The 288358-nt window shown below is 39.4% G+C and overlaps 1 protein-coding gene, 2 long non-coding RNA genes and 1 other non-coding gene across 4 annotated transcripts; 2 read left to right on the plus strand and 2 right to left on the minus strand.

The window, feature by feature from the left end:
* Positions 1-14177: 14177 nt before the first annotated feature.
* On the minus strand, positions 14178-140585 carry raly (RALY heterogeneous nuclear ribonucleoprotein). Its single transcript, XM_026167344.2, has 8 exons — positions 140355-140585; positions 60562-60890; positions 55448-55517; positions 54299-54346; positions 42884-43047; positions 37545-37664; positions 34728-34903; positions 14178-14438 (listed from the first exon to the last, which is right to left on the minus strand). Exons 2-8 carry the CDS (start codon positions 60815-60817, stop codon positions 14310-14312), a joined length of 963 nt encoding a protein of 320 aa, XP_026023129.1. The 5' UTR covers positions 60818-60890; positions 140355-140585; the 3' UTR covers positions 14178-14309.
* Positions 140586-160646: 20061 nt separating this feature from the next.
* On the plus strand, positions 160647-162773 carry LOC145428785 (uncharacterized). Its single transcript, XR_013909108.1, has 3 exons — positions 160647-161030; positions 161187-161332; positions 161618-162773. It is a non-coding gene; the product is annotated as an uncharacterized LOC145428785 (long non-coding RNA).
* A 34713-nt stretch (positions 162774-197486) lies between these two features.
* LOC145428996 (U6 spliceosomal RNA) lies at positions 197487-197588 on the plus strand. The gene has a single exon (XR_013909364.1). It is a non-coding gene; the product is annotated as a U6 spliceosomal RNA (small nuclear RNA).
* Positions 197589-261993: 64405 nt separating this feature from the next.
* On the minus strand, positions 261994-264323 carry LOC145428875 (uncharacterized). The gene is made up of 5 exons (XR_013909206.1): positions 264186-264323; positions 263702-263737; positions 263191-263343; positions 262736-262826; positions 261994-262134 (listed from the first exon to the last, which is right to left on the minus strand). It is a non-coding gene; the product is annotated as an uncharacterized LOC145428875 (long non-coding RNA).
* Between the last annotated feature and the right edge of the window lie 24035 nt (positions 264324-288358).

Raw genomic sequence — 288358 nt, forward strand, 5'->3', positions numbered from 1 at the left:
AAAATGGCGTGTGAAAACCGAAAGGCGGAAATCTGGGGTGTGTCCTGCTAATGCACAAACACCAACACAGCTGCACACACAAACACAGTGGAGGAATGGAAGGATGCAACAGTTTGATGAACAGTAGTTTGATCAAAATGAACATGATCAATCTACAGAGGGCAGAATTTGAAGAGAATCAAAGTGAAAACTGATGCACCAAGCTACTGCACCAACTCACAATGATCAGTAGTTTGTATGATCCAGGCTTTCCTGACAACATCAGCGCTAAATGAGACAACAAATGGTGTTCTGGGGGAATCTCCTCCCAGATCTGGGCACCGAGTTCCTGCACAATCTGAGTTGCATCAGATGAATCAAAACATAATTTCCCAGATGTTTTTTTTTTGGTCAGTGTCATCAATTACTTCAGACTCCAGGAAATGCCTCATACTCTCACCACATGAGGCTCTGTGTAGCTGACGACAAGCAGGACCCCATGACCCGCTGCACCAGTGTAGGGTCTGACAAAAACCTTGAGATGTTTGATGTAATTTGGCACTATATAGTAAATAAAGCTGAGCTTAATTCAATTGACAGTGGGTCAAAGGATTTAGCACTGACACCTAATGGCAGTCAGGTTGCGATTGCTGAGTCTGTTGAAGTCTTGGTGTCCATCCACCAATATGCCTCATTCTCCGTGGCTTCTCCAGACCCTTTCACATCTGTGACATGTGCTTAGAGTGAACCTACACTATATCTGTGAAAAGCACAAGGTGCCAGTGGTGGACTTGGTATACTATAGCAAATTTTAATCACACTCAAAAAAATGAAATTGGGTGGTTGATACACGCATAAGATCCAAACTTGTAATTTGAACTAAATAATTCCATGTGGCTGGATCCAGGCAACTAACCGCTCTTACTAGATTGTATGATGTCATCTCAACAAGAACAAATTAAGTTGCTGAATTTCATGCAGATGCTACATGATTTAATTACGTTCACCATAGAAACATGGAATTATTTAGTTCAAATTACAAGTTTGGATCTTATGCATGTAACAACCACCCAATTTCATTTTGGGGGTCGACTCACGAAATTCACAAGATCACATTAGATGTCAAACCACAGGAAAATCAGTAGGGTTACAAGAGGAAGACAACCACACCACGTGTATGCTGTTACTATTTCTTATGGTTTAACTTGTCAAGAACAACAACATAAAGCATCATCAAAGCATAGCTTTCCTACTTTTGTTAAGTCTGTATTGACAGATTAATGCCATGGTGGCCTCAGAGCAAGAAGATCGTGGGTTCAAATCCACAATGTGGCGAAGTTTGCAGTGGGTTCTCTCTGCGTACTCTAGTTTCCTCCACAGTTAAAAGTCATGCAGTTGTAAGAGTAACTGGTTATTCTAAATTGCCCAAAGGTGTTAAAGTGCAAATGATTGTTTGTCTCTGTATGATTGACTGGCGACCTGTCCAGGATGTACCCTGTCCCTCTTGCCCTATCACTTCCGCAGCCCAGATAAGGCTAAGAAGATGGGTGGATTGGAAGTTGCTGTAAATCCATTGATTTTTTTTTTTGGTTGAACATTACTTAATATGAATACAACATGTACTACAGATATAAGTTACATTTTATTCATTCAACAAGATTATCATTGGTGTAACAAACAAATATTTTACTAGTTCATGTAACAAGACTGATTTTTGATGTGCCAAAGCGTTTAAACAATATAAGATGGATTTAAATAAATTTAATTAGACTAACGTGGTGCAAACATGTTGATTGAACAAAAGTCAAATTAATTGAATGTTAATGTTAATATTATGTTAAACCTACACACATATATCGTGTTGACACAACACAATCAAGATGGATTAATATAACATGATTTGTTTAGATGGAATATAAGTGGCAAGATAAAATTACGTTCATCCAATGAATTATTTTTTTGAGTGCAGGCTCCAGGATGAGCACAGGGCCCACTAGAGCAGCGGTGCCGGGCGGCGAGAGTTGAGGCTCAGGTGTGAAATGTATGGTTTTCAGGGTTTTTATCGGTTTTCGGCGTTATTTTGTCATCGTTTTTATCGTTAACTCGGTTTTCCTGGGTCTTTTCACGTGTGTTATGAATAAATCTTCTTTTTTTCGGTACTGGTAGTTTTATTTTGTTGTATTTATCCGCGACACCTTAAAGGCCGTATATTGTCGCGCATAAACCGGTCCGTGGCGCAAAAAAGGTTGGGGACCGCTGCACTAGAGGACTTTTGGCCCTAAGACCATCCTCATGAAGTCTGTTTTTGATGTTTGGTCAGAGATACTCAAACCAGTGGCGCGGCTGCCCCTCTGTTGGTCTTCCTTGGTCTCTTGTGGGTGGCTGTAGCTCAGGTGGCAGAGCAGGTCAGCCACTAATCAGAAGGTCGGTGGTTCGATCCCAGGCTGCATCCTGGCTGCATGCTAAATATCCTTGGGCAAGATACTAACCCCGTGTTTGCCTACTGGTGGTGGTCAGAGGGCCCGGTGGCGCCTGTGTCCGGCAGCCTCTCCTCTGTCAGCGCGCCCCAGGGCAGCTGTGGCTACAATGTAGCTTGCTATCGCCAGTGTGTGTGTGAATGGGTGAATGACTGAATGTAGTGTAAAGCGCTTTGGGGTCCTATGGACTAGAAAAGCGCTATACAAATGCAGGCCATTTTACCATTTGTCTTCTGGGGGCCTCTGGATGTCTGGAGTTTTGATCTCCTCCATACCTGCTTCATGCCCTGGAGGACGGGGCTGTGGCCCCCCCACACCCTCTAGCAGATTATTACATGAAGGAACCTTTTAAAAAAAACAAAAAAAACAAGCGCGTCCATGCTCACAGGTGTACACACGGGTGATCACACCCACAAACTACACCCTTTTTGGCTCCTACCTCAAAGCACACTGTGTTCTGTTGATCTTATGTGCTGCACAATAATGTTTAACATTTAGTATTTACTGTCATATTCCATATATTATTGTGATGTTGTTTATTCTATTACTCTTGTTCTCTTCTGCTTGTTTTCTTTTTTCTTTCTCAGCAGGTGATCCAGGTGATTGATATATGCATTTTTTTTCCTTTTTTTCTTCTTTCTTTTCTTTTTCTGCTCATTCTGTTGGTTTTTGTCTTTTGCCCTTCTCCCCCGTCCCTCTTCTCAGCTGTTTCTCTTTCCCTCTTTCTTTCTCCCCTTCTTTCCCCCAGTCAAGTCTGTCCCATGTTCAGTAAGTGAAAATAAAATAAACAATAAAAGGTGAATCAAATGGACCATTATGGCAAGGCTGGGATGGTCAATTTGGTAAAGTAAATCCATTGGGCATCTTTCTTTGCCTTTAGACAACAATTCTGATGGCAAAAGAGCCAAACGGGACAGGCAAAAAAAAAAAAAAAAAAAGAGATACTCAAACCAGCCCTTTAAGTATACAGGACCTTTTTTACAGAGTATATTTAAAACATAACTGAGCAATTAAAACATGATTACAGCAACAGGAGGAACAACCTTCTTTCATACTGTTGACTGCCCCGATTTAATGGTAAATGGTCTACATTTTAACATTTTAACCATGGTGGTTCTGCAAAAGGATTTCCAATGTGTTTTTTATTTGCATTTTCTCTCTCTCTCTCTCCCCCCCCCCCACCCTCTCTCTCACACACACACATACGCACACACACACACACACACACACACACACACACACACACACACACACACACACACACACACACACACACACACACACACAAAATACCAGCGGAACCAGAGCATAAAATTAAAATCATGAAGATTACGTGATTGCCAATTTGAAAGATAATGTCAAAAGGGAAGACAATAACAGATGTACTACTTTCTTAAACTAGCATATTGATGATGGACTGGAAATAAACTAGCTCTCAAATACTTTGTGGGCTTTTGTCAGGATTTAGGTGTAATGTCAGGTAGTCAATTTTGAACAATTTGCCAAGTTAGAAATGCATTAAAGGTCAGACATAACAACCAGTATGTTGGTCTAGAGCTCTTGTCAGAGCCTTGAATATATGACTGTACTAACAATAAATCAACATGAAAACCGATCCAAAAACGACTGCTTTCTTTTTCCTTGCGCAGTCAAACCAAAACATCCTGTTAAAATCCTGCAGCACTGCCTATTCACCCTGATGCTAACCTTTTGTGATTGTGTACATTGAAAACATGGGCCCTGATTATCACCAAGCTGAAAACATAATTTGACAATGCAACTAAATACAAATACAATTTGCCAGATTCAGCAAAGCATGGAGATCAAATTATTCCCACTGGGCTTTAATTAGAAAATGTGTAAAAATTCAGAATCTAATACACGAGGAGCTTACAGAGAAAACTCTTTCCAGATCAACCATCACGTGTCAGGTCGTCACAGATATATCCCTCCTGATCGGCTGCACAAAGTTGTTTCTGGTCCATGAAACGCAACCTGAACTACAACACAGCTTGCAATAGTCAGGCCATGACTGTGACATCTTTGTCATAGTTTAGATTATCTGACGAGTGGTGTCATTGGAGATGGAATGAGTCACACTCTTGCTGTGAGAAGCAGCAGGTGCAAAGAGTTAAGCAGATGAACAAGCAACAGATGTTCTCAAGTTTAAAAAATATTACTGTGGGTCGAAACAAATATTAGAAATGACAATACAAGTTTAACAATAATAAGTATGATAGGGTACAGCCAATTTTCCAAGGAAAACACACACACACACACCTCAGAGCAAGAAGGTCCTGGGTTTGAATCCAGTTTGTGAGTTTAAATTGTCTGAAAGATATCATTGGTAGAAAAATGCTGATTATATTGATTGTCTCTCTGTTTCCTTGTTATAGACTAGCAGGTTGTTCAGGATGTACCCTACTGCTCACCATATGACAACTGCGATAGACTCCAACCCCTGGATCAGACCCAGAAGACTGCATTCTGCAGATACATTTTGAGACAGCTGTCATAAATTTCTGAAACTGTCATTATCCCAGGGTATCTTTGGTTTCAAGATCATTACAAAGCCAAACTCTTTCACAGTACAATAAGAGAACCGCCAGTTTGCAGGCACAACCAATATAATTTATTTGCACTGGTCACAAGGTGTTTCGTATGGGAAACTGCAAACTACGAACTATATAAATAGTATCAGGTCCAACATTGTACATTCATGAATGAACAATAAGTTGTATAACTGGATAGTATTTCAAAAAGGAGAGATCCTCAGAAGAAACCGAACATGATTTATTGATGTGCAGAATTCAGTTTAGGGTATTTAGCGTTTAGACTCTGATGGCCCATCAAAGCAGAACGGAATCCCAGTGGTCATAAGGATTAGGGCAGGACCCCCCTGGAGTCTAGATGCTAGTGGTGGAGGTGAAGATGGAAGCTTGAATGGAGCCTGAATGACGAGCGAGAGGCTGTGGTGGGGAGGATGTGAGTCTCACAAAGGTGAGGGAGAATTACAGAAGAATTAAAGTATGTGGTGTGACGGCTGATTGGCCTGAAGAAGGCCAGCATTGACGTGACAATCAGCTTGACAGCGTGGGAAAGTGGAAGTGATGTAAAGCTTAGATTAGCCACAAATACTTGGGAAGCAGAGATGTTTCGATACAGATCTTCCTTACTGAACTTATGCATGAATTCCTTTATGGTAATAATAAGTAAGGGCAGCAACATTTAACCATCGTGTAGAATTTTTGCTTGAAAGTTGAAAACATTTTTTTTACTGCTGTAAATGTTGGGGCATGGGATACATTTTCATACCCATGACTCCAGAGTAGACAGTCGACTCCTTGCACAAACCTGAGAATAGAGTCAGTTATCAGCCATTGTTTTGTGTTTTTTCAGGACTTCTACCTTGCACTTCAGCTTCCTTTGGTTTGTTTTTATTTTTCAGTATCAAGTAGCAGTTTATATGTACTCTCCATGACACAAGAAATACAAAATTCTTTGGAATTTTTTCTCTCTCAAGGGATCTATCTCTGGTCTGCTACTGTGTAACAAAAGTTGGTGCTTTTGCTGTGGTGGAGGAAGTGTCACTCTGATATAGATACGCAAAATATTACATCGTTGAATGTTTTTGTTTAATGAGTAAGCTGGCAGCCAGAGCGACAAGGGATAACAGAGACTAGGCTTAAGCCGTTAATCCCCAGGGCTTTGTTGTTAAGTAATGAGATCAAGTTATGAAATTAACATTTTTCAGTTTCAGGTAAAGACAGCATGCAGATTAAAGTGAAACTCTCTAAGTGGGTCAAAAGGCCAAAACACCTAGAAAATCAGACATGGTGAGGGTTGTGACTTCAAAGCCTGCCTCCAATTTGAACTGTTTTCCAAAAGCCAATTAAAACCTTCACTCACTATACTCTAACAAGTACAGTATGTCAAATTGTTAAAATGGCGTCATTAAAACCTGAATTATTTAAGTGCTGCACAGTCTCAAAAACTGCCAGCAAATCATTTATTTTAAAAGCATGAGAAGGTAATTTAGAAACATAGAAAGGTTTCACACGTGCAAAGGTTGTACATGACTTACAATCTCACCTTGGGGGAAACACAGACAGCCACAGACAAACCACACACACACACACACACACACACACACACACACACACACACACACACACACATATATATATATATATATATATATATATATATATATATATATATATATATATATATATATATGTAGACAACACTAGAGGCCAACTCCAAGCCCATAGCACAAGTCACCATCAAGTGCGGGATCTACCAAGGAGATGCTCTGTCCCCACTGCTGTTCTGCATAGGCCTGAACCCCCTCAGTGAGATCATTAACAAGACTGGCTACGGATACAGACTACGGAACGGAGCAGTTGTCAGCCACCTCCTGTACATGGATGACATCAAGCTGTATGCCAAGAGTGAACTGATCCACACTACCAGGCTATACAGCAATGACATTGGAATGTCGTTCGGGCTGGAGAAGTGTAGTCGGATGGTAACAAAGAGAGGGAAGGTAGTCAGAATTGAGGGGATTGAACTACCAGAAGGCAACATTGCAGACATAGAGGACAGTTACAAGTACCTGGGGATCCCGCAGGCGAATGGGAACCATGAAGAGGCCGCTAGAAAAGCTGCAACCACCAAGTACCTGCAGAGGGTCAGGCAAGTCCTGCGGAGTCAGCTGAATGGTAAGAACAAGATCCGGGCCATCAACACGTACGCCCTGCCCGTGATCAGGTACCCTGCTGGGGTAATAGGCTGGCCAAAGGAGGAGATAGAAGCCACTGACATAAAGACAAGAAAGCTCCTTACTATGCATGGAGGGTTTCACCCCAAGTCCAGCACCCTGAGGCTGTATGCTAAGCGGAAGGAAGGGGGCCGGGGACTGGTGAGTGTCAGCACCACAGTCCAGGATGAGACAACGAACATCCAAGAATACATTGTGAAGATGGCCCCAACTGACCGAGTGCTCAGTGAATGACTTAGGCAGCAGAAACCCAAGAAAGAGGAGGGAGACGAGGAACCATCATGGAAGGACAGGCCCCTGCACAGTATGTACCACCAGCAGATAGAGGAGGTGGCTGATATCCAGAAATCCTACCAGTGGCTGGACAAAGCTGGACTGAAAGACAGCACAGAGGCACTAATCGTGGCAGCACAAGAACAAGCTCTGAGCACAAGATCCATAGAGGCTGGGGTCTATCACACCAGGCAAGACCCCAGGTGCAGGCTGTGTAAAGATGCCCCAGAGACAATCCAGCACATAACAGCAGGGTGCAAGATGCTAGCAGGCAAGGCATACATGGAACGCCATAACCAAGTGGCCGGCATAGTGTACAGGAACATCTGTGCCGAGTATAACCTGGAAGTCCCGAGGTCAAAATGGGAGATGCCCCCAAGGGTGGTGGAGAATGACCGAGCTAAGATCCTGTGGGACTTCCAGATACAGACGGACAAAATGGTGGTGGCTAACCAACCGGACATAGTGGTGGTAGACAAACAGAAGAAGACGGCCGTAGTGATCGATGTAGCGGTTCCGAATGACAGCAATATCAGGAAGAAGGAACACGAGAAGCTGGAGAAATACCAAGGGCTCAGAGAAGAGCTCGAGAGGATGTGGAGGGTGAAGGTAACGGTGGTCCCCGTGGTAATCGGAGCACTAGGTGCGGTGACTCCCAAGCTAGGCGAGTGGCTCCAGCAGATCCCGGGAACAACATCGGAGATCTCTGTCCAGAAGAGTGCAGTCCTGGGAACAGCTAAGATACTGCGCAGGACCCTCAAGCTCCCAGGCCTCTGGTAGAGGACCCGAGCTTGAAGGATAAACCGCCCACAGGGGCGTGCTGGGTGTTTTTATATATATATATATATATATATTAGGGGTGCAACGATACTCATATCGATATTGATCCGTTCGATACAGTGCTTTCGGTTCAGTACGCATATGTATCGAACAATACAAAATTTTTAATTTATTTTATCAACTTTTCTTCTGACGATGCTGTCTGTGTTGAGCGCTCAGTGGATCTGCGTTCGCCTACTCCGCCTAGGCTGCACTGTCGAGCGCAGATCCACTGAGCGCAGCGCAAGCTAGCAAGACAGAAGCTAAGCTCTCCTTGTAACATGGCAAATTGAACCTCCCCCACCCTCATTCAGATCCGGCCTTTGGAACTATTTTGGTCTTCATGTGAAGTATGACCCTGAAGGTAAGTGCGTCATGGACTAAAGTAAAACAGTATGTCGGATGTGCCACGCAATGCAAAATTACATTGGTGGGAACTACTGTGTTAGCGCAGTTTGCTCGTAAACGTGTTGACGCTGTCCACCCCCACGCACGGGCGATCCGCGGTAGCTCGTTAACGGAGATTTGCCGTGTTGTGGCGTTAACGTCATTTCAGATTAACGCTGACAGCACTAGTGGGAACACAATGAATATGACTTCAGATTTACTCCGACAGCATCCTAGTGCAAAGACAAGTGGAAGCAGACAAAAACAACAAGCACGCATGCTACAAACTTTACCTGAGTCATTTAGACAGCCGTTAGCACATGATTCTCCTTATGGGGACCTGATATGTTTAATATGCTGCTGAGAATATAGCCCAGAAGAAGCGGATAGTATAGCTTTTATTTTGGAAAGAGCCATTTCTCTGTAATAAACTCTCTTTTCCAAAGATGAGTGATTTCTCGATCAGACAGATTTATTTTTTTATTACTTTGTTGTTTCAGCAACATTAAATTTAAAAACTGTACTTTTGAGTTAAAATATATATTTATAATTTTAATAAATGACAAATTAAAAAAGCATGAACATTTTTTTGTATCGAAAAAATATCGAACCGTGACACCAAAGTATCAAGCCGAACCGAACTGTGAATTTTGTGTATCGTTGCACCCCTAATATATATATGTATATATGTGTACACACACACACACACACACACACATATATATATATATATATATATATATATACACATATATAACCCTACTGCATTGATTGTGGCTTTGGAAATCAATAATTCCATCAAGAAGCAATCTATTACTGTAACTTTTTGAGTGCCCATTCATGCTTTTAAAATTAATGAATTATTTGCTTTAGCTTTATTCTCGCCTAAAAAGCAGTGTGGGCCCACTGGCTAACATTTTCCCAACAAAAATCTGTTTCAGATGTGAACAATGAGTATTTGTTTTTAATAACTTTGATGGATAAGTACGGTGTGAAATATTATGTTTAAGGGAGTCTGGTCAAATAGAATTTTGATTGGTATACATTCAGTTTATAACACAGCACATTTTCCTTTATGATTAATTATTTGAATTATATATATACAGAAGAGGATTAGGACCATGGGAAAAAAGTGGGGACATCTTTTTTTCAGAATTGTGAGATTAAACTCTGAATTATTTATTTAATTGTTTTTTTTTTTCAAATGTACAATCGACATTTTCTCTAAATGCATCACATGCATGCAATGATTTCCGAAATTGGTTGTCAAGTTATGTGAAGAACAGATGCAAAGTGTGAGAGAGAATGGAGAGAATAGCACTGAGGAAAAAAAGCACTGCTTAAGCAATGTTAAGAATGTTAACTTCAGTTTATAAGACTCTGATCCCAAAAGTCCTCAGACAACAATCACAAGTTCCAACCCTTTTATTTACATGTGTTGTAAAGGCCTCCAGCACCCTCAGTGCTGACGGAGTATTCAGTATCATACACAAGTCATTAAAAATAACAGTAAAGCCAACATCAGCATGTAAAAAGCAGACTGGGATGGACTTGACTTTAGGGGCAGGTAGGGGTGGGGAAAATGGGGGAGAAGAGAAGAGAGCCTGAAACAAGAGCCATATACAATTTAAAACACTTTCAATTCATATTCAGTTTTCATTCTAGGATGAGAAGTAAAGACAGAGATCATTGTATAGTCAAACATAGCTCAATTTTACATGACGTGATGGGTAAAAATCTGCAGTAAGGCCTGATTATTCAAGGGTGTTTAATAACCATAAAAACCTTACACAACCTTACACCTTAACAATCAATACGGATCAAACATTAACTGGCTTCCTAATTTACACAATGAAGGGGATATAAATAATATTGTTACTTAAAATAAATACTGTCTCTTCATACATGACATTTAAAGAACATGGTGGTGATTCAGAATGGAAAAAGAAAAAAAAATAGTAGAATGTCCAACAAGAAAAGAGGGGAAAGGTAACAAATTAAATTAAAAGTAACAGATAAATATTTACAATAGATTTGGAAATCTGAAAGTAAGTAATAAAAAAGAATTGAACAGAAGATAAAAAAGATTAAAAAAGCCATCATAAAGGTTCAGAAAGTGAAAGTACAGTGATGAGGCAGTACAGTCATTCAGAGACAAATTTACACCACCAATAAAGAGTGAAAAAAAAAATCAATATTCCACCTTTTTATGACCTCTTTCCTTATTTTTCCCTTTACTATAGACACAGACAAAACATCCCAAATACTTTAAACTTTCAAGATTTCTTTGCTACCAGGCAACAGTAATACACTTCCACAATGGAGCTTCTCAAAGCAAAAATGACCAAGTTCTTGAACAGTTACAGCAATGCATGACTGCGTCCCCACATCATTTTAGTTAGGGTTATTCCTGAAACTGGTCCAAAATGAATGACTTACCATAAACACACAAAAAAACAGGTTTTTCAGTAATTGTGTAAATGAATGTTGCTTCTTTTAAACAAAACACAGAGCAGCAAAAATATTCTCAGTGCACTCAAATACATGTTATAAAAACAATGAATCCTTTAATAAAACTATGTAATCAAACTTTTTTTTTCTTGTTTCTGGGTAATAAATGATGTTTTTCCTGACTGTTTCCCGTTGGTAGAGACAATGTGCACTGTACTTTCCAATCTTGGCATTTTTCACCAAAAATCATTTTATGTAATTACTATTTTATGACCAATTAATTACTAGTTAATAGACAGGATCAAAAACAATCTTATAGTGTATATAGTATAATAGACAATAACGTTTAAGATTATATCAACTGTTGTCTGAGACCAGTTTATTGCTGCAGTGTCCGGTTGTTAAGGACTCATTCTGGGCCTCCAACCTCTTGGTTTAAATGACGTCACCATCCAACTTCTACAGTGGGATTATTACTTTATTTGTTGTATAAATTCACTCAGTATTAATAACAAATTTATATCAACTGAGCAATGTGATTAAAATAGTTGTTTTATTCCATAAATGTCAAGTTTTAATATTGTACACTATGTCATTACTCAGTATGAATAAATATGTATTCACTTTAAATAGAAGGGTTTATGGTGGCCTAATGCATAAGAGAGGAATGTACATGTTGTCAGTTTTCTAATGATTTTTTCTGACATTCCATTTATTCAATTAGATTTTTATGACCATTAACCTGGGAATACGCTAGATGAAGCTCTGTTTCATTACAGCTTTAAGACAACATCCCAGGACCCACCACAGCGCATTTCAGAAGCATCCAAGAAGCTGGCGAGGAGGGCATAACGTCAGACACAGGGATGGCATAGAAAATCTGGTCAGTTTTAAAAATATAAAAGACCACCTTGTGACTAAACTGTCGACTTCAAAAGGCATCCGGTGTTACTTAAAGCCTTCGTTGCCCAGCTTCAGACTACATCAGTAGCCTTTTAGAAGCAAAGTGTACTCTGCATGTATTTTTGTTTAATTGACTGGATTCTCCATGCTGTTTCTGTGCCCAGCCTCCTGGCCTCCTTATCAGCTTTGTGCAGCTTGATGTGGCCTCTGTAAAAACTAAAGCCGGCACAATTTTAAGTGATGTAGAGCTGCAAGTCTGTTCTGGGATGCTTTGGGATTCACTGGTGTATGTCTTGTGGAATTGCAAGCAATGTCTTGGATGGTTTAATCAACACAGGTGGCTGCATAGGAGCTGGAATGTGACACAGATAAGTCCAGTGTATTTCAGGGGTTTGTCTTTCTGTAAGCATACTTCCCATAATCCTCTGAGCAAATTTCTTTGTAAAATCATACATGTTGATTAAAACCAATTTGTTTCAAAGACTTTTATATTAGTTGGAGGCTAAAAACCTGAAGTTTGAAAGGGTTTTTCCTAATAGCTAGTATTTTCAGGGCATCAGCCTCAGTTTGTAATGGGACATTGAATTCATTATTTATTTTTTTATTCATTTTAAAATAGAAGCTGAATTTGAAGTGTTAGTCTTTGCTGTAATACTTCCATTTACAGTAAAAATTATAATCTACTGAAAAATGATTGACTGTAGATGTTTTCCAATTTTTCATGTTCCCCTGAGCTACTGTTTACTGATTAAAAGACTCTGGCTTGTGTTATTTTAAATAAGTCACTGTAATTGTATCAATGATGCTACTTAATGATGTCATATTTGTGTAAAATGTGCCAAAAATTGCCAAATAATGATTTCACATGGACAGATATTCACTCCCACTTTAAGTTCTTTTGCATCCCCACTCTGTCACATTACTCTGTTGTACATTACACAGTACTTATCGTACTTATCTTATTATTATGAAACCAAACAAAACCGGGACTGAAAGAATGAAAGTATGCATTTTGATAGTATAATTATTTTTTTAATTACATTAAAAATTAGACTTGAAGTAATCCAGTGAGTTGTCTCCACATCCTTTGGGACACAGCAAAAACGTAGAGCTGACTTCAATTTCATCAACAGGTAAAGAAACAGGATGTGAACCGACATTCTTGTTGGTGTCTTGTTGCGATAAATAAAATGTGGCTATTACAGTCTTTCAATCATGGAGGCATGTATGTATGCATGTTCACACATGTGTGAGCATGAATCGCCAAGCATATATACGCCCTTCAGCACTCCATCCATCAGAAACTGTCAAGTAAAATGTTGCTGCTTTGTGTACTTGTCTGGTTAATTTTACATGTTGGTTTATTTGTGTAGAGCCTATACTACCAAGCGACAGTGAATACATGCACATGTGAAATATTTGCTCATCAGCATCTTTTTATGTTGTTTTTTAGTTCATTGCATGATGTTCGGCATTTACCATCCTATTTCCCTTGTAATTTTAGCCCGGCCTGGCAGAACACTGTCACTTGATATTTGGGATTTTATGAGGCTGTAATTGTAACAGAACGATTAGAAAAGTCCTGGTGTGCATGCTTAGATTTGCAAAATGTGACAGATAATCTACGCGTGCTGGGATTTGATTACAAATGTCATTACAAACATACACAGATTGAATACATGACTGATGTAGACATGAACAAATCTCAGTACATATTTGAAGATTATTTTTACATGTTTACAAATCTGATTACTCGCACACTGATTGAGGTATGCAACTCTCTGCTCAACTCTTGCAAATAATTCTGCAACAATAATAGCCCCCGGGATTTTTTTTACCTTGATATTAAAGAATCTATACTAAAAATAACAATCTCTATATGTTGTCCATTCAGTCATATTTTATGGCCTATAAAGCAGCAGACGGTCTGACAAGCTCCAGCTTTCCCAAAGAGAGCTCTTCTGTGAGTGAATGAACCTGTCAGTTTAAGATGTGTTTTGACAACAGCCTGCTGTCTTTACTATCCCCCTGTTGCTCTGACACAGTGAATCTGGCTCCATCACTAAGTTTTTTTGGGGTTTTTTTTGTCTTCTTTATATCAATGTGTGTGTTTGTGTGCTAGTGTGTGTAATTCATTTTATGCACTCAGGCAGTAACCTGCTGTTTTATTATCTTCCTGTGGCTTGGACAAAGTGTCAAGTATATCTCTTTGCTGTGTTTTTACAGTTTTGTCTGTGTTAGTGAGTGAGCTTGTGAGTCTCATGATCCCTGCTGTTTGATGGTCTTCCTTTTCTGTTCTCTAGTTCTGTCTGTCCAGAGCGCTTTTCTCTCTCTCCCTCTGTCTCTCCTTCCACAGTTCCTAATACCTAAGACAAAGAGGGAAGAATAGTTCACAAAAGTGGTACAAAACAAGCATCGCAAACATCATTATCTCAGAAAAAGTGCATGCAAATTCATCAAAACATTCAGAAACTAAGCAGGGAGTAATGCTATTGCCCCTTGGGGATAAATAAAGTATTTCTGATTCTGATTTATAGTCAGTGGATGTTGCATTAATGTATAGTCCAGTATAAGCTTGGTTGACGAAAGTAAAAAATAATGCATCTTCATAATTACTGCTATTAGTAATTTCCACTGAAAAGATGTCCCAAATTATAGAAACAAAATCATATCAGTGTCACAAATAAAACTAATTAATAACCAAACTCTGTCACAACAATGACTGTGTTGTGTTGTGTTGAGTCTGGGAAACTTAGAAACAGAGCTGAAATAGTATCAAAAATTCAGGGAATCCATGTCAGAAGTATAATTTTCCCGTGGACATGATTGATGGTGGAAAGATCAGGTGTGTAAATCAGACTTGCTGGATATAAAATATTTTAATCTATTTGTGACAGGCTTACTAGCTTTCAGTTATTTATTCTCCTCTATTTACAAAGGAGAAATAGTAGTTAATATGGTGTTATTCTAAATATAGGACAAAGACAAATTACAATACCACATACTAACGACAGTGCCACAGAACACTATAACATGGCTTAAGTCTTATAGGGGACAAATTTGATGATGATTATTATTACTGATTATTTTTATATTATCTTGAACATATCTCCTGTTCTGGTCAATATCTAAAGGTTTGCTTCTAAAACAGTGATACCTAAAAAAATATATAAATAAATAGTAAAATAGTTGTCTGTCATGCTGAAATTTCAGTTGTGTTTTGTTTTTTTCATTACACAGTTGCTTATTTTCATGCTGATGCGTACATTGGAGCCCATATGTGAACAGCATGATGGACACGATGCATAAAATATGACGTGAAGTGAAGTGCTACATCTGCGCAGGGTGCGAGGTACCCTGTGTGTACAAAGGCTTTGATGTGGGAGTGTGGAGAAATTGAAGAAGCTGAACAATGTAAGGCTAATGCAGAAAAGTACTGAAGGTCATCAGCGCTGCTTACATGCACATAAAACTATTAGTGATTTGTGAACTGCTGTCTTGTCTGCTGATAACAAGGCAGTTGTCTTTCTTGTGTGGTGCACAAGGAAGTGTAACCTTTTGCTAGTGACAATGTACATTAATCAGCACGACTGCAGTGAAATTGCTGTTGTTAAATAAGACACTAAAACACTGATACGATATGAAAGTACAACATTTAAAACTATTAAAGGAGAGAATGAGAAGAAAAGGTTAAAAAAAACATAAAAGAATGTAAAAAAAATGTAATGTGAATGCCTCAATATACTAACTAAACATCTGCATCATAAGTTGTTTGCATTTTGGAAAAGAAAATGCTGATTTGACTAAAGGTAAAATAATCCATCTGTCTTTTAATGTTTTTTTTCCCCAAAGTTAGCAAATCTATGATGGACTGCTCTGTCATGTGAACTTTAATTGTCAAATAAATTAATAAACAAAACAAAAAATGTTGTAACATAACGAAATCAATGGTGTTCCGTTTAATATTATAAAATAAAAAATATTATAACTCCTCCCTGATTATATAGAACAATGCTGAACATAGAATAATTTCACTTCATGGCACGCGTGCCTAGAGTTAACTGATGGCGCAACCATAGCGTGACTGGCCATCGGGCATTTGCTCGGTGGGCCGATGATTTTTTTTTTTTTTTGTAACAATATAAACAATGAAAGGTGGTGGATTGGCCAGATGCTGGCCATGTGTAAAAATAACTCAGTTGTTTGATGGTGGCTATGGCGGAGCTTCCACAGGTTCAGTAAAATTAACAAGTGGTGGAGGCCAGCAGGTGGATGAGGGAGAGGGGAGGCAGGAGGAGGAGAGACCCAAGGCAGCCGCTGGTCCGAGTGTCAGGTGAACTGAACTTCAGGTAAGAAGTTATGACCTGCAATCTATCTGGGTCAGATATAAACCAAGTTTAGTTTATTTTCGTTGTGCTGCCTTTTTACAGTCAGTTACAATAACTCATACTGCGTACTAGCTAGCATGACAGAGTTTCTATACAGCTGGGTGGGTGCTATGATGTTACTGATAGTGAACTTTATTTTATTCATAAGGTTAGTTAGTGGAGTTGCCAACCGTCCCGTAAAAAGACGGAATCGTCCCGCATTCAGAGAAATTATTGCGCGTTTCGTGTTGAACTGAGAAGGGACGCAGTTTGTCTAGGATAGAAAAAGACACAAAGGTGGATCTATTGTGTCGTTACGCAGCACAGCTGCCTCTTCTTCTCTCATTATCTCCCTCTCCTGTTGCTACTTTGATCATGAAACTGATCAATGATCAGCTGATCGGCTTTTCTGTCTTGTTTGTTTATCGCCCACTTTGCGCCAGAAAGAGGAAACCGCTGGTTGTCGCGCTAAACAGCAGCACATTTAAGCTTGATGAGCTGTTGCTAGAATGTATTTAATATTAATTTCTAGTATCAGCTGATGTTTGCTGGAGCCACAGCTGTAAAAGCTGCTGGTCATGATGTCGGTTTGTATATCTGGTGAGAGGGAAACATGAAGATGAAACCAGGAGATGTCCTTACTGAATCATCAGAGCTGAACAAGTGATGGAGAAACAGGTTTACCTTTTTAGGTGACATGAGTGAGTTGAAGGGAAGTTATGAACTGTTTCTGAGAGACAAATAACACCAGGATCCTTTTCTAAGTACCTGACAGCTGGTAACTGTGCAGGGGCGGGTGTAGCAAAGTGTTGCCAGGGGGGCCAGGTGGGGCATTAACAAGGAAAGGGGGGCACAAAGAAATATTTTCTTATTTTCATTTAAAATGTCGGGCTGTTATTAAATAATTATCTGAATCTTACAACCAAAGTTTTTATCTGACATAAAATGTATAGAAATTATACATATACCAACAAGACTGTACATCACTGTCACAACAGCGTTTGTTTTCATTCAAAGGCTTAATGGCTTTAATACCTGGTGGGCCGATCTCTAGTCAAAATGCCTGTTTTTTTTTTTGTCCCAGTCCAGCCCTGGGCACGACACGCAGTGAATTAATCTGAGAAGGTGCATCAAAAAACAAATGGCCGCGCCAGCGGTGCACATCGCAAATCAGCTCGCATAGACACATTAGTTGTGCCGCTTCTTAATGACGGTATCTTAGCTAATAACCCCAACTACCAGATTCAACTTGTAATTGGCTAAAAATAACTTAGTCTACTGGTAAGAGGGATGTTGTTAGCTTTCCACACTCCGACACTTCAAAAGCTTCAGGAGCTGTTCGCTCAGCACAGCATCAGCACGCGGAAATACACGGATACATCCGTAGACTCGAGACACAATGCATTTTTGGGACATTCAGGTGTATGGACCAATGTTTTATTTTCTGAACAAACCAGAAATCTTTAATGAGCAGCTAGATTTGTCTCGCATTAACTGGCTGAGTTAATGCTAGTTAATACAACATCGAAGCAGCTGAAATCCACAGCTGTGCGTGTTCATGGAGCTTGCATTTTCACCTGCTGGACATCACTACCTGACAAGTTTAACTGTCTTCAGAACATTGCAGAGGCCTTATTGACAGTATTTGGCTCTACATGTCTGTGTGAGCAGATTTTCTCTCACATGAGTGTCCTCAGGTAGCCGTCTGAATGCTGGACACTCTGAGACCTGTGTCTCTGAGTGGGAGACCAGAGATCACATAACATGTGTGTTAATGTGTATTAACAGACATGCCATATTGGCTTAGTTTATTTTTCTTATCATTGTTGTGAGGAGACCCCAAATAGCATTTGTATTTTCTGTTGTACAGTTCATTTGCTGTTATGGAGTTCTTGTTATGGATAAAAAGTGTCTTTTTTTGTTTCAAAATAGCTGATAACTATTCACTGATAGCTGCCAACATCTGCGAACAAATATAATTCTATAAAGTGGTTCTATATATTGTGTAACTGTTCATATAGAGCGTTATTAAATTTATTGCTAATGCAATCATATGGCACACTGACTTCTGAGGAAATTTTAAATGGCACTCGCCATCAGAAAGGTTGCCTATCCCTGGTGTAGACAGTCAGATTTGCTCAAGTAAGATTCTGTAAGCTCTCTTTTTACTGAGATCTGTAGAACTAATCAAGTATAAGCTGAAAGAGACAGTTAAAAATATATACATATGTGCTCATGTTTCATATATTATGCAAAGGCATGTATCAGGATTTATTTAGTAGTGTCTCCAAACAATTTCAGGGAATTCAAATCAAATCAAATCCATCCATCCATCCATCCATCCATCCATCTTCATCCGCTTTGTCCGGGGCCGGGTCGCGGGGGCAGCAGCCTAAGCAAAGAGGCCCAGACCTCCCTCTCCCCAGCCACCTCCTCCAGCTTATCCGGGGGAATACCAAGGCGTTCCCAGGCCAGCCGAGAGATATAATCTCTCCAGCGTGTCCTGGGTCTGTCCCGGGGCCTCCTCCCGGTGGGACATGCCTGGAACACCTCACCCAGGAGGCGCCCAGGGGGCATCCTTGTCAGATGCCCGAACCACCTCAGCTGGCTCCTTTCGATGTGGAGCAGCAGCTGCTCTACTCTGAGCCCCTCCCGGATGGCCGAACTTCTCACCCTATCTCTAAGGGAGAGGCCAGCCACCCTTCGGAGGAAGCTCATTTCTGCCGCTTGTATCCGCGATCTCGTTCTTTCGGTCACTACCCACAGCTCGTGGCCATAGGTGAGGGTAGGGACGTAGATCGACCGGTAAATTGAGAGCTTCGCTTTTACACTCAGCTCCCTCTTCACCACGACGGACCGGTGCAGCGTCCGCATTACTGCAGCTGCAGCCCCAATCCGTCTGTCGATCTCCGGCTCCCTTCTCCCATCACGAACAAGACCCCGAGATACTTGAACTCCTCCACTTGGGGCAGGAACTCATCCCCAACCCGGAGTGGGCACTCCACCCTTTTCCGGCTGAGAACCATGGCCTCAGATTTGGAGGTGCTGATGCTCATTCCCGCTGCTTCACACTCGGCTGCGAACCGTTCCAGTGCGAGCTGGAGGCCCTCACCCGATGAAGCCAACAGAACCACATCATCTGCAAAAATCAGAGATGAGATTCTGAGGCCACCAAAGCGAAAGCCCTCCGCCACTTGGCTGCGCCTAGAAATCCTGTCCATAAAAATTATGAACAGAACCGGAGACAAAGGGCAGCCCTGGCGGAGCCCATCACCCACCAGGAACGAGTCCGACTTATTGCCGGCAATGCGAACCAAGCTCTTGCAACGGTTGTATAGGGATCGAATGGCCCGTAGCAATGGGCCAGACACCCCATATTCCCGCAACACCTCCCACAGGACACCCCGAGGGACACGGTCGAATGCCTTCTCCAAGTCCACAAAACACATGTAGACTGGTTGGGCAAACTCCCATGCACCCTCAAGTATCCTGGAGAGGATAAAGAGCTGGTCCAGTGTTCCGCGACCAGGACGAAAACCGCATTGTTCCTCCTGTATCCGAGGTTCGACTAACGGACGAACTCTCCTTTCCAGCACCCTGGCATAGACTTTCCCAGGGAGGCTGAGGAGTGTGATCCCCCTGTAGTTGGAACACACCCTCCGGTCCCCTTTCTTAAAGATGGGGACCACCACCCCGGTCTGCCAGTCCACAGGTACTGCCCCTGATCTCCACGCAACATTGCAGAGGCGTGTCAACCAGGACAGCCCTACAACGTCCAGAGCCTTCAGGAACTCGGGGCGGACCTCATCAACACAAACTCATCAAATCAAATCACTTTTATTGTCACATCACATGTGCAGGTACATTGGTACAGTACATGTGAGTGAAATTCTTGTGTGCGAGCTTCACAAGCAACAGAGTTGTGCAAAATACAATAATGTAAACAAGCAAAATACAAGAATGGCTACATCTGAAACTAATAAATATATGTACAATATATAATAGTATATGCATTTCTGGATGTGTATACTAAATATTTTTCTACGTGTGTGTGTGTGTGTGTGTGTACACATATTTTACAAATTAAATAGAGTAAACAATAAATAAAAATATAAAATATACAGAGTTGAGACATGTGCAAAACAGTGGCATTACTGTACAGTATGGAGTGCATAATGTTAAAGTTCCAGTAGTGAAGCTGAGGTGTCTATGACGTGTTCAGCAGTCTGATGGCCTGGTGGAAGAAGCTGTCTCTCAGTCTGCTGGTACGGGACCGGATGCTGCAGAACCTCCTTCCTGATGGAAGTAGTCTGAACAGTTTATGGCTGGGGTGACTGGAGTCCTTGATGATCCTCCCCGCTTTCCTCAGGCACCGCTTCCTGTAGATGTCTTGGAGGGAGGGAAGCTCACCTCCAATTATCCATTCAGAGCACCGCACTACTTGCTGGAGAGCTTTGCAGTTGTAGGCGGTGCTGTTGCCATACCAGGTGGTGATGCATCCAGTGAGGATGCTCTCTTTTTAAAGATTTTTGTAAATATAATGAAACCATTATATTTATATTTGATAGAAGGTCCTGAGGATGCGAGGGCTCATGCCGAATCTTTTCAGTCTCCTGAGAAAGAAGAGGCGCTGCTGCGCCTTCTTCACTGTTTTGTTTGTGTGTACTGACCACGTAAGATCCTCAGCCAGATGTACACCAAGGAACCGGAAGCTGCTCACTCTCTCCACAGCAGCGCCGTTGATGGTGATGGGGGTGTGTACTTCTCTGCACCTCCGGAAGTCCACTATCAACTCCTTTGTCTTTGCGACGTTGAGGGTGAGATGGTTGTCTTGACACCAGTGGGTCAGGGCGCTGACCTCCTGCCTGTAAGCCGTCTCATCACCATTGGTGATAAGACCCACCACTGTAGTGTCGTCCGCAAACTTCACAATGATGTTGGAGTTGTTAGTGGCTGTGCAGTCGTAGGTGTAGAGTGAGTACAGGAGAGGGCTCAGTACACACCCCTGTGGAGCACCAGTGTTCAGTGTGATGGGGGATGAGGTGATGCTGCCCAGTCTGACCACTTGGCGTCTGTCAGACAGGAAGCTAAGGATCCAGCTGCAGAGGGAGCTGCTCAGTCCTAGATCCTGCAGTTTCCTGTCCAGCTTCGAGGGAACGATGGTATTGAATGCTGAGCTGTAATCTACAAACAGCATTCTCACATAGGTGTCTCTCTTCTCCAGGTGTGACAGGGCAGTATGTAGTGTCAGGGCTATGGCATCATCAGTGGACCTGTTGTGGCGGTATGCGAACTGTAGAGGGTCCAGTGAGTCGGGTAGTGCAGAGCAGATGAAGTCCCTGACCAGCTTCTCGAAGCATTTGCTTACGATGGGGGTCAGGGCTACAGGTCGCCAGTCGTTCAATGAGGAGATGGTGGAGGATTTGGGTACAGGGACGATGGTGGCCATTTTGAAGCAGGCTGGGACTACAGACAGAGAGAGGGAAAGGTTGAAGATGTGCGTGAACACTCCAGCCAGCTGAGCCGCGCATGACTTGAGGACGCGGCTGGGAATCTCGTCCGGACCAGTAGCTTTGTGTGCGTTCACCTTCCTGAAGCACTTCCGCACATCCTCCTCAGACACAGTGTGCGCACTGACGTCATCCACGGTGCGCACACTGTCCGGTCTCATGGTGTTCGCTGTGTCGAATCTAGCGTAGAATACGTTTAGATCCTCACACAGAGAGGCCGTGGTCTGCGGTGTGCTGGTTTTCCCTCTAAAGTCTGTGATCGTGTTTAGTCCCTGCCACATACTCCGAGGGTTGTCAAACTGTTGCTCCACCCTGTCCCTGTACTCACGTTTGGCTGCTTTGATCGTCTTCTGGAGTTGGTAATGTGCGTGTTTGTAGTCCGATGTGTTCGCGGAGGCAAAGGCGGTGCTCCGTGCCGCGCGAACATCTCCGTTGATCCAGGGTTTTTGATTTGGGAAGGATTTAACTGTTCTGGATGGGACGACATCTTCCACGCATTTCCTGATAAATCCGCAGACTGAGTCTGTGTACTCATCAATGTCCCTAGCAGCCACGTGAAACATTTCCCAGTCCGCGTGATCAAAACAGTCCCGCAGCGCAGACTCCGATTGGTCTGTCCAACAGTGCACCGCCCTCCGGGTTGGAGCTTCCTGTTTCAGCTTCTGCCCTGTAGGCGGGCAGGAGCAGGATGGAGCGGTGATCTGATTGGCCGAATGGGGCGCGGGGGAGGGCTTTGCATGCTGTGTCAACACTCGGATCCAGATGTAAGAATTTCTAAGATGACAAAAACGCTACTCTCGCAGGAATACAAGTATGAGGATCACTACACGGTGTAAACACTGTTCTCATATTTATTATGTTGAATATTGTTATAAGGTGGAGTGGTGGTTAGCCCTCCTGCCCCACAGCAAAAAGATCCTGGGTTCAATCTGGCTGCAGCCTTTCTGTGTGGATTTTGAATGTTCTTGCTGTGTCTGCATGGGTTCACTCTGTGTACTGCAGCTTCCCACAGCCCAAAAACATGCATAGTGTTAGGTCAGTTGGAGAGTCCAAATTGCCCGTAGATGTGAATGTGTACAGTGAATCCCTCTCGATGTGTTACCCCTGTGACAGATTGGTGACCTGTCCATGGTTGTACCCGTTTGGCTGTTGAGATAGGTAACCCTTAATTGGGTAAGTGTAAGAAAATGCCTGGAATAATGTTATACAGATATACTGTACACTGTGTTCTCACCAAAGCAGTACTCATGTAGAGGAACATGTCTGTATACTGGCTCCAAAACCACACATGAATCTAAATATACAGTTACAGCTGGTCATATATGTTATGATGTGGTAGATAATGTGCAGGTAAATCAAAAGAAAGACAGAAAAATAAATAGCATAGAGTGCCACACTGTTTCCCTCATATACAACAATATACAGTAATGTCTGTGTAACTACACATAGTCAGTGCAGGCTGCAGAAATTGGGGATTAAACCATGTAACATTATAAGGACCTGGGCTTATTCAAATCCACAGCTTTAAATTTATGTTGTTAACCATGGATGTTTTCAGTCACTCGTATATTTACGAAGGCACGCAAGAGACTGTGCTGTGTGTATGAGTGTGTGTGTACATTTGAACAGTGCTATGTGTTATTTTCATAACTTCTTGCCCTAAGCCTGCACAAATTGCAAATTCCCTCCGCTCTTATGAGAAAACAGTTTCACATTGTTCAGATTTTCCATCTTTTTAATATTATTTCTGACTCCTTTTATATACTTTGACCACTGTCACATTTAAGATGCTTTTAAAATGCCATCGGCCCTTTAACTTAATATCAGCTGAATAAACTCATTTGTTTCAGAAGACTTACTTGTAAAACTCCACTAAAGAAGTTAATTCAGCAGAAAACAAGTCATAAATAAAGTTTTGGTGTGGGATGTTAAAATACCCGGATTGGTACTACAAGACTGCGATGGATTAAAGTAAGAAAATGGCCTACCGTAGATCATTCATTTACTGGACTGGACTGGCGAGTTCAAAAGCAACACTTGTTGAGGTGGGTGAGTTTACTCAGCGGAGCTCCCAGTGAATCTGATCAAACTATTTCTGAATCAAAAGCCTAGTTCTCAGTGACATTTATGGAATTTTACATGACTAGTGCAAAGCTTTTGTTTGGTAATTTCTAGTAAGTTCATCTGGTTGAACTAGATGAAGTCCAGACTGACTATGACTTGCCTCTTCAAAGCATTTCAGACATTTTGCCTCCGAGTCTTAAAACACTCAATCTTTAGAACTGAAAATCTGGTAGTGACTGGAATTGTTTGTTCCAAACATGATTAGCTACCCCCAGGTTATTTCAAAGTTGTTTGATAAATGGGAACTGAATGTGTCTGCCATGTTTTGCACGAATCCTCATTGTACACAATTGAGAATCACAATAATGCAACACAAATCTACAAAAATACTGAACTTTAAATTTTTTTCTTTAAACAAATCTTTGTGGCTTAGCAATTTGTTTATCCAATAGAATAGAATAGAATAGAATGCCTTTATTGTCACTATACAGTTGTACAATGAGATACAGAGCATCTCCTACTCAGTGTAAACATGCTGGGGGGGAGGGGGGGGTACAGTTCTGCAGCGCTATGTACATATGGACAGTATTAACATAGGGAAAAACATATATATATATAAAATGTACAATATACAAGCCGCAAGTAATATGTAATAAATAGTGTTATTTATATACAGTTGAGTTATTGCACATGGAATTGGTATAAATAGTGTTATGTATATACAGTTCAGTTGTTGCACATAGAATTGGTATTGCACAGTGATGGTCCATAGAGGAAGTGGGAAGTGGGGGGCTGTGTTATCTGTGCATGTGTGAGTTCAGGGTGGTTATCGCTTTGGGGGAAGAAACTGTTTTTGAGTCTGTGGGTTTTTGTGTTGATGCACCTGTAGCGCTTCCCTGAGGGAAGCAGGCTGAACATGTTGAAGCCAGGGTGGGAGCTGTCCTTGATAATGTTTGCTGCTCTGGTGAGGCAGCGGGAGGAATAGATGTCCATCAGGGAGGGGAGAGGGCAGCCGATGATCTTCTGTGCTGTCTTGACCACACTCTGAAGCCTCACTCTATCCGCCTTGGTGCAGCTGCCGTACCATACCGTGATGCAGTAGGTTAGCAGGCTCTCAATGGAGGAGCGGTAGAAGGTCAGCAGCAGGTTGGAGTTCAGCTTGTACTTCCTGAGGACTCTCAGGAAGTGCAGCCGCTGTTGGGCCTTCTTGATGACCGCTGAGATGTTGTCTGTCCAGGAGATGTCAGCAGAGATGAGGACACCAAGGAACCGGAAAGTGTGGACCCTCTCCACACACTCCCCGTTGATGTAGAGGGGGGCCAAGTCGGTGCTGTGTCTCCTGAAGTCAACAATGAGCTCTTTAGTTTTCTTAGTGTTCAGTGCCAGGTTGTTTTCTGAACACCATGCTGCCAGCTTCAGGACTTCCTCTCTGTACTCTGCCTCGTCTCCCTTCGAGATGAGTCCGACTACCGTGGTGTCATCAGCAAACTTGATGACGAGAGTGTTGTTGTGGGTCGAACTGCAGTCGTGGGTGTAGAGAGAATACAAGAGGGGGCTCAGCACACAGCCCTGTGGGGAGCCGATGCTCAGTGCTCAATAATAAACTAAACTCTTACGTTGTCATGGTCCTGAGTCTGCCGACTCTGTGTTTTGTGTTTCTTTATGCTTTTGTTTATTCTGAGTATGTATTCTGTTATGATTTGCCATTTGTTAGGTTTCTGTTTTGTGCCTGCCCTGGTCCCTGTGTTCTGTCTGTCTATGCTGTCACACTGTCTGTGAGTGTGTTCAAATTATGTTTCCCCTGTCCCGTCAGCTCTGATTTCTCCCAGGTGTGTTGCCCTCCTGTCTCTCATCCCCTGATTACTGCTGTGTGTATTTAAGCCCTGTGTGTTCTCCTGCCTGTTGCTTGTTCGTCTGTGTTCCACGGTGTCCTGTTCCTTGTGTGCGGCGCTCTGCCTCTCACCCCGTTTAGTATCAGCTCAGGTTTGTTATTTAGTTTTCCCAGTTTAGGTTTCTTTAGTTATTTGTCATCCCTCATTTGCCTGTTTTGCCACTACGCCACTTTGTAAATAAACATCACTAGCATTATCATCTACTGCCTGCATTTTGGGTCCTTTCTCCCTCCAACACCACACGGCTCGCCTCGGCAGCCGTGACAGTACGAACCGGCCACAATGGACCCAGCAGCATTCAACCTGCCCGAGGAGCTCCGGGAGGATATTATTTACTCGGTGGATAAATTAATTAACATATGGCTGGAGCACGAGGTGAGAGGGTTTCGCCAAGCCATAGCTAATCGGCTACAGTGCTTGGTTTATGGTCTCCCCTGGTTACTCAGCTCACTCCACCCACTCGCAGAGAATTTCATCCTGAACGAGCTTCGTCTTCAACCCCCGGCTGCTACCATCCACCCTGAAACTCATGCTTCACTGCCCGGCCCAACGGAGGATGTTCTGCCTGGCCCGTCAACCCAGCCTTCAAGAGGGAAATGGCGCTCACGCCGTCGACGCTCCTCACCAGTCGGACCTAGGGATTTGAGAGCGGCCGGCTGTGATGAGTGGACAGGACAATATTATTGGTCTGAACTGTGGGACTGTATGGGGATCACTACACAGTGTAAACACTGTTCTCATATTTATTATGTTGAATATTGTTATAAGGTGGAGTGGTGGTTAGCCCTCCTGCCCCACAGCAAAAAGATCCTGGGTTCAATCTGGCTGCAGCCTTTCTGTGTGGATTTTGAATGTTCTTGCTGTGTCTGCATGGGTTCGCTCTGTGTACTGCAGCTTCCCACAGCCCAAAAACATGCATAGTGTTAGGTCAGTTGGAGAGTCCAAATTGCCCGTAGATGTGAATGTGTACAGTGAATGCCTCTCGATGTGTTACCCCTGTGACAGATTGGTGACCTGTCCATGGTTGTACCAGTTTGGCTGTTGAGATAGGCAGTGTTGGGAAGGTTACTTTTAAAATGTATTCCATTACAGAATACAGAATACATGCCCCAAAATGTATTCTGTAACCTATTCCGTTACGTTACTCAATGACAGTAACGTATTCTGAATACTTTGGATTACTTAATATATTGTGGCGAGTTCAGACAAGGAGGAGACGGAGGTATCGTTTGGTCTTGCTTCCCGTGAGCTAGCCAGGGAGCACAGCCGTTTATTACATTTGCAGAAGAACACACTGCCACTAGCTAACTGCTCAGCGCGGCAACCACAACACACATAGGGCGCCCTCTGACCCCGGAAGGACACACCGTCGCAGCGAGAGGGCGTCACCCGTCACCATGGCAACATACACAAAACATAACTGTACAAGCAGAACCCCGAACAGCCCTGACCCGCTACAATATTATCATGCTTTTTACAACAACGTGAATGTACTATTGCTGTGTGATTTATTACTATTACTGAAGGTCCGCGACTCCGAACTGTAGTAAAGGGACCTCTGACTAATGCTGGGCTCACACTGTGCGATTTTTGGCCCATTTTGAGCCGATTTTTGAGTCGTGCGATCGTTTTGGCGATCGGCCCGATTTTGGCCTTCATCGTGCGTCGTGCATCGTGTAGTATACGTGGGGTAACGAGAAGCGATTGACACCTCACGACCAGCTCCCGATCATCAATCGCTTGGTCGTGAGGGTGTCACCGCAGTTTGCCACACTGCGCACGCGCAAACACAAATGTCAGCGAAAAAGATGGCGTAGCACGGCAGTGCAGCGTGTGATCTGGACACAAGCGATGGAGGCACAACCTGTAGAACCATCCGAGCCCTTTCAATGTGGCCTCACAAAATTATCACGACCACAACAACCGTGAAAATAGTTGGATCGACACTGCTGCTCAATCACAGAGCTCTGCCTGACCAATGTTTTTCATTAGCAATTTAGCAAAGTTGATGGTGGTGGTGTGTCTGTGTGAGTGAAAGACGGAGAGGGAGAGCGAGCGACAGAATTTCTGTTATAACCTTCATTTTTATGGACGCACAGTGTGAGCACTCAGGTCGCATCAGAGCATCGGGCCGTATAGTGCGAGACCCTGCATCGTGACCTATGAACTTCTAACCCCTGCGAGTTTGAGCAGGAGCTGAATCGCGCGACTGAAAAAATCGCACAGTGTAAGCCCAGCATAATACGGCTGGTAGCCGAAAAATAGCTCTACTTTGTTGTGTGGGTCAACTTTTCTTGCGACAGACAGAGAGAGGCGTTGAAAGGCTGCTCCAACGGAACTTGTTGTTTTCGGAGGAAAACACGAACACAGTGTACAGTCGAGTCTTAATAGCTTACTTACAACTGGGCTCGTCAGGCACTCTTCTTGGCTGCAGTGGTTATTATTATATTTACATGCTTCCAGCTCCCGTTTTTGTTCGATGACTGCTCGTACCTTTCCACTCCCCTTTTTCTCCCTCCTAGCGCTCACAGACACATAACGTGTATGGCAGTCCATTCTCCCAGCAGCACGGACTACACTGAACATGATGCTACATTCTTTAGAGCTATGCTTGTAGCATTCTGCCTGTTAGCTTAGCACAACAACAACAACAACGAAAAGGCGCTCTCTCACCCAGGAAACACACAGTCGCAGAGAGAGAGAGCGTCGCCCTGTAACCATGGCAACCGTAACGCTGCCGCCTGGAACAAAAGAACTTAGCTGTCAAACAAAACCCAAACAGTCCTGACCCGCGACAAAATGAAACAGGAAAGTACCGCAGTGTAATCCATTTATTTCAACAAAGTAACTGTATTCTGAATACCACCTTTTTAAACGGTAACTGTAACGGAATACAGTTACTCATATTTTGTATTCTAAATACGTAACGGCGGTACATGTATTCCGTTACTCCCCAACACTGGAGATAGGTAACCCTTAATTGGGTAAGTGTAAGAAAATGCCTGGAATAATGTTATACAGATATACTGTACACTGTGTTCTCACCAAAGCAGTACTCATGTAGAGGAACATGTCTGTATACTGGCTCCAAAACCACACATGAATCTAAATATACAGTTACAGCTGGTCATATATGTTATGATGTGGTAGATAATGTGCAGGTAAATCAAAAGAAAGACAGAAAAATAAATAGCATAGAGTGCCACACTGTTTCCCTCATATACAACAATATACAGTAATGTCTGTGTAACTACACATAGTCAGTGCAGGCTGCAGAAATTGGGGATTAAACCATGTAACATTATAAGGACCTGGGCTTATTCAAATCCACAGCTTTAAATTTATGTTGTTAACCATGGATGTTTTCAGTGTGTATGAGTGTGTGTGTACATTTGAACAGTGCTATGTGTTATTTTCATAACTTCTTGCCCTAAGCCTGCACAAATTGCAAATTCCCTCCGCTCTTATGAGAAAACAGTTTCACATTGTTCAGATTTTCCATCTTTTTAATATTATTTCTGACTCCTTTTATATACTTTGACCACTGTCACATTTAAGGTGCTTTTAAAATGCCATCGGCCCTTTAACTTAATATCATCATTCATTTACTGGACTGGACTGGACTGGCGAGTTCAAAAGCAACACTTGTTGAGGTGGGTGAGTTTACTCAGCGGAGCTCCCAGTGAATCTGATCAAACTATTTCTGAATCAAAAGCCTAGTTCTCAGTGACATTTATGGAATTTTACATGACTAGTGCAAAGCTTTTGTTTGGTAATTTCTAGTAAGTTCATCTGGTTGAACTAGATGAAGTCCAGACTGACTATGACTTGCCTCTTCAAAGCATTTCAGACATTTTGCCTCCGAGTCTTAAAACACTCAATCTTTAGAACTGAAAATCTGGTAGTGACTGGAATTGTTTGTTCCAAACATGATTCGCTACCCCCAGGTTATTTCAAAGTTGTTTGATAAATGGGAACTGAATGTGTCTGCCATGTTTTGCACGAATCCTCATTGTACATAATTGAGAATCACAATAATGCAACACAAATCTACAAAAATACTGAACTTTAAATTTTTTTCTTTAAACAAATCTTTGTGGCTTAGCAATTTGCTCATCCAATAATGAACTAAACTCTTAAGTATGACTTTGCTGGTACATTTTTATCGTTTTTTTTTTTTTTTTTTTACTGAATGGAACACAAACGTAATACATTAAAGAAAGAACAGAATATCAACCAAGAGTCAAAACACACACAATACTGATTACATGTGTTCAAGTTTTTGTTATTATGGAAAATTTTAGGACAAAATAAGGAACTGAAAACGTGAATATAATTAGCATTTCACATGATAGATTTTTCTTATTCTTTATTACAAATTGTGTCATCTGTAGCTAAATTATGTTTGGGAAATTACTAGCATTTAAGCTCCACAGCTTAAAAGGCATTACATTTTGGAATAAGTATAGTATATCAGATACATTTTGGTCCATTTGTCACATACTGATGCATAATAGGGATCCCACTGAATTACTTAACGAGTATGTTGCGGGTATAACATTTTTCAGCATATCTCACAGAGTGCAGCAGAAACCCCTCTACATCCTAAATCAACACAGTGAGACCTTGGACACATTTCTTCCACTCACGATGCCACTGTTCTAGCACTTTTAAAGTTAAAAAAAAAAACAATGTAGGAGAAGTCTGTTGCATGTGAAAAACGTTTGCCTTCTGACACAGTAAAAGTTCAGAAAGGGTATATTTTAACTCAAAGAATGACCTTTTCCTAAGCCTTTCTCAGTTTTTGTACCTTAACATAACTACAAGAGTAGACTACGAAAAGTAAAATCAAAACAAAACTAGATAATTAAAAACAAAGTTTTAGACACAAGGATGCCTTCTGGGTTTGGATTTTATACCACAAACTCCACTGAGTTCCTCGTTTGGACATTTGTTCATTTTTATACTACTTCTTTTGACAAGATTTTACTGTGCATAATGAGAAATTACACTAACGTGTCCTTAACAAGCAGCATAAGCGATGTGTATGGGCTGAGAGAGTATTGGATTGCAGCTTGCTCTGTCAGCTGCCTGTTACATACAGTGGCTTGCAAAAGTATTTGGCCCCCTTTAACTTTTACACATTTTGTCACATTACAGCCACAAACATGAATCAATTTTATTGGAATTCCACGTGAAAGACCAACACAAAGTGGTGTACACGTGAGAAGTGGAACGTAAATCATACATGATTCCAAACATTTTTTACAAATAAATACCGTATTTTCACGACCATAAGACGCACTGTACTAAAAGGTGCAGTCTCAGTTATGTGTGCCATTACTGTATTTAACACACACATAAGGCGCACTGGATTATAGGGCGCATACAAGTACCGTATGCGTATTTAAAAATAAAGCGGGAGCAAACCTGAGTTCGGTACCTTACTCACATTTTTATTAACAGTAATCGTCATCATCAACAACACACAAGCATACAAGTGTGCGTATTTAAAAATAAAGCAGGAGCAAAACGAAGTTTGGTACTCACATTTTTATCATCAAACCCATGGAAGTCCTCATCCTCTGTGTCTGAATTGAACAGCTGCGCTAAATCTCCATCAAACATGCCAGGTTCACTTTCTTCACTGTCAGAGTCACTTTCCGTGCCGTGCAGCTCCTCGGAAATGATGCCGGCTTTTGCGAAAGCTCGAACAACAGTGCCAGCAGACATGTTAGCCCAAGCATCTACAATCCATTGGCAAATTGTGGCGTAACTCGCCCGGTGCTGCCTTCCACTCTTGGTGAAACTGTGGTCCCCATCGGTCATCCATCGCTCCCAGGCCGCTCGCAGCCTTACTTTGAACGGGCGGTTCACACCGATGTCCAGCGGTTGGAGTTCCTTTGTCAGGCCTCCCGGAATGACAGCAAGCTCACAGTTCATTTGTTTCACTAGTTTTTTCACATCGGCTGTGAGATGGGCACGCATAGAGTCACAGATTAAGAGCGATGGTGATGCGTGGAAAAAAAACCACCTGGTCTCCTTACATACACCTCCCTCAGCCACTCTTTCATCATTTCCTCATCCATCCAGCCCTTTTCATTTGCCTTAATGATGATTCCTGCTGGAAACTTCTCTTTAGGCAAAGTCTGTCGCTTAAAAATCACCATAGGCGGCAGTTTCTGTCCATTAGCATGGCAGCCAAACACAACAGTGAAAGAAGATTTTTCGTGCCCCGTTGTGCGTATCGCTACCGTGCTGGTCCCCTTCTTCTCCACAGTGTGACTCACCGGGATGTCAAAAGTGAGCGGGACCTTGTCCATGTTAGTGATGTGGCTGGGCTGGATGTGTTTGTCGCCGATGTGTTTGCTGCAGTAGGAGCGGAAGATGGCCAGCTTTTCCTTATAATCCGCTGGAAGTTGCTGCGCTACCGTAGTCCTGGTCCAGATGGAAAAATGGCACCGTTTCATAAAAAGTGAAAGTGAAACTGCTTTTAGCCGAATGGTGACCGTCGAAACGCTTCTCCCGCTCGTTCTTTGCTCGATGATCCACCGCTCGAGTCTTTCCTCCAACTCGGGCCACCTCGCCTTATGTCCGCGGAAACTCAGCTGCGTTTTCTTGACCTGCCGGAGCTTGTTTTCTAGCTTCCTCCATTTGCGAACCATCGATTCGTTAATCTTAAATTCTCTCGCCGCTGCTTGATTTCCATGTTCCTCCGCGTAGCTGATGGCCTTCAGTTTAAACTGTGCTTCGTAAGCGTGTCTCTTTGCCATTTTCAGGGTTGCGCCCACACTTCACCCTTTAGCGTTCTCATGGTGTTCTCTACTACGTCCTCCTTACAACACACAGGGCGCACTGCGCTATAGGGCGCGCCGTACTTTTTGAAGAAAATCTAAGACTTTTAAGTGCGCCTTATGGTCGTGAAAATACGGTAACTGCAAAGTGGGGTGTGCGTAATTATTCAGCCCCCTTTGATCTGAGTGCAGTCAGTTGCCTATAGGCATTCCCTGATGAGTGCTAATGACTAAATAGAGTGCACCTGTGTGTAATCTAATGTCAGTACAAATACAGCAGCTCTGTGACGGCCTCAGAGGTTGTCTAAGAGAATATTGGGAGCAACAACACCATGAAGTCCCAGACAGGTCAGGGATAAAGATATTGAGAAATTTAAAGCAGGCTTAGGCTACAAAAAGATTTCCCAAGCCTTGAACATCCCACGGAGCACTGTTCAAGCAATCATCCAGAAATGGAAGGAGTATGGCACAACTGTAAACCTACCAAGACAAGGCCGTCCACCTAAACTCACAGGCCAAACAAGGAGAGTGCTGATCAGAAATGCAGCCAAGAGGCCCATGGTGACTGTGGACGAGCTGCAGAGATCTACAGCTCAGGTGGGGGAATCTGACCATAGGACAACTATTAGTCGTGCACTGCACAAAGTTGGCCTTTATGGAAGAGTGGCAAGAAGAAAGCCATTGTTAACAGAAAACCATAAGAAGTTTGCAGTTTGCCACAAGCCATGTGGGGGACACAGCAAACATGTGGAAGAAGGTGCTCTGGTCAGATGAGACCAGAGCACATAGGAGTTGAGACCAAAATGCAAAACGCTATGTGTGGTGGAAAACTAACACTGCACATCACTCTGAACACACCATCCCCACTGTCAAATATGGTGGTGGCAGCATCATGCTCTGGGGGTGCTTCTCTTCAGCAGGGACAGGGAAGCTGGTCAGAGTTGATGGGAAGATGGAAGGAGCCAAATACAGGGCAGTCTTGGAAGAAAACCTCTTGGAGTCTACAAAAGACTTGAGACTGGGGTGGAGGTTCACCTTCCAGCAGGACAACGACCCTAAACATAAAGCCAGGGCAACAATGGAATGGTTTAAAACAAAACATATCCATGTGTTAGAATGGCCCAGTCAAAGTCCAATCGAGAATCTGTAGCAAGATCTGAAAACTGCTGTTCACAAGCGCTGTCCATCTAATCTGACTGAGCTGGAGCTGTTTTGCAAAGAAGAATGGGCAAGGATTTCAGTCTCTAGATGCGCAAAGCTGGTAGAGACAGACCCTAAAAGACTGGCAGCTGTAATTGCAGCAAAAGGTGGTTCTACAAAGTATTGAATAATTACGCACACCCCACTTTGCAGTTATTTATTTGTAAAAAATGTTTGGAATCATGTATGATTTTCGTTCCACTTCTCACGTGTACACCACTTTGTGTTGGTCTTTCACGTGGAATTCCAATAAAATTGATTCATGTTTGTGGCTGTAATGTGACAAAATGTGTAAAAGTTCAAGGGGGCCGAATACTTTTGCAAGCCACTGTATGCCTGACTATGAGATAATAAGACAGAAGGAAAGGGTCAGTGCTTCCTTTTCTCCTTGAACAACTCCTATGAATCCAAACCACCCATGACTCTCTCTCTCTATATATATATATATACATATATATAGTGGGATGGACTGTAATTTTGTTCTATTTATTATTTTTTTGTCATTCAGTTTAAATGTGTTTAAAATCCTGCAGTTCCAACAGAAGCTCTAAATGTATGTAGTATCAGTGTAAAATAATAAGATGCATGTAATGCAGGGAAAATGATAGAAGATACTCTGATGATTGCAGTTCTGTCTGTAATATTGGAGGATATTTACCTATATATAAGGCATCTTGTAATGACTGTTATTATAAACTGATACTGTTTAAATATAACTGAATTATGTTGATGAAAATGAACTAATTAGGGCTCAAATGGTTGAATCCTGCACTAAAATCATCTTTGTGTGAATAAGAAGTCACACTACTGTTTGTCACATTAACTCACCATATGGTTGTGGGTGTCATCCTGTGTGTGCTCTCCCTCCTCCTCTTCTTCATCTTCCTCCTCCTCTTCAGCTTCGCTGTTCTGTCTCTGCTCATCCTCATCTTCAAGCTCTGAACTTGATTCCTCCCCTCCCTGCCATGCCTCCTCACTCTTGCACTCCTCTGTATTGATCAAATCTGCATGAACGCGAACACACACAAGAAACCCAAACGTGAGATGGACATGTCGCAACTGCGAAAACTGTAGATCAGATTTTACAAATGCTGATGATCCATGTCTTTGAGGAAAGAAAACACGGCCGTCCTCACGGGGTAATCTGATTTGAAAATAGGCCTCATGGGATAATAAAGAAAGAATGGAAATTCAATCCAGAATGAAGGAGTAATTTTTGTTTGCTTTGCTTTTTTGCAGGATAACAGTTCAATGGTCTTAGTCAGGCAAGTGCTATTGTTACTACCCCTCTTGCAGTAAATCAAATCAAGAGACATCTTCATGTAAGTACAGAAAGTGAGTAAGCATCAGTAATCTTGTTAAAAGAAATGGATTATGGTTCCAGCCATCCTTAGCAACTTTCCTCTTGTGCATAGGCCGAATCTATGGAAAAGAGCAAAAGCAGGCTTCAGAATTGTTTGGCAAAGTTTCAAAGGTGGGCTGCCATTCAGAAATCTGGAATCAGGCAACACAGACACTAACATTTTTGTGTTTCTAAAGCTGCATCCCAGACTCCTCGTACGGATACAAGTCAACTGTTTCTGATTTCTTCTCATCTTGGACTTGCTTGCTTGTGCCGTTGCATTTCTTACGTTTTTATTATTATTATTATTATTTTTTTTTTTTATAGTCAGTATTGTAATCACATTTTGGTACAGTTTTTACTGCAGTGATTAGTCCTTTTGACCAATTCGGTCCTTTTAACGATTCTTTGTTCATGTTTTTTTCTCTCTAAATTTTTCCAATATAAAGGCCGATGGTTATTTTATCAACACTTACCATTACTTTGTTTAGTTGAGCGGTGAAGTAGAAAATCGTTTATAAGGCTTTGATTTATACTGTATGCATGGCCTAGTGAGGTTATTTGAAAATAACACATGATGTTGATTCAAAGCATTCAACTTGTGTTTGTTGGCTATCCACTGAAATTCTCAATATGAAGTCCAAGGAGAGGTTGATGCCAGGGAAGGAGCCAATTCTTAGGCTGAAAACACAAAATGGACTATCAGGAAGATAGCAAAAAACTTTACATTTGGCCAGATTAACAATGTGATACATTTTAAAGGAGAAATAATTCACTGGCCAGCTCAGTGAGACCAGAAAGCCTGAAAGACCACAGAAGACAACTGAAGTGGATGATCAAAGAATTTCCTTTCCCTTTCCTCTTTCCTCGGTTAAGAAAAAACCTTCACAACACCTAGTCAAGTCAAAAACAGTCTTGAGGGTGAAGGCATTGTTGTCTCCAATGAGAATTCAGCTTTAAATACAGAGGGTTTACAACAAGCTGCAAACTGCTGGTTATGCAGAAGAAAAAGCCTTCACACCCCAGAGACAAAACCAAACAAAAAAAACATGTTTGGACAGATGAAACCAAGAATCATGGGAAGAAAAAAGTATGGAGAAGGGAAAAAAACATCTCATGATCATAAGCATGGAGGATACAGTTTTCTGGAAGTGAATCACTAGATTTTATGATTGGAGTAACAGGATGAATTCTGAAGTGTACAAGGCTATACGCTCAACTCAAATCCAGCCAAACGCTGGAAAACTGAAATGGACAGCACTTCACAATACAAACGAAAAATGACCAAACGCAGAAAAACGAGAAGGTGGAAAGAGGTGAGTGAGGAAAACAAACACAAACAAACTGGGGCCATGCGTTGTGTGGAGCTCCCTGTAATCTAGGCCTATTTAAGCTTAACTAAGCGAGGGTTAGTTAGAGGGATCCAGTCCTAACCATAAGCTTTATGCAAAAGAGGAACGATTCAAATGCTGTGATTACTCTGGAAGTAGAAAAAGTCCCATTACATCTGACTTCCACCATTGCTCCCTTTACAAACTGTGGCTGCCAGGAAAATATTTTTATTTGTTTTACTAATTCTGATTCCTGAAGAGGACAGACTCCAAGGTTGGTTGGAAACACCAAAAAGCAAACAAACAAACAAACTGTGCTCTAACCTTGATACTGGTGATCTTGAGCAGCTTTCTCAGTAAGCACACAAATATTACTAAATTTAATGGCCCCTCATATAATATGTGTATGGAAATGTTCTTATGATGTGGAAAAAAAAAAGAGTCTGCATGCAAAATTGCTCAGTTTTATGACACGTGCACACCGGCCAATTTTTGTCTTACCGCCATGTGTATGTTAGTAAATAAGACTCATTTTAAATCAGAAGGCTCATGCTCGCTGTCTCCAGTCTGCATACTATTTGTTTACCAGCTAGACCCCCTTTGCTCTATACAAGAAACAAGTTTGCTTGGAGGTGAAGTGGAAACAATGTTGATATAAGAGAAAAGGCTGCACTAAGACACAAAAGAAAGAAGAAAAATAACAGATACAAATAATGGTTTCCAAGGTTCAAGGAAGACCTATACAGTTCAATGACTGATTTTACTCAGCTAGTGCAAAATCGCAGGGACAAAGTCAAGGCCCCTTGAAAATGAGGTAATTGTTTGCATTTGTTTAGTTGACCATTACTATTTTACTACTGTTTAACTCTGATTAGCATAATCAGAGTGTGCACTGGTTTTGTAGAGTTCCAATTCCTTGAATGATTTCATTTATAATGTAAGGTATGTATGTGTGTGGGGTGGGGGTGTCACCTGTGGCAGCTATGTGTGGGTCTTCTGTGATCTGCTCCAGTCTGCCCAGCAAAGCCTCGATGTTGGCTTTAATCTGAGTCAACTCTGACTTTATCGCCTGAAGCTCTGTGCCTTTCACTGCTGATAGAGAGACACAGACAAACATAGACAGAGGGGAGGGAGGTGAGAGGGGATGTAAGTGTCCATGTCCTGATTGATAAGCCTGCAAAGAAAGCAGTGGATCCACACACTTTTAAACATTCTCTATTGTTTAAATTATCTTTTTTCCTTTTATGACAGTAACATGTCTTTCATTTTTGATCCTATTTTGAAGCTTCATTTGCGCCTTTTTTCCTTTAAAAAAGTGCCCCCCCCCCCTAAACATTTAGATTCTCTTTGATTTGATCTCATATCTCATATTTCTAAGCAGGCAATACAAAACTTTTGCTAAGCTCCTTTAATGAAAGCTGGACGTCTGCACTTTAATCACATCCTGATCGTTTGATTTAAAATCCATGGCGGTGATGTACAACGACAAAACTGTACAAGAAATGTGTCACTGTCTCCAAAGTTATGGCCCTGGCTACATCAGGTCCCTCTTCTGATCGCTTTGATGGAAATCCGTAAATATATTTTGATCTTCATCATGTGCTAGTCAAAAACTTGATGTGTTAGCAGCACCGGAGATAAAGTCAGGGGATCACCAAGAACATCTGGAGTCGTGTGTTGGGATTCATGAGCATCTGTGCCAGATTTTATGACATTACAGACAAATATCCTGCTGTGGATCAAAGTGATGAATTACAGTCTTATTCAGTAAATGTTAAACTTTTTCATCTTTTTCTTTAATCAAAGTATTCTGATGTATTTCTCTGAAACGTAATAGATTTTTCTGATCAAATGGATGAAAGCTTGTCTGTGTTTTGAAGATAGAAATGTGAGGAAATCTACTCAAGTTTTATACTATTTCTATTTAGCCTTCCATTTTCCCCCTTTAACTCTACCAGCGTACCTCTTGTGTCCTCACTTCTGCCCCCGTCCTTCTTTTCTGGTCTTTTACTCCGTTGTCCAAATTTTCTTTTAGTTTTACATTGTATTTGTATTTGTATTACATTGTATTAAAATTCTAGTTTTGTGTGCCTCTTTTTTAAAGCACTTTGTGACTCTTGTTTGTGAAAAATACTGTATAAATAGATCATTTTTTCTTTCCTTGCTTGCATTACCTTGCTGAGCCATGCCTCCCTGAATAAGGTTAAATGCAGACAATTTGGTTCTCTCAGCCAAAGTTTATTGTTATTGTAATGTAGTAGTGACAACCTCACCCTCTTTGTTTAATCCTATTAAACCTATGGGGCAATTAAATTTTTGTTTTCAACTTTGAATTTCGACAGACTCTTTGTCTGGAAAAATGCTCCCTTTATTATTCCTACAATAAAGATATCAAAGGCAATGGAACAGATCCAAAAATCCAAAAGATGCATCTCTGTTTGACATAAAAATAAGACAGCTGAACCCTTTGATGACCTTTCAGTGATCTTACACACACACACACAGCCTCACACACAAAGACAAACCTTGAGATAAGAGGTCTGCCAGAAGCTAGTAATAAATCGACACATCGCTGCAGTGACTTGGCATTAGTTTCTCTTTACCACTTATCACGACCTCTAGGGAAGATCTGTTTTTTACAGCATACAGAATCACCAAGATAAAAGTTTTCAGATCTAATGGGTGTTTTGCCTTTGATGGCTGTTAAGATTGTAAAGATTTCACCAGAAGCAACTGGACGCAAGCTGCACTCAAGCTGTGTATGTTGCTGTAAGGACTGGGGAAAAAGACACTTTTTCTTTTAAGTAGACAAGATGGCTTGTCGTGCAGAAATCGATGATTGGATTAATGAAATTAAATTGTTACCAGGACTTCATGTCTTCACTCTTTCCACCCTTCTCCCTCGCACACAAACCCAAGAATCCCCCCCGCCTTTTACGGCTTGTCTGTTCATTACAAGTTATACATGCAGGCACAACCCGAAGCCTTATCACACAGGCTCTTTTAGAAGGTTGCTCTGACTCTAGACCCCAGGCGATAAAAGACCTGGCAGTCTTCCGTTGCCTGCTTGTGCTGCCATGGCTTTTTGCCTTATTCCATCTCTGGTATTAGACACTGGTGTCTGACGCTTTTATTTTGGTCTTACATTTATTCTACTGAAGACTTTATGAACAATCACTAAAACTCTGACTTTTTCTCTCTGACTAACTTATGTATACCTTTTTGATCTTTAAGCTCGAATAAGCACAAGCTCAATTCAATACAAAGAATCGACCCGAGCAACGCAGTTTCTGCTACATTATTGCTGCCCTATCTGGAGAATTGTTATTTTGTTGTCCAGCACATGAGATTCCTTTCACACTTAAAGAGTCTAATTTTGATTAATGAATTTATTAGAGTTATTTGACTTCAAACAAAAGGGACCCAGAATCTGCCTTTAATATCTCCCAGCCCACACACTGTGACGTCAGCTCAAGCCAACATTCAGCTAATCCGCATTGTTCAACCCACGCCTGGCGCCTGCTGAATTCTGGAGAGTGTCACCTCTTTGGACAGCTGTGTGAGAAGAACCAGAACCAAAAAAACAACTCTGGATCCAATTCATGACTGTACCACGAAGGTAATGATGTACCATTCCTTTCTATGACAAAGACCCGCTGAAATTTGAATTTGATTTAATTAGTTTCCTGTAGCATTTTGCTCATATAAACCCGCTAACCCTTAAGGCTGCACGAGAATTGGGTATTCTAACATGGTACTGTAACATGGCGGAACTGAAAATAAAACATTATGTGTTATTATCCTCACAAAACATTATGTTAATAAAAGAAGAACTGTTTTTTTATAGTTACAGTGATAACTTAATAATATGAGTGTATTATTATTTATTTAAGTATTCTCTTAAAGCCGCAGGAAACAGAAATAAACTGAATACTATAAAAGAAAAAAGAAAAAGGCCACATGTAGCTGTATGTAACAGCATTTTTTTATTTATTTCATAGAACAAAATAATTTTTGTATGAAGCTACATGACTATATATATTTTAAATGTGATACTGGCATCTATTGTATTTGATGCAATAAACTAATTTTGACTATTCTTTTGAATTTAAATGCACAGACAATATTCTTGAAGGGGGTCAACAGCGAGCAGGAAAACAAAAGATACTACCATTTAAAACCGATGAGAACTTCTTTATTTAAAAAAATGGGGGGGGGGGGGGGGGGGGGGTTAGTAAAGTTCTTTGGACACAGAAGTCGCTGAAGTTCATATCACTTCTATCTACAACTAAGTTCCTAACTTAATCCAAGGTTTGTTAAAATGTCATCTGTTTCCCATTTCCATGCTGGAGGGAAGTATCTTCAAGGCAGCGCTGTGATGGATGTGACCATGCTTATGCTTTGTCTATGATAGTTTTAATATTAAAAAAAAACAAAAAAAACCCTTTCCATGTATTAGTTTTTGGAAATGATTGATAGAGCTTAAATTATTATTTTGGTCTTATTCGGCGTATACATAGATGCCTCTTCACAAAAGCTTATCGCAGCTTGAAAGGTAAAATCTTCAATTCTTCAAAAAAATCTTTAAAGATTACATGAAATGTGCTAAATTGTTATGGAAGTGAGTAATAATGGTTAAAGTATTCACTAAAACAACTAAAACTCATCTTTTTGGAGTTTGATTAACATTAACTGCTTTACTGCTCTGGTATCTTTTTTGTCGTGAAGCACTTCATGATCTCTGTCTTGAAAACTGCTATATAAATAAAAATTTACTTACTTAATGCATAGAATGCAAAACAGGATACACAAATCTAAAGTAAAAAAGCAAGAAAACCAAGATTTATTGTTTTAAAGAAAAGAATACACATCATGTAAATACAAATCTAAAAGCTGGGCCGTTACTAGATAATTATTTAATTATCCTTTATTAACAATTTTAAAAAAGAAATATTCAAAAGTAAAAAAAGTAAAAAAAAAAGTTTTATTAAGGCAATTTTATTTATATAGTGTATTTCATTACACTCAATATGCTTATGTCCTCATGTGGGTTGTGTTAAAGCTGAGGTCCCTTGACGGTGAAGCAGGATCATCTTTAGATTTAAGTCTTGATTTGGAACAGACAGAAGAGCCCCCAGCTCAAGCTCTAAGGCTGCAAACATTTCTCCTATGTAGCTCGGGGCCAGACCCAGATAAGTTACGAAAGTCATCAGCAAAATAAAACAAAAATAAATCCCAAAATATACAGTACATAGGAACACTGTAGAGAAGCCAGGACTGGTTATTCTACTCATTCTAACTTCATTCTGAATTGGAGGCAAGAAAGATAATTTTTTCATATTTAGCCCAGAAAAGAGGTAGTAGATGTAGTCTCCAAAGCAAATAAAAGCATGAATGGCTTTTTCTATATGGGAGTATGAAAACGAGCGGTAATAGCGGTAGTAAATATTAATAGTCAAATTAAAATCATGTGAAATATAAAAATGTCATACCGTTGACCATAGGTCCAGTTGTTTAAGGATGTCCTGTGTAACTGCAAGCAAAACTTAGTTCATATCAGCGAGCATTAGGCCAAAAAAACCTGTTCTGATATCCCCAAAAAATCTGCAGTTAAAAAAGGCTTTTGTTTATTCTCTTTAAAACAATTTGCAATGTAAGTTTAATGAATACACAGAAAGACACTTAAATCTGTGACATGTAAATTGCTTTGTGAGCTCTACGTAGACTGAAAAATTCAGGGAGCTGACAGGGCCTTTGCATAATTTGTTTAGAATCTGAATATGCTTTCAATTCATGTGATGGGCAACTGGTAAAAAAAAAGGAAAGAAAAAAAACAAGAGAAAAAACAAGAGAGAGACAAGGATTAACCTGATGTTTTGGCCTTCCAATGTCATGTAAAAGCAGGGCTTGAAAGATAGATGAAGAGGAGGTTTGAGACAGGGTGGAGCTGGTTAGAAATTTAACCAGAAGAGATAATGAATAAGAGAAAAGCAAGAAATATATGTAGTCAGAAGGAAAATGTTTGGTGACAGAGCTGTGTGTTTTTCCTAAAATCAATATCACTGACAATTTGAGAATTTAACAAGTTATATGTACAGAATTGTATATCAATATATGTACGTGCATATTTACTTTCTTAAAATGTTGATATTTATTTTTACTTCTACTTGGAAAAGTAAACAGTGACAAACTAAAGTCAACACATCAGACTTTAATGGTGGATTAATGTGGTGTAGGTACTGCAATGCTTTACAACAGCTTCTTGTAAAGCAAAACTGGCTGATGGTTCATTTGTACACGTTGAAACTCACATCTTTGTTTGTTGCCATTGCTGGTTGGGAGGATGGAGGCGTTACACGCCAGCAGTTTGACAGGCAGAGACTTGACCCGTCGTACGAGGGGTACAGCCACTCTCGGGCGTTTGACTGGCACCACACGTGGAACAGGAGACACTCTGCCACGGTACTCAAACAACCTGCGAAGAGGAAGGTGAGGGGAGACAGAAAGAATGAGAAGGAAGCAGGGGCATCAAAGTAAAGAAAGATAGAAAGGAGGGTTGAAAAGGAGGGAAACAAGAGGAAATGTTGAGATAGGAGAATAGAGGTCAAATAAGGAGGCAATGTTTTGAAAATGACGTTGTGCTAAAAAAAAAACTACATTTATCTTTAGCTGAATCTATGAAAAATGCCAAAGATGAAACAGTTTGACAGCATAAAATAGTATTTTGCATAAAACCTGGGATACCTCGCTACTGTGTGTTGAGTGTCACGGAAAAATTTGAGAAAACTGGACGTGGAAGATAAAAAAAGAAGATGGAAGCTTTAGATGTTGTATTATCGCTTATATTCTTTTGATTTTTTTTTTTAGATATTTATTGGTGTATGTGTGTGTGTGTTGTATCTTGTATCCTTTATTTCATGTGCTGAACTTTGGTCAAATTTATTGTTTTAAATGTGCTTTATGAATAAAAATTTGCCTTAGAATGTACTGGGAGCCTAAAATAAACTATCTGACAGATAGCTATCTGTACAATGCAGTGGAGGCTCTATCATGGTTTATGGCTTCATTTCACCTAGTGGTGTGGGGAAGCTTGTCAAAATTGATGGAATTACAAATTCAGAAAAGTATGATCATATTTGTATCCACCATCTGGGAAACATTAGATTGACAACAGCTTCAATTTTTAATATGACAATGATCCCAAATACGCTGCAGTACAGTACAAGTATACCTGGATAGAAAAATACACAACATCTGTCATGGACTGGCCTCCCCAGAGCCTTGACCTCGACAGCCTTACTGAAGCAGTGTGAGATTGGATATATGGATGTGTCTGGAAACTTGCTTAAAAAAAGCGGGAAAAAAAGTACATTCAAGTAAATAATTTATGCAAAAAAAAAAACAAAAACTGACAGTAAAGCTGAGAATGTCTGGCTTTGTGACTGTGCTGCTCACAGCTATACGTAAAAATCACCCAAACAATACCAAGATTTAATGGCCACATTTATTAGGTTCCTGGCTTTTTTAGTACTTCCATTGGCAACTGCTCAGCAAAGAATCAACAACAACTATTAAGGTATTCTATTAGCCTTGTAACTTCTCAGCAGAGCTTTTGGGAAAAACATCTGTTGCAAATGGTTTACTTGGATTTTATGAGGATAAACACTTTGAAAAAAGACTTTATTACTATTGTGGAAAAACAATATTTTTGATCTTTCTTTGTGGAACTTCTGGTAGTTTGTTACCCCTGTGGCTTTAACACAGTGATTTAGTAATGTTTTGAGCCTTTAGTAATTTCAAAGCTTGGCATTTGTGTTTTATTGAGCATGACATCTAAATAAAAGTGGTTTAGAAATTCCAAGGCAAAATAATTTACGCAGGCATCATTTTATCATTTTATGAAAGAGTCCACAGAAAGAGCCAGAGGAAAAATGTCTTTTTTGAAATCCAACATATGAGCCTCATTTTCTTGTGGTACACCCTGATGACAGTCTGCTGATGGCTTAAATAAATTTATGAACTTCATGTTTCACAAGTTTAAAAAATATATGCAAAGTTATGTTGCCAAAGTAATACAATTGGGTTACATTACAGTTCAGCCAAACATAAATCTGTAATAAATTAAACCTTTTGAAACATTTTCAATTTTAAATCTCAGTTGTGTTTGAACATGTTGCTGCAAATAAAAGAAACATGAGCTCATGCTGTGAAACTGCTGAGGCAATTCAATAAACATCAAATGTCTTTAAACAAATTGGAATAAGCAGAATAAGCTGAGGAGCAGAAATGAATTACGACGGCCCAAACAAGTTGATTCTTAATTATGAATTGTAAAATAGTTTTGAAATAACTTCATTTAGCAATATCTGCCACTGGTTATTTATTTGGCAAAGATTAGCAACAACCAGGCTAATGTAGGGACAGAATGTCAGTTAAATGGACGATGGTGGCTCAAGAGTTGGGAGTTCGCCTTGTAATCGGAAGGTTGCCGGTTTGAGCTCCGGCTTGGACAGTCTCGGTCGTTGTGTCCTTGGGCAAGACACTTCACCCGTTGCCTACTGGTGGTGGTCAGAGGGCCCGGTGGCGTCAGTGTCCGGCAGCCTCGCTTCTGTCAGTGCGCCCCAGCGTGGCTGTGGCTACAATGTAGCTTGCCGTCATTCAGTGTGTGAATGGGTGGATGACTGAATGTGTAAAGCGCTTTGGGGTCCTTAGGGACTCGTAAAGCGCTATACAAATACAGGCTATTTAAAGCCAGTGAGTCTTTTATCGCATAAAAAGGTAAACATTTACATATTTTCTATATCTGCTTGAGAGCCATCATCTCTTACTGAGGTTTTAAATTTTGTTGCGCTAGCTAATGGTAAGAAACCCTGGCCATGTTGAACTCGTTTTGTGGGTTCAGGTGTAGTCCACAACCTTAGGCAGCTTTACAAATTATAATGAGGAAAAGGCCAGCCCTTATTAAGTGCATTGATTAGGAGAAACAGATAAATAATCTATTACATACATTTATTTTACTGTTTTTAAATATATTTGTATTTATTTTACTCCCATCCCAAAGAACCCGAGATTAAAAGCAAAAGATGTGACTGCCAGCTCTAATGATCTCTGTAGCTGAATAAAAAGCAGGAACTCAACAGTTGCTTGTTTAATGTATTAAACGCTGAGAAGAATGAATAATTTAAAGAGTAATAAATTTATAAAACTATGCAGATTTCTATAATGCAATCTCAACAACATAATCCCATTCTGCGTAACACACTGATTTACTTTAAATGGTAAGAATGTGGCCATTTCTTCTGTTTGTGGGAGAGCAATGAACTACTACAATTTAACGTCCCAAGTCTGAAAAAGGGTTCCAGGAACCTCACAGTTAAAAAGTTAACTGCTTAAATCAAAATCTTTATTTACACCCAGGAGAAAACATGTCATGTGTTGGTTATTCAATTCGGGTCATGAAAAATAATGACATTTTTTAGAAACCTTCTGGATTATGGTGATTTAATTCAACCACTCTGGGAACAATGAACTCCATTTGGTTTTACTACATTATGTGCTATCCTGCACAGGATGTCCTGCTAAGCCTGCAGTTTGAAACTTTTTGGACAAGCAACATCATTTTTTGGTCTGTTTTCAGTAATACGCCCAAACAAAGTCCATAACTTCTAGATTTACACACTCCTGGAAGTTGTTCAGATATTAGATAAACTGAGATTTTTGCAGATAGCAATAAAACTGTAAAGTCAAAGAGCTGATAGTCATCGCACATAATTTGTCCAGATGGCATGGCGATTTCCTCCACTAACTTAATAAAAACCATGAAATGGTAAATCATATTGTGTAATATGAAAACATAATACCACCATTAAACAAAGCTATTCTGCTGGGCCACGCAAACCCCAGCAGAAAAAGTCCCTGATCCCCTGATTTACTGTAAAGATCATACTTTAGGAGGTGGATAAACTTTGATCCCAGCTCAGGTGATGTAGGGTCATGAGTTTCAAAATAAATAAGATACAGTAAAAAGAATGGGGGAAAAAGACAACAGCAGAAGCATTCTCTCTCATAGAGTCCATTTTTGATATAGAAGTAGATCCACTTAACTCAGATTTTTCAATTTTAGGGTCATCGTATTTTATTTCACATGTGCACAGCCTCAGCCTGAACACTCTTAAGCTATAAAAATACTTATAGCCTGGACTATTTGTAATATTTTTACATTTAAAAATGTGAGTGAAAAAGTGAGATTGACACATGGGATGGGTGTAAATCAGTGCTGAGGTCTGTGGCCCAGCTGGTCAGCATGTTTCACCAACTGTTAACAAAATGTGTCTGCCCACTTGAGCTCAGAAAAAAATCTACAACTATGGTTTTGAAGCTGGAGGGACCGAAATGGGTTTGAGAACCCAAATTGTGGACAAAAGGTGAGTGGGTGCAAGCTATTGATTTGTTTTCTTCGCAGGGTGGTTGAACACTGGGAATACGACTGTAAACATCTGGAAGGAATTCTGCGTAGCAGTGCTGTTCTTTGGAAAGCTTTGGAAATAAGCCAGTTAAGGTGGCTGATTCAGATACCTGATTAAGAATGGGACACGGATGCCTCCGTGTGGAGGCGCATCTTACCCGCCCTTTCCCAAGTCTGCCAACACGACAATCCAGTCTGGAGCAAGTGTCACATAAAAGAAGTAATAGATGGAATATTGCACATTGCCAATATTAGACAAAAAAACTCACTGATGTAATGCTTTATTTGTAAATACACAATACAATCAAGTTGTTGTGTGTGCAATGATCCTAAACTTGTAACAGTAAACAAGGCCAGGTTCATGAAGCAATGTTTTTGCCAGTTTGGCCTGGAATAACTTGGCTCACATCAATCCCCATCAAACATTATTTGGGATAAGGCTGTGAGCCTGTTCCCAACTTTTGAAATGATCTTGTAGCTAAATGAAAGCACATTACTGCAGAAAGGTTTCAAAATCTTGTGCTAATCTTTTCCAGAGCAATGAATTATTATCACAGCATATGAATGTCCTATGAATGTAGCTTTAACATCTTCACCAGCCACACAAGGGTGTTCACAAACCTTTGGCCATAAATTCTCTGTTGTTCCTATGCTCTGATTTTTAGCAAAGAAAGCCACAATTAATTAGAGTGAGGCTGTCTTTTGTTTTGTTTTGTTTTTTTAAATTTAGTTTTTAATTTTAAAAGAGGATATCTGTTGACAGAAGATATCTACACTGCGTGAGGCTCACAGCTGGTGTGGCAGAGATGTACAGAGAAGTTTTTTTTCGTTTGTTTATTGTTAAGACCATGACTTGTGCATGCGTAGTAAGTGTGAGCATACACTTCACTGACTTTGCTGTGGGTGTAAATACACGAATCGGTTTCTTTCTGATTAGCTTTAAACATGTATAGGGTCTACAATTGGGAAGTCATTAAATATGTGTGTTCTTTAAATATTGTCCTAATAGTATATACAAGTATTAAATAAGTTGTAGGAAGCAACCACTTCGTTCTACAATTCTGATATACTTGTCTTTTAAATAAGTTGGCAATGTGAGAGTCATGCTGTGGTAATCCTTGGATGAGGTGCTTATTTAATTTCAAACTGATGGTGCGTATAAATGATCTTTCAAGTCCAAACCACAGAAACTGGTTTACGCTGGGTTCACAGGATTGCATATGCTATCCACACAAATGCCATTAATCCTTTATGGCATGCTGAATGAAATAAATTTAGACACTTTTTCGCAAGTGACAGTATATTGGAACATGACAAGAAATAAATAATAACTATTATCTACCAAACTGGTTAGTGACAGTTCTAGGTTAGATGTATGTTCCAGTTTCTTTGTGAGCACATACAATATTTACCTCAGCTAGTCTTCCAACAGAAAGGGGGTTAGAGTCATAGTCTCCATGTCTGACCTAGTTTTCAGGCCACATGTTGTTTTTGTCTCTCTTTCTCCTGTCTTTCCTCTGTCTGCGTGGGTTGAGCTCACCTGGGCTCCCGCCCTTGGCCCACGCACCTGGTGTAATCAACCACTTGCCACGGATCTGTCTGATTGCATTCTTTGCCCAAGCCACTATTTAAGATGGTGGTTCAGTGGGCTTCTTTGCTGGATTGCTGAGTAACCTCAATTCCCTGGACCTGCTTCCTGACCTGTTTTCCCTGAAGTCTGGCAATGTGGTGTGGTGTGGAAACGCGACAACGGACAAAGGAGTGGAGAGCGAGAGCGTGGAGTGTGTTTTTTGGACCTGTTTCCCTTCCTTCCCTGGAAATCCTTAACCCTTCGCACTGAATATAGTTTCACCTGGTGATTGTGTAAATAAAATTGTGACTTTTCTTTCTAACCCCGCTGGTCTGCACCTCAGTTCATTCCGTCCTTGTGACATCAAATCAACCTACTATGAGCTTACAGTTTAGTCTTTCCAATATATAGGAATTTTATCTTTTCATAAAACATATTTACACTCCTAATAATTTGGTGAAAGAATAAGATGGTAGAAAGATGCTTATTTTCTCTGCTACCTCTTCTGAGTTAATTTTTATATACTTGTGATATTAAATATTCTCCAAATATTGTTAGTTGCCCTGCAGGTTAGAACGCTCTCCTTGTAACTCTGCGATTTTGAGTGTGCATATGCCATAACCAGTGTTGGGTGTAACACATTACAAAGCAACATTACTTCAGTTATATTTACGTATACTGTAGCAAACAGTTGTGGTCAAAAGTCATGTACTTACTGACATTTCAAACTTGTTCACCCAGTTCTTGTTTTCTAATGTCATTAAAGATGTCTGCTGTACAATCATACCACCCTGGACTAGAAACAAAATAACTTCAGAGGTGGCAAAAGTAGAGATACTTAAGTAAAAGAACATTTTTGAAAAAATTAAAAGCTGAAGTACTCAATCAACTTCTTAACTTAAAGTAATAAATAATAAAAAGTACAGACTCGGAAATGTACTCCAAGTATGAAAATAAAAAGGAGCACTTTAAAGGACAATTCTACCAGCTATTTTTGTCATGTGCTATATTAATTCAGTACACAATAATATAAAATGAATATGAAAGTTATTCCAATCTAAATTCTAATTTTCATGAATGTACTCAGTTTAAATCTGTTATGTAGGACACAGTGAAAAACAATTTAAAAATACCTTAATTTTCTGTTGCCTACATTATAGAGTTGATTTTGCCTCCACAGTTAAACAGGAAAAAGAGTACAGTCAGGAGTTAAAGTGGGATTCAGCAGGTAGGGGAACACAAAGATTGGTTGTAGTGGCGATAATTTCCATTGACAGTTCCAGTGTACAAGCTTTAATCAGCTGACTCGTGCTGCTTTGAGGTTTACCTTCTTTATAGTTTTACACAAATGAATTCAAACCCAATGCTTCACAAGCTGTCTTAGCTGATTTCGATTCTCTAAACTGGAGATGGGGTGAAAGCAGTCAGCCTTTGAAGGGGTGGAAATTTGATATTACTTGACAAATTTGAAACTGTGTGGGTGATTATTAGAAGTGGAAATTGTATGGATAAAGGAATACATGCCAATATATAATGTAGCACCAATTCACAATAACAGCTGTGTTAAGGCATTTCAAATCACAATGTAAAGATCCCACAACGTTAGATGGAAACTATCTGAAAAGTCCTTATGAGCATGCACTTGGCAATACTGGCAAAGAAGATCTCCCTTCTCACAGAAAGTGACCTCCAACAGTCACAGACAGGGCCCTAACCCAGCCATCTGCTGTGACATGACATGCAGCCATAACATATAAATGTAATGCAAGTATATACAGGCAAGAGGGGAAGAAATGCTTAGTGCATCATGGATCAAGTCCACCAGGAGCCAAGGCCTATAGCAGCATAACTATGGGATGGCTCAGGGCTAGCTGACCTAACCATAAGCTTTAATAAAAAAACAAAGTTTAACGCGGAAGGTGTCTGGTATTTGAACCCAAATTATGAACTGCTCCACAGGCTTTCAGGCTTGCCTTTTAAAGAAAGAAAATTATAATAGCTGTAGGCTATACTTTCCATTATGCTTCTAGCAGCTCCAAGAACCACAAGTAAGCATGTACTCTAAGAGCGAATTGCTCTATTGGAATAATCTGACACTAAACAGCAGTGGTGTGCGGTAACTTTTACAGAAAGGCAAACATATCTTTTTCTGTCACCCAAATAGTGAAAGAAAGGGTTTGCATGGGTTACAGGAAGCATCCCAAGGCAAGCATCCCACACTAGCCCACATTTTAGCCATGTGTTCAAACACCCCTGAGAGCAAAATTCTCAGTTCACTCTTTGTTTAGAGGTAAACTTTAGTGGAATTGTGATGTATAAGAGGATTAATAAACGCAACTGGTCTTCTTCTCTGGGAGACGGAGAAACCTCAATTACCCCCACTTCACTCCATTAGACTTTTGTATTTCAAACTGTTAGCATGACCATCTTGAAACACGAATGCTTGGTACCACAAGCTTCAAAAACCTCAACATATAATGACACCGAATAACCCCCTGTTGTTTTAGTGATTTTCTTTCCTCTGGGTAAATGCAAAGATTGGATACAGATACTATTTTAACATCTAGTGTCATCTGGATGCATTATCATAGATTCTTCTCACCAAGCAACTTCTGTTTTCTGTTCTGCTCACACATGTAGTTGTTGAAAGTTGAAAGAGGAAAAGCCTCCCTGCTTGCTGAGTTACTAAGATTAGTGAATATGCTTAATATGGTCTGATCTCATATTGTCACAATTATATGTAAATACAGTGTCATTACACGCGAACGGCTGTAATTTTCGTGCCTTTTAATGCAGTTTCGTCATCACTCAGTAAAGTCTGGAAAAAATTATATGAACCCTTCAATTTAGTGATTCGTAGAACAGAACCTAGTTTAGCAGCCACCACTTTCAAAGGACTTTCAAAGGATTTTTCCTGATGCTGTTTGCAGAACCTTGAAAAATGACAAGAAGGAATTTTAGACCATTTCCCTTCCAAAAAAGTATTTCAATTCATCACTATTTCTGGCATATCCTTTTAAAGCTTTCCTCTCTAGGACATATCTGGAGTCAGATCATCGACAGATCAATTTTTCTTCTTTTTTCCTGTGTGCTTTGTTTTTCTTTCTTTCTTTTTCTGTCTTGGTGCATCATGAAACTATCCCAAACGTCAGGTCACAAACAGCTTCACCATCACCACCTTCAGCCATTATATGGCGTGGAAGCCTTGAGGTAGCAAATGAAGTACAACAGCTCCAATGAAGTTTCGTTAATGGTGTGCACTTCATTTTTTTATTTTTGTCTTGAAGTGTTGTGGAACCTTTAGTCTTTGTAAAACTGATATATCTTTCACTCGTGGTATCCTTTATTTTAAAGCTTAAAAAACACAAAAACAAGAAAGAAGTTGGGGTTTTTTTGCAAATTGTAGAGGTTTCTGCTTTTTAATTTTTTTTATTTTAGCTGTTTCTCATGTCTTTTAGGATTATTTATTGTGCTTTTGATGTAAGTAGGAGAATAATAACAGTATTAAATTTCTTGCATGTCAAGAACAATTCTTCCTTTAATGTCCTTTGGAAATTGAGATTGGGGATGGTTCACACCAGATCAAATACAGCAGACACATCAAGGGCCATCTCTACAACCCACACTTTAAATTTTATTTCCTTAAATGGAATACCTGCCTCCAAATAACTTTTAAAGAGGTTGTTATCACTTACATTCACTTTTTTCCAGGGTGGACTGAAAGTGATTGCTCAGACTCTTCAATAAAATGAAAAAAGGTTCCAGTTTTTTTTTTTTGTGACTTATCTTGCCTATTCCAAATTTTATTTTTTCCCCCTAAAACTTTATTTATTCTTTTCAACAAGAAAAAAGCAGCAAAACCAAACAAAAATATGTAAAAATTTTATTTTGAAGGCCTTAACACTAATGAATAAAATCATTTCAGACATACATGACTGGAACAACAATTAGCTTAGAGTCTGAGGAATTCCTGGTGTACAGATGAAGTTATTTTTCTTTTAACCACAACTGCAATGCCTTTGATGATGACTTTCACCTGGTCTTGCCAGAGCAGTAATAGTTACCACACTGTGACATGACTGCAGAGGTCAATTCAAATTGTCTAAATTCAACCAGATGTTTCTCTGATAAGACTTATTGAAAGAAAGGTACAAAAAAAAAGAAAAAGAAAAAAATGCTCTTAAGGAGGAAAATATTGTGTTGAAAGATTCTGTCTGAAATCTTGTAGATCTTATCACTATGATGAAAGATACTGTTAGTCTTCCTGCTGTGTTAGTATTAAATCTGATCAACTGTCAAGTTTTGCTGTCATAAATATCAGCTCATAGAATCTTGCTGCTGTAAGGATTTGTGACAGCCTCCACAGTGGGCACCGTAATATAAATCAGTCTCTTCAAAAAAGCTGCAGTTCATCAGTAAGTATAAAAGTCCCCACTGTTCCCACTAAATGAGATCTGACCCAGCACATGAAACAGTGAGAAAAGACCTTGTTTAACCATTATCACAGCATTTGGACTCTGTGATGTGAAGTAAGGCGTGCATTTTTGCATTTTCAGTAGTGGCTCGTCATTAGGAGATGTTCTGGTTCTTTTATATGAAATTCCAACATCAAGACTTTAGCTTTGACTTTTTATTTTAGGGACAAGGAGAACTCTCTGGGATGCAAAAACTGGTATGTAAGACAGATGATGAGCAAACGGTATGGTGAAAAAAGTCCTGAATTTTCAATGTGCTGGCACACAGGTCATTTCTGCTGAGTATTAGAACTCTGCTTTGACAGTCTCAGCCTGGAGGCCTCCAATAATAAAATCTGCTGAAAACATCTGGGTCAAAGCCAGAAACCGAACTATCATCATCAGAAAGATCCTCCACACGTAATTTGTGTTCATTTGAAACAGAAGTTGATGTTTGTCCAGAGTGAAATTGCAGACACGGAAGAGCAAGCGGTCATGAAGGGAATGATCTAAAAATAACAATAGCTAAAAATAGTTGAAAGTAGTGTATAACTGGAAAATCTTAATGGGAAAGCTGATTTAAATCAGTTACGTTAAAGTCAAAAACTTTAGATCACACCTTATGGTTCTTAAATTGTTAGGCTGACATATGTGAAATCAAATTTTTAGAAATAATTTATTGAAGCACAATTCTGCAGCAGTATATACGTATCAACAGTATTAACAGAAAAAAAATATAAAATGTGCAAATATACAATCCGCTGTTAAAAAGTAAATATGTAAATAATAGTGTTATGTATATACAATTTGGGTTATGACACATAGAATTTGGTATTGCAAAGTGGTGGTTAATAGATGGGGGGTGGGGGGGTGGGACTGTGTTATTGGATAAGTAAAGGGTGGTCACGGTTATTGGGAAGAAACTGGGAACTGTAAAATAATGAAACAAGTGATATACTGTAACTTTTTCAAATTTATGGCATTTTTTTTATAGATCAAAATATCCAACCCAATAGTTTCACCTTTACAAATTTCTTTTATTATATATATATATATATATATATATATATATATATATATATATATATATATATATATATATCTGCAACTGGAAACCAATAAAAGGCCTAAAAACCATACTTTCTCTGTTACTGCTGGATAGAGATGTCCATGTGTTACCTAAATGGGTTATCATGATTAACCTGTTGCTGACAGCTGAAAACAGTCCATGTGTTACCTGTCATAGAAGTCTTCTCTGTAGTAGTCATAATCAAACTCATAGCCGCTGGGTAGAAAAAGCACAGCACAACATAGAGTCATAGAGTATTTTTCATTACACGAGCATGAAACTGCATATAAAGCACAATAATATGACAAAAAAAAGGTTTTCAATGCAGTTTATAGTTAAAAATACAAATGAAAAATAAGAGTGTATAAAATAGTTACAATCTGTGTGGGAAAGAAACCAGAAAAACAGACAAAAGGTACTCAAACCAGAGATAAAACAAGAGACAATAGATCTTCAAACAGACTGCTAGAGGCCAAGAGTGCATTTATGACACATATTTTAAAATTACTGTTAGCATCCACAGTCTGTTAGCATGTCCTGAGAAGCAGAGTGAAGAGCAGCAGGTCGAAAAATAAACCTGTTCCTTTTATCACTAAAAATGACCAGCGTCACAGTATGACAGTTGGTAGCTATGAGCCTACATTAGTATTCAGACAATGACAGGTTTAAATGGTAGAGTGACGTACAACATGACTCTGCACCAATTTAAATATAAAGAAAAGACTATAAAATAAAATCATTCAGAACAGACTTTAATAAGGATTTCTTAGTCCTCATTACTTCTTTGTAGATAGTGCGGCAGGGCGTGGTCGGTTGATATTCTGCGGTGAGGCGGACACACCTGAGCGCCATTAGTTATCACGCCGCACCTGTATTAAAAGGCTGTGAGGCTGTGCTGGGTCCTGAGTGTTGTTGTTGTTGGAGTATGTGGCTGTGAGCTGAACAGCTGCAGCCAGTGTGTAAACAAGCAACTGTGAATAAAGTGCTGAAAGGCCTGAGGTCTGCTGTGGGTTTATTACAAATTGATAGATAGAAACTTTATTGATCCCACAAGGAAAATTGTTGTTATGCATTGTAGGTGGTTTTGATGCTATACTACAACTTTCCTTGTGTGTGTGTGTGTGTGTGTGTGTGTGCATTTGTTTATGTAGTAATACCGTTTGTGGTCACATTACTCTCTGCCAGGCTTCCTAATCAATCCCTTGGCCTTAAAAAGAAGCTTTTTAGCAAGTTCCCGAAACACTCAAAGAGCTGCTTAGGAATTTGAGTGACACATTAATCAAATAATCAATAAGTCTGATAAATAGCAGTGTGTACCTGTAGAGAGAAGCTGCTGATCGTTTCAGGCCTTTGGGTCTGGGCTTTGGCTCTCCCGCCATGTTGATATCTGGAATATATATATATATATATATATATATTTATATATATAAAAAAGAACAAACACTCTGTTAACTACCAAATAAAATTATATTAATCGATCATTAAAAAGTATTGTAGCTAGATCACAAAACAGTAACCCTATCTGTACCTTTAACTGTGCCTTTAACTTAGATCTAAGACAGTTCCTGTGTTATCTTGTAACTTCCACTAGAGGTAGCTGTTGAGCTATTTTACAACAATAACAGTGCCAGCTGTTAGGTCAGTTCCCCTTACTGTGCAGAAGGGGAGGGGAAAAAAAACAAGAAACTAACCCCTCAGCTGTGTTTGTTACTTCGCTCATTCTCTTATGTCAAAAAGGAATATAACAGTACATCCAAAGTACATGCTCTACAATAATTACATGGTTGTAGAAGCAATTAAAAATATATGTAGCTGCTTTGTAGGCCAAATAAAATGAAAGAAAATGAAAAAAGAAAGAAACTGTCAGCAAACTTTCTGAATCAGACATCCAGTTAAAGACGTGGAGGGCCTGATTTCAGCTGACTGGGATAAAAGCAGGCTATACCCTGAAGAGGTTGTCTGTCAACCATAGGTCTAACAAAGACAGACTGACAACCAAACAAACCTTGGAAAGCATGTTTTAACCCAGTATCATCTTCCTTTGAGGCAACAACTATAATCTGTAAATCACTTTTCTCCCCTCAAGTCCTGAAATAATTGTTGTGTTCTTCTAATGTTTTGTAAATACTGCAATAGTAATTATGATCAACTAAAGTATGAAAACTTAATTACACCAAGTTAGGATTAATGGAATATGTATGTTTTCAGGAGGCAAAATGATTTGAATGAATTGGGGGGGGAAATAGTAGAGAAACTAAGAACAAAGCGTCCTCACTGTAAGATTATTAAAGACAGTTTGTTGAGAAGGTTTTCTTTTTTTTGGTTCAAATTTGTGTTGTTAATTACACAGTGAAAGGAAAACAAAGGATCTGTCATTATGAATGATGAAAATGTCATGAGCTGATTCCTACGTTGTGGTCTTAAATTTAACAGAATATTAGAGCTCATTTGCTTTAGTTCCACCCAGCATGGGTAGATGGTTAATGGCTAGTCTGCTAACAGAGGGGGAAAACAGAACTTGCACTGATGAATCACCATCCATCCATTTCTAAATCACTTCATGGTTCAAGGTCACCAGAGCACCAGAGTCAATTCCAGCATGCAGTGGGTCACGGAGCACCACAGCTCACCAGTCTATCACAGAACAGCATTTACTTTCTAGTTGTAGGAGTAAACCAGAGCATCTCTATGAAAGCCTTACAAAACTGGAGGAAACAAACTCCATACAGACGAAAAAGGTTCAGCAGATTTGTATCAGACTGGAACCCAGAACTCGGAATCAAGCACTGATACTGCAGCCTCTCACAAATTAGTGAGATATTTAGATATTTCCAAGCAAAAATTACTGGCAACTTGGGAAAATACCTCTTCAGGTTTGATGTGCAGTGTTCACGTGGGTTTTTTCACTCTCCAAAGTATCTTTAGATTGTAAAGTTTACTGAAGTAAAAATTCAGACAAATGCAGTAAAGCAGTAAAATACACTCAAATATAAAATAAATTAAAAGTTGCTGAAAACCGGCTAGTTTAAAATTGCTGTTGCTTAAGCTAAATTAGTAATAAATCAATAATATTGTGATCTCAGTTCTGCAAAACTACTAGCACTAGTTTGTGATCGTATTTGACTACAAGGAGAGGATACATAGCACGTTGCTAAAATCAGAAATATTAAATAAAGAATCAGATAAAACAATATGTAATAATATTGTAGTTTTAATAACATTATTGTAATGCAGTGTGAGTTAAGGCAGAAACAAAATGTTACATGGAGAGCTGTTTGGGCTGGTTACAGAGGAAGCAACCGGAAACGCTGGTGACACGAGCATTTTAGGAGAGCAAACAGTCTAAGCTCATACTGGCCGTTCTGTTCATCTGTTTGAGTATGATTGTTAATCAACAAACTGCTAATGAGCCAGTGCCTGTGAGCTACTAAAAAAAGCAGCTGATGCTAGTCATCCAATACCAGCCCCCCTTAAATCCTCCTCTGCTTGAATATAAGGTGATGCTCCTGTCTTGTTAAATTTTATGTAGTGCAGGCAGCACTTGAAGCATAAAGACATCACCACAAGTTGAAAAGTATATAAAAGGATTTGAAGTTGACGGATAAGCAAATTGTAGCAAATACTACGAAGGCAGATGTAACATTTCTGAACTTACATGAGGTCTTATCGCCTAAAACAAACCTGTACATTTTACAGTGATGGAAAACACGGAGTTACTAAATTTCGCAGACAATTGTTTTTAGCTTAGAAATGTTGAAAGATGAAGACAGAGATGAAGAAAGATGAAGAAAAAGCATCCACTGAGGATAATAACAGGATGGAGCGAGGATGAGGACGGAAAGTGAGTTTTCAGCAACCAGAGGCTACAGATTCAAGCCTTTTAACTTCACCGTGAAGGAGAGTGTGCACGTGCCTGTGTGTGTGTGTGTGAGTGTGTGTGTGAGTTTGAGGCAGTGATCCAGAACTGTGACTCCAGCCAGGTGTGAAAATGGTTGGAGTCCATTGGTTTGCAGGAAACACACAAACACACATACCCTCCCCTCTATGACCTAGTGAAAAACTGTGCAAGCACGCACACACGCACGCACACACACAGTTTACCTGCTGCTCCATATGCCTCACTGACTTTACCTGTAGGTCCTGCTATTTAAAGAGGAAGCCTGTAAGGGAAACACAAGCACACACACACACACACACACACACACACACACACACACACACACACACACACACACACACACACACACACACACACACACACACACACACACACAATGCCCCTTTGAGGAGCAAGTCATTTCAGTCTGTAAAAACACCTCATGTCAGCTGATCAGCGCATTAAAATTAGTAGTTTGTTAGAATAGTGGTTTATGAATCAATACTACTCTCAGCTGATATGATAACGTTGGGTGGAGCACTAACTTTGTCTTTTTATCTAAAGCAAAAGGTCAAAATATTAGTTTGATGACACAACATGCTGGGTTTTTTCTCATGTTTTACAGTGTTTACAGAAGTTTGAGGACAACACTGAGGCAAATACCTTGTACAGTACTCTTTGTGCCTTAGGTGAGTATTAAACCAGCTTACTGATTCCTCCCTACCTCGCTGGACTAGACTGAGAAGAGAAAGGTGACACCAGATTTTATGAAAACACTTTCGGACGACATAATTATACATAAATTCTTGTAATAATAATATGTGGTTATGCCTGCATATGTGAAGTAATCCATGCTGATTATTTTTATAGAGTTTATTTATTATAATTTGTTTTTAATTCTTACAAACTAACTAATACTGTGCAGATAAAGTTAGCTATAAGCAAAGTTATGGCAGCTACATATATCAGCCAAATTCTATATTCTGCTTATTGATTTACTTTTTTTAATTTAACATTTAAATAGTTGGAAACAAACAGGTTGAGTGCAATATACTTCATGTTTTTATTAATCCTTTATTTATCCAGGTAAAAAATCTCATTGAGATTAAAAATCTCATTTCCAAGAGAGACCTGGCATCATAGCAACAAAAGTCACATACCACATAGGTATATAACATGTATATGTATATACGTATGTTCCCCATGAATTTAAATACGAATGGTTTTGATAACTGACAAACATGTTGCACGTGTGTTAAAATGTACAAAAGCAAACATCATGGGGCATTTTTAATTGCTGCATAACTGATTTTGTGATGTTACTGACCATGATTCAGGAATATTGTCATATTTGGAAAATATTTGGAAATTCATATGATTTAAGAATTCGAGGACTACAGCTTGTTTTGTAGACCTCAGGCTGCCCAAGTCTCCTGAAACCCATTCTAGTGAGTGGTCGTATTACAGGTGAACTGTTAATTTTACTGTGTCTGAAAATTGCATGATTCTTCTTATGATGATTTTCTTTTTTCTGCTGTATTGCACATTTTTTTGCTTTTTTATGACTATTTTTTCAAGCAGTCTGTTAGCAGAGTTTGTCTTTTGACAGTTTCAAAATAAACTGTCTTCATGTCATTGGATGCATTGTTTGAGTCTTCTGTTAAAAAGGAAACTGAATCCCTAAGGTAGTGGCCATGTTTAAAAAGTGTCTCAGAGAGGGGGAAACAGACAGGATAAGAGAATGAAAAGATATTTGGTACAGAAAAAGAAGATGGCTTTTATATGATTTCTAGAGCAACACACGCACACCTACACAAAAGCTGCAGAGGTGCAGAGAGCATCACTTAGAGACCCCTTAGCTGTCACAGCTTTATCCTCCATTACACATAAACACACACACACACACACACACACACACACACACACACACACACACACACACACACACACACACACACACACACACACACAGAGAAATGCTTCTTTCAGTTGCACTCATTCACGTACATTCTCGTTCTCGCACACGCCGCACTGAGAGAAGCTATTAAAGAAATGTGCTTGAAGCCCTGCAGTGACTGAGCATAAACCAGTCGAGTTCTTCACACCAGCTCACTGACAGTTCGTCTCTTCCTGCTTCGCCAGGGGAGCAGGCAGGGGGAGAAAATCACTCCAGCAGCTTAAAGGCACACTCCGCTTAACTGTTTTTGCTCCTCTGATATGGTTTTTTCCTCCGCAATAGCAAAAACAAAAAAATATGAGAGAGAGACAGACAGACTAAAGAGGAAATTGAATGTAATGATGCTTAAGGGTTGTCACAGGTTAGAGAGTTTTGTTGTAGTCAGAGCTGCTGGATGTTAGTTTTATTATAACAAAACTGTAGATTCTGATGCCATTAATCTATCAGTCCTTTTGTGGGTTACAAGCTTCAGCTGAATATCTAATCCAAAAGACCAACAGTGTCTTTTCGCAATGTGGAAGTCCTAAAAGTCAAGTTTTATTCATCTTTTTTTATTAAGTAAAACTACAATTCACATGCTGTTTCACATCAACTCACCGAGTGTTTGTCCTGCCAGCACCCTGCCGTTCTCCCCAATCACAGCTCCCCTGGCATGCCTCTCACTGGCGTACTGGACAAAGGCATAGCCCTTGTGCACAGAACAGCCGAGCACACGGCCATACTTGGAAAAGATGCTCTCAACATCAGACTTCTTGACCACCGCTGTATTCAGGTTGCCAATAAACACCCGTGAATTGATGGACTTTGGGTCTGTCTTGTTGGTCACATTACTGGTCTGTACCTTCAGTGACATCCTGGAGAGAATGGCGATGGAGGTAAGTGCCAAATGGATGGATTGGAAGGCAGCAATGTAGACAGACAAGTATCTGGAGAGAGAGAAGATACATTTTCAGTTTCAGTGACAGATAATAGAGGACAGCTGCAGGAGTCTCACTGACAGACATTTAAGAATTATTCTCATAACTGAGCAAAGAGGTAAATGCTTATTTCTTTACCAACATTCTTCCTTTTCAACACACTAAAATCAGGGTAGACTGATGTCCCATCAAAAACACAGACAACAGCTGTATATGTATGTATTTCTCCACACAATAGCAACCAATTACTCTAGTTATGCTGATTATTTTCTGAATTCTTCTTAAGTTTTTTCCCTCTCCTCCCACTTCTTTTCTACTTCATTAGTCATAAAAATTGGGCCTTTAATTTTAGACTGAAAGAAAATTAGTTTTCTTTGTTGAATAAACAGGCACTCGATCATTATTCATACAGATTTAAAGACATCGGTGCACATGATATGACTCATTACAAGGATTTGAAAGGTTATTTTCTAAAATTCAAAGTTCTTTTTTGCAAAAATTCATCTACATGTATAAACATTTCTTCTTTGATGAAGCCTGTTTTTATTTCGGGATCAGATGATCCTAAACCATTTGTTAGTTATGCTGCTTTAGGTTCAAACCACTTTCTATAATCCACTCAGTCTTCTTCTTCTCCTATAGATTCATTAATTAAAGAGAATAAATACAACAAATACTGAAAGAACAGCCGATCAGCAATAACTGCAGTAACTAAGCTCTTCTCATTCCTCTAATAAAGTCTTTCACAAAACAGGGACTAAAATTGTATTTACTTATAATTATATGTAATTACTAACCACTTCCATAAGTGAAAAGGAAAGAACAGCTACAGTCTAATCTGAATATCTAGAAAAACAATGATAACAAGCAACAATGTTGATCTGATCCAATAAGTTATGGTGGCCCAAAATGCAGCTGTTTTATCACGAGACAACCAAAATCGATGACAGAGCAGAATTTGAAAACTAATATAACAAGCATCACGTAGCAATCACCACCCTCTCCACAAAGTGATCTCCTCCTTTTATCTGTGTTAATAACAGCTGGATAAATGAGTAACATGAAAGATGGGAAAAAATGATAAATAAGGAAAGTAAAAAACATTTAAAACATAAAAGAAGATTAAAAGGGTCAAAGAAAAAACACTATCAATCAGTAACAGAAGAAGAACGAGGAAAAACAGAACAGGTGTGTGGACAGTGAAGCATCAAAACAAAGAAGGGGAGAGAAGAGAAATGCTGATGGCAAAAATAAAAGTACTGGCAGCTCCCAGTGTTATCCCTCAGCCTCCTAGTAGATGCACCTGCGTTTTGAAAATCCTAGTGGATTTTCAGAAAAGCTGATCTTGAGGCCAAGGCCATGGGATTTGAACTAGATGCAGCTGTGGTATCAAATTAAATTCATTTTTTCAATTTATTGAGTTCACAGGATTTTCAGGAAATGTGACTTCTGACCTTAAACTTGGGTTCAAGGCCACAGGGATTCACCTATGGTATCAGTTTGAAAGTCTTATGTCACCTTGTTCTTGACTTATCACATTTACAAACTTGGGGGTGCATGCCCCCCGCCCGTCCAAATACTGCACATGCACGGAAGGATGTGAAACCAAACAAACTTAATCAAAAGTTTAGGAACACTTTAATCTTTCTTTAGAGTCAAAGTACTGATACTTCTACTGTCCTCCACACCCATGATTGCTTTGCAAACAGGAACTGCTGATATTTGATTCATACCAGTTAAAAGTGTCCAAAACCAGTGTTAGAGTTTAAGCCCTAAACAAAGCCCTAAGTGAGGAGATCTCAGGTAACTTATCCACCATTGAAGAACTTTTAACTACTTCTATCACAAACCGCTGTAAAGCTCCAGGAGATCATTGCTCACTTGAAATTTGATTCATCATGGCTTCATTGTACTTGACATTCAGATATAAACTTGGCATTTACAAAAAGCCAAGGGAATCATGCAAATGAGTGAGTGATTTATGTAAACTACTGATAGCAGAGTAGTGGGAGTGAAAACTGACAGATGAGTCAGCAGACAGGAGATGGAAAAATGTAACTTGTTGTTCTGTCAGCAATGACATGAAACAGAAGAACTTTGGTACACAGAAAACAGCGCTAAGTATAATAGACGAAGGAGCTCAACGAATTCTGTGGGGGCTGGAAATCGTGCCAAACACCAGAACAATACAAATATTCAAAGCTTTGTCAGACTCATCAATTATCAAGGTTAGAAAAAACTGCGCGGATCCTGATTTTAAAACTTTTGAGTTATCTTAGACCTTCTGTATGGACATTGGAATACTGGTTAGAACAATGACCCCTCACCCACTGCATATTGTATAATACACAAAGAGGCACAAGTGATTAAAAAAAACAAGGTAATTCTGATAAATATGTTGGTGTACACTTTTCTGTAATTATAACTTTGGTCATGGTATATCTTCTCCTTTCCTCTCTATCAGTAGAAATATCCAGCAATGAGTTAGAGTTCTAGGAAGCAAGATTTTTTTTATGATTCAGCACTGTTGAGTGTGTGTGTGTGTGTGTGTGTGAGTTTGGGGGGGGCATGTTTGTGAGTATTAAACCAATTTTTTAGTTTCAGACCTGCAACTCGAGAAAAGTTAAAAGGTTAAAAAGTCAGGTAAAACCAACTTCCTTTGTGTACATGTGCGCGTGTGTGTGTGCATTGATGATCTCTCGTCCTTTCTCCACTGACCTTCCCAGTGACAGAGCTGTCTTAAAACTGATTGGTGAAACTCTAATAAATCAAATTGAGCTTGGCCTTGAGGACCTGTGTGTGTTTATGGCTGTGTGTGCATGTGTGTGTATGTGTGTTTGTTTGTTTTAGAGGTCCACAATTAGTGGACAACAGAATAGTGTTGATCCAGCACATCCAGTGTGTTTATGTGTATGGGTGTGTGTGGGGGGTGGTAAATGCATTAAGAAAAATGAATGACGACTTTGGTAAATGTAAACAGGTTTTGACCTGTTTTGAATTGCGCATACATAACAAGGTTAAGGTCCTAACAATATAAAGCACCTAGAGGCAACTGTTGTTGTGAATTGACGCAATATAAATAAAGCCAAATTGCACTGAACTGAATTGAAGTGAAGGTTGGGATTTTATTTATTTATTTTGTTTGCCATTAATATAGCATTACTGCACTCTATTGCAGGAACTTATCAACATCCCACAGATGTAAATTACTACAAAAAATTTTAGGCACTAGAAATATGTTTATAGTCTTATCCATCCCACAATACCATTAGCAAGGCATTTAACTGGTAATAAGTTCATACTACAGCATGAAAGCATACAAACAACATAATTATAGTCATACAGTATATTTTCAGCAAAAGGAAGATGAAAAAAATAATTGATTGACAGTGTATGTAGATACTGAAATAGCCTAGAATTCCTGAAATAGCTTTCTGGTACATAACAAGTGTTCCTGTGCTGGTACACATCTTATTAGCATAAAAGGTTATACAAAATGTACACAATGCACTATGAAGAGGCTCTCACTGTACTTGGATGAGGGTCATAGGATCAACATTATCAAGCATTAAACAACAAAATGCAAACACATTATATGTCTCTGCTTATCCTCAAGTTCATTAAGCAAATTAACATCCTCTGTTTGAGTTTTTTGGCTCAATGACACATGCATCCAATGAATCTGAGAACTGACTCTAATTTTAATATCAATAATAGCTTTTAAGCTAAAATGAGCTTCAAGGCATAGTTGGGTTTTTTTTTAAACAGTTTGGATCACAACCTTAATTATTGCAGTGATTCTGAAAACAAAGTTCTTTTAAGATCACGTCTGAAGATAACATGTCAGGGATGCATCTTTGCCACTCAGCCGTAAAAGTCCGTTTGAATCTTAGTTATTTCGACCTCAAGGTCAAAGCAAGTTTTCTGAAAATCTTGTGACCAGAGCAATCAACCTCAAAGCTCAAAGCACATCTGTATGGAGCTAAGTTGTATAACATTTTTTTTCAACATTATGTTTATTAAAGTTTTACATATATACATATATAAAGTACATGCACAAACAAATTTACACAATAAACGAAACACAAGGTACATTCAATGAAAGCACTTGAGTCCATGAGACCTCTGACAGATTTTAAAGAATAATTTTCAGATTGCAGCATATGGTTGTGGTCCTGTACAGGGAATAGCTAGGCTGTCCCTGTCTCACACAGTAAACCAGATAGATCTTTATTCCAAATATACTGGATGTAGCGCCCCCAAATTTTCTGGAAAATTTCTTGTTTATCTTTAGAGTATATGTAATTTTCTCTAATGGTAAACATAAAGACAATTCTTTGAACCAATGTGAAATACTTGGTTTGCCAAGACTCCTCCACGTTAGAGCTATCACTCTCTTTGCTTGTAGTATTCCCATGTTTATGAAGATTTTTTCAAAATGATCTATGTTACACCCTACAGGATATAATCCCAGTAGGAAAAGTTTGGGATCCATCACAAGTTTAATTGACAAAATCTCCTTTATCATTGCTCCAACTTCTTCCCAAAACTCCTTTATTGTATAACATTTTTAATGGCAGAGGCGCAGTATTACGAACTGTAATAAAAACAAGAGAAATATTTGAATACAGATTTAGATTCTCAAAAATGAATATTTTACATTTTCTAAGGATGTCACAGTGTTGCCACTGTTGCCAGTTTGTGTTCCTCTGCACACAAAAGTCTTCAAAAGAGCGTCATACTTGCTATCAAAAAGACAAATAAACCTTAGACCAAAACAATACAATTGTTTCAATGATGTGTCAATGATGTCAATGACACACATACACATACTGCTTATTTATTTAAAAAAAGTAATGTGTTAATTTAAATTTTTATTTGTCATTAATATTTGGAATTTTTACTCCTTTCATCTTGTAGAAATAAGACATTAACCACATTTGACACACTGTTTATTTCCCTGAAAACTCATGTCATGGCTTGACCTAGTGCCCAAAACCTCAAGAAAAAACAAGCATCCATGGTAGGTGCTCTAAAGCAAACGATACAGACACTGCGAGATTAAGCTGACCTTGTGCCAAGTCCAGTGCAGATCAATGAAGTCAAATCACCCCACAGTAATATGAAATGGACTTACTCCCTGCTCTGTGTGTGCAGGATTAACATGCAGATAAGCTCCCCAGGTTCAACGATGCGCATTCATTAAAATGTCCACCTTCTGAGTCTTGCAAGAGAAAAGCCCAGCTTTACACTAAAATTAGCTTTATTTCCTGAGTGTTTAATTATACCAAAGTTGGACATGTGCACGCACATAACTGTAAAAAAATTAAAAAATTAAAAAATCACACAGTTTCTCTCAGTGATCCCATGTGTGCAGGATTAGCAATTAAAGCTAACACCATACGGTAATTGGCTGTGATTATAATGATGGAACAAATGCGATCTCCAGGCACTGTTGGAAATATCATAATTAGGATTTTAGCACGCGCGCACACACACACACACACACACACACACACAATTTGCATGCATCAAAATCTTGATGCTGATATCAATGATTATTTTTTTACCATTAAGCATAGTTCTGACACAACTGGAAACGTATGGGAATGGATGAGAAAAAAAATCCACTGCAAATAAAACATAACAAGGCAAATGTCTGAGACAAGCTGACAAGTTAAATACTGTTGAAAGATTAGGTTTTTTAAGGCAGTCACCCTTGGGCCTCAGTGATACACAGTATGATCCATGGCGTGATTTCATATATTTCACCACGGCCATCCTACATTATGTAATTTCCTGTTTGCTGATCTTGGCTTCGTTCAGCGTACCCATGTTTAATTCATGTTACTTTTGTAGATACAGTGCTGTGAAAAAGTATTTTCCTCATACTGATTTCTTTTTTTTTTTTTTTGCATATTTATCACATTTACATCAAACAAATTTGAATATTAGATAGAGTATACACAAAATGCACTTTTTAAATAATGATTTCATTTTTTAACAGGCCCTATGTGAAAAAGCCCATAGAATAAATTCTAATAACTACTTGTGCCACCCAGTAAGAACTGCATTCAAGTATTTATTTGATAATTGACTCTTTCATACTGCTGGGGAGGGATTTTGGTCCAGTCCTCTTTGGATCCATGTATTCTCTTCTGCTTATCCTTATCAGGGTCACAACAGGGCTGATATCTATGCCAGCTACCGCGAGACATGGAGTACACTCTGGACAGGTCATCAGCCTGAAACATGGCTAACACAGAGAGACATTTGCACTTACATTCACACCTATGGGTAATTTAGAATCACTGATTAACTTAACCCCATTAACTGCATGTCATGGACTGTGGGAGGAAGCCAGAGAGCCCACGCAAACACCGGGAGAACATCCAAACAGAAAAGCCCCGGCCTGGTGGTGGAGTCAAACTTAGGACCTTCTTGTTGTGAGGCAACAGCAAGAAGTCTGCGTCTCGATGATCATCAAGATGTTTTTTTGGCAAATGTGACACGAGCTTAGTAAAAAATGTTCTTTTTGTTCTGCAGTTGTTTTTCACCTTAGAATCCTCCCATGGATGCCAGTCTCTTTCTTGTTGTTGCATCATAAAAACTGACTTTAACTTAGATGAATGAGGCCTACACTTCTTTAGATGCAATTTTAAAATCAGTCTAAATGATCACCAGTTCATTATGTTATGTTTCAAAATCCTTGCCTTACAAATATTGATCATGTGAAGCGCCCGAAAAAGGGAAGAGATGTGCTTTCAGGAAGATCAGCCAGAGAAGTGTGTTTGAATTGAAAGAAATTGTGACTCGGAAGGGAGACCACAATGTGAATTATATCATAAAAAGTTGAATTTCAGTCTGGAAGATGACGGGTGATTCTGCCCACAGTGAGGAAAGGTCATTTCACCACCAGGGGAGGCAGCAGGGAGAAACACTTCATAATGATAAATAGATGAGACAGCAGCACATTTGGGATTAGAGTTACTTCGACAAACTGTGCTCACAACCCAAGGTGGTAATGCTGTGATAGAAAGAATCACTATGGGCTTACAGTCAATACTCTCACAGTCAGCCCCATGGCTCAAGCTCAGATACGTTCACAAACATTATTGACCTTTAAAACTATAAAGATGGCTTCTGCATCTCAAGAGCTTTGCATTATAGAGAAAACAGGTCTCTCTTTCTCTATAAAAGAGAGAGACTTGTCATGATGGTTATGAAAAAAAAAGTACTGGAAAACAAGCAAAAAGGATTGTTATTTCCGTATTTAGCAACTTCTATTTGGTGATATAGCTTTGTCCAAACAGTTCCCAAGAGATCACTTTACACCTTTCCAAGTAAATTTCAAGAATAGAAGAAGAGAGCCTGAGGCATTGAGGCCCCCATACAGTAGAATAAGACATCATAATGACAGACATGACATGATTCAGATATAGCATAAAAAAGCGGAGGCTGCAAAGGGGCTTTTGGGTTTGAAGCAACTATGGGCAGTTTAAAGCAGTTTAAAGCAGTTTACACAGCGGCCCTCGAGAAGATCTGCCAATCGGTTGTTTGGAAGAACATCAGTTTAGCCATCGGCTGATCTGGGCTTTGGAGTTGCCAGGCTTGCAGATTAGCTTAGCTCTCCTCCTTTTAAAGGATTCATTTAACAAAAGATTATATGAGTACAAATATGTATAGAATAATGTATACAGAAAACGAATCGTGTATGACTTTTGCGTTGCAAGAAGTTCTGCAATGACCATCAAACTCTTCATGATGCCACTGGCTGATACAGTAGCAGGAGGTACTAAACCCAAGACTGTTACAATTTTGTCTCAGTTATCAAACTAATATTAACCTTAAACCTAAGAGTAAATCACAGATAGCAGCATAAAACATTGAAGAAAGGGAAGAAATAGGATAATGAAATCAGTGAGAATAAGTAATAATTGCACAGGAAGTGATAGATTATTTGACCAAAGTATAATCTGTTTTTGACAGCCATGCACAACAATACTGCAAGTAACTTAAATACAATTCATATTGCCCATTTCAGTATCGCTCCTGCTCTCATCTGTCTTCAGTACTTACCCATCCGTGTAATGACTCCAGGATATAATGCTATAATGCCAGACTGTAGGGAAAGGCCCTCGGGCAGAGTTTAAGATAAAGGGTGACCAGCATATTTGCAGTTAATGCCTCACAGCTGTTGAGCTCATTTCTGGGTAACTGAGGATTGCAAACTCAAGACATCTAAATCACCTCTAATCACATTAGTCCTATTTTTTTAAAGTTTCTGTTTAGTAGCTAACCACCTATACAGTTGGTGGGTGTAAGATTGCACACATGAGTCTGCTGTATGTCGGTATGACAGATTCTATGCTAATTTCTGAGACAGTAGTTAAACATATATACAGTGCATCCCACGAAGGAGCATGGTACAGATTTAGACAGTTAATGATTATCAAACAGCAGTGGGAAGACTTGAGGTGGAGCTGGTATTCAACTCATTGGGTATGTATGAAAGAAGGATCTGAACTTTTTGAACTGCCAAGGACAGTGTCTTAACCCTTTTTAGTGAATACAGCTATTTTGTGCATTTGTTGCTCTGTGCGTGTGAGTGTGTGAGAAAAAGAGAAAGAGGGAAAGGGAAAGGAAACATGGGTGTTTGTCAGAGATAACAAGGCAAAACTGGACTAATGTGGTAAAATGAAGACTCCCCCTACACACACACAGGGTGATACACTGTCATGGTGTGTATGAGATGTGCCCATTAAATAACAGGAAAAGGTTTATTTAAGTCGAACCAGTGTTAGGCTCATTATTTATTAGCCACAACCCATGTTGAATATGTTGAACATTTGACCTTCCAGCAGAGGCTGGCAATTATTTTCTTACCTTGCGCTCTCTTGGACGCATATATGTTTGGACTTGAATAGATGATGTGTTCCACAGGCATAAGGAATATTTCCATCACTCTCTCCCTCTCGTTCACTCTCTAACATATATAACACACACACACACACACACACACACACACACACACACACACACACACACACTATGTTTTCAGTAGATTAGCTAAATCTGGTGAATGTAATATTTGATGAGTGCATGAGCTCAAATATAAACAAGTGCATTTGTAGTGATGCATATGCAGAACCACACGTTAAACTTTGACACAAAAAACCACCTTGGTAGCTAGTTGAAATTCCTTCATTGGAGATGTTTTTTTCCCTACCCAGTCCATTCTTAAAGCCCAAGACCTTGTGACACAAGTACTCATGCAGCCCCAAATGTACACAGAATTGTTGCTTGAGGTAACAGCTGTGGCTGGATGTGAGGATAAACTCAGATCCTTGAAAGGCACAGAGACATATACTTTCACTTGGGTTTTTGGCTTGATGTATAACTGAAGAGTCAAGCTGCACCCCCGAGCGAGGCTAGAGGCTGGGCTAAAACACACACTTGCACATACACACCAGTTCACACTTCACACAAATCTGCATGGAATTAAGACTGGAAATTCAAACAAATCATAAAAATTACATGTTAAGAGCCTAACTCAAAGAAATGCAAATAGCTTATTAAAAATGACAATAAAACAAAAACTCACATCTTTGTACTTGATACATGTTTAATCTCACCTGGTTTATTTTGAACTTTGCCGTTACAGCTAAATGCCTAGCCCTACCTTACCTTAACCTAATTTGACCCAAGTGTAATTTTAACCCTAAAAAACAGCCTTTAAAAGTCTTTTTGAAGGAAGAACTGGCCAAACATCACTCATTCACACGGTTAAAATGTAACATTTCACGTTCTAATTTTGAATCACCATGGAGTCTTAAATGAAAACAAAGTTAAAATTCTCATAACTTTTTTTTACCAAACACTGTAAGTTAAGCTCAAGTTTTCAGTTTGAGAAGTGAAGGATAAAAACAACACTTTCTATTTAAGCCATCCATCTCCACCTGTACCCTTTTGCATTTTTTTCGTCTCTTTCTTTAGCCCTGTTTGTTTGTCATTCCTTCTCCTAACGCCACCTCCCCCCCCCCATTGTTTTACCAACAGATCAGCACAGAGCCATGTGACTGATGCCACTTCAAGTCCCAGCAGCCTACGAGCTGCATTCATGTAGAATCACTGAGATTTGGTGAACTGTGCAGAGAAATGTGGCTTTGGAGTCCAGAGCAAGAAAGGAAAACAGGGAGAGCCCATTTATCTGTTACTATAGAAACAGTATCTCGTTAGACTATAACCTGAGGATGATAAATATACTATGAATATGAAGTCCATTCAAGATTCATTACACTTCACTGCAGTTAGAATCTTAAACATTTACAGCAGTCATCCAAAAACCACATACAAGTCGAGTTGATCACAACAACCCATTACTGGCCTCTGAGTCTTCCAGTGAGGGTATAGTGAAGTTCATATCACAATCCATTTTGTTAGAGAAAGAATGCAGCCGCCCACCTGATGGTTTTCTTCGTGCAATAAAAGTGCCACTGTTGCCTTTTCTACTCTAACTGGAAGAAGACAGTATCTATTGCTTGTCAAACATTGTCAGGAAAAGTGAACAAAAAAAAAAAAAAATTAAAAAATGACTGAAAAAAAAATAGTACACAATTAAAGAATTGAATGCAATGCATGAATGAATTAATGTTTGAAAGCATGTATAGCAGAGGTGGACAACTGCAGGCTTCAAGGGCTGGTGTCCTGCAGGTTTTAGCTAGCACCCTGGGTTAACACACCTGAATCATATGATTAGTTCATTACCAGGTGTCTGGAGAACTTCAAGACATGTTGAGGAGGTAATTTAGCCATTTAAATCACATGTGTTGGATCAAGGACTCATCTAAACCCTACAGGGCACCGGTCCTTGAGCTGCCCACCCCTGTTGTATAGCATAAATTGGGGGTATTGGGTGAGGTTCAGTGAATGGATGCATATAGCATTTGGCTGTGCTACACATTTCTTTAAAGGCAAGTTAAAGGAATTATATGCTGATGAGTTGAAGGAGGCTTCTTTAGGTTTGTTAATCTGCCACCCAGTATAGCTTAATACTCTTAGTTAGCGCATTGTCTGTCTTGTCTTAATGTTGGTTTATAATGGAGCGCTGTAACAAAACAAAAAAAATTTCCCCCAGGGATCAATAAAGTATTCTGATTCTAAATATGTCATACAAATTATAATTTAATTACCTTCATCTTCAGTATGAATGTGTTAATAACTAAAAAAGTGGCTCAAAAATTAGTTTAAGGGAGGTACTCATCAGAACTACAAGCTGGGTTAATATAGCTGTCATGGTTTGCAGGAATTTGACCCAAACAAGAGACTCAAAACAAAAGCTAAAAGAACACAAAAACTAGCCTTTATTAAGGTTGGCTGCAGATAGTACACAAAACTCAAACAGGCATGAGACAATGAAGCAGTAACAACCAGTGCAGGCTAACACAACAAGCACACACAGCAAATAAACACAAGAGCAGGGCTATATATACATACAGAGACACTGAGGGTAATCAGGGCAAACGAGGATACAAGTGGGAAATGAGGAACAGCTTAATCTAATCAATACAAATGACACAAAGGAAATAAAACTAACAACAAGGCACAGAAGACGGAGGACTATGCAAGTACAACTGGAAATAACTAAATGAAATACTGAACACAGAGATGACAATTTGACATTAAGAGATAAGAAAGTATAGGTGAGTGAAGAATAAACAAAAACACAAGAAATCAATTATTTACACCACGAAGTGCAAAAGCCTGAACACTAAATCAGAAAGGTATAAACTAAATATCAAAATGGAAAAAGGAAAAAAGAAAGATTGTGACATTTGTAATTAGCATCAGTTTTTATTTTTATTTAGAGTCTTTGGGTGATTTCTAAGTTCTCTCATTTCTGTTTAGATTTCATTTAAAAAAAAATTTTTACTTTCATTGAAGCTTTTATTAGATTTTAAAATCACATAAGGTGTTACAATAAAAACACTTGTCATGTAGTCATCCCTGTCTGAATAATTATACTATTCTAATTGCGGATTGATTTGACCAAAATGACTGAAGAACTTTTACAAAATACATTAACTGTATCCAGCTGTTGTGATTCAGCACTAAATGAAAGGCTTGAGAACACGTGGTATAGACTGTAATTCTTATTGTGAGAATTGCCATCAGTAATACAGTCTGATGATGCACGACTTGTTTGTATATCAACTTTTGATTCAGGACTCGCCAGCGAATTTTGTGGAGCGAGAGAGCTGCAATGAATAATAGATGTATTTTGGAAAATGAGTGTGATCCTTTAATTTCTTAAAGGAAAATAAACAAAATGGATAATTTAACAATTACCAGAAAACTCTTGCTGCCTTTCCTCCAGTCTTACTCTGTTTGTTTGTTTTTTGTGACTTTCATAGTAAGGGAAAACACTACTCTAACACCACTCTAAACTCGGTGGCAGGGTACCTTTCATTTCTGGCCTCATTTTGTTGTTTGGTGGTTTGTTTTCTTCAGGCAACAGGGACCACAATAAGCACATTACAGCCTTTCATCATAAAATAATTTCTGGAGTGCTTTGAACATCAGACTGCGATGATGTATGTTTAATATTTTAAAAGCAGCTTCAGGGTTTTGGGCACCATATTTCAATAGTTTCCAAAGTATAGATAGTTCTCATTTTACAGTGTCCAACCAAATTGAACTTCCTAGAAATAAACACCATTACTTGCAAGAGCACGGCATTGTTATTTGCTATTTATCTGATGTTATTTGAAATTCGATGTAAAAAATTTAGAACGATTTTCTGGCATAAAATGTGGTTAATTAGAAGAAGTAAAACACCAGCAAACTGCTATAAATCCCAGTGCTGAGGTCTCACTGAGTAAGCCATTTAACTCATTCACTGCCATTGACGTCTATAGCCGTCAATGGCAGTGAATGAGTCAATGGGTTTAACTCATTCACTGCCAATGGCTGGCAGTGAATGAGTTAATATACCACTAAATACTGGCCACTGGAGCATGCTGTCTTTGTATAGAACAATTTGAGATGTATTAAACATGTAAGTGTGTGAGTGCAGGGATTAAATGAATGCATTGCTTTTATCCTTACTGTTGTCATTTGATTAAATTTCCTCACCATATTCATTGGGATGCACTTGGTCCAATCCTGCAATAGGTTTAAAAAGATTTCCCTTACAACCATGAACATATTGTCACACAAAAGTCTTTTAAGTCCAAGTTTCTTTATTTTATATTAATTTAAGTCAAACTCCCCACAATTTTAGAGAAGAAATGGACAGTCTAAGTCCAGTCAGGCCTCGAGCAAAACAATACAACGGTCAAGGAAAACAGAACAAGAAAAAAGGTAAGTTCCTTCAGATATACAGTATCACTGCAGTGTAAAGAGACTTATTGCTGAGGCACAATTAACTGTTGCAACAAATAAAGTTACAACAACACTAGCTTCAAGTTTACACTAACTACCTGCAAACTCTACTTACCACTGTGTGACCTTTGGCACAATGGCAATTATTTGATGTCCAGCACCCTTTGCAAGAAGAGCTATTATTTACTGTCCCATTTTTTTTTTTTTTTAAATTCTGCAAAACACTAAATAAGAAAGTGTCACGGCTGCCGAGGCGAGCCGTGTGGAGTTAGAAGAAGGACCCAAGATGCAGGCAGTGGATGAGATGCCAGTGAGTTTATTTACACAGTGGTGAGAAGGCAAAACAGGCAAGAGGGAAGACAAAACTAAAGACCTGAACTGGGAAAGCTAAATGACAAACCTGAGATGAAACAAAAAAGGGAAGAGAGGCAGAGAGACGAGCAGGACACCGAGGAACACAGACTGACGCGGAGTTACACAGACGAACCGGCAACAGGCAGGAGAACACACAGGGCTTAAATACACACACCAGTAATCAGGGGATGAGGAGGGCAACACAGCTGGGAGGAATCTGGGCTGACGGGACAGGGGAAACGTAAACTGATCACACTCACATACGACACGGATCTTCACAATAAAACAGGAAACTCAGATACATGGAACCAGACAAGACATTGAACTAAACAGACAGATTCACAAACAGATGGGGAGACACCATAGACAGACAGATACAGACGCAGACTCAGAGGCAGATCGAAAATAACCCAGAACTTAAACAATCATCATCTAGAAAATGATAACAAACTAAAAGCGCTGGGTCACCGACCCAGGACCATGACAGTACCGCCCCCTCAAGGGCTGGCACCAGACAGCCCAGCAGAAACGAAAAAAACGGACCAAAACAAAACAGAAAACAACCCGACCAGGGCGGGCGGAGGGGGCCCAGGACGGAGGGACAGAGTCCAAAAAGGCCCAGATGGTCAAGTTCAGGAGGCCGACCATGCGAATGGCAACGGGGCAGGTCCGGATGCCGGCCACGCAGTAGGCAGTGGCGTGGAAACAGTTCTGGGGGCCGACTGTGCGGACGGCAACGGCGGCGTGGAAACAGTTCTGGGGCAGACCGTGCAGACGGCAACGGCGGCGTGGAAACAGTTCTGGGGGCCGACCGTGTGGACGGCAACGGCGGCGTGGAAACAAGTCCGGAGGCCGGCCACACGGAAGGCAGTGGCGGCGTTCAGGAGGGCGTTCAGGAGGGCGTCCACGGTGGCGGAGATGCCCAACAAGCGGCCTGGCAGATGACCGAAGATGTGGAGGTGGTAGTAGGGGACCTGAAGGCTGCGTGGCCCCTGCAGCCCCAGGCGAGGCGCAAGCTGGGGCTGGACCAGACAAGGCGGAAGCTGCGGCTGGACCAGACAAGGCTGATGAGGATGACGAGGAAGCTGAGGCTGGACCAGACGAGGCTGATGAGGATGATGAGGAAGCTGAGGCCGGACCAGGCGAGGCTGATGAGGATGCGGAGGCCGGACCAGGCGAGGCTGAAGCAGAAGCGGAGGCCGGACCAGGCGAGGCTGAAGCAGAAGCAGAGGCCGGACCAGGCGAGGCAGCAGCTGATGAGGATGCTGAAGCTGGACCAGGCAAAGCAGCTGATGAGGATGCTGAAGCTGGACCAGGCAAAGTAGCTGATGAGGATGCTGAAGCTGGACCAGGCAAAGCAGCTGATACTGAAGCTGAAGAGGAGGCCACTGCAGGTGATGCGGGAGCTGGACCAGGCGAGGATGAAGACACGGAGGCTGGACCAGGCGAGGATGAAGACACGGAGGCTGGACCAGGTGAAGCGGATGAAGCCGAAGCATGCGCTGGACCAGGCGACGCTGAGGAGGCTGAATCCGGACCAGGCGACGGCGTGGAGGATGCAGACGGAGGCGCTGAAGCAGGTGGCGGCATGGATGAAACTGCTGCTGCAAGCGTGGATGAGGCTGCTGGTGGAGCAGCTGGTGGCTGGATGGGCTCCTCGGGCCCCCCAGCTGACGAGGAAGGAGGCTGGACGGGCTCCTCGGGCCCCCCAGCTGACGAGGAAGGAGGCTGGATGGGCTCCTCGGGCCCCCCAGCTGACGAGGAAGGAGGCTGGATGGGCTCCTCGGGCCCCCCAGCTGATGATGCAAAAGGCTGGACGGGCTCCTCGGGCCCTCCAGCTGACGAGGAAGGAGGCTGGACGGGCTCCTCGGGCCCCCCAGCTGACGAGGAAGGAGGCTGGATGGGCTCCTCGGGCCCCCCAGCTGACGAGGAAGGAGGCTGGACGGGCTCCTCGGGCCCCCCAGCTGATGATGCAAAAGGCTGGACGGGCTCCTCGGGCCCTCCAGTGAGAACAGTCTCAGGACCAGTGGGCACAGGGGCCCCTGGAACACACAGGACAGAACCAGCAGGCACACGGGCCTCTGGCAGGCACAGGACAGGACCAGCAGGCGCACGGGCCTCTGGCAGGCACAGGACAGGACCAGCAGGCGCACGGGCCTCTGGCAGGCACAGGACAGGACCAGCAGGCGCACGGGCCTCTGGCAGGGACAGGACAGGACCAGCAGGCACGGTGGCCTCTGGCAAACACATAGCAGGCTGCAGCTGCATAGAGCATAGACGCTTCTCAGGCAGCGACAGCCGGGTGCGGCCCTCAGCTGGCTTCTTAACCTCCAGGGGTCCGGAGTCTGCTGGGGGCTGAAACCCAGCCTCTGGGGAGGCCCTGGAGTGCACCTCAGTTTCAGAACTGGCCAGCCTTTGAGGAGTGTTGACATTATTACTAGGTGTGTCCCTCTGCTTGGAATGGACGGGCGAGGAATGGTGTTTTTCGGGTTGAATTGACTTGTATTGTTTTACAGGTGGAGCAATTGGTACAGGATGCCGGGCTAGCGGCTGCTGAACAGGAGGCTGGACTAAGGGTGACTGACATAATGGTTGTGATGACAACGGTGGTGGAGGTGGCGACTGAGCTTCGGGCCGGGCGGCTAACTGAGCTTCTGGCCGGGCGGCTAACTGAGCTTCTGGCCGGGCGGCTAACTGAGCTTCTGGCCGGGCGGCTAACTGAGCTTCTGGTAGATAGTCTTTCTTATTTCCAGATTTTGGTTTGAAAGTCCGGGTTGGCATAACAGAGGACTCGGAAGAGGCAGAATGAAAGCAGTCCTCTAGATCCTCAGAGCGAGTGTTAACGGACCTTGGAGTATCAGACAAAGAATTAACAGTTTCCGAATTACTCTTTTCAAATTTGAATAACCCTGAGTTGACTGGTATTGGATTACTAGATTCAGGAAAAACTGACAGAGTGTTCATGAATGCACGCTCAGATGGAGCAGAAAAAACACTGCGCTCCTGACTCACGGAATCCGCCGGTAACTGACGGCCGTGCGGACGTCGCTTCCGCCTGGGAGAAGGGGCGAGAGTGGCCGGGGAAGCGGACGGTGATGCGAGGCAGCTCTGAAGTGGCTGCTCCTGCTGTGAGGTGGATGGGCTGGGTGGAATGAGGATGATTCCCAGTGCTTTGTAAAAAGCCTGGGCTGGTGTGAGCTGGCCACTGGGGGGCTGCATGTACATGAAACCGTCACTCTCACTGACCCCGAGAGCTGGTTTGGCAAGCGAAGGATGACGGCGGCGTGACCGCCGTTTTGCCCGGAAGGAGGGGGAAGCCGACTGATCGGGCGGCATTGCGTCCAGCAGAGAGTCCTCTGGTGGACTGGGGAGAGAATCTTCCGGTAAGCCAGGCAGGTCAGCTGTCACAGTTGGAGGGTGAAGATGAAGCGTGTTGAGGATGAAGTCCTGTAGGAGTGGGTGAAGTGAATCCAGCAACCAGGGGTGATTGGAAACTAGCCGCTGTATTCGGGCCTCCAGAGCATGACGAAATTCCTCCCCCTCATGCTCTAGCCACAGATTAGTCCATCTGGAAACTGAATCGGTTAATTCCTCCCGAAGCTCCTTGGAAGGTGCGAATGCCGCTGGGTCCATATTTGGCCGGTTCGTACTGTCACGGCTGCCGAGGCGAGCCGTGTGGAGTTAGAAGAAGGACCCAAGATGCAGGCAGTGGATGAGATGCCAGTGAGTTTATTTACACAGTGGTGAGAAGGCAAAACAGGCAAGAGGGAAGACAAAACTAAAGACCTGAACTGGGAAAGCTAAATGACAAACCTGAGATGAAACAAAAAAGGGAAGAGAGGCAGAGAGACGAGCAGGACACCGAGGAACACAGACTGACGCGGAGTTACACAGACGAACCGGCAACAGGCAGGAGAACACACAGGGCTTAAATACACACACCAGTAATCAGGGGATGAGAGAAAGGAGGGCAACACAGCTGGGAGGAATCTGGGCTGACGGGACAGGGGAAACGTAAACTGATCACACTCACATACGACACGGACCTTCACAATAAAACAGGAAACTCAGATACATGGAACCAGACAAGACATTGAACTAAACAGACAGATTCACAAACAGATGGGGAGACACCATAGACAGACAGATACAGACGCAGACTCAGAGGCAGATCGAAAATAACACAGAACTTAAACAATCATCATCTGGAAAATGATAACAAACTAAAAGCGCTGGGTCACCGACCCAGGACCATGACAGAAAGGCAAGTAAGAAATGAATGAAATAAAAGAAAAAAGTTATAGAAGCTGCATGTGTTTGGTAAGTGGCTGAGAAAAGGATTCTGACGATATTACAGCTTCTAATGGTGATAGTTACATGTTCGACAGCCCACCGTTCACCACAGGCTTCACCACAGATAAGTCCTCAATTCCCACTCAGGGCAACATTAGCTGTCTCCACTGCGTCCACAGGTTGCCTATAAATCATTGCCATGCAGGCCAACAAGGCAGTAATAGAGACAGATAGTCCCTCTTAGACTGCATTAATGAACTGTTGTTCCTGGAACCAAGGAAGCCAATGAACGGATCAATACTGCATTGTTTTCTGCTTTGCAATCACTGCAGACTCAACATCTGTTCACTATGAGCTCAGGTAGGCAATTAATAAGAGGGCAACCTACATTTCATTAAATAAAAAATTTATAGATCCTCAAGAATGAATGTATCCGCCTCCATTTTGAGCTGACTAGAGGTGGAATGGCTGTAGTCCAACTTTCCTATTCGGGCTGCATTTATCTGCTCATTTCACTTTTTTTCAGTTCCAACATTCATGATGATACTTTTTAAAAACGCACAAGTGTACGCAAAATTCCAGTTAGTTTGTAGCTCAAGCACAAGCTTGAGAATCAGCATATATTGCACATTCAAATCAACAATAAATACTGAATGAATTACTGTCTATTTTAGGTCTTTCTAGAGAACCTTTTACATTTTTTATCACAATGCAGCACATAATTTTCTAAACCAATACAGACCCACACATCATCAATAATCAAGGTGCTGCTAATTGATTTTTCTGATACCCTGAAGAAGTGAATCAATACCAATAGCTATACTAGTTAAAATGTAAATGACAAAAAGTCAGCAAAAAAACCAAAATCCTATTTTTTTTGTCATCTTTAACTAATCTACCAACTTTATAATTCTTCATAATGTTGTGATTCACCTTATTTTTCTTTTTCATTTCCTGTCATGTCTGCTGTTCCCTCCCTGACTTTCCCTTCTTTCTTCCTTTCCTTCCTTATTATCCCTCCTTTTTCTCTTCTAACATTCCCTAGAGTTCTTGTTTCATAAAACCCTCTCCTTCTTCTGTCCCTCTCCATTTGATTTTCTACCCTTTAAACTTCTGCTCTTTTCACCCACCAATTTTCCCTGTCTCCCCTTTTCATGACTTTTTAATTGCATTTCATTCTCTCTTCCTCCATTTTCCCTTTCCTACTCCCGTATTCTCTTCTTTTCATTCATTTCTTTCACACTGTCGCAACTCTTCTTCCTTCTGCACCTTCCCTTTCTCCTCTATCCTCATCATCATCCCTCCTCTTCCTCCCTCCCTTGTATCCCCTCCCCTCTCTCTCACAGCATTTCCTGAATTCCTTGTTCTCTAGATGATGAACGAGTGGTTGTTCCACTCATCCATCTACTGGGCAGCCTCATCTATCTATCTACTGCCTGCCCCCCCCCCCCCCCACACACACACACACACACACACACACACACGACATATATATATAAAAAAAAAAAAAAAAACATGCACACTGGAACACACAACCAACATGAAACCCAGACACAAACTGAAAGTGTCTACAATGAAATGAAGTGTATTTGAATATACTTGGCCCTGCACAGAAACATGCAAACACACACACATGTATATATCCTCCAGCAGGATGTGTCAGTACAGCTTCTGATTAAAGAGCCTCTATAGAAAATCAATACCTCTTTCATTACAGCCTTACCTCTCTTTGTCTCTCTCTCTCTTTCTCTCTCTCTTTCTCCACCTTCAGTCCTTTTCTCTCCATCAAGGCTTCCCTGCCTCATCCCTCCAGCTCTTCACTTTGCTTTGTTTCAAAAATGTTTTATTGTAAAAGCATTGGAGTGGAGTACAACAAATTGACTGTTGACAAATCATAATATACAAACTGCTGTACAATATAGTCAAGTAAATAAAAGCACGAGTTCAGTTGTGCAGTTTTTATTGATTTAATATCAAGTTGTACTTGTACCAAATTCCTCAAAAAGTAGACCTTACTCTTAGGTCGTATAATGAAAAAAAGGGCCCTTTTTCACAGCAAGCCAACAAACCATTTGAAATCACTCCTGATTTAAAGTTGCTCTTCTTTGTCCATCAGAAGAATGAAGGACTAAAAGCATAATAATTCTTCACAACTGAGGCACCAGGAAATGAGACACAACAACATCATCATTTTTCAGTCTGTCTATTGATAAAATTAAATCATCAGACCAATAAATAAATACATCCATTGCTCTTCCTGCTTGGTAAACAACCATATCATCAAAGAGCCACACCTCCGGTGCATAATGCAGGGTCTCCCATATAAATTCTAAGCAACCACCATTCTCACAAGCTGAGCAGTGTTTAACATGAAAATCAGTCTAACCATAATGTTTAAGAATTGCAGTGTACTCCTTTTAGAGCCAAATTAAGATGAAAATTTTTTACATTCATCAACTTGAATTAGCAGCTTAGCAACCAGTTTGCCTCCTTTGGTCAGCTGTAAGCTTTTTATTGAACCCCTTATCTCTCAGTTCATGTTACCTTCATAGCTGAATAAAATAACCCTGGTTCTTTTTTTGTAATTCAATTTCTTTTCACTAGACATTGTTCAAGGGAGCACAGGAGCTGAACATATTAACCTGTTATTTCACGTGTAGCTTTGTGGTAGTCATATAATAAACATTAGTAAAAAATGTAAGCAGTAGTGAACTGATTAATTAGATGTGATCAGACATTATTAAATTGCTTTGAAAATGCTTTAGTTTTAAGTCAAGAGTGTGTCTTGTGGCTTTACCATAGTGATGGCCGTTGAGGGTCATGTCTGTGTGGTAACTACTGTGCTTTCATCAAAGTGAGCGGAAATATTTTACATGGCCACAGAAATACACCTGAATATGCCGAGGTCTGTGTCCTTGATTAATAAAAGTACAGTTATAAATACCTTATATACATACGACTTGTCTAAACTGATTTCTTTCTTGTGTTTTACTTGTTTTTCACCACCTTCACCTTTGCAGTTGTGGATTATGGGATCAACACTTAATTCAGCACCCTAGAGGAGATTAAAGACTGAGCTGTTAAAATCCGTCCACTCTGGATTTGTCTGGTAAAATAACATGTACTCCAAACCTTGCATCAATTGGGATGGAATTTATGCTGTAGTGACCTGTTTTAACATATTTCCATGACAGAGTGCATTTTTTAAGCGTTTCTTCTAAGCACTGACAGAAGACACTACAGCTGAGTGTGGGCTTTGCAGGTTAAAGATGCATCACAATCTTCCCATCAAACAAATGAACTGAAAAGTAGGAATTTTGTGTTTGATTTGCTTCATTAGCACAAATGCAGACTTTGTCATTATTCATACCGCATCACTTAAAAACAGTAAAATTGTGGGAAGAGTCGTGTTATTTTTTGCATTCCCTCACATATAGTGTGTTGTTTTTTTAAAGTCACTGTCAGTGGACATATTCTCATGCATTAGTATAAGGACATGTTTTACAGCAACCTTGAATTCTAATGAGAAACTTTGAAAGCTCTGATTATAATTCCTGCTCAATCACACTACATTTACACATAATCAACATACACCCGTGCATACATGCGTGATTACCACACGGGGATACTTTGGATTTTAACATAGCCTACTCACCTAGACGCACCAAAACACACTCATTCTTAAAAACAAATGCTCCATTGCTACTTGATTTCAACCGAATCCCTCACAAACACACTCATACTGAAGGCTGAGTGCTTTCTGTCTTGCACATGGATCAGTGCCGGTCTAAGTCAATTGTCATTGGCAGCTGATTCCTTTCTGTCTCTCCTAACCAAGCCATTTGCAGTCCACTCCAATCAAAACAAACTGAGATGGACTTGCAATGCTGGGCTCATCAGCTGCTTCTGACCTGACATCAGCCCATGCGCAGCACACATCTCAATTATTTTCTAATTTTAGCTTGTTTTTCATCTGGAATACTGAGGCCTGAGGTATAGGCAGGATTATAATGTATTTGGGATTCTTGAGAATAAACTTGTGCTACATCCTGTGAGGTAATGCTCAGATCAGGATCTATCCTGATTTGGGGTTATGATACTTATATAGGAGAAATATAAATCCCACAAAAGATGGACCCCATAATTGAAGAAGACATGCTTTTGTTATTTTTATATTAATATAATTCTTAGACATTTTTTAAAATCACCATGATTTAAGATATTTCTCATCAAAATATGTTAAAATTAAAGATATTCTATATCTCTAGTTTGTATATTTTTGATGTCTTCATATCAAATATCAAACAGTTTAAAAAAGCCTTTTTGTAAATATGTTTAGCAGTCATATTTAAACAAACCTAATAACAATGATGGAAAACATTTTTCCAGTGTAATATTAATAACAAAAATGACTACTTTTACTATTTTGCTGCAAATCATACACAGATATTTGGTATTCAGCTCAAAAACAATAATACAATGTTTCACCCAGGAAAAGTGCAGAAATGTGAGGACATCCAGGCAGAATGCAGAAGGATGCTGGAGACTGTGAGCATACATGAAAGGATAAAGACAGCATGCTGTAATCTGGTCCAATGTGTCTTTTTGGAATGGAAGGCAGTCCTTGTTTCCTTGTTTCTCTCAGCCTCAATACAAAGTTGAAATAAGTCCCCAAAATCACGATAAATAAATAAATAAATAAATAATAAACTTATTTTTGATAGAAACAGTTGACCAATGCCATTTAAGCTAGCTACTTTAGTGCTCAAAAGAAAACCTAACTCCATAGACACAATCACCACTATGTATCCATTACATGCACATTACATCAACACCAAATTGAACCCCAAAAAAGTTTCATAACAACTTTCATAATGACTAACCTAACTCTTCTTTGGCATGTTGGGAAAAATCACAGAAGAGTAACCAAGATGAGAACGTGTGGTGAAGCTAAGCTGAGTATAAGATTCCTTTTATTTATTTATTTAGTTATTTTTATTGTTAATAGAAATTTTAGAGTGTGGCCTGTGAACCTTTCTCTGCTTATGAAGTAGGACATGCAAGGAATAGGTTGAGAAGCACTTGTCTAAATCAGACATTCATCTTTTTTATTGGTATGGTACAAGGCACATGTTCATGTCTGACTGCAGTGATAGCTCTGATTTTGTCTTAAAATAACCCAAAAAATATATAATTCCTTATTCTCTAAAGTGCTCAATCTATTTCATAGCTAACCTTGGTGATGTTAGAATGCAGTGTGTTGCTTGCTGGGGAACTGCGGATGGAGGTTGGTTGATGAGAGAGCCAAACATGTGATAAAAACCATGGGTTTCAAAAGAATGAATAGTAGAGCCCCTGTAGAAAACTGAACCACATCTGAGTTTCTCTCTGATATTTATTATAACCATAAACCATACTCCCTCAGAGGAACAACTGATTTAGTTCTAAAAATGACGTCTGATATGAAAGTTTCATCTAAAATATGAGTGTGCATAGAGACACTTTACAAAGTATTTCTGTTGTCAGTTGATTGTGATGGAATCAGACTATACAAGTTGCTGAATATAAACTCATGAAGTTAATTTGATCATTTTTACTTCTGAAGTTAACAGCATTCAAAAAAATTAATTTTTTCTTTTTGCTTATTTAGAGTTAATAAAACTATCGATATGAAAAGTGACTTCTGAAACAAATAACAGCAGAACTGAATGATATAAGAATGATGTAAGAGTAAGATTCCAGTCTTTTGAGACATTTATTATTTATTGCTTCATTATTATGTAGAACCACGATATTCATTATTTTTCTTAACAAACATGCATAGCTGCACTATAAACAAACACACATATGGAGAGAGAGAGAAAGAGAGAGACTGCACAGCACACGCTCCTGGCACTCATCATTAAACAGTGTAGTTGGCATATTGCTTATACTGCAGCCTCTTTGTGATCAGTCTCTCACAATCGCAGCCCAAAGCTGAGGCTGGATGTTGCACCAATTAGAACCAAACAAACAAATAACAGGCAAACTCAGCTGACAGGGGGGCTGATGGGAACTCAGTGCTCATTTAATGGCCTTTTGTTTTTTTCCTGGAAATTCTCAGTGTCATAATAAAAGATAAAGGAGATTTCACAGATAATAAATAGAAAACACTCAATCACACTGAGTTATGAGGCAACTTTAGTTCTGTTTTATTTCCAAATTAGATTATTTTTTTTGTTAATTAACAGCCCCGTTGTGTCACAGCGGGAGGCAAAACCTAAACTAAAACCTAAACTGGAAAAATCTAGACTATGACAATTTTGACAAAGTTACATGAACATGACCTCAACAGAGTCATGAAATACTTTAACCTGACATGACATGGAGGGAGATAGACAGACGACCTGACAAAGACTGAATGAAAACACACAGACTAAAAACACACAAGAGCTCCTCAGGGGAAGTGGAAACACGCCACAGGGGAAGTATAGCAAAACACATACAACATGGAAACACCCGACTCTTCAAAATAAAACAGGAAACATTGAGAGATGTAGACACTGCAACACAAGCCTGACAATATGGAACAGACATAAAACACAAGGAGAGACACATGAGAACAGATAAGGGAGATGAGAGCACGGGCATAACTAACAATAAAACACTGAGGACAAGACAGACTACATAGAGTAATAGAAGAACAAAAACTAGAATGAAATCAACTACATCCTAACTTCTAACAGCAACATGAGAACTTAACATATTTCCAATATAACATAAGAAATCAAAAATACAAAATAAACTCAAAATGCTAGGTCACAGACCCAGCCTGTGACACAGTATTCATTAACATGGGAAGAAGGGTAACAATGTAAAAATGTAGGTTACTGTTGGTTACTTGGTTTTTGCTGGAGTTACATTCTACAAATAACCCGCGATAGGTGAAATCTGCGAAGTAGCCAACTTTATTTTTTACAATTATTATAGATGTTTTAAGGCTGTAAAACCCCTAACTACACACTTTATACACTTTTCTCAGACAGGGATGAACATTTTCACACTTTTCTCTCTTGTTTAAACACCCTCAAAGTTCAAACCTTCGTAGAAAGGTCCAGTATTATAGAATAAAACCAAAGATCAAACCCTGTTTTCAGGTCCAGAACATGGGAATAGAGCAGCTGCCAGAGAATTCAACATTAACCCTTTAAGACCTACCATAGAACCAAGTACGCCAGAGCTTATCTTTATATTTTTACATGCTGTAGTGCCATTTTTGGGAGCATTTCAAGTTGTTATACATCAATACAACAGTTATAGCCCAAATTGTAATAATATGTCTGCATTAAGTCCATAATAACTACATAAATTGCAAAAAAGTGCAATAAACTACAAATTTTTTTTTTTTTACATAAATTAATTTTTTTACATAAATTTTATATAAATTTCTAGTTAGAGAAATTTAAGAGGCTTATCCCTCAAAACTGTAAATACAAAAAAGTTGCACAAAATAGTTTCCAAAAACAATAAATGTATTTTGAGTGTATTCATAGTTTTAATTTTGAGATACACCAATTTTTATGTCCTGCAGGAAAAACGAAAATAAATATTATAATGCAAATTTGCAAACAAAAAGCATTTGCATAAAAATAAACTATTTCCAGCAGTGCAATTTGAGTTCTACGCATTCCAGAAACTATTCAGAAAAGCATGAAGTCAAACATAATTTTTAAAAACACCAGTATAGGCTTATAAGGCCCCGAAGGTAAAAAACTACATTTTCTGCGAAATTATGTCACTTCCGGTTTCAGGCAGGTAATGGCGGACATGCGATAGTTCGCGCTGATGTCTATTCTAACGTAGGAAGTGTTATGAACAGCTGATCGGATCGGCAAAGCGTGTTTCTGGAATATTATGTTTTTGTTGCTACAAGTGCTTTTTCTGCAGTTTTTGCAAAGCCATATGTGGAAGGAAACCGTGACCTAGGACAAGCTGATGGCATAAGATGTAAGTACAACTCCTCTGGTTTCATATGCAAAAAACATTATTGCGCTAGCTTACATGGTTCCGGTTTTACAGGGATTTAAAAATAGTTACGCAAAACGGAGCGTGCCCGCTCTGACCGGCTTTAAAGGGTTAATGAATCAATGGTACGGAAGTAGAAGAAGCAAAAAGAATGAGTTGCGTAAAGTTTGACTTATCTGACTGTTTTGTTTCACTTAATGTGCCTTATAATCCAAAAAATACGGTAACTTCTACCCTCCTATAGCATGTCCAGAAGTCCAACATTTTGTGCGATGGTTAGCATCTTCTTCTGCCTTTCAGGTGCTACTACGGTTGCCTTTGATGGTGCAAAATGTTTCGTCGACATTGTTGTGTTTTGTTGAGGAGAAAACTTACAAACATACAGTACAGCACTTCAGAGTCACACTGCTAGCGATTGAAGATTTATGTAAATTTGACAATCTTGAACGCATTCTGTACTGTACTGGTGACACGGCACGGAGGAGATTGATTGACTGTGGTTTACAGCTGATCAGGATGCAGAACCCAATGCACTGTGTAAAAAAGTAAAAAAAAGCATGCAAAATTGCACACAAAAATAATCCACGAAACAGCGAGGCCGTGAAAGGTGAACCGCGTCATAGCGAGGGACCACTGTAACTCCTTAGTTGGTCTATTTCTAAACTTTTGTTTCTACCTAATACAATGGAGGAAAATAAAATTTAGTTTAGTTTTTGTGCATGTTTTTTTTTCCAAGTTACAGTTTCCTGCAGTGCCAGAGGAACTTTTTCCTGTGTTGCAGGAAACTATTCCTTGTGCTTCCTCTCCACTGGCGCAGAATAACTTACTTTATATGAAATCAACAATCCACCACAAATGTGTATTTTTTCTTTTAAATGTGTCACCACTTCTTTCTGCCCATGTCCTCTCTTTATCTTTCCCTCTACAATCCTCTGATTGTCTGTGTGCTTCTCTCCATCTTTCTCCCTGCAGGAAACAGGAAGAAAAAAAACCACTACGATAGTAAGATACAACAACTGCGGCTCCTGCCACTGGCTATAAATTGGCATTCCAGTTGATTGGCACTGCGGGCGGTTAACACTGCAGCAGATACAGGATGTTAATGGGAACCACAGCCCGGGGATAAAATCACAGTCTTGACTCTGTGTGTGTGTGTGTGTGTGTGTGTGTGTGTGTGTGTGTGTGTGTGTGTGTGTGTGTGTGTGTGTGTGTGTGTGTGTGTGTGTAATTGATGGGCACTTTTAGCATTTATGTCTGTATTTTTCATGCAGACATTTCCAAATCATTAAAATGGACATCTCAGTGTTGTTGCATTTTTATCTATATTACCACAGCCTACAATTGTACCGTGTGTGTCTGAATGATTAATTCTTGAAAAAAAAAAATCTGTCAAGTCCAGTTATCTGTCAGTTTAAAGTCATTAGATTCTGTCTTGTGGCCTCTTTGTTTCAGGTTTGGATTGAGTGATGAGAAAGTTGAAAACTAATGCCGTTTATGATCGTTGGGTCTCCCTTGTTGGCTGAAGGTTTGTATATCTGTGTCTCAAAAGCAGTCACCCTAGGTGAAGATGCTCAGTCCAGTGTTTGTTAGCATGTGCTTAAACATATTTGTTAAGCACACGCCACTTTAAATAATTTTAACACTTCCTGAGTGGGATTCTTTTTTCACTTTTTCCTCAAGTTGCTTGCCACTTTGCAGATGCAGATTTTGCATAAAATATATTCACATTACACTTTAGAAAATAATTCATATTGGTAAGCAATACACAAAAACAGCAAAGCAACTTTGCAAACCACTGGCAGAACTTTTTTGATAGGTTTCAACAAAAAAAGAACAAAATAAATAAATACAAAGCCTTCTGGTGAGTAAAACTGAATGTAATCAAGAAAATGCTATGGGGCACCTTGAAGGAAAATTTGAACACAAATTCATAACCACTCCTGTGTTTACTCATTTCCCCATCTCCCAAGGACAACTCTTCATACTGGATGATCCTACAGGACAGGTTTTACATTAACAAATGCCCACGTTCCCTACTACTAATGCAGGAAGTACAATGATATTATGCAGTGCGAGGTGGTAAGGTAGTAGATACCGGATTGGGGATGTGGGGGTGGATTGGATATGAGTTTAATCTTTAAAGTAACCCTGTGCATGTAGCGTCTGCAGATGCTGTAACATTGATAATCAATGAAAGAGGCTATACCAGAGTGTAAGTGGTACATATGCACTTCAGGAATGTTCTTCTCAAGAGTAAAAATAGGCCAGTCATTATTTTTTTACATGAGGTGTGCACATCCCTTTTTACACACATATGAATCATATAGTGTTTGACTAAATGATACTATGAGAATATGGGAAATGTCTCCAGGATTTGTTGTTCGTACTAACTGGCAGTTGCTTAGTAACTTTACACACATATAGTTTACTGCAGTCTGTACACGGTAATTTAACTTTGCTACATAAACTCAGTGGAAAAACTTCACAGTGCAATGCTGGGTCCACATACTAAAGCTCACTGTCTTGTTTTGCCTGTGACTCACAGCCACAGTGTGTTGCACATAAAGATGCTGAAAATATGCGTTCACTGTAGCCACAGGGTACAACTCAAGTTTGCATTGCATCTTCCTTAACAATCCCCTTTTTTTAAATTTCTTAAAATATTCAACCTCACTACTCTCAACCAAGTGTATCTCGTCACCTCATCTTAACCCTGTTACATGTGCAAGTATTATTTGGGCAATCGCAAACTCTGTCGAGCATCATCTAAAATTTGTCCTTCAACTTCTGCTTTATTTGTCCTATTCTTATGCTCCTTTCTGTCCTTTTTCCTTTCAGTATTTGTCATGGATCGCTGTGTGGCAGGCAGGAGGAGGACCCAAAATGCAAAACTCACAGACACGGGGATGAACTCAAAAATTACAGCTTTAATGCTGGAGAGGCAGAACGTAGGAAATACAAAACTAAACTGGGAAAACTAAATACAAAGCTCGCCAAGAAACACAGGGAGGAACACACACAACATGAGGGAGAACGCGACACAGAACTGAGGGAGACGCAGACATAAATACACAGAGGGTTAACGAGGGAAGTGGGAGCACACGGGGAACACAGGTGACACTGATAATAATCACGGGACATGGCAGGAGTGAACACAACACTGACGGTAGAGGTGAAACAGGAAGTACAGAGGTTCAGACAGGAGGAGAGAGAGCATGGGGAGAACACCAACATAACGGGCAGGGGAGACACGGAATAAACACGAAAGGGGACGAGGGCTCATGAATACACAGAGGGGCACACAGGGGGTGAGAGTCACAAAGGGAAAGCACTCAGGGAACAACACAACAGGGCAAGTCAGGAAACAGAGCCTAAACAGGGAACAAAATACAAACATACAAGAAAACTAAGAACACTGGGCCAACATGGCCCAGGACCATGACAGTATTTGTTTTTTGTGTTCACACACACACACACACACACACACACACACACACACACACACACACACACACACACACACACACCTGCAGAGAGATGGACATGGTGGACAGAGCCCTGGGGTGAAGAATGCTGAATGTTCAGTCAAGTAAGAAACAAGGTGTGGGGCCCATTTGACCTCAGTTCCACATTCTCTTTTTCTCCAAAATCACCAGCCTTCATTCTTTTTCTTTTTTTTTCTGGGAGTAAGATTAGATGAGAGGAAACTTTTTAGTGGGTATGAAGGCCATTCCATATAGCATTGCAACAGAAACAGCACAAATATTAAATAATCAACACCACAAATCTGTTCTTTCTGATTTAGATACTAATCCCTCATCCAGGTGAAATGGCATTCATTTGTAACAGCATCGTCCTGCTGAAACATGACCGTGTATAAAATTTAAAGGTTAGTTTGCTGCTCAGGATAGTTTGTATTTATTTCAAAAGCAAAACCTCAATTCAAATGTGTTTTTTTTTTGCCTTTATTATTTTTCGCTATTGTAGTAAGAGAATTTAGAAGCTGCAGCATTAGTCATTTGGTATTATTTAAAGAACACAAAGAGTTATCTTGCATCAAGATAAACAAGTGCCACCAAATTCTTTTTTAATCTCACCAAATAACTACTTTAATATTTAAGTAAGGGAGGAGATAGCTCAGCAGGTAGAGCGTTCGCCCCATGATCAAAAGGTCGGCGTTCACCGAACAGCTACCCTGAGGTACCCCTGAGCAAAGTACCATCCCTACACACTGGTCCCCAGGCGCTGGATTGGTGGCTGGAACTAATTTGGTTTCCATTTGTGGCCAAGTTTAATTGATCATTCACTTTAAGCAGGATTTGGGTGCAATATAACCAATCTGTGTGGTAGAACAAGAGTCTGTCTTTGCTAAAACTCCATCTTGAAACTACTGGCTATCATCCAACTACAAGTGAGCTTTTTGTTCACTTTTTGAATTTATCTACAGTCATAGACCAGTGAGCAAAATAGGAAGTCTTGGTCCAGATAGTGACTATGTTGAAAGCCCTACAATAATGTGACAGAGGCCAAGGGTTAACGCAAATGAGGTACGGTTGTCTTGCCTTATTACACTGATGGGTTGCACTCACACTGCCTTTAACAATCTGGGTGTGAACCACGCACAGGCTCGTTGTGGATCACAAGATCACCACATAAAGAGTTCACATTGGAACTAAATCAATTTTTTTAAAAGATAATAAATAATATTACATTTATTTATAGTTTGCTTCTCAAAAATAGGTTCACAAAGTGCTTGAGATATGTGCACCGATTCTGTGGCCTCTAACCCTGTTATTTTTATATCCTTGATCTTTCTCTGTCTCTATCTTTGTTTCAGTTTTTGACTCAAACACAAGTTACTTTCTGACACACAACTAAGCCTCAAATAACACACAAGCACAGGATGTGTTTAAACAGGATTAGATCCATACCATCCCGCAGCCTTATGCTTAAACATAAGCCTGACTAAATACCATAATGAGGCAACTGGATGCAAAGTCATGGCGCTTTTCCTCTATGTGTGGCAACCCACATATACTGCAAACTGCTTATGTATGCACACTTCCTTGAAAAAACATTTATAAATCCTGTTTATATTATAAACATTTAAATGCAAGTAAATACACTGAGTGGTTGCACACATACAGATACACCCTGAAGTGTCTTAAAACGGAGCAAGAAGAATAAAAGTGGGTGTGGAAAACAACCAAAAAGAACAAAGAGTGATGGCTTAAAATGCAAAGAGCAAACCAGCATAGAAAAGGGAAGAGGGCAAACAAGGCAAAGGCGAAAGACAGCGAAGAACATGGGAAGTAGTAAATGAATGTGAAGAGACAGGAGAGGGAGACTGAAAGTCAGGAAGCGTTCATTACGTACGGTGAAACTGAGTGACTGGCATTCGATGGGTGTTCAGTTGGCATTGCCAAGGCAACCAAGAGGCAAGTTATACAGAGAGGAGAATGAGACAAGTTATACCAATATTGTAACAACAAGATTAATTACCATAATCATTATTACTGTTGCTCAGTCATAAACAAAATACAAAAGCTCGAAGTCCAACCTAGTCTATGTACAGTGAGTTTAGAATGAGAAAAACTGGGGTTGGGTTTGAGATTTGCTCCAGTGGATGTTTGGCACTTTACAGCCAGGGCCAATAAGCAACAGACATAAATGAATTACACTAGGAGCAATTAAAGTAATGTAAATAAGGATTATTTTGTTCTTGGGAGGATGTTTTTTCTTGTGATAGAAGGAGCAGATTCGGTCTTTGAGTCTTTAAGCTAGAAAAACCTTTCTGTTTTTTTTTATGTGATGATTCAGGAGCTTCTCTATTAAAACACTCGCAAAAATGAGCTTTAGACTTCTCAGATGTTTGCTTATGCTCCTTCCTTCACTGGTGTTACATTCTTTTACTCTTGTAAAACCAATCAAACAGCATGTAATTAGGTTCAGAATACATTCATTGTTTGTGCATACATTTTATATTCAGTTCCTTTATGTACAATTACTTTAATCTATATAAAACCACAGCTGTTTTATGATCAAGATTTTCTGTATGAGTGTGTGGTGGTATTTAAGAAAACGGTTTATATTTAAAGGCAGCAGGAGTGCAAAAAGGGGAGGACTTTATTAGAGGAATCCACTGTGTCTGTGCAAATAAATAGAACTGACTTGTTTGAATAATAGCTATAGGTTTTTATATGTTAATATCTTTATGAAGCAAAACCAACACATTTGTCTCTTTGCCATTCTTACCCTGAAAGTTTTCCTGTGATGTAGAAATATGTACTGTGTATGCATAAATATACTCCAGTAACTGTAAAAGGCTTTTCTCATTCAGCAGCTGAACACATCCCTGTGGAATCCTTTCTACAATGCAAAGTTCATTCCAAAACTGTTGCTGAAGTTCCCACAAATGTAGCTACTGCTTTGGTTTGACACTTTGATTTTGATAGGATTTATGTCTGGAAATTATGCTGCTCTTCCAATATTTGAAGCTTTTTCTTTCAAGGTTTTGGATCACATTATAATGCTGAAGGACAAATCTGTGACTGATAGGTCTGTATTTCCATGGGACTTAGGGTTTTTTTCTCAATATAATATTAAGCACTTCAGCACAACATTACCCCCAATAATACAGGACATGGAGCATCACTGTGTGGTTATACACTCTTTGTTCAGAGAGTGACACCAGCAGAATTGTTTATATTACATTTCAAGACAAATTTGAATCACCAATAGTCGCAAATGAGCCAATTTCTTAATCATTAAAAAGTGCTTCTTTTGAATACATTTTTATTTAATTTACTAAAATATTGATGTTTTATCATGTTTTTATTGCAACATGCTGACATCAGCCTGATGGCATCAGCAGTTTTTATAGATCATTTATGGTAATAATAATATTACATTTTGTTTCTAAAAACCAAGGTCACTGTACAAAGCATAGAAGACAAACAGTAAAAAGGATAAAAACAACATTAGACAATAATTGGAGGCAATGTTTAAATAGAATAGAATGGAATAGAATAGCCCTTTATTGTCACTGTACATGTACAGTGAAATTATGGGAGACTAAGACTAATTATAAAGAGAGTAAGCCAGTTTGAAGAGATGGGTTTTGAGTTTTGACTTGAAAGGGAAGAGAGCTGGTATTTCTAATATCAGGAGAAAGTGAATTCCAGAGCTGGGGAGCAGAGCGGCTGAAAGCTCTGTTGCTCATAGTGGAGAAACGGGCAAGGGGAACCATAAGGTGAGCGGTGGATGAGGACCTAAGGGAACAGGAGGGAGTAGCTAATGTCAGCATTGGTAATTTGGAAATCAGGTCTAGTATATATTTTTATGTCATTCTGAAGTGAAACAATATATTGAAAAAATAGCTCAAACAAAGAAAGTGCTTATGTCCCAGAATGACTAATGTATTGCTTTAAATTTTGGAGATGATCCTGGCTTGTGTGACCTTGGCCTTTGACCTATGACCTTCAAGCATGACATATGAAAATAGTGTGCTTTATTATATTTTTCCCTATGATTGGAGCAGAACTGTCTGAAATATTTGGCTTCTATAAGATGTAAAAACCTGCTTTTTTAAGATGTTTTTATGCAGTGTGCAATTTTGCCAAACTTTCTGGCCTCATTGCGATGTTGAAGGGCATTCTATAGAAAAAATTAGAAGTGTGTTGTGCAGCTCTCTCCATGCCCTTTGATATGATATATTATACTCAATATGTTTTAATTGTTTTTCAAGATCTTTGACCTTGGTCACTAACATTAAAGGTCAAGGTCAAATGCTTAGCCAAAACAGGCACTCATGTTCCCATGGTCTAGTAGTCCTGATCAAAAGTTTAAAACCATTTGAAAAATAGCAAAAAATTATATTTTTCATGGTTGGATCTTAACAAGGTTCCAAGTAGAGCTTGAAAATGCAACAGGAAGAAATGGGAGTGAGACAAAACATTTTTTTGTAGATGCAGTTGAAAACAACATTTAAATCCCCAAGAACAGGAATCCCCAAGAAGTTCCCAACATGAACTCAGTAATGAGTAGCTTCCTCACCGTGATTGTTTTCAATAAATTGAACGCTCACCCCCATTTGATCTGTGCATCTCAATAATTTGCTAATTGACAATATTACCCATTAAATAACTGATTTGCACTTGACAAAATACTCTATTTAGAAATGTTAATCCATCATTTATAAAGTATATAAATGATTTAATTAAACAGACATAAACGAATGAAAAAACCCACAGTGTTTACAGCTCCGTTTGTTCATTAAATACTAATGTGTGCAAATGTAAGACTAATATGAATGTAAAAATGTAATACTAACACTTAAAATACTTTATTATTATGTTTTAAGTGAAACTGAAAAAACTGTGATTAAAATGAACTGAAAATTAATTTCAGGAGAAACACAGTTTATGTGGGTGCTTTTTGCTCCAGATCCTTTACACTTTTCAGCTTGATGCTGAACCAAAGTACAGGTGAGAAACCTTCCCCACACTACAGCAGAGAGAAAAAAAACCATTGGTTTAAAAAAGGCAGCATTGTTAATGTGAAATAGGCTTCTGTTCATTTTTCAGTGTGAAAATGCTTTTTGGACAGTTGCAAATTTCAGACCAATTACTAAAAGTGTGGCACATCATTGATCAGAAAAAGGAAAAATGAGAAGCGGAATCCCACAAAGAGAGACTCGAAGAACAAAGTGAAGATCCCACAGAAGACTCGCATTCTTGTCTCTTGGTTGGAGGTCTGGTGATTGCATCATCCACTAACCTATCTTCCTCCTAACGTGCTTCCTCACTACTGTTTCAAAACATTTATCAAGTCTGGCATGCTTCCAGTATTTTACCCAGGTGCAAAGACAAAAACTTTTGATAAGATAAGATAAGATAAGATAAGATAAGATAACTCTTTATTGTCATTGCACAGTCATACATAGTACAGTAGTACAATGAAATTGGAAAAACTGTCCTACGTCGGCACTACATATAACACAACACGACACGATATGACACATCACAACGTAACAAACAACACAACACAGTATATTAACTTAGTATAAAAAAGAAGAATAAGTGTATGTGTATTGCATACTGTTATTATTGCACATTAATTATTATTGCACCTTGTTATAAATATAAATATTATTGTTATCGTTTTAAACATTGTTACCTCCCCCTAAAAAGTCCAGGGAGGTATCCAGTCAGGTCAGCTATTTGCATTGATCAGGGCTATTGCCCTGTTGTAAAAGCTGTCCTTGAGTCTATTTGTTCGGGACCTCAGCAGCCTGAACCTCCTGCCAGATGGCAGCAGCTTAAACACCCGGTGTCCTGGGTGTGTGCAGTCCCGTAGGATGCTGCGTGCCCTCTTGAGACAGCGAGTGCTGTACAGGTCCTTCAGGGAGGGAAGAGGATGTCCAATGATTTTTTGGGCCATGTTGATGACCCTCTGGTGTGCCTTTCTGTGTGCTGTGGTGCAGCTGGAGAACCACACACCGATGCAATATGTCAGCACACTTTCAATGGAGCAGCAGTAGAAGACGGTCAGCAGCTCCTTCTTCAGGTCCATTTTTCTGAGGATTCTCAGAAATGAAGCAGCCTTTAGTTTTTCGAATGCTGAAAACTAAACTGCTGTGTTGAATAAAGCTTTTACGACTTTCAGGAAAAGGCGGTTTTCTAAGCATGGTTTGTGTTTTGGCCTGTTTGTTTTTCACTGCCTTTACTCCGTACCCAATGAGTTTTTCCACCCAAAAATCTCTGATTACAGGGATCATTGAGTTTCTATCTCTATAGTAAGATCTTTGCCTTACAACATGAACCTGATTAAGATAACAGTTAATTTTATGTTGTGCGACATACTAAAAAAGTTAAATTATTCATCCTTCACAATATATAATATGAATATCCTTTGCAGAACATTACAAAATTGTAATAAGAAACACAAAAGAGTTTCTAACATTGGCTCTTCTGTGCGTGCTCGCTAACAACCTCTACGTAAATGCAAATCTATTGTTTCCGTATGCTGCTTCTGATCTCGCTCTTCTTCTTTTCTGTAAAACTTTCAGAGCTCTTTTTAACCTTTTCTTCATCATTATGATTCCTACCTTCTAACAATGCTCGCTGTTCACAAAGTAAATAACGTCTTTGGTTTGTGGTCACAGTTAATGCCAACAACCTTGTTTATTTCACCAAGACAAGAAGAGAAACAAGAACAGCAAGAGTTATTCAAGGGAGGAATGCATGCATGTTGCCACACGAAGCACTGAAGCGAAGAAGTAGCATGTCACTCAGTAACACACGCAAACATACTGTTTTTCATAAATGCATGATGAAACAACAACGCAAATAAAAAAGTACCTCTGTTGTGCTCCAGTGAAGGGGTTAGGTCACATCACTATCAAACACAACCAGAGTTTGAAGGGATTAGGACACAACATCTTTTCTTAAATCAAACTATGGTTCAAACTGAGCTTCATCTCTGTATCACTAAACAAAACAAAGGGTCAATTCACCAAGGAGTGAGAGAAGAGGAATACAAATACAGATGGGAAATGAAAAGCAATCAATTGGAACCAAAATGAGGTTGTTGTAGTACTTCTCCAAAATGTTAAACCCTTCACAGCTCAACCATATGTTCAAACTGCGTCATTGCTCTTGGAGATGTAATAAATTAAGATTAACATATAAAATATAAGACAGCAGAGGCTTGAAAGGCTGCTATACAATGGATCCATTGCAACTGATGAAAAGCAAGCTGGGTATTTGACATTCACAACACAAATTTGTGGGGACGAGTGTCTTAAACCCACCTTTGCTGCAGGATGTGCACACAACCAGGGCTGGTCTGGTGATCATTTTCCAGGCCCCTACCCTGCTCATGCACCTCATAGAACCAAGTTTAGTGTGGAAGGTGTGGTTGATAAAGACTTAATTTTAACTTTTAATTGTCACATGCCGCACTGCAGTGCAACAGCCGTACCAATCTGATCAAAAAGACAAACTCTTTCGGTATCAAACATATATGCATATATTTGTTTTATGTTTGTTTTGTTTATATTTTTTTCATGTACTACTACTCGTGTAGCTTTACTAGTGCTTTGAGGATTTGACATATTTAATTGGACCATTTGGGCTATTTTGACCAATCACAGGCCAACTTAACTAAAAATCCCAGGGCTGATTTTTGGTCCCAGTCCAGACTTTCACATAACCTTTATCAAACAACTAGTTTTGATCTTCCATTTCACTCATCATTCACTTATTCTTTCTTTGTATATGTCATTCTTCCATACATATTAAAGTAAGCTGTTTTCCTCTGAGCAGTGCAAGCTGAGCACCATAGCAGCAGTCAGAAGATTTTTTCTTTTGTCTCTATTTGGGCTTAATAATTCATCTTCTCATTCCAGCCTGTTGTAAATGTACTCTGGTGGGAACTGGCTATGAACTAATGGATCAAACGCCGCTAGAAACCAATGATCCTTTTTCACCACCAATACCCACATTACTGCAGTATTAAACTTTCAGTACAAACCTTATTACTTATTTAATTCGTATTTATCCCACAATAATTTATTAAGCACTAGGTCTTTGGTTCCCAGTACCATTGCGCTGCTGGACATGTACACCTGAAGTTGACCTCTCTTGTTGCAAGCACAGTCTATTTGTCAGGTACGCAACTCCATTAGAGAAGTTTAGAGACTTGCTAAAAGGCAACTATGCAGGTTTTTATGCAAATAAAGAATACTAGGGGTGGCTGTAGCTCAGGTGGCAGAGCAGGTCAGCCACTAATCAGAAGGTCGGTGGTTCGATCCCAGGCTGCCTCCTGGCTGCATGCCAAATATCCTTGGGCAAGATACTAACCCCATGTTTGCCTACTGGTGGTGGTCAGAGGGCCCGGTGGCGCCAGTGTCCGGCAGCCTCGCCTCTGTCAGTGCGCCCCAGGGCAGCTGTGGCTACAATGTAGCTTGCCATCGCCAGTGTGTGAATGTGTGTGTGAATGGGTGAATGACTGAATGTAGTGTGAAGCGCTTTGGGGTCCTTAGGGACTAGAAAAGCGCTATACAAATGCAGGCCATTTACCATTTACTATTCCTGTAATTATCTGGATATGTCTTTTATACCAAGATGGGCACTGTATATTGAAATGCAATGTAACAGCACGAAAAGGGATAATTTTCTTCTTTTTGCATTACAAATAATTACTTACAACTAAAGTATTAATAGAACATTTGCACAAATACAGTATCTTGGATTTTAATTAGATATATTTTATGTTTAACATGTTATAGCATTCTAAGCAAGTAACCATTCCCTATAGCTGACCTTGGGAGTCACCAGAAATCCTAAACAACTAACTACCATAACTCCTATATAATCCACTAAGTCTTGTAAATGGGGTCTTCTCCCACAAATACGAGTACATAGTCAAATAAACAGGCTGCAAAATGCTGCAATATACCTTATACCATATACCTTATTTTACAACTTTTTTTGGACTAACAATATTTGCAGTTGCAGTTGCAGTTGCTGAAAGAAGGAAAGATGAGGTCACTTTTTACAATCTAAAAACAGTCAGCAGTAAACCCTAAGCTAAAAAGATGATTCTACAGGCATAATCATAATCAGATGCTGGTAGAAACTTGGCTTGCAATTATAGAAATATTCAATGTTACAAATGCATTCTTTCAAAAATCACAGTTATAATGCAGTTTAACTTCTTAACAGCTTACTTTGCAAGCACACAAAAGTTCATCAAAGATCACAAGATGTTGCTAGTCAGCAACTATGAATGGCTTCTGGGGACCTTTTGAAAGTTGGATGCATGACATAAATTTTAATAAAGCACTCCTCTTTCTCCCAGCTCCCTAACCTCGACCCAACTTAAGTGTCTATGAGCAAAGACTGCGGAGACACAAAAACACAACATCAAAAATTAATTAACTAAGCTGTTTACTTTTATTGTTGTGCTTTTACAGAGAGATCACGACACATCAAAGATGCTTCAAGTGAGAGTTTCTAAAGCAGAAGGCACAGCTGGAACTGTGCCCTCACTGTCTAGTTCAGTTGTGGCCATCATGCAGCTTCCACTTTGCAAGAACTAAAGATGTTGAATTATTCAGGTTTGTGCAACAAGGGCTGTTTTTGTTGTAACCACACTCAGATCAAAAAGCGAAGCTCTGAAAGTCACTTTAGAAGATGTATGTTTAAGGTAGTTCAAGTGCTTTTAAGCAGTATGTCCGTTTTAATATAATTTTCCCTCACACACACATATAAAATGACACTCTCTCTTGTGTGTTCAGCTTCTACATCCCCTTCCCTTTTGTCTATCATCAAAGTCATTCTCCATTCTTGCCACCTGCCCTCTTACTTTTTTTTATTCCTAATTTTTTCCTGCTGTTTATCTTATTTTTGGCTTTAGCCCATTTATTATTTCTGAAACGTGTCCTTTTATTCTATTTTCTTCATCACTCCTTCTTTCTCTTCCCTTCTCGATACTTCTCTCTTGTCTTTTTCACCCCATTTATATTTCCTGAAGGACAATACTTTTCAATTACTTCCCCCTCTTTGTATGCTTCATCATAACCTGCACAGCCATTTTATGTTATTTTCTGTTAAATTGCTAGCAGAATGAGAAACTTCCACAGTAATTTGTACTTAAATTAAATGTTTCTAGGCCAATTTCTCCAATGAAGTCATCCGCATCTGGAGAATTATGCCTGCCTATTAACTTCACCTAATGTTATTAATAATGGGATCAGCTCACTTTGGTGCTAAAATGACACCTTTTTTACCCCTTTAGGATTCCCTGGAGATGAAAGCGAGAGATGTGTGGGCGTCATGTGACCCTCTGACCTCTTCCTGATGGATTCTGTGTATTGGTATGAGGTAAAAAGGTTACAGAGGGAAATTACAGGGAAAAAAGGAAATGTAAGTGTATTGATGTATGCCAGGGTGTGAGCTAGGGACAACTGCTGAATAAGGCACTAACAGAGTGGGAATATGTGTGAAAGAAAGAAGGTCAAGGTTTAGGTTCTGGATACAAAATTATGACAGAAAAGTAGTGAAACTGAAAAAAGTAAGTCTAGTGATTCTGTGACAGAACAAAGTCAAAGACTCACAGTGTAGTTAGCGTGCACAGCGGTCTCCACCATGTCTGAGAACAAATGCCATCTACCGAAACTCAAGCGGCACCATCAAAAGTACCAAGTACGCCAGCACAGTTTGATTGACAGGCCAGTGCTGAGAACATTACAGTAAAGAAATAGTGAAAAACATCCCTCTTTTGAAATGCTCCACATCAAATCCAGCAGGCATAGGCAGTACAGGGAAATCCTAACTGCACAGATCAACAGCACGTTAATAACGGATTATGTTTACTTGTACCTCCTGTTTAAACCACATATCAACAAATCTTCACGTCTAGCCATTGCTCTCAATCTTATATTATGAATATCAGTTTCTAAAATGTATAAAGTTTATTTCCGTTACATACCCATAGAAATAAGCAGAAGGTGTTTGTGTTCCCCATCTGTTTCTCCTACTAATTTTGAAAACTGCTGTTTTTCTGGGTAATCAAAATTGCTTCTGTCGTTCCACCAGTAATATTACAGGGAATTTTCCATTTGTGTATATTGTTGAGTTACTTTTGTCATAGTAATTTCTGAATCAGCATTACTGTGTACTTGCAGGTGAAATAAGGCAAATCAATTTGCTGACCAGTTCCCTACTTGCAATGGGTTTCTGTTATCAGGGTGCTTCATTCTTTATTCTGGCTGAATTGTTTTTCAGGTGTGTTAATAGGGTCAGAATGACAGTACTGATGTATTTAGAAAGCCTTGCTATGAGGACATATAGGAGGAAATTGTACACATAAGGTTTGTTGGCTTTGCAAGTAACACGCAGCTACCGTCATGGGCAGACCGAGAAGAACAGCTACGCTCCTGAGTGAAAAGATCAACCCTAAAGCTGCCTCCTTCCATGCATGGAGATTTGGTTAAAAAAGGGTGATGGGCTGCAGAAAAGTAGAAACAAATGTTGTTTTTTTTAAACTGGCATCATTGCATGTTAACTACTGAAGTTAAGTAGTACAGCTGGACAAAGCACTAAGTTGACAGGGGATTTAATTCTGGCACCGTAAACTGTGTGTATTCTTGAGTCTGACTGCAATTGTGTCTGAAGATGCAAGTTTGTGGCTGGGAATATTCTGCATATTATTGTAACATACTGTAATATAAAGAAACTAATCTAACACACTAACACACATTCTTGTTGATATCGAGGAAAGTAAGAAAAGAAGCATGAATGTCGCTCCATGCATGTACATGGCTGAGAAAAGAGGTTTTCATTGTGAGGTGATCTCTGTAGATATACTGGAAACACTGGAACGTGCTATGCTCACTGTAAAAGTGGCAGTTTTATTTATATAGCACATTTCACTATATTTAAACTTAATACAAATACAAAATACTGTCGGTCACCAGTGCTACTCCTCAGCCTCCTGGTAGATGCACCTATGGTATCAGTTTGAAAATCCTAGCTGACATCTTTCTCGAGTGATTGTATTCACAAGATTTTCAAAAAACCTTTTTAGTAGAAGCACATCTGGTGTCAGCAAATGAAAATCTGGTGTAGTATCATTCCCAGCTTATTGTGTTCACAAAGTTGGGTGTCCGCGACCACCTGAGTCAGTTTAAGCTAAGAATTTTCTAACTTTGAATACATTTTTCTGGTGACAGAAAGCTGTTCTGGTGACCTTTTAAAACGACCATCAACACTGAGCTCACTGTCCAAAATGATGCCAAGGTTTCTGAAAAAGGTAAACTAGATATATCCTTGAATGCATCTTGTATCTGGATTCTCCTCTTCCCTTACTCTCACGCTGTTCTGTGTGGCTCAGCTAGAAACACTCTGGTGAGCAAAGAGCAACAGGACAGAGTCAAAGTTTTGGTTCTACACACCAGTGCCAGTTATTCCAGTACTCCGATAGCATCTCCTTCTCCATTCCAGATAAATACTCCTAGTGGCAACTATTACATGAATATCTGGTGCAAAATAAAACGTGATTTTTAGCACAATTTACAGTAAAACCTGTGCCCACAAACCTTTGTGTGTTTCATTATTTTATGGAACAGATGAATTGCACTCCTCAGAGCAAACTGCTAACATACTGTAACCAATAAAAGTCAGTCACTCTGCATTCATAAATTATATGGTGATTAATTGCAAATCTTTACCAATCTGTTTGTGAGTGAATGAAGTTATTCTAAGTCAGACTGAGACAGTTTTCCTTCCACCAGGCAAACTGTTCAGTCGTCTTCCAAACAAACGTGGTTGCCCAGAGGTTGTCGGTCCTGCACGATTAACCTCTGGGTGAGTGGTTGGTCACTGCAACTACTTGCAATCAGTCTCTTGCTCTGACACATCTGTTACTAGTTTTCTTTCCTCAGTCACTGAAATCTTTCACTTACCTCTACCATACTGTGTGGCTCTCTTTGAATTTCTTGTTTCTCATTTTCATTCCAGTTCTTTGTCGCTCAGAAGAATCAACGTTTCTCTTTCTCTAGTTTAAACTGTTTTTCTTTTTTCATTCATGACGTGAATGTTTTTCAAGTGACAGCTCAAACCCTTACTGAAGTTCTTTATATGGTGTAAAACTGAAAGATGACCCTCAGTTTAATTTGACTTTACAAGCTTTTAGCATTACAGAGTTAAAGCGCATTGTTGTGTTGTTTTGTTTTGTTTTTCAAAATTGATGGGGTTTTTTCTGAAATAACTCTGTATTTACATGCGCATAAAAATAATTGATACTTTCTAAAAAAATTACAATTCATAGTGGGGCTAATACTTTTCTCCACATCTGTACATTCCCATGTCGTGATACTACTGTCTAATCTTTATTATACTCTTACATATTATTAAAGATGAGATGACATAAAGACATTGTGGATGTCAAGTGCAGCAGCTCAGTGCATGAATGTGAACACATAAATTTGGGCTGTGTTACAGGTATGACAGCAAAACAAAGAGTCACTTCACAGCTACAGCTACAGCTAACTGCCGGGGCACTAGCATTTTAGCAAATAGCTTAACAATTTTTTATTAAGAACACATTTTGTGTCAGAATTAATAGCATGTGTATAAATATAAGATTATTAGTAGCATTTAGGAAGAAGTTTTGGTTAAAGCATGCAAGTCTGGCGAAAGCTGTAATGTCTATAGATATTTCAAGGGAATATGTGTAAGTCGACATAGCTGACTTGGTAACATCTTGTTACTAGAGGAGCCACCTTTGTTTCTCCAAGCTGGCCAAGGGTCTGACATCTCTCCTTAGAAACTATACTCCCACGACTTCATGTATTCAGTGGCAGAAAACAAGTCAAAAATGTTGAATACTGAAGGTCCAATGATTTGTGCTTCTGCTGACTTAGTTGCCGACTAAAAGCACTGTTGTAAATTGTTATTTTTCACAATGCAAAATGCTGTTTTACACTACACTTTAACACTACTCGCTGCAGTACAATAGGGATGCTGGCCAAGTGTCAGTACATGATAAGTTGTAATGTTTTATGAGAAGTTGTTGACATTAAGAGAAAATATCACCATATTAAGATGACAGAGCCACCCAAAACAGTGAAGTCTACATTAGCACAAAGTAAAAGCACAAAAAAGGAAATAAGTCCCACTGGGATATATAAATTATATTTGTTAAATAAAAGCCCAGAGGAACAATGCAAGTGTTCATAGCTCACACTCACGATATGCAACAGATATGCAAACCTTTTGTTTCATTACATCCAGCCTACCTCCCTGTCAGCTCTCATCACTTCTGTGTGTCGTTATGGTGGTTGTGTTTTTAATTTCTATTTCTATGTCTGTGTTTTGTGCTGCCACTGCAACCCCTGTGTGCAAACCAAATGTCCCTGAGCGCTTTAGTGATTTAAATTGAATCCTGCCTGTGACCTGCAGCTCTGAATAAGAGGCATAACAGAGAGGATAGGGAAAAGCAAAGAACAATGATTGTTTCTCAGAAGGTTGTTAGTCTGAATCAAACTCATCCAAACACCAAAAAAATGGCTTTCTGTGATGCATTCTCTCTTTCACATAATAAAATGCTGGTATTGGCTATTTGTCCTTTGTAATTGCAAGAAAACACACAAACATACACAGCGATGAGATGAGAGCTACTTGTGTATTTCTCGTCTCATTACTGTAGCCAATAACAAATAAATAGTGTGTGTGTGTGTGTGTGTGTGTGTGTGTGTGTGTAACTCACTTGGTATTCAGTCACTTGTGTTTCCTGGCAATGTATACACATAAATACTCGATGGACGGAGTCAGCATCTACTACAAGCACTTAAAATGGACAGGACAGCTGGCACCACAAAGGCTGGCAAATCTATTTAAACTCACAAATCTCTAACTTCTAAATCATCTTAAACGATCTAGCCCCACCCTACAGTCAAGTTGTTCAAAAACCTTTTCTATTTACAGTAGCTTTTTTTCTACCCGAGCTCCTTGCATCCTTGTGAGAAAAAAATTTTCTTGGAAGGGACAAACTTCCTCCTCATGGAAGAACCTTTCAGCTTGATATTGGCCATATAATTGGTGGTAGCCAATAACGTCAGTGAAGACACACAGCTGTGTTTCTTCCTCTTTTCCTTTTGAGACACGATACAGTGACGAATGAATCTCAAGGTTTCTTGATTTATTTTCATTTGCTTCTTCACGTTCATTTGGCAAATTAACTTTGGTTCGGCCTTGTGTTCCATTTAGTTCATATAGAAGTATTAGCACAATGACACTGATGAAAAGCGTTTCATTTACATATTTGTTTGGAAAAACTCATCTTATATACAAGCAATATAATTACTATTTTCAAACTGAAGCATTAAATGCCAGTGTTAAGACAACATACTGAGTACATAATATAACAGGGAAAAAAAGACAACAATCACACGGTAACTTCCTGTGTTTTTCACCAGAAAAGGCTCAGGCTGATGCACGCCACTACTCCAACGGGACAGATTGTGTTGTCACTGAATGTTCTTGTTGATAAGTGTAGAAAAAAATGGTTTGAATTAAAAGAAGCAGTTTCTTTGTTTTGTAATATTAAACAGGAAGATAAGGTTATGGAAGGACTATTACTGAACAACGAGGTAAAGGCAACGCAATGGCTAGGAAATAAACAAGTCTCCGTGTACAGATTCGCATACATTTTCTATCAGGACTGAAGTATGGTGCATTGTTGTCACGTGATAACTAAACTGACAGCAATATTTAAATCTTTGTGTCACAGGCTTTAAGATACTTATTATTACTACTACTTATAATAATAATAATAGCATTTGAGTCAGACTGCCCTTGTTTCACAGCATTAGGCTTATAAGGTGACAAATCAAAGAGCTCAAAGAAAAAAACAACAACTTAAAATTGCGTTTGTAGATGCTAACACAATTTAAAAAAAATTTTTTTAACTTTCAGTTGCTGGTTAAATTTAGGCAGTATAACATATAATATAATAAAACAGGTTTGGACACAGCTGCTGAACTCTTTTCATAGACAGCTGTTGCACACTAACAGTGAACTAACACTGAAAATAGAGCGGTAAAGTACTCTTATGAGGTGCCTTTTTATCGCATGTTACCTTTCAGAATTAATGCACTTGAAAATGTCAGTGAAAATAAACTGAAGATGGAGTGAGAGATTACTAACTATTGTGAAGCAAACCTTTGACGTTTTGTATGAGTTGTACAGTGTCACAAATTCTTGAAAACTAATGCACGAAAACAAAGAGCCACTATAACCTAACTTTGCAAATAGCAATTTATGTTCCTCGGTTAATTATGAATCACTCAAGTAACTCATACACACATACTCCACAAATGCAACAAAGTGCTCTATGTTTTTATGGTTCATAAAAGCTCAAGTATTTATATAAGTCCAGACTCTCAAGTGACTCACAGTGGCTCCACTCCAACGGTGAGCAATGGGATTCTGCAACTTTGCTCAGCGTTAATCAAATAAATATTGTTACAATTAGTTGAATTTAGTCTTTTAGAGGCAAAAGATTTACCGTGATATGAAATCAATCTTTTTTGTAAAGCCTGAGCCAAGCAGCATTAGTGAATAATTTAAAATAGAGGGTGGCAATGTTAATGTAAGCTTATTTTTGCAATTCATTCATTTCATGAACACACAAGTAATAACACAACAGCAACAGGTCAGGTTGCAATCAGTTCAAGTTAATGAAGGTACCATTCACCCATTTTTTTAACCAGTTATCCAACCAAGGGTTAATGGTGTGGTTTACCCTGGCCAGGACACTAGATCATCATAGACCTCAGAGAGAGATATCAGTCTAATGTATATATGAAAGGCTAGTGCTGGAGGAAACTCGCAGGCCAGGGACATGACACAAACTCCACACAGAAAAACCTGAGCTGACCAATAGGTTCTAAGTGAGAACCTCCTTGCTGTAACAGTGTTAACCACAGCACCACCATGGTACCCTTTGTAAATAAAATTATTATATTTCAGAAGCAGAAATAACTTCCAGCTCCAAGCTGAGCTCCCCCTGCTGACATCTGGGCACCATCCAGGCAGACATGGGCTGTCAGCACCATTGTGAGGGCAACAGCCTGCTAAGTCAATAGACCGACACTGACAACGCTAAGGCAGAAACTGCTCATTATGGAGCCTTGTTAAGAACCCTGCTTAATAAGGGAAAATCTTGAATAGAAGAACATATGCTGTTCAACTGATTAGAGAGTCAGAAATATTGTGATACATGCAGGAATTGTGACATGTAACAAAAGAAGCTTGAAAAAGAACCTTTACGGCAATCATCTATTTATCGTTATCACAAAGATCGTGATGCTTATTTTTTTCATCTAAACATGTTTTATGTAGTGTGATTTGTGTTTTATGTTCTATCACTGTGTTCTAGTGTATGCTAACACTAGAATTGCCAACTAGGTCATTAAACCCCTGGGCTTTAAAAAAAAATCCCATAACTGTGTTAAATTAAAATCCCATCATCTAATATTTCATAACTTTTCTTAAAATGGGTTTAGTCATCAGATGCTGAAATTCAGGGAGTGTAGGATAAAAGAAAAGAAAAAAAAAAGACCATTTGTACCTAGAACCAACAAGTGCACCATTTTGAACCCATAGAATTTAATGTAAAACCACCACATGTATTACATGTATTGGGTATTGCGTTGTTGTGCCATTTGTTTATTAGTGTATTATAAATATATATTATCTTTACAGTCTATAATGAATTATCTAAATTGTTTCAAAACTAATAAAATGCCTCAAACCCAAAAGGTGATTTTGCTTATCTGGATATAACGTTTTCACTGGGAGAAACATTTTGTCACTCATCCAAGTGACTTCTTCAGTCTCATCATAACATTATGATATTATAAGATATAGAAGATACGATATAACAAATATGTATCTTGTATTATCCATCTGAGATAGATAAGATATAATATCAGATTATAAAACCCTAATTTCACTGTCTCTTCACCTTTAAAAGCCAAAACTATGCCCTTGCATATCACACACACACGCAAACGTGATAAAGTGAAGCCGACAGTAATCAGATGCATCCACAAAGGTCAAGGCTTTCCCATTTCAATGAGGAGTCTTTCACTGCCTGAACACATTACTCTGTGGATCAAATTCAATAACCTCACTCCCAAACGCATATGATTGAGTAATCCATATTAACAACACACACCATTATTATGACCCACACATTTATGTCTATTCATTACTCACAGCTTGATAATAGATTTTGTTTCTGCATGTTCACACAATCAGAGTCAAAACTCTGTCATTAAGATAATACAAGCTGGAGTGCTGCTGAAATACAATGAAAAGGGGAGAAACTTTGTTTACATGCAGGATGCTAACATTTGACCTTGATGAATAAATAATATAAATACATGTGTATTCAATTGCTACACACTATTCCAGCAGTGTCCTTAATAAACAAAAAGACATGGTAGTCAAATAGCCATTGCACACCAATATATATTTATTACCAGTCATATCAATATTTAATCATATTTTCATACATTGTTCACTGTTTTGTCATAACTTGCAGGAGTTTTACATCGACACAATTAAAAAACGAAAAACCACAACAGCAGCTTGTAAATTTAGTTACAGACTGTGTAACAACGTAGGTGTAGTTACATGTTATAATAAAGGTATAGGTTATTTTGTATCAAGCAATCTCCAGAATTTCTGTACACCTAAAAGAAAACTCACAGTTTCTTTGATAAACTGTCTACACTCAAGAGAGAAATGTGTTTCGCATCCTCTTGAGTAAATCCTCATCTTAAATTGAAACAATGTTGCTACCTAGCTACAGGGGTGGATGTAGAAGGGTGGCATGGGGTGGCAAGTGCCACCCTTAAATGATCTCTTGCCACCCCAAGTGCCACCCTGGTTTTGCATATGACAGTGTTGTCTATTTAAAAAAAAGACAGCATTAACACTTTGAGCGTAGTTACAGTTAACAGTGAATATAAATGCTAAAACTGAATATATTGCATAGTTTTACCCCCCTCCAATATTAACAAATGGTTCAGCCCATAGCGCAAACCGTTTTTTTTTTCTTTTTTTCAGTAGCAAGGGATGCTTACGGTGTGTTCACACCAAACGCGATAGACGCGACCAAAACGTGCCAGACGCCCCTAACTTGACGCATGCAAATTTGCACCTAGACGCGTGTCCAACGTGAATTATAATAACAATTCTATCTTGATATGCTGTCTTATCACAGGTTAATTTTTCAAAAAAGGCCTGGGTCGTGTAGCAGCCAACAACTCCTCCAGAGAGGCTGTCCTGGTGAGGGAGAAGTTCATGGCCCACCTCTCGGCGGAGGGAGCAGTGTCTTGGCAGCCAAAAGAATAGCCTGTTTGAAGACCCACTGACTTCCCTACAACCCTGCCTTTTTAAAATTTTCTTAATAAATGGAGCTCTACTCCAAAATAAACTAACCTCTCTTTATTCTCTTAAATAATTGGTCTTCACTATGTTCCTATATAGTAGTATATTTTTTCATTAGTATAATATGAAATTAATTCTGTGTGCCAATATTTGCTGTGTAATAGAACTGAGACATTAGTCATTACAAAAATTTATTTCAAATAATATTAAAATTCTCAAACAGAAAAACATTAAACATAAATATATAAAATAGAACCATTTACAGAGAGACAGGAATAAAAAGGACCTAGATTTTCATTTTCAACAATGAAAAAAACAGGATATAAACAGATTGGTTGTAGATATTTAGTGAAGGTAATCAATCACAAGGGAATCTAACAGAGTAAAAAGTTATCAGTGCTGCTGTACATCTGTTGCTACAATTTCATACCTGTGGTTGCAGCAGCAGGAGTGGAGGGACCAGGGACTGGGGAGCCAGGAGAAGCAACAGGTGATGGCTCTGCTGCAGAATCATATGGCTCTGTCAGGACAATATTAAATGTTAACAGGTTGAAAACAATAATCATAGAGAAAGTATATACAGTGGTCCCTCATTTATTGCAGCAGGGGTTCTCAGAATAACTAGCCCCTCGCCACGCACTTTATACACTTTTTTTCACACAAACACATGAATATTACTCACAGTTCTCACAAGTTGATTCTCAAAGTGCTTCCCCGGGTCAGTCAAAAATTTCAAAAGAGAAATGAATGAACTTACCAGGTTGCCAGCTTCACATATCTTCCTCCAAGCTCGGTCCTTTTTATTCCTGTCTCGGTACAGAAAGCAGTGGGTGTCGTACAGCTCCGGGTGGTTTGCAACCACGCTTATTAGCCTTTCCTCCATATTGAATGAAGTATGATGGGCTTTGGCTGGACCTGCCCCTTTGACCTAGGTCAGAGCCACATCACCAGGCTAACTGATTGGTTGTCGCGGCGCGAATTGATGCTGGAGTTCAGATTTTTCCAACTCGAGCGGTAGACGCGATACACGTGAATGCACAAAATGCAACACAAAAACTGACGCGCGTATTTTTATTTGCGCGTCAAACGCACCAGACGCGCTACTTTGACGCGCGTTTGACGAGTTTTCACGACGCAAATCTGCTTCTGAATTTTCGTGGGACCCGCAAACACACGTCATCGCGCTTTTCCCAAAGTCCGGACTTCAAAGTATACATCGGCTTTTAAATTGCAATTACAGCCCAGTAAATCCAGAGTTATGATAAAATATATATATAAGCCATGCTTTTTTCTAAATACTGTTGTTACGTTTTGTGTGTGTGTGTGTGTGTTTTAAAATTCTTTTAAGCATTTTCTAAGGACAGCTCGAAAACAGTAAAGAAAGAAAAAAAATCACTTCTTTCCTATCGGTGGGAAATTGTGCCATCTCGACCTTTTCTTTTTTTTTTAAGTCACGTGGGATTCGGTTGTTTAGGAAGACGGGAAAGTTTTGGGAGTGACGGTAAAGGCAGCAAGACAGAGTGAGCGAGTGAAAGAGCGAGTGAGAGAGAGAGAGTTTTTAGATGTAGGAGATTTGTGACGTTTAGCGTGGAGTGTATCGTTAGTGTGTTGTGTTGTCTTGTGCAGTAGTTCTGTTGTGTAGTCGTTGTTTTGTTTTGCATGTCAGTGAGGGCACTAATGAATGTCACAAAGGCAGATTGCAGTGTAAATACTGTCACCAAGTAAAACCAGCAAAGTGATACACCTCCTGTTGCCAGGCCTGCAAGTTTGTCCCTGTGCTGTTCTCCTCTGTCTTTTGGTGGACAAACAATTTGTTTTACTGGCACACATAATTTGTGGGGCATCTTATTGCGACACCTGATTGTTCTCTCATTTTAGTTTTAGTAATATTTTTAAATGATTGTACAAAAAAAAAAACCTCGGCAGGTGTATTGGCTGCATTTTTAGATAAATAGTTGTATATGTTTACAAAATGTGTGCTGTGATATTATTCTGTTATTATATGTTACCTTATATATGTAATCAAAGTAGTTGAATTAGAATACTGCTGTAGATCATATTATACCCTTTAAATTAGAGTGTGTGATCTGTATGTAGTTTAGTTCTCATTATACTTTTGAGTTAACAGAACATATTCACATATTAGTTCATTAGATAAATGTGCATCACTCTGTATCCTTGATCTGCTGGGAATGTGTTACACTGTTTTCTTGACATGCTTAATTGTTGAATCATGAAGAGAAGGTTGTAAGCAGGAGACTCTGTGTCTAAAGACAGGGGAGATAGATAGACCACATTCCACACCCCCACCTTACAGAAAGCAGAGAAACAACTGCCGAGGTCATAACTTAGGCGCTGTAACAGAGAAAAAATGTGATGTTTTGGCTTTTACGACTAGCTGGGGGCCACTAGAGACTATAAAAAGCTGAGCAACCCGTCACCATTCTGAGACATGTGCCTGACCCTCTGGTAGCATCTCTCCCGTCCGGACGTTGTAATGCTCTTGTTGTGAATTGTACCGAAATAAATGTTTGTTGATTGAGCATATATACACCGAGTATTGTCCTTCCTTCAGCCCAAAGATTCAAAGAACTGCGTGTTTTCAACAGTGCATAAGTTTTCAAAATGTACAATTTATATTTGCATTTCAAGTTATAAAAATAATTTACTCAACACGTCTGTGTTTTTCTTTACAGTAAAATAAAAACTACTACTAGGATTTTAAGTTCTTTGTTCTAGGACACAAAGTTCTTTGTGTGATTTCAGCTCAGTAATACTAATGCAGTATGTTAGTGAAAAAACAACTTAATTCAGACACGTGAGGTTAAGCTGAAAAGAATGATGGCAAACAAGGCAATGGGAAAAAAATAAATTGAAACAATTTGAGGGTGAAATACAAATGTAAACTCAAAAGGAGTCAAAAATAGCCGGTTGTATTTCGGACCTCAGAGGGTTAATCCAACAAATCATGAAAAATTAGGTTTAAATTTGTGTTAATGACAGTGCAGATTTCTGACATTTTGTGTAATTTAAACATGTAACAATTAGATTTTTTACTAACAAAAAAAGTGTGAAACTTAAGTTAGACTTGTGTTTGTAAATCAACCGCCCCATGTTGTGTAGCGTTCTGGATTTTATACTTATTGGGCTACATATTTATTTATTATACAGATTATACAGTACATAAAATCAAAACTCACATGTTTTATGCAACTAAAGTGTTTAATTATGTGGGTTATAGACAATAATTAAGTTATAGACTATATTTACATGAAAAACGTGTATACTTACTGCATTTGAATCATTTTAACCATATGTAACCCTGCATATGTGTTTGAATAAAAAAGGCCTTGATTTTGCCACCCCATTTGATTTCTTTGCCACCCTCTTGCCACCCTAAGAAAATTTCTCTAGCCCCTGCCTAGCTACCCTGTCGAGTGGTATCTTAAATAATTCATTATCTCTAAAACACACGATGATTGAAATGTGCTCAGGACTTACACAACATACACACAAACAAATTATAAGCTGGACAGAAGAAAGAAGCAAAAGAAAGTTTCATAAAAGTTTTACTTCTACTGCTGAAAACCAAAATAATAATAAATATAACTGAGATCTCAGATTACAGTCCTTCTGTTGATGAAATCTGAAGATGCATTTATTTCTTAGCTTGTCTTACCCTAGATGTACCACTAGACATTTACCACTAGTACACTAGGAAAAGGAGCATAAATAAGAGATACAGTAGTATTTATCTAGTGACTTTCTTATCTTACCAAGTACTCAAAGAGCCATGTGTAACAACACATTTAAGCTACTTGCTAACTTGTTACCATTTGCTGCCAACTCGGTATTGAAACTATAAAGAAAATTTTTTTAGATAAGGCCAAGTAATTTGAAATTTCAGGTCGATCATACAAATTATTTTAGAGCAAGTCCCAGTTGTACCTTTCAAATATTTTACAATGGAAACTGTTCAGGTCTGCTCAAAACTAGGGTAGCCAACATTTTTTGAAGACAACAATCAGCCTTTTTTTGTCTGTTTGTTTCTGTTTTATTAATTTCTTTTTAATTCATGTCATCTGAGAGAGACATAGTCTGCTGCATGTCCTCTGGGTTTTGTTTTCAAAAGTTTCAGAAAATCTAGCCAGTTGCAGAAGAGTAGCAACGCTTATTCACACCTGATGTCTGGCGAGAAATTTCACAGTGGGGAGTAAGAGATGGTGGTGCAGTTGCAGGTAAGGTTTTACAAGGTAAAGCAGAGGTCTACCATTCATGAAGTCAAACTTGACAAAACAATATTATGTTATTGTAACATAAACAATATTTGTTCATATACTAAGGTTGGGGGATATGTAAATCTTCCAACCGAGAATCGTCAGTCCAATAATCGACGATGGGCGATACATTCTTGCATGCGCAGACTTTTTGATGGGGGGAGAAATATAAGCATGCACGGACTGATTTGCGCATTTACGACACAGAAGTCCAAACATGGACGAACTAATTTCCCAAAAATATTAGGGCTGTCAGCGATAACGTGGTAATCATGATTAAAAATTTTAACGCGCTCACCCCATCTGGAGCGCAGAATGAACAAACTTTTGACTCTGTCTGTGCTCCAGATGGGTTAATTGTTAATCACGTTAGTCGTGATGACAGCGCGTTAAGGCTGACAGCGCTAAAAAAATATAAAGTTGGGATGAAAGAGATAAACCTAAGTATGTAGCCAAAGCGGTGTGCCACTTGTGCACACGTATAGTGCCAGCAAAGTACTCAAACACGACTAACCTACATGAGCATGAACGTGTCCACCATCCGGCTGAGTATGCTATGCTATCACCAGCTTCTGCAGCTCCATCAACAAGCATTTGGGCTCAGTCTGAGGAGGGTGCATTTGCTCGCAGATGAAAGAGGATGCTGTTAAAACAGCACTATTCATTTTTTTTCCTGTTGACTGCTTCTATTAGCTCCATCATTCTTAGCAAACTTACTCATGGCCAAATAACGTAACATAATTTGCCAGGGAGGAAGCAAAACTGAATACACTGGTCACAGGACAAAGAACGATCAAAATAAAATGGGAAACAGGAGATAGGCAAGGAGACGTGGACTTGAAGGGAGACACGACTGACTGGGGAGACACAGGAGATGAACGAACACAGAGACAAGGCTGACTCAACAAGAAACGAGGAACACAGGAACAGCCCAGAGAACACACAGAGACTAAACACAGGCTGAGATAAACACTAAGGGAGGGAGAACGAAGATCACTGAGAACTAAAGAAAACTAAAACCTTGAACAACAATAATCAAAGAAGAAAATTTCTTTGAGTCTGAAACACAAGTACTGGGTCGCACAAGAAGCTTAGAACTGAGAGGAGAGAGCTAAAGGAGAAGGTCTGCCTCAGTCTGCACCCCTCCCTCCCTCAATTTAGATTTATGTCTATTGAAGCTTTAAGTTTCTTGGCCAACGCTCTGTTAAGGGTAATCTAAGGAGCTTGGAAAGAAAAGCGACTGGTCTTCTTTTGTCCAGTCGCTTTTCCTTCCAAGCTCCTTAGATTACCATGACCTGGATGACTGAGAAAGGTATTTTTGCTAGTGAGACCAAAAGTGGAAACGCATCGTAATAAAACTGTCATGGTTCGGAGTCTGTGGCTCAGTGTTTATGGTTAAGTTTATTATTATTATTATGGGTTTCTGTCTCCTTTTTTCCCATTTCATGTTCCTATGTTGTGTGTCCCCCTGTCTGTGTTAAGTCTGTGTGTTGTGTCATTACGTGTATGTGTTTCCTGTTTTATTGTGAAGGTCTGCGTCTTATGTGGTCGTGTCCAAATTCATGGGCTGCATCCTCCTGAGGCCGCATTTGTAGACCGATTACGTCACAGCGACGCGCCGAAGGCTGTCCAAATTCGTAGACTCCTCCGAATGTAGCCGACAAATGCGTCCTCCTTTTCCCCGAATTTTAAGGATGGGTCGGGTGTGTCCTTCGTGGCCTACCATATCCCAGAATTCATAGCGCGGCCCAGCCAAATTCCAGTTTCCAACAATGGCGGCCGCTACTAAGTTTTAAAATTACTCATACTAATCTTTCTGGGTCACAAAATAAACTTTTAACATATTTTCAGGCGAGGAAGTAGTTGTGTAAACATCAAATATCTGCTCGGTTTATCAAGATATCGCATATTTGCAAAAGTGCGTCGACGTTTTCGAAGGCGTCTGCTACCCACCAGCTCGATAGCTAGCCGGGAGCTCGAGGGTTACTGATGCGGCCGAGAACGGCACAACTCCCGGCACATCATTTTCACATCACCGCGGACTTTCGCTGCTCGGGTTAAACGTAATATGTAAGTCACTTAGACAACCTAAAAATGTTATTGTTGGGCTTTTTTCAGTGTTTTGTTTGTTCGTGAGTAAATCGGTTTGGCTGAGATTAAAGTTATTAGATAAGATTAGATAAAATAAAACTTTATTAATCCCCCTCCTCCTTGGTTTTTACACAGCTGACTAAACGTCAAACAGAAAACTGATTAAACAGAAGTATGAGACAGTCGAGAATTTACGCCAGTGTCCTGTTATATTTTAGATAGCAAGGAGTAGACGACCGAGTTTATTAAACTCCACTGAGACAGCGGTGACGCTAATCAGAAGGCTAGACCGTCCAATTTCGCGGCCGTTTACTTCCGGCCTACCCGACCTTCTGAGGACCCGGCCCACGTAGACCGGGTCCTCAGGAGGATGCAGCCCATGAATTTGGACACGACCTGTGAGTGTTTTCAGTTTGCCTCCCTGGTCTCCTCACATTAATCACTCCCAGCTGTGTCCCCCACCTGTGTGTAATCTCCCTGTGTTTCTCTGAGTGTATTTAAGTCGTGTCTTCTGTCGTAGTAGTTGCTGGTTTGTCTGTGTTATTCCTCCCGTCATTCTGTGTATTTTCCTCCATCTTCCTGGACATTCTCCCTGCAAGGTACTCTCATTCGTGTTCTAGTTTTGTTGTTTAAGTTTTAGTTTTCCCAGTTCAGAGTGTTTTCCGTTCTGTTTCTCGCCACCCTTTTTTTTTGTGTTGTACATCATCGTCACAATAAAAGCTCGCTCACCTCAGAAACCACCTGCATTTTGGGTCCTTTAATAATTCACACGGCTTGCCCCGACAAAAACATTCAGTGTAGGCATTTAAATTTTTATCTGTAAATTACACAAATTGTTATGAGGCATTTTATGTCAGAAACAAGATTGATACATTTAGCAACTAAGTATAGAAAATAATATATCTATTGGAGTACAACTAATAAATCCAAAGCCCTCGATTGCCTATTTTTGTTTCCAAAACAAAACTCTCAGTATGACCAAAGAAGATGTGCCACTCTGAAATTGACAAGTAGCTGTCATTCATTAGTATTCATTTCATTTTCATTTCATTTATTTATTCATTTTCAGGCACAACAAATACCTATATTGAACATAAAATACACAAAACAAAAAACAAAAATTGCCTGAAAAAGGAGTGGGATGAAGAAAACTTATTAAATCCCACCCCTATACTCACTCATCAACAAAAAAAACAATAAACTTCCCGCAGCTACGCCCATCATTGCATACAGACCCATCAACAGCTCCGGGCACATACAAGCATCTAAGCGGCAGCTCGCAACCAACAATTAGAGCCTTCATAACTGAATACAGAATATATAAATTATAAATTGCATTACCACAGGTAACAGGTAGTAATAACTACAAGTAACAAACACACGTACATATACATACATATATATCTACACACACAAGTACATATATGTACATACATACGCACACTTTATTTATTTATTTTTTTAATTTTGGAATCCATACCAGCAATGGTAAGAGGACAGACATTACAGAGCACACTAAAACCCATCATTGAATATACTGTGACCAGACCAACTGTTTGTAGAGAAATTTAAATCTATGAATATTTTTGCATTGTTTCAATTGTAAACTCAGACTGTTCCAGATTTTCACACCACATACAGACACACAAAAGCCTTTACGGGTTGTTCGAGTTCTGGGTAATTTGAATTCTCCAAAGCCTCTCACATTATAAACCTTTTCTCGAATTTCAAATCTAGTTTGTAAATTTGCCGGTAAAAGTTTAGTAAAAGCTTTATACAAAATTATGGATGTATTGTAATTAACCAGATCCTGGAATTTAAGTAACTTTGCCTGAAGAAAGAATTTGTGAGTATGATCTAGATAACCAGCCTTGTGAATAATACGCAGTGCTCGTTTCTGTACTGTGACTAATGGATTAGTTGTATTTTTATATGTATTTCCCCACACTTCCACACAATATGTAAGATATGGAAGAACCAGGGCACAGTACAGAGTACGAAGTGCATCTTTATCAAGGAATTGTTTCACTTTGTTCAAAACTGCGAGGCTATATAATCACACAGGCACACTCACCTTCTCATTCGCTCTCGCAGAACTGTACCCTTTGTTTTCACATCAATCTCTATTTCTGAGTGACAAAGCCTGTTAATTCAAATTCTTCAGAACAACATTTGACATGATTTGTGTCACATTCAAAACATCAGGACCGTCTGTTCCCTGTTTTGACCTTTTTCTCGTTCTAATCGAATCTTGTTAATGAGTTTCAGAACTAGATGCCAACAGTGCAACACAGGAAGTGCAGTTTTGTGTTCATGTGTATAATTTAATTTCTTGCTTTGGATTTGTGGATTTGTCCTTCAGGCAGAGTCAGTAAATATTTGAAGACCTCAGCAATCGACTGTACAGTGATGTGATTATTTTAACAGATAAGCATTTATAAGTAAATAAAGGATTTAAGATAAGGTGCAAAAACAAGTTGACAATTTAGGCGTTTATATGTTATATATTAATTGCTTCTCAAACTCAGTATTGGTGCCGTAGTTCAACTTCTCAGCACAGCCAAGTACTTGTGAAGTGCTGCAAAGTGAGATGTAGCAGAGGGATCTGGTAGTGTTGTGAGGCTGATCCATTCCTATTAAAGTCTGTGATTTTTCATTTTACAAAGGCCTACATTTTAATATGGAAATTTAGCTGGAATAAATACGTGGAATGACTCCACAGTTTACTTTCTGCTACGTTAACATCATATCCAATCATTAGCTTCACGCAATCATTCACTCAGTTGATGTCATTTTCTAATCACTAGTTCAGAGAGGCCTTGGAGCTGAGTGCAACAGACAATGCAGTGCTGAAATAATCACACTGTTGGTTTTAGTCTTATTGGATTAGCTGACACTGAGGACAAGTAAAGAATATTGTTTCCTTTCCTTAAAGCAGTGTCTGGGTGATTTCTTAGCCCCACCAAAAAGTAACATTCACAACAAAGCTAATGTAACAATTTGTGGAACTTTCTTCATTAAAAGGCAGTTTTGGTCTTGTGTGTATATAATGAAGGGATTGTGTTGATGCCATATTAACTATTCATGCAATAAGTGCTTTAAAGTTAAAGGAAGAGCGCCCTTTGTATGTTCGCTCGTTTTTAATTTTGACAGCCTTGTCTTCAGTTTTCCTCCCAGAATGTCACAGTTTTAATCAAAGAGCATCGCCTTTTCTTTGTGCTGCCGTGTGTACCACACAGGCTTAAACTGAAATGTCACAACAAGGATTGAGGTTTCATATCTGGTTATATTAAACACAATCTTACTTTATTAGGAGAGGGGATAAACATTCTTCTTCAGTACTAAAGGCTCTTCTGGTTAAAAAAAAAAAAAAGAGTCCCGGTGGTTGCAATCGCTGTAGCTGTACAGCACACAGGTTGACTTTCAGACCTGAACAATTGTGTCTACACCAGGACAGAAAAATGATGCAAAATTCTGAAGCATGAAGACAGATATGGCTACTCTAATCAATAGGTTGTAATGTTATGTCTAAATCATTAAAATTATACAAAACTGTGGATGTTAAAATAAAATAGTTCATGTTTCTAAAATAAAAATTATTTTCCATTTTGGGGTTAAACAACAATGATACAGATTCACTGTTAAAAGTCATACCTACCCAGTATCAAGGCAAAGCATATATCAGACACACCAGTCCATTGTGTCCATGTCACGCTCTAATTCATGAAATGTACACGCATGCAGAAGTTACACTAAGTCGCAGTAAATCGCAGTACCAGCAGACAGACAGAGATAATTTAATTACAAGCCAACTTAAAAATAATCATAGGAAAGTGTTTAAACAGACATTACTAACACATTTCCATGTAAATACATATTAGCCACCTAGCTAAATCGTTTCTGGCATAGAAGAACCCTGCAATCCACTTCATACCTTCCTTGGTCACTAGTGATTTCTTGGCTTTACATATATTAAATATATAAATATATATTATCTCCCCCTGCTGGTACTGCAACTTAAGTTGCACATACCATGCTCAGCATGAAAAATGAGCTCATTTTCCCAAGTATAGAAAGTTCCACACACAGAACAGCATAAAAAGGACGTGTCAAGCTGTATTTGAGCAATTTACAAATGTACAAATTTACACAAGCTCATGCATTTCAAACTCATTTTGCACATTAAACACACAGCATCCCCATGGCCTTAGCATTTGAAATCTTTTATACATGTTGTTTGATCCTTTGAACCAAATTTACATTCATACTGCTCCACGCTCAAACTGACACATTACACTGAAGACAAATTTCATTCAGCATGAAACATTTTATTTCACTGGCTCTAAGCATACAAGACTCAAATTCTAAATCCCTCCTAAAGGCCTCTAGAGGCTTCAATGTTCAGTGTAACCCAAGATATAAAGGTAAATAGTGTGTTGCACATAATTTCCTTCAAGGTTTATATCCACTCTTCTGTCAAAAGAATAACATCCAAATGGGGTGGGTGTTATGAATATGACAGCAGCATCTTCTGGCTGTAAAAACCAATCAGAGCATTCAGGATTAAAAATACAGAGATATTTTTACACTGATGCCCAGCTATGCTTACAATTTAATAACTTACAAAGTATCCTGAAAATGGGGTTAAATATAAGACAGAAACACCTCCGCATGCTGATAAGTTGGCTTTCTGAAAGTCTTGATTTGCATACTTCTTCGATCAGAGTGAACAATATTATGTTAAATGCTCCAAGCAACCACTCTCATTGAGTCTTTGTCAACTGAAAATGACATGAAGGATTCATCATTAGCGACTGGTTAGGGGCCAATAAAGTCAGACCTCCCTTTTCCAGTGAGAAACATCGTAAATCTGAACGAATGCAGTTAAAGGAAATGGTCATTTACTTTGCTGAATGACCATTTCAAGGAAATGGTCATTCAGCAAATGGTAATTCAGTGAAGTGTCCACTATAGGTCCCATAGAAGTTCTGTTACACAGTATTACACGTTTTTATAACGGCATGTGAAGCTCCAAAAATTAACAACCCTTAATATTCTTTGTACCACTGTGCTGCTAAGTTTCTTCAGTCAGTCTGATTTTTATGATGGGACCCTGGATAAAAGTTATTACATTAAAAAGAATACTTTCAGGTTAAATTTCAACCTGATATCAACAATACAAAAAAAGAGGCAGTTCAATTAGGGAGTAAGACTTTGACAGCATATATTGATTATACATTGTCATTACAGAAATAGTCTACTTTATCTACCAAAGTATTAGATAGATTTGGATATATGTTAACACTGATGTAAGGTTAAGACCAGAAACAGAACAAGAATGCACTCATTCAATTACCATAAACAGAAATGTGCAACATTTTAGATTGACATGTGCTTTGCCACATGTTGTTGTGTTGTGTTACAAAGTAAACCAACACTGTGAGCACAATGAAATGAATGAGCAAACTCCACCCTGTGATACGCTAACAGTGGTAGTGGCATGTCCACAGCACTCCTGACTGTAACACACAAATTTAGAAAATGCAAATCATCATCAGCTGCACAGATCAGAAAACCCATTTAGCCCCTCTATTTGAGTCTGAAGTTCTTTGTTGAAAATAGGCAAAACAAGAGTCTGAGCTTGATTCACATTATTGTACATAAATGGTGCCACATAAATCCTGGTCCTACATTACCATCCTCCCCATGTGTGTGTGCGTGTGTGGATGTAGTCTATGATTTGTGAGGCCCTTTTCAATGCAGGAGGCTGCAGAACCAGATTGAACTATAATTCAGCACTTGAGGCATGGCACAGCACAGCACACAGATATGCAAGTGCACACATCAGAGGCATGCACACACCTGCAAGAAAACACCTGCTGGTGCAGCTAAACTAAGCAAACTCATTTAGACGACTAATTCTTACTTTCCTTGTTTCCTTTCTTCAAAACGACTGTCCAAGAGCAAATTGATCATGCTGTCTCGAACAGATGACAAAAAAAAAATCGCAAAATATCCTCCGGCATCCACCAATATACCTGGGCAGCTTGCCCAAGTAAAGTCTTTGTGTGGGTAACAGTGAATACATAAATCATGGCAGCCAAAATCCAGTGCAGACAAGATTCAAATTAAAAGCTTGGTGCTTTATATTTGATGATCTCAAAGTTCAAACTATCCTGTATTCATGTATGCTCCCTGCTTTCCCCAGTTGATGAAATGTGCACGTTCACATGTCCTAAGCATGTAGTATCCAGAGATAAACTAAATGTATTCTTTGGCCTGTGTACTTGAGGCTCGCACACATAGACTACAGTTCACCCACATGTATACGTAGCTCAGGTACCTAGACTAACCTCAGCGTTTTATTTTAAACAGTATCAATTTTATGACTCATCGATGAATAAAACATTAAAAACCTCTCTAGACTTAGCAGGTGATTATAAGCTAATGCATTCCCTTTTAATTTGTTGCCAGAGTGTGCAGTGGGATGCGTCATAGGCTGAGATTGCCTAGCACCCACCTCTAAATTAGTCTTTAGTAGGAGTCAATGGACATGAGCTGCTGCCTTTCAGCCCAAATTTTAAGACCTCAGTATGCTTCTAACAAAATGTGTTACACATTTAAAAGTATTTAAACCCCTCTGGTATTACACAGAAACCCATTTTAAGCACTTTTATGTTAATTTTAAATCTCATCATGTACTATGTTAAACAATGGTAAATGAACTTGTATTTATATAGCATTTTCTTCTGTTACTGAAGATTTAGCCATTCATACACATTCATGGTGTCTTTAGGAGCTTTTTACACATCGTGTCCACACTCACAGATGCACTGGGGCAATCTCTGGTTCAGTATCTTACCCAAGGACATTTCGACTTATGGAATGGAGGAGCTAGGTATCAAACTATTTAAGATTCAGTTTTCACAACTTGCTTATCACCTCAGCCCCAGCTGCCCATTAAAACAATAAAACCCCCAAACACGTCCAAAATGGAGATACGGACTCTATAAAGGTTCTATCCAGTATGCTAGCTGTTATTACAACTGTACTCGTCAGGACAGAGAACTCCTTTTTTGTGTCTGGAATCTCTCAATTTGGGGGTTACAACCCCTTATGCTGTTATTATTACTGGGACCACTTTCACCCTACACATCTGCTCCAATAGTTTCTTTAGCCCCTGGTACTTCTCAGTTTTCGTCATCATCCTTCCTTATGATATTACCATCATCTGGGACTGCCACAACCGCTGCCTTCTGCTCTTTGTCAACCACCACGATGTCTGGTTGGTTACCCAGCAGCTGCTCGTCTGTCTGGAATTTAAACTCCCCCAGGATCTTAGTCCTGCTGCTCTCAACCACTTTCAAGCTTGTCTCCCATTGGGACTTGGGGTCATTTAATCTTACACTAGGCCCATTATCCCAGTTAGAGTACACTGTGCCTGCTTGCATCTTACATCCTGTTCATTCTACTGGGTTTTGGACTGCCTCTGGGGCACCTCTGCACAGCCTAAAGGTGTGATAGCCTCCTGCCTGAATGAATCTGTTGTTTAGGACTTGTTCTTGTTCTTCTGTGATCAAGCCATCTATCTTAGAGGTAAAATAAGTCCTTATTTTACTTCTTATTTTATTTTCTATTTTATCTTCTTATTTTCTTTTTTTTTTAATGGAACCTTAACTTTTTTAACATTTTATGTACTAGATTCAAATAATTTGAAATGTATGCATTTATTAGTTTACTATACATTTGTTAAAGGAGGGAAACACCTGGATCATAATACTAATTCTATAATTATCGACATTCTGGATCTGCTGCCCAGTTTTCATTCCTTCACTTTCCAAATTGAATTTGACACAAGATCATTTTCCCCATTGTTTCTTTTTCCCTTCTGTTCCTTCTTCCCTTTATTTACCCTTTTATTTTTTTATGTGGTGGTAATATAAAATCGAAATAATTTCATTTCTCATGATTTCATTACATTTTTGCTGCATTCATTCATTTGTTCCTTCACTGAAAGTGAGGATATTGGAAACCAAGGCAAAAATATTTGGGTTTAATTGCAGGACTTTTTAAAACTCTTTAATTCAAACTGACAGAGCAAACGGACAAAGGATTCGGTCTGAATGAAGAGCACTTTCCGGAAACATTCTTCCCAACGCCCTTTCTATTTCTGGATTCGGATTATGTTCACTTTTTATGGTCTTTGATTAAGAAAAGTAGAAGAGAATAATTAAAGTAAGGTCAAACCTTCAACATACTATCACTTACAGTATATTTTAAGACAGCTAGAATGTCTTCTAAATTTTGTACTGCATACTGTTAAATAGATGGAAAGCTTTGATGAATTTAGACTGGGGAGTTTATTTCAGTGAGCACTGGTCAGGAAGTGTGAAGGAATTTATTTTGACTTATTTGGTCACATTGCGTGGTCAGACAGATGTCAAACTAATTTTATTAGAAGCATGGAAAGTCACAATATTTGCAAATTTACCAGAGTTGAAAGTATTTCAGCTGAAGCAAAAAATCTTGCACTTGTTCCAGAGCTTTATGAATCTGCTTCATAAATGTACAGAGGCAAGTGGAGCATGGAGACAGACTGCAGGGAGATGGCATCTGTTTGAAGATAATGCGGAAACAGAGGGGAGAGAATAGTTGGCACATCCCTGCAGTTCTTACCCAGAAACACAGCTGATTAAATTTAATATTTTGGCAGTCAGAATTATTGAAAACAAAATAATCTTAAGACTCGCTGTTGTCTGACTAATAACCATTACACAATAACTAATGCAGTAAATAAATAAAGCTGATTGTATAGTCAGTGAAGTAATACTAAGAATACAAATTAAAAATGTGTAAGCAGTTCGGGTACGCTGGTATTTTGTGGGAACTGGAAGGCCATGGGAAAACAAACTGGTGGTGTTGGTTTTAACAGGCAATGGTATTTTCCAGACAGGAAGGCTCTGAAGAATGAACCCATAAAGAAGTGTAGTAAGTAATGCTGTTCCATAATGGAAGTGCGTTGCTTACTGGAAACCCCCTCCAAAGAGAGTAAGCATAATTGCCTTTATCCTTTTTTGATGAGAATTCGTGCCATATACAGAGTTCCCCAATCACTCCTAAAATAGACAGTTTCAGCAAATTCAGCGATTCATTCATTAATTTTGCCCATTAAGCACACACATCTTAATAAATGACTATTTATTAAGACTTAATAAGATTGTGGGACATCACTGTGAGATGGAAGTTTGCAGTTAACTACAAAAACTCCACCTCTATCTTTGCACTCTTTCCTACTTTACTGCCTCCTCACTGTATCCATCAAAGCTGCTAATAAAAAACCTGTGGTGGATGGTGGTCCACTCAGCCTCCTCGGGGAAAAGGATAACTCATTCCTTCACAGAGAAAATATATATTTAGAGAGAGGGGGGAACTACTCATAAGTTTTGCTGACCAGCAAATTTCCACCATGGGGATTGGAAGGGCAATCTTTTTAAAACGTTATACTTCTTCAGTTAATTTATTATCTGAGGAATGTAGTATCATCATACCCCTGGGGTATTTGTCTAATTTCGTGAAAAACATTTATTCTCCTCACAGCAGGCTCAGAGGCAACTAAACTACCTAAGTGGTTTAAAAAAATCATGCCAGTTTGACGTTTGAATGCAAAAATGTCTTCATATTTAATAAATAAAATTAATCTAAAATAGACATTTACACCAGTTATTACATGTTATATATGTCAGTATTTAATGCACTTATAAGGCCAGTGACAAATTTTGTTATACTGAGTAATCGGCTTCTTAAACAGGAGAATAGATAACTGCTTTCATACCATTAGCACTTGAGAAATGTTAGCTAGGGGTCATATGAACATACATGCATAATTGAAGACTTCTGACATGAAAAAAACTCACATTGTAATGCAAATTGTGTTTGCTGGGTCTTGTAACATACAAAAAAATCATTAGCAAAAGTTAAGACAACAGACAACTTGTAGGTCCATTTTGATTTGTCCTACTTCATTAAAATACATCATTGTTTAAGTGATAAAAAAACATGAATCTGTGACTCCACAGTAGTAATCTCAATCATTCCAGGCTGTGCTGGCACAGAGCAGGTCATATAGAAGGAATATGCGAACATTAAAGTGAACCAGCTCAATTTTGGGACTGTGAACTCAGTACTGATCTCTGAATTATGAATGACAATGGTGAGCTAGTTGACTTTAATCTTTACGGCATGAGCTTTGAGCAAATTCTTGCAAATTGTGAACTTGCACAACATTGCCAGCCACCCAACTGCTGTTACATACTGAATGTGCTGATGAGAGTTTATGCACAAAACAAATGATCTCTTTTTCCATTAACAATGATTAAGTGATGCAGATGACGTTTGATGTTGTGAATTATTTAACCAAACACACAAAATAAAAGAGTGCACTTTCGATCAAATTATCTCTACGTGGTGCAGCAGTCAATTTCATCGGAATCAATTATCTCCCCACACAGGAGAATAAATTACGAGTGGTTCCTCTAGCCATTGCTGAATTATGAACCAAGCATGTTAACACATTACTTCTTTAGCTTTTATCATGTTCAAATGGGAAATTCCCCAAGTATATTAGTGTTATATTTGTTTTAAATTGCAACAGAAAAGTTACATTCAGAAAACCTCCAGCTGGGTTCGCACCAGTAATAGTGCCAACAGTCTTTCTTTTCAGGATAAAGTGACACAGTAAAATCTGATATATCGTTAGTGTTATTGCAGTTGGACTAAATGTTTCAGGCAGACATGGATAAATAATACACAGACACTCACATCAGTGTGACTAACCTGATAGACGCATATAAACTCTATTGGTTTCTATAGACTGTGGTTGGTGGCTGGATGAGAGGACGAGGTTTTAGGATGGATGACTGAATGATGGATGGAGGAAATGGGAGCCAAAGCAGTTGGCAGCAGCTGAGCTGCTGGGAATGACAGGGCAATACTTTATGGAACAAGATGCATCTCTAAAGCAGCCAAGCAAAGAAGTGCAGACAGCCACTGAAAAAAATACAAATGATGAAGCTGGCTGATAATTATCATCATTAACAATCACACCTCTCTTAGTTAGTTAGCATGAACTAAAGGTCAAAGAAATATCTAGAAATCCATTTTTCCTCTGTATTGCTTCTCCCCATTTTGCAGGGAGCAGCTGTCAGTCAAACTGTGTGGGTGTGAGGCCTGTTGGTGGCTGGTGTCACTTAGTGCACAGGCTAACAATAGTATAATTCTCTGCACAATATTCTTACCCTCACAAGTAACAAGTACTAACTTAGAAATACTCATTAAAAAAACAAAACATGATGCTGCCTTTCTGAACTATGACAAAAATGACATTTAAAAAGTGGTTTGATAAAACCTTTAGAATGGGCAGCTCGTTAAATCACCAAGTTAGGATTATTTAAATGAGTCTCTCTTCTAGTTTGTTTGTTTTTATTTAATTAGCGGCTACAACTGTACTAATGATGTCTATAATACACCAAACTATCCACATCACATTTGTAATGATGATCACAGACAGAGAAAGACTACCCTACAGAAACTGTTCACTAGAACCAAACACTGGGACAAACCTTACTATAATGAAATGTCCTCAAACCAACAAAATATTCTTTAGATTATTTTATAACATACAGTCCGGAGGTGGAGAAATGAAAGAAATAAACTAAATGGAATTGGGGAAATTGAGAGTGGCGATATAATGAGCCAGATCTCCCTTAAATCACCATTAATCAGGTTCATGTGTTCACAGGATAAACTGGTCTGAGGCATTTTCAACCAGACTCCCAGCTAACATGGTTGAGCCCACAGATTAGAGGATCCTGTGAGTGGAATAACATTATTTTACACTGGTAGATAAAAAGACATTTGCAGGATAGGTTAGCATAACAAAAATATAAACACAATTAACATGAATTACGCCATGACTAGTCACTACCAGGACACCCACAATATTAAACAAACAAATAGAAGCTGTTTGGATTTAAAAGCCACCAAATACCCTGACTTGGATTTTACTAATTTGCCTTTGCAGATCCATGTGATGCTGCTGTATGTTAAACTGATTTAGATTGACATTGGCTGGAATTGGCTGATTTAATTTGGGATCCTGCATTTGCCCTGGTTTTGGAAATTCCTGCTACCGGTAGAGTTTCACTGGTAGAATATCCTCACTGTAGGTGGAAACTTTCCATTGGTGGAGCACTATGAGTGGAAGAGCCCCACTGGTGGAAACAACTGGAAAAAGTGTTTTCATGAACTTGTGAAAAGGCTTGTGCGCTGGAATATTTTATTAGGTTATCAGCATCAATAACCATATCTCCTCCAACAGCTCCCATGTCCTCCAGCTTCCCCCAAGGCTTCTCCACTTGATCCTCTTCAGTTCACACTGTACTTGCTCCATGCAAATGAATGTTTGATTGGATGTCCGCCACGACTTAATGTACACAGCACATTAGGTAGCAGCAGAAGCATAGAGCATTCTGCTCTGCTCTCTGCACTCTATAAATTAGAAGAAAATTAACGTTAAAATTGTATGTGTCTGAGTAATAGAGTAAAACATCAACGGAAAGCACAGGTTTTTTCCTTCTAGCATGCTCAAACTGTTTCCTGAGGCTAGATGGTAACTATATTATATTTTGTATAAATCCATGTTCCATTGCTAAATGTAATTTTTATTTTAACACCAGCCGGCAAACTGGAAAAGGAAGACACGGGGAAGCACATTAGATGATCTTGTTTTGGTGAGACCGCATATTTTATTACTTCACATATTTTTGTTGAAATATAACATACTGTATATTTCACTGTCACCGTGTTCATTGTTAGTGCTTTGTTTGGAACAGCAGTGTTTTCAGCAAATTAGTTTGAAACAATAAAAGAGACCATGCTAAACAGATAATGAGTCTGTTAAATGGAAATTAGCAACAGTGATGTTATTAATGCAAATAACCTATAATGCCTGGGGAGTGTAATTAGACTATACACACGTAAATACACACAAAATTCCCCATTTATCCAAGGATTCTGCCTGCGCTGGGAGTCAGGGTGTTGGACAAGGGTCATAATAATTAGCTGCTTATCAGTTTAACTGTATAAGGTCAAAACACAGAAAGAAATGAAGCTGAGCATTTGTGTCCTCCGCTGCAGTTCCACAGCTACTGGGAAATGAGCCTGAACCAATCAGTGTTTCTTCTGACACATGCTTTTTAACAGACTCGTTAACAACACTTCCAAGTCTTTCTTGGCTCGCCCATCTTTCTTTCTCATGCTATTGAAATGCAACTGTGTCTGCGAGATATACTCCTAATGCCAGGTTCCCATTAAGAATCATCAGACTGCAGAAAGCTGCAAACTTGTGCAACCCAGAGTAAAGTAAAGAAGTGTTTGGATTTTTTGTTTTGTTCATCTGTTTTTGTTCTCAGCTAAAGCATTTCTGTTATCGCCTCCATACGTCTCGATCTCTTTATTTTACCACTATCAATTATTTCTTCCACCTCTCCTTTTTATTTTGCCTCACCCCTCTTATCTTTCAGGTCATGTTTTAGGTTGTTTGGCTAATCTTTGAATGGCTTAGTAACATTTTCATAAAAATTTGATCTCAAATGCATCTATAATTCAACACCAGCCTCACTTTATCAGTCATTAGACGTACATACACAGAAAGTACACAGAGCGTTCTCATACTCAGTATTAGGCTTACTCTTTCCTCCTCCTTTTCTATGCCTTTTATCAAGTTTTTATCTACCTTCCACTACATTCTTTGTTTTTTTTTCTCTTCTTAGTATCTCTTTTGATCTCTCCTACTCTCCTTTGCTCTGCCTTTGTCTCGTCTTTCCTTCCATTTCCCACATCTTCTCTCTCTTTTTTGAATGTAATCATTTTCTTTTTTGTCCCTCCTTTTCTCTTGTCACTCTTCTTTGTTTTCCTTTTCCCATCATCTGCTTCACTGGACAGCTCTAGTTCAAGCTTGTTTTCCATTTCACTTTACAAGTTAAACTACACGGCGTTTGTCCTAGTCATTCCTCTCTACATCCAGCATCACATAAGAGTCAGAGAGTAAATGTTGTATGTGTATATCTTTCCTGATATAGAAAAAAAGCGCAATGTATTTCCATTTTTGTGCTTTTGTGGCAAGTAAATATTTAATGGTTAATTTTTAAAAAAAAGTTATATGGTAGTTTATTAATTAAAAGCTCAATAAGGAAATAAATGTGAGTTCAGGCAAACCTAAATCAGCTGACAATGAGTGTGTGCTACTATAATTATTGTACTTTATGTTCAGTGAAGGAAAACAAAATGAGACAACTCGCATAGTCATCGTGTACTATGTCCCACAGCTAAAATGTTTACAGCAGTAAATGTTATAAATGATCAAGATGTTATAATGCTAAAGTTAGATTTTGTTATTGTTGTTGTTAACAGGCTACTTGGCAACCATGCTAACATTTCAGTCTCTGTCTCATCAACCACTCAGTTGATTTAGTCTAAATGCTGTACTTAAGTCTTGCATTGTAAAATAATATGTATTTTTATTCTACTTTGTGTATTATGTGTTATAGTAAATTACCTCATCTACTTACTTAGCTATAGCTTTAGTAGACACGTTTGCTGGTTTAACTCTCCATTATAAAGGAAAACTGTACAATGCAGGGGCTATAGAACTATGAGGCCATTGACATTTACATCACTTTCATATAAATCTTGCTTTTCACTAAGCAGTTCTGTTGGTGGAACAATGGCCTGTTCGCAGTCAATGTGTCATTCAGCCCTTACACTCACATGCAAACTAAAAACTACCAAGACCATTCCCACTGGATGAGGAGAATTCATAGAGTCAGGATTTGCACTTATCAGAAGTGTTCAACTTAAAGAAAACTGGTGAAATATGTGACAAATGAGACAGTACAGATGGAGAAGAGTACACAGAGTGAGAAGAGACACTGAAAGGGGATGAGAGATAAAAGAGGAAATAAGCAGATGATGGAGAGGAGGAGAAGGAGGAGGAAGAAAGCTCTCCATCTGTTTCTGCTGAGTCACGAAGGTGGCTGAGTTCTTAAATGTCAGGACTCCTCTTGACTCCTGACCGCGCGCGCGCGTACACACACACACACACACACACACACACACACACACACACACACACACACACACACACACACAGTATCTGTACATAGAGCAAAGCTACAGAGCATTAATGGCATTAAAACTGAAAGTTTTGGCAAAGCCAGAGAGTCGAGAGAAAAGGAAGATGATTACAAAGACGGCAAACAGAGGAGAGAAAGCAGTCTCTCAGTTGACTATTCAGTAAACAACCAGCCAGCCAAGAACATCACCAGTCAGTGTACCATACAGGCATATTCATGAGCTCCATTGTCAGAAAATCAAACACAAGAGACACAAACAAACAAAGGAAAAACAACCGCATTATAAAACAGGAATTTGTGAACACGGTCGTTTCGGGCACAACATATTTTTTTTCTGAGTAGCTGACAACAAACTTGCAGCGAAGCGCATCAGAGTTTTCAGAACAGCCCCCTTTCACAGGAGTATTATCATGATTGATAGCTGTGTTAGACATATGAATTAACTGGATTATGTTTCTACAAACTGTTTTTTAAACTATACCAAAAATAAGTGACCTAAAATCTAGGAAATCTAACACAATCTGAGCGTCTGACATGCAAACTGTGCAAGTATAATCCCATTCTTACTGCTTCTTTACTGCTTCGCCACAGTGGATGGCTGCCACTACCACTACACTACAGCAACATTATAATCTCATTTTTAACAATTAACTCAAAAAGCAAAAGTGGAAATTTATATAAATATTTAGACAATCTATTTGCCAAAATAAAGCTTGACAGCTATTAATGAATCAGGTCAAAAGCCCACAGGCTGAATATTCTAGCTCATTTAATGGACATAAAAACATTTCTCAGTAGAATATCACAGAATGCATCGTATTACCCAAGTTTACTTATCACAGTGAGAAAGAAAGGTTTGCGTGCCACACTACCATTATCTGCCCGCTGGCTAAGTGTGCTAGAGTGCATCCGGTCTGCATGCAGGTGTGAGTGTCTCCAGGGGAGAAAAGGATAGACCTGTGTGAGTGGGTGTCTGTTTGCATGTGATGTGTCTAAGTAAGCTTCAGTGGGTCAGTGTATGTGTTTAATGTTGAATGTGTTTCAGCTGTGTGCAATCTATAAAAGAGAGTTAACATCTCCCATAGAACAAAAGGATAAATCATATCACATGCATAGTTAAAATATGTGCCAATGTATTTAATAAAGAAGCCTAATTGAAGTCAAGGTCATGCAACAGAGAAGAACATTAATATGGCTTGTTTGCATGCGTATTTCATCTCGTGCCCCCCCGCTTTCTGCTCACTTTCTGCTCTAGTTATCCAGTAAACATTGAAGCAGTTTTCCCCGAAGCACAAGTCTAGGAAAAGCGCTCTTTTTTTTAAGTGATGTTTTTGGGAAACGAGTTGAAAATCACTGGAAGTTTGTTGTTAGCAGATGATGTCATTTCTAGGGTGTCACATGCTGCCATTCTGTCAGATAGAAAAACTGTACTCTGATATTTTGGTGATATTTATTGCACTAATGTGGCAGATCTTTAACTCTTACCCCATGCATGTGAACGCCTGTAAAACACTCCTTGATATCACCTATAAACACACCCAGGAAGCATAATTGTTCTACATGGAGTGTTACTATTGTGAAAGAACAAAACTGAAGTTTTACTGAACAGCACCACATTTTTTTTTTGGTTTCTAAATGTAATCAATAAGTGAAGGAGAAAGAGGAAAAAGGTGAAAACTCCAAAATGAGACCTGAACTATGGCCTCCTGGATCACAATCTTGCAACTTACTTCTCTTCCTCCCACTAAACAGATCTTAGTAGAACTACATTTTGGGTGTTTTTGGTTTAGGGAATAGTGCTAGTCATCCGCTAATTACTTGTAAAAGTGTCTATGAGCAAGCTAATGAATCCAAATTGTCCCTAAACCATCCAGCATATCAAGGCGCTCGCAAAAAAACATCTATGTTTTCCTCACTTTAAGAACTCATTAACTTGACAAATTACATATTTTCAATCTAACCACATGTTCCACTTTGTCACATATCGTTTCCACTCTCCTGCGCATTATTTGATTTTTCTCTCCTTTGACTTGTTTTTTCCTTAATGCCAGCTTCACTTTTTTTTTTGTATTCATACATCGTCCACCTGCCAATTTTAGCTGCCACTTTAAACTCTGTTTTTAATATTGCACTTCTTGAAACATTTTTTCATCCAAATGGCATCTCTCATTCTGACTCCCAGCCCTTTCATGCATTAATATAAGCTGCTGAGGCTTGAGGGAAGCACTGACAGTCTTTACAATCGCAGACGTTGATGGCTTCAGTCCTTGTATTCTCTCATGTGTCATCAAACAGCTGCAAGCAGCTATAATGGCTCTCGGAAAAACCAGAATCCACTGAATTACTGCAACAACAAAACAAAAAGCTTCATCGTTTTTAAGAGCAAAAGGAGTTTTTGAGAACACATTAAAAAGGTCAATTAAGAAAAATGTGTAGGTGTCAAAAAATTATTCTGTTTTGTGTACACTCCAATCAACAAAACTGGTGTACTTTTGATTCAGTCTTGCCTTGATTCTAGATTTAAACATATCTGCACCTTGGTGTATGTGCTGCCATCTCTACATGGAAATTACCATCATTACCAAAGAGGACAGGAAGGTAACAAGAAACAAAGGAGAGCAGGTTTTACGTTTCACATTTATGTTATAGGATCCAGTTCTGAGAAAAACATCTGGAGTGACACCTGCACTAGAAAAAAAGTAGCCTGCTCGACCAAAAAACTGAACTTACCCCACAGCTTTACTGCCACAGAGAACTAGAGACAAAATGGTGAACATTCACCCTTCTGTACGTCTTTCTTTTATAGTCATTTCAATAATTTAAAGCCACAAAGCAACAACAAATCATTTCCTGAAACAAATATGACTGATTTGACATCATAGCCATTGCTATAATATGTGAACTTTCAGTAAATCCAAATGGAAATCCAAGTGCCATTGAGCAACCAAAAGGCAGCTCCGGGAACCGGAAAATAAATCTAATGCAATCTAAGTGTGAAAACTGTACTTTCTCCAGTAGAGTGACACTTGACACTTGAGACGGGCTCCTTTTGTATCCTTCCACCCATTTTCTTCTGCTTATCCAATCCTAGGCAAAACTTTCTATCCTGTACTATTAATTTGTGCTTAAAAAATGCATGTGTAGGCTTGAGAACTGTCTTTTTCTCATTTCAGTTGTCCCCTTAAGGCAGATCATCTTCTTCCATCTCATCTTATCCCTAGCATCCTCTTCTCTTACACCAAGTGTCTGCCTGTCCTCCTTCCCTATATCAATTAACCTCCTCTGCAGTCTTCTCTTTTCCTCTTACTTGGGAACTGCACATCCAGCATCCTAGTTATGGACCAAAGGATACTGTGACATGAATGAGGACCTGCACACACAGCTTGCAAGTTACTACACGTTTTATTGTTTAGGGTTTTTTCATCAATCGGGTGCAGCTTTCCAGCTGCCACCCACACACAAAACACCCCACCTCAGGTCCCATCACATCCTTTATAAGGGAGACACGATCAGCCTCCCCTGACACCACACCCTGAACCCACTCCTCCACCCCTCCTGAGCCACAAACCACACCTTGCCACAGATATTTAACAGTACTGTATGAATGTCTGTGCAAACATCTTGAGCCACCCCTCATTTCTTTATATTTTGCTTGTAAAGAGCCAGAATTTCTTGTATTTCGAAAGTATTTCTTTTCACATTGAATGCTTTTTCATTCATTTTGAATCCAGCCATTGAAGTTGCTGCTATCCTTCTGTAACAAATCACACATGAGAGTTGTCTCCACCCACTCCACCCTCCCTGCACTCTCTTCTTCACCTAACTCATTCAGTGTATGTTTCTTCTGATAGTTGACCCCAGCTATTTAAACTCAACCACCCTCACTACCTCTACTGCTACCCTCTCTCTCATTTCCACACAAGTATTCAGCCTTGCTGTTACTGAACTACATTTCTCTCCTGAGCATGCCTCCAGCTCTCCAGGAACCTGCTCCCTACTCTCACTACATACAATTGCCATCATCATAGTCCACAGAGACTCCTGCCTGACCTCATCTATCAACCTGTTCAACACCACAGCAAACGGCAAGGTGTTCAGAGCTGATCCCTGACCCAGTGCCGTCCCCACAGTATTCCACTATATTAACTGGCATAACATGCAAACTTTGTTATTTATCCACAGTCAATGTGAACAAAACCAGCATTAACATACTCTATTGCCTTACTGAAATGATATACCTCTAGTGTGACAATGCTAGCTTGACCTATAGTAATTAAACAGAGGAATAAATAAAAAAAAATAAAAAAAAGTCAAATTGTAATTAATACTAATAGATTTTTTTCCACTGGTGCTGATAAGTTGAGCAAAAATATCAATGTAGAACATGGTTTATGTACATCTGGGCGATCGTGGCTCAAGAGTTGGGTGTTCGTCTTGTAATCGGAAGGTTGCCGGTTCGAGCCCTGGCTCGGACAGTCTTGGTCGTTGTGTCCTTGGGCAAGACACTTCACCTACCACCTACTGGTGTTGGCCAGAGGGGCCGATGGCACGATATGGCAGCCTCGCCTCTGTCAGTCTGCCCCAGAGCAGCTGTGGCTACAACTGTAGCTTGCCTCCACCAGTGTGTGAATGTGAGAGTGAACGAATAGTGGTATTGTAAAGCGCTTTGAGGGGTCCCGAAAAGCGCTATATAAATGCAATCCATTATTATTATTACATGTAACATTTCTAATACACAGTTTTAAATGAAATGTTTTTAAATAAACCTCGGTTACTATTGATTACCAGAAATACAAATAAAATTCATTTGGCTAATTCATGATCTTTTGATATGACTTGGGTCCTTGCCACAACATTTCTAAAAAAAAAAAAAAAGAAGCTATAAATATGGAACAATATTTAACAAAAAAATGTGACATAAAAATGATTTCTCTCTAACTTGGTGTATACATGCTTAACAATACTGGATCATTCCACTGTGTAAATATATATATACATAGCTAAACCCCAGAAAGGAAAAAATCACTAATTATGCTACCATCCACAAACACTAATGAGTTTCTACATATGGAGCCAAAATGCAGTAACATCTATTTATCATCAGCTCAGAGGTACTGAATAATTAACAAAACCATTCTAATAATTCAGAATCATTATTTATTCATCCATGTTTTCATTTTTCTCTTTTTCTATCAATACAGCTGTCTGAATGCTGAACAAGAACACTGTGTAAAAGAGAAAGAGCATCTAATTTTCACAGTGCTGTAGCTCTCACTGTGACAGTTTTTATTATGTCACTAAGCTGTGAGTCTGCGTTCACTGAGCTAATTTCAAGAGCAATATTGTCGCTGTCAGAACCTTTCATCTCACCTGTTTTGGGTTTTTTTTGCTTTTAACTGATCTGAAGGTTTGCATGCAACTCTGTGGGGTGAGATTTTTTTTTAAATGCTAAAGGCTATTCACGGACTAAAAAACCTTTCAGCAAATAAGTGCAGAGGTCTGCACAGAGATGTCTGAGGAAACAGAGAGAACTGAACAGTTTAAAAAAGAAAAACAGTTCTACATCAAATCAAATCAAATCAAATCAAATCACTTTTATTGTCACATCACATGTGCAGGTACATTGGTACAGCACATGTGAGTGAAATTCTTGTGTGCGAGCTTCACAAGCAACAGAGTTGTGCAAAATACAATAATGTAAACAAGCAAAATACAAGAATGGCTACATCTGAAACTAATAAATATATGTACAATATATAATAGTATATGCATTTCTGGATGTGTATACTAAATATTTTTCTACGTGTGTGTGTGTGTGTACACATATTTTACAAATTAAATAGAGTAAACAATAAATACATACACTGTACATTTGTACAGTGCAGTGACATGGGCACCACCGGCCTATCAAATACGTGCAAGCTTTTTATAAAATATACCTCATATCATTATAAACTATTAAACACTGTTTGGGTATTAGAGAACCCTTAAAACCTGCGAATTTGAATTGCAATTCATCCGCTCTCTTGCGCTTCAGTCATGCACCCATCAATAAAGCATTTTTAAATACAATGCCTTTCTTAATCTGAATGCACAGTAAGGCTCAAAAATGCCTTCAAAGCCTTGCAATTAACACCTAACGTGCTTTGTTATTCAGCAGGATATGTTCCTTAGTTCCATTTTGCATATAAAAGCTTTTCACCTGAAAACACCACCTGCCAGGACTCATGCCTAAACACTAAACACTGACAAGTGAACCAGGACTAAACAAAGATATAATTTTGTGACCACTTATACTGCTATTAGATATGTGTGCTGGGGTTAAGGTAGCACTATTCTACCCATATATCATACATAGTGTGACACATAAACAAAATCGAAACAGCCACTGCTGCTGGTGAGTGAGACACACCGGGGAGTTTATTTCCTCGCTTCTAGGATGAACAGAAAATGATGTCGTCTATGGCAGTGAGAGGGTACCGAGTCCTGGTTAACCTCACTCACATACTAGAATGATGTAGTATGTGATAGTTATCATAATCATCCGAGCAGGCGAAACAACATTAAGTCACAGCATTTGCCTCACTGACTTTGAAAAGTAAATGAACTTTTTTAAACTTATTAATAATTTGAAACGTTTTATATGCGCAAGAAAGCTGACACGCATTGGCTCTAATAATTACATCCTGACGAACAAGATGTCAAGCCTTACCCATACTTTTCCCCCGCAGGGAATTAATTCTATAAAACAGGTGAGCAGTAGCTCTCTACCAAGAAACGAGTCTCTCTCCTCCAGACAATACAGAGTTTTGTGTTTGTGTCAAACTGCAAACTGATTGATTTCTCTGCAAAGAGGCAAACCTCAGAAATGTATAAAGAGAGAGAATTTTGTCTGGTTTCAACAATATTCTCAGCATAGTCCATCAGTCATCACTACAAGCACAGTTCTCATACCTGTGCATTGATATAAGCATACCCATATGGAAAAGAAATAGTAAAAACATATATGATTTACTCATGAAAGTGGCCACTTTCTCATTACTTTCATATATTTTTTAGTAAGTATAGAAAACATACAAGTTTCATTATATAATTTTTCAAGGGATCTTATATGTGTTTTCACTCTTGTATGCTTTTCATACAAGTTTCATACAAGACAGATAAAAACTTTATAAGATTTATATATATCTTTTCCATATGGGTATTTTCCATGCTAAGCGCTTTGCCTAACATTCACGAACACATTTTGAAGGATGCATCAGGAGCCACTTGGGATTCAGTAACTTGCCCCAGGATACTTTGACATACAAACTAGAGGACCCGCTCTACCTCCTGAGCCACAACCACTCTTAAGCAAACAGTTCTTGAAAGCACCTGCAAGACTTAAATACACAAATGTATTAATCAGTGGAGCTTTTAGAGTATCAGATACGTGAGAGTAAATGTTAAATATTGTGGCTACCAAATTATTAAATTGTTTTTGAGAATCTGTCAGTAATTGAAACGTAATGATTATAATTCCAAATATATCCAATTTCTCATCAAGAACAGACAGACTGAGAAACACAAACTAACCCAGAATCATAAATTTATTACAAGTGCTCTCTGGCAATATGACGAAACACATTTGCAGAATCAAGCACAGCTGCAGCAGCCTGAATCTTCACTGATCTGATAAGTAACTGAACTGTCAAGAGCATAGACGAATAAAAAAATGCTGCCTATAATAATGGGAAATAGAAAAAAATCTTAATCACTTACGAAGCGCTTGATACAAAGTTTTCTGTGTATGCTGAGGAGATGGATGTCTCACCAAACTGTTTATATAAATTTACACCTTCGCTTACTTCTTATATTAGCAAATGTTTATGTTTTTCTTTGTTTTAAACTCTCACTGACTTAATTTTGGCTCAGAAAAAGAAGTTTGATTTTAAAATCCAGTACACACAACGGCAGGTTGGTGTATTCAGGTTAGACAGCTTCCAAAAGTCTACACTGGTTGTTGTAAGTTTGAAATATATTACCAATATTAAACTAAACTAGATACAAGATTTGCTACCAAATTAATAGATCTGAGAATGAAGTGTGCATGTCAAAACAGCTCTTAAAGGAGCCAAGTGACGGTTTACAAGAGCAAAAAAAGCTCTCAGCATGCACTGAAGCTCATATCTGCAAAAACAGGAACAAACAGCCAGTCTGCTGATATTACACACCAGAAACGCTGAACAGGACATGACAGAGTAACAAACCCAGCCTGTCAGCTCCAGGTCTGCTTCACGAAGACCGACAGTAAAACAGACTTTAGTGTCTGTTTGTGTCTCTGTCTGTGTGCAGCTGCAAACACGTATTCACAGAACTGAGATCACTCTTCGGGCAAAAGCAGTCCCGTCAGAGACACGAGCAGTTCGGTGGAATTTGATCGGTCCATGAAACACCTGCCCATCATCAGCAGCACCAGCATCCCCACATCTGCCATGCTGCACCCGCAGCATTCAAATATAAGATACATAAAAATCCATTTTGGGCTTTACAAGAATTTAAAAAAAGATGTTGTGTGATTACGATGGGGTGGGCAAACTGAAGAGCCAAACTCATGAAAATCCAAATAAATTCTGTAAGAGATTAAAAAAACAGCAGATTTCTTTTTTTTTTAAAGTGAACAAAACGTAACGAAAAAAAAAGAAACTGAAAATAAAGACAAGAAAGGGTATAAAACTGGTTTTCCCTCCAACAACAACACAAAGCAGAGAGTAAAGAGCTCCGGCAAAGACTTGCAGGATAACAGAGAAATCCAACAGCTAAAAAACAAGGGGATGAGGGGGACAAAAAAGAAGACAAAAAAAAGAAAAAGAAGGGATATCAAACCTGAAAGAAAGAAAAAATGAAGACAAGAGGAGGGGAAGAACTGACCTTCCAACGTAGGAGGTAAAAACGCTGAAAGAGGCTGACGGTGAGAAGGTGAGAAGAGCTGACAGCGTTCGGGGACGACGTCCGGAGTGCGCTCGGTAAACGGGCTGAAGCTCTGAGTGGCAGAGCAGCCGCTGGAGCTGCGACAAACAGCAGCAGCGTGTCGACTGGAGCAAACCACTGATCACGGGCAGGGAGGGGGAGCTGCTGCTGCTGCTGCTGCTGGGAGCTCTGTGGGTAATTTGGCACTTGGATTAAAAAGCGCACGACAAACTCACTTAGAAGGAAAAACGAAAGAAAATTTACTGCATGTGTCTAATTTTCCATAGCTGCTGGTAGCTAATTGCCCAGATTTTCCTGTAATCATAAAGCATTGTTCATTGTTCATTCACAGAACACAGGCTTAAAAAATGTGGACCCATTGTTAAAAAAAATACAACATCATACATTTACATAGGGAAAAAATATCATGTAATTGTTGATCTATTACTTAATTATTTTGCTGTATTATGAATGGCCATGGGGGTGGTCTTCATCTGCATAAAGATGTAGAGTTTATGAACACAGTCAAAAATCAAAAGTTTATGGTCCAGATTGGAGTCTGTGACGGACTGACTCTAGCCTCTGCACCTTATACTGGACACCCCTGGTTTAGTGCATTGGCGAATTTAGACCTTTTTTTAATGGGTGCTCAAGCATCCCTTAATTTCATTATAGAGCCTCTCAAAAACACTATAGTAACAATAATAACGTATTTTACTAGTATTTTCTGACATCATCTTCTAATGGTCTATTTTGTCAGCTTAAGTTACAACGAAAACAAGGTCAAATGTTCTTTGTTCTTGATGTCATGATGTTACATAGCTCTCACACGCTGTGGCTTCTTAGTAATAAACACGACAAGGTTATTGCTGTTAAAAGAAAATGAAGAGATTATTCAAAGTACACTTTACCTGAAACTTCAACAAGCAGAAGTGCAAGTGGTTCTGGGGGGTCACAGCAATGACCCTGCATTTGGTTACAGAAAGAGCTGATTATGTATATTTGTTCTCTAAATAGCGTCAAAACATTTGGTAATGCAGTACAGCTTTTTAGATAACTTTAGCTTATAAGCTATAAATCTGCTACCATAATACAAGTTGCCAGCCAGTGAGCTGGTGTGTTTTATTTTATTAGTTCAATAAAGTTTTCTAGTTTGGCCGAATTGGGCTTCATTGTTTGTTTACTGATTGCAGAGCCTCAGAGTGCAAGTCAGAAAGATCTTATGTGTCAATGGCCAGCAGCCAATTCCTAGCGAATTTAGTTATGTAAAAATGCTTCTTTATTGGATGACAGCATGAAGATTGAGAAAAGAGGATAGAGAGGGTGAACAGAGAGAGGGGGCTAGATGAAGACAGCAAAAAGGCAAGAGCGCAAAAAGAAACAGATAGGAGTGGACTAGTCAGAGTCATCAAAAGTTATAAAGCTGAGGTATCCTCTGTTTCACCCACATTCATTGATGATCACTGATTTGGATTCACATCACTCTGAACATGGCTTGAACAGGATGGCTGCTAATAGATTTGAGTGAGACACTGCTAATCTATCCTCCACAGAGCTGGGTACCTGGGATCGTGTCTTTATTGTGTAATATAAAAGAAGGGTTTGTATAAATTCAAAAACTTTAATGTAAAAGCATGAAAAGTAAAATAGACTGCAGTTATGTGTTTGAGAGACTGAAACAATGCTGTGAATCTAATTTGCTACAAATTGTTCGTTAATTTACTACATTTAATCAACACAACTGACCCCCTGGGCTCAGATATGATAACCCTAAAACTGGTGTATTATATTAGAACTATGATTATTCATTCAGAATCATTTCTTCAACATTAGAAAAGATCATCCAACCAATTAGATTCCTTTTAAAGGTAAGAGTAATATGTGCCCAGTTAATTTTAGATATGTAACAGTAAAAAGGATCCAGTTTGTTTGCAAATACCTTATTCTATTAATATTAATTACAAAGCACTGTATGCATGACATTGTGACTGGGTGCTTAGCCCACCTGAAGCTTTGATCCTAGAATCACCTCTAATTTGGTGTTTCAACAAGGGGATATAGTTTGTTAGTTGCACCCTACTCTGGACATCACCATAAACTCCGTTGACCTGTTCTTCCATTCAAACAGAGCAGCTGTCTGATAAGCTATCAAATCTAGAACTCTTTGAAGTGATGCAATGCTGAAGGGGAGATTTTGCAATTCTCATTTAACAAGAAAGTCTATAGTGTGCTGGAAAAGGGATATGAGCAGAATTGGCTTTGCAGCACAAGGAAAGATTGATGTGGTTAATTACACAGTGTACACTAGTAAGCAAAGATTAGGGTTTTGATAGTCCACAGATGATAAAAGACCAAACTATTTTAAAAAAGTGGTTACGTTGTTCTGTCCCAGTTTGCTATGAAACAAGGTTACTGCAAAAATGATTTCTATAACTGGGAAAGGTAAACATTTATAAAGAATATGGAGGGGTTAGCACTATCACCTCCCAGTGTGGAGTTTGCATGTTCTCTCCATGTACTTTCTTCTTTCCACAGTCCAAAGACATACTTAATTAATTAAGTAAATAATTAACTATTCTAAATTAGTCATAAGCATGAGTGTGAGGATTGTCTCTCATTCTGTTTTGGCCCTCGAATAGATTGGCAACCCGTCTCCTAACTCTCACCCCATCAAAGCACAGGTCAAGACTTCACGCCCCAAGGACCTCAACAGCTACAGGCCGGTGGCTCTGACATCCCACCTGATGAAGACCCTGGAGCGGTTGGTCCTGGCTCAGCTTCGGCGCCTAACAAGCTCATCACTGGACCCACTTCAGTTTGCCTACCAGCCTGGCATTGGAGCGGATGATGCTGTCATTCACCTCCTACATCGTTCCCTCGCTCACCTGGAGACCGCTGGAAGCACTGTGAGAATCATGTTCTTTGATTTCTCCAGTGCCTTCAACACTATTCTTCCCTCGGTTCTGAAGGACAAGCTGGAGAACTCTGGAGTGGACCATCACCTCACTACCTGGATTTTGGACTACCTCACCGACCGACCACAGTATGTGAGGACTCAGGGCTGTGTGTCGGACAGGGTCGTCTGCAGTACGGGGGCCCCACAGGGAACGGTTCTGGCTCCGTTCCTCTTCACCATCTACACTGCAGACTTCTCCCACAATTCCACCCAGTGCTTCCTGCAGAAGTTCTCTGATGACTCTGCAATAGTCGGCCTCATCACTGATGGGGACGACAAGGAGTACAGAGGTCTGACCCAAGACTTTGTGGACTGGTGCCAGCTGAACTACCTCCAGATCAACGCCAGTAAAACCAAGGAGCTGGTGGTAGACTTCCGCAGGCACAAGCATTCTCCACTGCAACCACTGAACATCCAGGGTATGGACATTGAGGCTGTGGACAGCTACAGGTACCTTGGTGTTCATCTGAACAACAGACTGGACTGGACTCATAACTCAGACGCCCTCTACAGGAAAGGGCAGAGCAGGCTGTACCTGCTGCGGAGACTCAGGTCGTTTGGAGTGGAGGGCCCACTCCTGAAGACCTTCTATGACTCTGTTGTGGCTTCTGCTATCTTTTATGGTGTGGTCTGCTGGGGCGGCAGCATCTCTGCTGGGGACAGGAAGAGACTGAACAGGGTGATCCGAAGGGCCAGCTCTGTTCTAGGATGCCCTCTGGACCCAGTGGAGGTGGTGAGTGACAGGAGAATGGCGGCTAAGCTGTCATCCCTGTTGGACAACGTCTCCCACCCCATGCAGCAGACTGTGACAGCACTGAGCAGCTCCTTCAGTGGGAGACTGCGGCACCCACGGTGTGGGACGGAGAGATTTCGCAGGTCTTTCCTCCCCACTTCTGTCAGACTCCACAACAAAGACTTTAACTGAACAAACACACACATCCACACATGTGGAATAACACTAAGTGCAATAATCTTTTCTGGCATCGTTGTATTTTTACTCAGTTGTATATAGCATTCGTATTCTATTTTTATCTTATTGTATATTTTTATTCTATTTTATTCTACTGTATATAGTATATTATTTTATTCTATTCTGTACAGCTGTGTACTGTATTTATTCTTATTGTATTCTAATTTTTGCATCATAACTTTTGCACTGTCCACTTCCTGCTGTGACAAAACAAATTTCCCACGTGTGGGACTAATAAAGGTTATCTTATCTTATCTTATCTTATGTACAGTAAGTGTCTCCCTGTTTGTATTGCTACTCTTGTTTACTCTGTACTGCTGCTGCAAAGGTGCCAGGGAGACTTTATGAACGCGAAGCATTAAGCTGTTTGTTTTGTTGACATCAGTGAAGTTGCAAAGTCTTAAAAGCCAAAGGGCAATCCTGAACACACATATACACACGAGCACGGTTATCTGTGAAAACATTTCAGCTGAGACAAGGAGAAGAGGCATGCGAAGACAGGAAGAGCAAGGTTGTTTATTGTGTTGTGCTGTTTGTTTCTGGGTTTTTTTTTTTTTGTTTTCTTTCATTCAAGGGCAAAAAGAGGAGCCGTTAAAATGAGAGTGAGTGGGGAAGAAAGAAGAAGCAGATCAGCAGACGGAGACGGTGAAAGATACCGACAGCCAGAGAGGATGAAAAACAGATGCAGAGAAGGAGAACATCCCCTGCTCTTTGAGCAGCCACGTTCATGAAGAAAATACAAGCAGACAGTTGTAACTGACTGAGTAAGTCAAAATATGAGCCAATGTTGGTGTTACAAAATATACTGCTTTGTCTGACCTGTTCACCTTGATGGAAAGACATATACTTTATGCATTTATATAAATAAGAGTCTACTAGTCTTTAAGTAGTGAACCAGTCAATTTCTACAAAGTCCTTCTACAAAACTTCATTCACTCTGGAATCCCCTTTGTGTTAATCTAGCTGATGCTTTATAGCTAGATTTACTCTCCTTAATGGAATTTGTCGAGAAAGCCAACTAAATGAACGCTAATGTTTAACACATGAACTGTATATAAAAGATGGCTATAACTTTCCAGTATGAGTAGTGAAGACAATGTTATTTTTCTTCTATGATAAGATTTGAAGCTCTTTGAACTACATCAATACCAAAAAATACATTTGTTTAAGTGGCATCAACCCAGTCAGCAGGCTTAGTCCCAAAGGTAAATGAAAGCATGAACTCTGGTAAACTTTATTACATGAATGTGCTACTGACCAACTGCAAGCTTGATTTGACAGTGTTGACCTTTGAGAGAACAAAGAGTGTATAATGGTTGAGACCATCATATTGGCAGTGTTGAAACCTTTTGGCTGTATTCTACACTGCAAAATGAGAAAAGAAATACCAGGAGGGTTTGTTTACATCTCTATTTCAGTTTCAGTTTTATTTAAATTTTATTTGTCATATGTAATTTAACAGTGGTTGGGTTAATTGGTAATTCTAAATTGCACATAGGTATGAATGGTTGTTTGTCTCTCTGTGTTAGCCCTGCAACATACCCGCCTCTCACCCTGTGATAGCTGGGACAGGCTCCAGCTCCACTGGGACCCTGATAAAGATAAGCAGATGAGAATGAATGAATGAATGTAATTTAACAAAGGCTCAACATTACAATGAAATGTGTTTACCTTAAAAGGCAAAATCAACAAGCTCCTGGCACCACTTATTTTAGCAGGCAGTGTGCTTTTTTAGAAACTATACCTGCAAATATAATGCAGAAACCTCAGAATCACAAGTATCTCTTAAGTTTTTAAAAACTGTAATAACTCAACAACAGCAGGCAGACAAAAATGAAATATGCATTACTGAAATATGAGATTAAAAGTCACTTTTATGGTATAAGTCAGAGGGATTTCACACTGGATGTTTTAATTAAAGTCTCTCAGAATATATTGTCTCATATTCCTTCACTCGGTGCTGCACTCAACAAAGACAGTGAGCTGAGGAGATTCTTCAAGTTATGTGATTTTCTTCAGTGAGAAGTCCGATTTCAAAGCACAAAAGAAACAAAGTTCTCTGAATCCAAATGCTGTTCCCCTTTTTTGTCAGACAAAAAAAGACTGGAGGAGTTAGAAAGAGAGCTTCTTAATACAGCTGTTTGCTTTGAAAAGCAATATGAAGGCTCTGGAAGGTCTGATTAATTGCTAACCCAAATAAACAAGAAACCCAAGCATAGCAACAAATTTGTGACATTTTAAATCGAGGACAAATAAAACCTAAACAATTTTTTTTTACATTTATAACAAAATAAAAACATTACACAACAGTCTTTGACCAAATGTACCCATGTAATTGCTTTTAATGGTCTGTCATTCTTAGCCATCCATCAAAATACATTAGGCCTAATATATATTACTGTTAAATAATATAAGTAAATAATCCAGTTGCTCAACATTTGGTCACATATTTATGAAAGGAAATCTGACTGGACAAGTCATTAAGCTCCAATAAGGTCCCCTAAGCTCTGGTGAAAATATTTTGACCTGCTTTCTGCTATCAATATAAAAATGCCTGCCTTGCTCGACAAGTTTATCTTTGGCCCTCCAGATGGTCCAGAAACATAAGAAAATACATGTGAATTAAAGTTTTATAGAAACATAGACCTTCTTATGGGCAGACGTCCCTCTATGTCCTCCAAGTGACATTTTACTGTACAAAACAGATGGGACAGGTGTGTGCTGTAGTCCAGGGAGACCTTTAACAGTGTTAACAGCTGTGGGTGTCAGTGGAGTGTGTGATTTCTGCAGATGTACAGTAAAAGAAATTTTAGAAAGTAACATTTTCATCTTTGGTTTAAGATTGTAGTAATTTATACAATAACACTGACAGACTAGAGCAGCGGTCTCCAACCCCCGGGCCATGGACCGGTACCAGTCCATGAGTCATTTGGTACCGGCTGCGAGAGTTGAGGCTCGGGTGTGAAATTTATGGTTCTCAGGGTTTTTATCATTAATTCAGTTTCCCTGGGTGTTTTCCCGTGTTGTAGTTATGTGTCTTATTTCGAAAGTAATATTTACGCATTACAATAGTGACCAGAGAGCATTAAGGGGCAGAGAGGAGGCTGTTACTCTCAATGTTGTTGGCGCATTTCAGGAGGATGCTGCTGATACAGTTACACAATTATACGGTGAATTTGCGTTTATTATTATATTTACCACAGTTGTTGTCTTGGTCGTATCATTTTATTTTGTTGTATTTATCTGCGACACGTTAAAGGCTGGTCCATGGAAATATGACATTAAACCGGCTGGGGACCGCTGGACTAGAGTACTATAGCTAAAGAAGATACATCCATACAGGCAAAAATGTCCTTTGCCATTTTCACCAACATCTTTTTTTGTAAGGTGCCAAATGCTGTCAGATATGCCTGGAATTCCAAACATTCGTGCAAAATGATCTTTGGCTTTAGATGCCGGGAGATCCTCTTTAAAAAACAAAAAACAAAAACATGACTATGTCCAAGTTTGCCAACCAGCGATCTTCTGTTTGGCAAAGTTGGTCCCCAGCCACAGTCCTCATTGGAAGTCATTTTGTTTTACTTAAAGGTTTTGGGTGCCCTAAACATCACATTGAATAATGACTCCCAGCCACTCTCAGTCAGTTTAAACATAATCATGAGGCATCCTTTACCAGTGTCCATATATTATGTGTTTGGAGCTTGAGACCCATATCACTATCACCGCAACCATTTCCCAGACATAAACGGCCATTTATAAAGAATGTGTCTGCAGTAAAAAGTGTGGACCGCACACATAATTCAGATGATGCATACACTCATTTTTCTAGAGTCGAGCCTGATATGGATGGAAATATAAGACCAGATGGAAAAGGAGCAGGAAAAATAGGGATAGGTGGGACTAAATGTAAAAAACAATTTTGCAGGGTTTGCATTTGCCTTTCTTATGATTGTTTTGTTCTCCTTTGTTATAAGCTATGATAATGTGTACACACAGTGCTATGCATCTGGCTCCTGGTGGGTCTTGGCACAGGCGTGAAAGGACAGCTTGTTTGCATTCGCGAAATGTCACTGCTTTGACAGAATGGCACTATTTGACACTCTGGTAATAAGAACTGTCTCATTTGATGGCGCATTGACAGCATTATAAAAACCAACACAGCTAATTAAAAAAAGGAAAACTCAATATACAACTAAATACACAAGTGTGAGAAATGCAGAAATGCAGGGCGAGCCCAGAAATCACAACCAATCTTTTAAAATGAGGTGCAACACATTTCACAATTTCATTCTTTATTGCATGAACTTTAATGTCTTGAATTTTCTTCTTTTTGATACTAATGCTGATGCTTTTTTAAAAAAAAAAATTATTTTAATGAAGAAATTTTATGTAAAATAACTGCAGAAATATATAATTTCAGCTGGACAAATCGGCCATATGAAACCAAATTTTAAACAGCTTTATTTAGTTGCCATATATAGTTTACCTATTTAACACCACACAGAAGATCTTGCCATCAAAACAAAACAGATAAAAAAAGACAATAATTACATTCTCTCCTCAGTTAGCCCCAATTAGAGGATGTTACACAGAAACTTTTACACAGATTAGACAGGAAATTCTACATCTTTGTTTTTCCCCCTAAAAGCTTCCTAACAAGTTAGTGTTCCCAAAAATATGTCTGGGATGGCAACTTTGGTGCCTAATGAGCTGAGGAAGTTGTACGTAAGCAAGTGGGCTTTGCCTGGTGTGAATAAAGCTTAACTTCACTTTAATAATGTCTCCTGGTTTGATTTGTGATGTGAGACACACAACAAAGAGTATCTTGTTAAGGCATAAAAAACATCCTGAAAATAAATTGATGGGAACACATATACAGGCCAGAGAAGTGGGCTTGTGAGCAGATTATTAAACCCAAGTGTAGGCTGAGTATACAGAACAGTATATTCAGTGCTAATTTTTTAACCCTTTATACCTGATACATAAAGAAAGTTAAACATCAAAGTCAATAAAAAAAACTCTGTTAAGTCAGTCATTATACAACATCTACCTAATCTCCACTTAGAGTAAATGGCTAAGAGAGGACCTGAGCTGTAATACCATTTTAGTTCTTGTTAATAAATAAATAAATAGAAAAGCTTGAATAATCTTAAATAATAATTAATCCAGGATTTTAAATATTTCCTTCAGAGGTTTTAAGATTGAATTCATGTTCTTATGAGAGTGAAGAACAGCAACTTTGATCATTTATTGTCTGAATGTAAAAACAATCCTATACTATTACATTGTACAGTATGGTACATTTTTAGATGTCCGAGCCAGTGCATATGATGTGATTAGACCACACACTCGATAGATAGATAGATAGATAGATAGATAGATAGATAGATAGATAGATAGATAGATAGATAGATAGATAGATAGATAGATAGATAGATAGATAGATAGATAGATAGATAGATAGATAGATAGATAGATAGATAGATAGATAGATAGATAGATAGATAGATAGATAGATATATCCTGACAGAAGTACCTTCTTCCAGGATGACAATGGGCCCATCCATAAGCCATAAAGAGTCACTGAGCTGTCTCTATTAGTAGGAAATGATGTGAATCATGTAGTGTAACCTTGGCAATCAACATATTATGGGCTGCTGATTGCTCCACCACCACCATATGAAGGTATATTTTGTACAATGTGCAAAATAGCCACTGGTTAGTCAAAGCCTGTGCAGCCTGAAGCGAAGTGTTTCCATAGTCACAAACTTCTTTTCATCATCTTCTTCTTGTTTAGTCAGTCAGAGAAAACAAGCACATGTCTGACTGTGAAATTAAGTGAAATTATTCATCATACCCCTGTTAATCGTCAATTCTGACTGTAATGAAGGCCATTATTTACAAAATCAATATCATTTTGTAATCAGTAAAACTTGAAACAAGCTTTCAAGCCCATAACTCATCAAGATAGTGTTTATTGAGGTCATAGGGAAACTAACTTTCCCACAAACTTCCACACGGTTAGAAATCTCTTTGAGTTTTGCCCTGTTGACTGTTAAAATTAATGTAAATAAAAGCCAAATGCAATAATGTCATAAACCAAAATTTATTTTCAACAGAACATAGAAACATGTTAAACTGAGACATGTTCCTATTTCGCAAAAAGTATTTTGAATTTGACAGCAGCAACATGTCTCAAAAATTACGACCTGAGGAAATAAAATGCTGGAAAATTAAGGAGTACTTAAAAGAAAGCTCAAGCAATATGTTGCAAATAATTGGGTTAAGTGGTAACAAGTCTTTGTCTTCAAATATAGTATTATGTCCCTAATATCCTAAAAACAGTCCAACAATCTTGAGAAATCTATATGTGCAAGGAATAAGGCCAAAAATCAATATTGTATGGATATGATTTGGGGCCTTCTGGATGCCCTTCATTTAAACCAGGCATGATTCTGTCATGCAAATCACTGTGTGGGTTGAAGAACACTTCTAGAACATAAACATTGTCTGTGAGTACAGTTCACAGTGCCATTCACAAACACAAGTTAAAGAAGAAGCCATATGTGAATATGAGCAACACTTATGCTCCCAGCCAGATGACATCTTTTTCGGGAAGGTCTTGCATATCTCAGCAAGATTAAACCATCTGTTATAACGGCTTCGTAGTAGAAGAGTCTGCATGTTGAACTGGCCAGCCTGGAGACCAGAACAACTAAAAACATTTGTTACATCACAAAATGAAAAATGCAACATAAAAGAATGTCACCGCTGAGCAGCTAGGATCCTATATTGGAGAAGAGTGGGATAAATATAAAGAATTATTTTTAAAATATAAGTATAGCCTCTTTTAGCAACACACAGTTCAAATCACATCATTAAATTCGCTGATGACACGACCGTGGTGGGTCTCATTAGCAAGAACGACGAGTCAGCGTACAGAGAGGAAGTGCAGAGGCTAACGGACTGGTGTAAGGACAACAACCTGTCTCTGAATGTTGACAAGACAAAAGAGATGGTTGTTGACTTTAGGAGGACACGAAGCGACCACTCACCGCTGAGCATCAACGGCTCCTCTGTGGAGATCGTTGACAGCACCAAATTCCTGGGTGTACACCTGGAGAAGGACCTCGGCTGGTCCCTCAACACCAGCTCCCTGCACAAGAAAGCTCAACAGCGTCTCTTCTTTCTGAGAAGACTGAGAAAGGCCCGGCTTCCACCACCGATCCTGACCACCTTCTATAGAGGAACTATTGAGAGCATCCTGAGCGGCTGCATCACTGTCTGGTTTGGGAGCTGTGCCATATCAGACCGCAAGACCCTACAGCGGATAGTGGGAACAGCAGAGAAGATCATCGGGGTCTCTCTACCCTCTATTGAGGACATCTACACCACACGCTGCATTCGCAAAGCCACCAGCATTGTGGCTGATCGGACACACCCCTCTCACACACTCTTTACACTCCTGCCATCTGGAAAAAGGTACCGAAGCATTCGGGCACGCACATCCAGACTGTGCAACAGCTTTTTTCCACAAGCCATCCGTCTCCTCAGCAAAAAGGGACTGACTGATAAACACGCACACACACACATACACTAACATTATCACTCAGCTTAACTCAAATACCTCAAAACATTGAGACTGGACTGACTAACCAACACAAAGCGCAAACACACTGACCTACACCACCAAACCATCGCACACACCAACCTGTAAATGCTCTTTTGCACAATATTATTACTAGATATATTATATATTATTATTTATTTCTTTTTTGCACTAACTTGTCTTGTAGCACCTTGGTTCCTGGAGGAACGTTGTTTCGCCTCACTGTGTATTTTTAAACTGTATATGGCTGAAGTGACAATAAAGTTGAACTTGAACTTGAACTTGAACTTAGGTTTTGAATATTTGTATTTATTATTAATTGTTTTTGAATGTGACGCTTTATAATTTTTCACTTTGATAATTTTCAGTTTAGTTTGATTCTTATTTTCTATTTTTGTTAATTTTTCTCAACTTTTATTATTGTACGTTGGTTATTTAGCTTTGTGAAGGAGCTGATTGCTCCCACTTCTTATACAAATATCTTTTGGTTGCTTCTTTGAAATCCCTAAACCGTGCCTGATAGGCCAAAAATTCTGTAACTAACCACTCAAATGACCATCATATTCTCTAAGCTCCCAGACTGAAATTAATGTCTGACAATGGAATGTAAGCATAGCTGCATCTCCATGATACCAAATAAAGGTCAGTGGGATTAAACACATGTGCGGTTATATTTAAGTGTATTATTATTCTTTTGCTTTTAAAAATGATTTTAAAAAATCATCATGCACATGCTGTTTCTCACAATATACTGCATTTATGTCAGCCTGCAGTGCACATGAACAAGGTGTGCATTGTGCCGGCATGTAGCCGTCTCCAGGAACATGACAGTTTAATTTTCTCCATCTGACCATCTGATACAACACATTCACTGATATGTTCAGGCACTTTTGGCTCTCGGAGGAGGCGGACGCACTTTTTCTCCTCTCCTCTCCCTTATCTCCCCTGCTTAGTTCTTATGTCCTTGTCTAGTCTCGTGTTTTTTTGTATTACTTTCCCTGGAACACTCTCTCACAGTCTGTTTCTAAAACCTAAAGAGAATTATGGATTTGATCAACTGGTCTCTGAATGCTATTGACACCCTTTTCTCAACGAGAAGTCTGGGCTCGGGAGAGCCCGAGTGCCCTGGAGGGACTTTCTCCGCTGGATACACGATGGATGTGTGGCAGAAATGGAGGGTCGTGTGCCTGGCGGGACTGTCGATCGAGGACGCTGAAGATATCTACCTATTCGGAACCATGATAACAGGGTTCTTGCTGATCGGAGCTGGCTTGGCCCTGGCTTATTGGAGAATTAAGAAAGCGGAACTGGCTGTTCAAACCCCCCCAAGGCTGCCCGCTGGGATTGAAACGATGGGACGAGGCGCGACTTCTTAGAACGGGCTCATCGAAAGCAGCATGGTTAAGACCTTGGAGACGCTTACAGCTGCCGTGAATACTCAGAATAACACCTCTGAGCTTATACTGGGTTACATCAAGGAGAGGCCTGCTCAGAATACCTTTGAGCGAAAGTTGTATTACATTGTGGAACAGTTCACTGCAGTCGTGAGTTCTCAGAATCGGCTCTCTGAGCAAAGGAATGACAAGACCACGGAGTGCAAGTTTGATACCATCATGCGGAAGCTCGCGGTTCTCCAACGGGAGATTGAGAGACCAGTGTCGGAGTGTTAAAGAACAGCTTTGAAATTCTCATGAGTTGTTGCAAAAGAAAAATTACCATCATAATGCGGCTACCCCTTCAGCGCCAGTTGTGGGCTCAAGGCCGGAGCTCAAGGCTGGAGCTGAACAAAAACTCCCTGATAACGACTGTGTTGAGTCTGTTCCTTCCCATTCCCTACAAGGCCACCTGGGTTGGCTGGAAGACTGTTTACTTAGCCTGGCAGGGCGAAGGACACTGTCACAGCTGAACTATGGACACACAAACACATACATATACTGATGCTGATAAGCACTCACTGACGCATCACCCTCCCTACCCCGGATCCAACGCCACCTCCAACGCTTACCTCCCCTCTGATGTGGACATCGGGTCAGCTGGAGGCGCAGTCGAAAGATTGCAGCGGTCCCAGATCAGATGTACACACTGGAACACTTTCCCATGTTGCTTGTCTGTGTTTATTGTGCTATGGTGTGTTGTTATCTGTGCATTCCTGTATTATCCTTTTGTGTTACACATTTCGATGTTCTTTTTCTCGCTACCTAGCCTGACCTGTCTCCCCAATGTGATGTTTGTATTGTATGTACGGTCGGCAAGATCTGTCATCTCGGTTGTGGGCAAAAGACCTGCAACTGACAAATAAAGGCTATCTCATCTCATCATCATCTAAAGCCCACATACATTCCCCAGCCCTATTCACAGCTTTTAGTCTATCTTCGTCACAGTCAGGTAACCTTGCAAAACACCAATAAAAATCAATGTCATGCAGAAATGCTTCACACAGCAACCATTTCATTTACAGACACTGATGATAAAAAAAAGAAAAGGAAAGGAAAAAAAAGACTGAATGATTGTGGAGTTGGTATGGTATATCTTTGTCATGTGTGTGTGCAAACCACTATACACCATATTAGTTTTTACATTTACCTTTTTAAAACACAAAACGTGGAATTTTAAATAAGTACAGATCATATAGAAGAACAGAACTTGACTCATTGAGATCAATTATTTGGCGGTTAGAGTCTGAAAATCATCATGGAAGAATGGATGAAGATGGAGGCTTGGGTGGAGCTGTGATGGAGAGATGGAGAGTGAATCAGAGACTAAAAGGGAGAACGGCGGAAAAACACTGAAATTTAAAGAACACAGTGAGGAGGCTGACTGACTCATAGTAGGTGGGCAAGAAGATGATTGGATTAGTTTAATGATGTCAGTCATGAGTTTGACAGCGTGGGAAAGTTGAAGTGATGTAAAGAACAGCGTAGCAGCTGAAAACCAAGGAAAGCAGCCAGATGAGTGATTACAGATCTTCCTTATTGAACTTGAAGTGGAAGTGGAGTGCAAAGTTATCAGTTATCACTAATGATAGGATGCTGTATTAGTCAGGTCAAGTTTATTGACTTAAATCAGGTGAGGCATAGAGACATTTGTTGAATATAGCACCCCGTGTCAGGCAAAGTGTAAACATGTTTATTTAATAACTACCTCACTATGGGAAACCATAAGGATTGGATCAGATTTTCAAATCCAAGGCACCAGCACTTTGAATCAAACATATGACAGTGTTGAATGACAAATAAAAGAATGTATCAGTGACACAGCCAAGACTTTATGTTTTTAATTACATACAGAACATTTTATTTATTTTCAATAAAAAGCAGGTTCAGTCACAACCTTTTACCAGCTTTGTGGAGAATTTAACTGAAAAACACACTGCTGTCAACACACACACTGCTTTACATATTGCATTGACGGCAGATGTCTCAAAGCTGCAAAGGATATGGAATATGTTTATGACTTTATGGCTGTACTTTCTGAAGTGACTTTCCAGAAAGTACAGTAAACTGAAGAACTGAGGATCTGCCAAAATATCAGTGCTTGATTAAAAAAAAATGTCAGGTTTAAATTTCCATGCAGCCTGCACTAAGATTTAAATACTAGCCCTCACTCAAACATTAAAGCTCTTTTTAAAACCAAATGTCAGTGCTATTTATGACAAAAACCTTGGAGAAGACTTGACCAGTACGAATGGAACATTTATGGAATGTATGAAACTTTGCCTGTGTATTAAAATGTGTGAGCGACTCTGCAGCACAAGCGCTCACAAAGATAGAGATTGTTTTTCTGTTTTTTTTTTTTTACATGCTGTCCATCAGTGTTTACATGTGTTAAGATGCCTTAAAAAACACACACACAAGGAGGAGCTGTGCTGCTCTCTGGCAGGAAGCACCATGCCCTCCTGTATTTTAAATGCACTTTAGAACAGCACACAGCAACACTACATATGAGCGGGCGTAGGGAGGTTTGGGGTCTTCACTCACCCCCGTTCTATTAACCGTCGGGGCTGAGGGGCTGAGAGGAGGTGCTGGCCGTTAGATTGGGGTCTGGGATGCGGGGCCTCCCTGCTACTGCAAATAAGAAGGCGGTCTTCTTTCCTCCACCAAAGAGAGAAGGCTTACATCTCCTGGGTCCAGGTACGGTTTGCCCGTCTGGGGGCAGGAGTACCCGGACCTGGGATATAGAGTATGTTTGGGGAGTGTGAATGTGTGTATAGTGTCTATTTGTGTCTGTCTCCACGTTGGGTGAGTGCTGAGTATTTGTTTGTGTATATGGGGGTGGGAATGCACGTTTGTGTCTGCATGCGCCTGTTTGTCTGTGTCTCCTCGGGTCCTCGTACTCTGGGGCCTCTGGATATCTGGATCTCCTCCATACCTGCTTCATGCCCTGGGGGATGGGGCTATGGCTCCCCACACTCCCTAGCAGATCCTTTGGAATTCAAGCGTGCTGATCCACACAGGTGTGCACACAGGTGTTCACAGACACAAACTACACCTTTCTTGGCTGCTACCTCAAAGCACATTGTGCGCTGTCAATCTTGCGTGCTGCACAAGAACATGTAATATTTAGAATCTACTGCTAGCTATCCCCCAGTCATGTCTGTCCCGTCTGTAACAACCGAAAATCAAATCAAATAAATACATAATTATAATAAAGGTCAATCAAATGGACCAATATGGCAAGGCCATGATTAGATTAGATAGAACTTTATTAATCCCTCGGGTGGGTTCCTCTGGGAAATTCGATTTCCAAAAAAGCACAGCACCGACAGAAGTTACAGAGTTACAGAATATTATATATATATATATATATATATATATATATAATACACACACACACACACACACACACACACACATATATATATATATAAATACAGAGACAATATAAATAAAATATACGAAGGGGATAAATAGAATAAATAGGAGTAAAAATAAAAATACAAGTGAATTGCACATTTCAAGTATTGAGTCTATTGCACCGTTGACTATTTACAAAAGTATTGCACAAAAGGTATTGCACATTGATGATCCACTTGGTAAAGTAAATCCTCTTGGCATCTTTCTTGGCCTTCAGACAATAATTCTGATGGCTAAAGATCCAAACGGGACAGGCACAACAACAACAACAACAAATCCACACACACACACAAACACACACAAAAGTAAACTGCAGGAGTCAGAGTTTTCATTTATTTAACCCCCAAAAATTATATTTACAAAAGTAATAAATGTTGAGCTTATAAAAGAGGTCAAAGAAACAAAACTGAACTCAGACAAAGAACTACAAACTTAACAAACCAAACAACTGCCCAAACAAATATAACTGACCCAAACAGGAAACGACACACAAGAAGGGTATAGATAATGGCTGATCAGAAACAAAACACAATCATAAACCACAAAAATGATGCATTACAGTCTAGTTTGTTAATAAAATAAACACCAAAGAAGAAAATCAAAACCACTGAACCCTAAACTCAAATATCCAATCAAATACAAAAGCTTTTTTTTTTTTAATTAAAGAAAATACACATTCTCCCCCTTTAGCAGGAAGTGGTGGTGCGGTCCAGTTATCCCTCTTTGTATTTAATGGCTTCAAACCCTGGCCACCACCTTTTGTCCTGCAACTCCCAGGGATCATGGCAGGTAAGACGCAAGTAAAAGAAACAACGCTTAGTCAAAAATCAAACAAGGTAATGAACTGGTATGAATGCATAAGTAAACTAAATTTATATTTTGATATTGCTAGGGATGATGCAATGATCGGGGACCATTCTTAATTTCGTTGTTCTTGTGACAATGACAATAAAGTTTCTGATTCTGATTCTAAATGTGTGCTTACAAATAGAACTAATGTATCCAGTGTTTTACAGTATGTGTGGATCTGGAAGGCTGCTACAAAGTCTATATTTGCTTTGCTTTATCATTAGTGGAGTCTGCCTACAAGGTTATGTGGTTGTTCACTTTGTCTTGCCACGAGAAAAGACCCAGGGAAACCGAGTTAACGATAAAAAAGATAAAAAAATAACGCTACAAACCAATAAAAACCCTGAAAACCATCAGTTTCACACCCGAGCCTCAACACTCGCGGCCCTGTACCAAACGACTCACTGACTGTCCGTGGCCTGGGGGTTGGGGCCGCTGTTCTACCTGAATCACTCAAAATATGGGGTGAATTGTATGAAAGTTTTACTAAAGATGGGATTTGGCCCAAGTTAGATGGCATTCATTTTTGGAATCATTCTGCCGATGGATTTAGGAATTTCTCTAAATACTCTTGACCACTGAGAGATACAGTATCACTGGGCATTTTATGTCATGTCATACAAATTAAATTGAAGTAATTTGCCAGCTGTCAAAGATCCAGATAATTCAAGAACTAGGGACTGAATTTTTTCATGGTGTCAGGGGAATGCTCAGCCTTGGGAGAAGTACGCATTTACAGAATTTTGCTCTAAATGAGGTGTTGCAGGAGAGTGGAGTTGTACATTGCCATTTTAATTCTGATGACCTGTTAGTAAATGCATGATCGGGACAGGACACTTGCAGCCAAACGCTGTGTGAGACAGCCTTCTGTCATGTTCTTGTTTGCTTAAGATCTTATGAAACACTCAAAATTGTGGAAAATGTTAGTGTATAATTAAAAAGAATATTCAGCTGATTGATTGACTCCTGCACTTGCCACTTAAATGTGTTCCTGGTCCACTTTTTCATCACTTTCACTGACAATTCACTTTAAAAAGCGAACCAGATGACAGAGTGATCGATTGATAACACACACACGGTGAAAAGCTATTATGACTTTCATTATCTTTAGTGTAATAGATCCAGCTTCAGTAATGACACTAAATCACCCCAGACAGCCTTTAAAATGGCTTTAGATCATCTCCTTTTATCCCAGAATTTCCTCAGAATACATACAATTGAATGTTTTAGGGATAAACTCTTCAACTACGGTTTTTAGTATCAAAATAATTACATTTAACTCAGATGACTGCAGAAGACTGAATCCAAATATAAAATATAATTTATACTTTTGCATAGCTTTTTTTAAATTACTGTTTTACCTCCAGGTGAAATTCTTACTGATACTCATCTTATTACATTTAAGAATGTCACCATGTTCACCATGCTCCCAGATCTCAGTAAGAGAGATGGCTCTAAAACTGTGTTACAATATAGTGTTGTCTAATAGATAAGTTGGGTGCTTTTTAGTCTTCAATAGTGGTCAAAGTTCCTGTCAGGTACGCTTTTCATTTGCCTTTGTTGCTGAATTACAGTGTATTGATTTGCAGAATACTGAGGAACTACTGACTGTTAGAAACAATAAATTTAACACACATGCAGGGGAGAAAAGCACCACATCATCAAGCAGTACACTGAAAAAATGGGAATTGGCAGGCTTTTGAATTTGCACAAATGAATTTAGTTAATGCTACATTAGCTTTTCATGTTTCTCTTATTTACATTATTAAATAAAGTACCATTTACTTGATTATAAACAATACTGAGACTACTAATTTTTCTTGCATTGATTTAAAGTGACTAAATTAGAATACTAAAACCACTGTAATCATGTTTGACCACAACCGGAAATGATGCAATATATTCAAAGACAACAACTAAATATGATTGGATAATAAGACCTAGAGTCTTATCCAATAAGACAACAACATAATTTAAGGAGAGCGCAATTGACCGCCAGATTCTGGAAGACTGTTCAGCCACATGCAACCTTTGGCACTGAGTCAGGCATAGTGAGAAGGTAAGTAATTTAAATACATTTGTTTTAGTTGGGTACGTTTTCACAGAATTGTTGTAGTGCATGCTATATGAAAAGTAATCTGTAATGCATCTCCATGTTGTTTTTACAGTGCTAGCTAAAGTTGGTATTAGCTTTGTGGCTAAAGCTGAAAAATATTAACAAATTGCACATAGTCGGGAGAAAGCAGCTGTTGTCGGTCAGATATGGAATTTATGCATGTGACAGAGAGCACTGACGTTTTTGATGGCTTAGCAAGTTAAAACGTCACTGAGAGAGTGCAATAGTGTTTGTGTTACTCGTGCTAGTTATGGCTACAGTGGCTAATTAGTCCGGCTGTAACCGTCAGAGTTTAAGAAGCTGGGAGCCCCACAGTGCCATACCTTAATTCTTGCTGCTGACACGCACTCAAGTTATAATAAGGATCCTGCCACCTTAGACGTGGGTTTAAGAACCTGTGCCCATAAATGCCAAATCATTTTTCCATTTAGTCATTGTTTTAGGTGAAGTGTCACTTACTTGACTATTCTATTGGTCAAGCCCAAATAATACAGCAGATATCTACAAGGAGATAAGTTTGTTCAACAGACTATGTCTTATTAAGTGATGCATTGTAAATTTTCCAACATCGTCCTAACAAAAATTAGGAGCCCCCCCCCCCTTTTTTTTTTTCTACTTTGTGTAGAACATATGTGAGCTGCTTCTCAAAACATTATATATAAATGAGGGAAAGATTGGTACTTTAAAGAAACCATTGATGCTCTTCTGGACTGGAATACCTTTTTTCAATTAAAATTAATGTTTTTTGTGATGGTGGAATACTTATCCATTAGTTAACTATGAGATTGGATCAGTCCACATTGTGACTTTAAAAAGGCATATAGAAATAAAAGGTGTTCATATAAGTGTAATAGGTTCAGTCGCATGTATTTCATTAGATAAATTCTTCTTTTTTTATGTCTGATCTTTATAACTTTGACTATTGGGTATGGATAGCTTTATGAAAACTAAACTGAAAGGATTCTTTCTGAATATGTAATTCTTTTTTGCCTACAGAGTCCTATGGGGAGTCCTATGGTCCTAAAGACTGTTTTGGCTGACGGAACCTGTCGAAGGCTCACTCTCTAATGGAGCACCTGAATCAACTGAGGATCTCATCGTTGAAGTCAAGAGACAGTGTTGTCTTCAGGGCAGTTTCAGACTTGGACATAAAAAAGAGTAACAGAGTTGGTGAAACTCAAGATGGGAAAGACTTTTTCATACAGAAGACATGAAGGTGTTCGTGATGCACCAATGGTGGAGGCTTTCATGGCAAGATGGCCTGCTCTAATTGATTTCCATGAGGTAAGGTTTGCCTCATACACGGTGTTCTTGTGGTATTAGCCTAAATGGTTAAGGCACAGTTGTTATTTGACAGCCCATTTCTTCAGCATGAGTGATTGCAGCCTTCTTCCAGGTATTAAACCTTTAAAGCTCATTCCTCTGTGCTCATGTTTTCAGATCAACGCTGAGTTGAAGAGAATTGCCACCATCCCCCCTCAGACAAAGTTCCTGGCTCAGCTGGATCTCCACTTGGACAACCTGGTGAAGTTGGTCAACACAAGAGGAGAGCTTGGACTAATACTGAAAAGAATTGTGTGGATAATGTAAGTGATTAAGCCTCAACATTCACTTAACATGATCCTCTTTGGATGAAACTTTACAATTGTGGAAGATTTCAAATGTTTTCCATGATAAATTCTCTCATATTGTATTTTTACATCTGCTTGTTTTTTTAACCTTCACTTTGTCAACTTATTATTAATTGCCAGTAAACCTATTATTAATTTGTGTGCCTTTACTTTAAAAACATTCATGCAAAGTACACTATTAAAACTTAAATGAAGGACAAGAGCTGAATGAAGATGCTAATTACATACATTTCATTTCAGTGTGAAGATGTTGATGCTGAACATGAGTGTGTCAAGGGAGTGTGTATCTACATGGGTGAAGACCCTGGCATGCTTATCCGGGAGTATGTGGTATGTACTTTTTTTTTTTTCTTTTTTTTCCGGACTTTCCACAGTGTCATATTATTTACTTGGCATGAAATGACTAACATGGCTTCTTTTTTACAGGGCATGGAAGAACATGCCATCAGTGAGACTGTTGAAGACACCACTGTTTGAATTTATCTTCTTAAAGATCAAGCTTCAGCAGATGAACAAGAGTTGTCCTTGCAGGCATCAGGGTGGCGAAGAATTTGGATAATGTAGCATTTGCTGTGATAATGCTATTTGGACTAATGTATACATTAAACCTTGCCTACCCTGCGGACCTTTGCTACAACTTTGATGTTTTCCAGAAGGTTTTCATGGAACTGGATGGAGCTAAACTCTCTAAAGTTCTTGCTTTCAAAAACCATCTGTTTCATTGAGAAGTCAGAGACTGCACTTCTGCAATTCTTTGCAGTTTTTCATTTTGTGTTCAGTAACGTTATACTGCTTATGTTTTTATTGCTTTCCCCTCATGTGACTGCAATGCAGGATGATTTTTCCTTTTGGTATCATGTTGTAAGAAATTTCTACTGACGATTTTTAGCAATATGTTCTAAGTCAACCTTAATGTCCTGCTTACATGTTTAAAATGAAGATTAAAATTCATGTAGGTGTTTGGTATTAGTTATGTAACAATGTCATTTAAGGCTTAACTTATTTGAAATCTTGTACAGATAAATACTTGTACAGAAGCTGAAACTGTTGTCAAATAGTACACAAGTTATATTTGTGTAAATCTGTTTATTCATAAAAGCGTGTTGCTTTTTTTTAGGTAGTCTTAATTTAGTTTACATTTTCAATTGTGTAATTAATACAAATGTTATATGTAAGAGATGACAGGATCATCTATAAGCAATTTATTTTATTTGCTGCTAAGGTCAGTTTTTTGTGAAATATTTGCAAATATATTCTCAAACTAACTTTTTCTTTCAGTTATTTCTGCAGGCTATCTTTAAAAATGTGTTAACAAGTTTATATGGATGTGATTTTGGACTTGTTCATGGCAGAATTGCTGCTTTCACTGCTGTTACAGTTTAATAAAGGTGAATTGTTCAGTAGCACTCACAGTCTTTGCCTTTTTTTGTCAATAATGATCAGTTAATATTTCAATTGAAAAAATTAAGTAGAATTTAAAGCCAAAAGTTGGGTTGCAGGAACATAATTGCAATGTGTTTACATTACATAATATCATTGCATACCACTGGCAAATAAAAATAAGTTGGTGTTAAACATTAAAATATATTGACATTATGCAATACATTGATATTATGATAACAGATTAATATTAGTACATCAAACATTATTTTTTTAAGTAATCTGATGTAAATAAAATACTTTGATTTGACAAGCATTAATTACTTGAGGGAAAGTGGAAAATTAAGTCAGTCATACTTATTCATATTATGTGGGACCGATGTACACAATAAAATCAAGTAAATTGAAAGAACTTTTTTTTTCAGTGTACTTTGACCACATTTGATACATAAATTAGAGCTCTTTGGTGTGATTTTCTGCGGAGACACATTCTGCTTTCAGACCAGGTGCGTTGCACTTTTGTTGTTCAATATGTTTGAACGGGATCACACTTCTGATATCCCATAACCACCTGATTAACAGATGTGCAGTTCAATGCATCACATAAGACTGTGAGGTCTGGTTTATTTAAGTTATTACCGGTAATCAGAATTTCTTGTTATCCTTCAGTTCTCTACAGTGTTCACCTCCTATGAATTTCACTGAATACTATCTAAATACACTTAGAAAATATGTCTTGTTGAATGAGACTATCTCCCATTCATCACATCCAACATAACACCATACTTTCAGAACTTGACAGCATGGTGTTAAAAAGATTAAATACTTTATTAATTCTTTAATTTCACCTTAATTGAATTCAAAAACATATATGGCTGCACAACACCACATAAGTAGCACTAATCCAGGCTGCTTTTAATTTAATTTAAAGAATTGGGGTTTTTTGTGGTAAATGTCCAGTAATAATCTATCAGGGGTAGGAACTAGATGATAGAGCAACAGTTTCTTTTAACCTTTTTTTGCCCTGGGAAATGTACTGAAATCTGAGTTTGATCTTAAAGCTTTCTGAAGGTTTATGTGTTGTTCGTTAACTATCCTGCTGAGATGAGAAGTCTATTTAAATAGACTAGGCATAGAAAGCTGGATCAAGATAAATACAACACTGTGAAGATAAACATTATCATGGCAGTGATGACAAGAATTTATTAACAAGCCCCGTCTGGTACACCGGAATTTATTGAAGAGTTTTAAAGAATAAGAAATGCAAATAGAAGATATGGAAAGATTTTAAAGGTCTATTATGAGTGAGTCTCATTTTTTCTGCAATTCTAATATGTATTCAATCTTTGAAAGTGTGCTCCTGTTACTGTTTCTTATCTATAGCCTTTTTACTTTCGCTAAAAAAAAATCTATTTTGTTAGGTTTAGGGAAACATGATTTGAGATCAAATACAGCTATTGCAGCCAAACTTTGATTCTTAAACGTTGGGAGGGTTTTTGTCTTCTGAATCTAAACTGAGAGCTGATTCCACAGGAGAGGGCCCTGATAGATGAAGGCTCTACCTCCCATTCTACTTTTGTAAACCTGCACTATGAGAGAAACGTGACGGGTAATCAATCAGCAGAGGATGAAATTGCTGCACCTCATGGCCATGGCTAATGAATGTAATTCAAGGTTAGACTTGTTAAATGTACCAGTATCAATATAGCCAAATAGTGCTATAATTATATGCAGTTTTGGTAATGCTTAAGATGATGATACTAATTAGGACCTGGTAAATAAAGATGATCCAACCCTCATCTCCAGTGAATGTCAAACAAAAGATCGGTGGTTAAATCCTGGCAGATGTCAGACAACACATTAAAATAAAACAAGCTGTTCATAAATGTTGAGCAGGTGGAGGTGTTTGATTGAACTGACAACCTTTAGGCAAAGATAAACAACCAGATTCTCTAAAGATAATGATGCTGAAAACTTTTCTTATTTATCTGGGGGTTTTTTTTACTGAAAATGTCCCATTCGTGCTGTATCTCTGTGGCTGTTTCTGTGGTACCTGCAACTGCCGTTTGTGTAGTGAAATTAGTTAATCACTAGGGATGGGTATCGTTTAGGTTTAATCCGATACCAGTACCAAACCGGTACTTTTGAAACGGTGCCGGTGCTTAAACGGTGCTCAAACCAGTGCTTAAAGAATGGAGAACACAAAATTGGTCCAAAAACCTCTCATGTTCAGCTGTTTTATGTAAATAGATAACAATGTTAGCCTTTTCTGCAGCTATAGGGGATTTATGGCATCACTCTTGGCTGGAAGCAGTGCTTAAACAATGGAAAAAAAACACAAACTTTGTCCAAAAACCTCTCATGTTTAACTGTTTTCCACTTTTTCTTTGGTCATTTTAGCCTTTTTGGCCAGGGTGAAGGGAGTATCTGCCATCAAACAGGAAGACAGCCTCATGTAACTACGACGGTGTTTGCTAGTTCACTTTACATGCATTAATGTAATAACGTGGTTAGCCTACTCAACGTAAATTACACATGAACAACATTAAGCTACTCACGCAGAGAAGAACGGCTGCTGCTGCCATCATCATCCGTCATCATTTCTGCTACACTGGCAGGGCTAGGGGGCAGGACTCTCGTCTTTGGGTTTTTGGGGAATGTTGCTAACTCCGGGTCAGATAACAGGCACCACACCCGCAGTAGATGTGCCTGGTGTGAGGTCTCTCAGCAAGCTATCAAATACGGCGCATTTCTCGGCTTTAACAAAATGCTGTGTCGCCAGGTGTTTCATCAGATTCAAGGAGTTACCTCCTTTGCACAGTATCACCTTAAAGCAGCGGTCCCCAACCTTTTTTGCGCCACGGACCGGTTTATGCCCGACAATATTTTCACGGACCGGCCTTTAAGGTGTCGCGGATAAATACAACAAAATAAAACTAGTACCAGTACCGAAAAAAAGAAGATTTATTCATAACACACATGAAAGGACCCAGGAAAACCGAGTAAACGATAAAAACGATAACAAAATAACGCTGAAAACCGATAAAAACCCTGAAAACTATACATTTCACACCTGAGCCTCAACTCTCGCGGCCCGGTACCAAACGACTCACGGACCGGTACCGGTCCGAGGCCCGGGGGTTGGGAACCGCTGCCTTAAAGCACTTGTTGCAGGCTGCTGAGTTTGCATCTTTTGCTGTGAAGTACAGCCAGACTTTGACCGCTTCACCTTGGGCATTTTTAATCTGTAGCTCTGCTCCAAAAGAACGTACATACCTGGGCCCGCCTACTACGCTTGCAAAGGTAAAATGATTGGCTAGAATCCAAAGTGTATGACATTTCAGGAAAAAAAAAGCACTGAAATGTGCGCTGCTTTTCGGTCAGGTTACTAGTGATGTGCGGATCGATCCTGAAATATCGATTCCTCCGATACCAATCATTTATGTTCTAGAATCGATTCTCACATTAAAATATCGATATTTTAGTACTTTAGGGTAAATGTGTAGTTTATCATTAACAGGAACACAGTGGAAAGAAACTACATCATTCGGATTGTCTACATTCAAAGGAACTACTTCCTCTTCCGCCTTTCATACTTATGTGTGCGAAATACGCTGCCACTGGCGTGCACTCACAACAATGGCTGAGCATAATTGGAGTCATGTGTGGACGTATTTTACCTCCACAAACAGCTGAGACATGGTTGTCTCATGTGGCAAAAAAGTGAGGTGTTGTGGCCATACATGCCAACCTTGAGACCTCAGAATTAGGGAGATATTCAAAAGGGCTGTTGCTCCTTGCTATGTAAAATATAACCGGGCGCTGACTTAAACTCTCGACCGTCTCACACTTCTGTTTAATCAGTTTTCTGTTTGACGTTTATTCAGCTGTGTGAAAACCCCGGAGGAACCCACCCGATGGATTAATAAAATTTAATTTCATTTAATCTAATCACTTTAATCTCAGCCAAACCGATTTACCCACGAACAAATAAAACACTGAAAAAGCCAAACAATAACATTTTTAAGTTATCAAAGTGACTTATACATCATGTTTAACCCGAGTAGCGAAAGACCGCGGGGGTTTGAAGACGATGTGTCGGTCGGCTCAGATATTTGAAGTTTACACAGCTACATTCTCACCTGAAAATATGTTAAAGGTTTTTTTGCGACCAAGAAAGAGAACTAAGAGTAATATTAAAACTAAGTAGCTGCCGTCATTGTTGGAAACTGGAATTGGCTGGGCCGCGCTATGAATTCTGCAATATGGTTTTTCAATTTTGTTGTCCTGGTGGAAAATCGGGAGAAATTCGGGAGAATGGTGGCTCCGGGAGATTTTTGGGAGGGGCGCTGAAATTCGGGATTCTCCTGGAAAAATCGGGAGGGTTGGCATGTATGGTTGTGGCAACATCACTAACCTTGTCAAACACCTCAGAGTAAATCATATCACAGAATATGAGGAGCGTATGTTGAGGCGAACTGAAGAGGAGGAGAGGGACAGGCACTGCTAGGGCGAGACAGACGTCTCTCACTGAATCCTTTAGTGCTGCAGGCAGGCAAGGTGTTCAAATAGGGCACAACTTCAGTTTTTTTTTTATTTCTATGTGATGAACTCTGCATTGTTAAGTGATAAGAACAAGTAATCTGATGTCCTGTAATCATTATGACACTTGAGATGTCTGTGAAGGTTCTCAGTCATCCAGGTCATCGTAGTCAAAGGAGCTTGCAAAGAAAAGCGTCTGGACTTCTTTAAGTTACTTGAAGACGTTTCACCTCTCATCCGAGAAGCTTCTTCAGTTCTAAGGTCAAATGGTGGAGAGTCCCAGATATAAACCTAGTGGGAGTGACCCCCCACAGAGGGACAAACGGACCCCCTGATGATCCTCTAATCGCCTGAGCCAAGGTGTGAAACTGGGTGAGAGCCAGAGTTTCGGGTGTGTTCATTGTGAAACCTGGCCCCACCTTATCATGCAAATTCCTAAGGTCAGATGGCCCAGGATGTGAGTGGGCGTTAAGGCGTCTGGGAAGGGATCTCAAAACTGGATTATAGATGGCAGACAGTTGGTGTCGTAAACCACCGCCTGTTCAAAGATGGTCGCTCACAGTGGACATAGATGGCTTCTTTCACTCCTCTTTCAAACCATCTGTCCTCTCAATCCAAGAAGCTACTGAAGAAGCTTCTCGGATGAGAGGTGAAACGTCTTCAAGTAACTTAAAGAAGTCCAGCCGCTTTTCTTTGCAAGCTCCTTTGACTATAATTTGAGATACAATAAATAAAATAAGTTTTTGTACAAAGTATCGGTATCGGATCAGTATCGTCAATACCACCCTGAATATTACTTGGTATTGGATCGGAAATCAGTGGTATCGCACATCACTACTGGTTACTAGCGTTTATGTCAGAACCGGTGCCATAATTGCACCGGGTACCGGTACTACTAATCACACAGGTTAAAGTTATAGTTTGGGGCAAGTATTTGGACGTTGTAATTATTTTTTAATGATTGACTCTATATCCTACCAGAACAACTTTAATTCAAGGCTTTTACCAAAAGTACTGCATCATCTGCTAAGGAATTAGTCATTTTTGTAAATACTGCATAATTGGACAATTGCCTGACGAGCAGTTTCATAGCCAATTGTGACCTTTTCCCTCTGTAGTCTATCGGAAATTTAGTAGATAAAAGATCTTGTGTTGATTCCAAGTAGTGAACTTGTATTTGGTAGCTGTTTACTCAAACTCACACTATAGGGTCCAATGATATCATTGCAAATGAAGTCAACCATCATTAGGCTAAAAACCAAAATAAACTTGGCAAAGAAACACAACTTTTTGAGTGGCCAAATCAACAATCTGAAACATTCTTAAAAAGAAAGATTGCAGTGGACAGCTCAGAAATCTCTCCAAAAAAGGAAGCCTCTACAATATCTAATATCTAACCAAGTCAAGGACACTTGTCAAGAACCAGAACGCCAGATAAGAGTTTTCCTTAACACATCTTTAAAAAAAAAAAAAAAACTACCTACTTCTGGAAAGAATATGTGAAGAAATTAGCTTGTACCAGAAGTACCAGAATGAGCTCATTATATGAAGCATAGTGTACTGCATTATCTGTCAAAGATTGTTAACATGGTTGAATTAAACTGAAGTAACACTGAGATGTGCAATAGAGTAGTGCAAAATTATATAATAAACTATATGTACACTATAACACTAAGAAGCAGCTGTAAGAAGGTATTATACAGATATATGTGTGTGGAATCTTATGCCTGACAGGTGTGTTCACCTGTCATAGAAAAGAGTGTTATTGTACAGTTTCTTAGAGAATGGTAGGAAACAGCAGGGCTATACTCTGCTCACAATCCACCACAGGCTCAAAAACTGATCAGACAGGGCTTCACAGATTTGAATCTCAGATTATTTGACAAGTGAAAGAACTGTGGCTCACCCACCATAAAACAAACTTCCAGCGAACTGGAAGGCAAGCTGAAAATGCAACAGGAATTCTTAAAAAAAAAAAAACGGAGGAAAAAAAACGCATGTCAATGATCTTTACTCCTGCTTCTTTATGTATACTTATGATTGAGTTCTGCGTTATTAGTTTTCTATAACTGGTCAACTGATGAATATTCATATAATCATAAAAAGATGGAATAATACTTTCAAGGTTATTCATGACTAATGTACCCAGGTAAGAGGAAGAAAGACAAATATTTCTTCAAGAAGCCCAGTGATCAGATATTAAATATTAAAATGCTAAACTGGTGAATGTAAACTAACGAGCTACAAAAACAAAAAAGAAACTGTCAGATTTGCACTTTAGCATGCTGTATATATATATTGTCATTAGTTCAAAAAGTTCTATAGTTTCAAGCCACGAGAGATTTCTGCTTCACTTGGCAAGAAACAGTATTGCTTACTTATATTGTTTTACTGTGAAAACTGCTTACTAAAGTTTGCTTTCTTCTGCCACTTCTTTAAAAAAAATAAAAATAAAAAAAATCCCACAATATCGAAGTCCCTGAAGGCAAGCATGGAGCGATACCTTCAACCAGAAATCTGCCTGACAGTTGAACATCTTTGATGTAGTTTGTCTTTTTTTGTTTGTTTAAACACTATTTGAATTCCCTCATTGGCTGATTAGTGTCAGAGCTGTAGCGAAAAATCTAGGCCAGGTTTGTCAGACAACTCACGACAGGCATTTTCCCTTCTGTTCATCAATTGCCAATGAAGATGTTTGGTTCTAGATTTGTTTACTTTAAACAAAGCCGCATCTAATAAAGGGAAATTTTTAAGGATATGTGAAGCTCAAGTTCTAGAAATTTCTGTGAATATTTGTTTCTTATTATGAAGCACTACATGTTGCCATATTAATTCTGTGAAAGTATCAAACACTCAGTCCACAGTGAAATATGCATAATATTCAGAAAGAGATTATAAGAGACTATATTTATTAGTTTTGACATGGTATAGCCTCAGCCTGTCAATGTCATCCAGGGTTTTATTTAATTAATTTTAACACCTGCTATCACCTGTTGATTTATTATGTGCTTATATGGAAAAACTTAGAAGGTGAAAGAGAAGGTGCGTTTTTGCATGAGTGAAGTATATCAAGAAATCAGAGAAATTCTAATGGAATTTACTGGAGAACGAAATATGATGGAGACCACTGACAGGTTAAAGCAATAAGAGCCAGAGCCAAACCACAGAAGGTAAGACGCTAACAGAAGGAGCTTTGCAGGGAAAGAAGATGGTTGAACAAGAAGGTAAATGAGTAAAACAGATGGACAGAGAACCAACAAAGTCACTTACTGTCCTAATAATAAAAAACAAATCTGAAAACAAGGCACAGGTGAAAGGGTGAGAAATCAAAAAGGTGTAAATAAGCAAAGAACCACAAAGAAAATTATGACAAAAAGAAAAGTTGATGATGACAAAAAGTTGTTATAACTGAGGTTCAAAATAGTCTTACAAAGAGGAAAAAAACTAAACAAACCTACAATAACAAACAGACAGAACAAACAACCACTCACAACACTGAATTGACTTCAAATATTTTCATGGTGTGGCACTTGGCTGTGCATGTAGAGCAATAAAGGTAAAAATATGGAAAGGGAAATGAATAAACTGCTGCAGAATTCTTATTCATGTAAGCCTGAAAGGTTTATGTGAAAAAGATGAGGTCAGTATTTTCAGATCCTTTGCCTTTCCCTTCTCTTGGTTTATCTGCTGTTAATGTGTAAGTGAGAGGGAGGGATAAAGAAGAAGTTACACTTTTTCTTGTTGGGCACGCCACTACATAAAAACCATCCCATCTCAGCAAACACAATTTTATTCTGCTGCACAGACTTCTTGAGGATTCACTCATTAGATTTTTTCAAACTCCTATAAAAATTAAATATAAAAGGTGTTTTGGTTAGTAAGAAGAGAACAACCTTCTTTTAAAAAAAAAACAAAAAAAAACCGTGAAATTTGATCTTTAAGTAAAAAAGGATATCCAAGAGATGCATAACATTTAGTAACTATGCATGGGCCTCAAGTGATTTTACACTACTTACGATTCACTTTCGATTTCATTCTTATTATTGTTGATTATTGTGTCAACTGATTAAAGAAAGACAATTTCAGTGAATGGAATATAGAACCATGCTAAGCTGTGAATACATAGTAAGTGTTAACTAATAAGTGCCAAAGGGCCAAAGATGTATGTTTTATGTGATGCCATTGAACAATTACTACAACAACAACAACAACAACAAAAAGACAAAAGCATCAGCGTCCAATGAATTCTACAGCTCACTTGCTGCCAAATAGCCACTACTAAAGGTTCTCACACAGAAATTAATCAGTAATGCACATTAAAGTAACTGTATGTTGCTCTTTACTGGTCAGCTTTTAATTATTTTCATAACCCCCTTTTTTGTAGATTAATGCAGTTCTGGTGCTGTATAACCAATTGAGAAGCTATCAAGAGAAAGCAGACTGTTGTTTTCCATTCTTACATCACATATAGGAAAATTTCCAAGACTATGACTGCAATAACCTTATCCAAAGTCTCTGGCAGACCACCGTTTGCTTAAAGCCTTAATCTCACCTCTTCTAAAGAACTTTCAGACAACTTTAGCAGTCAGCACTCTGTATGCAAACCGTTACATTTTCAAGGATCAGTCTATAAACATTGAAAACCTGAAAAGAACCTTTCTGGGATATTTGGAGAATTATTCCACACATTCAGGAGCAGTTGCAAACCACTTTCAATTTACCACCGTCACCTTCCCAGTACCTTTCTACATAGTACACTATCACACCACACAGACTCACATGCACGCACACAAATAGCAGCTTTTTCCCATGGAGTGATTAGTAGCTGAAAGTCTCAAAAAGCTCATCTAGGCTCGTTATCACCTCGTTTTCTGCTCATTAGGCTGAGATCAAAGACAGAGGGGTAATTAACGAGGTTCACATCACTGTAGGCTATTGGGCTACCCCAGTTCCTGCTCCGTTGGAGAATTACTTAGGTTAGCACACACACACACACACACACACACACTTACATCTGTCTTTGAGTTAGTACTCACTGACATAAAGTAGAGATGGACCGATATTACGTATCGGTATCGATAGAGCGGCTGTGGCGTGCGAGACCTCTCGGCGGTCTGGTTGAGCATTTGGAGCCTCGCTACCAAACCGGCATTTCATCTCCAAGAAAGTTATCCCAGAAAGAAGTAAAGCAAGTGTGTAAGTTCATCTCTGAATGTTTGTAAAGCACTCCCACATTAAGCTTAACAACCAATTGCCTCTCATTCTCTCCCCCTCCCTCGCTTGTTGCTACTTCAATCATGAAACTTCCCGTCTCTCTTGTTTGTTTTGGCCCACTTTGCACCAGAAAGAGGAAACCAGCGGCTGAACAACAGCAGTACGTTTAAGCTTGATAAGCTGTTAACAGAATTTATTTAATATTACTTTCTACACCAGGATCCTTTTCTAAGTAGCTGACGGCTGGTAACTGTGCAGGGGCGGGTCTAGCAAAGTTTAGCCAAGGGGGCAGGTAGGGCGTTAACAGGGAAAGGGGGGTAGGAAGACATACTTTTCTTTCTTATTCTCATTTAAAATGTCTAGCGTTTAATAAATAATTATCTAAATCTTACATCCAAAGTTTTAATTAAATTAAAGTTGATTACGTCAATTAAGCATCGCGAGGTGGAGGGTGGGGGATGGTTTCCTATTATTTTTGCTCGGATTTGGCAACCCTATTAGTTAGGTTGTTTAATATTTCTGCTAAGTACTCTTTAAAATACCAGAATAGGAAGGATGGTGTAGGCTTAAGTTTATTAGATTGATCAGTATTGCTGAACTATGAAATATTTTGGGTGCAGTGTATTTTTTGCATACAGGTATAACAGAATAGCTTTAGTGTTTTGTTGTTGTTGTTTTTTAACCCTTTAAAGCCGGTCGGAGCGGACACGTTCCGTTTTGCGTAACTATTTTTAAATCCCGGTAGCACTGCAACCACGTAAGCTAGCGCAATAAAATTTTTTTGCATATGAAACCTGAGGAGTTGTACTTACATCTTATGCCATCAGCTTGTCCTAGGTCACAGTTTCATTCCACATATAGCTTTGCAAAAACTGCATAAAAAAGCACTTTCAGCAACAAAAATGATATTCCAGAAACATGCTTTGCCGATCCGATCAGCTGTTTGTAACACTTCCTACATCCATCAGCGCAAACTATCAAATGTCCGCCATGACCTGCCCAAAACCAGAAGTTGTGTCATTTTGCAGAAATGTAGTTTTTTACCATCAGGGCCTTATGAGCCTATACTTGTGTTTTTAAAAGTTATGTTTGACTTTATGACTTTCTGTGTCGTTTCTGGGATGCTTAGGACTCATATTGCACTGCTGGAAATAGTTTATTTTGATGCATATGCTGTTTTTTTGCAAATTTATGAATAATATTTATTTTCGTTTTTCCTGCAGTATATGAAAATAAAACTATGAAGACACTTAAAATAAATTTCCTGTGGTGGGAAACTATTTTGTGCAACTTTTTGTATTTACAGTTTTGAGGGATAAGCCTCTTAAATTTCTCTAGGTAGAAACATATGTTAAAAAAAAAAAAAACAATTTTAATTTTTTTGTAGTTTCTTGCACTTTTTTTGCAATTTATGTAATTACTATGCACTTAATGCATACATATTATTAAAATTTGGGCTATAATGGTTGTATTGATGTATATCAACTTGAAATGCTCCCCAAAATGGCACTAAAACATGCAAAAATATAAGCTCTGGCGGACTTGGTTCTATGGTAGGTCTTAAAGGGTTAAACTTGAGTATGAACTTATACAAAATGCAGAAAAATAGTAAAAAAAAAAACAGTTTTATTGATTAAAAAATGCATCCGAATATATCGGATTCATATCGGTATTGACACATATCCAAATGTATGATATCGGTATCGGACATAAAAAAGTGGTATTGTGCCATCTCTAACATAAAGCAGTCCCTAGCTTTTACTCTAACCTTACTGATCACAACTAGACAATCTTTTTCAACTTTTAGCTTAACCCTTACCAAAACTTAATTCAAACCTTAATCCCAAATTAAGTCGTAACCTTGAAAAAACCCTGCTCACAAACTGTCTCTCTTACAAAAACTACTGACACACTACCATATATGTGGACCCTTCCCCTTAACCTGTGGTTCTCCAACTGTGGGCCTGTCTACACTGGTGTAGATGTGACATAGATGGAGCAAAACTGCAGTTCATGTTAAGTGGGCATGTCGCTAGCATGGAGTGGACTAACACTGCTGCACTCAGCAGACAGATGTAAAACTCAAAATCACCGCCATATTACTGGCACAAAAGCAAAACAAAGGGCAAATACAATAACTAGGCAAGGTAGGCCCAGACTGACGGAGGCAAAACACACCATGAGTGAGAACACACTAAAGAACAGAGAGCGACAAGGCACTATATATACACAGGAAGGAATTAGAGCAGAGTGAACACACCTGGGAGCATGGCTGAACAGAGTCTGACTGACGGGACATAGCAAAGCAGAACATGATGCACATGTGACGAGGGGGTTTAAAAATTTAAACAATAGCTGACTAACATCAAGACCAAAATTAAGACATACAAACTTAACAGAACAAACGGGGAAGACGGTTGGTAGACATGTACTTGCTTATGCAAGTTAGTCATGTCTGAGTACTTTGCTCGCACTATACGTCTGCACAAGTGGCACACCGCTTTGGTTACATCCTTAGGTTTACCTCTTTCATCTGGTTTAAAGCCAAAGAAATCCCAAATTGGCGACTTTATACAGTGGGGCAAAAAAGTATTTAGTCAGCCACCGATTGTGCAAGTTCCCCCACTTAAAATGATGACAGAGGTCAGTAATTTGCACCAGAGGTACACTTCAACTGTGAGAGACAGAATGTGAAAAATAAATCCATGAATTCACATGGTAGGATTTGTAAAGAATTTATTCGTAAATCAGGGTGGAAAATAAGTATTTGGTCACCTCAAACAAGGAAAATCTCTGGCTCTCACAGACCTGTAACGTCTTCTGTAAGAAGCTTTTCTGTCCCCCACTCGTTACCTGTATGAATGGCACCTGTTTGAACTCATCATCTGTATAAAAGACACCTGTCCACAGCCTCAAACAGTCAGACTCCAAACTCTGCCATGGCCAAGACCAAAGAGCTTTCGAAGGACACCAGGAAAAGTATTGTAGACCTGCACCAGACTGGGAAGAGTGAATCTACAATAGGCAAGCAGCTTGGTGTGAAAAAATCAACTGTGGGAGCAATCATCAGAAAATGGAAGACATACAAGACCACTGATAATCTCCCTCGATCTGGGGCGCCACGCAAGATCTCATCCTGTGGGGTCATCATTTTAGGTGGGGGAACTTGCACAATCGGTGGCTGACTAAATACTTTTTTGCCCCACTGTATTTCTTTTAGTGCTGTCACACAATTAACAATAACTAACACAATTAACAATAACCCATCTGGAGCACAGACTCAAATAAAGTAAAAATCCCTGAAATGTCTCTGTTAATGCATTTCGGGCAGATTGTCCAAAGTTTGTTCAATCTGCACTCCAGATGGGTTGATTAAAATTTTAATCGTGTTAACGCTGGTAGCTCTAATTATTTTTATTTTTATTTTTTTGGGGGGGGGATTCGTTTGTCCATGCTTGGTAGTGATGTGCGATACCACTGATTTCCTTTCCGATCCAATACCAAGTAATATTCAGGGTGGTATCGACGATACTGATCCGATACCGATACTTTGTACAAAAACTTATTTTATTTATTGTATCTCAAATTATAGTGTCATAATGATTACAGGACATCAGATTACTTGTTCTTATCACTTAACAATGCAGAGTTCATCACATAGAAATAAAAAAAAACTGAAGTTGTGCGCTATTTGAACACCTTGCCTGCCTGCAGCACTAAAGGATTCAGTGAGAGACGTCTGTCTCGCCCTAGCAGCGCCTGTCCCTCTCCTCCTCTTCAGTTCGCCTCAACATATTCTCCTCATATTCTGTGATATGATTTACTCTGAGGTGTTTGACAAGGTTATTGATGTTGCCACAACCATACATGCCAACCCTCCCGATTTTTCCAGGAGAATCCCGAATTTCAGCGCCCCTCCCAAAAATCTCCCGGAGCCACCATTCTCCCGAATTTCTCCCGATTTTCCACCAGGACAACAAAATTGAAAAACCATATTGCAGAATTCATAGCGCGGCCCAGCCAATTCCAGTTTCCAACAATGACGGCAGCTACTTAGTTTTAATATTACTCTTAGTTCTCTTTCTTGGTCGCAAAAAACCTTTAACATATTTTCAGGTGAGAATGTAGCTGTGTAAACTTCAAATATCTGAGCCGACCGACACATCGTCTTCAAACCCCCGCGGTCTTTCGCTACTCGGGTTAAACATGATGTATAAGTCACTTTGATAACTTAAAAATGTTATTGTTTGGCTTTTTCAGTGTTTTATTTGTTCGTGGGTAAATCGGTTTGGCTGAGATTAAAGTGATTAGATTAAATTAAATTAAATTTTATTAATCCATCGGGTGGGTTCCTCCGGGGTTTTCACACAGCTGAATAAACGTCAAACAGAAAACTGATTAAACAGACGGTCGAGAGTTTAAGTCAGCGCCCGGTTATATTTTAGATAGCAAGGAGCAACAGCCCTTTTGAATATCTCCCTAATTCTGAGGTCTCAAGGTTGGCATGTATGGCCACAACACCTCACTTTTTTGCCACATGAGACAACCATGTGTCAGCTGTTTGTGGAGGTAAAATACGTCCACACATGACTCCAATTATGCTCAGCCATTGTTGTGAGTGCACGCCAGTGGCTGCGAGACATTTATACAGCGTATTTCGCACATAAGTATGAAAGGCGGAAGAGGAAGTAGTTCCTTTGAATGTAGACAATCCGAATGATGTAGTTTCTTTCCACTGTGTTCCTGTTAATGATAAACTACACATTTACCCTAAAGTACTAAAATATCGATATTTTAATGTGAGAATTGATTCTAGAACATAAATGATTGGTATCGGAGGAATCGATATTTCAGGATCGATCCGCACATCACTAATGCTTGGACTTCTTCTGTGTTGTAAATGCACAAATCGGTCCGTCCATGATTACATTGCTCCTCCCATCAAAAGGTCTGTGCATGCGCAAATATATCGCCCTTCGTTGATTATTGGACTGACAGTTGTCGGTTGGAAAATCTTTACATATCGGCCAACCCTACTGGGTGACCAAACAGACCCAACTGGGCACACAACTGTGGAGACAGAGACACGACTGACTTCATACAGGAAATATGAAGCACAGATACGAAAGTAGAACACACTAGACACAAACATAGACAAACAAGAACTAGAAATATAAGTAACAAAACTGAGGGGGGAGAATTTGAACATAATTCCAAAGAACTAAAAAAGTCCAAAACAGGCTGAAAATATTGGTCTGGAGACCCAGGACTATGACAACCCAATTTTCAGTAGGGTTGCTATCATAGAAGTCCTCATGCTTTTTTGGGCTTGCAGTTTGCAGTGTTTTCAAGAAAGACTTTAGTAATACATAGTCACATTTTGCAGTAGGTACATTCTTAGTACTTTGTTCTTGAAGTAGAAAGTTTTCTTAGGTTCTCTCTCAAGCTCAGTAACCTAAGTAAGGATGTTTAGGAAAACATGGTTTGTGTGGAAAAATAACTAGCATATTTTTTTAAGAAAAAAGATTCATGATGAAAAAAAAATGAAGCCTTTGATTTCTAAGGTGTGGGGGAAAAAGTGATGAATATTTAATGTACATGGGCATTCTGAAATAAGTTTTGCATAATAACTGTTGAAAGCAGTACCCTTTTTTTCTCTGTTCTCTGTATTGCAAGAAGTGGGGACTATTGATTTTTATTCACAAAAGTATAATATTAAGATCCACAATTCCCCTCAAGTTGTTGCTAGGCATCCACAAGACACCAAAGACATTTAGATGAAAAATAAAGAGACTCATACAGGATTACAAGAAAATAATGGACCAGCGTAAGACCTTGCATTAGTAACTGCTGGTTGCTGTTGCAAAATAAATAGAAAAGAAGCTCAGACAGTATTTAGTTACCCAACTAAATACGATTGGGGCGATCGTGGTTCAAGAGTTGGGCGTTCGTCTTGTAATCGGAAGGTTGCCGGTTCGAGCCCCGGCTTGGACAGTCTCAGTCGTTGTGTCCTTGGGCAAGACACTTCACCCGTTGCCTACTGGTGGTGGTCAGAGAGCCCGGTGGCGCCAGTGTCCGGCAGCCTCGCCTCTGTCCGGCGGCTGTGGCTACATTGTAGCTTGCCATCACCAGTGTGTGAATGGGTGGATGATTGTGTATAGTGTAAAGCGCTTTGGGGTCCCTAGGACCAAGTAAAGCGCTATGCAAGTACAGACCATTTACCATTTACCCAAAGTCCAACTAGCCCCCATTGTTGGTATTAAATTAACAATTAATTAATAGGGCAACTACATATGTAGGCAACTTACTGGCCCATAAAGAAAATAAAGTTCAGACAATAGCAAAAATATAAATTATATACATTTTATTATATTTATATAAATTATACTATATATAAAAATATCCCTCTTGCCCCTGCAGGTGGTCTATCCTTCAAGCTCGAGTCCCAGACCCAGACAACAAAGTAAGGCTATTTTTCGTAATAGTAATAAATCACACAGCAACAGTACATTCATGTAATTGTAAAAAGCATGATAATATATTAAGTAATCCAAAGTATTCAGAATACGTTACTCTCATTGAGTAACGTAATGTAATACGTTACAAAATACATTTTGGGGCATGTATTGTCACGGTCTGCAGAGGCAGGCCGTGCGGTGGTGTGTGTAATGGACCCAGGAGCGTACACAAGTGAGTAGACGGGAGTGAGTTTAACAGAAAGCGAGCCTTTAATATGACTGAAGACCAGGAATACAAACACAGCAGGGATAGCGTGGCTAAACTATAACTAAACTGGGAAAACTAATACTGTGACAAACTAAGAGAACTCTGAGACGAAGATGATCACAAAAGACTGATCGTGAAAACATGGGGGTGAGAACACAGACGACGCGACACAGACTACATGAAACACAGAGACTAAATACACAAGAGGGATGATCAGGGGAAGTGGCCACACATGGGAACACAGCTGACACAGATAAACATAACAAGACATGGCAGGAGTAAACAACACTGACGGGAGACTGTCAAAGTAAAACAGGAAGTACACAGAGGTGCAAACAGGAGGAGAGAGAGAGCACAGGCATAGTGGGCTGGGGAAACATGGAAGGAAACACAAGGAGGGGAGATGAGGGCTCACAGATACATAGAGGGGCACACAGGGGATAAAAGTCACAAGGGGAAGTCAAATAAGGAACACCACAACAGGACAACTTAGGAAACATGGCCTAAATAAGGAACGAAATACAAAAATACAAGAAACTAAGAATACTGGGCCCACATGGCCCAGGACCATGACATGTATTCTATAATCTGTAGTGGAATTACATTTTAAAAGTAACCTTCCCAACACTGTGTGTGTATGTATGTATATATATATATATATATATATACATATATATATATATATATATATATATATACATATATATATATATATATATATATATATATATACATACATATGTGTGTATATATGATAAATATGATTTTTTTTTGTTGCCATTTTTCAAGTGGTCTTAAATTTTTGATCGGGACTGTATACATTAAGTCTACTGTAACTACCTTTTTTTCCCCCACATGTGAATCCCCAGAACACTGAGTTTATACTACATGCACCCTTCACACAGCATTTCTCTTTCTTAGCTCCACCTTGGTCTTAGAAACACCGCATGAAAAATCTGCTTTGGTGTTGGAGGCTGTATACATTATGAATGTTGCTTCCAGCTTCTCCTAGGAGGGAGGAACAAGCTGAAGCATGGAGGAGGAGAAAACTGAAAGACAAAGGAGGGAAACAGAATAGATAAATGTTAAGAAAAGTAAAAGACATTACCTGTTGTGATACAAAATAATAGTAAATTGCTATCTATTTACCCCAGTTTTTCCTTAAGACTATGAAAAATGGATACATGTGTTAAAAAAACATTAAAAGTGATGATCAGATTTTGTATGAGGTACAGATAAAATTTACAAGACATGAATACCACCAAGACAAATATCTCAGAAACCTCTGGGCAAGCTCGCACCAATTATATTTTGTCTGAAATGTCTCTGGTTAATTTATTTTAAAGAGTAAAGACTTTAAAGAGCAGGAAAAGTAGGGAAATGAAAAGCAAACCAAAAAAAGAAATATTAAGAAATCTTACCATATAGCCCAAAACAAAATCAAAATCTTATAACTTATAACTTCAAGTGATCATGTTAAGCTTTCTTCAGTTCCGGGATCTTGCTTCTAGCCATGCTGACAAGTAATTGGATTCAAATTATAGGCCACAGACCATGCTCTCTAAGTGCACTGCTTAAAAACATTAAATGAACACTTAGAAAACACATCAGATCTCAAAGGGAAAAAAGTAATACTGGATATCTATACTGATATGAACTGGCTAATGTGTGTGGGTGCCATAGTTTTATGGAAATCAAAATGATCAACCTACAGAAGAATGCATTCAAAAATAGGGGTGGGCGATATAAACGATATACGATAAAAACAATATAAATTTGGCCAACAATAGAGATTTTGACTATACCGCTCTATCACAATAGCACATGTTGATGATGTCATCAAGCTGCGCCTGTTTTGGGCGAAAACATGGCAGCGGCTGCAAGCATGGAGCATACACGTGAGGAGGAGGACGAGGTGCTCGTAAAAAAGACCGGTGTGACGTCGGTCATATGGAACTGGTTTGGTTTTAGGCAGTCAGATACTGAGCAGAAAAATATAATCTGCAAAGTATGCCAAGCGACAGTGATTTCAAAGACAGGAAATACCGGTAATTTGTTTTATCATCTCAAGACTAAGCACATTTTGGAGTACCAGGAAAGCCAAAAACTGCGCACTGCACAAACGCCCAATCAGTCGAGTGGAAATAAAAAAGGTGACCTTAGACGCCAGCAGACCAATATTTTCCAAGCCTTTTCCAAAGGCACTCCGTATGCCAAAACAAGTCAGCGGTGGATTGACATCACAAATGCCATAACAGTGTACTTGTGCAAGGACATGGTGCCGTTTCTCACAGTGGAGAAAAGCGGCTTTAAGGACATGGTTAAAACACTTGATCCACATTACGAGGTACCTGACGGGAAACGTTTTAGCCAAACTGAAATGCCCCAACTGTTTGACCAAGTCCGCGAGCAAGTGAAGAAAGAACTCCGGAGCATAAAACACTATGCAACTACTACGGACTTGTGGTTGAGTCGCACAATGGAGCCTTACATTAGTCTCACAGTCCACTTCATCAACGAAGAGTGGAAGTTGTGCAGCACATGACCTACAGACATCTTATTTCCCCGAGGATCACACGGGTGAACAGATATCTCAGGGATTAAAGGAAGCACTGGAGTCATGAATTTCAAGTCTGCATAACCACCGACAATGGCGCAAATATTGTGAAAGCAGTGGAATTGAGCGGTTGGACAAGACTGCAGTGCTTCGGCCACAGGCTCCACCTCGCCATTGGTAAGTTAAACGTTTCTTTTAGTCCTAGTTCAATAATATGCGCATAAGTGATGTGCAAAATGCACACCAATTTTCAGGCTTTACTGTGCAAATGCGTACCTAATTTACGACTGAGACCACGAGCCCGGTGCGCACTTTCCAACATGTCCGAAATACATAAAACATTTTTAATTTTGGTGCGTACCAATTATAATGTCGTACCAATGTAGGTACTCATTAGAGTTCTAAAGCAAAAAAAAAGTCAACCCCTGATTATATGTGACCCATCACAGGGTTTCTCAAACATGCGCACACATACAATGTGTGTGTTATTATTACATCATTATACAGTGTATAATTACTTTTAACATTCTATATTAGTAATACTACATATTAATGACTAAGTATGGTGTGGTGTTTTTAATCATCAAATAAAATAATTAGTTCAGTCTTATCTAGGATTAGATAAATACCAGTAGTATTTGTATATGTTTTTTTTTGTGTGTGTCCCGTTTGGATCTTTAGCCATCAGAATTGTTGTCTTAAGGCCAAGAAAGATGCCAAGCGGATTTATTTTACCAAGTGGATCATCATGGCCTTGCCATATTGGTCCACTTGATTGACCTTTATTATAATTATGTATTTATTTTATTTTCGGTTGCTACAGACGGGACAGACATGACTGGGGGATAGGACAGGGAGAAAGAATGAAAGAAAGAGAGGGAGAGAAAGAAAACCAGAGGGGAGAAGAGACGGTGAGAAAGGGGGGAAGAAAGAAAGAAAAACAAACAAAACACCTGGATCACCTGTATGGAGAAAAAAAAACAGAAGAGAAAGCAAACAAAAAAAGAGCAACATAATAAAAAACAGCACCATCACAATAAACTAGCTAGCAGTAGATAACAGTAGATACTAAATATTAAACGATATTGTGCAGCACGCAAGATAGACAGCGCACAATGTGCTTTGAGGCAGCAGCCAAGAAAGCTGTAGTCCCCGTCTGTGAATACCCGTGTGTACACCTGTGTGCATACCTGTGTGGATCAGCATGCTTGTATTCCAAAGGTTTCTCCATGTAACAATCTGCTAGGGAGTGTGGGGAGCCATAGCCCCGTCCCCCAGGGCATGAAGCAGGTATGGAGGAGATCCAGGCCCCAGATATCCAGAGGCCCCAGAGTACGAGGACCCGAGGAGGACCACCAAAAGGGGGGGAACCGTGCCACCCTCCTGGGAAGAGCTGAGGAGAGCCCCAAACGAGAGGTCACCCAGCAGCTATGGAGAAGAGGCCAGAGGGGGTTGCAGTGGCGTGCCCACGGGCTCTGCCGGCAGCCAGCTGTGCCAGAGAGGACCGAGCTTCAGGCCCAGAGGCCTGAGGGCACCCCATCCCCCAGAAGGGGCCCAGCCGGGCCGCAGGCGCCAGGCCCCGCCAACCAGGAGTCAGCCGGTACATACATGAGCGCCCAGACCCAGTCGACAAGGACCACCAACACACCAGCGTCTGAGGGCATCAGCCACCGGCAGGGAGTGTGGTGAGGGGAGATAGGCCTCCATACTTTGGAGGGCCTGAGATGTACCCAGAGAGGTTGAGTCTAAGACCCAAGCTGACATATAGACACAGACGAGCAGGCGCACGCGGACACAAACGTGCATTCCCACTCCATATACACAACCAAATACTCGGCACTCACCCAACGTGTAGACAGACACAAATAGACATTGCACAGACAGTCACACTCCCCAAACATACTCTATATCCCAGGTCCAGGTACTCCCACCCCCAGAGGGGCAAGCCGCACCTAAACCCAGGAGATGTAACCCTTCTCTCTGTGGTGGAGGCAAGCGGACCACCTCCTTATCTGCAGTGGCAGTGAGGCCCCGCATCCCAGACCCCAATCTGACGGCCAGCACCTCCTCCCAGCCCCCCAGCCCTGACGGCTAACAGAACCGGGGTGAGTGAAGACCCCAAACCTCCCTACGCCCGCTCATATGTAATGTTGCTGTGTGCTGTTCTAAAGTGCATTTAAAACACAGGAGAGCATGGTACTAGCTTCCTCTCAGAGGGCAGCACGGCTCCTCCCGAAAACCCTTAGTGTCTATATGCATTTAAAATTGAGGGTAGGGCACCAGCGCCGGTATTTGTATATGTTGTTGATGTGTTTGTACAGATGTACAAACAGATTCCATCAGGCCATCAGACTGCTGAACACGTCATAGACACCTCAGCTTCACTACTGGAACTTCAACATTATGCACTCCACACTGTATATAAATGCCACTTGTTTTGCACATATTCAACTCTGTATATTTTATATATTTTATTATTATTATTATTATTATTGTTATTATTATTATTATTATTATTTTTTTTACTATTTAATTTGTAAAAATGTGTATACACACACACACACACACACACACACGTAGGAAAATATTTAGTATACACATCCAGAAATGCATACACTATTATATATTGTACATATATTTATTCGTTTCAGGTTGGCCATTCTTGTATTTTGCTCGTTTGTGTTGTTGTGTTTGCACATCTCTGTTGCTTGTGGGGCTCGCACACAAGAATTTCACTCGCATGTGCTGTGCCAGTGTGCCTGCACATGTGATGTGACAATAAAAGTGATTTGATTTGATTTGATTTGATGTTTTGTTATCTTGTGCAAGTGTAACGGGACTAATAATAATATCTTCCAATTTTATCCTTGGAGAGAAGCATGAAAGACACCTGTGTTGAACGTGCAATTGGCAAGTGCAAGAAAATAGTGAGTGCCTTTTCTTACACTTGGAAAAGGAAGAGAGAAATGGCTAATGCCCAGGCTGAGCTAAACCTGCCTCCTCACTGCCTCCTCACTGAAACGCCAACAAGATGGGGGTCTCGACAACAGATGATTCAGCGGGTACTTGAACAGGAGAAGGCCATATCACAGGTCCTGAAGGCAGATAGAAAAACCAGGCACCTGGTACCAACTTGGCAGGACATTGACGTGTTAGAATCTGTTCACAGTTGTTATCTGTTCTGAGTTCACAGATGCTCTGTCTGGAGAAGAATATGTTAGTGTTTCGTATGTCAAACCTGTGCTCCACCTAAATTACACAGTTCTTCCTCTAGCTGATGAAGACACAGAACTGACGAAGGGCATGAAGAGTGCCATCCTCAAGTATTTAAATGAGAAATACTCAGACCCTGCAATTGATGACCTCCTGGATATGGTCTCCTTTGTCGACCCAGATCATTGTTACGGCTGTGGCCATGAGGACCCTGTGTGGGCTGTTTTCTTTCTGTGTTTCTGTACTGTGCTTAAGACTCTTTCCAGGTCCCTCCCCTAATGAAGAGTAGTGAGCGGCTGATTGGACCATGGAGCGGGTGACTACCTTCAAAAAGCCGCTCTGACAGCTCCACAGAGAGAGGGAGAGAGAGTGGAGCGAGCGAGTAGCTTGACAGCCGACGCGGCCCTGACCCTGGTTTTCCCAGCCTGTACTTTTATTGTGTATTTGTGTGAGCGTGTACTGCTGGAGCCGCTCCTGGTGCATTAGCTGAGAGCTTAGGCACTCGTGGGCTGAAGCGGAAGGGGTGAGCCGCCTTTTCTTTTGGAATCGTTTTCTCCTGTTTTCCGGGTTAGGGAGCGAGGGATAGTGCTGTCATTTGTTTGTTCTGCTTCTTTCCTAGGGTTTAGTTAGTTTTCTTTGGTGGGACTTAGTTGGTTTTGTTTATTATTTTGGCCTGGGCTCACCCTGGAGCTATGCTTCTTTTCCTTAAATAAAATCACCTTTTTACTCACAACTGGTTTGGATGTTTGGCTTGGGAACCAAGGCGGGGATTTGTCTCTCTCTCCTCCAACCTTATGTGCGTCCCTACACGCCTAGACTAAGGGCGTAACAATCATCATATAGAGCTGATAACCGAAGAGAGTTCATTTTAACAAAAGCAACAGCAGAAATTCGCTGTCACGGTCTGGCTGGGGCAGACCGTATGTGTTGCAGAGGAGGACTCAAACGCAGACCAAAACGTGGTGTGGATTAACAAAACAAGCCGTTTATTGAGACTAGCAACGAGGGTACAAAATAATAGGGCATCGGTGAAAACTAAACAATAACCTAAACTGGGTGAACTAATAACAAAACATGAAAAACCTTAACCATAGTGAACTGACATGGGTACCTGGAGATGAGACATGGATGAGCAGACGACCTGACAACAAATGACTGAAAGCACACGGACTAAATACACACAGGAGGATGATGAGGGAAGTGGGAACACATGGGGAAACAGCTGGCACACATGAACATAATGACGTCACAGTAGGAGAGTAAAACTGAACATGATGAACACAGAGACACCAGACCTCTTCACAATAAAACAGGAAACATAATGAGACATAGACATGACAACCCGAACTTGACAACGTAAGACACAGACATGAAACGCATGAAGAGCAGGGGAGATTTAACATAGTTGGAAACACGAGGGGGAAATAATAAGAACTAGAAACACCTAGGCATGATAACAAATGAACTTAGGAAACCTGAAGGGCTTACATAAACTAAAACTCAAAACGCTGGGTCAACAGACCCAGGATCATGACATTCAGTCACTGCTAAAGATGCAAGCTGTGTCTGAGTCACCACCATCACACACAAGCACTGCTGGAGAAGCCCAAAAAGAACCCAAGAGGAGTAAAAGAAGTCTGGGCAACTTTTTCAAAAAGGCATCTTCTCAGCCTGGCCCAACTGCCCTCACTGACAGAGAAGTGATTGAAATTGAGCTTAAGAGTTACTTGCAGGCACTGGATGTTGACGGAGAAGCTGACCCACTGGATTGGTGGAGGCTGCACCAGGCTAATTTTCCCAGGGTGGCAAGCCTAGCCAGGAAATACTTCTGCATTCCTGCCACGAGTGCCCCCTCAGAAAGGGCATTCAGCACCAGTGGCAACATAGTAACATGCCACCGATCTGCACTAAAGCCAGAGACGGTTGACAAACTTGTGTTCCTGGCGAACAACCTCTAATGTGCAAGAAAGTTAGTTTATGGTCCTGCATGCAAGAACCATAAATACTGATGTTGTGTTGTATATCCAATACACATTGTAAGTTTGAAATTTGTTGTTCTATATTTAACAGAAAAGAAACCTGTTAAACTTGAAGGGTTTTCAGCACTTTCTCCTGCATCTCCTCCTCATGACTGCAAGAAAAATGATAACAATTCACTGGCTCAAACCAGAAACACCCACAGTTGCCCAGTGGCTTCTGAAAACTAGACATGTCTATACGATGGAACGGATAACAGCTCAACTACAACTAAAAGTGCCAACCTTTGAGAAAAAATGGAGACTAATTATAAAATATCTTGAAAGGACATTCAAGCCTTAACATTGTTACATCTGTGCTTAGGTATTGGTATGTATGTATGTATACAGTGGGGCAAAAAAGTATTTAGTCAGCCACCGATTGTGCAAGTTCCCCCACCTAAAATGATGACAGAGGTCAGTAATTTGCACCAGAGGTACACTTCAACTGTGAGAGACAGAATGTGAAAAAAAAATCCATGAATTCACATGGTAGGATTTGTAAAGAATTTATTCGTAAATTAGGGTGGAAAATAAGTATTTGGTCACCTCAAACATGGAAAATCTTTGGCTCTCACAGACCTGTAACGTCTTCTGTAAGAAGCTTTTCTGTCCCCCACTCGTTACCTGTATGAATGGCACCTGTTTGAACTCATCATCTGTATAAAAGACACCTGTCCACAGCCTCAAACAGTCAGACTCCAAACTCCGCCATGGCCAAGACCAAAGAGCTTTCGAAGGACACAAGGAAAAGTCTTGTAGACCTGCACCAGACTGGGAAGAGTGAATCTACAATAGGCAAGCAGCTTGGTGTGAAAAAATCAACTGTGGGAGCAATCATCAGAAAATGGAAGACATACAAGACCACTGATAATCTCCCTCGATCTGGGGCTCCACGCAAGATCTCATCCCGTGGGGTCAAAATGATCATGAGAACGGTGAGCAAAGATCCCAGAGCCACATGGGGGGACCTGGTGAATGACCTGCAGAGAGCTGGGACCAAAGTAACAAAGGTCACCATCAGTAACACACTACAACGGCAGGGAATCAAATCCCGCAGTGCCAGACGTGTTCCGCTGCTGAAGCCAGTGCATGTCCAGGCCCGTCTGAAGTTTGCCAGAGAGCACATGGATGATACAGCAGAGGATTGGGAGAATGTCATGTGGTCAGATGAAACCAAAGTAGAACTTTTTGGTATAAACTCAACTCGTCGTGTTTGGAGGAAGAAGAATACTGAGTTGCATCCCAAGAACACCATACCTACTGTGAAGCATGGGGGTGGAAACATCATGCTATGGGGCTGTTTTTCTGCCAAGGGGACAGGACGACTGATCCGTGTTAAGGACAGAATGAATGGGGCCATGTATCGTGAGATTTTGAGCCAAAACCTCCTTCCATCAGTGAGAACTTTGAAGATGAAACGAGGCTGGGTCTTCCAACATGACAATGATCCAAAACACACCGCCCGGGCAACAAAGGAGTGGCTCCGTAAGAAGCATTTAAAAGTCCTGGAGTGGCCTAGCCAGTCTCCAGACCTCAACCCCATAGAAAATCTGTGGCGGGAGTTGAAAGTCCGTGTTGCTCGGCGACAGCCCCAAAACATCACTGCTCTCGAGAAGATCTGCATGGAGGAATGGGCCAAAATACCAGCTACTGTGTGTGCAAACCTGGTAAAGACCTATAGTAAACGTTTGACCTCTGTTATTGCCAACAAAGGTTATGTTACAAAGTATTGAGTCGTATTTTTGTTATTGACCAAATACTTATTTTCCACCCTGATTTACGAATAAATTCTTTACAAATCCTATCGGTGGCTGACTAAATACTTTTTTGCCCCACTGTATGTGTATATATGTTTTTTTTTTCTTTTAAATTAAGTTTTTGAATAACCCCCACCATTATATGCAGCAGATTTGGTCTCAGGTCATGTTGTCGATGTGAATTGCCTTGTTATTTTTGGCAATAAAAGTTAAAAAAACAAACAAACAAAAAAAAAAAACTTGAAGGGTTTTCAGTTCAGATATGTGCATCTTTGTTTTTTGTGCAATATAAATACGTGATCAGGACAGCAGGGAGAAATTTAATGTTTATTTATTAACATTTTGCACAATTTAGAATTTTGTGTTTTACTGATATTTTACTTCCATTTATTATTCAAAAATGTTTGCACATTTAGTGTCATTTTTATTTGTTATTTAAGAATTTTGTAAAGTTGAAAAGTTTTGTAATTTATAAAATATTTTATAAAAGTTTTGACAATAAATGTTCTTTAAAATGGCATTCTGTACTTTTTTGAAATGCGTGTATTATTCGGGAATGTATCTGGCATGCGAGTCAGTTTTAATATATCGCGATATATATCGTTACCGCATGTGCTTCAAATTATATCGCGATATAAATTTTAGGCCATATCGCCCAGCCCTATTCAGAAACCAAATCAAATCAAATCAAATCACTTTTATTGTCACATCACATGTGCAGGTACATTGGTACAGCACATGTGAGTGGAATTCTTGTGTGCGAGCTTCACAAGCAACAGAGTTGTGCAAAATACAATAATGTAAACAAGCAAAATACAAGAATGGCTACATCTGAAACTAATAAATATATGTACAATATACCACAATATATACAATATATATATATACAATATATACAATATATACCACAAAAATCAAGGTGAAATTGCTGAAATTTCATTGCAGCAACTCAAAATGGTACTCAGTAGCGTGTTTGGCCCTCATGTGTACACATGCCTAAGAACATCAGGGCATCACTGGACTTCTCGACAGTCAGAGGTCCAACCTGATGGCGTCAAATGGACCAAAACATAATGTATCAGAGGAGTTCTATTGGCTTTAGGGTCAGGCGAGTGTAGGGCCAGTCAATGGTATCAATTCCTTCATCCTCCAGAACTGATGCATACTCGGGCTACATGAGGCCAGGCATTGTTGTGGACCAGGAGAAACCCAGAACCCACTGTGCCAGTCTGACGTTGGGTCCAAAGATTTAATCCCAATACTTAATGACAGTCATTGTGCTGTAGCCTGTAGAGGTCTCTGCATCCGGACTTGGATATGCCTCCCCAGACCAGCACTGACCCACCACCAAACCAGTCATGCTGAACAATGTTATGGCAGTATAACATTCTTGAAGGCTTCTGCAGACCCTTTCATGTCTGTCACATGTTCTCAAGTGAACCTGATGTCACCTATGAAACGTACAGGGCACCAGGGGTGGACCTGCCAATGTTAGTACCCTATGATACTGTTGGGCTCCATGGTGCCAGGCAGTGAGTACAGGGGGCAATAGAGGATGTTGGGCCCTCAGGTCACCAAGAAGTCTGATTTTCTGATTGCTTGGTCAGAGACATTTACAGCAGTGGCCTACTGGAGGTCTTTTTTTTTTAAGCTCTGGCAGTGTTCCTGTTCCTCCTTTCACAAAGGATCAGATACTAGTCCTGCTCATGGGCTAAGGGCCTCCACTTCTACAGCCCTGTCCAGCTCTGTCCTAGAGTAACTGTCTCATGGAATCTCCTCCATGCTTTTGAGGCTGTGCTGGGAGGCACAGCAAACCTTCTGGCAATGGCACATATTGATGTGCCATCCTAGTAGAGTTGGGCTTCCTCTGTTGGGTCCATGTATTACCTTAAGTTACCAGCAGAGACTCTGACCTTAGCCAAATGCAAAATTGTGAACTGGCAACCCCGGAAAGAAAATTGTCAATATCCTCCACCTGCAAAATCATTCCTGTTTCCGGGGTTATCTCATTGTTGCTCCTCTAGTGACCCTGTTGCTGATTTCATTAACACCAAGCAGAAACTGATTTAACAACCCCTTACACTATTTACTTGACTAGATCAATAGCACAGGAGTTTAATTGACTTGATCCTATACTCTGATTAAAAAGAGTTCCTGTAATTTATTTGAGCAGACTATATGAAGTACAGTGAAGGAGAGAGAACAGAAGAAGAAAAAGAATAAGTAAGAGAAAAGGAAAATGCAAAGATGAGGTAGGCATGAGAAAAAAAATGTATTGATTTTAGAGAAAACACAGTAAATATAATGAAAGCTTCATATACTTTTAAGATAAGATAAGATAAGATAACTCTTTATTGTCATTGCACAGTCATACATAGTACAGTAGTACAATGAAATTGGAAAAACTGTCCTACGTCGGCACTACATATAACACAACACGACACGATATGACACATCACAACGTAACAAACAACACAACACAGTATATTAACTTAGTATAAAAAAGAAGAATAAGTGTATGTGTATTGCACACTGTTATTATTGCACATTAATTATTATTGCACCTTGTTATAAATATAAATATTATTGTTATCGTTTTAAACATTGTTACCTCCCCCTAAAAAGTCCAGGGAGGTATCCAGTCAGGTCAGCTATTTTCTAAACACAAAAGAAAATTGTGATAATACAGTGCTCCAAACTTTCATTCCAAAGTGCTTTTCAGTGATTGAAGTGGCCACTGTAAAGGAAATAAACAAAGAACCCCCTGATGACCCTTTACCTGGTCCTTTGTCCCTATTTGGGGGGATACTCCCACAGGGTTTAAATCTGGGACTCTCCACCATTTGACCCTAGAACTGAAGAAGCTTCTCGGATGAGAGGTGAAACATCTTCAAGCAACTTAAAGAAGTCCAGACGCTTTTCTTTTCAAGCTCCTTAGACTACGATGACCTGGATGACTGAGAACCTTCCCAGATAACCAGTGCTCTAGAAGCACAGTCTCCCCTTTAAGCCTTGATTGTTATATCAGAGTGGCAGAAACCGCACAGTGGTTCAATAGATTATACTGTTGCCTCACAGGCTCTGCTGGGAGCTATGGTTTCTCCCACCATCAAAAATATGATAGGTTAATTATCCTTCAAAGCGTCTTTGACCAAAGCAAAGGCTTAGAACTAGAGTTGGTTCCCAGGTGCCATGCAAGGCTGTCCACCCCTCATAATACTTAGGATAGGTAAAGTGTAAAAAATAGATTTCTTTTAGGGAATTAATAAAGTTTTAACTTCTACCTTCAAGAAAAATCTGAATATCTGAGAAATTTGAGTTATTATTGCTATTGAGGTTTTCAGCTACTACAGGTTATAAGTTCAGATATTCTATGATCATTTCATGTTATCAGGGATTTTTCAGTGTTTTCCAGGAAAAAAAGGAATAAATGTAAAAAAAAACAAAAATGTAAGAATCAGATCAAACCATCCCAGCATTTACTTAATATGCAAGTCTCAGACTGGGCACAAATACCTACAAGGGCAACATAACTAATGGTAAAGCCTGTTATGTTGAGCGTGTCATGGTGTTCCAAAAAGCAAATGCAAGTAAAAAATTCCAGGTGTCCTCTCTAATAATATAATTTATAGGCTATAACATGGACTGCATTTTGTTTAAATGCAAAATAAAAGAGGATGCTCTGTAGATATTCATAAACACACACCATACTTCTGTCTGCACTTCCTGTTGTTTGCTATGATTTCCCTCCTGAGCTGCTTCCTTATTATTCAATTAGAGCAGGGAACTCATCTCAGCATCTGCAGCAGAGAAAACTTGCTGAAACCTCTACTGCCGTCAGATACACAAACTGTGTGTGTGCTGGAAGAGAGATCAAGAGAAAATAGAAAAGAGACCAAGACAATGAGATGAAAGTGAATAATTGTGTGTTAAAGGGAACATAGTGACTATGTAAATGATACTGCTTGTCTGCATGTGGGCGTGTTTTAAAGTGTGTGGCAACATTGTCAATATTATGTGTATCATGAAAGTGTGTCAGTTTGTGTGCATTTCTGTTACTAGAAGCCCACCTTCCCTGTGCTCCCTCTGGGTTGTTAAGCAGGTTGACTGATTGTGGTGGGTCTCATTTGACATCCCATGATTCATTTCAGGAGGCGATTTAGTGAGTGAGAGTAAAAGTGTGTGTGTGTGTGTGTGTGTGTGTGTGTGTGTGTGTGTGTGTGTGTGTGTGTGTGTGTGTGTGTTTTGGCTGCCTTGGGGGAAAGAAGAATGTAGCAAAAGGGTGAACATTTTTCTCTCTTTAACACCATATTACATGATAGATAACCACATCTAGTGGGACACATGATGGATAGGTCTTAAACACACTGACACATACGCACCTAGGAATTGTTATTGTGGTGTGGTTAGAGTTGCATGTGGACTTGAAGGCACTAGACTCTGACATTGTCTAACACTTGCAACCAGGGCGCTATTCACCCAGGGAAAAATCCCCCCATTTTGTCTACACATGCCTGCCCCTGGTAAAAAAAAAAAAAAAAATCATCTCTGGTAGGGATAAAAAAAATTTCTCTCCCTTTGATATTTACCGTTGCATCTTGAAACAGCCCACAGCATGAACATCATTTAAATCTGATACTGACGTTCAGCACTCCTGACACTCATCCTATTACAGTACTCACAACTCTCCATGTGACAGTAATCCATTCTGTTCCAGTTTTTCATTAATCCAAACAGCATTGTGTTATGTTACAGAATAAAAAGCAGTGAACCAATTCAAAGTATTGGGAGACTCCCTGATAGCTGACATCACAATTCCCTACAGAGGTTAGTTGTGCAGCTTTTTCTTTCATTTTGCTGAATTACAGCTTTGCATCGTGATACTGTCTGTGACATCTTGCAGGAAAAAAAGTCCATCATTTTCTAAGTTGATATATAGTAATCCACCATAGGAGGACATTTATTTAGCTTAATACTTTGTAGCCCTCAGCTGTAACACGCTGATGGCGTATAGTTGTCACCCTGCCGAGCTGGCAGGCAGTTGGCAGCATGGACAGCCAAAAAATTCCATTCAATGACTTTCCTCCATCAATCTCATTTTCGTCAGTCATCAGCTCCTCAAAGTACTCCGTCCATCTTTACACACTTGCCTTACTTTTTAGTTTTCATCACATCCATTGTCTTGCCTTACAAGTCTTTCTCTCATTTCTCAGCATCTCACTTGAAACTCATTATGTGCCCTTTGTTGCCTTTGCCACCTCCCTCTTTGCCACATCATGCTGTTATATAAGGTTAAAAATAATCATTATTTTGTTTACCAAAGGCCAACATAATTGTCTGTTTTGCTTTTACCTACGGCCACTTTTCAGTGTATCAAAACATTTTGCCACTCTGCTACATCAGTGCAGTAAAAGGCAATTACAGGTTGTTCACTGCTGCGTTTGAAAGGGGTTTTCCAGAGTGACGTTTCCTTTTTCAGTGGGCACATTACCAAACTTGGCGGCTTACTTTTTGCAACCATTTTAACATCTCAAGTTGCCATTAAATTTCAGCTTATTTTAACATTTATATATAAATATACTGATGCATCTAACTTTTCCCCCCACTTTGTGTACATCAGAATTACATCTCTGATGAAACTTTTCAAACACTATTCAGGCCTGGATGTCATGTTAGCTGGGTTCTTAGTGTTAGCTCTGTCAATTTTCTGTGGTGGCTTTTCCTGAATTTGAAATGAAAATTGCATCCTTGCCCTGATGTATGCATTGGCAGGATAGAATTGCATTGACAGGGAGGCATAACATCAACAGAAAGTGTACTGTGTGTAAGGATGATAAAAGTTCAGCATATCATGCATTCTTTCTATTGAAGTTTGACGCATATGAGGTATGATGTAATGATCGTAAGGTCGGTATTGTGATTCATTGCAAGCCTCATTTCTCTCGCTGCCATTAAGTTTTATCTTTGTGTTAACCTACCCCTTTACATTTTGGAGCAAGAAGAAAAGTTTTCTTGGCTTGTTTATGACTCTGTTCACAGTTGTCCTTGAAGACAAACCAAAAACATCTCTTCATACAAAGAAAGGCTATTCAGCAGCTGGCAGTGGTGTTGACTCCTTCACTCAGCCTTGAAGAGGGGAAGAATCACCAGAGCGCAATACAAGTCTGCTCATTCTCAATCCAGTCACCTCCAGCCTGGCTGACTCAGTCTGTCTGTCTTCTCTCCATACACAGAGTGAAAGTAGGTATGCATGTGTCATTTTGTTAGATCAGATTCGCATGCCTGCCACTACGTTTTTGGAAATAGTTCACATTCATGGCGCTAATGTAAAAAGTATGTTTCTGTTGTGTTTTTACATTAAACATCTGAAATACTTCCAGAAAAATGACAGCTTGTTAATCAAATTAAGCAAGAAATAATGTCTTATAATGAATAATTATATAACATATTAAGAAATTTTCCATCCATAATGAGTTACTCAATTCAATGCCCAAATCATCAATTTACAGAGTCCCAACAAGTTAGATTTCTTTCTTTAATAATTATACATAGCATCTGGAAATGTACTTACATGCACATTTTTAAATGCAATCCTAAATGTAGAACACTACTTCTTACTGTTGAACAGTAAGTTGAACAGTAACCATTAGGACTGGGCAGCTATGGCCCTGGTGGCAGAGCATATCATTTACCAATTGGAAGCCAAGAGGACTGGTCCCCTGGATCATAATGTTGAATTTTAAGATTGGTTCCTGAAGGTGGAATACATCCTCAATTGCGTAAAATCCTTTTCCGAAAGCAGGGCATGTTGTGAGTATAAACTGCATCCAATTACAGGACTGGTTTGATCAACTCCTTCATCTATACTAGAGATGATACGATACCACTTTTTTATGTCCGATACCGATACCGATATCATAAATTTGGATATCTGCCGATACCGATATGAATCCGATATAGTGTTTTTTAATCAACAAAACTGTTTTTTTTTCAATATCTTGCTGCATTTTGTATATGTTCATACTCAAGTTTAAAACAACAACTACACTAAAGCTATTCTGTTATACCTATATGCAAAAAAAATTTCATAGTTCAGCAATACTGATCAATCTAATAAACTTAGACCTACACCATCCTCCCTATTCTGGTATTTTAAAGAGTACTTAGCGTAAATATTAAGCAACCTAACTAACAGGGTTCCAACTCCCAGCAACAACAAAAATAAATAAATAAAAAATAGGGAACCACCCCTCACGCTCCACCTCATGATGCTTAATCGACGTAATCAACCTTAATTTGATGCAGTGTGAAAAAATAAATGCACAGAAATCAATTATTTTTCAAGAAATATTAAATAGATTCAACATCTTCAACAAAATTGCAGACTGCACAGATGGTACCTTCCCAAAGGAAAAAGTACTATAGCTTACTAGGGTATATACAATAATGGACTTCTATACATTTTACATCAGATTAAAACTTTGGGTGTAAGATTCGGATAAATATTAAATAATTAAAAGCGAGACATTTTAAATGAGAATAAGAAAGAAAAGTATGTCTTTGTGCCCCCTTTTCCCTGTTCATGCCCTATCGGCCCCCCTGGCTAAACTTTGCTAGATCCGCCCCTGCACAGTTACCAGCGTCAGCTACGTAGAAAAAGATCCTCGAGTAGAAAGTAATATTAAAGACATTCTAACAACAGCTGATCAAGCTTAAACGTGCTGCTGTTGTTCAGCCGCTGGTTTCCTCTGTCTGGTGCAAAGTGGGCCAAAAACAAACTAGAGACACGGACTCACGACAGAAAAGCCGATCAGCTGATCGTTAAGCAGTTTCATGATTGAAGTAGCAGCAGGAGAGCAAGAGGCAGTCGCTCGTTAAGCTTAACGCAGGAATGCTTTACAAACATCCAGAGATGGACTCACACACTTGCTTTACTTCTCTCGGGGATAACTTTGTCGGAGATGAAATGCCGGGTTGCTAGCGAAGCTCCACATGCTATCTAGACCACCGACAGGTCCCGCATGCCACAGCCGCTCTATCACGTGATGCATACTGCTCCAACGTGCTAACGTTCTGAGGTGAGTTACGGCGTGTTGCAAGTTTTGTGAGGTGCTTTCCTGATATTTAATGGATCGGATTACATTTTTTATTTTTCTCCGATATCCGATCCAGTAATTTAGGTCAGTATCGGACCGATACCGATACGTAATATCGGATCGGTCCATCTCTAATCTATACACATCTAAAGAGCCACTAAAATGAACTAAAGTGAACTGGGAGAGCAGAGCCAGGCACTCCAAAGAAACCAGTGGTTGCCAAGATACTTTTCTTGGATCCACAGTCACCCTTATATTCTACAGTTTATTCTCCACCAGCTGTGCACACATCTTATTAGAAAAAGCAAAGGTTTGGAGGTGATGAAGAGTTGATGCCTTCCAGTTCTTGAAAAGTTGAACGCACTAGATTAAGCTAATGAGGTGTCAGAACAGCTAAAGACATTCCCCAGTGGTTTGAGAGGATCACAGATTATTTCTCATGCAGTTAATATGACTCTGGGGAGCTTTTCTATCAGCAGAAATGAGTTCTGTATCATACTGTCATTACATTTTCTATTGAAATGTGTTGGAAGAGCATAAGCAGCTGCATTAAAAAGGTGAAGAGGCCCTCACCATGTCTTCAGACAATGAGTGGCTTTGGTTAAGGTATTTTGCTTCGGCAAGCGCGTACGCTAAATTGGATACGATACAGAGAAGATTAGCATGGCCCCTGCGCAAGGATGACACGCAAATTCGTTAAGGTATTTTGGTCAGCAACAAATGCTGGACCTCATCTGACTGACTTCTTCCCACTTGTCTGGGAAGAAGTCAGTCCCCGAAACAGCCAAATAAGGATGCAGTTAAGAGCAACCAGACTTTCCAGTTTTCATCCTAGCAAACCTCTCAGCTATGAGATGAAAACCCCTGCTCAGTGCAGCCACACACCTGGGAATGCAATCTGGGCGCCGTACTATGACGTCAGTTCAACATCACCAGAGTGTCTTTCTGTTATCTGGATTCACTTACCCTAACACAGGCGACCGGAACAAGTGGTAACCCTCTAAGGTAACCCATGGTTTCCTGATCTAGATACGAGCACATTCAAAGAAAAGGGTTGAGGTTGGCAATAGCAGACCAATCACACTGATTTCTTGTACCAGCAGCTGATTTTACAAAAAATTAATCAGCTATAATATTAGAAAAACTCTTCCTTGTAATGAGGATGAGGGACTGAAGCAATGCCCCCCAGAAACCAGAGGCAGAAAGAGAAAGGTCCAGGAGTTGCAGCTCATCCTCACAGCCTCCCAAGAGTACTGAAGACCTAGGGTCACACATTTTGGTGTTAACCACGTGCACACCCCAGCAGAAGGAAGAGGGAGGCCCAGGTAGAGCACCTAAAGTCAAAGGGCAGGAACCCCCAGAGAAACCACAGACAAAGGACCCAGTGTCCCAGGTGCCCAACAACCACCCGGCACGTGGCAGAGCCCCCAGTGTGTGCAAAAGTGGGAGTGATTTGGTGAATACTGTGGTTACTATCACTGTATGGATTAAAGTATAACCGAGACAAGTTATTAAGAAAAAAGCATTTGAAGGGAGCACACTATTTCAGAAGCAGGGCTTTGTTAAAAAACACCACAGGAATAGCAATAGCATACCACCGTAAACAACTGGACTTATCATTAAGAAAAAAAAGGGATATGTACAACAGCCTCTAGCACAACCTGGAAACCCCCTTAATCGTTCCGTCTCCATGAAATATCAGCAGTGATGTCTCTCTGTATATACACCCTGAGTTCATCCCAGCAGCTGCAAACAATAAGATAATCAGTATGACAATGGACTGCTTGTTAAGACAATACCATTACTAATGGAGCTGAAAAATAAAGCCACAACAACAGCAGTGAAGTGAAACAAATTCCACAAATCTAATCTTCTTGTCACTCCAGGCTGAGCTGCAGGTCCCACTTTCCTAATAAATTGAAAGGCAGCTGGTACACATCGAAAAAGGAATGCTAAAAATTAATACAGGAATAGCTGCAAGGGGGAAAAAAGAACTTGCATGAACTTGTGCTTAGAACTGTAAGGTGAATCGAGTAAAATAAAATGCAAATCTATCAGAAAACATTTATCCATATGGGCTCTTGCTCTTGTTTCTTTTAGTAGTGTCACTTTCCTGTTCCCTTATGCTGATTTATTTTTCCAGTGTCATGGTGTTCGTGTCTAATTTATTTAAACATTGAAATCAAACTTCTTAATGTCTTGACAGTGGCCAGTATCTCATGCTCTCATCGAGACAGACAGTTGAGATACGGCAGACAGGTCAAACAGACCGACAATATGGTGTTCTGAAGATATCCTGCTGCTGAACAAATAATTGTGTAGTGAAAATTTTGCTTGTGCCTCACAGGTATTGCTACCTCACCAGTGGGACAGTTTCCTGGCAAATTGGTTTATATTGTTTAAAATATTTAGATATTAGATACATCACATGTGAACACAATCATTTACTGGTATTATATCAAATATTATTTTTATCTTTACACCATTTTAATTAAGTGTTGAAACACGACCTTGCAGTACTGATACAAACAATGTCTTGAATTTAACTTGGCCAATACGTTCTGTGCCCCAACCTCAAATTAACGCCTCATTGCTTGGTGCTTCTGCTGTCTGTGCTCTCATAAAACCCGCTGCTATTCAGGGTATAACACATTTTAATTGAGTCTTTTGAAATAAACTTTTCGACGAGCCACACCCTGATGACATTATTGCCTGAATGGAATCAGGATATCTATCTATCTATTATCGTAATTTCAAATATGTACATCTATCACTTCAGTTTAGGCGATCAAGTAATGCGCTCGGTTTGTCTTTTTGCACTGTAGAAGTATTGTTGAAAAAGTTAGGGACATATTTGAATCCAACTTTTACACTACGATATGTCTGGACCAACTTAAAGGTGATAGATTTGTTGATGATGGTTTAAGAGTGCAAGACCCAAAGCAGAAGATAGTAACAAACAAAGGCTACGTTCACACTGCAGGTCTTGATGCTCAATTCCGATTTTTTGATCAAATCCGATTTTTTTGTCTGCTCGTTCACACTACAAATAAAATGCGACAGCAAACGCGCTCTAGTGTGAACGCTCAAAGCGGCCCGCATGCGCAAAAGAAGATGTCACACAACGCGCTCTGTTTAGACCCAGAGCAAACAATATTGTTTGACTGATGGCCCTTAATATAAAGACTTCGGACTTCACGTTTCCCAATTTTTGCTTTAAGTTATTTTGTTATTTACATAATAATGTAGATAAACTAATAATTATCCTTATTGCTGTTTTAGAGATGAGCGGTGCTTCAAAGGATAGTTGCAGATTTCTGTCACAATCTGCAGATTATACAGTACAAATAAAATGTTCACGTTTCTCCAACGTTGTCTTCCCAACAGTTTCACTGACATCTACACGGGATGGCCAGGAAGCGTTCGTGATGTCTTCTCCAGTGCTGATAATTGGCGTCTGTCTTGTGTCAGTGACGTAAAAGACGGATTTAATGCGACTAGACCATTCAAACAGCAGTCGCTTTCTGAAACATCGGATATGTATCGGATTCAGTACCACATACGAAAGTGACCCAGATCGGATTTGAAAATATCGGATTTGTGCTGTTCACACTGTCATAGCATGATCGGATATGGGTCGCATAGGGTCAAAAAAAAATCTGATTTGATGCGCTTTCGCCTGCAGTGTGAACGTAGCCAAAGAAACTTTTATTAGATTGAGTTGCACAGTCCAACAGTGTTGGTCAAGTTACTTGAAAAAAGTAATCAGTAACTAATTACTGATTACTTCCCCAAAAAGTAATCCCGTTACTTTACTGATTACTTATTTTCAAAAGTAATTAATTACTTAGTTACTTAGTTACTTTTTAAAAACACGATTTACAACCTGAAGAGGTGATAAAGCGATAGATCTTTCAGCCCAATTCTACTTTTTCTACATAATCCATCATACAAAATGTAATCAAATGGAGAGGTCCCTTTTTAAAACTTGTTTTATCAGTTTTAATCTTTTAACTTTATGCATCAAGCAAAAATTTAATTATATGCAACATTCTCTGACTTTCAAATAGATGCAAGTAAAACACAGCAGAAAATAAATAAAGTCAAAGACTCAGCGGTCCTGTTGCTCTATTTTCACCTGTAAAGCAGAAATGCGGTAGGCGGAGGTTTACCCTGGTGCAGGTGTGCCACGGTCAGTTGAAGAATCCGCGAGTTTCTCTGTGAGTTTCCCATTACGTCATTGCGCACTCGGTGCTTGCTTGGAAGTTTAGGGGGTTTTTTTCGCTGTAAAAAGAAGTTTTCTTCCCACGCACGATGGACGCTAATGTTTTTGTCACTTTTTATGGAATCAAACTCAAAGTAAGGTCAGTACAAGTAACGCGTTACTGCCCATCTCTGCAGTCCAAGGCACAAAGTCCAAACCAATCACAAAACTTCATCAACAAAAAAATCCAAAAGTTTGTAAAAAGTAATCTAATAATAATGATAATAATCTTTTTTTATAAAGCACACTTAAAAACCAAGGGTATACCAAGGTGCTTAACAAGTAAATGTATAGAATAAAAGAAAGGTAAAAGAAATGGGACCAAAGCAAGTACTAGGTATGCAAGCAGATCACTGTCACTGATACATAGGAGAAGCAGCAGATACATATCAAACAAAGAATTAAAATAAGCATAAAAGTACATAATGTAAAATCCTAAGTCAAATGTTAACTAGAAGGAAAGGAAAGATTGAACAAGTGGGTCTTTAGTCGTGATTTAAACAATGCAACAGAATCAGAGGCGCGGATAGTGAGAGGGAGGTTATTCCACAGTCCCGGGGCAGCCAGAGCAAACGCACAGTCACCCCAAGACACCTACCCCAAGGAAGGGGTAGGTGGAAGAAGCTGGTTGGAGGGTCCAGTTGTGGCGGGGTGGCGTTGCCCAGATTCCAGCAAGGATCAGCCCGAGACGAATGGGAGAGTCGAAGATTTAAGTGTTTGCCTGTCTTACGTAATCAGTGCACAGCCACTAGATGAGCATACAACTAAAAGGATAAAAAAAATACAATGCCAAGGTCCATAAAAAAAGGTAGAGGGGGTAAAAAGCAGCATACCAGGTACAGCCAAGGATGGCAAGCCATGTACACTGGCGTCATCTTTAAACATAACAGGAGAACTAAAATAAACACAGAAACAAGCTAAATCACACTGAACACAAGACTAGGGATACTGAGGAGTGAGAATAATCTTTTAAAAATACATAAAAACCAAAGGAACTAAACATAAATAAACCAACCCTGTAGTTCAGCATAACCAAGGAGTTATTTTGCTTCACATGTCATAACATCACCAGTCAGGCTTCGAGGTCACACAAACGTGGTTATCATCTCAATTATTAAACCCAGGGTTTCCTGGTCTAGCCATGCGTGTGTTCACATGAAAGATGTGGTATTGGCAGCATATCATCAATCACAAATATGGAAATATGAAAGTGTACTGGCAGCAGAGCGGCTGATTTGAAGAGGTATAAAATATTAGGAGGTTAAATAAATAATACAAACAGCTGCTGCAGACAAAGCAGTGATGTGATGCCAGGAAAGAAAGCTGACAAAAATGCTCAGTGTATAAGTTGACTTATAAATATCACATTTCTCTCATTAAGACACAGGAAAATCTGACAGATTATAACTTGAGTATTCCATTAAATAAACCTTTAAATGTGTGTAAGACACTTTTAGGTTTTATTCTTTCAACTGGAGCCCCAGTGGCCTCATAATGCTTATTGAATAAAACAGTTGTAAAATTGTTTGAAGCCAACAGGAGAAAGAAAGAAAGTTGTGTCTAACAATCCATATTTATTACTGATGCTCAAAAGGAAATACAGACTTTAGATGCTGTTGATAAACTTTTACACCCTCCTGCTATTAGTGCACAGAGGTCAAAGGGCTCTTCGAGAAATGGTGACAGGAAATCACCATTTACTGATCAGTTATCTGGAAGGTACTAACTGTTGATATCTTATCTCTAACAAAACCTCCTCCAATAGAGGTCTGCAGTATTAATTACCATAGCATACCCTGGTAAACAGTGATCTGCCTTCTCTACAGATAACCCAGGATTAACCCTGAAGTTACCTGAATAAGGCCAAATCCTGCTTTGTAGTGCAGGCCTCTTGTATTTCTATTTCACAAATAACTTTACCCATCCCATTACTGGAATAATGGAAAAAACAGGAATCAAACCACAACCTAGCAATAACCAAAAAATAAGATTTCTTTAAAAAAAACAAACAAACAAACAAACAAACAAACAAACAATAAAACATACAGAAAGCAACCAAAAACTCTAAGGTAAAAATCCTGGAACCAAACATAGCAAGATCAAGATCTGGATCCAAACATTTTTTTGGAAGGATTTGTTTATTTTATATTAGGAAACATTTGAGTTTTATGTTGTGGCATGTTATTCATAGAAGCAGCCATCAGATGGTGGGTATGCTGTGGTCATACAGGGATGGACATGGCGCCCACAATACTCTGATATGCTGCATTTCTTAAGAAATCCAAAGTATTCAGAATACGTTACTCTCATTGAGTAATGTAACGGAATACGTTACAAAATACATTTTGGGGCATGTATTCTGTAATACATTTTAAAAGTAACCTTCCCAACACTGTTCCCCAGTACACCATCACCACCAGCAAGGTGGAATGGGTCCATGCTTCCATGTTTTTTAGGCCAAATTCTCTCTCTGCCACATGACTGGCACAGCAGAAATGCAAACTCATCAGATCAGGATGCATTTTTCCAATCTTCTATTGCTTAATTTTGACGAGTCCACGAAAAACACCAGATGGGGTTTTCTGGTGCTGCACCTCATCTGCTGCATATTGTGCATTCAGAGATGTTCTTCTTGCATAAATTGGTTGTAATTAACCTTAATTTTTTTCTTCCCCAAAGTCTGGCCATTCTCTTCTGATGTCTGGCATCAACAAGGTATTTTGTTGCTGCTCACTGAATCTTTTCTCTTTTTTGCACCATAAAGGTGGCTGGTTGTGAAAGTCCAAACATCATCAGTTCATGAAGTACTCAGACCAGCTTGTGTGGCACCAACAAAGATGCCAAATTGATAGTCATTTAAATTACCGTCCTTCATCCATTTTAATCCTCAGTAAGTTGTCTAGACCACACCTAGATGCCTCAATAAATTGAGCCGCTGCTATGATTGGGTAATTAAATATTTGTGTTAATGTGCAGTTGAACAGTTGCACCTGATAAACCAGCCAAGTGCAATATATACCAGGATCAAAGTAAGACATACTAATGCAAAATAGTAAAAATCTTTTAATATGAATAATAAATTATTTGATCTGAAAGTTTCAACTACATTTCTACAGAGTGCACATTAAAATGTGAATCAAACAATATGACCTATTGTTTAAAATGATTTGAGTAAAATTTTAGTTATTGATATAAATAAATGGAAACGTGCAATGGCATACTGTATCAAGTGACAGTTTATTAAGCTATTGGACATATAGAGTTCATAACAGTAGAAACGCCTATTACTCAGACAAGGATCCTGCAAAAGCCAGCTGCTATTAGCCAATCAATCACAGTTCAGCCTGCCCGATGGTGTATACATGTGGACAGAATATCCAGATTATCTCACTGTTTTTGCTGCTGCCTATTTCTCAAGTAAGAGCATCAAACTTTCCAGGTGTGCATGCATACACATGCTTCATCACAATTCAGAGCCGAAGCCAAAGTCTGCATTTCAAGGCTGAAGTCTGCATTTCAAGGCTGAATGCATCATTACAGGCCGGCGGGGCCAGTCCCAGTTCTAAAGCTCATCTAAATGTAGCCTTCGTTTGCCTCGATTTGGAGGCCACAAGAGGACCCCCCTCGCAGAAGCTGTGCTTATGTAATACAAATTAATTTTCCCCAAGTATGTTGATAAGTTTGTGGTTTTGTTTAGCAAACATTTTGTGAATAAAGCGACAGCTGTATACTTTTACAGTATAAAACCTTAATTTAGACTGTCCGAAGGTTTATTATCAAATTGAAAGAAAAAAATAGTGACTAAAATATTTATTTGTCTGATATAAAATTAGTTAAGTGCAAATTAATTGATCTGATCTACAATGAGTGGATCGATAATGTAGACAACAAAAATATGTGGCACAAAAAATCCCAACTTGATCCTATTAGTGTGTTTTACAGTAAAATAACAGCTGAGCTTACATGTTGTTTGTGAAAATTTGTAGGTAACCGAAGCAAATGGGTTCCTTTGTTATCAGAACCTTTTAACCACTCATCCTTTTTCACTGACTCTGGCTTTTAAAGTGAAAAAAATGTGTGCTCTGTGAATGAATAAACTGTGACTGGTCCATTTGTGCCAGCAGTGATTCCTCTGTGGGAGAAAAAGTCATGTGTGATGAATAAACGAGAGCAGAAATTCTCTCTCCACATCTGAGCATCATTAATTAATAAGCTGCCCGTAATTGCAATGTGAGCGTCCTCAGAGTAAAAAGATATTTTTGAGTCTCGTTTAAAAGACAAATTGCTCAGCTTGCCATCAATAATCTTACCAAGCAGGGAGAGGTGGAATGCTCCTCATAACATCACGCGTGTGCTTCTTCTATACTTATGATAAAATGTTACAGCATGTAAGAAAGAACGCATATTTTTAATATGGATGATTTCATACACGTGCTGTTTTATTTATAGGTTAATGAAAAGTGGGTTTTCATACCTTTTTGGAAAATGGGCACTTTTTGGAGAAATAACCTTCTGGGAAACAGTCACATTTTCACTTGAAAACATATATACTTTTCAAAGGTTTTCTCCATAAGGAGAGTTTTTCTCCTCAAGAGGCTGGCTGAAACACATGGCTTAAATGTTAATATTAGAAGTATGTTTAAGTTAAAGTGAGTATAACGATTGGGTTAGACATGAAGCTCTTAATGATGGGCAAGGGCATGTGTTATGTCAGTGAGTGTGTTCATGCTGACATATTTCATGAGAACCACTGAGCTTTGGTATTAATGAGAAGCAGACATCAGCAATTATTCAGGACCAAACCAGAACAACTGTAGGGAGAATCATGCAAACCAGCAGTCTGTCTTTTCCAGTGTAGGGACTAACGCGTTATTAAGTAACCACGTTATTATTGTGGTAATGAGCACGGTAACTAGTTATTATGCCAAAATCAGTAACACATTAATCATTACTGGGATTTAGATAGGGTCGTTATTCATTACTTCGTCTGTTGCGTTCGACTTACCTCGGAAATCGGTACATGGACCTAAGAAGGATGTCACACTCGAGTAAACGGCGTTCTGGTTAGCCTTGTCAGAGAAGTTGGGATTCCAATATGGCAATGCCCTCAAAAAGAAATTACTACTAAAACATATGCAGCCACAGCTGGACTCGGCACTTGATGTGCCGATGTTTTTTTGGTTTTGGTTTTTTCCGTAACGGTATAAACAATGAAAGGTGGTGGATTGGCCAGATGCTGGCAGATGTGTAAAAAATAGCTCAATTGTTTGGTGGTGGCATCGCGGAGCTTCCACAGATTCAGTAACATTATCAAGTGGTGGAGGCCAGCAGGTGGATGAGGGAAAGGGGAGGCAGGAGGAGGAGAAGAGACCCGAGGTCCTTTGGGGGGATACTCCCACTGGGTTTAAAAAAGCCCACGTGACGCTGTGATGTAGGCTAGAATCATGGCAGCAGTTGACGACGGTCCAGGCGTGGGTGGCAGTAGCTCAGTGCTAACATGTAAGTAAGCTAGAAGACTGGCAATCTTGCTGGGCATCCAGTTAGGGAAGCAACACATTAACAAGAGAATTCTGAGTAAAACGAAAGTTACTTTCCCTAGTAACTAGTTACTTTGAAAGTAATGAGTAACTTAAAGTACCTGAGTTATTTTTGATAGAAGTAACTAGTAATGTAACTAAGTTACTAATTTAAAGTAACTTACCCAACACTGGTCTTTTCACACCCATGCATGCAAACGTGATCTTCAACAGCATAATTTACTACTACAACCACTGTAGGGCAAGACTGGGTCTTAATAAGCTGATTGCGTAAATGACCCTCAGACTACCATTTTTATTGTGATAGCATCTTTTAGTTGCCATAGTAACACTTACTAGAGCAAAGGACATATTGAAGTGACATTGAGTGCTTTTCATTATACTTGTTCCTTCCTTCTCTTATCACCTGGAAATTGTTTTGAAGGATCTTTCATTTTCTTAAATGCACAAAAGATAAGGAGAAAGCACAATATATAACTGAAGTTTTCTTTTTTTTAAATAAATCTGAGAGATCTACTGTATAAATGCTGCATCTCTATACCTGACAGTTTATTCATGCATTGCATATGTTGCAGTCATTTAACATGAAACAGTTAAAAGCTGAGAGGGAATATAATGCATCTACTACTTCTGTGTGAAAAGTAACACAGGATCTACAGGGTAATGTAACTGCAGAGTGTGTTTTTCTGCCCATTTTACGCAGCTATAAGGTCAAGTCAAGGTCAAGTTCATTTATATAGCACATTTCAAACAGCCGATGCTGCACAAAGTGCTTAACAATATAAAAATGGCATTAAAAAGCAACAATGTAATACAGTAATAACAATATAAAACAATAATAGGATAATAAAAGAATTAAAACAATAACTAAAATTATTTAAAATAAGACCAGAATGCTTGGGTCATAGTGTGTTAAAAGCCAGGGCATAAAAATGTGTCTTTAGTAGTGATTTAAATTGCTCAAGTGTTTGTGCAGATCTAATATTTAGGGGGAGACTATTCCAAAGTCTGGGACCTGCGACAGAGAAGGCTCTAGCACCACGAGATTTGAGATAAGTCCATGGGATGGGCAGCATTAATTTTGAGCTAGACCTCATGGTTTTTCCTGGAGCATAAGCAGAGAGGAGCTCAGACAGGTAAGGAGGGGCTCGGGCATTAAGTGACTTAAAAACAAAAAGTAAAAGTTTAAATTGGATCCTGTAGAAGACAGGAAGTCAGTGTAAAGAAGCTAAAACTGGGGTTATATGCTCTCTCCGTCTGGTACCAGTTAGCAGGCGGGCAGCTGCATTTTGGACCATCTGAAGACGATGGATGGTGGCCTGGTCTAGACCATAATACAATGAATTGCAGTAGTCCAATCTGCAAGTAAGGAAAAGGTGAATAACACGTTCAAAGACGTTAGCCAGGAGGTATGGCTTTACCTTGGCTAGCTGTCTTAACTGAAGGAAGCAGGACTGAACTACTGCACTCACCTGCTTATTCAATTTAAAAGAACCATCAATGTAGACACCGAGGAAGTTAACTCTGATCATTTCATAACCTAAACTGCTCGTATTTCAGTCATGACAAATATTTACACTTATACTCGAAACCTGGGTTTTACAGAACAAGTCTCTTTTATATCATGTTTCCTTACAAGTAGGAAATACAGTAAAGTGGCTTTAACATTTTTTTCCTGCCAAAAAATAAACAAAACAACAACAACAAAAATTCTAAAGAGGTCTAACATTTTTTAGGGAAGAAAACTAAAACAGATCCAATCTAATATATAAACCTTTAACAATGTTTCCATCTCATCTACATTTTCTTAACCTAACATTACACAATTACTGATATGAATGAAACCAGATCGGTGGGGAGCAGTGGGTTTGAAAATAGATTACTGTTTTTAAACATAATTATCGAAAATAAAGGCAAAATACTTAGGTGAAAAATGGCATGAAAATGGGTAAATGGGCACTTAGGAAGTTAGAAAAGTTGGCATTTTGCAAAGGACAGTGTGTTTGAAAAAGTAAGGTTTTCTTCATCTACATAAAACAAACAAAAAATAATTACTGGCGTTTGAATAATAAAATATGCCCTCTGAAGTACTTTTTCATTGTGTAATTAAATATGTTTTAAAGTAGTAATGCACTTTTATAAAGGAAAAAAATGCTATCTTATGTGATCTTTTTTAAAAGTTGCATCAGAAAGGGTTTTGTGGTGGTTCTCTCTCAGTCGCCCCCATATTACTCACACGGTCTCTTCACCACAGTGAACCTCTTCCTTGCCCTTTTGTTCCTTGCTAATCTGTTTGCTGTTACATGTGGGTGTGAAGTGAGAAAGAGAAACACAGAAAAACGCAAAACTCAGGAAACCATTTTCTTTCAATCAGTCAGTTTCTGTTGAAACTAGGCTTTGCACCTTTTATTTTTGTGGGCATGTTGCGTTTCATGTTGCTGCAGACTCACAAACACGCAAACATCCATCACAAATAAATGCATTTCACTGGAAATTCTCTGGCAATTTTACATGTCAGTGTTGCATTGAAGAAAGAACCTTGAGTTGTTTTTCCCCTCTAAAAGTCGCTCTGTCAGGTTGTCAAATCGAGACCTACTGACATTTTAACTCTTCCTCTGGGTTCCAAGGCTGAATGTATTGCAAAGCATTCACATTACCAGCTACATACAACACACAAAGGGGGCTAAGAAAAAGCAACGTGAATGAGCATGAAAGACGTTTTTTGATTGTTGACTGAGCTTACAGGGAGTGCAGAATTATTAGGCAAGTTGTATTTTTGAGGAATAATTTTATTATTGAACAACAACCATGTTCTCAATGAACCCAAAAAACTCATTAATATCAAAGCTGAATGTTTTTGGAAGTAGTTTTTAGTTTTAGCTATTTTAGGGGGATATCTGTGTGTGCAGGTGACTATTACTGTGCACAATTATTAGGCAACTTAACAAAAAACAAATATATACCCATTTCAATTATTTATTTTTACCAGTGAAACCAATATAACATCTCCACATTCACAAATATACATTTCTGACATTCAAAAACAAAACAAAAACAAATCAGCGACCAATATAGCCACCTTTCTTTGCAAGGACACTCAAAAGCCTGCCATCCATGGATTCTGTCAGTGTTTTGATCTGTTCACCATCAACATTGCGTGCAGCAGCAACCACAGCCTCCCAGACACTGTTCAGAGAGGTGTACTGTTTTCCCTCCTTGTAAATCTCACATTTGATGATGGACCACAGGTTCTCAATGGGGTTCAGATCAGGTGAACAAGGAGGCCATGTCATTAGTTTTTCTTCTTTTATACCCTTTCTTGCCAGCCACGCTGTGGAGTACTTGGACGTGTGTGATGGAGCATTGTCCTGCATGAAAATCATGTTTTTCTTGAAGGATGCAGACTTCTTCCTGTACCACTGCTTGAAGAAGGTGTCTTCCAGAAACTGGCAGTAGGACTGGGAGTTGAGCTTGACTCCATCCTCAACCCGAAAAGGCCCCACAAGCTCATCTTTGATGATACCAGCCCAAACCAGTACTCCACCTCCACCTTGCTGGCGTCTGAGTCGGACTGGAGCTCTCTGCCCTTTACCAATCCAGCCACGGGCCCATCCATCTGGCCCATCAAGACTCACTCTCATTTCATCAGTCCATAAAACCTTAGAAAAGTCAGTCTTGAGCTATTTCTTGGCCCAGTCTTGACGTTTCAGCTTGCGTGTCTTGTTCAGTGGTGGTCGTCTTTCAGCCTTTCTTACCTTGGCCATGTCTCTGAGTATTGCACACCATGTGCTTTTGGGCACGCCAGTGATGTTGCAGCTCTGAAATATGGCCAAACTGGTGGCAAGTGGCATCTTGGCAGCTGCACGCTTGACTTTTCTCAGTTCATGGGCAGTTATTTTGCGCCTTGGTTTTTCCACACGCTTCTTGCGACCCTGTTGACTATTTTGAATGAAACGCTTGATTGTTCGATGATCAAGCTTCAGAAGCTTTGCAATTTTGAGACTGCTGCATCCCTCTGCAAGATATCTCACTATTTTTGACTTTTCTGAGCCTGTCAAGTCCTTCTTTTGACCCATTTTGCCAAAGGAAAGGACGTTGCCTAATAATTATGCACACCTGATATAGGGTGTTGATGTCATTAGACCACACCCCTTCTCATTACAGAGATGCACATCACCTAATATGCTTAATTGGTAGTAGGCTTTCGAGCCTATACAGCTTGGAGTAAGACAACATGCATGAAGAGGATGATGTGGACAAAATACTCATTTACCTAATAATTCTGCACTCCCTGTAATTTCAGCGAGGAGCTGAATAGTGTATTTATAACAAGATATCAAAATACTTGTTTTCTTTAAATTGCTCAAATTTGAAAAACTCTTTCTTTTCATACATCTGTGGAAAATGTTGCAAAAATAAGGCCTGGATATTGTCCAACGTGATCTTTTCTCACATGCACACAATATGTGTGAGTTTTCGTTGGCCATGTTCAGCATTAATGGAGATTCTCTGGTTTGGCAGAGCTGCTGCTTAAGTAGTGGGATGCAGGACAATCTCTCCCTTGCTGTGAATCCAACAGGCTATTATCTGTGCTACACTCACAACAGTACAATTCAGTACAATCACTTTATTAGTTGCATCCTTACATGTATCTCCTTCAGATATTGTCCAGTAAAGTTCAGAGCTGTACTCCATGTTTTAAAACTAAATTTACTGACTCACAAATTCCTGCTTTGGGTGCTTACTAAGAAGCAGAAAACAGACTCAAGCTTAAATTTAATAGTGAATATGTGTGAGATTGGCACCTTGGTGAATCTGCACAAAACAGAAAATAGCTAGATGTCAGACTGCCAGTCTTTCCGCTTTTCTTGGAGCCATTTTCCTCATCGTGTAGCTAATTAATGATTAAACCCGATCTCAGAATGGTGCTAGTCTCACTGTACTGGGTGATTTGCCTCCCCCAGGCAGCTAGTGAGAACTGACAGTCTTTCTGGTTGGTCCCATTATTTTCCAGCCACACTTCTCTTGCACACATCAGGGAGAAAAAAAGTCTCTCATCTAACCCACAAAGTCAAATGACCTGACAAGGATTTTTAAAGCCAGAATTTTTGCAGGTTGCATGTGTTAAAAAAAACTGCTTTCCTGCAGTTAAGTAGCACCCTGCCTTGAGCTTATTAACTGTACTTGAAATCATATTATTTTTACTGACATCTCTTACAACCATGGAAGCATGCCTAGTATTGTTTTGACCATAGAAGTCTTCCTGTCTGCTCATTCCAAGGGGATCCAATGCTATTACTAAGACAGGCATGTCACTGCCAACTCAGCACATATGGACCTTTGTAAAACTTTCAATCCAATAGACAAGTGTTATATTTCTGATTTTCCACAACAAGCTTTAAAAAATAAAAGTAATTAAAGAGGGCTTTGAAGAGGGCTGCGATCTCTTTGGATGATGGATTGTAGAGGGAGGGAGGGTTCAACTCCCGACTGGAACATACATTAATAATTGTAACAGTGCAAAACAGCAGCTGTAGATATTATGAAACAAATTCATGAATACATAACAGCGGATTTATTTCCTCACTTATTTGTGCTTTGATCTCTTGACAGAGCTCGCCTGTTTCAGTCCTCTGGACCTTGTTCTTATAACTAGGTGTCATGAAGAGCAGCAGCCAAGAATAAAGTTTTCATATGTCTTTTAATTTTATAGTAGACTTAATGATAACTAACTATAGAAGAATATTAATATCATTAATATTTATCTTTAATATGAATGAATATAATTTTTACATCCTGTAGCAGTGAACAGATCCTAGACACAAGCAACACATCAATGGACAGAATGAATGTGTATGGTGGGTTTGATTTATATAAAAATGGAAAACATTTAACGTACACTATGACTTTACTGTAGGTGTGCGGGTCACACTACTCATTATAAATTACAATGCAAATGGACATGTTCTAGTGTTATTTCAATTACTTTTTCACTGGTATATTTGGCCAAAATCTAGAAAAAAAAATATATATACATACATACACATATATTGCTTACATGTGTTTATTTTGAAACACATGTAAGCAATTATACACCCCATCCTGGGGCCTGTTCTTCGTACCTCGCTAAGTGAGTTAGCCGGATTAGATTGTTGACGATTTCGCGTGATCCTGGATCGTTCGGTTCCCCGAAGCCCATCCGGGACTTGCTGTCATAGCAACAGAGCCGTAAGCGTAAACCTGCTGGGGAGCAGGTTTACTTTATGTAAACAGGATTAGATCGCGGCCACGCAGGTATGCCCGCGTCATTCATACGAAAGCAACAGCGATATTCCACCACTGTTTCACCATAAATAAATAACATCAATGTAACTAAAGACAATGCAGCACTTGATCCATTTATTGATTTCACACAGGTCATTTCCTAAAAAAGGGAAATGTACTATTAACATTCTATTACATGTATGTGATTATTACAGATTTAATTCATATTTCAGAGTAGCAATTGTAAATTACTTCGTGTAATCAAGTTGAGAGACCACGGCTATAAAAGCGAAGGTGGATTTGGGAAGCCTGTCGCAGCCATGTCCTGTCCGTATACGCGAGCCACCCATTGCGGAAGGTGCAAGATTGATAAGGAGAGTCCTCAGAATTCAGCGTATATTGCGGGACAGACAGGATCCTTTAGCTCAGCGCGACAGTGTGCTCATAGAGAGATATCGATTTTCCCGTGAGGGTATTATTTACTTAACCAACTTGTTGACGAGGGGGTGCAGGACCACCACCTGTCTTTTGTTGCTCTGCCCTTTTCTTGGTTGCTGTTATAAACAAACAGATTATTCCAGGGTCTCTTTCCAAGAGACTAAAAGCAATATAAGTGATAAATATTACCATTCTGTAGAATATTCTTATATTTCACTTTTACCTGTTCCCATGTTCTAGTGGGTCCTGTCGTGGCTCTAATGTGAAAGAGGATAAAATATAACATATTATAATATAATGTAATATAATATTGGATAATATAGTGTAATATAATAAATCTACCCTACCGCCTACTGGTGTTGGCCAGAGGGGCCGATGGCGCGATATGGCAGCCTGGCTTCTGTCAGTCTGCCCCAGGGCAGCTGTGGCTACAACTGTAGCTGCCTCCACCAGTGTGTGAATGTGAGAGTGACTGAATAGTGGCATTGTAAAGCGCTTTGGGTGCCTTGAAAAGCGCTATATCAATCCACTCCATTATTATTGTTATTATTAAATTACTTACGAGTTTAATTTGTCAGCAACTTCCTGCCAGCCCTCGCTCCTTGCTTTTGCAGCCTTTGCAGTGTTCCCTTGCGTTCTGATTAAACTCTGAAACTCCTGAAATCCCTCACTCAAGAGTTCTTGCTCTGCTGCCGAAAAATACCGAGCCGAACGCGCTCCGTCGACATTTTCGCCGACCAATCAGAGGGTTGCCGATCAATGTTTCTACTATCGATGCGTAGCCCCTTTTACGACACCCAGTGATGTCACATTACTGCGTCCAGCTGTACTAATCGTCAACAGCAGGTGTGTTCGGGGAACCGGATTAGCGCGCTCACGGTTAGCGCGATGGTTTGGTCTTGGATGTTTCATTTGATCTTGGATGTAGTAAGCGACGTACGAAGCACAGGGCCCTGGTCCCTGGCTTATGTTGTTTCTTCATCGGAAGTTCATAGTTTTGTTTTATTTCCTTAGCCTCCACCAGTATTCCTGAGTTAATCTGCCATGTGTGTCTGCCGTCTGCACTTAGCTACTTCCTGTTTTACCTTGTCTTTAACTCATCTCTTGTGCATTGTCTCTAGTTTTTACTTCTCCTCTCTCATTGAGTTAATTCATTTCAGCTGTGTCTCATCACCACCGTCTTCCTAATGACCGCATGTGTGTATTTAAACTTTCATTTTGCTGGTGTTCAGTGTGGTGTCATGTTGTGTTCCAACTTGCCTTTCCCCTGTATATTTCCAGTATATCTGTGTATACTCATGGACTTGGACAGCTGCTCTGTCTGAATAATTGTTCATATTTTTTCTTAAATTCATCTCATGATAAATTGACACTGGAAAAACCCAAGAACGTTGTAATCATAAAATGTATGTTGTATACATTAGAATCATCAAATATATATTTCTAAAAATGTGACTTATTTGCTTTGTTTTGTTTTCTCTTCAGCTTATCAATTCACTAATTTTTTTTATTTTTTAATATTTCACAATACTGCAGACTAAATTCTAAATAAAGATAAGCCTTTATTGCAGGTCATCAAAGTCCTGAACTAAATACAAAAAGTTCAGAACCAAATTTAAAAGACCAGTATGATACCAGGAAATATAGAGGCACACTGACTAAACGCCATGACAAAGGACACAAGGAAGACTGGAGCATATTGTAGAATATGTAGGGATGAGTGAACAAGACACAAGTGAAGATCAAACATGGATACAAGACGACTCATTAAGATACTCACATTAAGATACAGGCAAAGGAATACTGGAATTAGATGCCATTTGCGTTCAAAGTGAAAATTTCACCTCTTGAAGCACACTGATTGGACCAAGGCATAACTGTTACCTTGATGGTGAACGTTTGCAGCCTTTTGCAACTATTTAAGTCTCACTTTCTCAAATTTCACTACCACTGATGACAAGTGTTTACAGACAAGTTGTCTTCTTCCATGAAAAGTACAGGCCACAGTAGCATGTGCTAGCGACCAAAGCAATAACAAGTGGTGCAGCGCTCAGCGGCAGCCACTTTCACCCAGCATTCCCCAGCCTTCTTTCTTTCTTTTCTGTAGATGTTCACAACCATCCAACAGATATACCTGCCTACACATACACACACACACAAACACTCACTCTAACAGCCACCAGAGGCTCCATTACAGCAGTATGGGAACCATCTGTTGGTTTGGAATTGAATCTTGCTCAATTAGCATCTAATTTACATATGATTAGCATGTCATTAATGGAGCATTATGCAGAGTAATATGATTGCTAAACGAGTTTTGCTTCCCCCGCAGAGTAAAAACCTCTGTTCTGCTAATCGGTGCTGCTTCCCTCTCCCTCTGGTCAAGGGAGGAGAGTGTGTGTGTATATCTCTGTGCACTGTGTGTGATCAAATAGTGGGTGTGAAAGTCTCGTAATACATGCATGCCTGCTGGCTAACTTTTGACTCCGTGTGTGTGTGTGTGTGTGTGTGTGTGTGTGTGCGTGTGTGTGTGTGTGTGTGCGTGTGTGGACTAGATACTACTAATGTTGTGGGGACTTGAAGGGACTTATCTTTCTTATAGGGACAAAAAGAAACGTGAAGAAACACTTTATAGTAAGAATAACATTTTAGTTAATGGTAATGTAAGGTTTTGGGCGCAGATTAGACAAGTGCTAGTTATGATTAGTTGTCTACAGGAAAGTGAATGTTGTTCCTCTTCAGTCATGGGTAAACAACTGCATGGAGGCTGAAAATGAGTTTCATGTGCTACATCAAACTGGTATCTGTCTTACTGATCACCGTTAGCATCTTCAAAATACCATGCTAACTCAAAACCGGTAAAAACAACAAGATTCCCTCAGATCATATTTCTCCATGTTAGCAGAATTTTTTCTAATTCGGCCTTCAGATAAAAAATAATGCATCGGTCTGATGGGGAACTGTTTTAATATGAGATTCTGTCTATGACGCTTTTTGCAGCCTTTATATGCAGTGCTATTAGTTCCCTCAATCAGTAATTGCACAAGTGATTGTTCTTTTTTTTTTTTCACGTTCAGTGAAAGCTACCTAAGCTCCCCTTATGAAAACTAATGACAGTGCTTAGATGGAATTTGCATGTATCTTACCCTGGAGATGCTTTTAGAAAACAGCATCTCAGCCTGTAAGAACTGTTGCTTGGTACCATTATTCTGTATTTTCTGCAGTCAGTAAATCACCTGAAAAAAGAAGCATTCTCCCAAACCATCTCTCACTATTTTGTGCCATGGTCACAAGGTTTAGTTAGGTTTCCAAGTTTTAGAATCTTGTTTTATGAACAGATTTAGTTCATGTCTTTAGTTTTTGTTTAAATTCTGTTTCTTTATTTTAGCCACCTCAGTGTTTCCTGGTCTATGTTCCATTGTCTCTGTTCACTGTTTCTTTTCTTGTTGTTTCCTGTTTTACTTTGCTAGTTTCCTTTGGTGTCTTGTTTTACTTTTTCCTTCAATCTGATTATCTCAATTGTTTATACTTGTTGTTATTTACTTTCCTTTCCTGATTTGTCAGATGGCTGGTTTATGTTCATCTACTGCTGCCCAGCCATACTTTCTGTTAAACATTGCTTCATGTGACTGTGTGACTTTATGTGCACCTCACATACTTTTGAATCATTAAGTCTGTGGGTTTCTGCACAGGGATCTGCTTCTGAAGTTCCTGACATGTATTCTGTCTATTTCTAATCTACGTGCACTTTTCGGTGTGGTCAAAATAGATAAAGATGAATTTGTTTCCAGAAACTTTATGTAAGACTGAGTCAAAGTAATCCACAATATGTTTTTAAAAGGCAGTTCTATGGTGGAGGAATATAATTTCAACCACTATATTCTTTATATGAGATTTACTTAGAATAAGAACATTTGAAAGACATATCTAGACTCAGATAAACAAGAATTTGTTCTGATTTTACTGCTCAGTCAACATTTAGTATTATACCAGAATCTGACTCTACATCATGAAATTAAGCATGAAAGGATTTCCTAACCTACCATCTAACATCCTGCAGTCAGTGTCCCCTGCTCCAGCTGTTCAAGGTCTCATTTTAGATGGTGAAATTCTTCAGGAAACATTTTCCAAAATGGCTAAGTTAAGTCTCGGTTGTAGCCATAATTGTAGTGACCTTAGTGAAATGGAAAACACTTTAGGAAATTAAAAAGAAACTTCAGTAACAATTTTGTGTGTGTAAGAATCAAATCAAAAATCAAACAGTCAAGTTTTGAACGAAGTCCAGACTTCAGTATAATTGACTGACAAGGATTTGTATAGCTAAGTAAGACATATCCCCGCATTATTCCATGGCTAGGTAGATAAAATGAACTTGAAATAAATTACTTGATAGCTGTTCATTAGCATTCACAATATGTTATCCAGTGTAAATACAGAGCATTTGCAACAAGGTGCAAACCACTGGTTTAGTACAGGAAGGCCAGATTAGAATTAGTATTATTACTAAATATTAAGATAATTCTTAGGATCTTGAATTAGGTTTTGTTTTTTCTGAAAATTTGAGTCTATGGATCAAAATGTCAATAACTTTTTCAACAATAACAGTTAATACAATATTTATGTCAATCCCTCTGAATTAAATCTTGTTTGTTTTTAAATTGACTGTGGTGACATTCAGAGGCAAATTGAACTTACAGACCTAACTGTAATAGCTCCTTATTGGGAGCCGTGGTTTGTTTGTTGTTTCTTCCTCTTCTTTCTTTCACCCTCACTCTCTTGCTCTCACTTTTTTTACGCTGAGCAGCGAGGGGAGGGGCGGTAGTTACACTTACAGCAGCAGTAGCACACGAACAGCGCAGGAGGTAGAGAGAGAAATAGAGCAACAACAAGAGACAACATTGACACATTAGAAAGCTATAGTAAAGAAAATGAGTGACACCAATAAGCAAAATCTGGAACCATTTCAATTTTATTCACAATACAAAGGCAGAGTGTAGAGTCTGCCAGAAAAGAATACAGACAACCTGCACAGGCACCTGAGAACTGTCCACCCATCAGTGCAATGGGAAGATTAAACACAGTTGAGTGTGATATTAATGAAGGTGCCAGTGTGTCTACTGCACGTGTTGCTGCTGCAGTATCTACAGCATCATGCAGTATACCACCACAACCACCTAAACCCAACCCAGAGCTCTATGAGACAGTTTTTGCGGGAAGATGAATTGTAGTTGTTTTATTTTATTTTATTTTACATTTTATGTGGAGTGAATAAATAAAAGCAGATTTATATAATAAACATATGTAAATAAGAAACACTGTTTTTTTTTACATTAGTAATTCATTTTGTGCATAATTTTATATTGTTGTTGATAATGAATTAATTAAAGAAACAAAACAACCTGAAGAAAGAGACAACTCTTTTTGGTGAGCCGAGCCTAAAGAGCCGGTTCTGTAAAAACAGCTGGAATTCCCATCACTGGTATCTACTGAGTGCCGGGATGAGCTGGCTTAGAGAAAAAAAACACACATTAATCATCTACTTTCTCCATCATCTCCTCTAACAAATGTCTCTCCATCATCCGTTATATATTACTTCTGTTTGCTTCCTGTCTCTCAGTGAATGTATTTCAGTTTGATTTATTGGTTCATGGCTCTTAAATCATCTGACCTTTTTGTCAATTGCAATGGCCTGCTGTTTGTGTCTTTCATCTGTCTGTCTGACTTGGTCCTATCTATTATTCAATCATCCATCTGTTGTTTTGCTTGGTCTGATGCTGTGTATCAGTCCCTCTTGCCTGTCAGTATTTTATGTTTCTGTCTTTTCCCTTCATAAATCTTTTCTTCCTCCATTTTGCTAATTCCCTCACTGACTTTCTTTGTTTAACTTTCAGTTTTTTGTAGTTAAAATTTTCTCAGTTCACCAAAGTGAAAACACATTTCACCTGTCCCATAGTTTTGGTTAGACTTGTTGAAGTTTAATTTCAAGCAGTTGTGCTTTGATTTACATTCATACACATTAATACACCATGTAGATACTTCACAAAATAGAGTTCCGAATTAATAAACCGATTAGTTTGGATATAATAATCTATGGCTGCGCACACACACAGGTATTTTTCTGCCCCTGAAGAGAGTAAGTAAGTAAATGTTTCTGTTTGTTTGTCTGCCTGCCTATCTGTTTGCTAGCAGTCTAGTATACCGTTTTTAAGATATCATTTTCAAATTTTGTGTGATGCTAGATACTGACAATAGTTCGAGATGATTTATTTTTGGTGAAAAAGTCACTCCAAAATTTATATATTCCACATTTTGATGGATCTTCTCAACCTTCATAAGAATATGCTAGGCCTTGGGGAAAACGAGTACCTAGGTTGGGTAAACATTTGTCCTTTACCTTTATTATTAGTGCCCAAAGTCAAAGCTGACCTTAAAAAAATTTCAAGAAATTGCATCAAATATATGTATGTACATATCAATCAATCGATCAATCTTTATTCATAAGGCACTTTTCATACAAAAATGTAGCACAAAGTGCTTTGCATGGTTAAAAGCAGCCCACCCCACTCCGCCCTCCAACTCACTCCCCACACTCTCATCAGCATAAATGATCGTGAATACATACCCCCCCCCCCCCCCCCACACACACACACACACACACACCTAAAGAGTATATTGGGCTGGGCACACATGAGCCAGGTAAGGAAACACTATCACAGGGAGCCGTCTGCACCGGGAGCCGGTCACAGACCGCAGCCACCAGGCTGGGCACACAGCAGGAGGGAAGCAAAGAAGCCCCCCAGCCAGGCTGAGAAGACCGGCAGAGCCCCAGCAGCCACGGTTGATCACAGCCCCGGTGCAGAGAGCCCCTTCCGAGGAAACACTGGAGATATGACCCAATAAGAATATATACAGGATAAAAAGATAAAATAAATAAGAATGGGATACAATATAAATATAAATAGTGTAAGAAGTTAAAAAAAAGAAGAATAAGAATAAAATCAATAAATATTAGGTAAAACCTAAATTAATAATGTAAATAGAATAACAGGATATAATAAATAAGCATAAAATAAATAAACGTTAGGTAAAAGCTAAATTAAAAAGGTGGGTATTGAGCCTGTTCTTAAAAACATGTACGTTCTCTGCAGCCCTGAGCTCCTCCGGCAGGTTGTTCCACAGACGAGGACCATACCACTGAAATATGTATCATATGAAAGGACATGGAGATAGTGGTGCAGCACACTTTTTTTTCAATATGACACCCTACAACCAAAGCTCTTGCCCTTCGGGGGGAGCTATGCTCTCCTTTTATGTCACATTGGGTGTAATTCCTCTGTTGTTTTGTCCTTTGTTCCTGATGTCCTTAGTTTTCCTTTTATTAAGGTTAGGTCTGTTTTGTATTCTATCCCAATCATCCATCATCCTTTGTTTGTGTTCCCATGTCCTGTCAAGTTTTTGTCTTTCTGTGGTTTTGTGTTTAGTTACCTTCTGTTTTATTTTCTTTATTCCTTCAACTTGTGCGCTCTTAGTTTTGCTTCCCTTGTTTTCTAAGGAGCTTGCAATGAAAGTGACTGGACTTCTTAAAGTTTTGTGAAGATATTTCACCTTTCATCTGAGTGGCTTCTGAAACCTGGAATACCCGGGGTTCTCCAACATTTGGTTTTAGAACTGAAGAATCCTCTTGGATAAGAAGTGAAACATTTTCACAAAACTGAAAGAAGTTTACTCACTTTCTTTCAAAGCTCCTTAGAATACCATAACCTGGATGATTGAGAACCTACACAGACATATCTTCCCTTGTTTAGTTTTCCCCTATGAGTCTTAGCTCACCTGTTTCCACTCCCCTCATTATCTTCGGAGTATTTATTGTCTGCATCACTCTTTGTTCAATGTCACATCCTCCTCCTGTGCTCCATGCTCCATGTTTCACAAGATTTCCAGTGTGTTCCACTTCCAATCCTGAGTTCTGTATTTGGACCTACAACCTGCTTGCTACCCAGCAGACATCATCTTGGAGGAGCAGTTTCCTTGCTTCAAGAGTGAGATAATTATCTGTTTCTGGCCTGGCCTCTGGCACTAGACCTTCCGCTGTGACCGAGGTGCTCTCTCGAACTGCTGCACCTCCTCCGTCTAGCCCCATGCCATCGCCCAGAACTATCTCCTTATATTGAACTCTAGTGGTTCCTGTTTTTGTTCAGTATTTCACTAATGAAATATTGTTTACTGAAACTAATGTTTAACCAAAGTTTAGTAATTGATTAGTTGCTGGGAGGGGTTTCTTTGTTTTAAGCACTTTTAAAGTGTTGTTCTTAAAAACATTTGAAATTGAGGTTTTAACAAAATCAAAATTATTGTTAGTAAAACAATCTGTAAAAGGCCATTACTAAAAATGTTGTCTTGTTGTTGTCTTGTTGTCTTGTTGTTTTATATGGTTATAATTGGCTATTCATAGCACTTGACTGAGGTTAACAAAACACCATTGACTTCAATCATACACTGGACTCCACACTGCCCACCTTCACCCAGTATGTGACCTGCCCAACCAGAGTCAATAAAACACTGGACTTACTGTATGCCAATGCAGAAGAGGCATACAGTTCATCACCTCTCCCTCCCCTGGGCAGATCTGATCACAACCTGGTGCACCTTGTCCCTGTGTATGAGCCCTTAGTGCGCAGGGAGCCACCAGCCACCCGCACAGTACAGAGATGGTCAGAGGAGAGCGAGGAGGCTCTTAAGGATTGTTTTGAGTCGACTGTGTGGGAGGTGATTTGTGATGACCACGGAGAGGACATCGACAGCCTTACTACATGCATTACTGACTATATAAACTTCTGTGTGGATAACACTGTACCTACTAGGACTGTACGGTGTTTCTCCAACAACAAACCTTGGATTACCCCAGAAATTAAAATCGTCCTCAAGCAGAAGAGGAGGGCCTTCAAATCCAGAGACAAAGAGGAGTTGAAAAGGGTGCAGAGAGAGCTGAGGGGACTGATAAGGAATGGGAAGGAGAGCTACAGGCAGAAGATGGAGAACCAGCTTCAACAAAACAACGTTGGTGAAGTCTGGAGAGGCCTCAGAACCATCTCGGGCCACAAACAGCAGAACTCTCTGCCTGGGAGGGATGTGAGGTGGGCAAATGAACTGAATCATTTCTTCAACAGATTTGATTCAGCCATGAGGCAGTCTACAACATCGGCTGCAGACTCACCCACCCCCACTGCTGCTGTTCCACCTCAGACACTTCACACCTCCTCTATTCACCCTGCTCACTCCCCCCCACCCCCAACTGCAGCATCCAATACACACTCAACACAAGGCTCCAGCCTGTCTCTCTCAACCACCCAGGTTAGGAGGGAACTGAGGAGGATTAATGGCAAGAAGGCAGCGGGTCCAGATGGCATCAGCTCGAGGGTCGTCAGGTCCTGCGCGGACCAACTGTGTGGGGTGATGGAGCACCTCTTCAACCTGAGCCTGAGGTTGGGAAGAGTCCCACAGCTCTGGAAAACCTCCTGTGTTGTACCAGTGCCAAAGACTTCACGCCCCAAGGACCTCAACAGCTACAGGCCGGTGGCTCTGACATCCCACCTGATGAAGACCCTGGAGCGGTTGGTCCTGGCTCAGCTTCGGCGCCTAATAAGCTCATCACTGGACCCACTTCAGTTTGCCTACCAGCCTGGCATTGGAGCGGATGATGCCGTCATTCACCTCCTACATCGTTCCCTCGCTCACCTGGAGACCGCTGGAAGCACTGTGAGAATCATGTTCTTTGATTTCTCCAGTGCCTTCAACACTATTCTTCCCTCGGTTCTAAAGGACAAGCTGGTGAACTCTGGAGTGGACCATCACCTCACTACCTGGATCCTGGACTACCTCACCGACAGACCACAGTATGTGAGGACTCAGGGCTGTGTGTCGGACAGGGTCGTCTGCAGTACGGGGGCCCCACAGGGAACGGTTCTGGCTCCGTTCCTCTTCACCATCTACACTGCAGAGTTCTCCCACAATTCCACCCAGTGCTTCCTGCAGAAGTTCTCTGATGACTCTGCAATAGTCGGCCTCATCACTGATGGGAACGACAAGGAGTACAGAGGTCTGACCCAAGACTTTGTGGACTGGTGCCAGCTGAACTACCTCCAGATCAACGCCAGTAAAACCAAGGAACTGGTGGTAGACTTCCGCAGGCACAAGCATTCTCCACTGCAACCACTGAACATCCAGGGTATGGACATTGAGGCTGTGGACAGCTACAGGTACCTTGGTGTTCATCTGAACAATAGACTGGACTGGACTCATAACTCAGACGCCCTCTACAGGAAAGGGCAGAGCAGGCTGTACCTGCTGCGGAGACTCAGGTCGTTTGGAGTGGAGGGCCCACTCCTGAAGACCTTCTATGACTCTGTTGTGGCTTCTGCTATCTTTTATGGTGTGGTCTGCTGGGGCGGCAGCATCTCTGCTGGGGACAGGAAGAGACTGAACAGGGTGATCCGAAGGGCCAGCTCTGTTCTAGGATGCCCTCTGGACCCAGTGGAGGTGGTGAGTGACAGGAGAACGGCGGCTAAGCTGTCATCCCTGTTGGACAACATCTCCCACCCCATGCAGCAGACTGTGACAGCACTGAGCAGCTCCTTCAGTGGGAGACTGCGGCACCCACGGTGTGGGACGGAGAGATTTCGCAGGTCTTTCCTCCCCACTGCTGTCAGACTCCATAATAAAGACTTTAACTGATCAAGCACACACATCCATACATATGCAATAATACTAAGTGCAATAATCCTTTCTGTCATCGTTGTATTTTTACTCAGTTGTATATAGTATTTGTATTTGTATTCTATTTTTATCTTATTGTATATTTATTTTATTGTATTCTACTGTATATAGTATTTTATTCTATTCTGTACAGTTGTGTACTGTATTTATTCTTATTGTATTCTAATTTTTGCCTCATAACTTTTGCACTGTCCACTTCCTGCTGTGACAAAACAAATTTCCCACGTGTGGGACTAATAAAGGTTATCTTATCTTATCTTATTTAATTGGCTGGTTTAATAGTTGACTAAACTCAAACAAAAGACTCAGTATGTGAGCTGCGGTCTGACAGTTTTTCCCTTTGTAGTTTCTCAACTATTCACCCCAACACTTCCTAATAACCCAGCATATAAATGTAACTTCAACAACAAAAAATAAAAACAATGATTACTTTTAATAATTCAAATTCAAATTCAAATTTTATTTGTCACGTACACAGTCATACACAGTACGATATGTAGTGAAATGCTTGGACAACTGCTCGTGACCTAAAGAAAACAAAAAAGGAAAGGCTATGAATAAGATAGGAAATAAATATGAAAAATTAAAAAGGGTAAATGTAACTAGGAAGGAATAAAATATAAATTAAGGTTAAAAATGAAATAACTGTACAACACAAATTAGAATGAAGGGTAAATTTAACTGGGAGAATAAGATAAAGATAAATATATAAATTAAAGTTGAAAATAAAATAACTGTACAACAAAATACACAATATAGAACTATATAAGAATGTATGAAGAAATATAAATAAATATATACACAATAACAGCAGCATATACACAATAACAGCAGCGTGATTTAAGTAATGAAGTGAAAACAAAGTCCAGAAAGTCCAGTGTGTGTGTAAGAACCATATGTGTGGGTCAGTACTGTGTGGTGGTGTGATTGAGAGACCGTATCGCCTGCGGGAAGAAGCTCCTCCTCAGTCTCTCTGTGTTGGTCTTCAGGGAGCGGAATCGCTTTCCTGACCTCAACAGAGAGAACAGTCTGTTGTTGGGATGGCTGAGGTCCTTCACGATCTTCCTGGCCTTGGTCCAGCACCGCCTGCTGTAGATTGAGTGCAGGTCAGGGAGCTCGGAGCGGATGGTGCGCTCAGCTGACCGCACAACCCTCTGTAGAGCTCGTCTGTCCTGCATGGTGCTGTTCCCGAACCAGGTTAAGATGTTTCCCGTCAGGATGCTCTCTATGGTGCAGGAGTAAAAGTTCCTGAGCACCTTGGAGGGCAGTTGGAAGTCTCTCAAGCTTCTGAGGTGGTAGAGACGCTGTCGGGCCTTTTTCACCACAGTGTTGATGTGACAGGACCATGACAGGTCCTGCGTGATGTGAACTCCGAGGTATTTGAAGCTGTCCACTCTCTCCACTGGGCACTCGTTGATGACAGGGGTCTGGTAGTTCCTCTCCTGCTTAGTGCTGAAGTCCACTATCAGCTCCTTTGTCTTACTGACGTTTAGAAGGAGGTTGTTCCTCTGGCACCAGTTCTCCAGATTCTTAATCTCCTTCAGGTAGGCCGTCTCGTTGTTATCAGAGATCAGGCCCACCACGACGGTGTCGTCAGCAAACTTGATGATGGTGGTGGAGCTGGTAGTGGCCACGCAGTCATATGTGTACAAAGAGTACAGCAGGGGGCTCAGAACACACCCCTGGGGGGCTCCAGTGCTGAGAGTGGTGGAGGCTGAGACATGTCCGCCCATCCTTACTGCCTGTGGTCTGCCAGTTAGGAAGTTGGAGATCCACTGACACATAGATGAGCTGAGTCCCAGATGCTCCAGCTTGGTGGTGAGTGTGGAGGGAATTATGGTGTTAAATGCAGAGCTGTAGTCTATGAAGAGCATTTTAACATAATTCCCCCTTCTAGTGTCCAAGTGAGTGAGTGATGTGTGGAGGAGATGAGAGATGGCATCGTCTGTGGAACGATTTGGACGGTAAGCGAACTGTAGTGGGTCCAGTGTGTCTGGTAGTGAAGAAATGATGAAGTCTCTGACCAGGCGTTCAAAGCACTTCATCACTACTGAGGTGAGGGCTACAGGGCGATAGTCATTGAGAGAAGCAGGGTGGGGTTTCTTCGGGACAGGAACAATGATGGACTCTTTGAAGCATGTGGGGATCACCGACTGAGATAGAGAGATGTTGAATATCTCAGTGAACACAGGAGCTAGCTGGTATGCGCAGTCTCTGAGGATACGACCTGGGATGCAGTCTGGTCCTGCTGCTTTCCTGGTGTTCACTCTCTTGAAGGCTCTCCTTACTTCATGCTCGGAGATGACGAGCACGTTTCCGGTGCTGGCAGTATCTTCCTGTCTGCAGCCGTTAGCGCCGCTAACACTAGCATTGTTGGAGTCCTTAGCTGCAGCCTCGAAGCGAGCATAGAAAGTGTTCAGCTCGTCTGCCAGAGTCACGGCCGCGTTCGTCATACCGGTTGTTGGTGCTTTATAGTCCGTTATTGTCCTTAGTCCCCGCCACAGGCTCCTAGAGTCACTCTGTTGGAGTTGTGACTCTAGTTTCCTCCCGTAGCGCTGCTTCGCCTCTTTCACCGCCCTCTGCACGTTATATGACGCGGCTTTGTACGGGTCCATGTCCCCCGTCATGAGTCCCGTGTTGTAGGCAGCGGTGCGGGATCTCAGAGCGTCGCAGATGGTTTTATCCACCCACGGCTTCTGGTTGGGAAACGTTGTGATAGTCTTTGTCTCCACGGTATCATCCGCTAGTTTCCCGATGAATCCCACAACCGCTTCCGTAAACACGTTGACATCATCATCGGAGCTGTTTCTGAACATGCCCCAGTCTGCGTCATCGAGTGCGTCCTGTAACGCGGCCACCGATTGATCCGTCCAGCGGATTAAATGTACAGCACCTTGGTCAACAGTGGTTGTTTTAAATGTGCTATATAAATAAATTTGACTTTGACTATTATTGTACTGTGTAATTTTACATCAGCCCAGTCCTCCAACCACAACAGCAGATGTATATACTCTTGCATATACAGTAAGAGCATATACTCCTTTTATCCAGGTAGGTTTCCCAGCATCAAAACACTTCACCGCTGCTTTGCCTCTCTATCAGCTATCCCAGTAGGTCCAGTCCAACCATGTTTGCTCTGCTTCTCCCAGGAGCAGAGCTTTTGTTCATCCCAACACATCTTCTCCGTGGAATCTAACATCCCTCTATCCCTGTGCAGGGCTGATGGACAAAGAAGAAAAAGGAGGAAAAGAGAGTTGAACGGGAAAATCACTTGCAGTGAGTGGATTGGTGGTTTTAACATTTCCAATAAATTATCAATGAATTGGGTGTGTGCTAATGTTATTTAGTGTCATATACACACATGAGGCAGACTGTGCTTTTAAAAGTTTTATGGCATGTAATGGACTGACGGCTGAGACTGTGTTTTTAAGCAGAGCTGTACATGAGGGGATTTGTATATGCATTAGGTTTATGTCAGGAAACAACGATTATATTTCATTTTTCCATATTTATAATGCACTTTTTTAGGTTTTATTGGTCATTCATTGGTCAGTTTACAATAAACTGTTTGCAGCATCTATACTGTATTCATACTGAACTGAAAGTAGGCACTTTAACATGTACAGAAATTCTGAATAGTGACTACTAATTTGTATTTTGTGGCCAATTTGCAAAAGGGAAGTGACTTTGAAGATCGTTAGAGCTAGGGATGGGTATCGTTTAGGTTTTATCCGATACCGGTGCCAAATCGGTACTTTTGAAACGGTGCCGGTGCTCAAACGGTGCTCAAACCGGTGCTTAAAGAATGGAGAACACAAAATTGGTCCAAAAACCTCTCATGTTCAGCTGTTTTTTGTAAAAAGATAACAATGTTAGCCTTTTCTGCAGCTATGGGGCATATATGGTATCACTCTTGGCTGGAAGCAGTGCTTAAACAATGGAAGAAACACAAACTTTGTCCTAAACCTCTCATGTTTAACTGTTTTCCACTTTTTCTTTGGTCATTTTAGCCTTTTTGGCCAGGGTGAAGGGAGTATCTGCCATCAAACAAGAAGACAGCAGCATGTAGCTATGATGATGTTTGCTAGTTCACCTTACATGCATTAATGTAATAACGTGGTTAGCCTACTCAACGTAAATTACACACGAACAACATTAAGCTACTCACGCAGAAAAGAACGGCTGCTGCTGCATCATCATCAGTTATCATTTCTGCTACACTGGCAGGGCTAGGGGCCAGGACTCTCCTCTTCTTGTTTTTGTGGGATGTTGCATAACAGGCAACCCACCCGCAGTAGATGTGCTCGGTGTGAGGTCTCACAGCAAGCTATCAAATACGGCGCATTTCTGGGCTTTTAAAAAAAACGCTATGCGTCGCCAGGTGTTTCATCGGATTTGAGGTGTTACCTCCTTTGACAGTATCACAGTATCAGCTTAAAGCACTTGTTGCAGGCTGCTGAGTTTGCATATTTTGCTGTGAAGTACAGCCAGACTTTTGACCGCTTCGCCTTGGACATTTTTAATCTGTAGCTCTGCTCTAAAAGAACGTACGTACCTGGGCCCGCCTACTAAATGGTAAATGGCCTGTATTTATATAGCGCTTTACTAGTCCCTAAGGACCCCAAAGCGCTTTACATATCCAGTCATCCACCCATTCACACACACTCACACACTATCCTCGGAAACGTAAAATGATTGGCTAGAAGTGTATCACAGCTCAGGAAAAAAAAGCACCGAAATAAAGCACTGAAATGTGCGCTGCTTTTCGGTCTGGTTACTACCGTTTATGTCAGAACCGGTGCCATCATGGCACCGGACACCGGTACCCATCCCTAGTTAGAGCACACAGGTATAGCAGAAGCTTCAGTCACAACCATCCAAGAAATGTTAGTGCAGAATATGAACATACTGAGTCAACAATAACATCCAACAGCAATAACAGTGAGGGATATTTTATTATAGATATTATAGTAAACCAGCCAGCAGTCTGCCACCTACTGGCAGGCGGCTCTTTCCAGCATTGCCTAACGTTAAATGGGAAGATTAAAGGTCTTTCAGTCAGTAGTCCCACAATTCACTCTGCTTTCACAGCAGTAAAAAAAAGTGCACCAGTTATTTTGGTTTATTATGAAAATAGATTAAATTAATTTATATTAGGGCAATTGTAATACATTTTCCTTACAGTTGTGAAAAACATAATGAGCACTCAACATTATATTTACATCATTGCTTTTAAGCAAAAGAGAAAGCTGAGAAACTAAGGTATGATTCATTCAAGCATTATAATATAGAATACTATCCAAATATGCTAAAACATCAGCCAGTATTACTTTATTATTATGAGGTTATTACAATTGAAATTCTAATATGTGAATATTACTAATTAATATTGTAAGTAATAGTAATTAATATTACTCTAGTTTGGTAATTAAGTGATGATAATAACTTAGAAATAATCACATTATTACGTCCAACCAATTTGGAAACAGTGGGAAGGAAAAACTCCCTTTTAACAGGAAGAAACCTCCAGCAGAACCAGGCTCAAGGAGAGGCACCATTTGCCATGACTGGTTGGGGTGAGGAGAGGAAGACAGAACAAAAACACACTGTGAAAGAGAGCCAGAGATGAATAATAACTAATGAATACATGCAGAGTAGTGTATAAACACATAGTGAGTGAAGCAGGCAAGTGAAGAAGAAGCACTTGGTGCATCATGGGAAACCCTTAACAGCCTAGACCTATTGCAGTGTAACTAAGGGAAGATTCAGGATCTGGAGGATCCAGCCCTAACCATGCAATATAATTAGTCGGTGTATGCTTTATCTTGAGTTAATGCATTTTTTTATCCAATAAAAAAAATTGGAAAAATAATGAAGCAAAAGTTAAACACCAGATTAAGTCAAAACGGGGAAAAGTATAAGGCAATGGAGCAGTTCTGGGAACCAGGCTGGAGGCCAGTGTCAAAACCTAGACTGATTCAGGAGAACAGCCTGGAAAAACAGCAGAAGAGGCAAAACAGATCAGCGGGCCAGCCAGAGGACTGGGAGTGGAAACGGAGCAGTTCAGGTGGCTGGCTTTGTTTCTTGTGGAGGAGATGGAGCTCCTGGCGAAGGATTAGCAGGAAGCCAGTGTCGACAAGGACTTAACCAACAAGGAGACCGAATTTTTCCAGAGGCTTTGCTGGCGGCCGGTATTTTAATAGAAGACAAGAGCCTTCAGGGTGCTAGGCTGCCAGAGGAGACGAGGCACTCTTGGATGGGATGGAATCAGGTGACTGTGGCAGGACACTCAGAAACAGAATCTACTGAAGAATCTGGCGGCTCAGGCAGAGCAGCAGTCACTGGTGGGGACCCGATAGCAGGCCCTGGATAGATACAGATGTAAAAGCAGGCTATGGCTGGGCCCTGCTTTGGCAGACGTGGGCAGAGTAACTGGTACTGGGGAATGGTAAGTTATCTGAAAAACCTCATCCACAGAAACCTTATGTGGAATGTGCAACACATTTTTCTGCAGGTCATATCTGCTATCCTTCTCTGGTTGTCAGTATCTGCATCAAAGCTACTTTATCTCCTTCATTCATTATTTACTTGTGTACCAGACTCAATCTGAGCTGTGTTTTGATGTCATGTGGGTCCTTTTTTCCAATTCTCTTTTGTCTTTGTAGACTTATTTTCCTCCATTCTTCTGTGCAGAGATATTTTTGCCCGTAAGGACTTTCTCTTACCCAAGAGTGTGTATTTCAATTTTTTTCATTTTTCTTGATTTTTTTTTAAATCTAGTGGGTTTGTAAATAAAGCAACCCAAAAGTACACTTTACCAAAATGACACCGTAAATCTCATGTCTCTATGTCCTCAGCTGACTCTACATTATGCCAGTTTACCATACACTATTGCATAAATTATGCCCAGCATGTCTCCAAAAAGTTGATTCTGTTCATCTGGACGTAGCATTTTGTGGGAGAAACGTTTTGTCACTCATCCAAGTGGCTTCTTCAGTCTCACTGACTGCAGGTTTCCCCAATCTTATAAGCAGTACATTTGCATAATGACTGAAACCAGCCCACTGAAGGAACAATTGGCTGGGAGGTCAGTTCCTTAATCTTAATTATGCAAATTCTCATGACCATTGACCAACAACCACTGACCAAAACCCACTGATCAAAGACCACTGATCAATGGCCATGAGTACCAAGATATGCCCAGAATGCATACTTGCTATTTTGGTATTCACAGTAGACTAAGTTTTTTGTTTTGTTTTGTTTTTTTGTCTTCAGGTGGAATTTGAAAAAGTATCTGTAGGAAGACAGCTTATATGTGAGGTCATTCATAGAAATCTCACCAGCATGATATAGATTCAAGAGACTCTTGCAATGTGGTCAGAGGTACAAAGTGCGCATTTGTAGATGTTCAGTGTTCCGATGTTCATTGTATGACCACAGATATTGATCACACATTGTTAATGAGGCTCTACAGTTCCAGTTCTAAAGAATTCAAGCCCAGTAGAAATGTAATTTTCTGAGGAAAGCTTTTATAAACCTCATTTTGGGGTAAATTTATTAAACACTTTCTGTTGTTTTGTTTGGTTTACTTATTTGCAATTTTACATCCCCGTGCCCACTGAAATTAAAATTATGGAAAACTCACTTTTATTTATAACTAGATTGTAAAAATAACTGCAAGAAATGTCAGGAGGGCATAGCTGAGAGGGCTGGAGTGACAAAACATGCTTCTAGAGGGATTCTAGGAATATAAATATTATCATACTCTACCTCTCTCTGGCTGGGGGATCTTGCTGAAGGACCCTCAGAGGACTCAGTCTTAACCTGAAGGAGCTCACATCAAAGACAGACCTGATTGGCAACAAACAGCTTTGATCACATGCTTCATCCTATCCCAGATGATGCCAGCTGCTACCTGTGTGTGTGTGTGTGTGTGTGTGTGTGTGTGTGTGTGTGTGTGTGTGTGTGTGTGTGTGTGTGTGTGTGTGTGTGTGTGTGTGTGTGTGTGTGTGTGTGTGTGTGTGTCAGGGCTTTGGCCACCCTGTGTAGTCTAAAATTTCAACCCATGATGTCTGTGTGATTCAGGGGTGTGGTTTGTGGCACCAAAGGGGAGACTGTAAATACTGTAAATTAAGAACACGTTGCCACTAAGAAAAACCTACATTACATTGTTGCCTACATAGAGGGAGACTTTGCCCACACATCTAAACGGGAAAATGACCACAGTCAGGGGTTAAAGTGGCAGTGAGCAGGTGGAGGAAGCCCTAATATTGGTTGTAGAGTCTTAGCTTCAGAAAAAGAATCACAACTTAATATAGTTTCTATTGTGAGACCCTTTAGGTTTTGTTTGTGTGCAGGCAGTGATGCTGCTGCTCTGGGTTTTTTTGCTCTTTGTAGATTTACAAAACTGATCTCACTTTTATGAGCTCTGCTGGCCGATTTCCATCCACTTCACTGACAGTATACTACTTATGTCAGAGATATCAAACACATTTTACATTGTGGGCCCATTTTTGATCTCATATGAGCCAGACCAGTGAAACTGCCATTATGGTCAATGTGCGGATGTTTAATGTAATCCCTGTGATAGCTAAATATGTAAAAGTGCTAATTCAACAGTATGTCTCACTTTCCTAGTAAATGTAAAATTATAGTAAGTAAATGTGTAAAATTACATAAATCTATAAACTAATTACTTTGGTGTAGTATGAATGACCACATGGGAAGTCATAAGTAAGAAAAGCTGTAAAACTTATGAAAAAACAATTAAAAAATCCAAACTTTCTGTTTCCTTCACATTTTCCAAAGCCACCCAGTGGGCTGGATTAGTGTTGGCGTCTGCAGGGCTGATTTTGAGCCCGATGTTTGACAGCCCTGGTTAATACTGTCACTATTGGTATGAAGGTGGAATTTATTGAAGGAATCTAAGCATCAACAGCTAAAATTCATATTAACTAATTACAAACCAAATACACCAGAAATAGTTTCTCACAACAGTATATTAGAATAACATTGGTTGTGTTTATGTACTCTATTAGTTCGTTGTGTCCCTCTTCATTTGAGTCTAACCCAGTGCCCTTGTGAGGAGGGTAGGATAGTAAGGTGACAGTGAACAAAGAGCGAATTAGACACAGTGAGAGCTAAAGTGCAGAGCAGCAGAAGTGAAAATGACTCAGAATGAATAAATGTTAAAGTTCAACACTTCCCCTGAGCAAGATACTGACAGAATTCACTTTGCATTGACCTCTAATTTGTGCAGGTGTGTGTCCTTTCCTGATGTCAGAGCACATGTGCCTATGGTGTACACACTTGTGCAAGTATGTCCTTTAATCTCTGCATGTCTGTGTGTATTTCTTATGTCGGTCCATGTATCTGCATTTCTCTGTCCCACTGAGTGTGTGTGTCTGTGTGTGTGCGCATGTGTCTGTGCATCTGTGTGCTCCCCCTCTGGGACTTAATAAGCCTCTGTGTGATAAGTGTGGCTCTCTGCCCAGAGGAACAGGTTCCACTGCTGAACTTGCATCCACCAACGTTTTGGTGTCTGACTGAAATAAAATGCCAAGCAGAGCCGGACACTCTACTCCAACTCACAACATACAGATAAAGCCCTGTAACTGCCTCACAGAGTTACACCACAGCTTCTTGAAGATAGTCAAATGTCAGAGCAGATAACCACCTGTTGATGCATTTTGGTGACCAAATTATAAGACTGTTGGCACTGAGGACGACACACAGAGAGAGAGAATAGGAGGAGTGAGTGGCAAGAGGAAATGTAAATGTTTCATTAACCTACATCTAAATCATTGATGGCTATAAAAAAAAAAAAAAGGAATTGCAATTATATATAAAATATTGGCGATTTAAATCCAGCAGTATAGAGATAGAAGCTCAGACTTATTGTAAAATGTATAGGACAGAGTCCAGTTCATCAGGTAAGTCATAGTTAATTTCAACATTTTACATTATGTAAAAGAATCCAATACAGTTACCCAACCAAATAGTTTTCTTTAACAATAATGACACGTTTTAGGAAGCATTTTGAAGTTTTAGAAGTGGAAAGTTTTAGACTGGAAGTTTAGTCAAGGAGACAGTGCAAAAAAAAATGCTGTAAGTGGCATTGCAGTGATTTGGTATTGCACTGCTGGACTCTCCAGTCGGCAGCCATGTTGGTGACACCTTAAAGCTGTGATTTTTGACTAATGTACTAGGAAAGGATCAAAGGACATATTTAAATAGAAAGACATAACTTTATTTTCAATAGTTACCGCTGATTAAAAAAATAAAAACTTCAGATGTTGGATGACTTTGCCCGAACTTAATCCTTTCTCCTGCACATTACCTCCTACCACATGCTTAAAGTTACAACAACATTACGCATCACTGAGTCAGTCTAGAATGGCTACTTCACCAGCACACTTGGCTCTTCCCACCAGAGCATTTTAACAAATTGCATGCAAAAATTTAGATTATTGCTTGAGTAAGTCAAGAAAGTTCAAAGTATACTTACCTACATCTTTACCTTCTACCATATGTGTGTGGACATATCTGCCAACATACAGTTGAAATCTGTCCTTATTGGCTAGGTGAGGGAAATGTTTGGCATCTTTGTTAGAATTTTCCCATAGTTTTGTTGTTAACATACTTTGAGAGGCCGTCTTTGATGGGTGGACAAAGGTAGTGCGTTGTGAGGTAGCATAACGTAAGCAGCAAGGAAGGTGATAAGTAAACAGCATCAGCAGACTATTTAAGTTTCTTTTGCGTATACTTTATTTCTGGCATCTCCATTCTACCATAAAACAATCCACCTGGTTGGCAAAAATCCCACTTGCTTTATACAGGACTTTACCCTCACCCTCACCTCGTTAGTCTCTACCATTGAAACAAATAGGTCAGACCAAACAATGCAATTCTAAACAAAGAACAGGAATAAGCTTATGCATGAAATTGACAAACTCATTTACTCAGCTAAATGCTTTGAAAAGTAAAACACTGCATACAATACAACTCAAAAGGCTACTATAAAGAAAATAAACAATGCTATACAAAATGAAAAACCCTTCATTTGGTTACACCCAGTGATGCAATGGTTAAGGGACAAATGGTAAATGAGTTCATGCCTAACCACTTTGTCACAGGCGTGAACAGCTAATAATGGACTATAGGGTGACTTTTACTAAAATATACTAAATCTTTCTCTTGATTGTGCTTCTACAGCACATCTTAATAAATCAGACAGTTTGTGCTGCTGTTCTTGAAGTTAACTTCCACTCCTCTAACTGTTCCATAAAACTGACAGCTCCACCTTTTAAAATAAGTGAAAGATTTGAGAGGGGCAGAAGAAAAAAAGTACAAAGTAATGGGATCAAGCTCAAAAAAATATATATCAAGCAATCCTCAGTGTATTTTCAATTGGGACTGTATGATAAATGTCTACATCAAATGTCACTCTACCCCTTCTGGTAAGTAAACTGACCTGGCAAGTAAACTAAGAAAGGGCTCCAAAATTGTGAGACATGGCAGCTGCGGTTTTTCAAACTTTACAAAGATGTTACTGTAGATTTGTTGTGGCTAATTTGTTTGTCCAAACTTCTGCAAAGCATTTTGTGAATATCAAGAATATTAGTGAGATTGTTTAGGTATTGCGCTTCACAATGGGGTAAAAACAAAGTTCACTAAAGAGTATAGAGTGCTAATATAGGAATGCTTGATCCTCTGTTCTATGCAGTACAACAGATGAAGGATAAGCTCATTAAGGGAAACCTGCTGAGGGTAACACTGTATAAACACAACAACCATGCTCGTCTTTCTCTTTGAAGAAGTTCCCTCCTTTTTGTCTGATCACAGAGCTGGTAAAGAGTCTGAAGGAGACAGCGGATCTTCTGGGCTGAGACTGTTGGAGGCAGATCACTGCCTAATTCCTGCAGAGGTGTACATGGTGCAATGTGAAAGTGGAGTACAGGGATGTATGACTTCAAGGGAGAAGGTCAAGTGAGTTGAAGGAGTGAGGAGCCATTCTGAGTTTCAGATGAAAAGAGAGCTGAAAATCTATGCTTCATGCTTTGTACTCAACAGCAGGGTTCCACTTGTGGGAGTAATTAGCACCGCAGCCTTTCTTTTGAAGTGAGCTCGAAGAAACAGTCGGGCAGAGAACTGCAGCTTGTGAGGGCAGCATAGTGACAGAGATATTCACTGCATAAAAAAGAATGTGGAGCAGGAGGTGGCAGTTAGTTCAATGCCATCAAATAATTTGACATAAAGGAATGCAAAAAGAAACATCATATGGATTTTATGCAGCAATTAGAGGGGCAAAGTAGAGTCTGAGAAACTACAATCAAGAGTCCCTGTTCTTTTCCCTCAAGAAAAAAAACACAATAAAACAACAACTTTATTTCTTTTTGATGATGATTCAACTTAACAGTTTGAGTCAAGTTAAACATATGAAAATGGTCATGGATGTCAGAATATCTCAGTACTTATTTTCCCACTTTTGATTTAATAAAACCAGTATGAGTCTGTATTCACTTTATTCAAACCTGATGACCCATGTTTTGATCTGTCAATGTTCCAAAGTCGTCTGTAAAGGTTCAGGGAACCAGGTAATTGTGGATGAAAGTCCTCGACTGTCAGACTTCTTTGGTTGTCAAATAACATTAAGAAAACCTTTGATCTATGTATCATTCCACTGCAGAGTGACTCATACCTACAAATATGTAGACCAGAAGATATGGGAGAGAGCTATGCAGAATGTCTGCTGTGTTTCTTAGGTAATTTGTTGCAGATGTCTCTGTTTAGACAAGGCAAAACGACTAAAGATATACACGACCTATTGCGACTAGTTGAACCTTAACCTTAAAACAAAGACAGCAGCTGACATGTTCCTTGAATGTGTATTAAATCAGTATAAATCAGTGTTATTTGAAACTAGTTGGTACCTATAATACCTTCCATCTTGGGTGACCAGGGGTCCCACTTTAAGCATGGCTGAATTTTTAAGCCTTGTCCTTCATCCCACATATTGAGACACCATCACTCATTTGTATTGATTCTAGTTTTCACTGCTGGAAGGGCACTTTTCAAAATTCTAACTTTGTAAAGAAAGCTGGAGAGGTGTCATCAGGGGGAAACCTGCAGGTTAACCTTTCACTTTTGTCGTCCCTCAGTGCAAACGTTACACCCAGCAGGGAAAATTGTGGGTCATCCAAGGGTTACAAGACTGAGAATCACCTTTCACCAACTTCACCCTGTTATAAGTAACTTCACAGAGAGCTTCTAGAAATTTCAGTGTTTTTTATTTTCAACTTCACATATAGGACAATACAACATGAAGTAGTACATTACCTTTGAGTCAAATGAGAAATTACAGTAACCAACCTATTTTTTCAGGGAGTTTAAGTCATGTTTGTGTAACCTGTGAATATCAGGACACATGAACAATTGTGAAAACAAAACGTGGTGGTCTTCAGTGATTGGTTCGGAAAACTTAAATCCTTTCCCTACCTAATGTTGTCATAACAACATACATGGTTTACTGGTCCTTTAAGATTGGATTGACATAAAAACCAGCCGTTATTTTAAGATTACATTCCAGTACATTCAACATTATTTTATTACCAACCCTTCATTTCAAACTCATTGGGAATTTCTTTTGCTTTATTTCAAAGTACCAGACATGTAAATAAACATTCAACTGATTCTTTTAGTCCAGACTTTTCTTTCATAATAACACATAGTGGGAGATATCTGACATAAACATTCACTGATAGTATATGAAGACAGACATTTGTCACAATCTTAGATTAAAATTAAATAAAATAACTTTTTTAAAGTAGCTTAAAGATATTTTTTAATTTTCTTTTTAGGCTGTTGAATGGAAAATCCTTTACCTCACTTCTGTTTATCTCAACTACAGCTTCATTTTTTTTGCTCAACAAAGCTGGCTTTTAAAAATCTGAGAACTTTGAATAACATAACAAATGGCACTGCCATTTTTTCTATAGTCCTTGAGCAACAGCTACTATGTCGTTTACGTATTTGTTTACCATGTTATACTCACTGTTCTTAGGATACATACCCACATTAACAGGCACTCTGGCAAGGTGAAAATCCTATTCTAGACTAAATTGGACAGAGACTGGGGCAGCATCCAGGTCTGGAGGTGGTCTCTGGTGGGGGAATTTAGGGAATATGAGGCTAATTTGCATGTTATGTTCACAAATACAATTTGTTGGTCTCATCTGCTCATGTTTGTGGAAATAACAGGCAACACAGATGACAATAGCAGCTGGAAGATGCCAACTAATCAGGATGTGTGCCTTCGAATTCCTCTCTGAAAAGCAAGGGCCAATTTTTTTTCCACTTAATTATTGCACAAGAGAACCATGTTAGCACCCTGTTTAAACTTCCATCTTGAGTCACAGAGGTGCTAGCTTTAAATTGAAACAAATTGATACTGAACACAGAAAATTGAAAACAGTTTACAGGATCTAACTCACTATAAAAAATGGACAGAAATCCCAGTATGTATTGATCCTACTGAGTAGTATTTTGCATGTAACCTCGTAACCTATTTTTCATCATGTCATAAATTCATACAGCAATACATGATGATGTTTCATTGATAAAATGAGCACACAGTGTACATTGTGCAATTGAATGAATACAATAAAATAATCTTACACAGACATACAAAATGAGGAGCTGAAAAGAGTTACTGGCTAGAATACTGACTAGTCTAAGAATGCTAATCACTAACCTGGAGATGCTAATGACTATGTAAAGGATATTACTGCTAGAATTGTGACTTTAATGACTAGCAAGGCCACCTAGGTTACAAAGGTAGGCTGGTGAATTATTTGCTTGCCCAATAAATACCTAAACTTGGTTAGTTCATAAAAGGCTGGTTTATCAGTAGTTAAATCATTTATTCTTTCTGACATAGACAAGCTCCACCATACTGTCAACAGCTCCTCAATACTCATCTAACACTCCTCAATAGTTTTAAGCTAAAATTGTTTTGCAGACCTGAACTTTTCAACACCTCCTCATATATTAACATTTCTTTTACCTCCCTGCTACAAAGTGAAAATAGACAGGGCATGTGTCCCGTAAACTTATAGTCTACAGCATCCTGCTGTGAGCTACATGTGACAAAAAACAACTGTTTGGACATCATTTCAACAGCATTTTTGACATTTCATTTTTTTTATACATGTCTTCTTGTATAAACTGACTTAAAGGTGTATTTTGGATCTGCTGTTTTCTTATACTAATTAAATGTCCTACAAGGGTTTGAAGAAATCATATTAGGAAAATGCAAAAAAATGGAAATAAATTAAAGGGGCACTTTCATGGTGTTTGTTTTATGGGACTACACCCAAATTGATCCCCAGGCTCTGGATATGGGTACGAATCAAGCATGAGTACGTGTGTGTGTTTGTCTATGAGAAGCTGGCATTTGTCAGGCATCTGGTTGGTACAATGTGTTCCCGCCAGGCGACAGGTGTGTCTCTTTAGCAGTCTCACACACACTCACGCACTAATTAAAACCCTGGCTTACTGTCTATTCAGTTTAATCTGCTCACTGGAAGGTAGCCATGGCACCCAGAGGCTTCCAAGGTTGTGTGTATGTGGTGATCACCGTGATGTTTATTCATATATATGTATGTTGGTGCTGTTTGTAAAGAATGTGATTTGTTAAAATGATGCTTCTTTTAAAACCTGGAAGCAAAGAAAGGAATTCCAAAGAAGTGACAACTTAATATTTTACAAAATTGGAGCTAAAGTGAGAAAAATGAAGAATATGAGCGATGAAGACATAAAATAAAGTGTGGACTTTTTAAAACTCTGAGAATCACGACTCAAAATAAAATGTTGGCTGACTATGTAAAGTGTAGAAAAAACACATGGCAATTCATGTAAACCCTTCGCTTAACAAACAAACGACAACAAACGATTTATTTTTTATTTTTTAATATGTTCATTTTAAATTTGTTTTTTGCAAAACATTTTAGAAAATTGGGTAAACTCTTCTCTTTAACAACACTTTTAGAAGCCAAACTTGTTCCCATTGTTGCTGCTTAGAGTTTACGGCCTACTCTTCTCAATTTGAATATTTTCCAGACTTGCAAGTAGGCATCCACACTCTTATTAGAGAGGCAAGCTTTTGACATATACACATGAAGTGGCTTGGCACTGTCTTGTTGACATATTTCTGATAAAATAAATAAATAAACAAAACAAACATTGTCAGGATGGCAGCAAAATCCGTAGGTATTGTTCAGTATTAATTAGGTCTTCCCAGATGTGCAGGCTACCCATGTACCCCCATATATCACAAATGTTGGCTCAGAGAAGCTAACAGTGTTTCTGTATCTTAGTTTGTTTCTTAAATAAATAACAAAAACAATCAATTTGTCAGTTTTAGCATTTGGTGCCATTTTGATTTTTCCCCAAAATGTTGCAATCTGTGCTCATTATGAATTTATGTGGTCCAAAAGGACAATAGGTGAGGTTCTACAGATGAAAACAGATGAAAAGTGAGCAGAAAGGTTTAGCTAAGTGTTATTAAACACCTGAGGTGAAAAGTTCAGAGAGGAAAAGTGTCAGAACCTGATAAGAGAATATAAACCAACATGCCACAATGATAGTACCTGACACCCTAAACCATTTCTTCGCCCGCTTTGACCAAGAAAACAGGGACACCATCACCCATCCTGCCGTTACAGAGAGGGACGACGCTCCCATCCAGCTTGAGAAACATCAGGTCAGAGCCACACTGTGCAGAGTCAACGCGAGGAAAGCAGCTGGTCCTGATGGTGTAGCCGGTAGAGTGCTTAAAGCATGTGCAGACCAACTAGCAGAGGCTTTCACCACCATCTTCAACCTCTCACTGCTACAGTCTGTAGTACCATCCTGCCTTAAGTCAGCCACCATCGTTCCAGTGCCCAAGAAGAAGACAGTGAGCTGCTTGAATGACTATCGTCCAGTTGCTTTAACACCCATAATTGCCAAATGTTTTGAACAGCTCATCATGCCACACATTAAAGCTGCCATCCCTGCAGACCTCGATCCACACCAGTTTACATACAGGGCAAACAGGTCGACAGAGGATGCCATAATAACAGCTCTTCACACAGTCCTCACACACCTGGACAGTAGTAACACCTACATTGGGGCAAAAAAGTATTTAGTCAGCCACCGATTGTGCAAGTTCCCCCACTTAAAATGATGACAGAGGTCAGTAATTTGCACCAGAGGTACACTTCAACTGTGAGAGACAGAATGTGAAAAAAAAATCCATGAATTCACATGGTAGGATTTGTAAAGAATTTATTTGTAAATTAGGGTGGAAAATAAGTATTTGGTCACCTCAAACAAGGAAAATCTCTGGCTCTCACAGACCTGTGACGTCCTCTGTAAGAAGCTTTTCTGTCCCCCACTCTTTACCTGTATGAATGGCACCTGTTTGAACTCATCATCTGTATAAAAGACACCTGTCCACAGCCTCAAACAGTCAGACTCCAAACTCTGCCATGGCCAAGACCAAAGAGCTTTCGAAGGACACCAGGAAAAGTATTGTAGACCTGCACCAGACTGGGAAGAGTGAATCTACAATAGGCAAGCAGCTTGGTGTGAAAAAATCAACTGTGGGAGCAATCATCAGAAAATGGAAGACATACAAGACCACTGATAATCTCCCTCGATCTGGGGCTCCACGCAAGATCTCATCCCGTGGGGTCAAAATGATCATGAGAACGGTGAGCAAAGATCCCAGAACCACACGGGGGGACCTGGTGAATGACCTGCAGAGAGCTGGGACCAAAGTAACAAAGGTCACCATCAGTAACACACTACAACGGCAGGGAATCAAATCCCGCAGTGCCAGACGTGTTCCGCTGCTGAAGCCAGTGCATGTCCAGGCCCGTCTGAAGTTTGCCAGAGAGCACATGGATGATACAGCAGAGGATTGGGAGAATGTCATGTGGTCAGATGAAACCAAAGTAGAACTTTTTGGTATAAACTCAACTCGTCGTGTTTGGAGGAAGAAGAATACTGAGTTGCATCCCAAGAACACCATACCTACTGTGAAGCATGGGGGTGGAAACATCATGCTATGGGGCTGTTTTTCTGCCAAGGGGACAGGACGACTGATCCGTGTTAAGGACAGAATGAATGGGGCCATGTATCGTGAGATTTTGAGCCAAAACCTCCTTCCAGCAGTGAGAACTTTGAAGATGAAACGAGGCTGGGTCTTCCAACATGACAATGATCCAAAACACACCGCCCGGGCAACAAAGGAGTGGCTCCGTAAGAAGCATTTAAAAGTCCTGGAGTGGCCTAGCCAGTCTCCAGACCTCAACCCCATAGAAAATCTGTGGCGGGAGTTGAAAGTCCATGTTGCTCGGCGACAGCCCCAAAACATCACTGCTCTGGAGAAGATCTGCATGGAGGAATGGGCCAAAATACCAGCTACTGTGTGTGCAAACCTGGTAAAGACCTATAGTAAACGTTTGACCTCTGTTATTGCCAACAAAGGTTATGTTACAAAGTATTGAGTTGTATTTTTGTTATTGACCAAATACTTATTTTCCACCCTGATTTACGAATACATTCTTTACAAATCCTACCATGTGGATTCATGGATTTTTTTTCACATTCTGTCTCTCACAGTTGAAGTGTACCTCTGGTGCAAATTACTGACCTCTGTCATCATTTTAAGTGGGGGAACTTGCACAATCGGTGGCTGACTAAATACTTTTTTGCCCCACTGTATGCTATTGTGTACTTCACACACATGGGGAGATGCCAAACTGCCTTTCATTGTTCTTGTAACAGTGACAATAAAAAGCTATTCTATCCTATTCTAGTAGACAGGGAACTAAATCTCCCCACTGAAATCTAGGGGATAGAGAAGTTGAGAGGAATGTGGAGATGCCCTGAATTAATTTAAACATCTACTGTGTGTGTCAGGAAACGGAGAAAGTGATGTTTGGCTGTCTAAAAATTAACAGCTTTGACTTGTTTTTGGCATTTGCATGAACTTTGTTCACACTAGCCTTTGATATTTCCTGTAAAGTCAATGTTTCCTGCATCCTTAATCTGTTCCCCCAAAGTCTCTGAAGATACTGGGAAAATGTTGGAGGCTGTATAACATCCATCTTTACGTGAACTTGCAGACATTGTAAAATATGTTTTCATTAATCTATTAATATTTACATGAGGCTTTTTTGTCAAGCAGTCTATAATCTTCAGAAATTATTGCTTGAAAACATCCTGATGTAGCCATATATGTGATATTTCTTGATATATGTATGATCCAAATCATATCATACATATACCAAGAAATGACTGTGTTGCTATAATATTGATGTGGCAAGTATAAACATGCCGTGTGGTTATTTTGCAATGATCCATTTTGTCCTGGTTAGTATTGTCTCACTTCTTTTCCCCCTAATTATGAGTTCAATTACAAATAATACAATCATAGAATTTGTATCTTCAGCGTTCCTGATATTAAGGGAAAAGTATTGAAAATTTTAACAACATGAGACATATTTTTCAAAGTTAATGTAAATTTTAACCATATCTGGTAATAGAAACAGACAGTTATTATATAGCCAAATTCACAACCTGTGCTTCTCCCCAGAAATGTAACTACACATCACAGCAATGCAATAACTCTGAGTGCCACAGTGAGTCACAATACATATTCAAAATGTATTGTCTGTAACAGGATAAAGCATTAGTTCTTGCATTACTAGAGTAATGATAACATCATACCACTATCATCTTTACTTTTTTTTTTTTTTTTTAAAACCATTAAAATTTCTGTGAATGTTTATATTTGAAAAGAATTGGGTTTTTGCATGTTATTTTTACATGTCTTGTAAAATTTTATGTGACATGTACAGGTAAAATTGATGGTATAATTACAATGAGACAAAAAATTACACAGGAAATATTGTGGCTATCTTTAAAGAAGAAATATGTAAAAGAAATGTATAAATGAGTGGATAGTTTGAGCAGAAAAGTAATGACTAGAAATCATTAATTTATAGAAGGAAAAGTAGAAGGTGAAAAAAGGCAGTGCAAGTGAGAAAATACGATGATAAAAATATTCAAGGAAAAGTTAGAGTTGAGAAGGGTGAAAGGTAAGGTGAAAAGTGAAAGAATGGTCTGAAAAATAGAGGGTCGAATGACAAGCTGTTAAATACAGAGTACAGAGTAGAAAAAAGTGAAGAACAGAAACAGTAGATAATAAAGGGAGGACAGGATGATGGGAAGTTGGAACGAGGTAAGAAATTTAAAAAGGAGAAATGCCTTAGATAAAGGAAACAAGAGAATGAGTCATATTGATCCAAATCCACCCCCTCCTCTTCATGCAGAGAAAGCTACTGGGGAGTCAGGAAGGTGGCAGGTGGAAGAATTGTTGGAGGAAGGATTTGGTGGCTTCACTCCAGTCTGGCTGTAAAGCTCTGCAGGAAGAAAAAAAAATTTCCTTACTAGGGAGGAGAGAGTCGGAGTAACATTTCGTGAAAGGACACTCACAAAGGGAGCAGCCACCTGCTGAGTAATGCCTTTTGATTAAACCAGAGAGGAACTGTTGTTCCTGTTGAGTTGCACTTTTCAACTTCAAAAAGGCCTTTGAAAACTTTTATTCAACATTTAGCAGTCCAGCTGAATTAGCTAGTTTCTAATAACTACCTTATCCAACTACCTTTATAGTTAAAATCAATAATTGTAGATTGTTGATGCAGAATAGTAAGAACTTACCTTACATGCATGGTTTTGCATGTATTGTTGGGATTTTTACATACAGAAAAAGGAAAGTTCTTTGGGAAAAAAAAACACGACAGAGATTTTGTCATGAACTGACAAAAAGAGCACAGGAGGAAGTTTAACAAGTTTATTTGCAGGGTAGTTAGAGGATACAGAAATAATGCAGTGATGCATTGAGATCCAGGTGAGATGGCAAAGGTATTTCAGGTTTGTCCGAGGCCACACATACACACACCCTATCGTAATTGCTCACGGAGCTCAGAAAACACAGAAAGGTCTGAATAGAAACAGATTATTCCAAGGCAAGGACGGACTGAAAAGCACAACAAGACTGAGGCCAAGTATGTTACCTACTTATGGCTGAGTGGCTGATCCAGCCTTACAGGTAAGTCGGCAGCCTTATTATCCAACGATCTGCAGGTGAGTCTGGTCAGCTGATCTGCGACAGGTAAACAGCCAGCAGGAAAGTGTAGGAACCAGGAGGAGCTGCTAACACACACGCATACACAACAGGGACAAAAGAACGAGACAAAGACGAGGGACACGAGGAGAGAAGATAGCCACTGTTGCTAAGCAGCATTTTAGAGACTTTACATTCATACAAAGTTATTGCATGCTGGGTGGTCATATGTTTATACTGGAGGTATTTACCCTCTTTGTTGTGATTAGTATTGGGGTCATTACCCCCAAAAAAGTAATGTATTACACAGAACAGAACAAGTAATGTAGTATGTTACTTAATTACTTCAAGAAGAAAGTAATTCATTTTACTAATCACTATATTATTTTTGCATTTCTGTGTAAAATTACCTGAAAGCCATTGTCATTGATTACCAGTTAACAGTATAAACCTAAAATGTACACTCCCACACGTCAACACAAATCCATATCTAAATGAGGACACACATATTATCTTTCTCCTATTATTTAGGTATGAACACAAAGCCGACAGCAAAAAGCAAAGATGAAAACCAGCACAGAGAGACTTCAAAGCGATCGCTACAGTAATTATCCTGTAGAAACTAGAGATGGACCGATCCGATATTACGTATCGGTATCGGTCCGATACTGACCTAAATTACTGGATCGGATATCGGAGAAAAATAAAAAATGTAATCCGATCCGTTAAATATCACGAAAGCACCTCGCAAAACTTGCAGCACGCTGTAACTCACCTCAGAACGTTAGCACGTCGGAGCAGTATGCATCACGTGATAGAGCAGCTGTGGCATGCCGGACCTGTCGGTGGTCTGGATAGCATTTGGAGCTTCGCTAGCAACCTGGCATTTCATCTCCGACAAAGTTATCCCCGAGAGAAGTAAAGCAAGTGTGTAAGTCCATCTCTGAATGTTTGTAAAGCATTCCCACGTTAAGCTTAACAAGCGACTGCCTCTCGCTCTCCGGCTGCTACTTCAATCGTGAAACTGCTTAAATGATCAGCTGATCGGCTTTTCTGTCGCGAGTCCGTCTCTCTTGTTTGTTTTTGGCCCACTTTGCACCAGAAAGAGGAAACCAGCGGCTGAACAACAGCAGCACGTTTAAGCTTGATAAGCTGTTGTTAGAATTTATTTAATATTTCTTTCTACACCAGGATCTTTTTCTACGTAGCTGACGCTGGTAACTGTGCAGGGGCGGATCTAGCAAAGTTTAGCCAGGGGGGCCGATAGGGCATGAACAGGGAAAAGGGGGCACAAAGACATACTTTTCTTTCTTATTCTCATTTAAAATGTCTAGCTTTTAATAAATAATTATCTGACACCCAAAGTTTTAATTTGATGCAAAATGAATAGAAGTCAATTACTGTATATAGTAACTATTAAGTCTAATATATACCCTAGTAAGCTATAGTACTTTTTCCTTTGGGAAGGTACCATCTGTGCAGTCTGCAATTTTATTGAAGAAAGATGTTGAATCTATTTAATATTTCTTGAAAAATAATTGATTTCTGTGCATTTTTTTTCACACTGCATCAAATTAAGGTTGATTACGTCGATTAAGCATCATGAGGTGGCGCGTGAGGGGTGGTTCCTTATTTTTTATTTATTTATTTTTGTTGTTGCTGGGAGTTGGAACCGTATTAGTTAGGTTGCTTAATATTTACGCTAAGTACTCTTTAAAATACCAGAATAGGGAGGATGGTGTAGGTCTAAGTTTATTAGATTGATCAGTATTGCTGAACTATGAAATATTTTTTTTGTATACAGGTATAACAGAATAGCTTTAGTGTAGTTGTTGTTTTAAACTTGAGTATGAACTTGCAGACTTGCAAAATGCAGCAAGATAATTTAAAAAACAGTTTTGTTGGTTAAAAAACACTATATCGGATTCATATCGGTATCGGCAGATATCCAAATTTATGATATCGGTATCGGACATAAAAAAGTGGTATCGTGCCATCTCTAGTAGAAACATGTTGAAGTTTTCAGTTTTTTGGTTTTTTTTAACGAGAGAGAAGACAAATATGCTCAAATTATACATTTTCACAATTTATTATCAAATGGTTAGCATTTCACATTAGTTTTACATGACGCCATGGACCTCCATCTCTCTGGCTCAGAGACAAAGGCTGCCTGTCATGGGCCGGGTGAGTGCTGGGTTTTTCCACTCTGCTGGGCTCCACCTTCAGGCGGGGACTCCAATCAGCCTTCACACCTGATTCCAATCAAGTCACCAGCATATAAGACCAGCGCTCACAACAGCCCTCTGCCATGTTACACAATGATAAGTCACTTGAGAGACTCAGCTAAAGACATTTTATTAGAACTGCATAATAATCCCCAAAAGTTGATTCTGTTCATCTGGACGTAGCGTTTTGTGGGAGAAACCTTTCGTCACTCATCCAAGTGACTTCTTCAATCTCAGCTGACTGCAGGTTTCCCCAATCTTATAAACAGTACATTTGCATAATGACTGAAACCAGCAGACTGAAGGAACAATGGGCTGGGAGGTCAGTTCCTTAATCTTAATTATGCAAATTCTCATGACCATTGATCAACAACCACTGATCAAAGACCACTGATCAAAGACCACTGATCAATGGCCATGAGTACCATTCACAGGTAGTTGGAGAATGGCTGCAATCACAGCATTGTAAGATGGCGACAGATGTACCCTTAGGTAGGGATGGGTATCGAAACCCGGTTCTTGTTGAGAACCGGTTCCCACTGTTTCAATTCCTTGGAATTGTTTGCCATTTTTGCAAACGATTCCCTTATCGATTCCAGTCGCCCCGAATGACGTCACCACGTTGCGGAGCATCATGGCATGAAACATGGCGGCTTAAATGCTCAAAAGTTTGATTATACTTTACGAGAACGGATGACAACAGGGCAACTTGCAATACTTGCAAAGTAGATATTTCATTTAAGGGAGGAAACACTACGAATATGCAAAAGCATTTGCTCACAAAACACGCAATAACCTTAAATGAATGTCGTGTTTTAATTCCGCTCCGGACTAGTGAATATCAACCCATCAGCAGCAATAACATTTGCACGTCCTCTCCCGTTAATGTGGCAGGTAAATAATCAACTAACAGTGCATATTATGCTAGCACGATCTGCCTTATTACAAAACCTGCCATTACTGTGCATTTAGGTGACCATGATGAGAGAGACAGACAGAGTCTGGCTGGCTCAGATGCTGGCAGTTCTCGCTGCAGTCCGGTAGCGTCTCCTTTCAGGCCAGGATAGATGAATGTCACCGAGCAGTGACTAAGTTTGTGGTAAAAGGCTTGAACCCATTTGCCACAGCAGATGCCCCCGATTTTCGGTAAGTGAATGTGTTTAATTGTAGGCAGGGACATTACTGGATATTCTTGTGTAATTGCTACAGAATAATTTATGTTATACTTTGTTATTGCTACAGAAGAATATATTTTATTATTTTACATTTACAATTTTTTTCCTGGGGACCCTGTGACACCCCATTGAAGAGCCGTAGGCTGGATCTCTTAAAGATCTCACTGTTGGGTTTGTAAGGCCATGTTACTCCTAAATTTCTATCTTGTTCAAAGAGAAGATATAAAACAAAGTTCTAAGCTAATCGACCTTAGTGTTCTCCTTTTTTAAAAAGAATCAATAAGAGAATTGATAAAGAATCTAATCGATAAAGAATCTAATCGTAAAATGGAATCTGAATCGTGAAAATCTTATCAATACCCATCCCTACCCTTAGGCCCCCTCCTCGATTCAGAGATGGTCTTTCCCTTTTCACGTAAATGGCCTCCTTGACTCCGTGCTCAAACCAGCGTTCTTCCCTATCCAGGATGTGTACATCCTCATCCTTGAAAGAGTGTCCACTGGCCTGTAGGTGTAAATAGACTGCAAAGTCCTGGCCTGACGAGGTAACTGTTCTGTGTTGTGCCATCCGCTTCGGCAGAGGTTGTTTGGTTTCCCCGATGTATAAATCCTGGCAATCCTCCTGGCACTTAACAGCGTACACTATGTTACTCTGTTTGTGTCGGGGGACCCGATCCGTCTCAACTGCTCCGATACTCCTGACACATATGGGATCACTACAGGTTTTCACTTGGGCAGCGGTTGTCCTTCTCTCCTGGATCGGCTGGAGCTTTCTTTAAGTGCCTTTCCAGCTTTGACAAAAGTCCAGGTGGGATAACCACATTTACTCAGGGCCTTCTTGATGTGCTGTTCTTCTGCCTCCCTGGCCGCTGTGTCTGTGGGGATGGTGTTCGCTCTGTGTTGTAGCGTCCTGATGACACCCAGTTTGTGCTCCAGTGGATGATGAGAGTCAAACCTTAAATACTGATCCGTATGTGAAGGTTTACGGTACACGTCAGCTTTTAGATGTCTCCCATTACTGATGGAAATCTCACAGTCTAAGAAGGCTAACCTGCCACTTTTCATATCCTCCCTGGTAAATTTGATGTGTCGGTCCACCGAGTTAATGTGATCCATGAATTGTGGTACGTCCTGAGATTTGATTTTCTCCCAGGCATCATCCACATATCTGAACCAATGGCTTGGTGGTGTTCCAGAGTAGGATAGCAAAGCCCTCTTTTCCACTTCTTCCATGTACAAATTGGCCACGATGGGTGAAACTGGGGAGCCCATGGCACACCCATGTTTCTGCCTGTAGAATTGACCCTTGTATGTGAAGTAGGTGGAAAGAAGACACAGTTCCAAAAGCAAACACACTTGGTCAATGCTGAGAGTGGTCCTGTTGCTGAGGCTGTTGTCATCCAGTAATCTCTTTTACCTCCAACGCTTCCGTGACTGGGATGCAAGTGAAGAGAGATGTAACGTCGTATGAGACCATGGTTTCATCTGCCTCCATAATGACATCTCTCACCTTCTCAACAAAATCCAGGGTGTTCTGGATGTGGTGTTCAGAGCTGCCCACCAGCGGGTTGATCGAAGTGTATAGTATATAATTCTGCTGCCGGAACAAGTCTTCGTAAGTTAGATAGTATCCAATATCAAGCGTTAAGACTTTGCTCAGGTGCATTCAAAACAACATCTGCAGTAGCAGTACAGGTAGAAATGGGGGAAATGCCATTACAAATAAGAAGAGAGCAACTGACATTGAATTACTGGGCAAGTTTACAAGGACATGGTCAAGATCATCCAACAAAAACTGTTTTCCAACCATGCTGGGAAAAAGAGAAAAGTGAATTGAAGAGCTTTGGGTGGACAGTGGGACAGAAAGCACCTGAACTTAATCTGGACAAGATCAACACAAGTCAAATAGTACCATTGCCTACAATACCACCATGGATGCTCCCTGATGCAGTAGTAGATTTCACATTGTTAAACAAAAAGAACAAGGAGAGGGGTTTTATCTAAAATTCACATACAGCGCAGGAATATATTAATCAGTATTATAGTTATGTCAAAATCTACACAGATACAAAGAATACAGCCAACCAAAGTGGGATAGCATTTATTGTTCCTGAATTTAATATCACGGTAGGGAAAAGGATCAGTGCCGATTTATCAGTGTACACAGGAGAAATGGTTTCAATATTGTTAGCAGTCCAGTGGATTGAAGAAATAAAGCCACTAAGATCTGTGATATGTTCAGACTCGAGCTCATCACTGGCCAGTCTGCAAGACAGTCACTCAGAATGCAGACCTGACATTCTGATAGAGATCCAGCAAACATTATTCAGAATTATTATGATGGGGCTTATGGTCACATTCTTATGGGTACCAGCGCATCATGGAGTTAAAGGAAATGAAACGGCAGATAGGACAGCAAAAGAAGCAACAAGGAGACCGATGGTAGATATGGTTATTAGTGTTAGTAGGACGGAGCTCAAGAGTAGAATACGATAGAAAATGAAGGAAAGGTGGCAAAAGCAATGGGAGGAAGAGAGGAAAGGGCGATGGTTTTACAAAATCCAAAGGAAAGTGGGGAAAATGAGAAGTACAGGACGAAACAGGAGAGAGGAGATGGTTATATCTCGACTTAGATTCGGACACACTGGTTTGAATAGCACATTATTTTTAATAGGAAAACACTATACAGGGGAGTGTGACTGCAGTAGGGGACAGGAAACAATAGAACACGTTTATTGCTTTGTCAGAAGTATGATATTGAAAGGAGACAACTGATCAAAAAGCTGGACAATATGAGAGTGAAGTTGGACTTTCTTGATTTATTTCGCATGAACTCTATAAGTGAAAGTTATCAGGCTGTATTTTGGTTTTTAAGGCAGACCCATTTGTTCGGGAGGATTTGAATTTTTTTTTTTTTTTTTTTTTTTGTCATTTCGGTCCACACTCCACATCAGTTGGTGGCGGTTATGCACCATTTTGCTGTTTGCAAACCGCCAATAAACCCTATAAAGAAGAAGAAGAAGAAGAAGAAGACCTCTGCCAGATCTACTGCTAACTCACATTAGTGCTAGGCCGCCAAGCTCTTGTGAGAGCCCCTTAACAATTGCATTTCTCCTCACCGTGTTTTCTCTTTGTCATAGGAACCCCTGGCCGTCACGCATCACAAGCTGGACTACACGCATCTCTGTCTGGACGCTGGTTCTCTGTTATCATGTTGCTCCTTTTTCATCGTAAGACTTCACCTGCCTGCCTCCCTGTCCGTTGCTCCCAGTATATTCTGGCCCCTCTCTGGACACTCCTCACCCGGACCCCCTGGACACCCCCCTCCTCGCATGACACTTTCACCTGCAACGCTGACTCCGTGTACCTCGAAGCCGCTGCCCCTTTTTCCCTCCCCAGGACCCGTCTATGAAATCTTGCATCTGGTCATCTGAAAGCACTCAGTCTGAGTTTCATGTTCATAGTCTGGCCTCATAGTTCTCAGTTCATAGCTTTCACAGTTTCCTGCTTTGTAATTTAACTAGGCACTGTAAATAAAGCACCGTGTTCACGCCCGTTTTGCCTCCCTCTGTGTCTGCATTTGAGTCCACACAAACAGCCTGGCCCTCTCGGCCGTAACACTGCCACACCCAGGCAGTAAACACTTTTACTGTGGGTCACAGAAACAGACATGATAACATGATTGGTCAAAAGTTGGAGGGAAGCGACAGTTTCCCTTATTTAACGTTTCTTATTCTGAACCTTTCTGGGCATCTCCTTATGTGTAGATGACACTTTTGCAGGCAACACTTCCATCACCATGACAACCACCTCTTGTCCTCCGTTCAGGCCTGTAGAGTTAGAGAAGGGGCAAAAGAGCATTCCCTAACACCACAATTTATGGCCCTGTGTTCTTGTAGGCATCACAACCACCACCCACATTCCTGAGAGGTGGTCATGGTCTTGTGTCTGTTAGTATCAGACCAATCTACACAGTCTACATCCAAAACTATTAACAATACTTATTTGTGTGAAGTAAAGGATAAAACAGATGTGTGGTGAAAATTATGAGGTATATAGCTTTAACGATAAAAATATATTCTTACAAAGTTCAGGGTCTGGTTGTTGGGTCAGGGACGACATTCATTCACCTTTCACTCTGGGCTCTTGGCTAACGTAGCGTTAGCATTCTTGTAAAGCTCCAAAGTTGTGTGAGCAGCATAATTGTTTCTGTCCTGGACACAGTTTGCGCTTTAAAAGGACGAGAGTGCGATGGTATAGAAATAAAAGTAAAATTAAATAAAAGTCTTCCTCCCGCACACAAACTGAAATCATCTGATTGTCAAGTGAAAGTGGAATCAATGAGCGTGATTGATAGACAATCAGACTAACAATTCCAAGGAATTTAACCGGTTCCCAATTGGAACAGCTTTTTGTGGTACTGACACATTCTGAGCTAAAATAAAAATGGCTGAAAATGAATTTTCTTACTAGTCATTTCATGTAAGGTTAGTACAAAGGAAAACGCTTCTGTGACAGTTGATAAAAGTTAAGTGACTATTAACTTTACTCAGTAAGATGTGCTCAAAAGTGACATCAAACGTTAATCTGCCAATTACGCCACTTTCCAAATTTTTTGCTCTGTAACATCTGCATCATTTCCCAGCCTGCTTTGTTTGACTAGCAGTTTTTTCCCTGGTTTTATATGCAGCTGATAAAACAGAAAATAAGTACATTTGTTTTATGTTGACAACTGTGGCAGACTGTAATTAACAGATGACAGGCCTTACAGTAATGCACAGATGCTCAAATGCAAACTGCACAAAAACTAGATAAATTATGAAAGTAGAATAAATGCAAACAATATGGCATCAATCCATTCATCCATCTTCATCCGCTTTATCCGAGGCCGGGTCGCGAGGGCAGCAGCCTAAGCAAAGAGGCCCAGACCTCCCTCTCCCCAGCCACCTCCTCCAGCTTATCCAGGGGAATACCAAGGCGTTCCCAGGCCAGCCGAGAGATATAATCTCTCCAGCGTGTCCTGGGTCTGCCCCGGGGCCTCCTCCTGGTGGGACATGCCTGGAACACCTCACCCAGGAGGCGCCCAGGGGGCATCCTTGTCAGATGCCCGAACCACCTCAGCTGGCTCCTTTCGATGTGGAGCAGCAGCTGCTCTACTCTGAGCCCCTCCCGGATGGCCGAACCTCTCACCCTATCTCTAAGGGAGAGGCCAGCCACCCTTCGGAGGAAGCTCATTTCTGCCGCTTGTATCCGCGCTCTCGAATATGGCATCATATTGTTATATATATTGTTGACTACTTTCATATCACTCATACTTGGATTATGACCCAGGACAGTCTGGTTTTTTTGTTCATATATATATATATATATATATATATATATATATATATATATATATATATATATATATATATATATATATACATACACATACACATACACATATATGACCTAAGACAAAACATGACAGAAGGCAAAGTGGGGGCGGGGTGGGGGGTTGGAATGGTGCTAATGCAAATCCAACAATCAAATCAAATGAAATGCAAATGTAATGCAAGCACACAGCTGGGCTAATTCGAGAATAAAACCCAATATAAAGGAAATTGCCGCAAAAATAACAAGTATTCAGTTTGCACAGTGTGTGCCTTTATCATTTTGTTTTCTAATTTCAAACTGAAAAATCACTTTGTGACAACAGTCGGGTTTAATAAAATTTGGTCAAAGCCACAGTGCTAAAGTTTCACATTATTCAAGATTATCCAATTGCCTCCACGTTGATTAAAAAGAAATGTGACAGTGTCAGCAGAAGTCCTCAGGCTCTCGAGACCATGTGGGTGAAAAAAAGTATTAATGATGGAAAGCAAAGAAAGAATCGCGAAGCTTGGGTGTTACATGAGTCGGGAGAGGAGAACAAGAGATGTTCTGCAAGAAAGAAAAGGAAAGCAGCAGGGTGGATTAAGGAAAGGCTTTGGGGTGCGTGTGTGTGTCTAACCAAGAGGTGCTATGAAAAGCCGTTTTCTATTGAGACAAGGGTTCATGCTAAAACTGATGAGTTTGCTGCCTTTCTAGGGTCTTCTTTCTTTAAAATTTTCATTGTTAAGAAAACTATTTGCAGTTCTCTTTCTTTCATTTTAATTTTGAATTATAGTTGAAGGAGGTGGAAGTGCTTTTCTTTTTTAGCATGTTATAAATCCAATAGGTATCGCTGGTGGACAACCTGCTACACCTCCAAGTGGGTTCTTATCTCATTTAATGGCCGTAGTGCAGCATTTTTGCACTTCAACTGGTACAACTGATGAGAAACTGGTCCAAACACAGCACAATGGTCCTGTCTCAGCTAATAGGCAGGAGATGCTACTGGAAATCCTTTAGCAATGATTGCAGAATCTTGCAGCTATCCTCACATTGGCACAATTGCTTATCACACAGCAGATTACAGCTTTTCATTTCGACAAATGCTTCTGTTGGCTAATAGAAAACTGCAGTGCATGTATAAATGTGGCCATATGAGTGTTTAGTTTGTGCTGTAATTTAAGGTCTGCATAACAATGCTGACATTCACATTGAATGTAGGGGTGACATGTTTAGAGTTTCACTTTAAACTTTACATTTTATGTCCCCATATTTGAACATTTAAGTGTATCCAACTGATTTACCTTTAGACACAAATTAAACCAAAAACAAAAAATTACATGAAGCATTGAGCATTTACATAAAGTTTAATTTTAATATAAATGTCTATAATTGCTTTTTTGCAATCAATACTTTCTAAACAAGGAAAATCCTGTGCATTAAGACAGAGAAAGAGAGATAGAAAAGTGGTGAGGCAGCACAGGACAACTGAGAGGCTGCTTTGACACAAAATAGATTTACAAATATTTAGCTATTTACAAATTTACATGACTATTTCACCAACTGCTGGGCAGTAGAATCCTTTGGGGTTTTGTGTACTTTATGTCATGTAACATTTACCATTTTTACTCTTTGAACCTGCGTCCCGAGGCAATGTAAGTGAATTTTTATGTCACCTTCCAACAAGGAAAATCCTGTTCAGGAAACATAAGACATGTAAAAAGACAGAATACAAAAGACAGATTTGAAAATGACTTCAAAGGATGTAAACCAATAAAAAAACAAGAAAACAAAAAAAGCTCATATAAAATAAAAGAGAATACAAAATTACAGTGTTAGTTCCAGATGAATGAATTAATGATGAATGAATTCTTAACAGGAGTTTGAAAAACCAGCACTGTACTGACATGTGCATGAACACCTTGCCTTATTTATGCCATGTCTGCATCTGCTCATGTATCTGGATTCTTGTCTCCAATCGAGGCCAGATGTGGGGACAGTTTGTGGTAGACAGGCCAGTCTGCTTCAGTATATTAATAATGCTCTTATATAGAGTCATAATTACTGTAGCAGTCCACAAGAGGAAACATTTTAAGCATAAACCTGAATCTATAAGTAATTATATTATCATCACTTAAAGATCATTTACACTAGAGCTGATGCGCTCTTATTACAGTTTTTTCTGATTGCTTAAGCACATTTTTTGTAACTATTGGCTAATTTTGCAAAACTCTTCACACAAATAAGAAAACCTGTCACCCAATAATCAAAACATTGTAGTTCTCTTGCAAAAGCGAACACAGCTAGATTAACTCTTCACACCTTCGTAAAAATGGTGTTTCCGTATCAAACAGTACACACAAGCCATCATCTACTAAGCACACAATGCGCCAACTGCACACTGATGGTATGAATATAAAACACATCTGGCTTTTGCTTTCTCTGTGCACAAGGTAGGCTATGTCAGTTTGAGCTCATACTTCTGTCATAGATCCATAAGCATAGAGGGATCCAAACTTCAAGTACTGCTGTTTATTCAAACACATCAAAACAAACACAAGTGTTTATTTCCAAGTATAGGATTATTTGCAATCGCCATAATGACTATATGGGTTACTTGGTCTGCAGTGAACATGCTTCCTCTGCCCCCAGCATCTGGTCATCTAGCAATTCTGTAAAGTAACAATTTCAGTATTTTTACATCAATGGTATTGGTGTGTTTCTCATTGGCATATGGCAGTGCTACAAATCTTTGTGCGAAGTGACTGTACTAACCGATTCTCATTTCAAGATGTCCTTATGGTACTTGCTACAGTGTAGCGGCTCAGTTTAGGCTGGACCCGTTGGCCAGCTACCCTCAGGGTCATTCCACGGTTGATGACATGGTCCACTATTGTAGCTCTGATGTCATCAGCAATTCTATTTCTTACTCTTCCTACCCTTCCTCTCCCCCCTCCTCATCTTCCTCTCCCCCCTCCTCGTCTTCCTCTTGCTCCTCCTTGTCCTTGTCGTCCTCTTCATCCTACTTCTTCACCTCCACGTCCTCTTCCTCGGCCTCCTCTACTTCTCACTCTTTCTGCTCCCTCCATTGTACTCCGCACACACAGCTTACCTGTATTATAGTGCTTAGGCTGATTGCAAAGTGAACTAATTATCTAAGAAAGTTTTGACATGTGAAAGTGTGCCAGACAGTTGGCAAATTAGTGTTAATGATAGCCATACATGTGTATACTTTTGCTAGGAGTGTGTTGGAAATTTGGTAATTGAGTGTTGTGCAGTGAATTGTGCCTACAGTTTTGCAAAGTGTGTGTTACAAAATTGCAAACTGAGTGCAAAGCAGTTTTTGTGCTTTTAGTTTTGCAAACTCAGTGAGTGGTTTTGCTATAAGTCTGAATAGTTTTAGAGATTGTGCTACAGGAATCACAGTTAGGGTTTAAGCATTCAGAAAAAACTGTAAAAGAAAAGAAACAAAGTGTTTTTATGCTGATGGTGCCATGCCACAGGTGATTGATGGATGGGTCAAATACAGTACTGTCATTCAAAGGGTTTGGGTTTGAATCCAAACCAGTTTGGTTTGGTTTGCACCTGTTGCAGCTGACTTGTGCCCAGCCTCTGCCATATGGGAGAACTGAGTAACATTTTGACTTTGACACTAAATGAGAAAACTGTAGTCCCAGAGCCTGCTGCACACAGCTCCAAGGACACTTTTTATTCAACTTAGAAACCATGGCACTTTCACATTGAAAGAAAGGTGAGCAGGTAGGACTGTGGCGTTAGGCAAAAGGACCGTGAAAAAAGTCTGAGGACACCCGCTGGCTGAATTGAGAGTAGTGTAGTGAAGTTGTGAAAAAACCAACTGGACTGAGCCAAAAACTGTGCGACAAATTTTCCGTTAACAAACAAAAGCTCTAAGTTGCGCATTCGAGTCATTAATTCAAACACTGAGAAGCTTAAAACTAGATGTGTTTTTTTCCACTGTAGAAAATCAAGAATAAAGTTAGAGTATATTCATCATTGACTCTGAAGTTCAGCAGCACTCCCATGCAGTGCATTTTTGAGTTTATGTGTGACTGATAGGGCCATTAGTGGCAGAGAGCTTAAAGCTGTGCTGTTTGTTTACTTTTATGTCTGACTGACTTACACATCCATTATGTGACTGTGTGTTCATGAGTTTTGGGTGTGTGTGTGTGTGTGTGTGTGTGTGTGTGTGTGTGTGTGTGTGTGTGTGTGTGTGTGTGTGGATATCAGCATTTTAATCACAGAATTAATGACTGTGATCATTAAAAAAGCAGTGTGATGCCTTTGAGTGTTTCAGGCTTTGAGAGTAGGTCTGTTTCCTGCATTACAGGTTAGTTGTGATTTAAAGTGTGAATAATCTTGCTTTAAGAGTTATCATCAAATTACAGAACAAACTCAGCACACATGTTCACACAGAATACAGAAGAAAAGGGACTGCTTATTTTGTTTTAACCACTTACATTGTATCTAATGAAGTGACTGCTGGAGCTTCTTCTGTGTGTAAAAATTGCCACCCATTAAGTGGACCCACCACACAAGACTCATGTGGGTTGAGGCATGGCTACTAGACATTTGCAAATAGGTCTTTTGACCAGGCCTGGCTCCAGGATGTATCCACGGACTGAAGATGGTTGCTAGATTTTATCATCACAGTCATCACAACTCATAAATATAAACATTGTTTCTTCATTTTTAGTTTGAGTGTTCTAATGGGTTTTGTTTACAAAAACAAAACCATAGTGATATAACATGTAACACCAATAACACCAGTTTTCTAAATGACTCCATAAATAAAGAAAAAGACTGCTTTAACAGCCATTTCTTCCTTTGCTTTCACACTTCTAAGGTTGACAGCTGTAGCCTTAACTGACATCCTGGAGCCCTATGGTTCGTCTTTCCCCCCTGCTGTTCAGTATAATAATGTGGAACATCATAATTATATAGTGGATCAAAAGTGTCACACTATGCTAAAGATATCCTTCACCGATAAAGATTTGTTAAAGCCCAGAGATCTCTTTCCTTTTCCTACATTTTGATGAAGTAGAAAACACTGCCAGTGTCACTGTGTTAAAATAAATTATTCTCATTTTATTTGTAACAGTTTCCTCTTACCCAGTTAGACACCAGCACTCCCTTAAACTGAGCAGCCCTGCATGGAGCTCAGTAAAAAAACCCAATTTTGATAGATGTAAAGCTTGAAAACGTAGGATATAAAGCCTACTCTTAACTCTGACTCCCAGCCAACCATAGCACCACAGCCCCATCTTAGTAATGCTACAAATAATTATGTTGTCCTGTACAATCATTAAATTCTTAGTCAAGTGTTTTAAGTCGCAGACCACCAAGTCACAAAAACCTTAATTAACACAGAGATTGGGGAGATTGTGTATTAAAAAGAAGCAGTGGTAACTTAAAAGAACAAGGTAATTAGATTTATTAACATACATCCTGCAGCATTATCGCTGCTAGATATTTTACTGTTCTGCTTCCATGTTCTCCCGTGTTGTTGTGTAGCTGTATTCTTTGTTTATTTAGTTCTTGGCCTCTTTATCAGACAGTGTGTCCTTTTTTATGTTCTCATTAAACAAATTACATGGGTTAATTTAATTGAAGCTTCTAAAAGAACAAAAGCTTTAGGAAAAAGTGCTCCTGTTACAACTAAGGGAGTTTATTGTGCTGGATAGTTGTACACGTGTAGTTCAACGATTAATATTGACTTTCCACTCTATTTTGGTTTTCTTCACATTAGAGTTTATAACATTACCTTTGCTTTTACTGCTGTCTTACTCTTGTACATGATCATAATATGCTTTATTATATTTCCCATTCATTTATGTGTCTATATGTTGTGATTCCTGTGTGGGAGCCAGAAAGCCTGGATAAATATACATTTTATTAAAACATTTCTGGAAATGGTATGTCAGTCAGAACTCTGTGCACATACAGCAATGTTGATCCCTACCACTGGAAGCCAAATGTCCTCTAGTGAGATCTTTCTTAAGTTTGACTGACTGTGTCAAGCAGGAGGACGTGGGTGTAACAATACAGTGTATTTTCTATTTTGTAATAGTTCCCACTATTAGTATAGAAATGTACAAAAGTTGCTATTAAATAAGAAGAGAAAATTATATGGCTATTTAGCCTCTTTAATGATACAGCTCTTTGTGCACTTTATAAGAAAATGTAATAAATAAAGGAAACCGCAGTATTTATTTAGTAATTATTAATAATCTGCCAAAAGTGATGAAATTGCATCTCTTGGCTTACACTGTGGCTGTTAATAGTTTATTTGTAAAGTTTCCATTGTCCACAATCAGAAAATATTGCGTGAGCATGACTTACTTTAATTCCTATTTGCTTTTTGTATATTATTTTAATTTAGCAATAACATGGGAACAGATGTACATCATTATGTGTCTGAACAACCACACTGAGCTGCTGAAAACACTATAAACTAGAAACCTGCTCTCATTACACCTGAGGTATTTGGCCTCCAGTGATCAACACTAGCACATCATGATGTACACTGAAAAAAATATGTTGTTGGATTTACTTAATTCAATGGTGGACATTTGTTGCACACAGATGTTTTGCTTTGGCAGCAACTTAAACAATTGAGTTAAATTAACACAATTTATTCATGTTCAATAAACCTGTGCAATTTGTGTTGATAAAATGTGACTTAAACATGTTTTGATGAAGTAATTTGAGCTCTTGGAATATTTTAATCCTTCACAATTTTTTCACGTTATCCCAACACGATTCAATAACTTTTACCCAATACTACTTGGTCACTTAAATACTATATGTTATCTTCAAATTACATTTTGCTATTATATTCTAGTATCAAATACACAATTTTCAAATGGAGGCCTTATAACAGATTGTATTGTTCTCTTCCAAGATGGTTGCTGGCATCCACCAGTAACCTTTCAAAACAACATGTCTAATTTCACTGCAGTAGGTAAAGAATTAAACTGACATTACTCCTCTACTGAATCTATATAAATCAACAGTTAAATAATGTCAGTTCTTCCGTGTTCTCTGGAATCAATCGCAGCAAAGAAATTAGACTGTTTCTTTTGAAAAATGTTGGGAAAGAACAAATCAAAACATTCTATTTAAGGCCTCTGACGTCAAGATTCAGTTAAACAACAATTATAACTAAACAATTTGAGGTAGTGTTAGTTTCCATTAACATTAAATTAGGTTACTGAATTGGCAAACACCTTCCTATTAACACTACCCATTTTACCCCAATAACTAAAGAAATTAGCACTTGCAGGTCAAAAACTTTATTCAAGAGACGCAAAAATAACATTGATACAGTGACTGTCAAAAATTACAGCACTGATCATACTGTGACATCTTGGTTCAAAACAGCACACTTAGAAATATTCAATGTTCTTTACTTCAACTGAATGAAACTGAAAATACCATTTCACACGACCCATATGGGATATTTAGACTGTATAACTGTTCACGCTACATCTCTTCACTAGTAAAAGAAAGAAAAAATACAAAGAGAAATTTAAAAATGCTGCCAAACAGACAAACAGAACTTGTACAGAGCAAAAGGAAAAACAAACAACAACAAAAAACAGCTCGTCCTCATGGCAGTTGCAGAGTATATAAAAATGAACCCTGCGATCCGTTCCTGGAATTGAGCTTCAAAAATGCAGCAGAACAAGTGTGAGATTTAAATGTCCTCTCACCTAGAGCTGGTCACCTCACATGCATAACAGTGAGCTTCGTTGCAGGAGCAGTTTTGTCTTAGTTGTGAGCTTTTCTTGAGAGCTGAGTTGCATCCAACTCCATTACCACCCATTGAATCACCTCAAAAGTGTAGCAGAGTTGTGATGGGTAACTCATGTTGAAGGAATAAAAAAGGTCCAAACAGCATGGCTACTGCAAAGGTCACGTTATCCAGATCTTGAAGAACAACATCAGAAAAGTCATTGCCTGGCGCATCTCTGGAGACAGATGTTCATTGTGGTTTTCTCAATCTGTGCAGTGGCCTCAGTCAAGTCCTGGTTAAACACAAAACATTTCTTTAAGATTCCTTTTTAAACTCATCTCTTTTGAATCTACCAGTTCTAATGTTAGAGTAATTTAAACCAATGCAAGCAACATAGTAAATAGCTATAGCCAAAGAGTGGCCTGCCATGCTGCCATTCATGGTCTAACAGAGTTTCTAAGAGAGGGTGAAAAACATAATAATTTCAAATGCTTTACATTAGTTTTTCTTAGAAAGACACCGGCCCATCAGAAATCCAGGCTATGTCACTCAGAAGATGTTAGAATTTAGACTTTCAGCCCCACAATTTGGTTAGCTGTTGGTCAGTTGGTCTTTTTTTTTTTTTTTTTCAAACAAAAGCTAATGTAAATACTGGTGGGATTTTCCTTTGTTCATTAGAATGACAAATTTAAAGTTTTTTCACACTGATGTGACCCCTAATACAGGGGTGGGGGTGGGGCCTCAAGGGCCGGCCGAGTTCACTACCAGGCCTCATGTGAACTTCAAATTATTAAAGAGGACTACTGGTCCTAACCAGTCCAATGAGGATCAAGTGGATAACTAAATGCATTTTTAAAGGTTGCAAATCCACAATCTACTCATAAAACACTCACCATGAACTCCTGCACCAAGATGTTGCAATTGTCTTTCACACAGATGCGGAGCACTTTGATGAGGGACTCCGAGCATTAATGTCATCCTTGACTATTATAACAAAGAAAACAGAGATTTGTGAACTTTTCAGTAGCACAGAAGAAAATGATCCCAGACAAAAACTCTTGACTTTTTAAACCAGTCAACATGCAACACCAGCATCTACAAAGCAATATCAAAAGTTCCTGTTTGACATCAACTTTATGGATATATAGTTTCCAGAACATTTATTTTTAAAAAAAGATAAATTTTTCTCAGTGGGCCAGTAAATGCATGACGAAAATTATGGCATCCTTTTAGTGGAATCAGTACTCACAGGTAATAGTTGACTGTTTCAATGGATGTAGCATAAAAATTTTACTGACCTAATGCAATACATATACACTTTGTAGTTAAAGAATTTTAAAGTTCTTACTGTCATAATGGCAGCTACATCCTTTAGCTTTGTGCCCTGTTCCCCCGATCACTTTGCAAACACTTTCAGCAGACTGTCAGAGAGAAACTCAGCTCCGTCAGAAACCTTGACTGTAAAGGCATGGTTGGGATGCACTGGAATGCTGCATTTTATCTGAAATGACATAAAATTATTTTGAAATAACAGCAGGCACTGTGCTTGGTTAATCAGTAATGTTTTGTTGAATAAAAACTGTGTTTCCAGATCTTATGGGATTAAAAAAAATCCAAAGATGTTTGTTTCTGATTTGCAACCCAACAACCCACAAGTTACAACCTCATTTCAGTTCAAGTGTGCATTAATGCGAGTCCAGTAATCACCTTTCTGGCAATACATACAGGTATAAGTTAAACCTATGGCAGATTTTGGATTTCTCAGTTGTATTAATAGGGTGAGTATGCATGCACCTAATAATTATAAAAAACCCATTATAATTAAGTTACAGAAACGAAAATAGAATATACTTTCTTACCATAACACCTTGAACCCACAATCCATCAGCTGACTCCTGGTGAAATGCAGAATAGATGTGGTCTCTCAATGTGCAGCAAAAAAAACAAAAACAAAAACAAAAGGACAGCAGGTGAGGCCAGGAGGGGTAGGGATGTAAGCTAGCATAATGCCGCTGATGATATTAGCTAAAGCTGTTCAATGTCCAAAATCTCACTAACACCATGGTGCAGTAAATACACAATGTAACTGAAGAGTCAGTTGGCAAATCTATTCACACAGAAAACCAAATTATGTTATGAGTGCCTCGCAATTAGGTTTAATGTGATATTACGGCTCTTGTGCCAAAGACAAATTCAAATGAAAAAGCGCCAATTCTTTGACAACAGATAAAACAGCAAATAAGCTAACGGCTCTTTTTTAGCATGTTACATGGCGACACTCTAGACGTTTAACTACATTTGGCTGAAATATGGTAAATATTAATTCAAAAAATCAAGACATACCAAAAACGTAGAGTTGGCTGCTCGACTTGACTGAGATGGATGCCTTTTTTAAACCACGATCCAAAGCCCGCGAGATGAAATCACGCGTGGTTTCACGAGATTTAACGTTGCTATCTTATTGACTTACTTCACCTGAACATGATATGAACAATTTAATACACCCTTTCTGCATATCATGTAGTTTTTACACTATATAGTTACATTTAACTTTAAAACATGAGGCAATTGTGTTAAATACATGCAAGATGCTTACATAAATCCAAGAGATGGCCAGTCCCTTTTTTTCAGTGTACAGAGAGACAGCTGACATATAGTCCTCTGAACCTCACTGAGCCTATTAGTGTGTTTATCTTGTATGCATTTGATTTAGCTGGCAGACTCTTGCTTCTCATTTCCTCAACCCCCAGCATGCTCAATTGAACCATCATTTTTTATATTCTGTTTGACATGATTTCTTTTTGTCCATAAATCAGTTTAAAATGAACATTAATTTAACCTGAACTACAAAAGTAAATAATAAATATTTGTCCAATATATGTTCAGTAAGTTATCTGCTGTACATATGAGCTACAAGTTGTTTACAATCTGCAGCATGTTTACACTGATGTATATTCATAAATAAGAAACAGGATCATGACAGATCTTAGATGACATTCATGCAATCTGTTCTCGCCGGGAAATCACAAGCAAACAAAATGGTGTATCCATTCTCCCTCATGAACATTTTGAAAGCTGCACAGATTAATACTGTTGCATTTCTACAGTCATCTTCCCTGCATTGTTTGAGTACATTCCTGTTACATTTACACCATCAGCTGTTGGTCAGTGAATTAATGCGGGAGCAGGACTCAGCACTGTAGTGCCCATGTGCATGTGCAAATGCATGGATAAAATAGAACCCATGCAAACTTTACACAGGCTCTTATTATTAACATTTTGCAGGCCATACAGTCCTGCAAAAAACTAAGTACAACCCCAACTCTTGCGGGACCGACTACTGTTCTGCTACATCAACAACTCGGATGATATAAACATGGCTGAACAGAATCTAACTGGCAAAGCACAGAAGGCAAAACTAAACATAACACATGTGAGAAAATGGACTATCAAAATAAGACAGGAAAAATAAACTCAGAGACAGAGACCCAGACTCACGACACATAAACTTGCTGCGGGAAGAGAGTATCAAACAAAGAGACATAATCAGAATCAGAATCAGAATACTTTATTGATCCCTGGGGGAAATTATTTTTTGTTACAGTGCTCCATTATAAACCAACATTAAGACAAGACAGACAATACACTAACTAAGAATAGTACAATATATACATATATATATACATACATAACTAAGGAGATAAACAGATGCAAACTATGATTTTGACATGAAACTATCAACTAAACAAAGGTCAAAGGTAAACAAATGCAGAGACAAAGGCTGGGGCTCGGTCACTCAGGCACATCTGGCGGCCGGCGGAGCTCACGGGCGCGTCACTGCAACTCCCCCTGGCTTCTGCTCCGCGGCTGCTGAGTGAACCCTCATCTGGGACTCTCCTCAGCTCTTACTGGAACAGTGGCGCGGCTGCCCCTCTGTTGGTCTTCCATGGTTTCTTGTGTTCTGGGGGCCTCTGGATGTCTGGAGTTTTGATCTCCTCCATACCTGCTTCACACCCTGGAGGACGGGGCTGTGGCCCCCCCACACTCCCTAGCAGATCGTTACATGAAGAAACCTTTGGAATACAAGCGCGCTGATCCACACAGGTATGCACACGGGTGTTCACTGCTCGTAGACCCAAATTACACCTTTCTTGGCTGCTACTTCGAAGCACATCTGTCCTGCGTGCTGCACAACAACATTGAATATTTAGTATTTACTGCTGTTTACACTTAGCTAGATTAATGCGATGGTGTTGTGTTTAGTATGTTGCTTTGTTTTGTTTTGTTTTTTTGTCTTTTTTTGCTTGTTTTCTATTCTTCTCTCAACAGGTGATCCAGGAGATTTTTATTTTTTTTCTCCCCCCCTTTCTCACTGTCCCTCTCCCCTTCTGTTTTTCCTTTCCTTCCTCTTTCTTTCTCCCTTTCCTATCTCTCATTCATGTCTGTCCCGTCTGTAACATCTGAAAATAAAATATAATAAATAATAAAAACAAAGATCGACCAAATGGACCAATACGGCAATGCCACGATGATCCATTTGGCAAAGTAAATCCATTGGGTATCCTTGTTGGTCTTCAGACAACAATTCTGAGGCTAAAGAACCAAATGGGACAGGCGGAAAAAAAAAAAAAAAAAAAAAAAAAGAGACAAAGGCTGACTACTCACAGAGGCAAGACATGGTACAGGTGATGCAAGAAGGGACTAACGCTAGCACAAAGAACATGACATTTAACTATGAAGACTAAGTGTTAGAAGTAGAACCTTCATTATTTCAAGTCCAAAAATAATTTTAAAAATCCATCAAAACGCATGGATTCTCATGAACTCACACAATATGTGCATATCATTGTAGCTAATATAACGGTTTGTTGACAAAGGTGTCAGACTGACAGGCTCTTGAGGGCCCTCAGTGCTCATCTTTCCAACTGTCAGATGAAGCCAGACGGGACCCTGGAGACCAGTGACTGCAAACCAGCCACATCTTGTATGGACAAGGCTCAGAAGATCCATCAAAGAAAGCAAATAACAGCTTGTGATTCAGAGGCAGAAGTGGAAACAGGATTATAAGATGAATATTCAGAAGGATAGTTTGTCTAAAGATTTATGCATATCTCTGTTGCAATATTAAAAAGGGTCGCTGTTTCATTTTCTGGGTCATTGTGTTTGGTAATATCTTATTGTCAACTCTAAATGCATGGTTTGGAGGAGCGACATCCTGTACCCTGATGTCCACTCAAACAGCTCCTGCATCCTGATAAGTTCTCAGAAGCCTTTGTTGGTTTTGTCATGCTGTGTTTGAGTTTCTTGTCACTGTTCTCTTGTCAGTTTCCCCAGGTTGCACTTAGCAGGAGGTTCCAAATACTTTCAGCCTGCAAGGCAAATCCGACAGTTTTCTTATTGTTTAGCACTGTCTGGAAATGAGGGCTTCATTAAAGATTTTTTCCAATAACATTTTTGGGGCATTTTTGACAGGTTTATAAGGTTCTTACAATATATTATGCCAATGTATTTAATATTTCTCTATAATCCATACAGTTATTAGTCCCCTTCACCACCAGCACTCTCCTAAAGCATTTATAATCTATATTCTTCTTTTTTTAATCTTGTCTCCTTCCATTTGCCATCTAGCCATTCATCCATCACACTAACAGTCACTGGAGTGCCAGATTATTTATTCTCACCTTTCCAAGTTTCTAATTATCCACACAGTCAAGTCTCACAGCACCAAAGCTGTGTGTTAGCAAGGCAGACACTGAATTTGACAAATGGAAGAAGGTGCATCATCAGGATCTATTAGGGTCTTTGTAATTACAGGGCTGTAATAACCTCGGTAAAAGTTTCACATCTTAATATAGTTTAATACAGTTCCATTTACAGTTTTCAGATCTATAGATGTTCAAACATTTTGTAAAAGTCAGTCAGTCAACCAATCAGAACGTTGGACATAACTTTAAGAATTGTCATCATCTTTATGCGTCTGCCGCAGCTACGATCATTAAACAGTGCCACAAAAATGATTACATAATAGAAGGTGCAGCAGCATAGATTATTTTCTCACCTCAGCAATGACTAAAAGTTAAAAGCAAACCAAAAAGTAAGATCTGAATGGCAGTACACGGTAAACACCAGGCTAGTTAACTGGATTTTGAATTTATTCATCATTTAAATGTTAACTGAGAAGAACTTGCAAGGTGGTTTCAAAACCTGTAACGCTGATTATTAGCTGATATCAGCTGATACGCTGATATTAGTTGCTTCTTTAGATTATGCAGCACATTCTCATCCTGGGCCATCACGTAATTCCAGATTGTCAGATGCACTTGTGTCACACATAGTGCCTTCTGGCATCAGGGCCTTTATTCATCGAGCGAGGCAATGCTGGCCGCCAAAAGATAATGGCCCCCTTTACACACCGGATCATGAGCCAGGAAGGGTAGCGATGGACCGACACTGTGGTTAATGTCGCGTTCGAAATTTCTACCTTTCATTTCCCTCAGTTGTTTATTTGTATGATTTTTATTTGGTTTCATATACTGGTGGGGCTTAGATCCTACAGACTACTTGCTTATGATTAGGAGAAAATTGTGTCTTGCCCCTTCACAAAAGCAATCCTGCACATTCAAAAATGACAAGTTGCTAACGACAACTGCTCCTCACTGGTGTGTCGCAAACCAGGGCCAAAGCGCACCTTGTGCATTAACTATTCACTTTGAAAAAACAGCATTGCATCACACTCAGAAATGAGTATGGGCTGCTTTTATCCATGTAGTGTAACATTACAGACACTACGTGATTATGACCTTCAGTTAAAGAGGTTTAATAAACTCTTGTTTTGTTCGTAATGTTTTTGAAGCACCTTACTGCTCAGTGTCTCTGCGGTGATTTCACTGTCCTTGCTCATCTCCACAGTTAAGTTCAAGGTTTTAGGTAATAACACGCAAGAATAAAAACCACGCTGTAACAAAACACAGCTACTTGAAAGCTGTAGTAAATGCTATCATGGAAGCCTCGATGTAGCTTTAACAAAACAGTTGACTGACTCACTGAATCAATAGGATTCATCTTAGTGTAAACATGAATCATTAAGTAAATTCTGTCATTAAATGAAGGTATCAAAGCAGACTGTCAGTAGCTGCCAGTAATTCAGCTTGCATTCAGCTGGCAGTCAATCTTATAATACAGTTGGAGATCTCAATCTTTTGTATAGGTCAAGACTTTTGTACCTGAACACTCTACATTAATCTTTTCGACAAGATCTCTTTTGATGGTGATGCTACACAGAGGAGACAAAGGATTTTTTTTACAGCCGGTAAGCAGGTTAGACTCAAGCACAGGACTCAGAAATCAAAGTTCAGTGCATTTACAGTGAAATAATTACACAATAATGCAATACAAAAAAGGAGAAAAGTGCTCCAGGCATCCAGGAGGGAAGGGAATCTACACATCTAATAAGCCACAAAACACACTCTCTCAACTCAGGGTTGGCTCACCCCGCACTGGGAGAAGAGAATCCAGAAGCCGCACAAACACACAGAGCAGAAGAAGCCAGGGTTTCACAAACTGTGTAGTTCAACAATCCAGCAAAGAATAACAGACCAGAGGTGGGAACCCGAGATGAGTCCCACCCATGAACACAGACTACTACAAACAAATACAGATAGATGAGAGAGGAGAGAGAAAACAATTATGGCAAGGATCATGATCTTTAACACCACATGTATTTGAAACATGATCGCTGGATAATCATAACACACAATGAGTAAGTGTTAGATGAGGTGGCTCAAGTAAAATGTGCCACTACTACTGCTGTATGGGAAGTGACATGCTGACATGCTGGAAGCACACTAAAGCCCTGTCTAAAATATCATTGATTAAGTCAACATAAATCTAAATATTCCACCATACTGTGAGAAAACTGGCCCAAGACATAGAAAGAAACTTTACACTGGATGTGAAATAGGTGTCTGCATATTCATTACCATTATAGTGTATCTTGATCTTGGCTGAAATGTTGACAACAAAAAGAAGAGAGTCGTTTTCTAAAACTACGAATTCTAATAAAGACACATGCTTTCATTATCGCTGGCTCAAAATTAAAAGTCGTCTGTGATGATTTAATTGAAAAGATGAAAGTGAAAAGATACAGGCATGTTTCTCTTTTTTTAAAAAGAAGGCTGGAAAGAGGAGCAGTGTTTCATGAAAAAATGGTTTGGTTTGTAGAAACATCAACACTTAAGGTAGTGAGAGGTGGCTAGTCATCAATGCCGTGATCTAATTTGCTCAAGTTAATTGCACCAAGTACTGAGTACTAATTAAACAATTATATACTTGTGGTAAAAAATGATCCATGCAGCACCTTTAAATGATTTTAAATTCTCCCATTTATCTTCAGTGACAGCTGAGCTCTGTGAATTCTCTCTGTGCTTATCTCCATATTTCCACCTGCAGTAATTTGGGAAAAGATGAAATTACTTGTTTGACGTGAACATTTGTGCAGAACCTGACGTCCTGATAGCTCACTGCTCCATCCTCTCCTTTGGGATGATCTCTGCCGCTCTGACTTCATGGCTAATTTGACAGATAAAAGGTGGAGATGTTAACAAGCAGCTAACACAATACGAGTCCCTCTGCTCCACACTGACAGTTATAACGTCTCTGAGTATGTGAGTGGGGCTTACATGTAAGTGATAGGTCGACTGCACTTAAACTGATCACTGCATGAGCCAGCTTGTTAGCCCTCTGAGTTCAGCCTAAATGGTCTTCATGCTAACAAGCTATACATGATTACACAAAGTACTTGGAAAAAAGAGACAGTGATAAAACCGCAATCCGCATTAATAAACAAGCTAAATTAGCCAAGAGGCTTTTTGACAGAAAGGTTAACGCAACAGGATAAAGAATAAAAACAGTGCAGTCTACGATAAAATATCATACTTAGAGTAAAAGTGCAACTGGCACATAATGAGGGCCTTATACTGTGAGTCCAAAAATTGTATATATAAATACAGTGTTGGGGAGTAACGGAATACATGTACCGCCATTACGTATTTAAAATACAAAATATGAGTAACTGTATTCCGTTACAGTTACCGTTTAAAAAGGTGGTATTCAGAATACAGTTACTTTGTTGAAATAAATGGATTACACTGCGGTACTTTCCTGTTTCATTTTGTCGCGGGTCAGGACTGTTTGGGTTTTGTTTGACAGCTACGTTCTGTTGTTCCAGGCGGCAGCGTTACGGTTGCCATGGTTACAGGGCGACGCTCTCTCTCTCTGCGACTGTGTGTTTCCTGGGTGAGAGAGCGCCTTTTCTTTGTTGTTGTTGTTGTTGTGCTAAGCTAACAGGCAGAATGCTACAAGCATAGCTCTAAAGAATGTAGCATCATGGGCAGTGTAGTCCGTGTTGCAGGGAGAATGGACTGCCATACACGTTATGTGTCTGTGAGCGAGGAGGGAGAAAAAGGGGAGTGGAAAGGTACGAGTTGTCATCGAGGAAAAGGAGCTGGAAGCATGTAAATATAATAATAACCACTTCAGCCAAGAAGAGTGCCTGACGAGCCCAGTTGTAAGTAAGCTATTAAGACTCAACTGTACACTTTGTTCGTGTTTTCCTCCGAAAACAATAAGTTCCGTTGGAGCCGTCTTTCAACGCCTCTCTCTGTCTCTCGCAAGAAAAGTTGACCCACACAACAAAGTAAAGCTATTTTTCGGCTACAAGCTGACAGGGACCCCGCCGTATTAGTCAGAGGTCCCTTTACTACAGTTCGGAGTCGCGGACCTTCAGTAATAGTAATAAATCACACAGCAATAGTACATTCACGTTGTTGTAAAAAGCATGATAATATATTAAGTAATCCAAAGTATTCAGAATAAGTTACTGTCATTGAGTAACGTAACGGAATACGTTACAGAATACATTTTGGGGCATGTATTCTGTATTCTGTAATGGAATACATTTTAAAAGTAACCTTCCCAACACTGTATAAATATATACCAAAGTGAATAAAAGTAAAGAGTAACACAGAGATTATGCAAGAGGGTAGCACAAACTACATTAATAAATAATATGTACACTGTAAATCTAAGAAACTGCTGAAGGAGGTTATACTCCAGTGGAATGTTACAGAGTGCTATGCTTGACAGGTGTGTCCACCTGTCACAGAGAGAAGAGTTATTGTACAGTTTCACAGAGAACCGTCGAATGATTTCCTGAAGCATTCTTTATGGCAGCAGGGTTGAAGAAGTCTGAGGGAGAATGAGCTCTGCTGCCTCAGTAGTGTGGAATGAAGAGTGGAGCTGAGATGGATTGTCTGTGATGGAGAGCAGTTTGTTCAGTGACCTCTTGTCCCTAACTGACTGAAATGCCTCCAGATTCTGGCCAGTGATGGTTCCAGCTTTGGGAATTGGTTTGTTGATCCTGCTGGCATCTCTAGCATTGATGCCGCCTCCCAGCAGACAACAGCAAAATACTGCAGAAGGTGTCTGTAGTCTGGTGTACAGATTGGTAGAAGATCTTCAGCATTTTGCTGCACATATTAAATCAGGGATGCCAAACTCATAGTACATAGTAGACCACTTACAGCTCACTTTAATCTTCAGTGGGCCAGACCAGTGAAACTCTCCTTATGTTTGGCTCCACTGCATTAAAGGATCTGAGATTTCTTTGAAAGAAGAGTCTGCTCATCCCCTTATGTGGACAACGTTACTGTTGGTCCTCAGGCCCAGTCTGTAATGTAGGTAAACATCCAAATAACTGCAGCAAATCACTGTTTCCACCTTGTGTTTTGTCTTCAGAACTGCCTTAATACTTTCTCGTATTTATCATCTTAACTCTTTCTTCATAGATTCAACAAAGTGCTGGAAACATTCCTCGGAGATTTGGACCATATTGTAGAGCAGCTTCATGCATTTACTGCAGATTTATTGGTTGCATTCAAGATCACAATTTGAGTTCAGTTAACTCATCGTCATGTTTCATTGTAATAAGTGGTTATCGGAGTTACTGTTGCCTTCCTATCAGTTCAAAGTATTCTGACCATTGTAATATGACCTCTGGCATCCAGACACCCAGAGAACTGCTGGTCACTGGAAATTTCCTTTTTTTAGACCAATCTTTGTAAAAACTAGTGATCATCGTGTGGGGAAAAATCCCAGTAGATCAGCCGTTTCTGTAAATGTAGCTATTTATATTAATGAGCAGTTGAACAGCTGTACCTAAGAAGAAAGTGGCTGGTGAGTGCACACTAAGCTAAGAAGAAGATGTTTACAGTGATCCATAACCGAAAATATAATGTTTAAACAAATGCAGTTTTTAGCAGCAATCATTTTATCACCAGAGATACCAAAGTATGCAGTAGTTTCAATGATTTTACTTCAGCATTAAGCACTCTTGAGACTCATTTGCTGTATTAGTGGCAATCCCTTTATAATTAAATGGTATTTTATGGTTTTAATGAAAACATTGCAATATGTCAGTGGCATCTCTGATCGCGGGTCCTTTAGGGATGTGTGATGACCTAAATCCTCTCCAATCTCTTGCCAATTTTACATTGAGAAATATTATTCTTAGTGTATCTGTTTGCGCACACAATCTTTCACATAGTGGTGAAAGACTGTGTCTTCCTTTCCTTAAGGCTCAGCCTCTCTTGGGTGCTCTTTTTAAATCAGTCATGCACATGAATAAAATTATTAGCTGTAAATTAAAATTTCAATGTGTTTTTTACTCAAATATGTTGTTGACATCAAATGTAATTTGTTTTTCAATTTCACTTTTTCTGACTGCATGACTGTTTTTTCCACTGAAAACATGTCCCAGGCTTGCAGAAAAGTCATCAGTGTAGTAAACATAGTAAAACTGAGCATAAAAAACATATTTTTTTCATTTAGCTACAAAAAGCAAATCAGTTTCTCTGAATGTTCAAGGATGTAATCATTTCAGTGTAATATACAAGGCAAGCTCAGGTGAGAACTTTTTTAAGTACTGGCTTCTGTTGGCTGCAATATTTCCTGGCAGAAGAACAGAGCAAAGCTGCTATTGAACCTGGAAATGTGTAACTAGGAAAGATTTCTTTGTTAACCACATAACAAAGAAGTGTTATAAAGCAGTATATGCAGTATAAAGCTTCCCTTTATACTGCATATACTGCTTTATGTCACAATTTCAAAGATTTTCAACTCCATTAAAGTATAATGTCACAGATAATCAAGTGCCATACATAACATGGTGGCATCAACAAGAATGTACAGATATTTTTTAAATGTAATGTAACACCATAGCTTCAGCTTAACCAAAAAAGTAAATGTGTCTGTTCAGCCACTGAGCTGATTATCATTTTACTATTAGAGGCTAAAGTAGTATGCTTCTGATTAGTCAAGTGTTTACCAGTAAGGCTTCGTTCAGAAATCAACCAATGTTCCCAAATACATCACTGTTAATTAATACTTCATCTTATTAACTGTCGCCTGGGGTGAACACACATACACCCACAGTAACATAGAAAATGATTCACATACACAAACAAATGCAAATTCCTGTCTATGAGTGCGTCAGGGGGAGTGTGTCAAAACATTTTCCACTGAAGTGCCCAGAGCAAAGCATGAAAATACAATAAGGGTCATCTGACCTCGACACTTTACAAAAAACTGATGGGAAGCCTCTGTACTGCAAAGTGAAAGATTCAGTTTGCACATGGTCCTCTCTGTGTCTGCTGAGCAGTTTTGAAGGATGGAAGACTCTAAAGGGGACACCAGAGGTTGGAGGTCAGACTGAACAGAAAGAACTGAGAAGACTTTGTGCAGCATGTTTGTGCTTTAAAGCCCTAGTGTGTTGCTGGGTGTGTACACCTTATCAACATTTGATACAAATTCGTTGTTTGTTTGTTTCATATCCTCAGTATGAATAATTAAGGAATCCAGCAGAGAAACTGTGTTAATAAAGTAACAAAAGTTTTAGAACAACCCAATTTTTCCACTTTTTTATTGAACATTATGCAATTTAATGTCTCATCACACTCTGAAATGAAAGCATAATACAAATGGGCAATTAGAGTTAAAAAGAAATCATGGAATCAATTTATGGACCAAAAGAAATTCTAAACGTTTGACTCTTCTGCAGTTCTGACCTCAACCCCAGTGAAAATTTTTGTGACCAAGCTGGTGACCAGCATGAGGAGGAGATGCCAGGCTGTTAATGGTTCTTTCATTTTTTCATGGGTAAAACCCACATACTTAACACTGCTGCTCAACCTATGAATGCATTTTCCTCATAAATATAGCCTCAAATAAGGGGAAATAAACAGGTTTTCCAATGGTGCAAGATTTATTGCCAATAACACTTACACTTAATTACACTTCAGTCTGTACATAATTATTGGTTTTGAAATTTGAATGGATTGTGTATACTATTCCTGTGTCTGACTTCCTGCCCTCATAATCTCATCTGTACTGTTTAAGTTATCTTCCATGAAAAATGGACCTGGCACCATTTATTAGTGAAACTGGGCAGACAAACACTTCTAGTAGCACAATCTCTAAAATACAGCTCGTCTGGAAGAATAGTAAGCATTGTCTTGAGTGAGAGCAATTGGCTCCAGCAGGCACGTCAAAGGCTAATTTATTCTCAGGAAGAGAATTGCCTTTAGATTTCATGTTAAATTTCCCTTAACTATCTCCAAGAGAAAAAAATGTACACAAAAACAAACAAACATAAAAGCACAAAAAAAAGCATTTCTCTGATTTTATAATAATGCATTTAAGATGATTGATTTTTGGAACATAGGATCCAGTTAACCATGCCTGAGACAGACTTAAGTTGAAAACACATTACAATAAACACAAATGCCATGCTCCAATGAGGACTGTCCATCTCATGACAGCGCCGACCATGCTGCTTAAAGAGAAAGGGAAAAGACTACCTAATGCACAGCAGCTGTGCTAATCAACTCCAAGGAGCACTGCTCCCTGAACCAATCTGCTCCACCTCTCCCTCTGCAGCTGAGAAACACCACACAATGCTTCTAGAAAATGGTCTAAAAAAATCAATAAAAAACAGACTGTAAGTCCCGTCACACACATTTCCCAACAATAGTACAATTTATAATGATTTGTTTGCCCTGTGTAGCATCTAGCCACAGATATTTAGTATGTATTCAAGAAGGCTCTTATTAGTCAAAACTAAATCTTCACAATAGAAAGAAAGATCACTACAATTAGACTCTATTCAGACCTAGAGTTCATTAACACCATCTAATCAGTAATTGCTCTGATGGGCTGACATTGATACAATAACTGGATATGTTAAGAAGGCTGATTGAGCTGATGAGTCCCAGTTTCTTGTGAGCGTTATTATTCATAATATTTGTGTAGATTTGACAGTATAAATATAATAATCTTTGCAGATATAAGAATATCCAGACTCTGTAGACAAGGAACAGTTTGTCTTCTGAGCAACACTGACCAACAGAAGACTGTATGCATGTAAGTAATTTGTGCCTAATGTCTAATTTATCTTTGCACTGAATAGTATCAGTAAGTATAAGACAACCTTTTTGTTTGCTGACCCAATACAGCCAAAAACAAACAAATACTGGTCCCATCTCTAAAAATATAGAACACCCAAATTGGCCAATCGCATTGTCCCCTGCTCTCAGTTAGGAGACTAGACTCACTATGGTTTGTTAGGTGCTTTGTCCAGCATTTGTGTGTGACTTAGCACCAAGCTAAGTAGAAGTTTTGACTAAATACACCGATCACATCTTTGATTGCACCCTAATAATGACCTAAATGATAAGATTTTTCTTGTAGTCATTTATTGTGAGGCAATAATAAAAAAAAATTAATTGGTTCTATTGGAAAAGCGACAATATACAACATCAACATCATTGTTTATCTATGTCTAAGTTTAAAATTAGAGATTATTCTGTACTATGTACTTTCTCATTAAGTGTATGTAGTGTTGCATTAAAATTATTATTATTATTTTTTTTTGCATTTTACCCACTGTGATGATGGTAGATCTTTCATCAAAGGTCTAATACACACCTTTTTACAGCAAATACAAAGTGTGCGGTGTTTCAATCTGGTAGATCTAAAATGACGGACAACGTCAACAACAGGAAATACCCAACATTGTTTTTTTACAGGGCGTGATTTACCTTTGCAGTAATTGCAATGCTAAGTGGTATTACACATAGACATACACATACGCGCACACACACGCATGCTGCCCACACACCCAATCATACACACATGCACATGCTGATGAACAGAAAAGCCTGCAATACATCTTGTACACGCACATACTCGAACTCTATTACAATGTCTGCCTGTAATTAGAGTCAAGGTGACAGAGTGCGCACACACCAACACACACTGATCACTGTATCTGTCAGTGAGTTAGTTAACCTCATTTACTTTGCTGAGAAGAATTCTCTCTGGTCCCTGCACAATCAAGAAATATTGGTCTGCATCTTTTGTTGTTTTGGTCTACTGTCTATCCATTTATGCACTTTCATAACAATAAATGTACCAGTATATGTGACCAGACTATAATAAAAGCAACATTTAAAAAAAGTACAATAAATGAGTTACAACTGGTTTTCAACAAAATAAAAGTTTAACTAACTTGTTATTCACCCCCATTCTCATAAACATGAGTCAGCTGTGTCTGTCTTTGTGTTATAGGATAGAATAAAATAGAATAGAATAGAATTGCCATTATACACATGTATGTTGCATGTGTTATGTTATACACATAACTGTGTTTTTGGACTGGTAGTGTACAATAACTTCTCAAATTTGGCTGTTCAAACCGACTAATGGATTAACCTCCTCTTTCAACAAAATAGAAAACAACAAAAAAAAAAAAACAATGCGCACTAAATTGTGCTCTTAAATAAAAGTTATGCAATGTAAAATTTCTTACTAATGCAATGTTTGCAGGATTTTGTGACACGTGTTCAGCTGAAGAAAATGACTTATTTACACTTTTATTTACAGTTTAAGTTGGACTTAAATAAAAAGCACTGGATGGATGGAAGGATCCATTAGAACAGACTGAGAATTATTCTTGTCATCCTTCTGCACTACTGAATGTTTCCACATCTAGAGTATTTATCATAATTATACTCATAGTTGCAAAAACAAAATGCTAAACACTCAGTAATGCCTCTGCATTGCCAAGACACTATGTTTCTCCAGCAGAAATGCTCTGTCACCCAGAATATAAATAATGAATTTTGTTGGGGTTGTTGAGTCCAATTTTTAACTTTGAAAGGAGCCTCCTGCTAGGCGTTATGCAAAACTAAACTGATTACTTCCATGCTCCAGCTCTTTATTTAAGACACAGATGGAAAGATTTATATCAGCTTTGAAAATAAATAACAAATTAGTTTATTTTCATTCCTCTGAGTGTGAGTAACCAAGTGTGACTTGCTTGCTTCTCTCAATATTGGTGTGAACTGCACAGAAATTAATGTAGAAATAAAGGTTCATCTGTTAAGTGAGACAGAAAAAGAAGGATGTCTCTAAAGCTTATAAAATCATGGTTGTGGATTACCCTTTAACATTGAGGTCTAGAGGGAACTGAATCTGTTATTTAGTCACGCCCAGAGCCTCGTTCTACTCAGTGGCAGCATTACTGATCGCTGTGCAATCAATGGTAAAGTTCTGAGAAGAACTGGGTCACTCATGCAGGAGCGGATCTAGAAGGGTGGGGTGGCAAGTGCTACCCTAAAATTATCTCTTGCCACCCCAAGTGCCACCCTAGTTTTGCATATGACAGCGTTATTTATTTTAAAAAAAAAAGACAGCATTAACACTGTGAGCGTAGTTACAGTTAGCAGTGAATATAAATGCTAAAACTGAATATATTGCATAGTGTTACCCCCCTCCAATATTAACAAATGGTTCAGCCCATAGCGCAGACCGGCTTTTTTCTTTTTTTCAGTATCAAGCGACGCTTATGATTGTACCAGAGCACACCATAGGAATTTCAGATTTCACACAGGTGGTTGGTTGTTGCACTCTGGAAATGGAATGACACGCTGCACCACCAAATCCAATAACTGATTTACAGTTTTTTACAGACGCTAGGACACATTTCCCAATACTTAGGTCACGTTTGCAAAACTCCTCACACAGTGAGCACAACAGAAGTCTATGTGGGCTAAACTGAGGACCAGTTATCATTGTCTTGGCTCAAAATGCATTCAATGACTACATCTCTCAAATTTCATGAATCATCTTCTCACTCAGACACAACAACTGCCAAAAAGCTTTGTACGGACAGGACATTTTGCATGTGCTTACATACTGTTTTCAAAACTGTTAAACTCATGGTCAAAACAATAACACAATGCAAAACTTGAAAAGACAGCAAAATTCAACGGGAATATTTTATTGAAACATATTTTAAATCTAACAATGCAGTTTAACCAGCCACAGCTGATTCTCATTGTGGATGAACATCTACACAGTTGTTACTCCTTCAATTTTTCAACTCCTTCAATTCTGGCATGCCAGAAGATTCTTTCCTAGGTGTATTACCCTAGATGACATAAGATTTGATGTGGATGAGAACCTGTGGCCAAATGGAGGAGACCGAGTAGATTAGCATTACTATTGTATGTGTATCAGTGGATGGTGTGTATACAAATTCTTGTATTTTGGGATTACTTAGTGCAAAAAAATAAAAATACATAAACATAAATACATGATGTCTGATTCATTCCAGTAGCATATATTGAAATTATAAACAGAGATGTGTCCTTGTTTTACACAGGAAAACACTGTGTAATGCTACATGTTGTTAGTGTTTTTTAGGTCATTGTTTTGTGGGTGACAAAGTGTGTTTGTCGGCTGTCAACCTTTGCTAGTGTTCTGGAGGAATGTGTTCATTGGAGACCTGAATGAAGTGTTTTGGTAGTTGTAGTGCATTTTGAATGTGAAATGAACTGCTTTGCCAGGCTGATGGTCAGTTAGGAGAAATGTGTGAAGAGTTTTGCAAAAGTGACTTAAGTATTGAGAAATGTGTCCTAGCGTCTGTAAAAAACTGTAAACTGACACAGCAACAAGCTGCAGCCACGCTGAGTCTCTATTTTAGCCCAAGTTGAAAATTCGGACTTCAAAGTATACATCGGCTTTTAAATTGTAATTACAGCCCAGTAAATCCAGAGTTATGATAAATATATATATATATAAGCCATGCGTTTTTCTAAATACTGTTGTTACGTTTTTGTGTGTGTGTGTTTTTGTAAATTTTATTTTAAGCGTTTTCTAAGGAAAGCTCGAAAACAGTAAGAAAGAAAACCCACTTCTTTCCTATCGGTGGGAAATTGTACCATCTCGACCTTTTTTTTAAGTCACGTGGGATTCGGTTTTTAAGGAAAACGGGAAAGTTTTGGGAGTGAAGGTAAAGGCAGCAAGACTGATCGAGCGAGCGAGTGAAAGACCGAGTGAGAGAGAGAGAGTTTTTAGATGTAGGAGATTTGTGACGTTTAGCGTGGAGTGTATCGTTAGTGTGTTGTGTTGTGCAGTAGTTCTGTTGTGTAGTCGTTGTTTTGTTTTGCGTGTCAGTGAGGGCACTAATGAATGTCACAAAGGCAGATTGCAGTGTAAATACTGTCACCAAGTAGAAAACCAGCGAAAAACCACCTCCTCTTGCCAGGCCTGCAGGTTTGTCCCTGTGCTGTTCTCCTCTGTCTTTTGGTGGACAAACAATTTGTTTTACTGGCACACATCAATTGTGGGGCATCTTATTGCGACACCTGATTGTTCTCTCATTTTAGTTTTAGTAATATTTTTAAATGGTTGTACAAAAAAAACCTCGGCAGGTGTATTGGCTGCATTTTTAGGTAATTAGTTGTATATGTTTACAAAATGTGTGCATAAGTTTTCAAAATGTACAATTTATATTTGCATTTCAAGTTATAATAATTTACTCAACACGTCTGTGTTTTTCTTTACAGTAAAAAAAAAAAACTACTACTAGGATTTTAAGTTCTTTGTATGATTTCAGCTCAGTAATACTAATGCAGTATGTTAGTGAAAAAAGAACTTAATTCAGACACGTGAGGTTAAGCTGAAAAGAATGATGGCAAACAAGGCAATGGGAAAAAAAATAAATTGAAACAATTTGAGGGTGAAATACAAACGTAAACTCAAAAGCAGTCAAAAATAGCCGGTTGTATTTCGGACCTCAGAGGGTTAATCCAACAAATCATGAAAAATTAGGTTTAAATTTGTGTTAATGACAGTGCAGATTTCTGACATTTTGTGTAATTTAAACATGTAACAATTTGATTTTTTACTAACAAAAAAAGTGTGAAACTTAAGTTAGACTTGTGTTTGTAAATTAACCGCCCCATGTCGTGTAGCGTTCTGGATTTTATACTTATTGGGCTACATATTTATTTATTATTCAGACTATACAGTACATACAATCAAAACTCACATGTTTTATGCAACTAAAGTGTTTAATTATGTGGGCTACAGACAATAATTAAGTTATAGACTATATTTACATGAAAAACGTGTATACTTACTGCATTTGAATCATTTTAACCATATGTAACCACCTGCATATGTGTTTGAATAAAAAAGGCCTTGATTTTGCAACCCCATTTGATTTCTTTGCCACCCTCTTGGCACCCTATGAAAATTTCTCTAGATCCGCCCCTGTACTCATGCAGTGGGATCCTAAATGTGTTTACACAGTTTACATATTATGGGGTCTTGTTTTCCTTATGGAGATAGATAAATAAATAAAAGTTAAGGTGAAGACATTTTTGCAGACAGAAAGTTGTGATTGTGGTTAATGTTAGACTAAATTTTACTTTTCCTCTAAATTCCTGGAAACATGTCTCTGTGTGTGTGTGTGTGTGTGTGTGTGTGTGTGTGTGTGTGTGTGTGTGTGTGTGTGTGTGTGAGCGCCCAGTACTTCTAATGCTAATTACTTACAGAGGAAATAATGAAGTATTTTTTGTGTGTGTGTGGATGCACGCACATGCACACTCCATAATTTTGCTGTTGTTAGCAGTAATGCTAATTGCTAGCATCAATGCTGATGAATGATGAAGGACTAATACAGTGTGTGTGTGTGTGTGTGTGTGTGTGTGTGTGTGTGTGTGTGTGTGTGTGTGAGAAAGAGAGCTTGTGTCTGTGTGTGGTGTGCATATGGATAGCAGTGTGTATTTTGTGTTTACACAATGTGCATGCACCATCAGTCACTGTCCTGTCATTAGCACTCATGCTAATTGCTAGCAGACAATCTAATGGAGTGGTCCCTCCGGAACATTCAGGAAGCTCAGACTTCCTTCAACACCAACACAACTCGCTTGGGCATGTGTGTGTCATGATGGGAGGATTAATGAAGGAAGCAGGGAAATGATCTTTCCCAGTTAGTGTGTGTGACAGAGATACATTTGCAAGTCTGCATGTGTGTCAGCGAGAGACTGATAGAATTAATGACAGCGTCCAAAAGGTGTGTGTGTGTGTTTGTTTCAATGTTTGTGTGCTTATGTTACACTGTTCCAAAAAATAGTAATGTCAAATTATTTTACTGTATTTTACAGTTGTGTACTGTTTTTCTAGAATATCATTACATTTACATAAGTAGACTGTGATCTGACATGTCAAATGTAAGATAACGTAACATCACTGTAAATGTAATAAAACACAATTTACTTGCTTGTTAAATATATTTTTTTGTACATATGCATATTTAGATTGTAAAAATACATCCAGAAATGTCTCCCATCATGCCTTGGGACATGTGCTGCTGTTTAGATGTTCTTGTTTTATTGTTTATGGTTACGTTACTTTTAACTGTTATCTTGAATGTTGTGTTTACGCCGTGGTGCAGAGTCACTGACAGTTGTTGTTTTGTAGAGAGAGTGCTGTACCATGAGTGACTTCTGTTGTGCTGTTGTTGAACCTTGAGGCACATTGTAGCACCAGCAAGTGTTTTAATAAAGAGCTCCCCCTACCAGTTTGGGTTTATATAACAAGCGCAATCTCTCTCTGTGAGCTTCTTTTTTAAGATTTCTCTGCATGCCACAATGTAAAACATTGCACGGACACGCTGTGCTAATTATAAATTTTGAAAAAGAAATGTAGCGGTAGGAATTGCAATTAATATAAATAACATGATGCTAAGCATCAGCCAATGAATGTGAACTAACAACAACAAGGTGGCGGGTATGGCTGCGACCGTAGGAAAAAACCCTAATATGAAGGTATTTTACTGTGCATTTTACAGTAATGTTCTGTTCTTCTAGAATATCATTAAAGTTACGTAAATAAATTTCAAATTCAAATTTTATTTGTCACACACACACAACCATACACAGTATGACATGGGGGTGAAATGCTTGTAGCTGTACAATGCCCGACCATTAAATGACAGAAGAAAAGTTTTACAATATTTACAATTTACAGTTTACTACAAAAATTTACAAATTAACTTAGGAATTTACAGTAAAGAATGTGCAAATAGCAGAAGAGATTATAAAGATAAGGATTATAATAGACTTTGACTTCACATTTTGAATGTAAATTAACGTTAAATCAGTGTAATGTAATACAACATAATTTTCACGATTATTAAATGTATCTGTCTGTACATATGCATATTTAGATTGTTAAAATACATTCACAAATTTATCATGATTTCACAAATATCTGTCCGTTATTTGAAATATTGAACTGTTGAATTCAAATGTAATGCTATGGAAAAGTATATAACATGATCCCTATAAGCTTGTGTTACATCACATAAGTATTATTATCATTGCTAGTTAGGGCGTTCGTGGCTCAAGAGTTGGCAGTTCGCCTTGTGATCAGAAGATTGCCGGTTCTCGCCCCGGCTCGGACACTCTCTGTCGTTGTGTCCGTGGTCAAGACTCTTCACCTACCGCCTACTAGTGATGGCCAAAGGGGCCGATGGTGCGATATGGCAGCCTCGCCTATGTCAGTCTGTCCCAGGGCATGCAATCAATTATTATTTAAACCAACTGTTAACTGTATATTTCTGTACATTTACGTATTATGATTCATATTTCCACATTCAGTGACCTTGTTTATAGGTAATTTCATTGTTTGATCACGTAAAAATGTTCCTAATTTAATGTCTAAAAGCACTTGGAAAAGGCAGAATCCCATGTCAAATTAGCGCAACAAACTCTATTTTCATTACTGAAAATAACCATATTCTTATGGGACAGTTATTTTCTGCTATTTTACGGTCGTATTTTGGCGCCCCAGCTGCCGGAACATTACCGTTTTTTTAAGATGTTTTTTTTTCCTATTTATAGATGATTTCATTGTTTAATCACATTACCATGTTCCTAATTTAATGTTTAGCTGCACTTGAAAAAGGCGGAATATTACCGTTGTTTTAGGATGTTTTTTTTAACAGTGTACTATAGACAAGGAAAAATCAGTTTTAGGTAGTTCTACCACATGTAGTTAAGAAGCAGCACTGATTTCACACCATAAAGTAACTTTTTTTTGGGGGGGGGGGGGGAATCAGTGGGTCTTTAAGCTTTTGATTCAGAGTAAATCATCAAATGGTGAGCTTAATTTATTTTGTATCTAATCAGTCAACTACTTATTTGGTGGGCTATGAAAAGTATCATGAATCTAGATAGCTCGTTTTCAGATTGGTGAATGTGAATATGTACAGTATGAGGCGGTAATGCAAAACAACAAGGTACTGGCTGTTTCTGGTTTTTAGGTTTTATTCAGAAAGTAAAGCAAAGTGCAAAATGGAAAGACGATTGGAAGAATTTTAAATGAAACAGGGGAAAAGTTGATGATTATTGAGTAAACATGTCAGATACAAATTATGAAGAATACTTTTGTGTTTGCTGCCAGTATAACAAGACAGCTTTGTGCTGTTTGTATTACGCAGCTCTTACCTTTTCAACCCAAAATGAACACTTAAGGTTTGCTTGAAGGTTTTTGCTTCATTTTTTTTTCAAAGCTTTCTCACATGCTCAGAAGCATTCATCAGCAGCTGTAACTTGCCAATGACACATACACACGCCTGGGGCGTCTGTATCCAGGAAGGGTCCTAAGGCTAGACCCTCCTAAGGCTAGGCCCCCCCATGTTAAGCGAGCCTGCCGCAGACATGAGTGAGCGAGATTAATATGAAGTCATGCCGGCTCGGATGTCGCCCGGATCAACAAGGTCCGCGTCAGGTGTTGAGGAGTTGAGACCCCTTGAGGGCACTCTGATGAGAAGTGGGCTACTGGAACAAGAAGGCATCGGTGGACAAGAGATGAAAACAGGGTGTTGTTGGAATGCTATTACGCAAGTAACCCCAGCGAGAAGGGTTACATGAATAGAATGCCGGAGCACTAGGTGCAGTGATTCCCAGGAGCAACATGTGAGATCTCTGTGCAGAAGAGTGCAGTCCTAGGAACAGCTAAGATACTACGCAGGACCCTCAAGCTCCCAGGCCTCAGGTAGAGGACCCGAGCTGGAAGGACAGACTGCCGGCTGGGGCGAGAGTAGGGGTGCAATGATACACAAAATTCACAGTTCGGTTCGGTTCGATACTTTGGTATCACGGTTCGATATTTTTTCGATACAAAATAAAATGTTCATGCCTTTTTAACTCATTCACTGCCATTGACCCTCTACAGTTCGCATACCGCCACAACAGGTCCACTGATGATGCCATAGCCCTGACACTACACACTGCCCTGTCACACCTGGAGAAGAGAGACACGTATGTGAGAATGCTGTTTGTAGATTACAGCTCAGCATTCAATACCATCGTTCCCTCGAAGCTGGACAGGAAACTGCAGGATCTAGGACTGAGCAGCTCCCTCTGCAGCTGGATCCTTAGCTTCCTGTCTGACAGACGCCAAGTGGTCAGACTGGGCAGCATCACCTCATCCCCCATCACACTGAACACTGGTGCTCCACAGGGGTGTGTACTGAGCCCTCTCCTATACTCACTCTACACCTACGACTGCACAGCCACTAACAACTCCAACATCATTGTGAAGTTTGCGGACGACACTACAGTGGTGGGTCTTATCACCAATGGTGATGAGACGGCTCACAGGGAGGAGGTCAGCGCCCTGACCCACTGGTGTCAAGACAACCATCTCACCCTCAACGTCGCAAAGACAAAGGAGTTGATAGTGGACTTCCGGAGGTACAGAGAAGTACACACCCCCATCACCATCAACGGCGCTGCTGTGGAGAGAGTGAGCAGCTTCCGGTTCCTTGGTGTACATCTGGCTGAGGATCTTACGTGGTCAGTACACACAAACAAAACAGTGAAGAAGGCGCAGCAGCGCCTCTTCTTTCTCAGGAGACTGAAAAGATTCGGCATGAGCCCCCGCATCCTCAGGACCTTCTATCACTGTGCCATTGAGAGCATCCTCACTGGATGCATCACCACCTGGTATGGCAACAGCACCGCCTACAACTGCAAAGCTCTCCAGCGAGTAGTGCGGTGCTCTGAACGGATAATTGGAGGTGAGCTTCCCTCCCTCCAAGACATCTACAGGAAGCGGTGCCTGAGGAAAGCGGGGAGGATCATCAAGGACTCCAGTCACCCCAGCCATAAACTGTTCAGACTACTTCCATCAGGAAGGAGGTTCTGCAGCATCCGGTCCCGTACCAGCAGACTGAGAGACAGCTTCTTCCACCAGGCCATCAGACTGCTGAACACGTCATAGACACCTCAGCTTCACTACTGGAACTTTAACATTATGCACTCCATACTGTACAGTAATGCCACTGTTTTGCACATGTCTCACTCTGTATATTTTATTTTATATATTTTATTTATTGTTTACTCTATTTAATTTGTAAAATATGTGTACACACACACATACACACACACGTAGAAAAATATTTAGTATACACATCCAGAAATGCATATACTATTATATATTGTACATATATTTATTAGTTTCAGATGTAGCCATTCTTGTATTTTGCTTGTTTACATTATTGTATTTTGCACAACTCTGTTGCTTGTGAAGCTCGCACACAAGAATTTCACTCACATGTGCTGTACCAATGTACCTGCACATGTGATGTGACAATAAAAGTGATTTGATTTGATTTGATTGACGTCTATAGCCGTCAATGGCAGTGAATGAGTCAATGGGTTTAACTCATTCACTGCCAATGGCTGGCAGTGAATGAGTTAATTTGTCATTTATTAAAATTATAAATATATATTTTAACTCAAAAGTACAGTTTTTAAGTTCAACCCTAACACTTGTGCGTGTTTTTTATTTTGACAGCGAATGCGCACCTGCGGACCACTTATGTGCACCCCTGGTTATTTAGCTCATCATTTCGCAGCCACAGAAATTATTTTGTCCATGAAACCATAAAGCTGCACTTTCTTTTTGCCTTATAGTCTGATTTGTCATAACTTTTCCGTTTTGCGGTAAGCTTTTCTTTGGCTGTCACTTCTTCACCCTGACCTGTCTTATTTGGCTCAGCAGAACTGAAATATATATCCTGCTGCTTTTACACACGCATTCACATAATGCTCAGCGATCCTCTGCGTGATCAACCTCTCACATGTTTAAGCTTGCTGCGGGAGATTTCACTTGTCATGTTTGCATAGTAAGCTAACGATTAATAAGACAATGTCAGAGGAATTGGTGCACAAATTATCATCACTCACAGATCAGTCCTGTCGGTCTCTATACACAGTTCACGCGATTGCAAAGTGAAAGCAAAAAAACAAGCGCAAATTCAAACGCGATTTCAATATGTCACATATTGACAGTGGCTCACCGATGCCAATGACATAATTACCCAGCTACATTTCCGAAAGAATGCAAAAGCATTGACATATATTTTTCCTTCCTACAATAGCCCGAAGGGCAGGGCAGAGATAGATTTTGGTAGCCCGACTGGAAAAATAGCTAGCCCTGGGACGTCGATGTGCAGTCATATTCGTTGTGTTCCCACTAGTGCTTTCAGGTTAACCTCGTTAAAATGACCTTAACGCCACAACACGGCAAATCTCCGTTAACGAGCTACCCCTGATAGCCCCGTGCATAGGGTTGCCAACCGTCCCTTAAAATACGGAATCGTCCCGTATTTCGAAACAAAAGTACACGTCCCGTATTGAGCTAATAAGGGACGCACTTTGTCCCGTAATACAGTGAGAATCAAAAGTAGTCTATAACTTTTAATGGAATTAACGCTTTGTTTGAAAACATAATTCCCAGCCCCTCTCCTGCTTTGTGACCAATGAGCTGACAGCACACTTATGACAATTCGAGTATGACAATTCAGATTACCGCTCATCTCACTGGTCGAGGAAAGGTCGCTTACGGAGAAAATACCTGAAGACAACAGATGACCACAACAAGAAGCATGGCCAACAGGGAAACAAACGCCGACTCTGCGGTGCAAGTCTCGGACGACAGTACACCTAAAGCTGGGCAAACACTGTGCGATTTTTTCAGTCACGTTATTCAGCACCTGCTCAAACTGTACGGTTGACTCGCAGGGGTTAGAAGTTGGT

Source organism: Astatotilapia calliptera, chromosome 5 (assembly GCF_964374335.1).
Source record: "Astatotilapia calliptera chromosome 5, fAstCal68.1, whole genome shotgun sequence".
NCBI classification, from domain to species: domain Eukaryota; kingdom Metazoa; phylum Chordata; class Actinopteri; order Cichliformes; family Cichlidae; genus Astatotilapia; species Astatotilapia calliptera.

What these genes read in the sequence shown, in the direction of transcription:
- raly (XM_026167344.2), bottom strand. Translation starts at nt 60,817, where the DNA reads ATGTCACTGAAGGTACAGACCAGTAATGTGACCAACAAGACAGACCCA. An exon ending in TCAGCAGCTTCTCTCTACAG is followed by an intron (nt 54,347 to 55,447) that starts GTACACACTGCT and finishes TTTTCTACCCAG; the next exon opens with CGGCTATGAGTTTGATTATG. An exon ending in AGAGAAGACTTCTATGACAG is followed by an intron (nt 43,048 to 54,298) that starts GTAACACATGGA and finishes TCCTCTTCGCAG; the next exon opens with GTTGTTTGAGTACCGTGGCA.